This window comes from Schistocerca nitens, chromosome 12 (assembly GCF_023898315.1).
Source record: "Schistocerca nitens isolate TAMUIC-IGC-003100 chromosome 12, iqSchNite1.1, whole genome shotgun sequence".
Classification (NCBI taxonomy): domain Eukaryota; kingdom Metazoa; phylum Arthropoda; class Insecta; order Orthoptera; family Acrididae; genus Schistocerca; species Schistocerca nitens.
Genome location: NC_064625.1, coordinates 17,466,812 through 17,710,604, shown reverse-complemented (window position 1 = coordinate 17,710,604; position 243,793 = coordinate 17,466,812). Strand labels below are relative to the sequence as shown.

General features: G+C 44.4%; 1 protein-coding gene across 1 annotated transcript; it reads right to left on the bottom strand.

Moving 5' to 3' along the window:
• Window positions 1-576: 576 nt before the first annotated feature.
• On the bottom strand, window positions 577-177,913 carry LOC126215342 (carbonic anhydrase). Its single transcript, XM_049942024.1, has 8 exons — window positions 177,815-177,913; window positions 70,939-70,993; window positions 62,195-62,236; window positions 52,940-53,107; window positions 36,084-36,228; window positions 27,525-27,630; window positions 8,943-9,170; window positions 577-1,600 (listed from the first exon to the last, which is right to left on the bottom strand). The coding sequence occupies exons 2-8, from the start codon at window positions 70,991-70,993 to the stop codon at window positions 1,439-1,441; spliced, it is 906 nt and encodes a 301-aa protein (XP_049797981.1). The 5' UTR covers window positions 177,815-177,913; the 3' UTR covers window positions 577-1,438.
• Window positions 177,914-243,793: the final 65,880 nt, after the last annotated feature.

Below are 243,793 nucleotides of genomic sequence, written 5' to 3'. Positions count from 1 at the left end.
TATGCTGACGGACCATAGGGGGAATGTCTTGCAATGTTGTTTTTCAGTGATCATGACTGCCACGATCACCAGTGGAGAAGATGGAGCTAGTGGCTGCATAGGAAGGTCTTGCCTCCTCTGAATGTGAGGTTCTGTTACCTTGGTGAATGATGGTTTCAGAGACAGGTTTCCATCTGCAGTTTATTTTTCTCCTATACATTGAGAAACTTTGGAGATTTTATATGGTTCCCGTTTCTGTCTATTCTAGAGCTGTTCTTGGAAGCCTTTCTTGTCCCATTCTTTTAACATGGCCAGACCATTTCAGTCTGTTTCTTTGCATTTTTCTTTTAGGAGATATATGTATCTGGAGGGTGTTTCGTATTGTTTCATTCCTTGTCCTGTCCTTTCTCGTCTTGCTCAGGATATCCTGTAGAAAGCTCATTTATGTCACTTGTATTATACCCAGATCTTTCTTTGTCCAGAGAGAGAGAGAGTCACAGCAAAGTATTTCCTCTTTGTATGTAGATATACATATTGTTATCGTGTATGATGCAATTCTTCAGTATTATTGAAGAGTAATGATAGAATTTTGCCTTTTCACCATAAGTTTTATTAAAATACTCATATGTACAGAAAATTATATACACATAATAAATAACGGATGTTTCTGATTCTACAGGCTTGTGTGATACGCAATTTTAATACAACACATATTTGCAGATGACAAAACTTTCATAAAATCCCAGAACACTGCCAGCAGTGTTACACACACACACACACACACACACACACACACACACACACACACACTGATCAGGCACTCAATGGCGTAAATATTCATAACAGTAAAACAAAATGCAGCATTATGAGCAGTCATGAGTGGAGATTTTTTTAAGTACAGTACAACTGGAAATAAGTGAAGGTAATGATGTCAGTTCCTTTAAGATGAACATTAAAGAAAGATAGAAAACAAATCTACATCTTGTATTGTCAACTGGTACATACATTGGAATGTGTTTTGGAAGGAATCCTTTACTAAGAATGAAAGTGAAACATTGAAATGTCTCTTTCATTATGAATAAATGTCAGTTAAGTGTGTGTAATACACAACATAGATAACAAAATTCTTAAGATATTTACAGAACTATACAGAACTTTTCATATGTACATTAAAGAGCACAGCCTTGTGAAATAGGCAGAAGTTTGCAGGCAGTGGCTTCTGATCCACTTCACCTGTTGTCTAAAAGAAGCACATAAGAGCATTGTATCACTAATAGAAATTGCTTCCACACAGTGCTGTATGCATTACATTCTTATCCAAGAAAATAAATAGAACAGGTTGTGAGCTGCCTCAGTATGACAGTAACTGAAGGCTTGTTCACTTTTACAGCAGTGCACTTTCTTGCTAGTCTGTCGATAGTTGAGTGCTGTAGGAACGTGGAACTTTTTCGGCACAAGCTTAACTGAGCCATGACACCGAATCATGGCTAGTAAGGTTGTAGCTCTCAATCTTCCACAGTTTGCGAACAAAGACATTCCGACTGTTGAGAGGTTGCAAAACACGGAAATTGTTTACCATACGATCTTCACCTGAAGAATAGATGCGTCGGAACTTCTTGATCTGAAAGAAAAAAAAACTATCAGAGATGAGTGTAGTTGTAGAATGTACAATCGTAACTTATTTATGTCACAGAATAATGTGTAATATTGGTACCCGTGTAATGTAGATTACATTTAGACAGCATAAACATAAATAGTATCAAGTGATACAGTGTCAACGTGGCACTTTATATATCCTCATGCTGATATTGAGCTTTGCCCAAACATTCTCGCACGCAGCTTCAATTTCTGTCTCAGTGGAATTGAGTTTCTTGTCTACTATGACAAATACACTACCTCCATTTCCCATTTGCCTATCCTTTTGATATATACTTAAAATTTCCCCAAGAATCTTACTGCTATCAGTTTTCGGTTTCACTCAGCTTTCTGTACCTAGTATTGTGCGAGCTCGCCGCTTTTCATGAGCGCTTCAAGCTCTGGGACTTCGTTGTCAATGCTTCGGCAGTTTACTGTTCGGATTTTAATACTCTCACCTGTCGGAGGCAGTGCTTTCTATCTTACACTGATACTTGTAGGTTTCCTATGGCTGTCGTCATCTGGACTGGACGGAGAGCCGCCTAATCTAAAAATACCTCGTGTGCACCCCACACAGTGTCAGCTACCTGAGCAACAACAGCCTCTGATGTGTAGTGCACACCTTACCTATTTAGGGGGGCCCTACAGTTCTCAACCCTTAAGTGCCAGTCCAAGAACTTGTACCGGCCTAGCTTGTCACAGAACCTCGAAGTATCTGGTTCAGTGCTTCCACCCGACTCAGAACCAAAGAGTCACAATCAGTTCTGGAGACAATGCTGCAAACTGTGAGCTTCAGTGAAACTCCGTGTGCAATGCTGTCCTTCTCAACCTTCTCCGCCAGTTACTGGAATGACCCGAGAATTACCTTGGAGCCCAGACGACAGGCATCATTTGTTCCAATGTGCACCACTATCTGCAGTTGGTTGCCCCCACTTGTTGCCATTTCCCTAAGGAGTACAATCATTCGCCGTACGTTTGAACTGCCGACGAGTAATAGACCCCTACCCTTTTGCGTTAGCCTCCTCCTGACACCACACAAAACAGGTTTTCCCAAAAAAGGTGAAGTGAGTCCCATTGCCTCTGTTTCAGTGAAAGACAGCACCTCAAACTTGGTTAGGGGGATCTGTACAACATCCTGAGTCCCCTCTGGTCCAAGTCCACCCTGTACTGGATGGACACCTAGATCTACCAATGACACGCCACTTGCAGTCGAGTGGATGACAGGTTCTGTACTTTTTTCAGAAGAGACGGGATCTACAGGAAAGGATAGCACTCGAGGCATCTCTGATAGAGGTATCACAGGTACACGACTCTCGGGAGCTCTTCCTCCAACACACCGATTTGCGGCAGTTGGCAATTGTTTTCAGTAGTCAGGGCGATATCCAGCTGCTTATGAATGTCGACCAACTCGTCCCGTGTTTGAGAACAGCATTCACTATGAGGCTGTATTTTGGCTAGTGAAATGTATTACAAGGCAGTGAACAAATAACTTTAAATTAAACCTGCTGATTATGAGGATGGTTTGAAAAGGTCTCTGAATTACCACGAGAGATCAGCACTAGCACAATGAGTTGTTCATGTGATATTCATTGGACTGTTGTCTGTAAACATGTGCCATGTCGGTGCTCTCGGGAGAGAGCTGTGGCGGGGACGTGGCTGTTGTTACCGTGTAGTGATTTACAGAAATGGAAAAATAGAGATTTGAGCAGTGATTAAGGAAAGGTATGAAAGCAAAGCACATTCGTGCCGATTTCCATAGTACACTAGGGGACTCTGCTCCTTCGTATTCAACTGTTGCCTAGTGGACAAATGAATTTAAATTTGGTTGGGAGAGCTTAGACGATGACCCAGCTGTGGTTGGCCAAGAGTGTCACTACTCCAGAAATCATTGCAAAAATGCACAAAATGGTCACGGAGGATCGGTGATTGAAAGTGCGTGAAATTGCTCACGCTTGCCAGATGTCATCTGAAAGGGTATATCACATTTTGACTGAAGAATTAGAAATGAGGAAATCTGCAAGATGGGTGCCACGACTCGTGACGCTGGATCAAAAACGCATGAGAATGGACGTATTGGAACAATGTTTCGCCCGTAATAGGAGAAACGAACAAGATATTTTGTGCCGGTTCGTGACCACAGATGTAACTGGTGCACTACTATACTCCAGAGATAAAATAACAGTCACAGCGGTTGAAACATGCTGATTCTCCGCCACCAAAGAAAGCAAAGACAATACCTTTGGCGGGAAAGGTCATGGTGTCAGTGTTCAGGGACGCGAAGGGGATTCTGTTTGTAGATTATCTCCCCACTGGGCAAACAATTCCTGGAGAATACTATGCTAACCTCCTGGACAAGTTGCAACAAAAGGTACATGGAAAAAAGGCCAGTTTTAACAAGGAAGAAAGTCATCTTCCATCAAGTCAATGCGCGCCCGCACACGTGCTGTCACCATGGTAAAATTACACGAACTAAGGTATGAATTTTTGCCACACCCGCCTTATTCACCTGATACGGCTTCGTCAGACTTCCATCTCTTCCCAAAACTGAAAATTTTTCTTTGTGGACGAAGATCCACTTTAAACGAAGAACTGATAGCCGGAGTTGACAACTATTTTGCAGGCATGGAGGAAATTCATTTTCGAGATGTGATCAAGGCACTGGAACATCGTTGGACCAAGTGCATTAATCTAGGAGGAGACTACATAGAAAACTAAAAAAAGTTTCAGTGGTGTAAGTTCTTTTTTTCTATTCCGTTCCGAGAACCTTTCAAACCACCCTCGTATCTTTTAATCTGTTGAGCTAAAAATATCTTCTCTACAGGGGCGTGTGCAAATGGTGCAACTGCGGAGGGCCCCATGCTTCTAGGTGCACCGTGTAGAAACTTACAAGGTAATCTGAAAACTGTAACCTGTAATTTTGTTGTATAGATAAATTGAAAAAAAGGTAAGATGTTTCTAAAACTATTTTTAATGTATTGTAGTTGAATTGTATACTCATTGTGACGCAACTATGACCACTGGAATCCTCAGAAAATTATGCCTGCATCTACATCTACATCTCCATCTACATTCACAGCCATACTCTGCAAGCCATCTGACAGTGTATGGCGGAGGGTACTCCGAGTACCTGTATCGGTTCTCCCTTCTATTCCAGTCTCGTACTGTTCGTGGAAAGAAAGATTGTCAGTATGCCTCTGTGTGGGCTCTGATCTCTGATTTTATCCTCATAGTCTCTTTGCGATATATACGCAGGAGGGAGCAATATTCTGCTCGATTCCTCGGTGAAGGTATGTTCTCGAAACTTCAACAAAAGCACGCACCGAGCGACTGAGTGTCTCTCTTGCAGAGTCTTCCACTGGAGTTTATCTATCATCTCACGATTACTAAATGATCCTGTAACGAAGCGCGCTGCTCTCTGTTGGATCTTCTCTATCTCTTCTATCAACCCTATCAGGTACGGATCTCACACTGGTGAGCAGTATTCGTGCAGTGGGCGAACAAGTGTACTGTAATCTACTTCCTTTGTTTTCGGACTACATTTCCTTAGGATTCTTCCAATGAATCTCAGTCTGGCATCTACTTTACCGACGATTAATTTTATATGGTCATTCCATTTAAAATCACTCCCAATGTCTACTGCCAGATAATTTATGGAATTAACTGCTTCCAGTTGCTGACCTGCTATATTGTAGCTAAATGATAAAGGATCTTTCTTACTATGTATTCGCAGCACATTACACTTGTCTACATTGAGATTCAGTTGCCATTCCCTGCAGCATGCGTCAGTTCGCTGAAGATCCTCCTCCATTTCAGTACAATTTTCCATTGTTACAACCTCAAGGGAACCAGGGTGCTGTGGTAATGACGCGCTATAGTAATTTCTATTGTCAACATGATTATTGCTCATGCGTAAATTAAGAGGTACATGATTCATCATTTCTTGGCGCCTCTCCCCACCCTTTCTGCACATTGTTATGGCTATCAATCAAGCATTACATTCTTCCACGAGCACATCTTTCCCCCAAAATGATTTGTACATTGTCATCAGTTTAAATGTTTGGTACTTTTCCAGTTCACGCCGTTTCATGTGTTGTGTGTGCACTGTGTGAAGATGCAGTGTTTTCGCTTTCCCTGTGAAGTTCAAGGTACCAGCAGGGAAATGTCGTGTGAAAGGGGCAGATTTAGAAAATACGATGCAGGTGCTAAAAAGATTAAGAAAAAAACTATGACATGAGAAGCTGCTTTCGAAAAATTTCTTTGACCAACAACTTCAGACAGACTGAAGTGTGCTTAAAGGACGATGGCATTAGCAGTAGCCTCTCATCGTTTGGTGCTTTAGATACAAGTGAACATAGAGTACTGGAATGTGGACCTCCTCCTATCCAATATTTTGGTAGGCCTAGTAGTAGCAATTGTGAAGTAATCACAGAATCGGACTCAGTCACTTAGCCTAATACATTAACATCCTCCACAATAAATGAAATTGTACAGGAAGGTCCTACTAAAATTGTAAATTTAGAGTATCCCTTAAATGATAACAGAAGAAAATTTTCAGCTCTTTTTTTAGTAAAAACTTTACCAAATGGAGAAGAAAAGAGATCGCAAATGGCTCGTGTATTCGACATCTACTGGCAAAAGTTTTTTTAAAATAAATCTGTCAAGTGATGCACTCTGTGATTGGGTTTGTTTAGGAAATCGGCTTCAAGAGCATGAACAATCATTTAATCATATAAACAGTACAAAAAACGGGTGGAATGTAAGATAACAGGCTCTAGCAAGAAAATAATAGTAATTTTCTTGGTTTGATCAAAATGACAGTAGAATTCGACCCTGTTTATCAGGAATATTTAAGGCGGGTAAAAGCTCGAGGAATTCATGGGAAAAACATAAAAAATGAGCTCATAAATTTGGTTGTCAACAAAGTAAAAAACAGCATTGCTAATATTGTAAAAAAAAGTAAGTATATTTCTATCATACTTGATTGTACTCCTGATACAAACCACAAGGAATAAACATCACTGATTGTTCGCTTTTTAAATTTATCAGAAGATGCAATGACTGCAGAACACCACTTCCTCAGCTTTCTGGACATCACTTCAACAACAGGAGTAAGTTTGACTGAAACCCATTCGTCAAAACTGGATCAGCTAGGACTCGATAGTCGGTGGTGGTGTGGATGGACTGCTGTGGCCTGTTCTGAGGTTGTGAACAACTGAGTATTACAGCGGGACGAAGCCTCTCAATCATTTCTAGGTCCCCAGTTTAATATGTCATAGGTAACAAGTGAGAGGATGTTGTTTGGTGCCTGGTATTCTCTTTCTGCAACACAGGGAAGCTACTTATCTTAAGAGAGTCCATTTGTCACGGTACAAGCTCTTCAAATAATCGTCCACGTTAGCTCACTGTTGGTGAAGTACAAGTCCTGCTAAGCGATGAATGACAGATACCAAACTAGGGTGTGAGATGGTGAGCCGATGAGTGAGACTGAGTAACTGACGCTGACTGACACCTCCGGTCAGCAGTGGCGATTTAAATACTTGCGGTCGAAAATGCGTTGGCGGAGTGTCTCTTTGGCCTCTCTCTTGATAGGTGCACTTGATCCAGCGCCTACTATCGATTTTCTAGCTACATTTTTGATTTTTGTCAACCAGTGTGTTAGCGACAGCTTACGCCAGCACAGGTGGTACGTAGGGTGTCGTCGAACTGCGAACTGGGGGGGGGGGGGGGGGGGGTGCCTTACTCGAGCACGTCTCAATATTACAACCTTGTCCTCCCCTGTGACCCCACTGTAGGAGCTCCGAAAAAGGCAGGATAAAAACGCATAACTACCATCCCCCGCTGCGAATATCGCGCTTACATTTCGTCAAATGGTTTTGAACAGCGCCTAGTGGTTCCAATTTGTACTGAAGAGCAAAACTTGTCGTCCTGCTGCCCTCGAAAGCGGTCAGATCGCGCATAATGGGAATGCAGCCCAACAATGTCCTAAGAGAAGGGCTGAAACGTCTGAGGGTGTCAGCAGTGTCAAATGTTATCAAGAACGTCTTCCTGTTTTTCACCGCAGAGCGAAATGTCGTTTCCATCCGTGAAATGTGTGGGTATCAATATCCCAAGGAAAGGGATGGTTTCACTTTACAAATAGGCATTTCAGTCCGTGTTCACATATTAGAATAACGGAGAGATACGTTACCAGTCACTTTAAAAACAAGACGACAACATTCAGATGAAACAATCAAGAATTAAATTCTGAAGTAACAAGATATAATAAAGTGATTTTCATTTTTATTGTGAGAGTGAACTACAGCAGCAAGACCCATTTTGGAGGTAGTACCATATTGATGATTGCACTCTTTTATTTATTTATTAGTTTCCCTTGTTACACATGACCTGTACCCTTGAAGATATTTCAGTCCGTATTTCACAGCTTTTCCTTTTTTTTTTTTTTTTTACTAAAATCCTTGCTGCATTAGAAACGCTGACAGGTTGTTGTGATAGTACCAATAAAAATCACTAGATTGCAGGCCGCTGAAAAGATCTAACAGACCAGAGATTTCCTGAACTGTGACGTAAACTGTTTGGACAGTTCGAGGCGTGTTCAAAGACAGCCCTAGCTGTCCGCAGCTCGTGGTCTAGTGGCCAGTGTTGCTGCCTATGGATCACTGGGTCCCGAGTTTGATTCCTGGCCAGGTTGGGGTCTCTACCTGGGTACTGGGTGTTTGTGTTGTACTTATTTCATCATCATTGTCATTCGTGAAACTGGCTATATTGGAGTGTGTCATAGTTGGATTGTGTACAAATTAGGACTTTGTACGGGCGCTGACGACTGAGCAGTTGAGCGCCCCACAAACCAAACGCCATCGTCAAACAGCCCTAGCTGAGATGTCGAAAGAAAGGGTGAAATATGGCTGTATGCACCTTTATGCCGTATTTCAAACTACTGTGTTACAGTGATGACAGACAATAACGGGTTTTCGAAACTGTGATCCTTTAATTGTGTTGCGGAGTGTAGATATCGCTCCCAGTATCACGTTCTCTGAGAAGCACCGTGCGATGTGGTGCAGTGGTTAGCACACCGGACCTGTACTCAGGAGGAAGACAGTTCAAACTCGCGTCCGGCCTTCCTGATCTAGGTTTTCTGCGATTTTCCAAAATCACTTCAGGCAAATGTCAGGGTGGTTCCTTCGAGAGGACACGGCTGACTTCCTTTCCAATCCTTCCCCAATCTGACGGGATCGGCGACCTCGCTGTTTGATTCCGTCTCCTGACTCGACCGACCGACCAACCTCTGAGAAGCACCGGACTGCGATGTGGAGAGGAAGTAGGCCGCTCACCTGGCTGAAGGAGATGGGCAGCGCATCCGGGAAGATGACCCATGTGACGGACTCGGAGCAGGGCGGCGTGGTGAGCGAGCCGCGGTACGTGTAGAAGGCGTCCATGTCGGCGGTCAGCAGGGACGACAGTGAGAAGCTGATGTGCAGCGGCGAGCTGTCGCCGGGGAACTTGACGCGCTCCAGCACCTCCAGGATGGGCCGTAGCGCGTGGTTGTTCTTCTCCTGGGCCTGCGTCAACAAACAGGGATGCAGTCAACACACCAATCGTGTTGCTTACACTAGAACACTATATGGGCCTATGTCCCCTGGATCTACAGGCTCCAACAAAAAGACCTCCCGTATCTTGTGTGTGTGTGTGTGTGTGTGTGTGTGTTGTCCGATGGCTAGGGTTCTACCTCCGGTGGAGGTTGGTCCCTCAGGTGTAGGGTTGCTTACTGGGGACACCATTTATTTTCATACAATGGGCCTTTGGGCACTAATTTTGGTCCTTGAGTCACTCATTCCTGGCATAATTAAGAGTTTCCGCTTGTTCTTGATTTTTTAGTTATCTTAAATTACTCGTGTCCTAATATTGCCATTGGTACTCTGACTTTGTGCCAGGGTGCTGGTTCCACTGTTGCTAAGTCTTGAAGTTGATTTGGATCTACAGGGTTCGACAAAAAGACCTCCCGTATCTGGAGAGGCTGTTGTGTGAGTTGTGGTGTGGATATTGATGTGAAGGGGGTATCTATCGATAACGGTCTCCAGTAGGAGCAATGGCTTCACTAGGTAAGCATCGTGCATTTCTTTTGGAGGAGTATATCTACGTCTACACGATTAATCTGTTATTCACAATTAAGCGCCTGGCAGAGGATTCATCAAACTACCTTCAAGCTCTTTCTCTACAGTTCCACTCTCGAACAGTGTGTGGCAAAACGAACACTTAAATCTGTCAGTGTGATCTCTGATTTCTATTATTCTATTACGATAATCATTCTTCCCTAAGTAGGTGGGCGGTAACAAAATATTTTCACACTCTGGGGAGAAGGTTGGTGCTGTCAACCAATCGCATACCAATCATTTCTTTAGAAGAGGGGGCGGGGGGACAAGAAAACCCATTTAGCGATTTCGTCTTTTAGCAAAACTGTTAAGAACACACGCATACCGATAGTGTGGGAGGTGCGTTTGGTAGCGCTATGTTGTTCTACAGAGAGAAACAACTTATTATACCAATATGGACCCAATTTCATAGGTCGTGCTCTTGAAAACAATTTCGTTGCTTTAATTTTTAAAAAGACATCATTTGTCAGGGAAGATATCGGTCCTACTTTGTTTTGAGACCATTTACGAAAAGGAGTTCGTATTTACTGTAGATTGCATTATCAATCGGCCAGAGAGAAACCTTTTCTTATTATTACTATTTTACAAACACTGTGCATCACATTTTAATGAAAAAAAGGAAAACACAGTTCGTTTGAAAAAGAAGGCAATTATTTTGTTTTTATTTAGACTAAAAAATTTTACGTATAATTTCCAAGAGTAGTTTTTCTTTAGACTTAGGGAAACAAATTCTTTCATGGCATCCGTAAGATTAATTTTTCCAGCCCTGTCTTGCTGAACATGGAGGAGGAGTAGATGGGTGAGCCTTGAGTGAGTTATTGTTGATCTGAGGCAAGTTTTAAGTCGCCTCAAGGCACTGAATGACCTCACACAGGGAATTGACGATACTGCAACTGTCAGAATCAGAATGATGAGGCGAATAACTTCCCGAAAGATTTCTTTAACGCTACCAAGTTCAGCAAAAAGTTTCCTTCCAATGGCGGGTACAGTATATGGGTGTATAACAGTCGTAATGGTTCTCAGCATTTCGAGCTTTGCATGAAGCCTGTCCAGGTTAAAATCTGTTGTAGGTGGTGGTGGTTGTTGTTGGGATGTTTAAGGGGGACTAAACAGCGAAGGTCATCAGTCCCCCATCTGTTGTAGGTACTCTAAGCAATTCTTCCAAATATCTCGTAGATGGGATAGTCGCATTGAATCCTCTTGATTGAACCTTCGATCCCTCTCATTCAGAAGGAACTCAAGAATTTGAAACAAACTTTTCCTAAATGTTCGTACTTCACACAATTTATTGGGAACAGACAGTGTTTCTGTGTGTTGCAATTTCGCTGGTAATTTTCTTGGCTGTGACGTAGTTAGGTCTTCCATATTTAGGTTTTTAGAATAGCCTTTGGATTTCTCTAACAGCATATCAAATGCTTCCATAGTCCTAGGATTTTCCTGAGCTACTTTTAGAACCTCTACAGAATTACGTTTACGTTCTTCCATGAACTACTGAGAGCAGTCAATATTGAGCCAGGAGATTTATGACAAATAAATGACATTAAATAATAACACACCTTTCACCACAAAGATTCACCTCGAAATTGCAAAGCAAATGTTTGTGTCTTTATCTCTGTATGGAATACTGGAGAAAAACCAATGGCTACACTGTACACGTTACACATTCGTTACAAAAGCAACAATGCGTAGCGATGTAGCTACGGGGTGAGGACATGGTGGTCGTGAAGGGAGGGAAAAGGGGGGAGTGTTAGAATTCTGCCTCTCCTCACATTTGGGTTATCACGTTGTTTTTCTTAAATGTTGGATAGTTCGTAGAATGTGGCGGACATAGTCGTAGCGGCGAGCCAGGTTAGGAGTACCGACTGCATCGTACGCCGGTGATTGTCAATTTCGAATGGACCGCACGTGGCTTCTGCCCGCGTGACCGCGAGACTAAACTGATCAAAAAATGTTTTGCACCACCTGCAGATCTGCGAACATGTATGGACTTAGACTCAAGGGGAACCGAATAGTAGGTAATGAGGATGGTGGCAATTTTTGTTTTTGAACAATATATTATTACGCAGGTGCAGAGGATAACTGTTAACAACGTAAAGGGATAGCAAAATCAGATAATTACAGTGAAGATATCTGCATTAAGTCTGGGGCTCCTCCCCCAGATTCGGCGCACTGGCCACTGTATATACGACATATTTTGTCTAACAGCCCTGAGGGCCTTATCAGTCTCAACTACTGTTCGAAAGCGCTACGCAGAATTTGTTACATATGCATGCAGAGGTTATCCCCCATTAGGAGTCACAGACTGAAAAATGGACGAAGGGAAAGGGCAGAATTTAGTGGGTGTTATAAGCTACTTCAGCCAAAAGCAAAAATCGCTGCCAATAAAAATACTTATCCCATATTTCTTGACTGCATCATAGTTTATTCACTGGCTCTGCCTCTCTCTCTCTCTCTCTCTCTCTCTCTCTCTCTCTCTCTATATATATATATATATATATATATATATATATATATATATATATATATATATGCCACGACATCTTGGTAGATGATTGTTGCAGTGTCTGTGTGACTTGTCAAGCCAATGCCAGCACGGCATCTCTTGCTGAGGAAGGAGCAGTGGTAGCATTGCAAAGCTTTTTCTGCCTTAATCTGTCTAACAAGCCTTCGTCATGCTTCGACATTCCAGATGATATATCATCACGCCACTCTGGTCTCATGCTAGCCCGTGCCTCCCATCTGTTTGTGTCGATTCCAAAGCTCTCCATATCTCGTTTACAGGAGTCCTTGAACCTCAATACAGGACGTCCTATAGGTCTTTTGGCTATAGAGATCTCTCCAAGCATCACCTCACGTGGTAATCTGTCAGGATCCATACGGTGCACGTGTCCCAGCCAGCGGAATCGTCTCTGCTTCAAGATAGCTGAAATACTGTTGCAGTTAGTTTTAGATAGCACTGCTTCGTTGGTCACTCGGTCCTTCCACGTTACTCCGAGGATGGATCTCAGGCACCGCATGTGGAAAGCATTAAGGCGACGTTCTTGTTTGGCATAGGCAGTCCATGTTTTCGATGCATACAAAAGGATGCTGAGGACGTAAGTTTGATATACAAGAATTTTGGTGGTCAAAGAGAGTTTGTTGTTTTTCCAAACACGTGTAGAGAGTTTGCCAAAAGTTGTCGCAGGTCTTCCAATGCGAGCATCAATTTCCTTGTCAACAGAAATGTTTGATTCTATAGTAGATCCAAGATAGCAGAAGTTATCTACGACTTGCACAGTAGTGCCATCTAGTGTTAGCACCCTGAACCATAATTACGGTCTTACTGCTGTTTACACTCATCGAGACTAGGTGGCATGCGTGACTAAATCTTGATACTAGCTCTTGCAGCTCTTCTGCGGAGTTCGCAACAATTGCAGCATCAACAGCATACAGGAGTTCACGAGCGACTATCTCGTAGCGCTTTGTCTTACTCTTCAGAAGACTGACATTGAAAAGCCTTCCATCTTTCCTAGTACTCAGATGTACTCCAACATTGCAATTCTCGAAAGCCACTTGGAGCAGATCCGAGAGGAAAATTACAAAAAGTGTAGGTGCCAACACACAGCCTTGTCTTACGCCACAGTTCGTACTGAATGGTTTAGATGTATTGCCATCGCAGACTACAGAGTCACGCATATTGTCATGAAAAGATCTTATTAAAGACAGAAAAGTTGGGGGACATCCAATTTTTTCCAATATGCTGTAGAGTCCCTCCCTACTGACGGTGTCAAAGGCTTTGTTGAGGTCAACAAAAGCCACATATAATGGCACTCTGTGTTCGCGGCACTTCTCTTGTAGTTGGCGCAAGGTGAATATCATGTCACTTGTGGGTCTGCCAGTTCGAAATCCACACTGTGACTCAGGGTAGATCCGAGTAGCCAAGGTTTCCAGTCTCTTCAGGATTATCCTTGCATACGCCTTTCCAGCAATGCTCAAGAGAGATATTCCTCTATAGTTGTTACAATTACCTCTGTCGCCTTTTCCCTTATAGATTGTTACTATATTTGCATCTCGCGTGTCTTGAGGTACTGTGCCTTCTTCCCAGCACTGCAGTAGGATTTGATACAACATTGGCAAAACGCAGTCAAGTTTGATGATTTCTGCTGGTAAGTTATCACGGCCTGTACTCTTGCCTAGCTTTAGACTTTTAAGTGCGAATTTTAATTCGTCAACAGTGGATCATCAAGCTCAGACATAACTGGGTAAGTTGGTAAAGTACCCAGAGCTTCTGAAGAAATGTTGACCTCTTCTGAGTATAGTTTAGCATAGTGCTGCACCCATCTATCTAGCTGCTGGTTTTTATTGTTGATTGGGTCTCCATTTAGATCTTTTATTGCAGCGAACTTTCTGCCTTCCCGGAGTTGGAAGTGGACGGGGCGACTGCCCCCCCCCCCCCCTCCTTCACCCGTTGCTTGATACGCTGTTGCTGCCACCCCAATTTGTGTATCATATCCATGGCACTCTGTCCTATTGCGATAACACAAAACGAGCTGCCCTTCTTTGAACTTTTTCGATGATCTCCGTCAAATCCTATCTGGTGCGAATCTCACACTGCACAGCAGTATTCCAGAAGAGGGCAGACAAGCGTAGTGTAAGCAGTCTCTTTACTAGACCTGTTGCATTTTCTAAGTGCCAATAAATCACAGTGTGTGTTTGGCTTTCCCCATAACATTGCCTGTGTAATCGTTCCAATACAAGTTATTTGTAACTTTAATTACTAAGTATTGAGATGAGTTTGCAGCCTTTTGTGATTTATCGAGCAACTCAAATTTAGAGGACTCTTTTAGTTCCCATGTGTGTGACGCCACACGTTTCATGATTTACAGTCAATAGCAATCTTTTTCACTATGCGTATATCGTGTCTAAATGATTTTGCTGTTGGTTTTCATCATCTCATGACTTTACAAAACAGTAAATGACACCATCATCTGCAAACAATAAAAGAGGGCTGTCTTCAGATTGTCTTCTAAATCGTTTACGTAGATGAAGAACAGCAGAGGGCCTATAACACTTCCTTGGGGAACACCACATATTACTTCTGTTTTACTCGATGACTTGCCGTCAGTTACTATATACTGTGACCTTTATGACACAATATCACGAATCCAATCGCACAATTGAGACGATACTCCATTGATGTGCAATTTAATTAGAAGTCGCTTGTGTGGAACCGTGTCAAAGCCTTCTCGAAATTTAAAAATATGGAATAAATTTGACGTCTCCTGTCGATAGGACTCATTACTTCGTCAGAATAAAGATCTAGTTCTGTTTCACATGAACGGTATTTACTGAATTTGGCTATCTGTTAATAAATCCTTTTCTTCGAAGTGATTCACAATGTTTGAACATAATATTTGTCACAAAATCTACTGAAAATCGACATTAATGAGATGGGTCTGTAATTCGGTGGATTACTCCTACTTCTTTTCTTGAGTATTGGAGCGACTTGTGTAACTTTCTAATTTTTAGTTACGGATCTTTCTACAAGGGAGCAGTTCTATATAACTACTAAGTATGGAGCTACTGTATCAGCATGCTCAGAAACGAACGTGACTGGTACACAATCTGCACCGAAAGCCTCACCTTTCTTAAGTGTTTTAATCTGCTTCAGTACATCGAGAATATGTACTTCTGAGTTACTCATATTCACATGTTGTTCTTCATTCGAATTCTGGAGTATTTACTTCGTCTTCTTTTGTGAAGGAATTTTGGAAAACCGTGTTTAGCAATTCTTCTTTAGTGGCGCTGTCATCAATATCACCACCATTGTTATCGCGCAGTGAAGGTATGTTTGTAATGGTCTTTTTTGTTTTGTTTTATATGTCATGTTCTGTAGGTCCAAATTGAATAGCAAGTCCCCCTGGTTATGGAACGTGTCAGTACATGAAATTAACATCAGAGAAGTAATAGTAGATAAAATAAAATGTTTACGAATCCTAAAAAGACGACACGCTGTAAGTTTATATAAATGCAATCAACAACGTAACACAAGAATTAACTTATGTTTTTCAAGGAACTCCTCGACAGACTAGAAGCAGTCTTTCTATTCAATTCCGTTTGGATTTGAAAGCGCCTGGAGTGGTGCTAAGATTTTTTAATTCTTGTGGCAGCTTACTGAAAATGGATGCAGCAGAATGCTACACGCCTTTCTGCCCAAGAATCAAGGAGGTGCGATCCAAATCCAGATTGGATTTCTGCTTGAAAATTGCCGACTGTTGGGACCAAGCTGATACTGTTAATAAGAAACGACATTAAAGAATATATATATTTTCTGTGAGACAACTATGTCAGTTGAACAACAGTTTTCCAACCCAGAAGAAATATCACACGATCCTGCTTATTATTTTCATGAAAATTTTGCAGAAAGAAATCGCGAAATTTTGATTCGTAAGGCACCTGCATGTTTTCAAAATAAAGATTCTGACTTTTCCGAGACATCCAGAAGCTACAAAGATGGTAATAAATCAGTAACTAGGTATTTCAACGAAGCATTATTTATTCGCAAATTAAACAACGGTGAAAGCATCGAAAGAAAATGGTTGTTGTACTCGCCTTCCAAAAAATCTGTATTTTGTTTTTCATGCTGCTTATTTAACCATTCTGCTGTAAATCTATGCTTTCCGAGTGGATGTAATGATTGGAAGCATATATTTTGAACACATGAAAATAGCCCAGCACGTAGGCAATCTGTGATGACTTATCTGGCACGAAGTAAAGCGGTTGGTAGAATAGATACAGACTTATTATCTCAACATCGAAAGGAAGTGGATTACTGGAGGAAAGTACTTAAACGGATTGTAGCTGTTGTAAAATTTTTGGGATCGGAGGGCCTCTATTTTGCGGTGACAATGAAATGCTAGGATCTCCCAACAACGTAAATTATTTGGGATGTGTGGAATTATTGAGTAGATTCGATCCATTTCTTGCAGATCACTTACAAAAATTTGGGAATACTGGAAAAGGTAACATTTCTTATTTTTCAAAGAATATCTGTAATGAGTTTATTGATGTCATGGGAAAACGCCCTAAAAATTATAAATGAAGTTAAATTAGCAAAATATTTTTTTCCATTAGCGTTGACAGTACGCCCGATCTGCCTCATGGTGACCAGCCAACTTTTGTAATTCGACACGCAAAAGATCGTATCCCTGTTGAAAGGTTCCTGAAATTTATACATATTAAAGACCATAAATCTGAGTATTTAGCGGAAACCATCTTGAATTTTTTTGGGAATCATGATATTCCCATAAAAGATTGCAGAGGACAATGCTTCAAATATGTCGGGGAAGTATACTGGTCTACTAGCAAAAATTAAGGAGAAATGTGAATTTTCCACCTTTGTACCATGTGCGGGACATTCACTAAACTTGGTAGGTGTCCAAGCTGCTGGGTGTGTATCAAAAGTAACAAAGTTTTTTGAAATGGTTCAGAAAGTGTACAACCTTTTTTCGAGCACTACCCACCGATGGCATATATTCATAGAACATTTAGGTTCAAAAAAAGTCATTAAAAGTCTTTCACAAACCAGATGGTTATCCCGAGCTGATGCAATAAGCGCCTTGCATGAAGGTCGTAAAAAAATTATAGAAACTTTAATGTCCATCGCAGAAGATACAGAACACGCAAGAGAAACTAGAGACGAAGCCCTTAGTCTGTCAAGAAAAATGGGAAAGCTAGAATTTATTATACTAACTGAAAATTGGCACTCTTTATTGGAAAGAACATACAAAACAAGTTATTGTCTTCAGAGAGAAACAAAATGGTTCAAATGGCTCTGAGCACTATGGGACTCAACTGCTGTGGTCATCAGTCCCCTAGAACTTAGAACTACTTAAACCTAACTAACCTAAGGACGTCACACACACCCATGCCCGAGGCAGGATTCGAACCCGCGACCGTAGCAGCAGTGCGGCTCCGGACTGGAGCGCCTAGAACCGCACGGGCACCGCGGCCGGCAGAAAGAAACAACAACAGTGCACGTTGCAACTAATTTGTTCGCTCCACTTGATGATTTTATCATTAATCTCTGGGATAAATTTGATGACTTCGAATCGCCCGCCAAAGAAAAAAATCCGGAATCTGATTATAAGGACGTATCTCAAAGTAGGAACGCAGAAGTTCACGCCGAGTTTGTTTTTTATGGCTCAGCACCGTCAGTCCAACTGAATGGAAAAAGAGAAATTCAAAGTATAAATCTTTCTTCCCATAATTGATAACCTGAGCGTTCATCTATAACAGCGATGAAGCTCGTATGAGAATGTTTGTCAACGTTTTGGTTTATTTTTTCGCTACTCTGAATTCCGAAGAGCTGAGACTAAGTTACGAAGAATTTGCTGCAATTTATTCTGAAGACGTTAACGAACAAGAGTTGGAACCGGAATGTCTGCATTCAACAGAATACTTGAAAACTGTTCATAGTAAAAATGGAGGAAATAGTGGAATATTGGAAATATATCACTTTTTGAAAGAAAACAAAATTGAAGACACATTTCCAAATGAAGAAAACGCGTTGACAATCTTTTTGAGCATGATGGTAACCAACTGCAGTGCGCAATGCTCCTTCTCCAAACTGAAAAGAATAAAAAATGAATTAAGGAGTACAATGCTTCAAGAGTGATTAACCAGTTTATCGCTGATGTCCATAGAATGTGATATACTCAAAAATATAGCTTTTGAAGAACTAATTAACGATTTTGTCCATCTCAAATCTAGAAGGGCACCTCTTCAATCAACATAGATTATTAAGCCGTAACCTGTGAATGCTAACAGAGTTACTCTTGTGGATTATATTACATTATCTATTAATTTAATGTGACTGTAAAGAAATAAAAATATATCTAAAACCTCACTTACCTACTTTCTTTGTCTATTTTAACAAAATAGTGCTCTGTCAAGCTCATAGGGGCTCCATTATCCTAATGTGCCTAGGGCCTCCAATAGGTTAAGGACGGCCCTGCGGATACTTAAAAGCTCAAGTGTACAAATCTCGCCTCTCAACAATGCAAGGACTTAAGGAGGCAATCACCCAGGAAGTGGCTGCCATTCAAATGGCTCTGAGCACTATGCGACTTAACTTCTAAGGTCATCAGACGCCTAGAGCTTAGAACTAATTAAAGCTAACTAACCTAAGGACATCACGCACATCCATGCCCGAGGCAGGATTCGAACCTGCGACCGTAGCGGTCACTCGGTTCCAGACTGTAGCGCCTAGAACCGCACGGCCACTCCGGCCGGCTGGCTGCCACTCCACTGGAAAGGGCACTAACAATTATGGACAACTTGTGGGAAACGCTTCGTCAATGTGTCAACAATGGAGGACACCATTTACCGGAAATAATTTGTAAAACTATCTAATGTATAATTTCATAGTATTTGTTGTTCACAAATAAAAATATTTTCTCTGAATCTTCCTTTGTTTGTTTGTAACTACCTTTCGAAATACGCGAGATAATTTTGTCGGTGCCTGTACAAGGGCTGTTCAGAAAGCAACTACTGTTTATTTTTTAAAAAAAAGCATGTACATGAAGTTATCGAATTTATCATACAATACTGCTTAAGTTTTCATTTTAATGTATTTTTCCGCATAGTTTCCAGCCTCATTGAGACATCTCTCGTAGCGTTTGAGGATTTTGAAATTCTGCAATCGGAGAATACAGCCACCTATACCGAAGCTAACCTACGTCAATGGTTTTCAACGCATTGTCATTGCCAAAGCGCTTCGAACCAACCGCTTCTTAGTGTGCATGAAGCGATGATGATCGTTAGGCGCCAAATCAAGGTTGTAAGAGGGGGAGGGGGGGGGGGGGGAGAGTGATCAAATACTTCTCATTTGAACCCTCGCTGGTTTTTCACGGTACGTCGCATTGCATGCAGGCAGGCGTTGCCATGCACGAAAATCACGCCAGAGCGCAACATACCACACCGTCAGTTTCGAATGGCCCTTTTCAAATTTGTTAGTACAAGGGTCACTCCAAAAGAAATGCACACTATTTTTGTAAAAATACAGTTTTCATTCTGTATTTGTGAAAGTTTTACAGTGTGTAGATACACCCGTCCCGCCTGTTTTCAAACTTAGTTCAACCTGTTCCCTTGAGTGGCGCAGTCACAGCATGTCTTCAAGACGGCTCCTACACTTGACATTCGTCAGAAGCAACGTGCTGTCATAGAATTCCAGTGCTGTGAAAACGAGACAGTGGGAAACATCCACAAGAGGTTGAAAAAGGTGTATGGAGATGCTGCTGTCGATCGCAGTACAGTTAGTCGGTGGGCAAGCAGGTTACGTGATGAAAGCGGGCACGGCAATATTGAGGATTGTCCTCGCAGCGGCAGGCCTCGTACTGCACACACTCTAGACAATGTGCAGAGAGTTAACGAATTGGTGACTGCTGACAGGCGCATCACAGTGAACGAATTGTCACGCTACGTTGGGTTAAGGGAAGGAAGTGTTTGATGAATACTGAAAGTGTTGGCGTTAGAAAAGGTTTGTGCCAGGTGGGTTCACAGGATGTTGATAGTGGCTCACAAAAAAAACAAGAAAAACGGTATGCAGCGAAATTTTGGAACAGTACGAGAATGGTGGAGGTGAATTTCTTGGAAGAATTGTGACAGTTGATGAAACATGGCTCCATCATTTTTCACCAGAGACGAAGAGGCACTCAATGGAGTGGCATCATGCAAATTTACCCAAGAAAAAAAATTTAAAACCACACCTTCTGCTGGAAAAGTTATGGCTACGGTGTTTTTCGATTCCGAAGGACTCTTGCTTGTGGACATCATGCCAAGTGGAACCACCATAAAGTCTGATGCATATGTGACGACACTGAAGAAACTTGAAGCTCGACTGAGTCGTGTTCGATCACATCGGCAAAAGCAGGATGTTTTGCTGTTGCACCACAATGCACGACCACATGTTAGTCAAAAAACCATGGAAGGGATCACAAAACTGAGGTGGACAACACTGAAACACCTGGCTTACAGCCCTGACCTGGTTCCATGTGACTATCATCTCTTTGGGAAACTGAAAGACTCTCTTCGTGGAACAAGGTTTGAAGTTGATGACTCCCTTGTGCACGCTGCCAAACAGTGGCTCCAACAGGTTGGTCCAGAATTTTACCGTGCGGGTATACAGGCGATGGTTCCAAGATAGTGTAAGGCAGTTGAGAGGGATGGAAATTATGCGGAGAAATGAAAATATTGTTCCCAAAGGATGTATCTACACACTGTAAAACTTTCAAACATTTAGAATAAAAGATGGATTTTAAAAAAATAGTGTGCATTTCTTATGAAGTGTCCCTCGTATGTTAAGATAATTTTCAGCGTTAACTGTGGCACATATCTTCAAGAACTGAAACTAAACTAAACTCCGCCCGAACAGACCATGAAGGCCCAACGTTACCGACCGGCCACTGTGTCATCCTTAGCCCACAGTCGTCACGTCGCCAAGAACTGCAATGGCAAAATTTCTTTCCTGTCCCATAAGACAGTTGCTTTGAGTTTCCTGCTTGAAAGTGTTTGACGACACATTGTGGGCTTTCCCGGCGACCTTATGTTGCCCCACTGCATTGGCTGAAGTTTTACTTCTGCATTCACATACTGCACCCACGTTCCTTCTCCTGCAACGATCTTCCTCTTTTTTTCATAACACACAAAAAGACAGTCATTTGTTTTTAAGAAAGGAGTTTAGGCATCCACATGGCTTTAAATTTCCGGTAGCCCAAATCTTCGGAGGATGACGGTTCAATCCCGGGTCCAGCCATCCTGATTTAGGTTTTCCGTCATTTCCCTAAATCGCTCCACGCAAATGCTGGGGTGTTTCCTTTGAAAAGGCACGGACGACTTCCTTCTCTGTCTTTCCCTAATCCGATGAGACCAATGACCTTGCTGTTTGGTCTTCTCCCCCAAACAACCCAACCCAACCCCCAAATCTTCGGTAATCACTTCGTACAAGAAGAGCACGACTAATCAGTGGAAATGAACCCAAAGGCTCCGAGATGGTAAATCTGTGGTTTTCTCTAACACTTTCGTCAACCAAACGCATCAGATCTGCACTCACGGTACTCGGTCGACTACTTTTCTACTCACCATGGATATTTGTTGACCTGTTTTTCAATGTACGGCACCATCTTTTAGGGTTCCATAACACACTCGATAAAATCGGAACCTTTATAGGGGGAACCTTTATAGGGCCATGTTGTTGTCCATCTCTCTGCTGTCTGTCTGTCAAACTGTCAAAAACCATTTTTCTCAGGAGCGGTTTGAAACTGATGTCACATACTAAGGTCTATGGTCCCTTGGCGGCATAATAAAGGTAAGCTTGCAAGTCAATGCAGTAAGAAGATACGGCCATTTATGTCACTTATTTTGATACTGGAAAACTGACTTGTCAAAACGTATAGGGTATAAGAACGTAGGCTTCTGCGGCCGGTGTCATAGTGATTAAAATTCTTCTGGGTATTATGCCGCGTCATTGTTAAAAACTGTCCACCCCCGGTAGCTGAGTGGTCAGCGCGATAGACTGTCAATCCTAAGGGCCCGGGTTCGATTCTCGACTGGGTCGGAGATTTTCTCCGCTCAGGGACTGGGTGTTGTGTTGTCCTAATCATCATCATTTCATCCCCATCGACGTGCAAGTCGCCGAAGTGGCGTCAAATCGAAAGACTTGCACCAGGCGAGCGGTCTACCCAACGGGAGGCCCTCGTCACACAACATTATTATATTATTGCTAAAAACTAACAATAATAATAAACTAAAACCGATGTTTCGGCTGAATTGCAACGGCCTTCCTCAGGGCCTGAGGAAGGCCGTTGCAATTCGGCCGAAACGTCGGTTTTAGTTTATTATTGTTGTTAGTTTTTAGCAATGGCGTGGCATAATACCCAGAAGAATTTTAATCACTACGTATAGGGTATGTCCCGTTGGCCTAGAATCATAAAATGTAGCAAGAAGCAAGTTTTCACACTATAAGTAAACGAAAAAATCCGAAAACTGTTAATTTGTAATTATTTCACACCAAAAAACAATTTTTTTGTTATTTGTCATCTGTTGGTCTGTTTGTTCATCCATCAAGACCCCTTTCTCTCACGAACGGGTCGACGTATCAAGTTGCAATTTATGCCACATAGTACGGTATCTGGTCCCTTGCCAGTGTAATAAATGTAACCTTCAGAGTCACTGCAGTCAGAACATACGGCCATTTGTGTCACATATGTTGATACTCGCAAATTAACTCATCAAAATATACAGGATACTTCCCGTTGACTTAAAATCATCAAATTTTGGCAGGCAGCAAGCTTTCGCACTGGAAGTAAGGAAAAAATCCGAGAATTCTCAATTTGCAATTATATCATACGAAAAAATATTTATTTTGTTATTTGTTATCTGACTAACCGTAAGTCTGTCGATCCGTCTGTTGAGACGCCTGTTTCTCAGGAACAGGAAGAAGTATCAAGTTGAAATTTATGTTACATACCGAGGTCTACTGCCCTTTGTAAGTGTAAAAAAGCTGAGCTTCTAAGTAGTGCAATCAAAAGGTATAGTTATTTACGTCACGTATTTTGATACTCGTAAACTTACTCATTAACATGCATGGGGTACTTTCCGTTGACCTAGAATCATGAAATTTGGTAGAAGTATGATTTCACAGCACATGTAAAGGGAAAAACATCAGGAAATTGTTAATTTGTAACTATATCACACGAAAAAAATATTTTTTTGACATTTGTTATCCGACTTCAGACTTAAGGGGCTCCGGAAAGGCTCAAAATCATGAAAAGTTCAAATTTTACTTTTTTGCGTTTTCTGAATCTGCAGACTATTACCTTTTAATAGATATATAATTTATTCAATTCCGAAGACTACAACTATTTTTAATTTTTTTTTTTGAAATGTGTTCTACATGGGCGTGACCCACTGTGGCGCTGTTAAACTGCTGTCAAATGGTGTTATTATTAACGTCCGTGTTCATCAGGTACATTTTAGTGATGTGAGATAAAGTATGTGTTGTGGCTAACCTGTGATGGTTTAATATATATCGCTGGTGTGATTGTCGATTGTTTCATGTTTATTTACTCTGTCGTTATCTCGAAAATATTCGTAATTAATTCTGTTTCTTGAGTCTCTGTTTTGTTGAAGTATAATAATGAGTAAAAGTAAAGTTATTAGAAATCCTCTGAAGGCTTTTAAGAAAAGGAGAAATGTTGGAAAGCCAAAGGTATGTGTTATTACTGTAAACAATAAAGACGATGAAAATCCCCAACATAGCTTGTGTCCCAAAGAAGAAGACAGTTGGTGTAAATATAACAAAGGATTGCTAACTGGTGAAGTGTACACTCATAAGCATAGTCTGCCTCATGCAATAATGGAGGTGATAAAACCTATTTTCAGAGACTTAGCAGCACCTGAACTGTTGAAAAAGTGTATTCACGGAAAAACTCAAAACCCCAATGAAAGTGTAAATGGTGTTATATGGTCAAGAATCCCCAAGACTGTATTTGTTGGAATAGAAACACTTCACTTTGGTGTATATGATGCTGTTGCGACTTTCAATGATGGCAACATTGTAAGGTGCAAGGTATTTAGAAATATGGGAATGAAGGTAGGTTCTAACATGGTACGAGCGATGCTTGCTTTAGACAAGGAACGCCTTCGGGCTGCAGACAGGGCTGTAAAGAGTCTAGAAATACAAGCAAGAGTAAACAGGAGGAGGAACAAGAGGAAGCTGGAGGAGGAGTTTGCAGAGGATGAAGATAATCCATCCTATGGACCTGGAATGCACTAAAAAGTTAATCCAATCTTTGTCGCTCGATTCCCAAAACTTTTATTTTCTCATACTAATTACATGTTTTCTAAGGATCATCCAAACATATTTGTTTCAAACTTTCAGTAAATGTTACACAGTACCTTCTGCATAATTTAACACAGCCTTTTTCCAAAAAACTGTATATTTTTGAATATATAAATAAAAAATTGCAAAAAAATGTTGTGAATTTTCATTACAATTGAAAAAAAATCATCTTTAATAACTGAACTAAAATTTTGTAAAATCCCTGTGTAAAGTTGTAGCCCATATTCCAATAAATAATCTGTAAAAAGTTCAACTTCCTACCTCAAATACTTTGTGAGGAAAGATGTAATTTATAAGCGTTATTTTAACATTGCAAGTATAGGGCGTTCCGGAGCCCCTTAAAATTAAAACATTCTGGAAAGCCTCGGAATTCTGAGATGCGATATCTTTCCAGTATTGAGGGCAGTATAAGAGGCAAAAAATCGTCATGAATCTCGATTACCAGGATGGATGAACTGTCTGTATACATAATTAAGTTTGTGCGGAACCCTCACAGCGTGAGTGCTTGTTGAACCTGGCCAATTTTTTACACTACCTTCACTCATTACATTTGGACCATAAACTCCACAGAGTTCGCCATGAATTTCACTAGCTTTTTAGTTTTTTTGCGACAAGAAACTTTATTAGAGAACGTAACTCACAAACGGCGGGGCTTGTGATTTCAGCAAACAGTTTGAAAGCACGTGGCTCTGAGAGGAACAAAGACATGACCTTGACTCTTCGATGCTCACAGGGTACTAGTTCAAGGTGCATTCCACCATAAGAACGGCAGTACTATCTCTACTATTACGCAAGATATATGAAAACGGAAGACACTGACTGAAATATGCCATTGTCAAGCACCTATTTAAGAAAGGTGGTAGGACAAGTGTCAATAACTACGGACCAATTTCACTGCTAATATCATTTTCGAAATGTTTGAGAAGGTAATGGGTTCTGTATTAGTATCTCACCTGACCAACAATAATATCCTCAGTTAATCGTAGTCTGGATTTCAGAAGAGTTTCTCTACTGCCATTTACATGTTCACGCACCAAATTTTACAAGTATAAATAATAAAACAGTGGAATTTGACTGTGTGAATTACAGTAATTGAAGCTCTATGGGATTGATGGTATAGCCAACAATTGGATAGTATGAAATCTAACCAAAAGAGTGCAGGAAATTGTACTTAATAATTCAGACTGGGGAGAAATCACGTATGGGGTTCCCCAAGGCTCAATATAAGGGCCCCTATTGTTCCTCAAATATGTAAATGATATCCAGTCTAATACAGAACAAGCATATTTAGTTCTTTTTTGCAGATGGCACTAGTATTGTAATCAATCCAAGCATACATACAGAAACAGAAAAGATGGTAAACTATGTCCTTGAAAGTATCATCGGTTGGTTTTCTGTGACTGTTCTCATCCTCAGTTTTAAAAAGACACAACATATACAGTTCTGCACGTCTATGGGTACTATACCATTGATAAATTTAACACATGGTAAAGAAATAATAAATACAGTGGAAGCTTCAAAATTCTTAGATGTCCATATTGATGAGAATTTGAAAAGGAGAAAGCATGCTTTGAAACTCCTAAAACAGCTCAGCTACATTTGCATTTAGAATTATTGCAGATCTTGAGGAAAGAGAAATCAATAAGTTGAAGTATTTGGGATATTTTCATTCAGTAATGTCATATGGAATAATGCTCTGGGGTAACTCCTACTTATGAAAGAAAGTCTTCATTCCTCAAAAACATGCTTTACGAATAATATGTACTGCTCACCCACAATCATGTTGTAGACATCTGTTTAAGGAGTTGGGCATTGTCATTATTGCTTCCCAGTATATTTATTCCCTCACGAAGTTTGTTTTAAATAATCCACTGCAGTTCAAAATGAACAATAGTGTACATAATTACAATACCATAAGGAAAAATGACATTCATTACCCCACGTTAACGTTGACCTTTTTTTTTTAAGTACGAAAAGGGGTGCACAATGCTGGAACTAAATTTTTTGGGTAAATTACCAGTGATATAAAATGTCTGACAGACAGCAAAGTAAATACGCGGTTTCCGTTCTTTCAGACAGGAAATTTACAGGAATCAGTGAAATGTTGCGAGTTCTGAGGGTAATGGGCAGGGACACTACGTCAGTAATGTGTGGACAGGTTGAAAATTTGAGTCGGTCGAGGACCGCGTGCGAATGACCAAAGTGGGGCCGCCACATAGCTCAACATGTTCAGTCCTTTGTGATACAAAAGAAAAAAAAACTGAATTAATGTATCAACGATGAACTTCGACAAGTGTCATAGGACGTACACCCCGAACAAATACAACGATCAGTTACGAACAAAATGAGATTAACAAGAAAAAAATGGTGGTCCAGGCAACCAATCGCGAGAAATGGAAAAGTCCGGGTTTGAGTCCAGGTCTGGTCAAAATTTTCAACTTTCCTCGTTGATGTATTTAATGCCCAATGGCTGCTTATGTGTTCATTTCCTTTTTGTTCTAAAATGGGTCTGAGCAGTATGGGACTTAACTTTAAAGGTCATCAGTACCCTAGAACTTAGAACTACTTAAACCTATCCAACCTAAGGACATCACACACATCCATGCCCGAAGCAGGATTCAAACCTGCGACCGCAGCGGTTGCGCGGTTCCAGACTGTAACACCAGGAACCTCTCGGCCACCCCGGCCTGCTTTCCTTTGTGTACTGAAGTTTTATTATTATTTGTCTTTTATTCACATTCATCTTTATTCGGGTGCTGAAGACTCTGCTGTCATGTGCCCAGTCCAGCAGATTACGATGATCAGTATCATCATCATTTGTTCACCCATCTACTTGGAGCTTCAGTTTGGATTTTAGAACCTCGACGATCAAAAGAGCTCACCTGGAAGAAGAAAGCGAGGACGGCCAGCCCATCTGGCTTCTGCATGGCTTCATTCAGCGAGGAGTACTTCATGTTGCGGTGGACGATGTGCATCTCCATCGGAAACCTGTGAACAGGGAGCAGACAAGGTAGGTAGTACAGACTGCATGACATCAGTGAAATACAGAACAATATTTGAACTTGCTAATTATACACTCTAAGACAAAAGAAGGAAAAGAAAAAGAAATCGATGCACCATGAAGAAATTGTCCGAATGGGCTGGAAATCGGAAGACGTGATGTACATGTACTGCCAAACAAATAAGGTAATGTAAGCTAGATTATTTACTGTGCAAGCCTAGGGACCGACGACCTCAGCAGTATAGTCCCATAGGAGCTTACCACCACAATGGACACGAATGCACGCTCTGCGGTGGGCCCTCACACAGGCCACAAGGTTGGTAAGGAGTTCTTGCAGGAGGGCGTTCCATTTCTCCAGCAGTGCGTTTGACAACTGCTGGATGGCCGTTGGTGCACATGGACGTGCTGTACATCTCCCCAATGCATCCCATACGTAACGGATAGAATTTAAGTGTGGGTAACGGGCAGGCCAGTGCATTCATCAGATATCCTGTCGTTTCGAGAACTCCTCCACATGCACTGTTCAATACAGTTGCAGTCGCACATTCTCGTTCATAAAAGGAACATCAGGGCTGAATGAACCCCTGGGAATACGCTCACAGGGAAGGAGTATAGTGTCGCAATATTTTTGACGGGTGAGTGTACTGTGTTCAAAGAGCTGGTGTTCGTATGTGTGCTGGCATACACTGGCGCCATCACACTGTGCGGCATAAAGGTTAAGAGAGTATCGACGGAGGCCAATGAGAACACTTGCTGGAAACGCGCCGCCAACGCCCTCTCAGCTGCCAGTATTTAGGATCGCCGCCGCAGACGGGAGGGCCAGTTAGTCAGACAGTTCTAGTCTGTATGCCGAGGGGTTCCGGCGTGTCACCGGGGTGAGCTGCAGACTTAGCCTCCAGTGCAGAGACAGGCAGCACACAGCAACGTTAGAGTTAGCATAGCGGACTTCTACCTCAACAGCATTGAGGCTGAGCCGTGGCGCTCGTTACTGGCGCGCCAGTCTCTTGGATGTCCATTATCGATCCTTCGATGTTTCTTATCTTTGCTTGCCTTGTTGTTTTCCACATTCGCAGGTCAGGTGGCAGTTGACGTTTGCTCGGGTTACCTGCTGAGATGCCGCGAGGTACGAGGTGGGAAGCAACCACGTATATGTGGAGTCGGTTGTACGCGGTCTGCCTGCCTGTCTGCTCTCCTGATCTTGCTCAGCGTGCCTTGCGACCGCCTAGCTTGGGTTGCTGCCTGGTGTATCCTACACGAGCCATACCGGACGTCCAGCAGAAGTTAAGCAGCATTGCGTTTCTTTTAAAGAAAAGGAGCAAATGTATAAGACTTTCGTAACCAATTTTGGTGGCCCCTTAAGTGTGGCCTTAGCATTTACACTGCCTTTGGCTAGAGCTAATTCTTTTAAATTTAAACAGTTGGGGTTCCCTGTCTCTTTGGGGTTACTTCCTTGTGCTGGTTAAATGCTTACTTGTATAGCGGGAAGTGACTCCTGGTTAAAACTCTGAGAAGGTGTTTGAGGTTACTGCCGCCTCCAGCATTCGTCTTTTCAATGAAGTGTTGACATCCCTTCGAGCGACCTGGTGTCACTCCTCATTAATTAATGCTACTTTATGTGTACTTAATTTTGAATTGGCCATTTGAATTAATATTTTGGAGCACAGTATAGCACTAAGGCAACCTGATTGTATACCACCTTGTGCCCCGGTCTAGTACCTTAATTTTCAGCGGCACGAGGTAGCTCCACTACCGGTTTTACTGATGTGCTCCCTTCAAAATCTTATCTTGTATAAGTTTGCCCCATGTGTGTCTGGGAACACAGAGATGAGCTTTAGTGTGACTTCAGTGCTACTCAGTTAATGGAATCTTCATTTTGGCTTGGCTTCCACTGAATAGTTTGAGTGGAGCGTAGTGTGTTTGATTTGTTATTCATTTAATTACTGTAAGTTTGCTTACTTAATGGGGAGCAAGACATTTAAAGACTGTTGGTATTAACTCCCCTAGTTGCTGGGTGTTGCTAATTCGTTCCAAATGGCCTACTACTTATTCAATGGCAAGGCTGTTGATTAGTTGGTTACTGTGAGTACAAATTCACGCTATTTATTTGTTGCCGAAATTGTTAAAGTGTCTGTGTCGTGATTCAATCACTAGCTACGTGTTTTAGCTAAACTGATATAAACCTTACATTGCCTTCTTAAAATTTGTAGCCAGCAGAAACCCTTAAGAGAACTAAATTTTGTCACTGCTTATGTTAATCTTTACTGGGAGCAATATTTCATGTAATTAAATTTTGTCTTAAAATACGTATTTCTCTGATCTAATAAACGAGTGATAAAAGAAAAAAGCAAAGGGGCCTGGTCCTTCCTACTTTGTCCTGTTTGTAACACGTATCAGAAGCTACGTGCACCACACAGAAGAGAGCTTGCACGACAGCACATGGAACTTTAAGTAGCTCTTTCTTTATTAATAAAGAACCCAGTTATTAATTGCGTGCAGTTAGTGTTATAGAACGAGGATACCGGCCACCAATCAACACCCTCTCGTTATTTCCCACGGTACAGCTCTACAGTCACAACGAGATGGCATAAAATCGGCTGAAGAGAATACAACAGTATGCCCATGTAACATTATGCCTCGCCACACCATAAAATTTGGACAACCAAAAGGATCATGTTCGACAATGACACATGGCAAGAAGTGGGAACACACAGCACACCAACAAACACTGCGATACCCTTTCTTTTTGGTTGCTACATTATAGGTTATGCATTGCTGCACACAAAATGTAGCCGACATATTGAAATAATTTTTAGGATCACGTTGTGTTGTTGTTCTGGTCTTCAGTCCAGAGACTGGTTTGATGCAGCTCTCCATGCTACTCTATCCTGTGCAAGCTTCTTCATCTCCCAGTACCTACTGCAACCTACATCCTTCTGAATCTGTTTAGTGTATTGATCTCTTGGCCTCCCTGTACGATTTTTACCCTCTGCACTGCCCTCCAATACTTAATTGGTGATCCCTTGATGCCTCAGAATGTGCCCTACCAACCGATCCCTTCTTCTAGTCAAGTTGTGCCACAAATTTCTCTTCTCCCCAATTCTAGTCAATACCTCCTCGTTAGTTATGTGATCTACCCATCTGATCTTCAGCATTCTTCTGTAGCACCACATTTCGAAACCTTCTATTCTCCTCTTGTCCAAACTATTTATCGTCCACGTTTCACTTTCATATATGGCTACACTCCATACAAATCCTTTCAGAAAAGACTTCCTGGCACTTAAATCTATACTCGATATTAACAAATTTCTCTTCTTCAAAAACGCTTTCTTGTCATTGCCAGTCTACATTTTATATCCTCTATACTTCGACCATCATGTTATTTTGCTCCCCAAATAGCAAAACTCATTTACTACTTTAAGCGTCTCATTTCCTAATCTAATACCCTCAGCATCATCCGATTTAATTCGACTACATTCCATTATCCTCGTTTTTCTTTTGTTGATGTTCATCTTATATCGTCCTTTCAAGACACTGTCTATTCCGCTCAGCTCCTCTTCCAGGTCCTTTGCTGTCTCTGAGAGAATTACAATGTCATCGGAAAACGTCAAAGTTTTTATTTCTTCTCCATGGATTTTAATACCTACTCCGAATTTTTCTTTTGTTTCTTTTACTGCTTGCTCAATATATAGATTGAATAACATCGGGTAGAGGCTACAACCCTGTCCCACTCCCTTCCCAACCACTGCTTCCCTTTCATGTCCCTCGACTGTTATAGCTGCCATATGGTTTCTGTACAAATTGTAAATAGCCTTTCGTTCCCTGTATTTTACCCCTGCCACCTTCAGAATTTGAAAGAGAGTATTCCAGTCAACATTGTCAAAAGCTTTCTCTAAGTCTACAAGTGCTAGAAACGTAGGTTTGTCTTATGATCATAAAAGTCATATATCTCTTTCGTACCAGTGGGGATTCATTTGCCAGTCTTATGAATAATTTCAAAGTTACATGAATGTGTAATGTCTGTCCTTTCAGACATGTCCGAAAAAACAGACAGCATGCTCTCGCATAATTGGTTCATCTTGATGGGCACTGATTTCACAACCTACAGTTGGATACACATTTACGTTCGACCGACAGTGGGGATTTACAATTGGCCAGCAGGTAGGGCATGGCTGGGGCCTGCAGATAGGGAATGTGAGTATGGGAATGTGAGGTGTCTAGTGAGCATGCCGAGATAGTCCGCACATTTGTGGTAAACACTGCGCCTGGATGGTGCAGTGGTTAACGTAACTGCCCAGTAATCAGAAGAACGCGGATTCGAGTCGTGATCCAGCACATATTTTCATTCGTCACCGCTAATTCTGCGTAAGGTCCCAATGCAGCTGATATCATTAGTTCCTTCCCCTTCTTTCTTTCACTCTCCCCTCCACCATCAATTTACATAATTTCAGAGTATCCAAACAAATAATATGTGAATACGATTATGTGTGTCCACACTGAGTGCGCCACGCCAAATTGTACATTCTGCCACTTGTCGGTGTATCAAAGGAAGCGGAGCAACTGCACTTGTTCAGTTTGGAGAGGGCTGCATCGTGTCACACAGAATTGTGCTCGCAAGCTGTTCTGGCATTCACCACTAGATGGAAATGGCATTCTTTTTGTAGAGTCTTGTACCACAAGGAAGCAAGGGAGAGAATGTTGTTTCGCGTGGCCGATATCTTCTTTCTACAACACCAATGCACATGTGGATTAATACGGTTCTTTGATGAAATGACGCTACTAGGAGGGTCACTCCAAAAGAAATGCACACTATTTTTGTGAAAATACAGTTTTCATTCTGCATGTGTTTTCAAACTTAGTTCAACCTGTTCCCGTGAGTGGCGCCGTCACAGCACGTCTTCAAGATGGCTGCTACACTTGACGTTCGTCAGAAGCAACGTGCGGACATAGAATTCCTGTGCTGTGAAAACGAGACATTGGGAAACATTCACAAGAGGTTGAAAAAGGTGTATGGAGATGCTGCTGTCGATCGCAGTACATTTAGTAGGTGGGCAAGCATGTTACGTGGTGAAAGCGGGCACGGCAATATTGAGGATTGTCCTCGCAGCGGCAGGTCTCGTACTGCACACACTCCAGACAATGTGCAGATAGTTAACGAATTGCTGACAGACGCATCACAGTGAACGAATTGTCACGCTACATTGGGATAGAGGAAGGAAGTGTTTGCAGAATACTGAGAGTGTAGGCGTTAATAAAGGTTTGAGCCAGGTGGGTTCCCAGGATGTTGACAGTGGCTCACAAAGAAATAAGAAAAACGGCATGCAGCGAACTTTTGGAACAGTACGAGAATGGTGGAGATGAATTTCTTGGAACAATTGTGACAGGTGATGAAACATGCCTCCTTCATTTTTCACCAGAGATGAAGAGGCACCCAATGGAGTGGCATCATGCAAATTCACCCAAGGAAAAAAAATTCAAAACCACACCTTCTGCTTGAAAAGTTATGGCTATGGTGTTTTTCGATTCCGAAGGACTCTTGCTTGTGGACATCATGCCAAGTGGAACCACCATAAATTCTGATGCATATGTGACGACACTGAAGAAACTTCAAGCTCGATTGAGTTGGCAAAAGCAGGTTGTTTTGCTGTTGCACGACCATGCACGGCCACATGTCAGTCAAAAAAACATGGAAGCGATTACAAAACTTGGATGGACAACAATGAAACACCCGCCTTACAGTCCTGAACTGGCTCCATGTGACTATCATCTCTTTGGGAAACTGAAAGACTCTCTTCGTGGAACAAGGTTTGAAGAAGATGACTCCCTTGTGCAGGCTGCCAAACAGTGGCTCCAACAGGTTGGAACAGAATTTTACCGTGCGGGTATACTGGCGCTGGTTCCAAGATGGCGTAAGGCAGTTGAGAGGGATGGAAATTATGTGGAGAAATGAAAATAGTGTTCCTAAAGGATGTGTCTACACACTGTAAAACTTTCAAACATTTAGAATAAAAGATGGATTTTAAAAAAATAGTGTGCATTTCTTTTGGAGTGACCCTCGTACTTAACTTGACTAGAGTCTAGATCCGTGGTACAAGCTCATCAGGAATAGTCCTCTTGCAGAAAGTATCGGTAATCTTGCTATTACAAATTTTAGCCTCACTGATAGTCCCACTGCAGGCACTAATCTGGTCTCTACGTACTGTCATAGCATGCGATGAACTGAGCCCACTCTGTCAAGATACTGACAGATGTCAAAGTAAAAGAGTGAGTCAGTGAGGTCCTCCAATCCGCAGCAGCGGCCTAAGTATATGGAGTCGAGAGGGTGTTGGCGGCGTGTTGCTTGTCAGTGTACCTCTGGCCCCTCTCGTGATAGGCACGCTTGATCCAGCGTCCACTAATCGATCCTCGTGCTTCATCTGAGCCGACCAATGTGCTGACGACAGATTATGCTCCGCAGTTGTCACAAGGGTGGTGGAGGTTAATTCATCAGAGTTCAACCAGTTTACACGAAATATTTATAAAACATATACGCAAACCTTCCTTGTCAAATGGTCTGTCTACTAGTGAGAACATTATCAAAATCCCTACAGTAGTTGCTGAGATTAGCTCAAACATACAGACGGAACCACGTCGACTGCCTTTATTTAATATACACTACTGGCCATTAATATTGCTACACCACGAAGATGACGTGCTACAGACGCGAAATTTAACCGACAGGATATGCAAATGATTAGCTTTTCAGACCATTCACACAACGTTGGAACCGGTGGCGACACCTACAACGTGCTGACATGAGGAAAGTTTCCAACCGATTTCTCATACACAAACAGCAGTTGACCGGCGTTGCCTGGTGAAACGTTGTTGTGATGCCTCGTGTAAGGAGGAGAAATGCGCACCATCACGTTTCCGACTTTGATAAAGGTCGCATTGTAGCCAATCGCGATTGCGGTTTATCCTATCGCGACATTGCTGCTCGCGTTGGTCGAAATCCAATGACTGTTAGCAGAACATGGAATCGCTGGGTTCAGGAGGGTAATACGGAACGCCGTGCTGGATCCCAACGGCGTTTCACTAGCAGTCGAGGTGACAGGCATCTTATCCGCATGGCTGTAACGGATCGTGCAGCCGCGTCTCGATCCCTGAATCAACAGTTGGGGACGTTTGCAAGACAACAACCATCTGCACGAACAGTTCGACGACGTATGCAACAGCATGAACTATCAGCTCGGAGACCGTGGCTGCGGTTACCCTTAGACACTGCATCACAGACAGGAGTGCCTGCGATGGTGTACTGAACGACGAACCTGGGTGCACGAATGGCAAAACGTCATTTTTTCGGATGACTCCAGATTCTGTTTACAGCATCATGATGGTCGCAATCGTGTTTGGCGACATCGCGGTGAACGCACATTGGAAGCGTGTATTCGTCATCGCCATACTGGCGTATCAGCCGGCGTGATGGTATGGGGTGCCATTGGTTACACGTCTCGGTCACCTCTTGTTCGCATTGACGGTACTTTGAACAGTGGAGTTACATTTCAGATGTGTTACGACCCGTGGCTCTACCCTTCATTCGGTCCCTGCGAAACCCTACATTTCAGCAGGATAATGCACAACCGCACGTTGCAGGTTCTGTACGGGCGTTTCTGGATACAGAAAATGTTCGACTGCTGCCCTGGCCAGCACATTCTCCATATCTCTCACCATTTGAAAACGTCTAGTCAATGGTGGCCGAGCAACTGGCTCGTACAATATGCCAGTCACCACTCTTGATGAACTGTGGTATCGTGTTGAAGCTGCATGGGCAGCTGTACCTGTACACGCCATCCAGGCTCTGTTTGACTCAATGCCCAGGCGTGTAAAGGGCGTTATTACGGCCAGAGGTGGTTGTTCTGGGTACTGATTTCTCAGGATCTATGCACCCAAATTGCGTGAAAATGTAATCACACGTCAGTTCTAGTATAATATATTTGTCCAATGAATATCCGTTTATCATCTGCATTTCTTCTTGGTGTAGCAATTTTAATGGCCAGTAGTGTATGTGTACAACAGAATGAAGAAGATAGATAGATTAACGCTACAAAGGGCTGGTTGGTTGATTGGGGGGAGAGGACCAACAGTGAGGTCATCGGTCTCATCGGATTAGGGAAGGACGGTGAAGGAAGTCGGCCGTGCCCTTTCAAAGGAACCATCCCGGCATTTGCCTGCAGCGATTTTGGGAAAGCACGGAAAACCTAAATCAGGACTGCTGGGCGCAAGATTAAACCGTCGTCCTCCCGATTGCGAGTCCAGTGTGCTAACCGCAACGCCGCCTGGCTTGGTCACGACAAATGCCCAGTGTACTGTGAGCGTACTGCAGAACTGTCTATTGGTTCGTGCCTAACGACAAAGCTGCCTTTATACGGAACTCTGGTGGATCTTGAGCACGTGCACCGCTTACCTGATGCTGTTGAGGACGTGCTCGCTGCCCCTGGAGAAGCGGTGGCCCCAGTGGAAGTGGAAGCTCTCCAGCTGGTACTCGTGGAGCAGCAGAGCGCCGAACACCTTCGGCCACGACTCCCCCGTCACCGCCGGCCGCAGGGACACTGCCAACACACAAAGGCAGGCGGCTGTCCGTCATCCTGTCTACATCTACATCTACATCCATACTCCGCAAGCCACCTCACGGTGTGTGGCGGAAGGTACCTTGAGCACCTCTATTGGTTCTCCCTTCTATTCCAGTCTCGTATTGTTCGTGGAAAGGATTGTCGGTATGCTTCTGCGTGGGCTCTAATCTCTCTCTGATTTTATCCTCATGGTGTCTTCGCGAGATATACGTAGGAGGGAGCAATATACTGCTTGACTCTTCGGTGAAGGTATGTTCTCGAAACTTCGACAAAAGCCCGTACCGAGCTACTGAGCGTCTCTCTTGCAGAGTCTTCCACTGGAGTTTATCCATCATCTCCGTAACGCTTTCGCGATTACTAAATGTTTCTGTAACGAAGCGCGCTGCTCGCCGGTAGATCTTCTCTATCTCTTCTATCAACCCTATCTGGTACGGATCCCACACTGCTGAGCAGTATTCAAGCAGTGGGCGAACAAGCGTACTGTAACCTACTTCCTTTGTTTTCGGATTGCATTTCCTTAGGATTCTTCCAATGAATCTCAGTCTGGCATCGGTTTTACCGACGATCAACTTTATATGATCATTCCATTTTAAATCACTCCTAACGCGTACTCCCAGATAATTTATGGAATTAACTGCTTCCAGTTGCTGACCTGCTATATTGTAGCTAAATGATATGGGATCTTTCTTTCTACATATTCGCAGCACATTACACTTGTCCACATTGAGATTCAGTTGCCATTCCCTGCACCATGCGTCAATTCGCTGCAGACCCTCCTGCATTTCAGTACAATTTTCCATTGTTACAACCTCTCGATATACCACAGCATCATCCACAAAAAGCCTCAGTGAACTTCCGATGTCATCCATAAGGTCATTTATGTATATTGTAAATAGCAACGGTCCTACCACACTCCCCTGCGGCAAACCCGAAATCACTCTTACTTCGGAAGACTTCTCTCCATTGAGAATGACATGCTGCTGTTCAAACAGCTCTCCACACAGAGGACTGTGTGTCAGGTGTAAGGGTTCAATAAAGCAATAGGCGCACACGACTAATGCATTGCAGGGCGCACATTTCAGTTTTTATGTAATGAACAAAGGGAAACACTTATGTGCTACAAATACACGGAAGTATCACTGGCGTACGCATTCGTGTTCAAGTACAGAGATACGTAAACAGGCAGAATACAGCACTGCATTCCGCAACGCCTTCAGAAGACAACTAGTGTCTGGCGCAGTTGCTAGGTCGGTTACTACATCTACATCTACATTTATACTCCGCAAGCCACCCAACGGTGTGTGGCGGAGGGCACTTTAAGTGCCACTGTCATTACCTCCCTTTCCTGTTCCTGTCGCGTATGGTTCGCGGGAAGAACGACTGCCGGAAAGCCTCCGTGCGCGCTCGAATCTCCCTGATTTTACATTCGTGATCTCCTCGGGAGGTATAAGTAGGGGGAAGCAATATATTCGATACCTCATCCAGAAACGCACCCTCTCGAAACCTGGACAGCAAGCTACACCGCGATGCAGAGCGCCTCTCTTGCAGAGTCTGCCACTTGAGTTTGCTAAACATCTCCGTAACGCTATCACGCTTGCCAAATAACCCTGGGACGAAACGCGCCGCTCTTCTTTCGATCTTCTCTATCTCCTCTCTCAACCCGACCTGGTACGGATCCCACGCTAATGAGCACAGGTCGAACGAGTGTTTTGTAAGCCACCTCCTTTGTTGATGGACTACATTTTCTAAGGACTTTCCCAATGAATCTCAACCTGGCAGCCGCCTTACCAACAATTAATTTTATATGATCATTCCACTTCAAATCGTTCCGCACGAATACTCGCAGATATTTTCCAGAAGTAACTGCTACCAGTGTTTGTTCCGCTATCACATAATCATACAATAAAGGATCCTTCTTTCTATGTATTCGTAATACATTACATTTGTCTATGTTAAGGGTCAGTTGCCACTCCCTGCACCAAGTGCCTATCCGCTGCAGATCTTCCTGCATTTCGCTGCAATTTTCTAATGCTGCAAGTTCTCTGTATACTACAGCATCATCCGCGAAAAGCCGCACGGAACTTCCGACACTATCTACTAGGTCACCTTGGTGACCAAGGTGCTTATAAATATATTTATTCATCTACGTCTTTGTTTACATCCGATATATACTATTCATGAAGAAATTGGTCAATTATTTACTGTGTTTTAGAAAGTACAGAGACATTAGTCTACTGACTTACTTCTGTTCTATTCCTTTGATATATGTTTATTTAATTTGTTTATGTATTTAATAAAGTGTGTTAGAGCGTGTTTATGGTCCAGCCCTAGGAATATTTATTTAATTTCAATTTATTTAAATGTAAACACAGTATTTCAAATCTGTTACATTATGTTTGTGAGCGTGCGTTGGCTTGGAGACAGAGCGGGAGCGCTCTAGCCAATCACAGCGATCGTTGCAAAAAGGACAACTGGAGAGACTGTATGGAAGTGGGGAGGACCTGACGCGATCGACAGTAATTGGCCACTTTGACCTCCAATAACTCATGTACTATTTAAGTTACATGCCTGTAATTCATAGCAATTTAGGTTTACACTAATAGCTTTCTAGAAACACATCGATCGAGAAAATCGGATGAACCGTTTAGATTTTGGAAATTCGGTGCTGGGTGTTACTTGTACAATTTATCGTCAAATACTAAACTTTAAGCTAATAAAGATATTGAAAATCTGATTACACCATCAGAATCGTCGTGCAAATAATGGTTTTCTACATGTTTCTTTTTGAGGTATCATGATTCATCTGGGTACTATTATTTTCTTAACGAACTGTGAAACGTCTGCCATTAAGGTTGCACAAAGTCCGCCATCATTGGCACTTCCGGCATGTCTCCTTCATCGACACGGCGTCACCATGGAACTCTCTGGCACACAGTCGGCTGGACCACATGGTCCGGCCATTGTGTGGCATCACGCAGTTGCTAACGAGCCGCGGCTTTCCGAATGGCCCGAGTGGTGGCTGCCAACTCTGAATTTAAAATATTTCCAAGGCGCCACAACTCGCCCGTTACCTCACAATGATGCCAAACAACGACGGAATTTTTCTGAATGACAGTCATTGGGAAAGGAATGGACAAGGTACAGGGACACAGTACTAGAAGTGGCTAAAGAATGTCTTGGAACAGTAGTGTGTAAAGGTAGGATGAAGCAAACAGCTTGGTGGAATGACACAGTCAAGGCAGCCTGTAAAAGGAAAAAGAAGGCGTATCAAAAATGACTACATTCTAGAACTCAGATAGACAGAGGAAGTTATATTGAAAAAAGAAACAAAGCCAAACAGATAATTGCAGCATCCAAGAAGAAATCTTGGGAAGACTTTGGAAACAGGTTGCAGACTTTGGGTCAAGCTGCTGGAAAACCTTTCTGGAGTGTAATTAGCAGTGTTCGAAAGGGAGGTAAGAAGGAAATGACAAGTATTTTGGACAGGTCAGGAAAACTGCTGGTGAATCCTGTTAATGCCTTGGGCAGATGGAGGGAATATTTTGAAGAGTTGCTTAATGTAGGTGAAAATACCAGCAGTAATGTTTCGGATTTCGATGTTCAATGGGATAGGAATAATGATGGAAATAGGATCACATTTGAGGAAGTGGAGAAAATGGTCAATAGATTGCAGTGCAATAAAGCGGCTGGGGTAGATGAAATTAAGTCGGAACTCATCAAATACAGTGGAATGTCAGGTCTTAAATGGCTACACACGATAATTGAAATGGCCTGGGAGTCGGGACAGGTTCCATCAGACTGGACGAAAGCAGTAATCACACCAATCCTTAAACATGGAAACAGAAAAGATTGTAACAACTACAGAGGTATCTCTCTAATCAGCGTTGTGGGTAAAATCTTCTCAGGCATTGTTGAAAGGTAAGTGTGAGTATTAGTTGAGGACAAATTGGATGAAAATCAGTGTGGGTTTAGGCCTCTTAGAGGTTGTCAGGACCAGATCTTTAGCTTACGGCAAATAATGGAGAAGTGTTACGAGTGGAACGGGGAATTGTATCTATGCTTTATAGATCTAGAAAACGCATATGACCGGGTTCCTAGGAGGAAGTTATTGTCTGTTCCACGAGGTTATGGAATAAACGTCTTTACATACATAGTCAGGCAGCAGTTAGAGTTGACGGTAAATTGAGTTCATGGTTCAGAGTAGTTTCAGGGGTAAGACAAGGCTGCAACCTGTCTCCACTGTTGTTCATATTATTTATGGATCATATGTTGAAAACAATAGACTGGCTGGGTGAGATTAAGGTACGTGAACACAAAATAAGCAGTCTCGCATATGCGGATGACTTAGTTGTGATGGCAGATTCGATTGAAAGTTTGCAAAGTAATATTTCAGAGCTAGATCAGAAATGTAAGGACTATGGTATGAAATTAGCATCTCCAAAACGAAAGTAATGTCAGTGGGAAAGAGATATAAACGGATTGAGTGCCAAATAGGAGGAACAAAGTTAGAACAGGTGGACGGTTTCAAGTACTTAGGATGCATATTCTCACAAGATGGCAACATAGTGAAAGAACTGGAAGCGAGGTGTAGCAAAGCTAATGCAGTGAGCGCTCAGCTACGATCTACTCTCTTCTGCAAGAAGGAAGTCAGTACCGAGACTAAGTTATCTGTGCACCGTTCAATCTTTCGACCAACTTTGTTGTATGGGAGCGAAAGCTGGGTGGATTCAGGTTACCTTATTAATAAGGTTGAGGTTACGGATAGGAAAGTAGCAAGGATGATTGCAGATCCTAGTAGATGGGAACAATGGCAGGAGGGTGTCCACAATTAGGAAATCAAAGAAAAACTGGGAATGAACTCTAAAGATATAGCAGTCGGGGCTAAAAGGATTAGATGGTGGGGTCATGTTACACGCATGGGAGAAGCAAGGTTACCCAAGAGACTCGCCGCGGGGGATTTGCCGAGCGGTCTGAGGCGCTCCAGTCATGGACTGTGCGGCTGGTCCAGGCGGAGGTTCGAGTCCTCCCTCGGGCATGGGTGTGTGTGTTTGTCCTTAGGATAATTTAGGTTAAGTAGTGTGTAAGCTTGGGGGCTGATGACCTTAGCAGTTAAGTCCCATAAGATTTCACACACACACCAAGAGACTCATGGGTTCAGCAGTAGAGGGTAGGAGGAGTCGGGGTAGACCAAGGAGAAGGTACCTGGATTCGGTTAAGAATGATTTTGAAGTAATAGGCTTAACATCAGAAGAGGCAACAATGTTAGCACTGGAGGAATTTTATAAGGGGGACTATGCTCCAGACTGAACGCTGAAAGGCATAATCAGTCTTAAATGATGAAGATGATGATGACAATGCGCTATGTCACTGGACCACAACAGTTCTAAATTTGTTTGAACAACATTTTGGATGCCTTGAGCGAATGATTTGGCCACCGTTCGAACTCTTATGGGACATAATCGACAGATCAGTTCGAGCACAAAATCCTGCAATGGCCACACTTTCGTAATTATGGACAGCTATAGAGGCAGCATGGCTCAGTATTCTGCATTCTTCCAACGATATGTTGAGTCCATGCCACGTCGAGTTGCTGCACTACACCTGGCAAAAAGAAGTCCAACACAATAGTGGGAGGTACCGCATGACTTGTCATCTCAGTGCACTGTCTCCACCAACCTGCGTACGTGGCATAGTTTTGAGCAGCCATTGCCTGGATGACGTCGTATGTGGATGTGACCATGTACCTGGTATAACAAGAAACGCGATTCTTTGTACCCTGCGAAGACATTTCCTTTGATACACAGTTCTATCTCGATGATCCAATACCCACTACAGGCCTAGGTGTCGGTGTCGTTTAGTCCACATGGGGTTATGTGGAGTCGTTTGCTGTGGAGACCCATGTTCAAAAATATACTCTGAATGGTGTGCGCCGGCCGAAGTGGCCGTGCGGTTAAAGGCGCTGCAGTCTGGAACCGCAAGACCGCTACGGTCGCAGGTTCGAATCCTGCCTCGGGCATGGATGTTTGTGATGTCCTTAGGTTAGTTAGGTTTAACTAGTTCTAAGTTCTAGGGGACTAATAACCTCAGCAGTTGAGTCCCATAGTGCTCAGAGCCATTTGAACCATTTTGAATGGTGTGCTCTGAACCTTATGCCTGCACCAGCATTATGCTCTGCCGTCAAACCTGCCAGAGATCACTACCTCTCCTGTTTTGCAGAGCAGGGAAGTCAGAGAAATTAATAAACAAACACCAGCTGTAACAAGAGTACATGAATGAACTAAAGCCTCAACGTTCTCTGATGAGGCATGGTCGTCCAACACCTTGTCGTGAGGTCACGATTTCACCATCCTTCTACTTTCCGTAGATGATGTCCAAAGCAATATCAAACACCTTTGACAGTTCACGCAACAGAGATCAAGAGTCAAACAGCTCTAGGTTAGGATCTTGACCGGGCCAAATATCTCACGAAATAAGCGTCAAACGAAAAAACTACAAAGAACGAAACTTGTCTAGCTTGAAAGGGGAAACCAGATTGCGCTATGGTTGGCCCGCTAGATGGCGCTGCCATAGGTCAAACGGATATCAACTGCGTTTTTTTAAATAGGAACCCTCATTTTTATTACATATTTGTGTAGTATGTAAAGAAATATGAATGTTTTAGTTGGACCATTTTTTTCGCTTTGTGATAGATGGCGCTCTAATAGTCACAAACATATGGCTCACAATTTTAGACGAACAGTTGGTAACAGGTAGGTTTTTTAAATTAAAATACAGAACGTAGGTACGTTTGAACATTTTATTTCGGTTGTTCCAATGTGATACATGTACCTCTGTGAACTTATCATTTCTCAGAACGCATCCTGTTACAGCGCGATTACCTGTAAATACCACATTAATGCAATAAATGTTCAAAATGATGTCCGTCAACGTCAATGCATTTGGCAATACGTGTAACGACATTCCTCTCAACAACGAGTAGTTCGCCTTCCGTAATGTTCGCACACGCATTGACAATGCGCTGACGCATGTTGTCAGGCGTTGTCGGTGGATCACGATAGCAAATATCCTTCAACTTTCCCCACAGAAAGAGATCCAGGGACGTCAGATCCGGTAAACGTGCGGGCCATGGTATGGTGCTTCGACGACCAATCCAGCTTTCATGAAATATGCTATTCAATACCGTTTCAACCGCACGCGAGCTATGTGCCGGACATCCATTATGTTGGAAGTACATCGCCATTCTGTCATGCAGTGAAACATCTTGTAGTAACATCGGTAGAACATTGCGTAGGAAATCAGCATACATTGCACCATTAAGATTGCCATCGATAAAATGGGGGCCAATTATCCTTCCTCCCATAATGACGCACCATACATTAACCCGCCGAGGTCGCTGATGTTCCACTTATCGCAGCCATCGTGGATTTTCCGTTGCCCAATAGCGCATATTATGCCGGTTTACGTTACCGCTGTTGGTGAATGACGCTTCGTCGCTAAATAGAACGAGCACAAAAAATCTGTCATCGCCAAGTAATTTCTCTTGTGCCCAGTGGCAAAACTGTACACGACGTTCAAAGTCGTCACCATGCAATTCCTAGTACATAGAAATATGGTACGGGTGCAATCGATGTTGATGTAGCATTCTCAACACCGACGTTTTCGAGATTTCCGATTCTCGCGCAATTTGTCTGCTACTGATGTGCGGTTTAGCCGCGACAGCAGCTAAAACACCTACTTGGGCATCATCATTTGTTGCAGGTCGTGGTTGACGTTTCACATGTGGCTGAACACTTCCTGTTTCCTTAAATAACGTAACTATCCGGCGAACGGTCCGGACACTTGGATGATGTCGTCCAGGATACCGAGCAGCATACACAGCACACGCCCGTTGGGCATTTTGATCACAATAGCCATACATCAACACGGTATCGACCTTTTCCGCAATTGGTAAACGGTCCATTTTAACACGGGTATCACGAAGCAAATACCGTCCGCACTGGAGGAATGTTATGTGATACCACATACTTATACGTTTGTGACTATTACAGCGCCATCTATCACAAAGCGAAAAAAGTGGTCCAACTAAAACATTCATATTTCTTTAAGTACTACACGAATATGTAATAAAAAATGGGGGTTACTATTTAAAAACCCGCAGCTGATATCCGTTTGACCTAAGGCAGCGCCATCTAGCGGGACAACCATAGGACCATCTGGTTTCCCCCTTCAAACTAGACGAGTTTCGTTCTTTGATGTTTTTTCGTTTGATGCTTATTTCGTGAGATATTTGGCCCGGTCACTATCAATGGACCACCGTAGGCAGATGCGCTGACCTCTACGCTACCGTGACACAGATCACTGGAACCATATGGTTTCATTTTATTAAAGCATCTATGCCTGGGTTTCAGGCAGAATCCACCGTTTAGTTCGATGACGAGATGCATAGTTGGAGAGCCTCTGCAATGGTGTTCAAGGTTAGGGGGAATACCAAGCAGGCTGAAGAGTGAAACGGAATTTGTATTGAATAAGGAGACATGCTAGCGTAGTCCGTACAGTTGAGCAAAGCCACTGTGCTAGGGTGGCGTAGTGGTTAGCGCATCTGCCTAGTGAGCAGGAGACACGAGTTCGAACCCCTGCCTTAGTACAAATTTCCATTTGTCTCTACATATATACATCATAGATGTTGGAGAATCATTTGATTATTGGCGGTTACAATAGCCAGATTTACCACAGCTACTGGGCTGATTTGGGAGTATGGGGCCCAATTAGCTTGAGTGTCCAGTTTTCGTGGTATGTTACTGACAGTTTCAGATATGACCACGACAACTACAAAATCTGGGCTGTCATGATGGAATACTGATGCAATCTACGTGCCACCTACGGCACAGCTACTAACCACACAGGAGTGTGCAGCGGGTTGCCGCCCTTCTCAGGCGCCTGCAACATAACGATGGGATATCATGCCTGCAGCAAACGCTCTGGTACCTGCTGGCTCTACATTCGCCAGATATCTACATCTACGTGAATACTCCGTAAACCATCGTACTGTGAATGGCGAAGAGTACCCTGTGTTATTACAAGCCATTTCCTTTCCTGTTCTACGCGCAGACAGAACGAGGGAAAAACGACTATCCATACGCCTCCGTATGAGCCCTAATTTCTCCTATTTCATATTTGTGGTCCTTACGCGAAATGTATGATGGTGGCAATAGGAGCGTTCTGCAGTCAGTTTCAAATGGCAATTCTCTAAATTTTCTCAATAGTGTAGAGTGAAAAGAGCGTCGCCTTCCCTCCAGGGATTCCCATTTTAGTTCCCAAATAATCTCCGTAACACATGTGTATTGTCTGATCCTATCAGTAACAGATCTAGTCATCCAACTATGAACTGCTTCGATATCTTCATTTAATCCGATCTGGTGGCGGTCCCAAGCTCTCGAGCAGTACTCAAGAATAGGTCACACCAGCGTCCTATATGCGGTCTCCTTTAGAGGTGATCCACACTTTCCTAAAATTCTCCCAATAAACCGAAGCTGACCATTCGCTTTCCCTACCACAATCCCCACATGCTAATTCCATTTCATATCGGACTCCAACGTTACGCCATGATATTTAAACCACGTGACTGTGTCAAGCAAGACAGTGCTAATATTGTACCCGCACATTTCGTACCAGACAGGGTTGATAGAAGAGATAGAGAAGATCCAACGGAGAGCAGCGCGCTTCGTTACAGGATCATTTAGTAATCGCGAAAGCGTTACGGAGATGATAGATAAACTCCAGTGGAAGACTCTGCAAGAGAGACACTCAGTAGCTCGGTACGGGCTTTTGTCGAAGTTTCGAGAACATACCTTCACCGAAGAGTCAAGCAGTATATTGCTCCCTCCTATGTATATCTCGCGAAGAGACCATGAGGATAAAATCAGAGAGATTAGAGCCCACACAGAAGCATAGCGAGAATCCTTATTTCCACGAACAATACGAGACTGGAATAGAAGGGAGAAACGATAGAGGTACTCAGGGTACCCTCCGCCACACACCGTGAGGTGGCTTGCGGAGTATGGATGTAGATGTAGATGTAGAATAACTCACATTTTTCTACGTTTAGAACTAGCTGCCATTCGTTTATCACACCAACTTGAATTTTTGTCTACGTCATGTTGTATCCTCCTACAGTCACTCAACTTCGACACCTTGCCGTTCACCACAGCATCATCAGCAAACAGCCGCAGATTTTTGCCCACCCTGTCCGCCAGATCATTTATGTATATAGAGAATGCTGACTTTATCCTCGCCGTCGAGGACAACATACTGGGTTCTGTAACTTAAGAAGTCTTCGAGACACTCCCATATCTCGGACTGCAGTGAGGTACAGTGTCAAATGCTTTTCGTAAATCTAGAAAAATGGAACCTGCTTATTGCCTCTGATCCGAAGTTCGCAGTATATCATGTGAAAAAAGGGGAACTGACTATTACACGAACGCTGCTTTCTAAAAGCGTGCTGATTCGGGGACATACGCTTTTCGGTCTTTAGAAAATTTACTGTATTCGAACTCAGAATGTAGTCTAGGATTCTGCAGCAAACAGTTGGTATTGGTTTGTAATTACGAGGGTCCTGAGCCGTGTGTGGTTCGTGTTCCCGCCTTCATCTATTTTACACCCTGTTTTTTTTTAACGTACTTCCACCTTACGACGTTAATTTAAATTACTACTGCCACTGAGTTGCTGCTTTGCCTGACCGTGAGCTGCGTTAGCAGCGCGTATCGGTGTACCGCCGCTCGTAGTGTTGACTGCTATTACTTCCCGCTCGTTGTCTGTTGTGAGTTATTTGGTCCCAGTTCGGATCGAGAGTTCGGGTTGCGAGTTACTGCTAGACGGTTGGAACGTTTCTGGAGCGCAGTCTGGACCTGCCAGTCGGGGAGTTGCAATGCGGCACTAGTGCAGTCGGGTTGGAGCAGCAGTGAGGTCTGCGTCGACATGGCTCGCCCGACCATTGCCGCCACGCATCACTTGAGCCGGGCCACGGTCGTGGTGGATCGTCGGTCGGTCGTCCTACCGGACGACGCGTTTTGCCTCGCCGATCGTTCATGAGTCGGCTGTGTGTGTGTGCGTGTGTGTGTGTGTGTGTATGTGTGTGTGTGTGTGTGTGTGTGACACCCGATTTTGTCTTCGTGTGTACTTAGTTACTGTTGGGTATCGTTCGGGTCTTCGTGCAAGTGTTTGTCAGGTTGTGTGTGTAGTTGGCGTGATTTCCTTTGACAAGTTATTTTAAATGTTGTCGGCATACTGGCTCTGAGAGGTCGGTTTTCTCAACGGGCGACGTGTAGCTGGTTCTCTGAGCGCTTCTGGCCCCCTTCAATTACCGTGTTCTGGAACTTGGGTCGTTCCTTTCCTGGTGCAGGAATGTCGTTTAGCCAGTGGGCGTGTTTCTTCTGCACGGTTGGGTCAGAGCCAGTATTTCCGCCGTCGTGTGTTCGGAAGTGAGTGGGAGACGCACCAGCAGTGCAGTCGCGACGGAATAGCAGTCTGTCGGTCGGTTGGTACGGACCTGGGAGGACTTCTCCGTGCGGTGCAGTTGGCTGGGTCCGCTGGCGGTCCCTGCGCAATGTCGTAGCGTGTTTGGAGCTGTCCGATCGCTACGAGCTTCGTGGTTCACCGACCCAGGACGTCGGAGTGTAGTTTTCACAGCTAATACATACTCCATTGTGCATACTCACGTTTGTGTCCTTTGTGTTTGAGTCCTCATGTACTGATTGATGGGAAGCAAGTCGTTGTGTCGGTCGGTCCGTGGCTGTCCCCTGGTTGGTTTCCGACGGATCAAGTGTAGCTGGGCTCACCACCTGTCTCGCCTAAGTGAACGAGGGCAGACCGACCTCCCTGGAGGCTTTCTGAGTGCCACCGGTGTTTAATTATCTGTTGTCAGCTATTTCAAATTTTAGGCTTATGGTTATTGTTTATTTGTTAAAATTTTGCAAAATTAATTTTTAAATTTATCTTTTAAACACTGCGGCCTTCTGCAATTAAAGATTATATTAATATATTTGAAATTTTGAAGTTTCATTGTGGCCCTCAGCCATTGGTATTGCACCTTGCATATCCTGTTTCTTTAAATTATTTTGTTGCTATCTTAATTGGATTTTTATCTTGTTAAGATTTCTTGTTGGAGGCCTTCGGCCGTGAAAGAGTTGCTAAATTACAATAAATGATAATTATAAGCAGAAACTGAAATGAAATGTCGTGTGACTAGGGCCTCCCGTCGGGTATACCGCTCGCCTGGTGCAAGTCTTTCGATTTGACGCCACTTCGGCGACTTGCGCGTCGTCGAGGATGAAATGATGATGATTAGGACAACACAACACCCAGTCCCTGAGCGGAGAAAAATTTCCGACCCAGTCGGGAATCGAACCCGGGCCCTTAGGATTGACAGTCTAATGCGCAGACCACTTTTTTTTAATTAAAAAAAATCTCAATTTGTTCGCTTTCGTTCGTTGCATCTGCTCGTGGGGGACGTCGTAATACATCCATATAAGTTCGTTGTTGATCGATTAACTCAGTTTTTTTTATTATAGAGGGCTGCTAACCCTCTAACCGAACACGCTGAGCTACCGTGCCGTCGAGCTACTGGGGGCGGACGATTAGAAACAGCAACTGACTTCAACCGTTAGCCCTTTCCACAATCCTATTACCTGTTCTGTCCAGAGGATTTAGCCGGCGTCTCAGGTCCGTTCTTTTACCCTTCTTATACACAAGAGTCACCTGCGCTTTTTCCCTGTAGCTTATGACTTCGCGCTGGCCAAGAGATTCGCGATAAATGCAAGCTAAGTAAGGGACCAATGCCGTAGAGCACTCTCCGTAAAACTTCACTGGAATTCCACCTGGACATGATGACTTACTTGTTTTCAGCTCTTCCTCTATGCTAGGTATGCTTATTACTATGTCTTCCACACGGGGGACTGCGATGGTCAAACGACGGCATATTTTACGATTCTCCTGCGTGAACGACTTCTTACAAGCGGAATTTAAAACTTCAGCTTTCATTTTGCTAACTTCAACTGCAACACCAGACTGATCGACGAGTGGCTGTATGGAAGCCTCAGACCCGCTTAGACATTTTGCATAGGACAGCGCTGCTATCAACTGCCCTAGCCCGTCGCTGCGAGTCATATGCCATCATCACGATTTCCGGGTACTCCTTGGCCGGACAGCTTTATCTACATCTACATCCATACTCCGCAAGCCACCTCACGGTGTGTGGCGGAGGGTACCTTGAGTACCTCTATCGGTTCTCCCTTCTATTCCAGTCTCGTATTGTTCGTGGAAAGAAACATTGTCGGTATGCCTCTGTGTGGATTCTGATCTCTCTAATTTTATCCTCATGGTCTCTTCGCGAGATATACGTAGGAGGGAGCAATATACTGCTTGACTCTTCGGTGAGGGTATGTTCTCGAAACTTTAACAAAAGCCCGTACCGAGCTACTGAGCGTCTCTCTTGCAGAGTCTTCCACTGGAGTTTATCTGTCATTCCGTAACGCTTTCGCGATTGCTAAATGATCCCATAACGAAGCGCGCTGCTCTCCGTTGGATCTTCTCTATCTCTTCTATCAACCCTATCTGGTACGGATCCCACACTTGTGAGCAGTATTCAAGCAGTGGGCGAACAAGTGTACTGTAACCTAATTCCTTTGTTTTCGGACTGCATTTCCTTAGGATTCTTCCAATGAATCTGAGTCTGGCATCTGCTTTACCGACGATCAACTTCATATCATCATTCCATTTTAAATCACTCCTAATGCGTACTCCCAGATAATTTATGGAATTAGCGCTTCCAGTTGCTGACCTGCAATATTGTAGCTAAATGATAGAGGATCTTTCTTTCTTTGTGTTCGCAGCACATTACACTTGTCTACATTGAGATTCAATTGCCATTCCCTGCACCATGCGTCAAGTCGTTGCTGATCCTCCTGCATTTAAATATAATTTTCCATTGTTACAACCTCTCGATATACTACAGCATCATCTGCAAAAAGCCTCAGTGAACTTCCGACGTTATCCACAAGGTCATTTATATATATTGTGAATAGCAACGGTTCTTCGACACTCCGCTGCGGCACACCTGAAATCACTCTAACCTGGGAAGACTTCTCTCCATTGAGAATGACATGCTGCGTTCTGTTATATAGGAATCTTCAATCCAATCACATCTTGGACCTACTGATAACAAACAGACCCGAACTTTTCCACTCTGTAAGGGCAGAACAGGGAATCAGTGATCATAAGGCCGTTGCAGCATCCCTGAATATGGAAGTTAATAGGAATATAAAAAAAGGGAGGAAGGTTTATCTGTTTAGCAAGAGTAGTAGAAGGCAGATTTCAGACTACGTAACAGATCAAAACGAAAATTTCTGTTCCGACACTGACAATGTTGAGTGTTTATGGAAAAAGTTCAAGGCAATCGTAAAATGCGTTTTAGACAGGTACGTGCCGAGTAAAACTGTGAGGGACGGGAAAAACCCACCGTGGTTCAACAACAAAGTTAGCAAACTACTGCGAAAGCAAAGAGAGCCACACTCCAAGTTTAAACGCAGCCAAAACCTCTCAGACAAACAGAAGCTAAACGATGTCAAAGTCAGCGTAAGGAGGGCTATGCGTGAAGCGTTCAGTGGATTCGAAAGTAAAATTCTATGTACCGAATTGACAGAAAATCCTAGGAAGTTCTGGTCTTACGTTAAATCACTAAGTGGCTCGAAACAGCATATCCAGACACTCCGGGATGATGATGGCATTGAAACAGAGGATGACACGCGTAAAGCTGAAATACTAAACACCTTTTTCCAAAGCTGTTTCACAGAGGAAGACCGCACTGCAGTTCCTTCTCTAAATCATCGCACAAACGAAAAAATGGCTGACATCGAAATAAGTGTCCAAGGAATAGAAAAGCAACTGGAATCACTCAACAGAGGAAAGTCCACTGGACCTGACGGGATACCAATTCGATTCTACACAGAGTACGCGAAAGAACTTGCCCCCCCCCCCCCCCCCCCTTCTAACAGCCGTGTACCGCAAGTTTCTAGAGGAGCGGAAGGTTCCAAATGATTGGAAAAGAGCACAGGTAGTCCCAGTCTTCAAGAAGGGTCGTCGAGCAGATGCGCAAAACTATAGACCTATATCTCTGACGTCGATCTGTTGTAGAATTTTAGAACATGTTTTTTGCTCGAGTATCATGTCGTTTTTGGAAACCCAGAATCTACTCTGTAGGAATCAACATGGATTCCGGAAACAGCGACCGTGTGAGACCCAACTCGCTTTATTCATGAGACCCAGAAAATAGTAGATACAGGCTCCCAGGTAGATGCTATTTTCCTTGACTTCCGGAAGGCGTTCGATACAGTTCCGCACTGTCGCCTGATAAGGTAAGAGCCTACGGAATATCAGACCAGCTGTGTGGCTGGATTGAAGAGTTTTTAGCAAACAGAACACAGCATGTTGTTATCAATGGAGAGACGTCTACAGACGTCAAAGTAACCTCTGGCGTGCCACAGGTGAGTGTTATGGGACCATTGCTTTTCACAATATATATAAATGACCTAGTAGATAGTGTCGGAAGTTCCATGCGGCTTTTCGTGGAAGATGCTGTAGTATACAGAGAAGTTGCAGTATAAGAATATTGCAGCGAAATGCAGCAAGATCTGCAGCGGATAGCCACTTGGTGCAGGGACTGGCAACTGACCCTTAACGTAGACAAATGTAGTGTATTGCGAATACATAGAAAGAAGGCTCCTTTATTGTATGATTATATGATAGGGGAACAAACACTGGTAGCAGCTACTTCTGTAAAATATCTGGGAGTATGCGTGCGGGACGATTTGAAGTGGAATGATCATATAAAATTAATTGTTCGTAAGGCGGGTACCAGGTTGAGATGCATTGGGAGAGTCCTTAGAAAATGTAGTCCATCAACAAAGGAGGTGGCTTACAAAACACACGTTCGATCTATACTTGAGTATTGCTCATCAGTGTGGGATCCGTACCAGATCGGGTTGACAGAGGAGATAGAGAAGATCCAAAGAAGAGCGGCGCGTTTCGTCACAGGGTTATTTGGTAACCGTGATAGCGTTACAGAGATGTTAAGCAAACTCAAGTGGCAGACTCTGCAAGAGAGGCGCTCTGCATCGCGGTGTAGCTTGCTCGCCAGGTTTCGAGAGGGTGCGTTTCTGGATGAGGTATCGAATATATTGCTTCCCCCTACTTATACCTTCACCCAAATTATTTCACATTTCGGATCTCCGTCAATTTCCTTCGATATTATTGCACTTTTTATCGCTATAAACACGTCTCCCCCTTCACTGTCCAGCCTGTCTCTGCGGTATACATTCCAATCTGAGTTTAGAATTTCATTACTGCTTACATCTGGTTTCAGCCAGTCCCTAGTACTATGTGGGCATTGTGACCGTTTATTAATGAGAGCAGTTCTGGGATCTTTCTGTAGACACTCCTGCAGTTTACTATTACCACATTAATATTGTCATTCCCTGTTACGTTTTGCCTACTCCTACCTTGTCGCGTCTCAGGAGGCGTTTTTTCGGGCCTAGGGAGGGAATTCTCTAACCTAAGAAACCCACATGTGCACTCCACACATACTCCACTACCCTTGTGCATTTTACAATGTTTTTTTTTTTTTTTAGAGACGACTCACCCGAGTGTCCGGTGTTGGTGGCGACGACGGGCCCGGGCAGCAGGTTGTGGAAGCCGACCATCTCCAGCGCCGGGATGGGCAGCCGCTGCGCTCGGTGGCTGATGATGCGGATCGGTGACTGGTACTTCCCGGCACACGCGTCGCTGTGTTCGCTCCACAGCTCCTGCTCTGCAACCAGACGCGACCTTTTCCAACGTGCTTGACTAATGTACATACGTAGAATAATGAAAATGTCTTCCGGGGCGAGGATTTGAGCCTAGGTTGGGTTGTTTGGGGAAGGAGACCAGACAGCGAGGTCATCGGTCTCGTCGGATTAGGGAAGGATGGGGAAGGAAGTTGGCAGTGCCCTTTCAAAGGAACCATCCTGGCATTTGCCCGGAGCGATTTAGGGAAATCACGGAAAACCTAAATCAGGACGGCCGGACGCGGGATCGAACCGTCGTCCTGCCGTATGCCAGTCCAGTGTCTAACCACTGCGCCACCTCGCTCGGTTGAGCTCAGGTCTCTGGCTCACTAGGCAGGTGCGTTGCCTCCTACGCCACCCTGTCACAGTGGCTTTGCACAACTCCACAGGGTACCACGCCTCCTCCCTCAATCCAAATTCTCGTGCACGTCTCAGCCAACTTGGTATTTCCACTAAACTCGAACAACATTGCTTGTAATGGGACTCCTCCTCTAGCATTACTGTTCCTCAACAGTAGTTGTCGATACCAGCATTATTTTTCGAATTTTGGATGGGTCAGTTTTATTTCAGCTGGATGGAGATTTTCACTCTGCAGCGGAGTGTGCGCTGATATGAAAATCTCATTCTGGAAACATCCCCTAGGCTGTGGCTAAGCCATGTCTCCGCAATATCCTTTCTTTCAGGAGTGGCAGTTCTGCAAGTTTAGCAGGAGAGCTTCTGTAAAGTTTGGAATGTAGGAGACGAGATACTGGCAGAAGTAAAGCTTTGAGGACGGGGCGTGAGTCGTGCTTGGGTAGCTCAGTTGGTAGAGCACTTGCCCGCGAAAGGCAAAGGTCCCGCGTTCGAGTCTCGGTCCGGCACACAGTTTTCATCTGCCAGGAAGTTTCATTGCGTCAGCTGCTTTTCTGAAAACTTTCATATAATTTTATACATAATATGTTATATTAATTATGTTTGAATACCTTGTGGGAGTGAACAGTGATAAATGTTGTCACGAATATTTACTATCAGAAACAGTCTTGATCACAAATTATTTATTCTGGTGAACGGTTTCGGCCACAACTGTGGTCATCTTCAGACCAATTAGTAAGAACATCCTTCTGGTGGTAAATCACTACCAATTCACCACCAGGAGGTTCTTACTCATTGGTCTGAAGATGACCACAGTTGTGGTTGAAGCCGTTCACTGGAATAAACAATTTGTGATCAATACTGTTTTTGATAGTAAATATGTTATATGTCAAGCTAAAATTTATGAAATGAAAGTATTTTTTATTTTACAATGTATAAGTACTAACTCTGAATGCACAAATAAATTTTTTTGGAAATATTGTAAATTGCAAATTATTTGGCACACTTGTTAAGAAAAATTGTAAACCCTTTGGAATGTGGTTATTACCTTAGAGTGAAGTAGTACTAAGCGTGATCTGGTGAAATCGGACGTATTTCTTGTATTTTGGGCGAACAACGTAATTTAGGCTTTGTTAATGTGAAAATTCAAAGACTGTATCGCGACAAAATATATTAACGTAACAACACAAATTCTGCAACAACAATCTTCAAATTTATTTATAGCAATTCAACCATCAGCACCTAAAATGTGAGAATTTCAACTTCAGCAATCTGACTCTACACGAAAAGCTAAGTAGACTAGAGTTTATAGTAATCTTCGCTTCACTCAAATTTTTTCATAAAAGACCTTGCTTATTGTGGGAAACAGCTGGTATTACGAAGGATGGTGGTGATTACAGATTCTTCAGCTGTGTTGGAATGGCGTCTTAGCATCCAATGAAACGGGGAATCCTGCCTGGAACTCAGGCATAGATGCTTTAATTAAATTACACTACGCGGTTCCAGAGACTTTTCCGAATCTCAAACATCTATGATGTGTATACAGGGTGATCCATTGATCGTGACGAGGCCAAATATCTCACGAAATAAGCGTCAAACGAAAAAACTACAAAGAACTAAACTTGTCTAGCTTGAAGGGGGAAACCAAATGGCGCTATGGTTGGCCCGCTAGATGGCGCTGCTATAGGTCAAACGGATAACAACTGCGTTTTTTAAAATAGGAACCCCCGTTTTTTATTACATATTCGTGTAGTACGTAAAGAAATATAAGTGTTTTATTTGCACCACTTTTTTCGCTTTGTGATAGATGGCGCTGTAATAGTCACAGACGTGTAAGTACGTGGTATCACGTAACATTCCGCCAGTGCGGACGGCATTTGCTTCGTGTTAAAATGGACCGTTTACCAATTGCGGAAAAGGTTGATATCGTGTTGCTCTATGGCTATTGTGATCAAAATGCCCAACGGGCGTGTGCTATGTATGCTGCTCGGTATCCTGGAAAGACATCATCCAAGCGTCCGGACCGTTCGTCGGATAGTTACGTTATTTAAGGAAACAGGAAGCGTTCAAAAAATGGTTCACATGGTTCTGAGGTCATCAGTCCCCTAGAACTTAGAACTACTTAAACCAAACTAACCTAAGGACATCACACACATCCATGCCCGAGGCAGGATTCGAACCTGCGACCGTAGCGGTCGCGCGGTTCCAGACTGTATCGCCTAGAACCGCTCGGCCACCCCGGGCGACAGGAAGTGTTCAGGCACATGTGAAACGTCAACCACGACCTGCAACAAATGATGATGCCCAGGTAGGTGTTTTAGCTGCTGTCGCGGCTAATCCGCACATCATTAGCAGACAAATTGCGCGAGAATCGGGAATCTGAAAAATGTCGGTGTCGAGAATGCTACATCAACATCGATTGCACCCGTACCATATTTCTATGCACCAGGAATTGCATGGCGACGACTTTGAACGTCGTTTACAGTTCTGCCACTGGGCACAAGAGAAATTACGGGACGGATGACAGATTTTTTGCACGCGTTCCATTTAGCGAAGAAGCGTCATTCACCAACAGCGGTAACGGAAACCGGCATAATATGCACTATTGGGCAACGGAAAATCCACGATGGCTGCGACAAGAGGAACATCAGCGACCTTGGCGGGTTAATGTATGGTGCGGCAATGTGGGAGGAAGGATAATTGGCCCCTTTTTATCGATGGCAATCTAAATGCTGCAATGTATGCTGATTTCCCACATAATGTTCTACCGATGTTACTACAAGATGGTTCACTGCATGACAGAATGGCGATGTACTTCCAACATGATGGATGTCCGGCACATAGCTCGCGTGCGGTTGAAGCGGTATTGAATAGAATATTTCATGACAGCTGGATTGGTCGTCGAAGCACCATACCATGGCCCGCACGTTCACCGGATCTGACGTCCTCGAATTTCTTTCAGTGGGGAAAGTTGAAGGATATTTGCTATCGTGATCCACCGACATCGCCTGACCACACGCGTCAGCGCATTGCCAATGCATGTGCGAATGTTACGGAAGGCGAACTACTCGCTGTTGAGAGGAATGTCGTTACACGTATTGCCAAATGCGTTGACGTTGACGGACATCATTTTGAGCATTTACAACATTAATGTGGTATTTACAGGTAGTCTCGCTGTAACAGCATGCGTTCTCAGAAATGATCAAGTTCACAAAGGTACATGTATCACATTGGAAAAACCGAAATAAAATGTTCAAACGTACCTACGTTCTGTATTTTAATTTAAAAAACCTACCTGTTATCAACCGTTCGTCTAAAATTGTGAGTCATATGTTTGTGACTATTAGAGCGTCATCTATCACAAAGCGAAAAAAGTGGTCCAACTAAAACATTCATATTTCTTTACATACTACACAAATATGTAATAAAAATGGGGGTTCCTATTAAAAAAAACAACGTAGTTGATATCCGTTTGCCTATGGCAGCGCCATCTAGCGGGCAACCATAGCGCCATCTGGTTTTCCCCTTCAAGCTAGACAAGTTTCGTTCTTTGTAGTTTTTTCGTCTGGCGCTTATTTCGTGAGATATTTGGGCCGGTCACGATCAACGGACCACCCTGTATATGGGTCCAGATCAGCCATAATCTCTCTAACCTTATCTTTGTGGTCCTTACGCGAAATATACACCAGCGGCAGCAGAGTCGTTCTCCATTCAGCGTGAAATGCCGGTTCTCTAAATTTGCTAAATAGTGTTCCTCGAAAATAGCGTCACCTTCCATTCAGTGATTCTAATTTCAGTCGCTGAAGCGTCTCCGTAATACTTGCGCGTTTTCCGGACGTACCAGTAACGAATCTAGGAGCATCCCTCTGAAATGCTTCAATGTCTTCTTTCAGTCCGATCTTGTGCGGATCCCAGTCACTCGCACAGTACTCAGCAATGGGTCGTACTAGTGTCCTACATTCGGCCTCCTTTACACATGAACTGCAGTTTCCTAAAATTCCCAATAAGCCATTCGCTTTCCCTACTACAGTCCTTATATGCTGATTCTATTTCATATTGGTTTGCAACGTCACGTCCGTACCTTTGACCGGCATGTCTGTTTCAAGCAGCTCACTGCTAACACTGTGTTTGTTTTTGCTGCTCATTTGCATTACTTTACATTTTTCTACATTTAGAGCCAGCTACCGTTCATGACACAAACTAAAAATGTTGTCAAAACTAGACATGATTGTCTTTTTGGGATTTCCGCGATCGTTCTTTAAATAAAAATATGGCATTTCAGTCTTTGATCACTATTATTTTATTTTCAATGACCAGTTTCAGGCCAGCTGCCCATCTTCAGATCTGTTAGATAAAGTTAAAAATGTAATTAACGAGAGAGATATAGTTACTGACAGAACTATCTTAGTTTACAAAAAGAAATTTTGGAATTTATTAAATGCCAACATACCGTAATTGCAGTTACAGGGTAACCTGTCATTACAGAACTATTGGTTTGCTGTCATAACTAAAGTAATTTTTAATCTGTTAAGACCTTATATCACAGTTTGGAGAAACCTGATTGGTAATATTAAAAAGTATCCTCTATCTATAAGAATTGTGCACATGTACTAAGATGTTATTTTTTGCACCGTACATATTAATGGCGAATATACTTCTTAATAATAAGACAATTTTTAAAGGAATAACATCTGAATAATCTTTTTCGTGTGGATCATGAACTGAAATAATTTACACTAATTTAAAAATTTATAAAGAAACTTAAAAATGTAATTAAAACATATAGATATTCTTTCTAAAATGAGCCTTTATTCTTCTTTGTATTGATTGGTGGTGGAGAGGATTTCCCTACGTCAGAATGCATACAGCGCCACGCGAAGTCCTCGTCCGCCGCGCCCAATTCACCTCGCCGCCAGTACACTGAGGGCCGTTCCGCTGCAGCTGGTTGTTACTGGAGCGTGCTGTTGCATTCAAGAGCAAGCCCAAAACAGGTCTTTAAAAATCTCATAATAACTCCTGTGCATAAAATCACTTTGCTCATTAAGTAGTAGATCCGGGTTTTTCCTTTGATGAGCGTATATTTCAATCTCTTCGAGCATGTTGAGATAGAGACTTTTTGGAGCTTTATGTAGCACCTCCATTTGTTCATTTATATTGCTCACATCATGTTTTCTATCCTTTACATGCGCTCCAAATTCTGTCTGATTGCTATGACTGCAATGTTCCCTGTACCGAATTTCAACATCCCGCCCTATCTGCCCTACATAATAACTGTCACATTCAGCACATTTGATCTTGTATACTCCGGAATTGTTGTATTTCATTTGTTTTGTCGTTGCTGGTTTATGTCTTAGTCTATGTGCCATTTGCCCTTCATTCTGGAATGCCACAGCGATGTTTTTTTGAAAGCATTTAGCAATTCTTTCCGACACACACCCATTGAGTCAGAGTGAATATTCATATGTTATTTCTTTAAAAATTGTCTTATTATTAAGAAGTATATTCGCCATTAGTATGCATGGTGAAAAAATAACATCTTAGTACATATGCACAACTCTTATAGACAGAGAGCACTTTTTACTGTTACCAGTTAGGTTTCTCCGAACTGTGATATAAGGTTTTAACAGATTAAAAATTACTTTAGTTATGACAGCGAACCAATAGTTCTGTACTGAGAGGTTACTCTGTGACTGCAATTATGGTATGTTGGCATTTAATACATACATTCCAAAATTTCTTTTTGTAAACTAAGATAGTTCTGTCAGTAACTATATCTCTCTTGTTAATTATATTTTTAACTTTATCTAACAGATCTGGAGATGGGCAGCTAGCCTGAAACCGGTCATTGAAAATAAAAAATAGCGATCAGAGACTGAAATGCCATATTTTTATTTTATCTAAATATTGTGAAGTTGTTGCGTACATAGTTCCACATAGTTGGCGCGCACACAACTTTCCCACTAGAGCGCGCCCCGCTAAGCATAACAGCGCAGGCGCAGCGCTCGTCCATCTCCACACTACGAGATGGCGCTGCCTTAGAGATGGACCAAATTCTGCTTCCGCCGATCCGCGTATTAATATGTAACGCAGCCAATGAGATTGCTGCTAACGTAGAACCTTTTCTCATCGCGGATCACACTCGCGCAGTGATACTTGAACGCACCAGGTATTAAACGAGTGTACAGACCTCCGATTAGTCAGTCTGCATTTGTTTGCACCAGTCTGTAACAGTCTGCATTAGTCTGTACCAGTCTATAGTCAAGTTTCAGTCTGCGCCTAATAAGATTACGACATTCCTGTACATAGCCATGAAGATAAACGAATAGACACTTTGTCAAGTATCAGAGATATGTGAGAATAAGATTAACGTACCAAGACTAAAGGAACTTCAGATTGTCAATTGTAAACAGCATCCAGAATAAAGTTATGTAATGTCTATGGTTGTTACTATTTTAATAAATGTGTGTGAAAATTAATCAAGTTCTGTTTAAAGCTGGTCACCGTCGATCTGCTACTGTAAGCGTGCAAGTGGTATTTCTATTGTCTGACCTAATGGCAGAAGATAAACACGCCACGATAAAACCACGAGATATATTGCTGACACTCACATACTTTGTTAGAGCGACAAGTCAAATAATCTGATGGTGTGTGTACCGAAGGTCTTACAATATGCACACCACAAAAGTAATTGAAGTAATCTTGTATCTTTTCCTGCTCGGTTAGCCATGCACTCTAACGCACGGCTTTCCGGATTGTGAAGGAGTGCCTGGTCCCCGGCACAAATCCACAGGACGGACTTGTGTCGAGGTCCGGTGAGCCGGCCAGTCTGTGGATAGTTTTTAGGCGGTTTTCCATCTGTTCGGCGAATGCTGGCCGGTTCCACTTATTGTGCCTCAGCTACACTTTGTCGGCGATTGCTGCGCAAACAATTTCTCCACGTACATGTACCCCACCGTTACTCAACTACACAAACATAGGGGCTACACTGATTATAATCCATCCCAAAAACCATCAACATAAAACATTGCAAAAATTTTATTGTTGTCAAGAAAAAGTGTAACTATGAATTACGTAACTTCAGTCAAATTAATTAAAGAATAACGTCAGCTTTCCTATTAAAGAATAACGCCAGCTTTGGTTATAAATACAGCCACTTATTATGACAGCCCACCAGCAGATAATAGAATATAATAAACCAGAGTAAGTATATTCATGTCGCAGTTCGATGTAGCAGTCAGATGGCGATCCAGTAACAGTAAAAAAAAAGGTAAGAAACAGTTTTGGGTTATTGCAGATAACGACTGAGGGCCACGACGACGACACATTCTATGTTTCGTCGAAATAATCAGAAAATATCTTTTAATAAGCAGCAATTAAATTTGTATGCGAAGATTGAGAAAGAGAATAAATTTCAAAGGGGAGATTTCATTTGTTGTTATTAAGCAAGAGATAGAAATCCTAAGGGAAGGTTACATAGGTTATTGTAAAAGGGAAGGTTATCATTAACAAAAGAGGTACAGTGGAGACGGGAATGTTACAAGGAGATCCCGGGTTCGAGTCCCGCTCCGGACACACATTTTCAACATGTCCCCAATGATGTATATCAACGCCTGTTTCCAGCTAGGGTGTCGATTTAATTATCATTTTATTCACGGTCATCAATGGTATCTGTTCTTTCGGGAACAGATACTACTTTCACATATAGTTAATAATAAATTAAAAACTTAATAATTCATTTATAATATACAGTAAAAATAGAAATCCGCCGATACGCTGCCTCTGTCAACATAATATATCTTTATCTGCATGTAGCCCTTCAAAACGTAAAAGTTACCACGAAAAATTACCTCGAGTTTCTTCAACCTGTTTTCACCCCCTAGCACTGACTAACGTAATGCCCAAATGGTACGATTCTCGATTACAACATGATTTTCGAACAGAGTTTCGAAAAGGTAGAATCAATAACAGAATACTGGTGATTTTTTGCATTGCATTCCACTTATCATTTTTCGAGAAAAGCAGCGAGTGGTCGACGGACTACGTTTCCTTTTATCCGCCTAATTAATGCAATATTTTGATTGTATGTATCTTGGAACTGAGACAGCCAAAGGTTTCCAATTTTTAATCGATTTCCATATTTATTACAGGAAATCGGAATAACAAACCGAAAATCGGTTATTTCAGAAGCCAGTTATTCAGAACGGTTTTAACAATCAGATTAAAATGGCGCGGAGAAAAACCGATTCAACCGAAAACTGGTTGTCTCAGCGATAGCCGCTACAGCTACCTCAGACTGTCCACACAGTCTGTACTGATACACGCAGTTGGCCCGAATGATTCCCATCGCAGTAACAACCATCCTGTTCGAATTTCTTGTACCACTTCACTATGCTGTTGCAATATCGTGGCGTCATTTGAAATTTGCCACGGAATGCTCTTTGCACACTCACTACCGATTGACAACGGGCGAGTCCTAGTGCACACAATGCTTTCTCCGCCCGCTTATCTGCAATTTTCAGCAACTACTGTCTCTGGCACCCGTTTTGGCTGTTTTCCAAACTAACCTGCCAGCAACGCGTTAAGAAGAAAGAACCACTGTAAGAGTTTATCCTTCACATATTGTATCGTTTGTTTTGTTGTGATTAGCCATTTTCCACGCCATTTTCTAAAAAAGGTTTCACGGACTTTATAATCACCCAGTGTAAAAACATTTATCTTACCTTCTTTTGTGTATCCGAAGAGATGGTTCCCATGACTAGACACTGCAACAAAGAACAGAATAAAAATAAAAATTGTGACGTCGTGTTTCTCATGCAGGTGATTTACGTTTATTAAGGGGACCACACCGTGGTTCAGATCGAAAAAATATCGATTTTCGGTTTTCATCATATTTGGATAGATTAAGGTTTTATTTAAGTACCCTGAAAGGATTTTGCATTTAAAGAGCATTTTCCTACTACGTGTGTTTATGTGCCATGCCCACTTTTCTGTCACCCACTTTTCTGCATATATTTTAGATCTTTATATCCCATACATTGCACGTTAGGCATTTTTTTTTACTCCCGAGTGTGTTGGCTACCCTTGGAATGCAACAGTCGGTATTCTTTTGTTTCTGCTGTTTGTAAACAACACGATGTCAAATACGTGGTTAGTTTTGTTCAAGTGTGATTGCGAGTAGTTGTTATACTTGCGTTTGCAGTTTTTGTTTACGTGTGTTTTGTTGTGTTTATTGAAGATGACGAAACGTAAAGGCATTTTCAAGAAACGACAATTTAGAGGAAACAAGTTTAGAAAGCTTTCTGTAAAAGAGGTTATGTTGCCTGGCAACGATGCTTCTAATTGTAATTCTTCCACAAGTGCATCATCAAAGAAGCTCCCACCATTTCAAGAGAGTTACAACGAATTTACTGTAAGTGTCAAGGGGTGCAGTAACATTATTATAAATTTGAGAATATTATCAGATGTAATTTCTAAATTTGTACAATGTAGACAGTGTGGTGAGTCACAGAGTGTGTAAATTTGTGAGAGTGACAGTGGGAGAAAAGACCTAGCAATTGTTTTGGATTTAATTTGGACTAAATACTCAGCTGTGATTTCATTTATGAGTTCTTCAAAACCAGATGCAAGTCGTCCTTATGAAATCAATACTAAATTAGTTTATGCCTTACGATCCATTGGCAAGGGCATGGCTGCAGGGAGAACGTTTTGTTCAGTGATGAACTTACATCAACCACCAAATAAATTTGAAAAACTGACTGCAATATTACAAAAAGCTGTATGTGAGGTCAGAGAGGAAAGCATGGAACTGGCTGCTAGGGGAGCAGTGGAAGAAAATGATGGATGTTGTTCGGATATTGCAGTTGCACTTGATGGAAGTTGGCAGAAAAGAGGACATACTTCTCTGAAAGGAGGAGTGACTGCCACGAGTGTAGACACCGGTAAAGTGTTAGATGTGGAGATAATGTCTAAATATTGCAAATTTTGTAAAGTCAATGAACATAAAGAACACAACTGTGTGTGGCTAATTTTAGAGGAACAAGTGTTGGTATGGAAGTTCATGGAGTACAACAAATATTTCATCACTGCGTAGAAACAAGACGCATATGGTACACCAAATATTTGGGCGATGGCGACAGTGAGGCATACAACAATGTGGTGAACTCTTAGCCATATGGAGATGCCATTATTAGCAAAATAGAATGTGTAGGCCACGTTCAAAAACGTTTGGGAACAATGCTGAGAAAACTAACTGTTGATATGAGAGGAAACAAATTAGAAGATGGAAAATTGTTGACCAGATAGGGTCGGTTAACTAAAACTGAAATAGAAAACTTGCAGGTATACTATGGACAGTCAATTAGGAGAAATAAAAAAAATCTGGAGGCAATGAAGAGAGATGTTTGGGCCATATTCTTCCGTAAGTCCTCTACTGATGATAAGCCATGTCATAGATTGTGTCTGTCAGGAGAAAATTCATGATGCAAATACAATAGGGCTCTGTCAACTGGAGAGTCTTATTCTCACCAGCATTCTCTTCCTGCTGCTGTTATTACAGCAATTAAACCTATTTTCAGAGACTTGGCTCATCCTGACCTTCTAAGGAAATTTCTGCATGGGCAGACACAGAACCCAAATGAATGTTTCAACAGCATAATTTAGAACCGCCTTCCTAAAACTATATTTGTAGTCATGCATACAATGAAACTGCATGCAATGATGCTGTTATTACATTCAGTTGTGGTAATATTGGAAAGTGTTGGGTACTGAAAAAGCTGGGAATTAATCCTGGTGAAAATATGATCACTGGGCTGCAACATTACGTTAAAATGAGGATAGCCGATGCAGACAGGTCTGCATCTAATATGGCCAAGAAAGCAAGACAAACATCCAGGGAGGTGAAAAAGAAGCTGGAAGACCTGCTAGAGGCCAAAGAAGGTCCATCATATGCAGCAGGACAGTTTTAATTAACTGTAAGTAACAAATTTCAAAAGTTTTTTCTTTTAAGTCAATTTCCCACAAACAAAAAATTTCAGTACATATGCCCTATTTTATCAGAAACTCATAAATAAATGAATGAAATTTTCAGACATTCTGCATAACATAAAAAGTTCACAAAAAATATTTTCAGCAGAAGAACTTAATATTTTTTCCTTAATAAATTTAAAAAAAGTATTTCTTAAAAACTATAAAATGGATAAAGTATATTTTAGTACAGTTGACTCTATTAGCATCATGTAACATACAGTGAAAATATGAAGGTCCAGAATCAAGTAGTTTTTTCAGAAAAGGGTCAAATACTTGCCTAAATTAACATGGGTTAGATAGGCAGGGTGTGGTCCCCTTAAGAACCTAAACTACACAGAGTGGTCAAAAGTCTTGGAAACTACACAGTGGTCAAAAGTCTTGGGAACTACACAGAGTGGTCAAAAGTCTTGGGAAGGCATTTGTTGTTATGTTAATCGTGAGTCGCTCCTCGAAACTAGAGCAACACATCCGGGCGTGGACTCTACTAAACGTTGGAATCGCTCTTGACGGATACTGATCCACACATGTCACAACGATAGCCATAGTAGTTCCTGTGTGGTCGGTGCTGAGAACATCGAGCGTGCGACAGCATTCCATAAACGCCTGTTCTTTACATCACGGGCTTTTCTATTAGTTTCTGCTGTGATAGCAATACTACTCTCGAATAAGTAGTATTCTTTGAAGAAAACATGACAATCTATGCCCGTTTCACATTTGGTTTGTTTTGAACAAATAGCTTTTGAAAAATGTGTTCCAACATTAGTATGGTCAACCATTGGAAATTCGCTCAAGGCCGTGTCCCATTGATACAACTATTTGTGTTATCCACAGGTGGCCTGGGATATGTGGTATGCGCATCAAGATTCGAGGGATTTTGCTGGAGGGGGGGGGGAGGAGGGGAATCTTTTCTTGTTCTATACTACTACACTAACGAAATTATTCGTCCACACTACCAGCTTGTTGTCCCATTTATGGCGAAACTTGTTCCTGACACACAAACGTTTCAGTATGGGAAAGGGAAATATTGAACCTGGCGATACGACTCGTGTGCATTCGCCCAGGACGTCATCGACATGACAGACATGAACCACTCATCGACATGCAATAAACGCAGGAACGCGCTCGTAACAGTAACTGCAGTTATGCTGATGACAGGCACTTGAGTGTGATTTGCAGAATATTCGTGCAGACATCATGGGGAAAGTTTTGAAAGAGGTCATACCATCAACATCAACAAATGTGCAGCGAAGGTAACGGAACGTAGGGAAATTGAGTCAGACGTTTCTGAATGAATTACGAGTAGATAAGCAAATGAGATTGTAAAAGTAGTAGATGATTTTTCCTACTTTGGGAGCAAAATAACTGACGATGGCCGAAGTGAAGGAGATAAAAACTGCAATGGAAAGAAAATGCCTTAGCAAGAAAGGCATTTCTGAAAAGGGGAAACTTCTTAACATCGAAAACTGTATGAAATAAAGTGTTAATTGTCTTTTCTGAATGTATTTGTGTGGAGTGTACCCATGCATGGAAATAAAATGTTAACGTGAGTGGAAGATTTTGAAATGTGCCGCTTCAGAAGACTACTGAAGATTAGACGGGTAGCCACATTAAGTGATTAAGAGGTGCTGAATCAAACAAAGGGAAAAAGAAATTTATCGCACAACTAAAAGGAGGGATTGGTTGATGCGATATGTTATGAGGCACCAAAGAATGTTTGGTAATGGGACGGAAGTGTTGGGATTAGAACTTGCAGAGCGAGAGCAGGACATGGGTACATAAGTAGGTTCAAATGGATATGGGCTGAAGTACGAGGGGCGTTCAGTAAGTAATGCAACATATTTTTTCCCCGCCAGTTTCGGTTTAAAAAATGTGGAATTTCCTGCGGGACATGGTGGAATATTCCAGCTTCAGCGTCCATAGTTTCATGAAGTTCCGATAGGTGCGGCGCGTACGTAGCCTTCAAAATGGCGTCTAGAACTGACGTGCGTGCCAAGGGTGATGATAACGTTTGGTCTGTCGGGCGCTCAATTACGCGGTCAGGAGCGCCCGTACAAAGTCCCCAATTTTTACACAGCCAAATTTTTGTACACAGGCAAATCTAGCTATGGTCACGAATGATATGATGATGAAATGATGAGGACAACAGAAACACCCACTCCCCAGGCAGAGAAAATCCCCAACCCGGCCGGGAATCGAACCCGGGACCGGGTGATCCAGGGACAGTAACGCTAGCCACTACACCACCAGATGCGGACAGGAAATCAAGCCATGGTCACGAATGATAACGGTGATGAAATGATGAGGACAACACAAACACCCAGTGCCTGGGCAGAGAAAATCCCCAACCCGGCCGTGAATCGAACCTGGGACCGCGTGATCCAGAGACAGCAACGCTAGCCACTAGACCACGAGCTACGGACAGGAAACCTAGCCATGGTCACGAATGATAATAAGGAACAAATGATGAGGACAACAGAAACACCCACTCCCCGTGCAAAGAAAATCCCCAACCCGGCTGGGAAACGAACCTGGGACAGTGTGATCCAGAGACAGCAACGCAAGCCACTAGACCACGAGATGCGGACAGGAAATCAAGCCATGGTCACGAATGATAATGATCATGAAATGATGAGACAACACAAACACCCAGACTCTGGGCAGAGAAAATCCCCAACCCCGCCGGGAATCGAACCCGGGACCGGGTGATCCAGGGACAGTAACGCTAGCCACTACACCACCAGATGCGGACAGGAAATCAAGCCATGGTCACGAATGATAACGGTGATGAAATGATGAGGACAACACAAACACCCAGTGCCTGGGCAGAGAAAATCCCCAACCCGGCCGTGAATCGAACCTGGGACCGCGTGATCCAGAGACAGCAACGCTAGCCACTAGACCACGAGCTACGGACAGGAAACCTAGCCATGGTCACGAATGATAATAAGGAACAAATGATGAGGACAACAGAAACACCCACCCCACGTGCAAAGAAAATCCCCAACCCGGCTGGGAAACGAACCTTGGACAGTGTGATCCAGAGACAGCAACGCAAGCAACTAGACCACGAGATGCGGACAGGAAATCTAGCCATGGTCACGAATGATAATGATCATGAAATGATGAGACAACACAAACACCCGGACTCTGGGCAGAGAAAATCCCCAACCCGACCGGGAATCGAACCTGGGACAGCGTGATGCAGAGACAGCAACGCTAGCCACTAGACCACGAGCTGCGGACAGGTGCATTGCAAGCAGAGACCTATCATGCAATTTCTTTCGGCAGAAAACCGGATCATCACTGAAATTCACAGGCGCTTGCAGAATGTCTGCGGGGACATGACAGTGAACAAAATCACGGTGAGTCGTTGGGCGAGGCGTCTGTTACCATCGCGACGAAGTCGCGCAAACCTGTCCGATCTCCTGTGTGCTCGCCGGCCGCACACAGCTCACTCCTTTAATGTTGGATCGTGCGGACACCCTCATTCGAGGTGGTCGATGGATCACCGTACACCTTTCTGCTCATCTGGAGGTCTCTGTTGGTAGTGCTGACACACTCTTCCCCCAGACGGGGTACTCAAATGGGTGTGCCCACTGGGATTCTGGCCGGCCGCTGTGGCCGAGCGATTCTAGGAGCTTAAGTCTGGAACCGCGCTACTGCTACGGTCGCAGGTTCGAATCCTACCTCGGGCATGGATGTGTCTGATCTCCTTAGGTTAGTTAGGTTTAAGTAGTTCTAAGTCTAGAGGACTCATGACTTCAGATGTTAAGTCCCATAGTGCTTAGAGCCATTTGAACCATTTTAACTGGGTTCCTCACCGCCTAATACAAGACCATAAAGAGCAACGAAGCACCATCTGTGCGGAATTGCTTGCACGTTACAAGGCTGATTGTAACAATTTTTTGTCGAACATCGGCACAGGCGATGAAACATCGATATGTCACTTCAAACTGGAAACCGAACGACAATCAATGGAGTTGCACCACACCACCTCCCACGGAAGAAAAATTTCAAAGCCGCATCCTCAGCTGGTAAAGTCATGTTCACGGTCTTCTGGGACTCTTAAGGGATTATTCTGTTTGACGTCTTCCCTCAGAAAATGGTTCAAATGGCTCCAAGCACTATGGGACAACATATAGGGTTATCAGACCCCTAGAACTTAGAACTACTTAAACCTAACTGAACTAAGGATATCACACACATCCATGCCCGAGGCAAGATTCGAGCCTGCGACCGTAGCAGCAGCGCGGTTCAGGACTGAAGCGCCTAGAACCGCTCCGCCACGACTGCCGGCACGTCTTCCCTCATGCTACAACGATCAACTCTGAAGAGTACTGTACTATACTCAGGAAATTGAACAAACGACTTCAGATTGTTCGTCGTCACAAAAATGCAAGTGAACGTCTCATTCTCCATGAAGCACGCACACAAGAGCCAATAACTACACTGAAGTGACGAGGAAACTGGTATAGGCACGCATATTCAAATACAGATATACGTAAACAGGCAGAACACGGCGATGTGATCGGCAACGCCTATATAAGACAACTAGTTACTGCTGCTACAATGGAAGATTTAAGTGAGTTTGAACGTGGTGTTATAGTCGGCACTCGAGCGTTGAGACAGATAATCTCCGAGGTAACGATGAAGATCTTCCAGTACGACCATTTCACGACTGTACCGTGAATATCAGGAATCCGGTAAAACATCAAATCTCCGACATCGCTGCAAGAACGGGACCAACGACGATTGAAGAGAATCGTTCAACGTGACAGAAATGCAACCCTTACGCAAATTGCTGCAGGTTTCAATGCTGGGCTATCAGCAAGTGTCAGCGTGCCAACCATTCAACGAAACATCAAGGATATGGGCTTTCGGAGCCAAAGACCCACTCATCTACCCTTGATGACTGCACGACACAAAGCTTTACGCTTGTCTGGGACCGTCAACACCGACATTGGTCTGTTGATGACTGGAAACATGTTGCCTAGTCGGACGGGTCTCGTTTCAAATTGTATCGAGAACGTGGATGTGTACGGGTACGGAGACAACCTCATGAATCCATGGACCCTGCATGTCAGCAAGGGACTGTTCAAGCCGGTGGAGGCTCAGTAATGGTGTGGGGCGTGTGCAGTTGGAGTGATATGGAACCCCTGATACGTCTAGATACGACTCTGACAGGTGACACGTAAATAAGCATCCCTGTCTGATTACACTCATCCATTCATGTCCAGTGTGCATTCCGACGGAGTTGGGCAATTCAAGCAGGACAATGCGACAACCCACACATCCAGAATTGCTAGAGAGCGGCTACAGGAACACCAGCCACCAAGCTCCTGAGACATGAACATTATTGAGCAAAGCTGGGATACCTGCTGTTCAGAAGGGATCTTCCTCCCTTGTACTCCTATGGATTTATGGACAGCCCTGCAGGGTTCATGGTGTTAATTCCCTCCAGCACTACCTCAGACACTAGTCGAGTCCATGCCACGTCGTGTTGTTGCATCTTTACATGCTCGCTGGGTCCCTACACCATATTAGGCAGGTGTACCAGTCTCTTTGGCTCTTCAGTGTAGATGGTGGGGCGGTTACTGATGCAAGGCATTGGCTCCTACGACGTCCAGTAACGTGGTGCCATGTAGGCATACAAACTCTCCGAGTAAGGTGGCGTAAGGCCGTCGGATTGAATGGAAAAATGTTTAAAAATAAGGTTTTGTAGCCAAAAGAGTGGGGAATAATTTGGTACATTAGAATCCTGTATAAAACCGACCTGCCTTCAGAAATAATTGTGTTGCATTGTTTACTGAACGCCTCTCGTAATTGTGCTGAGATGAAGATTACCAGGTGGCGCTGCATTAGACCAAACGTCGGACTTATTACTACAACAGCAACAATAATGATGACAATATTTTTTTGGCGTGTCGTTGGTGCTTAAGTTCTTACGACAACGAGCGATGTTTATTAATACTGGCCGGCTCTGAGCACTATGGGACTTAACATCTGTGGTCATCAGTCCCCTAGAACTTAGAACTACTTAAACCTAACTAACCTAAGGACATCACACACATCCATGCCCGAGGCAGGATTCGAACCTGCGACCGTAGCGGTCACGCGGTTCCAGACTGAAGCGTCTAGAACCGCACGGCCACACCAGCCGGCTATTAATATTAGAAACTATGTTGTTCAAATGGCTCTAAGCACTATGGGACTTAACATCGAGGTCATCAGTCCCTTAGACTTAGAAGTACTTAAACCTAACTAACCTAAGGACATCAGACACATCCATGCCCGAGGCAGGATTCGAACCTGCAACCAGAGCAGCAACGCGGTTTCGGACTGAAGTGTCTAGAACCGCTCGGCCACAGCGGCTGGCAACTATGGTGCGATATATCTAAAATATGTTACATTTAATTGTAAGTATGTCTTAGGTTCTTACCTTGCGCAAAGAGAAGACAAGCTATGAGGCATACAGCTGTGGTGTCCATACTCATCTGGAACAAACAAAAGCAAGTTACGATGTTTACGGATTTAAAAACATCCATTCTGGGTGTCAGTTTTGAAAGCGGTATAAGTGTAAACAATAAAGAGTGCATACACAGCAAAATTCACGGTCTTGGCAAAATTTTGATTTATCTGAAGAGATGAACAGTTTCGGCTTTGCAGCTGTCATCAGATCTTAAAAAGCGTCAGGATGCATAGGATACATAGCGAAGTTTTAAGATCTGATTATAGGTGTCAGGCCAAAACCAGTCATTTGTCCAGATAAATCAAACTGTGACCGAGCCTGTATGTTCTTTCAGTTTATTTGGATAATGAGGTCACAAGTCCTATTCTAAGGTCCTAAGATCCATGTGACCGCACTTCATGATGTAAATTAACAGTTACCTCTTTAAACACGTCAGTGCGGAGTGGCCGCGTGGTTTGAGGCGCCTTGTAACGGATTGCGCGACTCCTCCCGCCAGAGGTTCGAGTCCTCCCTCGGGCATGGGTGTGTCTGTTGTTCTTAGCTTAAGTTAGTTTAAGTAGTGTGTAAGTCTAGGGACCGATGACCTCAACAGTTTGGTTCCTTAGGAATTCACACACATTTGAACATTTTTTCTGAACATGTGCGACCAGCACAAATCACTCGTTTGAAATTACGCGTGCCTCGCGAGTTTGACCGCCCGCCAGGAGATATCCTTACGCTGCTTCTCATGCCGTATCTCCAGCAGTTCAGGAGCTTTGACTGGCGTGTGCCAATGGGAGTGCAGAGAGGCTGCCAAATTTTATTTGTGCCGATATGCTCTGAAAGACAAAGCTACACTCTTGCGTTTGAGTCCTGCATTAGTGTGGTTTAGACGTTCTGGGGGAAGCTGGTGGTATTTTGGTGTTTCAGCATGCTGTTTGGTACAGTTGCGCTCGATAGGTGGATGATGTGGGCTTTAGCTGTCCACGTCATTTACGTTCTATTCATGGTGCTTCTACCACAAGTACTGGGTGTTTCAAAAAGGACTTTACAACTTGAAGAAAATTGATATAGATTAATTCATAGTACCTACAGAGGTGAGTGTAGCGTCAATTTGTGGGGAAATGCACCGTGTTTTGTCTCGCGTAGTTCGCTAGTGCCGAATCGCACTGTAAGGAGCGCTAGCGGCAGTTGCGTTAAAGATGGCTGCCTTCACTGGACCCGAGAGTGCTAGCTGTGTGTTTTGGTTTGAAGAATCGAAGTCGGCGACAACGGTTCAACGTAGTTTCCCTACCAAGTAAGCAAAAGATCATCCTAGTAGGCCTACAATTTATGAGTGGCATAAATGTTTTGTAGAAACACGGGTGCTCGGTGAGGCTTGGATATTCATCAGGTAGTCCATATCTTGACGACGTCGTTGAGTGAGCGAGACAACGCTTTATCAACAGCCCTACGAAAACGACTCAGCATGCATCTCGTGAACTGCAAATCCCACATTCGACTGTCTGGCGTGTATTGAGAAATCGTTTGCATTTGAAACCACACAGATTGACGATCGTACAAGCTATAAAAGACACTGATAAATTTGCTCGCAAGAACTTCTGTGTGCATATGTTAAACCAAATTCGTGAGAATGAACATCGTCTTTTCTGACGAGTCGACTTTTCACTTAAGTGGCAAGGTTAACACACATAACTATAGGATTTGGGGCAGTGAAAATCCACATCAAACATTGCAACATGTTTGTGATAGCGAAAAACTGAACGCTTTTTGTGAACTGGGCAAGAACAAAGTGTACAGCCCATTTTTTCCGTGAGAGAACCGTAAATGGGATAGTGTACTTGGATATGTTCCAAAATGTTTTTATACTACAGATCGATTCGAGATGGTGCACCACCTCACTACCTGGCTGACATCTGGCATTTTCTCAGTGACTGCTTTCCAGGTCAACGGATTGGCAGTGATGCGCCAACTGCATGGCCCCAGCGTTCCCCAGACCCGACACCACTCGATTTTTTTTATGGAGAGTCATTAAGAATATCGTGTTTGTACCTCCTGTGCCGGCTTCTCTAGCTGAATTTAGAGCAAGAATTTACGCCGCCAGTGAGCAAGTTACACCTGCAATGTTACAGCAAGTTTGGGAAGAAATTGACTTCCAATGTCCTTTTTGAAACGTCCTGCATATTTTCAAGTAATTTTATTCAGAATAGCTTGTCATGTCACGTATTTATCACCTTGCGATGGAGTTTTACTTTTTTTTTGGTTGAATATATTAGAATTGTTTTTATGAGAATATTGTTGGCTTTAATTTTCCTTTGTGACTCATTTGAATCCATGTGTGCACTTAAACTTATTTGTATTGTCCATCTGGGACTACAATTTCTGTACCACTATTCTAAACATTGTAACATTCATTTCTCACATTTTCGTCCACATATTTATTGCAATGGAGAGTACCCTACATCTACATGTGGCTTTGTTCATCCACATTGATAGTAAGTGATCTCCTCATGGAACTTTTTCCTGTGAGGTCTGATTGAAAGTAAAGCACCTACTCACTTTGCATTGTATATGCCCACTATCTTGCATACTGGTTTTCACCAATCAGGATACGACACTGTGACAGTTCTTTCGATGAAGCTTGGAGTAGTAGTTGCATGATTTTCAGATCCATCACAGCTCACTGTTAAGCAATTTTTCAAGTGATAACCATAACAGATACCAAGCACATTTGCCCTGCACAACTGTGATGCAAAGTTTATTATATGTTTGGCCTTTGTGTAGACAGCGAGTGTCTTATAGTATTCAATCTGTGGTGATCAGAAATGCCTTTACATAACCATTGTAAGACGTCGCGGTCTCCTGACCTTCATTGCTTACATGTTCCGCCCTCAGAATCATATTCCGCACATCAAGACGCTTCATTCGAACCCAAACTCGATAAGACAAAGTCAATGTTGTATGAATTCATGTAAACTATATGCAATTGACAAGTGAGCGCACCATGGTTGAAATACTCTAGGCTGACGTGCACACATACATTCCAGACACGACGGTCACAGAGGCTTTTAGTTCGGGAGAGAGGCCGCACAGCGGGACGCCAGGCCCTTCAGAGGACGACCCAGCCCATGTCGGCCGGTGACCACTCGTAGCGGACAGCGTGGACCTGAGTGAAAAGGGGGAACGACCCCGCGTTCAGCTTAAAAGCAAATTCCGCTACATTGTGTGGGAGCGGTCGGCCTATTCATTCTTTACACATAGCACACAGTTTCAGAGATTTTCACAGGGAGATAGCAAACGCCAAAGCTACAGGTTTCTGTGTTGGTCACCTTAAACGAAACGTCATTCTCCCGTTTTAGAAGAGCAATGCTGATTGGCAGACGATATTTCTGACGCCTTGAGCTGAAGGAATAATGGAAGAGACCGAAAGATATACCCCTTCACGTCTGGCGTGGAGAGGCGCCGTTCCGTTGTCGCTCTTGGAGTGAGAACACGAAACGAGAGCTTGCGCGCTCGTACGTGTACTCGAAAGAGCGAGGAACAAGTCTCTCCTCAGTACCTCACTGGGAGAGCACCTCTGTCGAGAGTGAATCAAAGGGCAACTCTATATTGAGTCCTTGCGATTAAGCGTTGTTCACTGTGTTGGCCGACACACTTATTGTGCGGTGTGAACGGACAGAGTTAAACGCCTCCGAGCGACTTTTGAGTGTCATTGCGGTGGGCTGGTTATCTGACCGGTGTACCACGCCAATAGTTAGACTAGGAGCGAATAGGAATCCTTGACTTCATCAAGGCATAGGGAGAGTTTGATTGGCGAAGGTCAATCCAGATAGAACGAGAGTTATCTTATTTGTCAGCAGCGAGCGGCGCAGACAGCAGTCATCACAGCTTACGGTATTGTGCGCTACAGCTCTTGCGAGCCCCATATTTCCTCCACAACAGTACACTTCACTGCATTTCACATGTGACAGCCTCGACCGTACCTACATTCCAAAGGATAATTATTCAAGTGCAGTAGACGCGGCTCTCAGTCATTCTGCCAAGTTAACTACCATTTTAAACTTTGTGTAGAAATTTCATTAGCGAATCCTATCCTTGAAAGGTAACTTCACATTCCGAAAAGAACCAGGATAAAACTTGTTCAATTCATAACTAAAGGTGTCATTGTGATTTCTCAGAATTTTTGCAAAATAAATAATAACTTTCGTTAGTTCCATATTTTTCTTACACTAACTAGCACTACTCCAGTACCCAAGTATCCCACTAGTTATTTTTTTGTGTATTTTTGTGTCATTTCCTTACAGCGGACGACTCCAGAAGATATTTATTGCTGAAAGTTTTTCAGGCATTTCTCTTTAGAACGTTACGAGCGTCTGTCTGACTTCTGTAGTAGTGTGGGGGTGGAAATTGCATCTTGCAGATCAACCCCACACCCTCAGACCATAGGGCTGAAAATGGTTTGGTCACTGGCGGTGTCAGAGTGGGGAGGAGAGTGGGAGGGGAAAGCGGGTGGATATAACGTCATGGGCTTGGGGCCACAGAGACAGGAGGCCCAGGCAAGTATGCTGGGGGGGGGGGACAGGAGGAGAAGAGGGTGTGTGTAGAAGGGGCAGCAGCCTGACCCCGGCAATAGACTGCATCGTTGCCGCTGGGGCGAGGAAAGATCTGGATGACGGAGTGCCTCTGTCTCCACAGATTCCCAAAACGTGATCCCCTCCCATCCCTGTGGTTAGTGGGACAAAGGAAGCAGAGGTCACATCGAGACACAGAAGGTCCAAGTACGTGGCAAGTGACCTGGCCTGTAGGGACCATGATGTCTGGTCCGAGGTTCAGAGGCAGAGAATTTGGAGGCACCAATGGTAACTGCAGTCACAGCCAGATATGGCTTCAGTGATGTTCCAGAGTGACGTGACGAGCTGCGACATCAGACTGCCGATATCGCCTATGGCCTGCAATGAACCTTGGGATTCTCCCACAATGCAATACAAATGCACACGCCCACACACAGGTGCCTCGCATGTCGGAGGGCATCTACTCAGGCTGAGCATGCTGCGTGGGATGCAGGACCCTGGTACTGTCCCCTTTAACATCGTGTGATGCTAGTGCCGATGCTAGCGATGTGAGTTGCGGGCTTTCAAATAATAAAATGAAATGATGTGGTGTGGTGTTCCTCAACTATGTACCCTCAGAATCAGAGTTGAAATATTGGAAGTTTTGGCTGGTTTTGTTGTCTAGGGGCTGGGATACGTAGTTGTCGCATTACAAGCCAAATACTGCTGAGTCTACATTATATGATATGAATATAGACAAGAATCGAATGGTCACTCGGCAATTGCAAATTTTCAACGTAGCATAAACATTTATACACGAAAGATTGCAAAAAAATGGTTCAAATGGCTCTGAGCACTATGGGACTCAACTGATGTGGTCATAAGTCCCCTAGAACTTAGAACTACTTAAACCTAACTAACCTAAGGACAGCACACAACACCCAGCCATCACGAGGCAGAGAAAATCCCTGACCCCGCCGGGAAACGAAAGATTGCAATTAAATAAAATCTGCAGGTACTATTTTAACGACTTTAAATGATGAGTACAATAGCAGCAGTATCTTTAAGAATGCCCTTTATTACTGTAAAACACTGGTGTCGATGGTCCAGCAATTAAATAAAATATAAGTTGAATAACAGGGAAACAATAGGTTCCTACTTCACGTAATTAGTTATGAACAACAACATAGCTTGCGAGATATTCACTTCTAAACGCATACTATGTCTTCACTGTAGAAGCCACAGAAATCACACAAGAGCACAAGTCGGCACTCCGAAATATTTCTGTCTCCCACCATGCGCAAACTGCTCCACTCTCCAACTCTTTCCCGCTACCGCCTCCTTGTCCCGCATTCCCCTGTCCTGTCGTGCTCCCCCACTTCCATACAGTCTCCCCATTAACGAGCGCTGTGATTGGCTAGAGCGCTCCCGCCACGTCTTCAAGCCAATGCACACTCACAAACATATTGAAACACATACGGAATACTGGATTCACATTTAAATAACTCGAAATTAAAGAAATATTCCTACGGCTGGACCATAAACACGCCCTAGCACCCATTATGAAATACATAAAAAAATCAAATAAACATATATCAAAGGAATAGAAACAAAAGGTAGGCCAGTAGCGTAATGTCTCTACGCCTTCTAAAACACAGAAAATATTTAACCAATTTCTTCATGAATAGTGTATATCGGATATAAACAAACACAAAGATGAATAAATATATTTATAAGCATGCTGCTACCGTTTTTTCGTGTAATGTGGAGTACTTATGACCTGACGCAATTAATAGTAATGCGCCACTTTGACCTCCAATAACTCATATTTTTAGGTTTAAACTAATAGCTTTCTAAAGACATGTCGATCGACAAAATCGGATGAACCGTTTAAATATTTGAAATTCGTTGCTGGGAGTTATTTGTATAATTTATCGTCAGCTACTAAACTTTAAACTAATAAAGATATTGAAAATCTGATCACACCATCAGAATCGTCGTGCAAATAATGATAATGTACATGTTTCTTTTTGAGGGTTCATGATTCCTCTGGCTACTATTAATTTCTACACTCCTGGAAATTGAAATAAGAACACCGTGAATTCATTGTCCCAGGAAGGGGAAACTTTATTGACACATTCCTGGGGTCAGATACATCACATGATCACACTGACAGAACCACAGGCACATAGACACAGGCAACAGAGCATGCACAATGTCGGCACTAGTACAGTGTATATCCACCTTTCGCAGCAATGCAGGCTGCTATTCTCCCATGGAGACGATCGTAGAGATGCTGGATGTAGTCCTGTGGAACGGCTTGCCATGCCATTTCCACCTGGCGCCTCAGTTGGACCAGCGTTCGTGCTGGACGTGCAGACCGCGTGAGACGACGCTTCATCCAGTCCCAAACATGCTCAATGGGGGACAGATCCGGAGATCTTGCTGGCCAGGGTAGTTGACTTACACCTTCTAGAGCACGTTGGGTGGCACGGGATACATGCGGACGTGCATTGTCCTGTTGGAACAGCAAGTTCCCTTGCCGGTCTAGGAATGGTAGAACGATGGGTTCGATGACGGTTTGGATGTACCGTGCACTATTCAGTGTCCCCTCGACGATCACCAGTGGTGTACGGCCTGTGTAGGAGATCGCTCCCCACACCATGATGCCGGGTGTTGGCCCTGTGTGCCTCGGTCGTATGCAGTCTTGATTGTGGCGCTCACCTGCACGGCGCCAAACACGCATACGACCATCATTGGCACCAAGGCAGAAGCGACTCTCATCGCTGAAGACGACACGTCTCCATTCGTCCCTCCATTCACGCCTGTCGCGACACCACTGGAGGCGGGCTGCACGATGTTGGGGCGTGAGCGGAAGACGGCCTAACGGTGTGCGGGACCGTAGCCCAGCTTCATGGAGACGGTTGCGAATGGTCCTCGCCGATACCCCAGGAGCAACAGTGTCCCTAATTTGCTGGGAAGTGGCGGTGCGGTCCCCTACGGCACTGCGTAGGATCCTACGGTCTTGGCGTGCATCCGTGCGTCGCTGCGGTCCGGTCCCAGGTCGACGGGCACGTGCACCTTCCGCCGACCACTGGCGACAACATCGATGTACTGTGGAGACCTCACGCCCCACGTGTTGAGCAATTCGGCGGTACGTCCACCCGGCCTCCCGCATGGCCACTATACGCCCTCGCTCAAAGTCCGTCAACTGCACATACGGTTCACGTCCACGCTGTCGCGGCATGCTACCAGTGTTAAAGACTGCGATGGAGCTCCGTATGCCACGGCAAACTGGCTGACACTGACGGCGGCGGTGCACAAATGCTGCGCAGCTAGCGCCATTCGACGGCCAACACCGCGGTTCCTGGTGTGTCCGCTGTGCCGTGCGTGTGATCATTGCTTGTACAGCCCTCTCGCAGTGTCCGGAGCAAGTATGGTGGGTCTGACACACCGGTGTCAATGTGTTTCCATTTCCAGGAGTGTATATGAACTGTGAAATGTCTGCCATTATGGTTTCACAAAGTCCGCCATATTTGGCACTCCCGGCATGTTACCTTTATCAACACAGCGGAATCATCATGGGTTTCGAAAAAGACGATCGTGTGAAACCCAGCTCGCGCTATTCGTCCACGAGACTCAGAGGGCCATAGACACGGGTTCCCAGGTAGATGTCGTGTTTCTTGACTTTCGCAAGGCGTTCGATACAGTTCCCCACAGTCGTTTAATGAACAAAGTAAGAGCATATGGACTATCACACCAATTGTGTGATTAGATTGAAGAGTTCCTAGATAACAGGACGCATCATGTCATTCTCAATGGAGAGAAGTCTTCCGAAGTAAGAGTGATTTCAGGTGTTCCGCAGGTGAGTGTCCTGTGACTGTAATGACAGTGAGACACTGTTGGAATCTGCCAATTCATACAAATGCCTGGGTGTAACACATTGGGGGATATGAAATGGAATGATCACGCAGACCCAGTCTTGGGCAGGGCACGCATCATACTTCGGTTTATTGGTAGAATACTGGGGAAGTGAAGTCTGTCTACAAAGGAGATTGCTTATAAATTACTAGTATGACCGGTTCTAGAATATTGCTTAAGTGTGTGGGACCTGTAATAGATAGGACTAACAGCAGATATAGAACATACATAGAGGAGGACAGCACGAATGGTCACAGGTTTCTTCGATTCGTGGGAAAGCGTCACAGACATTGAACTGTCTGACTCTTCCAGATAACTTGTAAGTTTACGTCTATCTAAATGAGTAAAAATATAGCAACTGACGTACTGTAAGATCTGTGCTGTAATAATAAATCAGCTATCGTAATGAGAAGGCAAAGCCACATTTTAATACATCTACATGATTACTCTGCAATTCACAGTTAAGTGCTTGGCAGAGGGTTCATCGAACCACAATCATACTATCTCTCTACCATTCCACTCCCGAACAGCGCGTGGGAAAAACGAACACCTAAACCTTTCTGTTCGAGCTCTGATTTCTCTTATTTTATTTTGATGATCATTCCTACCTATGTAGGTTGGGCTCAACAAAATATTTTCGCATTCGGAAGACAAAGTTAGTGACTGAAATTTCATAAATACACTCCTGGAAATGGAAACACATTGACACCGGTGTGTCAGACCCACCATACTTGCTCCGGACACTGCGAGAGGGCTGTACAAGCAATGATCACACGCACGGCACAGCGGACACACCAGGAACCGCGGTGTTGGCCGTCGAATGGCGCTAGCTGCGCAGCATTTGTGCACCGCCGCCGTCAGTGTCAGCCAGTTTGCCGTGGCATACGGAGCTCCATCGCAGTCTTTAACACTGGTAGCATGCCGCGACAGCGTGGACGTGAACCGTATGTGCAGTTGACGGACTTTGAGCGAGGGCGTATAGTGGCCATGCGGGAGGCCGGGTGGACGTACCGCCGAATTGCTCAACACGTGGGGCGTGAGGTCTCCACAGTACATCGATGTTGTCGCCAGTGGTCGGCGGAAGGTGCACGTGCCCGTCGACCTGGGACCGGACCGCAGCGACGCACGGATGCACGCCAAGGCCGTAGGATCCTACGCAGTGCCGTAGGGGACCGCACCGCCACTTCCCAGCAAATTAGGGACACTGTTGCTCCTGGGGTATCGGCGAGGACCATTCGCAACCGTCTCCATGAAGCTGGGCTACGGTCCCGCACACCGTTAGGCCGTCTTCCGCTCACGCCCCAACATCGTGCAGCCCGCCTCCAGTGGTGTCGCGACAGGCGTGAATGGAGGGACGAATGGAGACGTGTCGTCTTCAGCGATGAGAGTCGCTTCTGCCTTGGTGCCAATGATGGTCGTATGCGTGTTTGGCGCCGTGCAGGTGAGCGCCACAATCAGGACTGCATACGACCGAGGCACACAGGGCCAACACCCGGCATCATGGTGTGGGGAGCGATCTCCTACACTGGCCGTACACCACTGGTGATCGTCGAGGGGACACTGAATAGTGCACGGTACATCCAAACCGTCATCGAACCCATCGTTCTACCATTCCTAGACCGGCAAGGGAACTTGCTGTTCCAACAGGACAATGCACGTCCGCATGTATCCCGTGCCACCCAACGTGCTCTAGAAGGTGTAAGTCAACTACCCTGGCCAGCAAGATCTCCGGATCTGTCCCCCATTGAGCATGTTTGGGACTGGATGAAGCGTCGTCTCACGCGGTCTGCACGTCCAGCACGAACGCTGGTCCAACTGAGGCGCCAGGTGGAAATGGCATGGCAAGCCGTTCCACAGGACTACATCCAGCATCTCTACGATCGTCTCCATGGGAGAATAGCAGCCTGCATTGCTGCGAAAGGTGGATATACACTGTACTAGTGCCGACATTGTGCATGCTCTGTTGCCTGTGTCTATGTGCCTGTGGTTCTGTCAGTGTGATCATGTGATGTATCTGACCCCAGGAATGTGTCAATAAAGTTTCCCCTTCCTGGGACAATGAATTCACGGTGTTCTTATTTCAATTTCCAGGAGTGTAGATCTCGCCGCGACGAAAAACGTCTTTCCTCTAATGACTTCCATCCCAATTCGCGTATCATATCTGCCACACTCTCCCCCCTATTACGTGATAATACAAAACGAGCTGCCCTTTTTCGCACCCTTTCGATGTCCTCCGGCAATCCCACCTGGTAAGGATCCCACACCGCGCAGCAATATTCTAACAGAGGACGAACGAGTGTAGTGTAAGCTGTCTCTTTAGTGGACTTGTTGCATCTTCTAAGTGTCCAGCCAATGAAACGGAACCTTTGGCTCGCGTTCCTCACAATATTATCTATGTGGTCTTTCCGACTGAAGTTGTTCGTCATTTTAACACCCTGGTACTTAGTTGAATTGATAGTCTTGAGAATTGTACTATTTATCGAGTAATCGAATTCCAACGGATTTCTTTTGGAACTCATGTGGATCACCTCACACTTTTCGTTATTTTAGCCTCAACTGCCACCTGCCACACCATACAGCAATCTTTTCTAAATCGCTTTGCAACTGATACTGGTCTTCGGATGACCTTACTAGACGGTAAATTACAGCAGCATCTGCGGAAAACCTAAGAGAACTGCTCAGATTGTCACCTAGGTCATTTATATAGATCAGGAACAGCAGAGGTCCCAGGACGCTTCCCTGGGGAACACCTGATATCACTTCAGTTTTTTTGTGAGGAACGGTGTAAAAAGCTTTCCGGAAATCTAGAAATACGGAATCAACTTGAGATCCCCTGTCGATAGCGGCCATTACTTCGTGCGAATAAAGAGCTAGCTGCGTTGCACAAGAACGATGTTTTCTGAAACGATGCTGATTACGTATCAATAGATCGTTCCCTTCGAGGTGATTCATAATGTTTCAATAGAGTATATGCTCCAAAACTCTACTGCAAACCGACGTCAATGATATAGGTCTGTAGTTCGATGGATTACTCCCACTACCCTTCTTAAACACTGGTGCGACCTGCGCAATTTTCCAATCTGTAGATACAGATCTATCGGTGAGCGAGCGGTTTATATGATTGCTAAGTAGGGAGCTATTGTATCAGCGTACTCTGAAAGGAACCTAATCGGTATACAATCTGGACCTGAAGACTTGCCCGTATCAACCGATTTGAGTTGCTTCGCAACCCCTAAGGTATCTACTTGTAAGAAACTCACGCTAGCAGCTGTTCGTGTTTCAAACTCTGGATATTGCGGTGTTAACACTGGCACATTCAAGTGTCGTCGGCTGCGGACGCCCATCGTTAGGAGAGCTCGGTGCTCTGTGTGTTCAGACACTCTCGCACTCTGCCCAGCATTAGAGCCTGATGTTGGTTCCGCCACAGTCAGCCGCCTGTCCTGTTTTTCCCCTCTGCCCAGCCTACGGCGCCCGACATCTGTAATGAGGGCTGGCCGCCCATCCCCACGGTCTCTGTGAACCGTCGGTTAGGGCGGTTCACAAACAACAACTCAAGGACACATGTTATTCCAAAACGTTATCGTGGAAGTAGGGGCCAGGAGGCGCTGGTGAAATAACACACACTGCTAAGGTTATCTTTTTATTTTAAAACGTTTTCTCAATAATAAATTTTTAAGGCTGGCATTTAAAAAAAGCAATTTCAAAAACAATTTCGAATAGCTGACAAATTTTCTGTATGAAAAGGAGATTGCCAGGAATTGCGTTAACAACTTGTCAATACCAAGATTTTAACTTGACACACACACACACACACACACACACACACACACACACACACACACACACACACATATATATATATATATATATATATATATATATATATATATATATATATATATATTGTAATGTTGATGCATTAAGTTGTTCTGAAAGCGATGCTGATATTCAAGACAATAAAAGCGGGTTAAAAGCCGTGAGCTACCTGGGGAAGTTAACCTTGCATTACTGAGCAACTGTTTCAGCAGGTATCCAGTCTAGCTTACCAAATTCCCAACCAGACTAACATTAATTATAATCTTTTAATAGTCATCTTATGATAACCGGTGATATATATATATATAAAGACAATTTAAATAAAAAGAAATAAATCAGTTTATATTTGGACATTTATTTTAACATTGATCATTGTTCCGTTAAAATTTCAGCATATTAAACTTGATTCATAACTAAACTGGTGCCTTATTTAAGATTGTGAAAATCTGAGTTTGTAATCTTACGGAACACATCAAATATGGAGCCAAGATTGGGAGACTGCATACAACACTGCATTCATAAAATAACATACGAAGAACGTTGAAACATATGCAAGAGGAAATTAACCACAACCAACCGATTCAATTTTCACCGAAAGAAGTTACGTTCGTAGCGCAATCCTGTCCGTCATGTAATTACCACACACTGGTATACTAAATTCATATTAATTGTCTGTGAAATCTTCCCGAAAAGAATAGCTGAGGGCTACTTTGATGATTACACTACATGCTTCACGTGGTCAACTTGGTTCACACAAAGAGTGTAACTCCACAATAATTTTGATAATTAAAATAAATTAGATCGAAAAGCAATTTACAAAAGAAAAACCTCGAACTGGTTACTATCGTCTTACTATTAACCTGACGGGTCAAACAATTGTATAAGCACGTGGTACTGGTCTCACAAAGTACACCTCACGTGGGTTGAACATAAAGAAAAGTTGCTATATTGAAAAATATTGTCAAGACGAGACGTTATAATCTCACGCACATTCGCACTTAAGACTGATGATCTTAATCAGAGTTACGTATCATCCACACGTGATTCCACTTTACTCACAAAGTAGGGACAAAGCAACTACTGGAAGATATTCTGAACTTCACACTCGAATTACACTGCCTTACAATTTAAGATAACATTAGATATTTTAGATCTAAACCTGAAATAAAGGTGATTAAATTTTCAGTTAGGCTGAAGACGCGCTTAGCCGGAGATCTTACCACTTCAGACGCTCGCCGCGGACCGACTGCCCGTGGGCCCCTACCAAGGGTGCTTCCAGATACAAAACGGAAGTGACCAGAGAGGCAGCTTCCTATACCATCATGACAAGGGACGGACAGGACCATACTAACAAGGGAACCTCCCCATCGCACCCCCCTCAGATTTAGTTATAAGTTGGCACAGCGGATAGGCCTTGAAAAACTGAACACAGATCAATCGAGAAAACAGGAAGAAGTTGTGTGGAACTATGAAAAAACTAAGCAAAATATTCAAACTGAGTAGTCCATGTGCAAGATAGGCAACATCTAAAAGAGTCCGAGTTTAGGAGCGCCGTGGTCCCGTGGTTAGCGTGAGCAACTGCGGAACGAGAGGTTCTTGGTTCAAATCTTCCCTAGAGTGAAAAATTTACTTTCATTATTTTTGGAAAGTTATGATCTGTCCGTTCGTTCATTGACGTCTCTGTTCAGTGTAATAAGTTTAGTGTCTGTGATTTGCGACCGCACCGCAAAACCGTGCGATTAGTAGCCGAAAGGACGTGTCTGTCCTATGGAAACCGAAAACATTTGATTGAAAGGTCATAGGTCAACCGATTCCTCCACAGAAAAACACGTCTGATATATTCTATACGGCACTGGTGACGGCATGTGCGTCACATGAGAGGAATATGTTGTCGACCTACCTAACTAGTACACTTGGCCAATGGGTAAAAAGATTCTTCTACCTTGCCCAATTTAGATTTTCTTGTGAATGTGATAATCACTCCCAATAAGTGTGAAAACATAAGAGTTTGTCACATAAACTGCAACAAATGAATGCAACAGTTTCACAGTCGCACAGTTTTGTCTGTGCTATGTCAAAACATATGTTTTTAACGTTTTCAAATTTTTCCGTTTGTAGACCGTCAAATCCTGCATATGTCCAAGCAAAACTGAACATGTCCTGGAATTTTGGAGAGCGAAGTTGATTATATGTGAGTGCCTGAACTTTGATAATTGTCTGGAAATAAAAAATTAAAATTTTCTGCGGAGGGAAGACTTGAACCGTGGACCTATCGTTACGCAGCTGCACACACTAACCACGGGACCACGGCGCTCATGGGTTTACACCCACCTGGTTGTTGCCTATCTTACACATGGACTACTCAGTTTGTATATTTTGCTTATTTTTTCATAGTTCCACACAACTTCTTCCTGTTTTCTCGATTGATCTGTGTTCAGTTTTTCAAGGCGTATCCACTGTACCAACTTATAACTAATTCTGAGGGGGGGTGCGATGGGGAGGTTCCCTTGTAAGAATAGAAACCTCTTTACTTTTAGAAAGCTTAGCTACGTGTTCCGACGTTGGTCCTACTGTTCTCTAGCAGACAGGCTTGTCTGCTAACATCAAGCATGCAACTAGAAATACATTTGCTCATTCATACTTTCACACAGAAGGGAAGGGAGATGACAGTATCTTATCATATACAGTATATAAAAGAAAGCGGATGTAGATTCCGTATAAGACTGTGTGACATGAATTACATATAAACTGTGGTTTAAAGTGTAGTAGTGTGACAGATCGTTCTTGATTATGTGTAAAAGTAACACGTTCCACTGCTCAGTGTCCTCCCAGATAGTCAGAAACAGCACAGTAAATTTAGAAGTGGAATGTATGCCGTAAATGACAACAGTTTTAAGAAATTAACATGAAAGGAATCCAACAGAGACCTTTCAATATATACACCGGGTGATCAAAAAGTCAGTATAAATTTGAAAACTGAATAAATCACGGAATAATGTAGATAGAGAGGTACAAATTGACACACATGCTTGGAATGACATGGGGTTTTATTAGAACCAAAAAAATACAAAAGTTCAAATAATGTCCAACAGGTGGCGTTTCATCTGATCAAAATAGCAATAACTAGCATAACAAAGCAAAGATGTTCTTTACAGGATAAATGATGGCTAACTGAAACCCTCAGCTGCCGACAGGTGTTGTTGATACACCTCGATGTGGACAGCTGAAAATGTGTGCCCCGACCGGGCCTCGAACCTGGCATCTCCTGTTTACATGGCAGACGCTCTAGCCATCTTTTCTCATTTTGTTCGCTTCATCTGCTCGGGGCGGACGTCGTAAGACATCCGTTTAAGTTCGTTGTTGATCCAATAACTCAGTTTTTTATTACAGAGGGTAACTAAACCCTCTGACCGAACACGCTGAGCTACCGTGCCTGCATCCATCTGAGCCACCGATGACACAGATGAATAGCGCGACTGCAGGGACTTACCCCTTGCAGCTGTCCACATATACACTGTACTAGTGCCGACATTGTGCATGCTCTGTTGCCTGTGTCTATGTCCCTGTGGTTCTGTCAGTGTGATCATGTGATGTATCTGACCCCAGGAATGTGTCAATAAAGTATCCCCTTCCTGGGACAATGAATTCACGGTGTTCTTATTTCAATTTCCAGGAGTGTATATAGTTAAAGGCTACCCAGCCATTGACCTTCGTCTGTGCGAATGCGCACAGGTTGCCCAAACTGTTACGGGAATCGCCAAAGGGTGCGCGAGTAATGAGTGGATGGGCAAATGTCTATAAGGTACATTACATATGTAGAATTGTGGACAGTTGGGAATGTGTCACGGGAAGCGTGCAAGGGATAAGTCCCTGCAGTCGCGCTATACACTTGTGTCCTCGGTGGCTCAGATGGATAGAGCGTCTGCCATGTAAGCAGGAGATCCCGGGTTCGAGTCCCGGTCGGGGCACACATTTTCAGCTGTCCACATCAAGGTATATCAACAACACCTGTCGGCAGCTGAGGGTTTCAGTTAGCCATCATTTATTCCAGAGAAAAACTGCACGGTCATCAACAGTATTGTGTTCTTTCGAGAACAGTTATTGTCTTCATATATTCTTTACAGGAAATGCTCAATATGTCCACCATCATTCCTCAATAATAGCTGTAGTCGAGGAATAATGTTGTGAACAGCACTGTAAAGCATGTCCGGAGTTATGGTGAGGCATTGGCGTCGGATGTTGTCTTTCAGCATCCTTAGAGATGTCGGTCGATCACGACACACTTGCGACTTCAGGTAACCCCAAAGCCAATAATCGCACGCACTGAGGTCTGGGGACCTGGGAGGCCAAGCATGACGAAAGTGGGGGCTGAGCACACGATCATCACCAAACGACGTGTGCAAGAGACCATTCACGCGTCTAACAATATGGAGTGGTTCTAATAAAACCACATGTCATTCCAATCATGTGTGTCAATTTTTACCTCTCTGTCTACATTATTCCGTGGCTTATTTAGTTTTCAAATTTATACTGACTTTTTGATCACCATGTATATACAGGGTGTCCCAGCTATCTTGTCCACCCAAAATATCTCTGGAACAATAACAGCTATTGGAAAACGACTTTCACCGGTATCAATGTACATGAATGTACATATTTGGAAACATTCTAAAACGAAAGCATATGTGTTTTTTAACAAAAACTTATGTTTTTTTTAAATGGACCTCCTATATTTTTTTCTTCAGCAGTCCATAGCATGACAAAGCACATACACAATGGCGTTGATTGCATCGCAATATTCCCATTACATCCCGAGATATTGAGACGCGAAGTTGACGCTTGAAACACCCGACATGCGCTGCTAGCGCACGTCCTGAGGCTCTGGCGTGAACCCCATGCTGCCCGTAATCGCGATATGATTGACATGTGTAATCACACCTCCATAATTATCAAGAGGTCCGAAACGAATAAAACGTTGGAAGTGATGCTCATATCTGTCTCAAGCGCGCTAAAGTGCGATATTACAAGTATTACACACCGAGAACTGTCAACATTTTTTAGTAACTGACAATGCATTTTAATTGTAATAAAGCTACTTATTTTTAATGTCAACTGTGTGGATTTTATACACAATAATAATTACCTACCTAATTACGTTGCCTATTGCAGCTAATAATAGTTCAGTTTATGAGACAATTTATTTTGTGTGTCTCTTAATGATTTATATTTATAGTTTTACAAATACCAGGGCTGGGGTGGCCCATAGTGAACTTCAGGTAGTGATGTAAGAATCACAATAGTTGGGTGCCTATCAATCCTCATGTTGCATACAGAGAAATTAAATACCTGAATGTGAGGTGGTAAATTCCAACATATAACATGATGTATAATGTATTTGTACTACACAAGCAGTAACTGAAAAAATAGTGTTAAAAATAAGGTATCTTGCCACTATGCTCAAAATTTGAAAAATTGGTATTTTTTCAGGCGCTGTAGCGCCTTAGATATTGGGAGGAGAAAAAAATGGCAAGAATCAAATTTGTAGAGAATTTTGTGCTCTTTAAAAAAGAAACTAGACGTTAAAGCGATAGGAGCAAATGAAACTGAGATATTTTGGAAAAACTGAAAAAAGCCCGAAATTTTCGAAGTTTTTTGACCGCAGAAAGTTTTCCCAAGCGAAATTTTTTTGGCAAAACTCGGTTTTCTAATCTTTCCAACCATATGAAGGAGTTGAAAAAATAAACTCTTCTACCCCACCTTTTGCAAGGTATATCTGCTATTTGACTGGACTACCAGGCAATTCTTCAGCGTCAGAGAAGTTGCTGCTGTACAAGGTAACGTTGACCACGTCACTGTATGGAGAGTGCTACGGGAGAACCAGTTGTTTCCATACCATGTACAGCGTGTGCAGGCACTATTAGCAGCTGATTGGCCTCCACGGGTACACTTCTGCGAATGGTTCATCCAACAATGTGTCAATCCTCATTTGAGTGCAAATGTTATCTTTACGGATGAGGCTTCATTCCAACGTGATCAAATTGTAAATTTTCACAATCAACATCTGTGGGCTGACGAGAATCCGCACGCAATTGTGCAATCACGTCATCAACACAGATTTTCTGTGAACGTTTGGGCAGTCATTGTTGGTGATGTCTTGATTGGGCCCCATGTTCTTCCACCTACGCTCAATGGAGCACGTTATCATGATTTCATACGGGATACTCTACCTGTGCTGCTAGAACATGTGCCTTTACAAGTACGACACAACATGTGGTTCATGCACGATGGAGCTCCTGCACATTTCAGTCGAAGTGTTCGTACGCTTCTCAACAACAGATTCGGTGACCGATGGATTGGCAGAGGCGGACCAATTCCATGGCCTCTACGCTCTCCTGACCTCAACCCTCTTGACTTTCATTTATGGGGGCATTTGAAATCTCTTGTCTGCGCAATCCCGGTACCAAATGTAGAGACTCTTCGTGCTCGTATTGTGGACGGCTGTGATACAATACGCCATTCTCCAGGGCTGCATCAGCGTATCAGGGATTCCATGCGACGGAGGGTGGATGCATGTATCGTCGCTAACGGAGGAGAGTTTGAACATTTCCTGTAACAAAGTGTTTGAAGTCACGCGGGTACGTTCTGTTGCTGTGTGTTTCCATTCCATGATTAATGTGATTTGAAGAGAAGTAATAAAATGAGCTCTAACATGGAAAGCGGAGTCCGGACACATGTCCACATAACATATTTTGTTTCTTTGTGTGTGAGGAACGTTTCCTGAAAGTTTGATATATATATATATATATATATATATATATATATATATATATATATATATATATATATATATAGTTATAATAGAGGGAAACATTCCACGTAGGAAAAATATATCTAAAAACAAAGATGATGTGACTTACCAAATGAAAGTGCTGGCAGGTCGACAGACACACAAACGACACAAACATACACACAAAATTCAAGCTTTCGCAACCAACTGTTGCCTCATCAGGAAAGAGGGAAGGAGAGGGAAAGACGAAAGGATGTGGGTTTTAAGGGAGAGGGTAAGGAGTCATTCCAATCCCGGGAGCGGAAGGACTTACCTTAGGGGGAAAAAAGGACGGGTATACACTCGCACACACACACACACATATCCATCCACACATATACAGACACAAGCAGACATATTTAAAGACGTTTGTGTGTCTGTCGACCTGCCAGCACTTTCATTTGGTAAGTCACATCAATATATAACAGTACTTAACTTCTCACACTCCACCACAGCGCCGGGAACACGTCACACTTCCTTATGCACGTCAGAGCCAACCGCTGCCAGTGGTTTCAACGGCCGATAAGAAGACATACGGCCCCACGCGCTGATTCTACATTCTACATTCATACTCCGCAAGCCACCCAACGGTGTGTGGCGGAGGGCACCTTACGTGCCACTGTCATTACCTCCCATTCCTGTTCCAGTCGCGTATGGTTCGCGGGAAGAACGACTGTCTGAAAGCCTCCGTGCGCGCTCGAATCTCTCTAATTTTACGTTCGTGATCTCCTCGGGAGGTATAAGTAGGGGGAAGGAATATACTCGATACCTCATCTCCTGCACCACGGCTTCTAAGCTTCATCTCATAAGCCACGTACATGCGGGTGAGGCAGACTCAGCCCCTGACAGCCAAGAGGTCGGCCAGAGCACGTGGCGAGCAGCTGACGTCCCCCAACAGCAGGGCCCCGCTCGCGCCACCACCTCTCTCGGTCACCGCCCAGTACCTACTCCTTGATCGTCACGCCACCGTACACTTGCTCCACCTCCCGCCAGAGGGCGGTAGCGATCCAAACAGCGCGCCAAACCGAAAGCGCCACCGCAAACACCAGACGCGAAGCGAAAGCACTCCGCCTGGCGCGCCTTTCGAAGAGCCGGACACAACTACGGCTCAGCCTGGACGTGGTTTCACCTCGGTTTCGCCCCGTGTTGAAGACACTCTCCACAGCACTCTGAGAACGCCAGGCAAGTCGTGCAGGTTCCGAAATGCTCATGACGAGCCTCCGCGCCATCATAATCTGCCTTCGGTCAATCTCAGATAGATCGCGCGCCTTCCCCATTATACAAGCTGACAGCACGCTCACTGACGAAGTAAATATTCCAGAATTCGAATCGAGAACAGCTGCCAACATGAGTAACGCAGAAGTAAATATCCTCGGAGTAGTGATGCAACTTAAATCACTTAATAAAAGCAAGTCTTCTGGTCGAGACTGTATACCAATTAGGTATGCTGATGCATTAGCTCCATACTTGACAGTCATATACAACAACCGTTCGCTCGACGAAAGATCCGTACCCAAAGACTGGAAAGTTGCACAGGTCACACCAATATTCAAGAAATGTAGTAGGAGTAAACCACTAAATTACAGGCTCACATCGTTAACGTCGATATGCAGCAGGATTTTAGAACATATATTGTGCTCGAATATTATGAATTATCTCGAAGAAAACGGTCTCTTGACACACAGTCGACATAGGTTTAGAAAACATCGTTCCTCTGAGACACTACTGTCTCTTTATTCACATGAAGTGTTGAGTGCTATTTTCGGAAGGCTTTTGACACTGTACCACACAAGCGGCTCGTAGTGAAATTACGTGCTTATGGAATACGTGACTGGATTCGTGATTTCCTGGAGGAGGGGTCACAGTACGTAGTAACTGACGGAAAGTCATCGAGTAAAACAGAAGTGTTATAGGCCCTTTGCTGTTCCTTATCTATATAAACGATTTTGGAGACAATCTGAGCAGCCGTCTTCGGTTGTTTGCAGATGACGCTGTCGTTTATCGACTAATAAAGTCATCAGAAGACTGTAAAACGATTTAGAAAGGATGTCTTAATGGTGCGAAATGTGGCAGTTGACCCTAAATAACGAAAAGTGTGAAGTCATGCACATTAAGTGCTAAAAGGAACTCGATCGGTTACACCATAAATCAGTCTAATCTAAAATCCGTAAATTCATATAAATGCCTAGGTATTACAATAACGAACAACTTAAATTGGAAGGAACACATAGAAAATGTTGTGGGGAAGGCTAACCAAAGACTGCGTTTTATTGGCAGGACACTTGGAAAATGCGACAGACCTACTAAGGAGACAGCCTACGCTACGCTTGTCCGTCTTCTTTTAGAATGCTGCTGTGCGGTGTGGGATCCTTACCAGAGAGGACTCACGGAGTACATCGAAAAAGTTCAAAGAATAGCAGCACGTTTTGTATTATCGCGAAATATGGGAGAGAGTGTCACAGAAATGATACAGGATTAGGGCTAGAGATCATTAAAACAAAGGCGTTTTTTGTTGCGACGAAATCTTCTCACGAAATTCCAGTTACCAACTTTCTCCTCAGAATGCGAAAATATTTTGTTGACACCGACCTACAAAGGGGGAACGATCACCAAGATAAAATAAGGGAAATCAGAGCTCGTACGGAAGGATACAGGTGTTCATTCTTTCCGCGCGCTATGCGAGATTGGGATAATAGAGAATTGTGAAGGTGGTTCGATGAACCCTCTGCCAGGCACTCAAGTGTGATTTGCAGAGTATCTACGTAGATGTAGATACTACATGAACCGCGCGTGTGTCTGTCTGACTAGCAGCCAATCCTCTCCAGATGCTGCTATCGCCTGGACGGGTTTATATCGATAGCAAACCGGTGGTCATAATGTTCTGGCTGATCAATGTATGTTCCGAAACTCTACTGCATATCGACTTCAATGATATGGGTTTGTAATTTATCGGATTACTTCTGTTTCCTTTGAAAATATATTGTTGTTAGCTGTGCAACTTTCCAGTCTTTGCCGGACAGGTTTCTCGTCGAGCGAGCGATTGTATATGATTGCTATATTAAGTACAGAAAGAAGAAGTACTTCTCGGCAAATAACTGCAGTCCGTCTCTTGCTCGGGATGCAGTCACCATGTTCACGCAATCTTCCGAGAGCTGCATAGATAAGGGGTATCAGTGGGACATTTCCACCCGTGTTATCTCTGCACGGAGTGGCTTGCGCAGATGCATCAGACATCCTTGCGATAAGCACTTGTTGTCCACAGCACTCGTTACTAGGACAGGAGGGTGTTACGTAATACTGTAATGGAAACACGTGGCGTTTTGTAACTACTGGTAAATGTTTACATTACACTGAAGTCCCAAGGTTAAGGCAACAGGACAACCCTCTCAAGCACCATATTTAAAAATGTCATAAAAGACGAAAAACGCACTTTGAAACGTCCCCTTAGAAAACTTAGTGAATTACTGTGCTGATAAACCTCTTACGTCATTTGATTTTCAAACAGCTGAGCAAAACTGAACGTACTCAGACATTTCTCTCTTTACTTATTCTGATCATCATTAAACTGACATACAATATTTTTAGCGCAACGCAATCTGACTTTCAATAACCCCTACAAAAGAATGGCCCTGACTAACAATAACCTATACCTTTCAGGAATCACTAACCTCACAAAAATCTTCGTTACCCAAACTACTGCAATACAGCGTGCGCCAATACTGTCAGCTGAATAAAAGATTCTAACTACTGATAGACATAGTTAGCAAATGAAAGATTTTGATAGAGAACAAACAATGTATTTACCTTAATAATATTCAAAAGTCATAGTATATATATCAGTTCATGATATCCAGTATTACAAATTCACTCTCTGATGGACACACGTCCAGATCATCCGCTCTCAAAACTCCGCCATCTCTCTCCCCACATCCACCACTGCTGGCGGCTCACCTCCAACTGCACAACGCTACGCGCTGTTCACATCCAACTGCCCAACACTACAATAGAGAATATTTCAACAATGCCAACCAGCCACAGACTGCACACAGCACAGCCAGTGATTTTCATACAGAGCGCTACGTGGCGTTACCAATATAAAAACCTAAACAGCAGCCTACTTACAACTTGATAATGTAAATTATTTGCAGAAGCATGTTATGTGGGTGGATGACAAACTGAAACTGTGACCAGCAGCAGGAAATGTTAGTTTCCAACAAAAAAAAAAAAAAAAAAAAACATTGAAAATTCTTGGTTGTTCTACGAGTTCATTATTACGGGAACGGTGGAAATGTTTTGGCCAGTTAAGCCAGAACGGGCGTCAGACTTTTGTTACAAAGCATACACATAAAAAAAAGTTATCACCTCTGTTCCGAGAGTTCCGGAACCTGTGCAGAAAAGTTGGAATACAGATCAACATAAACACCATTTCCGCCATTTTTATTGCTCATGAAAACCAAACATCGTATATTGTACCACCATATCTTCAGAGGTGGTGGTCCAGATTGCTGTACACACCGTTACCTCCAATACCCAGTAGCACGTGCTCTTGCATTGATGCATGCTTGTATTCGTCGTGGCGTGGTATCTACAAGTTCATCAAGGTACTGTTGGTCCAGATTGTCCCTATCCTGAACGGCGATTCGCAGCAGATCTCTCAGAGTGGTCGGTAGATCACGTCGTCTATAAACAGCCCTTTCAAATCCATCCCAGGCGTATTCGATAGGGTTCATGTCTGGAGAACATGGAGAACATGCTGGCCACTCTAGTCGAGCGATGTCGCTATCCTGAAGGAAGTCACTTGCAAGATGTATACGATGGCGCGAATTGTCGTCCATGAAGACGAATATGCTGCCGATATGGTTGCACTATCGGTCGGAGGATGGCATTCACGTATCGTACAGTCGTTACGTCGCCTTCCATGACCACCAGCGGCGGCGTCGGCCGCACGTAATGACTCCTCAAAACAGCGGGGAACCTCCACCTTGCTGCTGCCCCCCAGGGGATCCACAACTCTTTTGTGGATACGTGCGTAGCGAGCACGGGACCCCGAGCTAATGTGGCCCTCCTTCCTTTCCGGGCTGCATACCTTCCCTTTCCGCATCCGTCACCATCCCCCATCTTCGTCCCCCCCCCTCACCTCTGGCTCTTTCCTTCCCTTTCTCCCCCTCTGGGAGTGCCCCCTGCGGGTCCGGGGTAAGAATAGGCACGAGGTATTCCTGCCTGTCGTAAGAGGCGACTGAAAGGAGTTTCAACCGTTTCGGCCTTCCATGTGATGGTCCCCCTTCGGGTTTGACCTCCATTTTTCAAAATTCTACAGAAGTACGAGCCTTTTGGGGAAGGACGCCTTACGTGGTGTACCTCTGGTCCTCAGTGCACTAAGACCTTGGCACTCAGCATTGTAACGGCGTTGTAACCATACCCACTATTCCTCAAATTGGGCCTAAACGCCTGATGGGTTGTACAAGTTACGCCCATAGTGCATCCCCATCTGCATCTACGATCATGATGGACTTTCCATGGCACCCAAAATCCAGCACGGTAGCCAGCCCGTTGTGGTGGGGTCGTCATGTACCCTCTAGGTTGTAGCCCCCTGACAACACAGGGATCGTACTGCCGATACCTGAGCTGCACCCTCCCCACGTCGGCCAAAGAGTAGATGCCCGTCTCCTTGGGGCATCAGGACTCCCGGCAATGGTCATCCTGCCAGGTGGCCCTAGCTGAGGCTGGGTGGCGCCCGTGGGGAGAGCCCCTGGTCGGAGTGGGTGGTATCGGGGCGGACGTTTCGCAGATGAAACGTCAACATGTATCAGGTCGTTCTGCAGCCGAGTCTTATAAAAAGAAAGGTACTGTCTGTGGTTCTGGTTCTCCTGCCCTTTCCCCCTTGGCCACTCCCTGGGAGGAAGGACAGGTCCGCCGGCTTGCGGCGAAGTACTTCCCCCGCTATTTGGTCTGTTCTCGAACCGATGGGGGGACGTTCGCCACCTCCAAGCCCATGTTCTTTGTTCAGCACATAGAGGACATCTTCGGGGAAATCGAGGCTCTTAGTAAAATGCGTTCGGGGTCTGTTCTTATAAAGACCACCTCCGCCACACAGTCGGTGGCTCTCCAGGTGTGCGACCAACTAGGGGACATCCCAGTGTCCATTGTCTCGCATCTGGCACTGAATAGGACGCAGGGGGTTATTTTTCATCGGGACCTCCTGCTGTAATCTGATGAGGAGCTCAGGGCCAACCTGGAGCGCCGAGGCATGCATTTCGTCCGGCGAGTCCAGCGCGGCCCCAAAGACCGTCGCATCGACACCGGGGCCTTTATCCTCGCCTTCGAGGGGGACGTTCTCCCAGAGAAGGTAAAGGTGATGTGCTACCGGTGCGACGTGCGACCTTACGTCCCGCCTCCTATGCGCTGTTTTCGGTGTTTGCACTTTGGGCACATGTCGTCACGGTGTGAGGCTGAGCCCCTTTGTGTCGATTGTAGACGTCCTCTTCATGAGGAACATACATGCACCCCACCACCTCGGTGCGTTAATTGTCCTGGCATCCACTCGCCTAGATCCTTAGACTGCCCCGCGTATCAGAAGGAGAAGAAGATTCAAGAACTCAAAACTTTGGATTGTCTCTCTTATTCTGAGTCCAGGAAGAAAGAAGTATGACCGCCTCCATCCCGTGACATTGACCACTTCGTTTGCCTCAGTCGTGTCCACTCCTTCCACAGTATCCTCACCCCTATCCTGTCCCCCTCCACCTCCTCCCCCCATCTGGGGTCTATGCCTCCGCCTGCCAAATCCCTCCCTTCCAAATCCTCCTCCCCCGCGGCCCCCACCCCCTCTGCCCCAGGGGCCACCCTTCCTCCTCCTCTCCCCCAACGCCACCTGAGAAGCGATCCTCTTCTCAGGTGTCCATTGGGGAAACGTTCTGGACCCCAGCATCCAAGGTCCAGCGTTCCAAAACAGACCCCGCATGTGAGGACCTTCTTCAGGTCCAGCCCACCATCCCTGTGCCTCCTCAGACTTCCAAGAAGGCCTCCAAGAAGAAGTCTCTATCCCCCTCTCCACCCCGGTGCGTTTCGTCTGACGCTCCATCCGTGAGTCGCTGCTCCCGGCCGTCCTCAGTTTCGCCGGGACGCTCTGCTGCCAGGCGCTCAGCTGGCCTCTCGTCGGCAAATGATGCTGCCCCTCCTGCACAACCCGGGACGGCAGCCGCAGCTGGCGACAACTCGATGGAACAGGATCCGCCTCCCGCCGGTTGTAGCGTTGTTCCCTCGAAACCCGGCCCTCCGCGGCCGTCGAGGTGACCAGCTCTTCCCCCGTCTCGTTCCCCCTCTTTTTTGACTAGCGATGGCCTTGTTACATTGGAACATAAGAGGTACTCGATCTAATCAGGAGGAATTACAACTGCTCCTCCGCCTGCACTGTCCGCTCGTCCTTGGTCTCCAGGAAACCAAGTTGCGCCCAACTGACCGTATTGCCTTTACCCACTATACCTCGGAGCGGTATGACCTCACGCCTGTGGACGGTACCCCAGCTCATGGTGGGGTCATGTTGCTCGTTCGGGACGATGTCTATTATCATCCCATCCCATTGACCACCCCACTCCAAGCAATAGCTGTCCGTATTACTCTTTCTGCTTTTACTTTTTCAGTTTGTACCATCTACACTCCATCGTCATCCGCAGTTAGTCGGGCTGACATGATGCACCTGATTGTTCAGCTTCCTCCGCCGTTTTTATTGTTTGGCGACTTCAATGCCCATCATCCCCTTTGGGGCTCTCCTGCTTCCTGTCAAAGAGACTCACTCTTGGCGGATGTCTTCAACCATCTCAATCTTGTCTGCCTCAATACTGGCGCCCCGACTTTCCTCTCGGACTCTACTCATACCTACTCCCACTTGGACCTCTCGATCTGTTCTACCACTCTTGCCCATCGGTTCGAGTGGTATGTCCTTTCTGACACCTATTCGAGCGACCACTTCCCCTGTGTCGTTCGTCTCCTGCACCACACCCCATCCCCACGTCCTTCGAGCTGGAACATACTGAAAGCTGACTGGGGACTTTACTCCTCCCTGGCGACCTTTCCGGACCACGATTTTCTCAGTTGTAACAGTCAGGTCGAATACCTCACGGCTGTTATCGTCAATGCTGCCGAACGTTCCATTCCTCATACTACCTCTTCCCGTCGCGTTTCCGTCCCCTGGTGGAATGAGGCTTGTAGAGACGCTATCCGTGCTCGACGACGTGCTTTACGCACCTTTCGCCACCATCCTACGTTGGCGAATTGTATTGGATACAAACGACTCCGAGCGCAATGCCGTAGAGTCATCAAAGCAAAAAAGCTTGTTGGGCCTCTTTCACAGCTCCTTTAACAGTTTTACTCCCTCTTCTGTCGTTTGGGGTGGCCTGCGCCGGCTGTCGGGCATTAAGGCCCACTCCTTGGTACCTGGCCTGACCTCAGGTAATGAGGTCCTTGTTGATCCTGTGGCTGTCTCCAACGCCTTCGGCCGGTTTTCCGCGGAGGTTTCAAGCTCCGCCCATTACCACCCTGCCTCCCTTCCCAGGAAAGAGGCAGAAGAGGCTCGGCGACCTTCCTTCCACTCGCTGAATCTGGAAACTTATAATGCCCCCTTTACTATGCGGGAACTCGAACGTGCGCTTGCACTGTCCCGGTCCTCTGCTCCGGGGCCAGATGCCATTCACGTTCAGATGCTGGCCCACCTTTCTCTGGCGGGCAAAAACTTCCTTCTTCGTACCTACAATCGCGTCTGGACCGAAGGTCAGGTCCCCATGCGTTGGCGTGACGCCGTCGTTGTTCCTATACCCAAACCCGGGAAGGATAGACACCTTCCTTCTAGTTACCGCCCCATTTCTCTTACAAGCTGTGTCTGTAAGGTGATGGAGCGCATGGTTAACGCTCGGTTAGTTTGGATTCTTGAATCTCGACGGCTACTTACCAATGTCCAATGCGGCTTTCGTCGCCGCCGCTCCGCTGTTGACCACCTTGTGACCTTGTCGACATTCATCATGAACAACTTTTTGCGAAGGCGCCAAACGGTAGCCGTGTTCTTCGATTTGGAGAAGGCTTATGATACCTGTTGGAGAGGACGTATCCTCCGCACTATGCACAGGTGGGGCCTACGCGGTCGCCTGCCCCTTTTTATTGATTCCTTTTCAAAGGATCGAAAGTTTAGGGTACGTGTGGGTTCCGTATTGTCCGACGTCTTCCTCCAGGAGAACGGAGTGCCTCAGGGCTCCGTCTTGAGCGTAGCCCTTTTTGCCATCGCGATCAATCCAATTATGGATTGCATTCCACCTAATGTCTCAGGCTCTCTCTTTGTCGATGACTTCGCGATCTACTGCAGTGCCCAGAGAACATGCCTCCTTGAGCGCTGCCTTCAGCGTTGTCTAGACAGCCTATACTCATGGAGCATGGCAAATGGCTTCCGGTTCTCTGAAGAGAAGACGGTTTGTATCAACTTTTGGCGATATAAAGCGTTCCTTCCGCCATCCTTACATCTCGGTCCCATTGTTCTCCCATTCGTGGAAACAGCTAAGTTTCTAGGGCTCACATTGGACAGGAAACTTTGTTGGTCTCCGCATGTCTCTTATTTGGCGGCCCGTTGTACACGTTCCCTTAATGTCTTCAGAGTTCTCAGTGGTTCATCTTGGGGAGCGGATCGCACTGTCCTGCTTCGCTTGTATCGGTCCATAGTCCGATCGAAGCTGGATTATGGGAGCTTCGTCTACTCGTCTGCTCGGCCATCCATCTTACGCCGTCTAAACTCCATCCACCATCGGGGGTTACGTCTTGCGACCGGAGCCTTCTACACTAGTCCCATCGAGAGTCTTTATGCTGAAGCTGCCGAATTACCATTGACCTACCGGCGCGACGTACTGCTGTGTCGGTATGCCTGCCGGCTGTTGTCAATGCCCGACAACCCCTCTTATCAGTCCTTCTTCGCCGATTCTCTCGACCGTCAGTACGGGTTGTATGTGTCTGCCCTGCTGCCCCCTGGAGTCCGCTTCCGTCGCCTGCTTCGACAATTGGATTTTGCCCTCCCTACCACCTCCAGAGAGGGTGAGAGCCCGACACCACCTTGGCTCCAGGCTCCGGTTCATATTTATCTCGACCTCAGCTCACTCCCGAAGGAGGGTACTCCGGCCGCAGTGTATTGCTCACGGTTTGTCGAACTTCGTCCTCGACTTGCCGGTAACACCTTTATTTACACCGATGGCTCCAAAACTGACTATGGTGTCGGCTGTGCCTTTGTCGTCGGGGCCGCCACCTTTAAATACCAGCTCCTCGACCAATGTTCCAGCATTACTGCCGAGCTTTTTGCTCTCCATCAGGCCGTTCAGTATGCCCGCCGCCACCGCCATTCATCGTATGTACTCTGCTCTGATTCCCTCAGTGCTCTTCAAAGCCTTGTAGCTCCCTATCCGGTCCATCCCTTGGTGCAACGGATCCAGCAGTCCCTCCATTATTTCGCTGATACTGGTTCTCCTGTCAGCTTTCTGTGGGTTCCCGGACATGTAGGAGTGCCTGGGAATGAGGCTGCAGATGCTGCAGCCAAGGCTGCAGTCCTCCTGCCTCGTCCAGCCTCCCATTGTGTCCCGTCATCTGACGTTCGTGGGGATGTTTGTAAGAGGCTTGTGTTGTTGTGGTGGGATGCTTGGTCATCCCTCCAAGGAAACAAGCTCCGGGCAGTAAAACCGCTCCCAACTGCTTGGACAACCTCCTCCCGACCATCTCGGCGAGAAGAGGTCCTTCTGACCAGGTTGCGGATTGGGCATTGCCGGTTTAGCCACCGCTACCTGCTCTCCGGTGACCCAGCCCCGCAGTGCCCTTGTGGTCATGCATTAACAGTGCGCCATGTTTTATTGTTGTGTCCCCGCTTTAGCCAATCTCGTGTGGTCCTGTCCCTGCCATCTACTTTACCGGATATTTTAGCTGATGACGCTCGAGCAGCTGCTCATGTTCTGCGTTTTATAACTTTGACTGGCTTGTCCAAAGACAACTGACTTTTTTACGTCTTTTATCTGCATCTTTGTCAGGACTTTCTGGTGTCCCCCCCCCCCTCCCCTTGAGTTTTACTAGATTTCATGTGCTCTAACAACTGTGACTGGGCGCTAATGACCTCAGTAGTTGAGCGCCCTTAAACCCCACCAAAAAAAAATCCACCTTGCTGCACTCGCTGGATAGTGTGTCTAAGGCCTTCGGCCTGACAGGGTTGCCTCCAAACACGTCTCCGGCGATTGTCTTGTAGAAGGCATATGCGACACTCATCGGTGAAGAGGACGTGATGCCAATCCTGAGCGGTCCATTCGGCGTGTTGTTGGGCCCATCTGTACCGCGCTGCATTGTGTCGTGGTTGCAAAGATGGACCTCGCCATGGACGTCGGGAGTGAAGTTGGGCATGATGCAGCCTATTGCGCACAGTTTGAGTCGTAACATGGCGTCCTGTGGTTGCACGAAAAGCATTACTCAACATGGTGGCTTTGCTGTCAGGGTTCCTCCGCGCCATAATCCGTAGGCTGTTGTCATCCACCAATAGCAGCCCTTGGGCGGCCTGAGCGAGGCACGTCATCGACTGTTCCTGCCTATATCTCTCCTCCATGTCCTGACAACGTCGCTTTGGTTCACCCCGAGACATCTGGACACTTCCCTTGTCGAGAGCCCTTACTGACACAAAGTAACAATGCGGACGCGATCGAACCGCGGTATTGACCGTCTAGGCGTGGTTGAACTACAGACAACACGAGCCGTGTACCTCTTTCCTGGTGGAGTGACTGGATCTGATCGGCTGTCGGACCCCCTCCGCCTAATAGGCGCTGCTCATGCATGGTTGAAACTTCCTGGCAGATTAAAACTGTGTGCCCGACCGAGACTCGAACTCGGGACCTTTGCCTTTCGCGGGCAAGTGCTCTACCAACTGAGCTACCGAAGCACGACTCACGCCCGGTACTCACAGCTTTACTTCTGCCAGTACCTCGTCTCCTACCTTCCAAAATTTACAGAAGCTCTCCTGCGAACCTTGCAGAAGTAAAGCTGTGAGTACCGGGCGTGAGTCGTGCTTCGGTAGCTCAGTTGGTAGAGCACTTGCCCGCGAAAGGCAAAGGTCCCGAGTTCGAGTCTCGGTCGGGCACACAGTTTTAATCTGCCAGGAAGTTTCATATCAGCGCACACTCCGCTGCAGAGTGAAAATCTCATCCTGGAAACATCCCCCAGGCTGTGGCTAAGCCATGTCTCCGCTATATCCTTTCTTTCAGGAGTGCTAGTTCTGCAAGGTTCGCAGGAGAGCTTCTGTAAAGTTTGGAAGGTAGGAGACGAGATACTGGCAGAAGTAAAGCTGTGGGTACCGGGCGTGAGTCGTGCTTCGGTAGCTCAGTTGGTAGAGCACTTGCCCGCGAAAGGCAAAGGTCCTGAGTTCGAGTCTCGGTCGGGCACACAGTTTTAATCTGCCAGGAAGTTTCATATCAGCGCACACTCCGCTGCAGAGTGAAAATCTCATTCATGCATGGTTGTTTACATCTTTGGGCGGGTTTAGTGACATCTCTGAACAGTCAATGGGACTGTGTCTGTGATACAATATCCAGCCGGCCGTGGTGGCGGAGCGGTTCTAGGCGCTACAGTCTGGAACCGCGCGACCGCTACGGTCGCAGGTTCGAATCCTGCCTCGGGCATGGATGTGTGTGATGTCCTTAGGTTAGTTAGGTTTAAGTAGTTCTAAGTTCTAGGGGACTGATGACCTAAGATGTAAAGTCCCATAGTGCTCAGAGCCATTTGAACCATTTTTGATATAATATCCACAGGCAACGTGTATCTTCAGGAGTTCCGGGAACCGGGATGATGCAAAACTTTTTTTGATATGTGTATTTTTTATCGTGGGCATCTGCAGCTTTTGAAAGGCATGATGTTAAGAAGAATTCCGCAATCACTCTTGCACCTCACGATGGCGCCTTAACGCTGCGAAACCGGATGTGTAGCAATAAGACAACAATTTCACCAGCTGTCAGCAGAATTCTTCTTAACATCAAAACTTTCGCTATTGTTTTGAAACAGGGTGTAACTGCATAAGATTTGTAACGAAAATGACACATACTACGAATAAATCTTGTACGATTTCCAGTTCGAAATATAGGGGGCATACAACAAAATATAGGTTTTTAAACAAATACGGTGTTTTTGTGGTTCACAAACAAATTAATTTGTTTATAAATCAAAAGCATAGGATAACAAGAAATTATGATCGACAACGCACTAAACTTTAGGACTGGGTGCTTCTTCATAAAGGTTTGATACAAACCTTTACCAGCCAATTTCTTTTCTCTCTTAAATCCGTGAGGCATTTTAAAATTTTCTGCCAAATCGTAAGCCAGAGACTGAAACTCAGTCTTTGCTGGCAAAATCTAAACCTCTCATCTGTGCTACAAACATTTCTTCGAAATTTTCTTCAAATGTTGATTTGAAAAGCCCCATCTGACATGTCATGAATGTCTGCCGAGTAAATACAGCGAGTTTAATCTCTTTTGCAGTACAGTTCTGCGAACATTAAGACGTTGGGCAGCCGCTCTTTCGTTCATTCCGCCTTCCAAAACGCTTGAAACCGCTCGCTTGACTGCTCTCTCGAACCCCTCCGCTCGACCTTCCTCACCGGCGGGTTTCTTCTTAAACCTCGGCACCGAGCCCTAAAGACAAAACGAAAAAGTTCTGGTATGGCCCATACCACCTCACCGTCTGACATTACACATTAAAACAAGGCAGAAACAGAAACCGACTTCAGTGAGTGGAATGTCATTACTACGATAAAGTTTACATTAGACTACTTGTATGTTAAAGGACCCACACCGTGGTTCAGGTTGAAAAAATCGATTCTTTGTTTTCATCATACTTCGATAGATTAAGGTTTTATTTAAGTACTCTGAAAAGGATTTTGGCGAAAAAAAATTTTTCGAGTACTTAAAAAACATTTTCCTACCACGTGTGTTTATGTGCCACGCCCACTTTTCTGCCACCTTTTCTGCATATATTTTAGATCTTTATATCCCCTACATTGCACGTTAGGGATTTTTTTTTACTCCCCAGTGTGTTGGCTATTCTTGGAATGCAACGGTCGATATTCTTTTGTTTCTGCTGTCTGTAAACAACTCGCTTTCAAACACGTGGTTAGTTTTGTTCAAGTGTGATTGCGAGTAGTTGTTATAGAAAACTTGCAGGTACACTATGGGCAGGCAGTTAGGAGAAATAACGAAAATCTCGAGGCAGTGAAGAGAGATGTTTTTTCCATGTTGTTGTTGTTGTTGTTGTCATCTTCAGTCCTGAGACTGGTTTGATGCAGCTCTCCATGCTACTCTATCCTGTGCAAGCTTCTTCATCTCTCAGTACGTACTGCAGACTACATCCTTCTGAACCTGCTTGGTGTATCCATCTCTTGGTCTCCCTCTACGATTTTTACCCTCCAGGCTGCCCTCCAGTACTAAATTGGTGATCCCTTGATGCCTCAGAACATGTCCTACCAACCGATCCCTTCTTCTGGTCAAGTTGTGCCACAAATTTCTCTTCTCCCCAATTCAATTCAATACTTCCTCATTAGTTATGTGATCTACCCATCTAATCTTCAGCATTCTTTTGTAGCACCACATTTCGAAAGCTTCTATTCTCTTCTTGTCTAAATTATTTATCGTCCATGTTTCAATTCCATACATGGCTACACTCCATACAAATACTCTCAGAAACGACTTCCTGGCACTTAAATCTATACTCGATGTTAACAAATTTCTCTTCTTCAGAAACGCTTTCCTTGCCATTGCCAGTCTACATTTTATATCCTCTCTACTTCGACCATCGTCAGTTATTTTTCTCCACAAATAGCAAAACTCCTTTACTACATTAAGTGTCTCATTTCCTAATCTAATTCCCTCTGCATCTGATTAATTCGACTACATTCCATTATTTGTTCCGTATTCTTCCATAAGTCCTCTACTGATGATAAGCCATGTCATGGATTGTGTCCGTCAGGAGAAAATTCGTGATGCAAATACAATGGGGCTCAGGTAACTGGAGAATCTTATTCTCACCAGCACTCTCTTCCTGCTGCTGTTATTACAGCAATTAAACCTACTTTCAGAGACTTGGCTCATCCTGACCTTCTAAGGAAATGTCTGCATGGGCAGAACAGAACCCAAACGAATGTTTCAACAGTATAATTTGGAACCGCCTTCCTAAAACTGTATTTGTAGGCATGCATACAATGAAACTAGGAGTTCATGATACTGTTATTACATTCAGTTGTCGTAATTTTGGGAACTGTTGGGTACTGAAAAAGCTGGGAATTAATCCTGGTGAAAATATGATCACTGGGCTGCAACATAGCGATAAAATGGGGATAGCCGATGCAGACAGGTCTGCATCTAATATGGCCAAGAATGCAAGACAAACATCCAGGGAGGTGAAAAAGAAGCTGGAAGACCTGCTAGAGGCCAAAGAAGGGCCATCATATACAGCAGGACAGTTTTAATTAACTGTAAGTAACAAATTTCAAAAGTTTTTTCTTTTAAGTCAATTTCCCGCAAACAAAAATTTTCAGTACATATGCCCTATTTTATCAGAAACTCATAGATAAATGAATGAAATTTTCAGAGACTCTGTACAACATAAAAAGCCACCTCTGGTACTACATTCATTAATATTCCCCCATTAGGAAGTTCACAAAAAAATATTTTCTGCAGAAAAAACTTAATATTTTTTGTTAATAAATTTAAAAAAATATTTCTTGAAAACCATAACATGGATAAAGTAGATTTTAGTACAGTTGACTCTATTAGCATCATGTAACACACTGTAAAAATATTTAAGGTCCTGCATAAAATAGTTATTTTCAGAAATGGGTCAAATACTTGCCTAAATTAACATGGGTTACATAGGTAGGGTGTGGTCCCCTTAATACTACATGGTATCCGTAAATTGTGCACTTGTTTTTAAATAAAACCACCTTTTCTTGCTGCAACTTAATTTATTTTTCCCAGACGCGTTTCGCCTTTTTCTTGTTCTAAGGCATATTCAGTGGGATCTAGAACGATACTGTTTCGTTATTTTTAGATTATTTAACAGTTCATGTTGCGTACTTTTACGTAAATAAGTGATTAGTTACAGTTTGTTGGCATCTGTGTTTCCTCTCATCTGGTCTGGAGGCCGCACTACCACTTCATTTCCGAAATGTAAGCACAATTTTGTATTCCGAGCTTTTTCTTCCACACTGTTCACAAAGTATGTCCGTGCTTGTGCGGGGGATGGCCACGCAAACAAACTTGTTGTCCGTAAATTATCTTTACAACTTAAGAATTTAATACCTTTAAAACTATACTAGAGACTAGCAAATGGATTTCAGCTTGTGATAACTCGTAAAGTTTTGTTTTCTCATTCATACACATCAATGTGTGCACCGTTGGTGCCACGGATAATGTCTAGCGGTAATATCATTTCTAGCCACGTAGAATTCAACATCTCCACGGTGGCACGATGAAATGCATTGTACACTACTGGTCACTAAAATTGCTACACCACAAAAATGACGTGCTACAGACGCGAAATTTAAACGACAGGAACAAGATGCTGTGATATGCAAATGATTAGCTTTTCAGAGCATTCACACAAGGTTGGCGCCGGTGGCGCCACCTACAACGTGCAGACATAATGAAAGTTTCCAACCGATTTCTCATACACAAACAGCAGTTGACCGGCGTTGCCTGGTGAAACTTTGTTGTGATGCCTCGTGTAAGGAGGAGAAATGCACACCACCACGTTTCCGACTTTGATAAAGGTCGGATTGTAGCCTATCGCGATTGCGGTTTATCGTATCCCGACATTGCTGCTCGCGTTGGTCGAGATCCAACGACTGTTAGCAGAATATGGAATCGGTGGGTTCAGGAGGGTAATACGCAACGCCGTGCTGGATCCCAAAGGCCTCGTATCACTAGCAGTCGAGATGACAGGCATCTTATCCGCATGGCTGTAGCGGATCGTGCAGCCACATCTCGATCCCTGAGGCTACAGATGGGGACGTTGGCAAGACAACAGTTCGACGACGTTTGCAGCAGCTTGGACTATCAGCTCTGAGACCATGGCTGCAGTTACCCTTAACGCTGCATCACAGACAGGAGCGCTTGCGATGGTGTACTCGACGACGAACCTGGGTGCACGAATGGCAAAATATCATTTTTTCGAATGAATCGAGGTTCATCATGATGGTCGCATCCGTGTTTGGCGACATCGCGGTGAACGCACATTGGAAGCGTGTATTCGTCATCGCCATACTGGCGTATCACTGGGCGTGGTGGTATGGGGTGCCGTTGGTTACACGTCTCGATCACCTCTTGTTCGCACTGACGGCACTGTGAACAGTTGTCGTTACATTTCAGATGTGTTAAGACCCGTGGCTCTACCCTTCATTCGATCCCTGCGAAACCCTACATTCGAGCAGGATAATGCACAACCGCATGTAGTAGGTCCTGTACGGGCCTTTCTGGATACAGAAAATGTTTGACTGCTGCCCTGGCCAGCACATTCTCCAGATCTCTCACCAATTGAAAACATCTGGTCAATGGTGGCCGAGCAAGTGGCTCGTCACAATACGCCAGTCACTACTCCTGATGAACTGTGGTATCGTGTTGAAGCTGTATGGGCAGCTGTACCTGTACACGCCATCCAAGCTCTGTTTGACTCAATGGCCAGGCGTATCAAGGCCGTTATTACGGCAAGAGGTGGTTGTTCTGGGTACTAATTTCTCAGGATCTACGCACCCAAACTGCGTGAAAATGTAATCACATGTCATTTCTAGTATATTTGTCCAATGAATACCCGTTTATCATCTGTTTTTCTTCTTGGCGTAGCAATTTTAATGGCCAGTAGTGTACAAAACCCTTCAGGAAGACGTCTAGCGGAATGAGCTCAGGGGATCGTGGCAGCCATCGAATTCGACGATCTCGTCAAATCAACCTATCCGGAAATTTCTCATCTGGAAATCGATGGAGATTTTGTAGCCAGTGGGGTGGTGCCCCACCGTCCTGGAGTATATCATCAGTTGGCAAATGTTCTAATTGTGGAACAGCAAACTCTTGTAACATGTCCACGTAAACGCCACCGTTGAGGGCAGACACGATGAAAAAGAATGAACCACTGATGCAATTGCGCATCAGTCTTCACCAGACAATGGTCTTGTGACAGTCTGTTTCCATTTAACTTTTAACATGAGGATGCTGTGAACCCCATATATGAACCTTATGAAGATTCAGTTTGCCAGATACATGAAACGTTGTCTCATCGGAGAAACAAAGCTTTTCCAAACTGTCACTGTTGGCGCTGAGGTCTGTCCGTAGGTTTAAATGCCTGAAGCGGCTACACATAGTAGGGATATAGCAGTAACCTCTTACGAAAAGACACGATGCATTCTTGATGATTTAATTTCCATCTCTCTGGAATCCGTACACATCGATTTTGTCGGACTCCTTGCAAACGCCTGTTGGACCTTTTCCACCTTGGCGTCTGAAACAGATGGACGACCCATATCCCTTTTTATGGAAGACACTGCTTCATGGAAACCCGTGAATGACGTGTGCCAAGCCCAGTTCGTTGGTCGGGACAGTTGTTGCCTTCCATACCGTGTTCGAAAGTTTCGTTGCACTTGCGTACCGGATGTCGTCTGTATTAACCAGGCCACACACTGTGTTTTGTACTGCGACGTCCACATTTTATCAGGTCCCTAAGTTCAATTTTGCGTCAAAATTGCGTCAGGTTGAAGGTGATAAAAACTTTATGAGCTATCTTATCACTTGTTGTAAATCATTTGTTAAGGGGATACGGAATCACCTATCCCCGCAATGTTAATATATGCCTACTATAGGGAACATTTTCTCACAAACTACTGGAGACAGAGAGGTAAAAATTTTACTGTATGTGCATTCATATGTTACAACAATACTGAAACAACAGTTTATTGTCAAAGTATTTTCTTACAGAGATATTGTACATTTATTTTTAAGTAAATTTTTTCCATCGCTTTTTACTAGACTATCACCCCTAAGTCTTTTGTAAATCAAGTAATTAAAAAATCGTTGTTTCAGTATGTAATAGGGACCTATGTCACTACGTCATAAAAATTTCAGACTTCTAGGTTGACCAGTACCTGAGATAATGTTCCTAGATGAAGTAAAAAGTAAACTTACGGGAAACGGAGAAAGAAGATTAAAACATTCCTGATCCGTAGCTAATACCCCCTTCACAGTCTTCATAATCATCTTCAAGTCTTCTTTTGGCACCCCTCTGCACCTGTCTTGCTTTTTTCACTAATGTCTTGATTATATTATCAGCATGCCTTAGTCTGTGCTGATCTAAAAAGAACATAGCACGTACCGTACGGGAACCAACACACATACCCAACTTTTGAAGGACCTGGCATTTAGTTATATTTCCAAGATTGAAGGTTGCCACAGCATCATACACACCAAAATGTAGTGTATTAATTCCGACAAACACTGTTTTTGGGAGACGATGCCATATCACACTATTCAAGCACTCGTTGGGGTTCTGCGTTTTTCCGTGAAGACATTTCATCAGAAGACTTCTGTCAGCCAGATCTCTGAAAATGGGCTTTATTTCTGCCATGATGGCTGATGGTAGACTGTGGTGGTGAATGTATTTCTCTCCTGTTGTTAGTCCCCTATTGTATTTACACCAGCTGTTTTCACCTTTGGGGCACAAACCATGTTGTGGATGCTCATCCGTGGATGCGGTGTGGAAATATAAAGCCCATATAGCTCTCCTCATTTCTTCAAGATTGCCTGTATTTTGCCTGATTGCAAGGCCATAGCAGTTCTGAATGTGGTCTATTATGGAATCAGTCAATCTTCCTCTGCCATCCAAGGTTTTCCCATCATCTAGTTTTTTCCCTTTCATAACTGATTTTAACCTTCTCAGCCTGGCACCCATTCTCTTCTGCACATGTCCTATACATTCAAGTTTGCTTATATTTACACTGTTCCCATATGGTTTGCTTTCCAAAACTTCTTTGAATGCTTTAGAGTCACCATCTCCCAGATATTTGACATAGCGAACATTATACCACTGTGAAGAGCGCAATACCCGATCTCACAAATATATAAAAATAAAATAGTTATAATTGTAGTAGAGCTATGTATGATACGTCATTTTAAAGAGGAAACATGGCAGAATATAATATGCCAATAAAAAAAAATTCGATTTTTTAACCCAAAATCCGATTCCGTATCCCCTTAATCCTACTATAGTTTTAAAGTTATTAATCTTAAGGTGTAAAGATAATTTATGGATACCCTGTTGTATAATAATGTTACTTCTTACCTTTAAAAGAATAAACCGATGATGAAAGTTACGCCATCCACAAGCTTCGATACTGGGAAAGAAACAAAATTTATAACATGTTGTCTTCTTTGGTTTCCGCCTCTTTTTCCCGCAATTGCAAATATACTCATTCTATTGGTTAAACACAGTGGAAAAACAGCAAGAATGACGTAAACTACAACAAAACCTGAGCACTGAAGACGCTTCAGAATAAAGCGAAACACGTCTGATCTTAGTAAAACTTCCATTACAATTGCAAAAGATGGTATTTGGCCTATCCGGCTCATAAATAAAATTTACTTGTGACACAGAATCAACAGCAAATGTCAGTGATGTCTGCGGTTTATTCCAAACACTACCTGCGTCCGCCGTCTAGCGGCAAACCTGAGAAACACCAGGTGGCCCGTTACTAACCGATGGCCCATACCAACTGCCGCTCCCATAATTTGTATAATTTTCTTTTCGGTATGATGATTGCACATTATTTCAGTTTCTGTTAAATTGGTTCTCAGCCATACTTTTCAAACTTCCTCTTTCACGTTACTCAGTTTGTTGTGGGAATTTATCTACCCCAGAGGGAACGGGAACACAGACACTAACATTAAAGTTGAGGTGCCATTTCCTGACGACCCGCCCTCACAGCTTCGCTTCCGCCAGTACCTCGTCTCCCATCTTCCAGGCCCCATAGAAGTTTCAGCTGCGTGGCTAGCAGGACTAGCGCTCTTGGAAGAAAGGATACAGCTAAGAAAATCTTACCTCAGTTTAGGGGTCGTTCCCATAAATTATACCGCTATGTATCTTATGGCATGTAATTTTTCGAAATTTGTTGATTTTGCCATTCTGTACTTTTAACAGTGCTTGAAGACATGCGGAGAAAGAGCTATATGAAGTCGCACAGAGGACATACGAAGGTGAGTCAAATGAAAACCCTAAATTTGTAATAACAAATCGAAATTTCGCACCGGTATCCTGTAAGTTGGTAAGTGTGCTACAAACAGGGTGCAGAATGGCCTATAGGGGGCAGAATAGTGCAGATGCACACATACAGTCGCAGTATCAGTATAAAGATGGCCGCCCCACTTGCGACTTGCAACAGGGAAGAACAGCGTTCTGTTACCCGGTTTTTGCGTAGTGAGGGTGTGAAATCTACTGAAATCCATCGACGAATGAAGGTTCAGTACGGTGATGCATGGTTGTCACTGCAGTAAGTCTACGAATGGAGTAGGAAGTTCGCAAATGGTGTGACTTCAGTGGAAGATACTCCTCGTCCAGACCAGGCACAACGAGTTGTGACTCCACAGAACATTGCAGCAGCTGAAGCCATAGTCAATGAAGACCGCCGAGTGACACTGAATAACATTGCAGCACGTTTACAGATTTGTCATGGGTCAGCACAGCACATTGTGCATGGATGTGCTCCAGTTTTACAAAGTGTCTGCAAGATGAGTGCCACGGCATCTACCTCCTGAAATGGGAGAACGGCGTGTTGATGCTTGTGAAGAACTTCTTCGGCGCTTCGAACGAGAAGGTGATGGCTTCCTTGCAAGAATCGTTACTGGGGCGACACCTGGGTTCACTTCAACCAACCGGAAACGAAGAGAGCGAGCAAGGAATGGCGCCATTCCTCATCACCAAAACCAAAGAAGTGTAGAACAGAACCATCAGCAGGGAAGGTCATGCTGACTCTCTTTTGGGACGAAAAAGGCGTCATTTTGAAACATTACGTTCCTAGAGGGACCAGTGTCACCAGTGCATCATACACAGATCTCCTAAAAAATCATCTGCGGCCTGCAATAAAATCAAAGCGACGTGGATTGCTGTCAGCAGGTGTCTGTCCCTTTGCAACATGACAATGCAAGGCCCCACACTGCCCGTACAACAGTTGCATCAATTACAGACCTGCATTTTGAGTGTTTTCCTCATCCACCATACTCACCAGACCTTGCCCCAAGTGATTTCCATATGTTTGGAACACTCAAAGACGCCGTGGGAGGAAAGAAGTTTCGTTTTGATGAAGAGGTACCCCACGCAGTGCATGAGTGATTGCGCGGACTACTAAGAGAATTTTTTTCTAAATGAATTTAAGCACTTTGTAAGAGCTGGAGGACTTGCATTGAGCGTGGGCGAGATTATGTTGAAAAGTGGTGCAGCTTTGTACCACTTCTGCACAATAAATAATATTTAAAAATATTTAAGGTTTTCATTTGACTCACCCTTGTAACAACAGGCATCCATGGTGTAGGGAAGCAATGAACGAGCTGAAAAAAATGTCGCCAGGTCCGGACGGAACTCCAGTTCAGTTTTACAGAGCGTGCTCTACGGCACTGGCCCCTTAACTTGCATTTATTGCGTATCTCCCACCCAGCGCAAAGTCCGAAGCGACGGAAAAAAGCACATGTGATTCCTGTACATAAGAAGGGCAAAAGAACAGACCTCGCAAAATTACAGACCGATATCCTTTGCTGCAGAATTCTTGAACATACTCTCAGTTCAAATACAATAAATTTCCTTGAGACACAGTAGCTTCTAACCGCAAAACAGTACGGATTTGGAGAGCATTACTCGTGCAAAACTCAACTTGTCCTTTTCTCACATGATGTCCTACAAACTATGAATGAACGGCAAAAGGCAGGTTTCATATTCCGAGCTTCCTAAAAAGCGTTTGACACAGACAGACCTAAGTGCAGACCGTTAGCGAAGGTCCGAGCATACGGGATAAGTTCCCAGATATGTGAGTGCGTCGAAGACTTCTTAAGTACCAAAACCCAGTATGTTGTCCTCGACGGCCAGTATTCATTACATACAAGGGTGTGGTCAGCAGTTCCCCAGGGAAGTGCGATAGCATCACTGTTGTTCCCTATATACATAAATGATCTGACTGATATTGTAAGAAGCAGTCTGAAGTTGTTAGCTTTGAAGAGATGAAATTGTGAAGTCAGCAGAGGATCAATTAGGTAAAAAGCCGAGGGCTAGTAGAAATCCTTGGGTAAAAGGAGATATATCGAATATAATATGCAGTAAAATGCAGTAAATGAAGCAGACAAAAAGGAATACAAACGTCTCAAAAATGAGATCGACAGGAAGTGCAAAATGGCTAAGCAGGAATGGCTACAGGACAAATGTAAGGATGTAGAGGCATGTATCACTAGGGGTAAGATAGATACTGCCTACAGGAAAATTAAAGAGACCTTTGGAGAAAAGAGGACCACTTGTACGAATATCAAGAGCTCAGATGGAAACCCAGTTCTAAGCAAAGAAGGAAAAGCAGAAATGTTGAAAGAGTATATAGAGGGTTTTTACAAGGGCGATGTACGTGAGGACAACATCATAGAAATGGAAGAGAAAGCAGATGAAGATGAAATGGCAGATATGATACTGCGTGAAGAGTTTGATAGAGCACTGAAAGATCTAAGTCGAAACAAGGCCCCGGGAGTAGACAACATTCCATTAGAACTACTGATAGCCCTGGGAGAGCCAGCCGTGACAAAATTCTACCGTCTGGTGGGCAAGATGTGCGAGACAGGCGAAATACCCTCATACTTCAAGAAGAATATAATAATTCCAATCCCAAAGAAAGCAGATGTTGACAGATGTGATAATTACCGAATTATCAGTTTAATAAGTCACGGCTGCAAAATACTAACACGAATTCTTTACAGAGGAATGGAAAAACTGGTAGAAGCGGACCTTGGGGAAGATCAGTTTGGATTCCGTAGAAATGTTGGAACACGTGAGACAGTACTGACCCTACGACTTCTTAGAAGATAGATCAAGGAAAGGCAAACCTACGTTTCTAGCATTTGTAGACTTAGAGAAAGCTTTTGATAATGTTGACTGGAAAACTCTCTTTCAAATTATGAAGGTGGCAGGGGTAAAATACAGGGAGCGAAAGGCTATTTACAATTTGTACATAAAGCAGATGGCAGTTATAAGAGTCGAGGGGCGTGAAAGGGAAGCAGTGGTTGGGAAGGGAGTGAGACAGGGTTGTAGCCTATCCCCGATGTTATTCAATCTGTATATTGAGCAAGCAGTAAAGGAAACAAAAGAAAAATTTGGAGTAGGAATAAAAATCCATCGAGAAGAAATAAAAACTTTGAGGTTCGCCGATGACATTGTAATTGTGTCAGAGACAGCAAAGGACCTGGAAGAGCAGTCGAATGGAATGGACAATGTCTTGAAAGGAGGATATAAGATGAACATCAACAAAAGCAAAACGAGGATAATGGAATGTAGTAGAGTTAACTCGGGTGAAGCTGAGGGAATTAGATTAGGAAATAAGACATTTGAAGTAGTAAATGAGTTTTGCTATTTGGGGAGCAAAATAACTGATGATGGTCGAAGTAGAGAGGATATAAAATGTAGACTGGCAATGAGAAGGAAAGCGTTTCTGAAGAAGAGAAATTTGTTAACATCGAGTATAGATTTAAGTGTCAGGAAGTCGTTTCTGAAAGTATTTGCATGGAGTGCAGCCATGTATGGAAGTGAAACGTGGACGGTAAATAGTTTAGACAAGAAGAAATGGTTCAAATGGCTCCGAGCACTATGGAACTTAACTTCTGAGGTCATCAGTCCCCCAGAACTTAGAACTACTAAAACCTAACTAATCTAAGGACAGCACACACATCCATACCCGAGGCAGGACTCGAATCTCCGAGAATAGAAGCTTTCGAAATGTGGTGCTACAGAAGAATGCTGAATATTAGATCACATTACTAATGAGAAGGTATTCAATAGAATTGGGGAGAAGAGGAATTTGTGGCACAACTTGACTAGAAGAAGGGATCGAATGGTAGGGCATATTCTGAGGCATCAAGGGATCACCAATTTAGTACTGGAGGGCAGCGTGGAGGTTAAAAATCGTAGAGGGAGACCAAGAGATGAATATCATAAACAAATTCAGAAGGATGTAGGTTGCAGTAGGTACTGGGAGATGAAGAAGCTTGCAGAGGCTAGAGTAGCATGGAGAGCTGCATCAAACCAGTCTCTGGACTGAATACCACAACAGCAACAGACTAACTTACGCTAAGGACAACATACACACCCATGCCCGAGGCAGGACTCGAATCTCCGACGGGAGAAGCCGCGCGAACCGTGGCAAGAAGCCATAGACCGCTCGGCTACCCCGCGCTGAGTCATGGTAAATCACATTTTTTAGTGTGAACGTAATTAGGAAAACAGACCGTTAATGTTGCTAAATACATCGCCATCTGATGATAATTTTGCCACAAAGTACGCACATCGAAGCATTTCTTTCGACAACTGGAGTTTGCAGTTGATTATGGATCAATCCGTGTATTTTAACTGCATTGCTTCTACTTCTGATTTCCGTTTGCTGTGCAGTGGATACATGGTACTTCTGTAATCGGCGAATGCCATTCTCCACCTGTCAGTAAAAGTATACCTCGCAGAGCTAACATAAAGGCATACACACGAGCGAAATTGCTTTTAATAAAAACGTCGGTATTCCAGTTTTATGGACAAACAGCCCATCGTGTAAAGAGTGATCGCTTTGCCCACCCCAAGGATCAATAACGTAGAGAAACGGCTGTATTTCTACGTAAGATCGCAAAACTTTGTCCAAAAGCTGATGAACGGTTTCCTTCGTGAGCTTTCCCGACTTTATGTTCTCCGCGCCGCTAGTTTCTGCGGTCATCAGGGAATGTAAGGTGTGAAGATGATCGCTTAGAAGAACGAAACCAGTTATCTAGAAATCTAAATAAAAATAAACAACTGTGTTCACTGAAATAAGTTACTTGCATCGCTAATGAGTGGTTTCGTAATTCTAGCTCGTTCTGCAGTTCCCTGCTTACTTTCCCGTCGACTGTTTTGGCGTTGACAGGTTTCGCGAATGCGAAGGTGCACCAACAGTTTGGCCGCATTCTAATTCAGTTAGCTCCGAGATAAACTACTCAAAACTACACAGAACACTCGTCTGACCACGATCGACACTTTCAACGTATTGACGACATTACATAGATGCCGCTGGCGGTGAATTACAATAGCGAAACCTGCAGGCTTGTCTAGCATATGCATTTTTGATCAAGCACGTCTTTCTCACTGTGTTTCCATGTTTTTGTCCAACCCGTATAGATGTAAGCAGGTCAAACAATAAGCTGACAGTAAGTAAAAAGAATCTTGCCTAGGTTGCATAAGGATTCCTCCCCTCGAAAGTGCGCCACCCCTTCTCGCACCTTTTTAGGGTGAGTTTGGTCACGAAATTTAGAAACTACGTCATAGGTCAAAAGATTTTATGAGGTTATTTTTTAAAAATCAATTTTTTACTGTAGATCGTAAAAGACATCGTTAACTGCGAGGTCGACATTGGCTAGGCTAACAAAACTGCGTGCCTACGGAGTATCGCCTCAGTTGTGCGACTGGATTCGTGATTTCCTGTCAGAAAGGTCACAGTTCGTAGTAATAAAGTCATCGAGTAAAACAGAAGTAATATCCGGCGTTCCCCAAGGAAGTGTTATAAGCCCTCTATTGTTCCTGATCTACATTAAACGACATAGGAGACAATCTGAGTAGCCGTCTTATATTGTTTGCAGATGATGCTGTCATTTACCGTCTTTTAAAAGTCATCATATTATCAAAACGACTTGCAAAATGATTTAGATAATACACCTGTATGGTGCGAAAATTGGCAAGTGACCTGAATAAAGAAAAGTGCTAAGTTATTCACATGAGTACTAAAAGAAATCAGCTAAATTTCGATTACGCGATAATTCACACAAATCTGAGGGCTGTAAATACAACTAAATACTTAGGGATTACAATTACAAATAACCGAAATTGAAACGGTCACATAGATAATATTGTGGGTAGAGCAAACCAAAGACTGCGGTTCATTGTCAGAACACTTAGAAGGTGGAACAGGTCTACTAAAGAGACTGATTACACCACGCTTGTCCGCCCTATTATGGAGTATTGGTGTGCGGTGTGGGATCCGTATCAGGTGGGACTGATGGAAGACATCGAAAAAGTACAAAGAAGGGCAGCTCGTTTTGTATTATGGCGAAATAGGGGAGATAGTGTTACAGACATGATACGTGAATTGGAGTGGCAATCATTAAAACAAAGGCGATTTTCGTTGGGACGGGATCTTCTCATGAAATTTCAATCACCAGTTTTCTCCTCCGATTGCGAAAACATTCTGTTGGCACCCACCTATATAGGGAGAAATCATCATCACGATAAAATAATAAAAATCAGGGCTCGAACGGAAAAATTAAAGTGCTCGTTTTTCCCGCGTGCCGTTCGAGAGTGGAACGGTAGAGAGACAGCTTGAAGGTGGTTCATTGAACCCTCTGCCATGCACTTTATTGTGAATAGCTGAGTAATCACGTAGATGTAGATGTAGGCACGTATAACAGAGTAACTCACCTGTGCAGAGGGCTTTGCTGCTCGCGCCTGTTCCCCTGCAGATGGTTCACGGCAACGGCCGACGGCGGATAAGGCAGACAGATTACGTTTTCGCAGCTGCCAGTGTTTACCATTGTTTATCTGGCCACGCAGCGATCATGCGGTTCCTCTGGAGGCGTGTCCACAGGTGTTCAAGGTCATCCCACCACGAGACACGCGGTGCGAGTTCGAAAGTCTCTCAGGTAGAGCTACCGTTACCCACGTTGTTTATGCAATCATATGTGGTCAAGTGTACTGACTAGAGATCAGCGCCTTCTCGTCGCCACCGATTTCGTCCAAATTTATGGTATTTGCGGTCTTGGCCAGAAATGAAAGCGTCGCGCCTGAGGGTTCCGTACAAACTTAAACCATACATGTAAAAGGCAATGACCTGACTGACTAGCTGACATATCGTAGCTCTCCTCAAACCATTAAGGATACAAGTTTTAAATCTGGAGAAGGTGTTCATGTTACGTTGTAGGCGTCGTTTAACTAGCGATTCAAACTAGGGCTACGATAATTGGTATCCGGTTTCTAGAACAGGAATAAAGAAATATTTCTTTCAGAATTTTTGGAAATTTAACTCCTATGGGGGTGAAATAGTGGGCGAAACTTTTTTTGAAAATAAATCATTATTAGAGAACTACTAAAATATTTTATAGCTGCATCTATAAAAAACTGATATTTGTCTTCTCGGTTACACACAAAAAAAAATTACATGTTTTAGTGTATTTGGAAATTCAACCCCTAAAAGGGTGAAATAAGGGATGAATTGTTTTATGAAAATAGTTGACTATGAAAGCACTTTTGAAGCTAAATCTATGAAAATTTGTATTCTGTTTCTCGGTCAGAAATTCCGCTGTTCTTGCAAATACATCCCCTAAGGGGCTGAAATAGGAGGGTGAATGTTTTATGAAAATATTTCATTGCGAAAGCAGTTTTAGAGCTACGTCTTTGAAAATTGGTATTTGGCCTTTCGGCTGCGTATGAGAAAATACATGTTTCACTGTTTTCGGAAATTCAACCCCTAAGGAGGTGAAATAGAGACAGTCTGATTCACTGACTCATCATCGTGCAGCCCAAACCGTTAAGGATAGAAACTTGGAATTTTGAGAAAGTGTAGTCCTTGTACTGTAGGCATCGTTTAAGATGAGATTATTCGAAGTTCTGCTCCTAAAGAGGAGAAATAAAGGATCAAATGCTTTTTGAAAATACGTCGCTATGAAGTCAGTGGATGTTTCGTTTCTCAGAAATTTTTTTAAAAATAATACATGTTTCAGCAGTTTTGAAAATCCAACCACTAGCGTGTAAAATAGTGCGTGAAAGCATGTTTGAAAATAAGTCCTTATTAAAGTATTTTTAAAGCTGCATCGATGGAAATTGGTGTTGGACTTCTCAGTTAAAAAAAATGTGTTCTGGTGTTGTTGAAAATTCAGTCCTCTAATGGCACGAAATATGAGATGAAAAGTCTTATCAATGTATTTTCGGAGATAAATCGATAAAAATTTGTATTGGGCTCCTCTGTTAGAAATAAAAAAAATATGCGATTCACAGTTTTTGAAAATTCAATCCCTAACGGGGTGAAATAGCGGATGAAAAATTTTAAGAAAATATTTCGTTGTATTGTACAAAGAGGTCCATCCCATGAACATCTAGGGAAGTAATTCCAGCTGTGGTTTCCCGTTGCCTTCCACTGTCCTCCACATCCTGTCGGTTCGCTGACCCAGTTTCCCGTCGGATTGGTCAGCTTAAAAGGAGCACCACGTGTAGGTAGAATTGTGGAGAATTGAGGTGAGAGAGGCTAAGAGAACTCTCTTGTTGAGTTCTAACTCTCTTGTTAACTCTCTAAACACAATATTAGAAGAATATGGAATGAAGATTAACAAGAACGAAAAGCATGGTAATTGGAGGAAAGGGGAGAAAATGCCGTATGAAAATAGGAGGAGAGGAGATAGAGCAAGTGAATAACTTCAATTACTTGGGAAGTGTAATAATGAATGATATGTATTGCTCAACAGAAATTAGGAAAAGAACTGCAATGGCAAAAGAACGATTCTAGGGGAAACAGAAATTACTTTGTGGACCACTAAACAAAGATCTGAGGAAAAGACTTGCCAAATGTTACATCTGGAGCGTTGGACATCGAGGAAGGAAGACGAAAGAAGATTGGAGGCCCTAGAGATGTGGATATGGAGGAGAATGGAAAAAGTGAAATGGGAAGACCGAGTAAGGAATGAAGAAGTATTAAGAAGAGTTAGAGAAGAAAGAAACACACAGAAAGTCATCAGAAAAAGAAAACGGAAGTGGATTGGACATTCTTTGAGGAGCGACTATTTGGTGAAGGAAGAAATAGAAGGAATGGTGGAGGGAAAAAGGGGAAGAGGAAAAAGAAGATATCAAATGTTGAACAATATCAAAGGAGACAAATATTCAGAAATCAAATGACTGGCAAAAGTGGAAGAGGCTTAACCCGTGTAAAGACCTGCCGTAAGGCAGAATACCCTACTACTACTACTTCTTCGTTGTATTAAAAAAAAATTTAAATCTGAATCTATGAAAATTATTATTTCACTTCTAGGTTATATATTGCGAAATATGTGTCAGCATATGAAAGTTAGTATGGAATTATCACCACAAGATGTCAAAAGGCATGATTAACGAACACTTTGGACTCAGCTACCAATATCGCTTTTTGGTCAGAAATACATTCGAAAGGACCATGCTTATATGGCCTTAATTGGCGCGATAAGCTTAGAAGGTGTTATAATTTGTGAACAACATAAAAATTCGATTAAAAAGAAACAAAAAAGATCTGTGCAGACCATACAGTCTGCCTGAGCGAATCAAAGGGCGCTAAGCTAGTTATGTATATAGACAGCTCGTCCACCCACGAAACCGAGAATCTCGGCGGTTTCTGCCTGTTATCGACACTGATATTGGCAAGACATCGGTCTTGGGAATTTTGAGAATGCAATAATTTTAAGTTCGAGTAGGAAAACTAATCACAAAAGAGATACATTTTTCATGTGATGTAGTTACCAATTAACAATTTTCTAATTTTTTGCTTTACTTGTAATGTGAAATCTTGCTGCTTGCCAAATTTCAAGAAAAATCAATGGGAAGTACCCTATGTGATTTAATGAGTTTGCGAGTAGCACATCAAAATATGTGACATAATTGGCCAGATCTTTTGATTGCATTGACTTAGAAGCTTAACTTTTTTACACCTCCAAAAAGGCCACAGACCTCAGTATGTGACATAAATGTCAACTAGATCCGTCTACCTGTTCCTGAGAAGAAGGGGTCTTAACAGACGGAGAGACAGATTACAAAAATATTATTTTCTTGTGATGTGTTGTTGTTGTCTTCACTCCAGAGACTGGTTTGATACAGCTCTCCATGCTACTCTATCCTGTACAAGCTTCTTCATCTTCCAGTACCTACTGCAGCCTACATCCTTCTGAATCTGCTTGGTCTCCCTCTGTGATTTTCACTCTCCACGCTTCTCTCCAATACTAAACTGGCGATCCCTGCATGCCTCAGAACATGTCCTACCAACCGATCCCTTCTTCTAGTCAAGTAGTGCCACAAATTTCTCTTCTCCCCAATTCTATTCAATACCTCCTCATTAGTTATGTGATCTACCCATCTAATCTTCAGCATTCTTCTGTAGCACCACATTTCGAAAGCTTCTATTCTCTTCTTGTCCAAACTGTTTATCGTCCATGTACACTTCCATACATGGCTACTCTCCATACAAATACTTTCAGAAACGACTTCATGACACTTAAATCAATACTCGATGTTAACAAATTTCTCTTCTTCAGAAACACTTTCCTTGCCATTGTCAGTCTACATTTTATATCCTCTCTACTTCGACCATCATCAGTTATTTTGCTCCCCAAATAGCAAAACCCCTTTACTACTTTAAGTGTCTCATTTCCTAATCTGATTCCCTCAGCATCGCCCGACTTAATTCAACTACAATCCATTATCCTCGTTTTGCTTTTGTTGATGTTCATCTTATACCCTCCTTTCAAGACACTGTCTATTCCGTTCAACTGCTCTTCCAAGTCCCTTGCTGTCTCTGACAGAATTACACTGGCATCAGCGAACCTAAAAGTTTTTATTTCTTCTCCATGGATTTTAATACCTACTCCGAATTTTTCTTTTGTTTCCTTTACTGCTTGCTCAATATACAGATTGAATAACATCGGGGATAGGCTACAACCCTTTCTCACGCCCTTCCCAACCACTGCTTCCCTTTCATGTCCTTCGACTCTTATAACTGCCATCTGGTTTCTGTACAAACTGTAAATAGTCTTTCGCTCCATGTATTTTACCCCAGCCACCTCGAGAATTTGAAAGAGAATATTCCAGTCAACATTGTGAAAAGCTTTCTCCAAATCGACAAATGCTAGAAACGTAGGTTTGCCTTTCCTTAATCTATCTTCTAAGATAAGACGTAGGGTCAGTATTGCCTCACGTGTTCCAATATTTTTGCGGGATCCAAACCGATCTTCCTCAAGGTCGGCTACTATCAGTTTTTCCATACGTCTGTAAAGAATTCGCGTTTTTATTTTGCAGCCGTGACTTATTAAACTGATAGTTCGGTAATTTTCACATCTGTCAACACCTGCTTTCTTTGGGATTGGAATTATTATATTCTTCTTGAAGTCCAAGGGTATTTTGCCAGTCTCATACATCTTGCTCACCAGATGGTAGAGTTTTGTCAGGGCTGGCTCTCCCAAGGCCGTCAGTAGTTCTAATGGAATGTTGTCTACTCCCGGGGCCTTGTTTTGACTTAGGTCTTTTAGTGCTCTGTGATGTAACTAAAGATTAACAATTTTTGGACTTTTTGCTTTAGTTGTACTGTTAAACATTGCTTCATACCAAATTTCATGATTCTAGGTCAACATTGTAGAACTAATGAGTGAGTCTGCGAGTATTAAAATATGTTACACAAATGGTCATATCTTATGATTGTACTGACAGAAATGTAATTTTTTTACATTTTCAAGTGGCTATAGACCTAAATATGTGACATAAATCTCAACTTCCTGCTCGTTCCTGAGGAACTGGGTTGTTAACAGCCAGCCAGCCAGACAGATAGACAGCAGACACAACGGACAACAAAGTGCTCGCTTAGGGGTGCCATTTTTACCGAGGGACGAATCCTTAAAACAGCTTTCTTGACTCGTGTCGGGAGAGGCATCAGCCATTTATGACAGTTTCGAGGCAACGATTGTGCAGCGGAAAGAAATCAGCACGGAAATGTGAGGGTCGTGGGTTCGAATAGCTGTGTGCAAAACTATTTTTAAGTTTCAGTTTCTTACGTTAATTAAACTGTAAATAAACCGAGTAATGCTCACTGCCTTATTTTTATTAATGTTTTCATCATAGGCGTGAAAAGGAAAGGCAGTGGAAAATTTGGGATTGCAAGTAACTTTCGAGGTAGGTGTTTTAAGGCGTACACGAGAACTTTGTGTATAAAATTAGACACTTCTATTATTTCACAACTGATGATTTACACGTGCTGTGGCAACATTAATCGTAAAACCAGGGGAAGCAGTAATTTTCTCGACATCTTGCACACATTATAAACATCACATTTTTTATAATTATATGGTTGTTTGAAAGTTTCTAGACAAAAACTAACTTTGTTTACATTCATAAAAGATTCTCTGTCAACGCGTAATATCGCATTAAACAACGCGTAACGCATCATTTCGCCTACTATTCGAGAGGATAGCCTATGATGTAGAATAGAATGTATTTTGATGAATTCTTCTCGGGATATGATTTTTTTTCCTACCTCGACGAGATAAGAGCTGCTCTGAAGCTTTTCGATGAAATCATTTAGCTGACAATCATTTTAATACTGTACGATGACGATCCGTCTTCAGGTTGAGAAATCTCATCGTGTAACTGTGGATTAGTTTTTCCTACCCACGCTGACGCAAAGGATGTGATTCATTTACTGTAAATTATCGATCTGTCAACATGTGTTTGGAAAAACCACATACATTACGCACATTTTTCGACATGTCATGGCGTTATGCTTTTGAATAGGATATAAGACATCTGCTGAAGCAATACTAAACTTCTGAATATGACAAATTAATTTGCTGAAACCGATAAATTTTATTCCGAAGTAAATACTACAGTTGCTGAGGAAATAACAGCTGTGAATTAAATAATTTTGTATAAGGCTAAACAGTGTCGTAGATTGAGCTAAAGTGAATATTATAGTAACTTTGTTAAACGGTAATTAGCTTCAGTGTTACTGATTTTACCATCCCATCATCATTATTACAACCGAGGATCTCTTCAACAAGAAAAATATGATTTCACTCGAAAGAAAACCACACTTGCCATTTAAAACTTAAAGTTAACTGATTAAAAAACGAGGAGTAATGATAACTAAAATTAATGTAGCATTGTAACGTATTTTATTGTATTCTATAATGATCAGATAATGTAATAGGAAGGTAACTCCTAATTACGGATGGGATGTAATTAATTTTAACATTTAACAAAAGCGATTATATGTTGTGTGTTCCATTTAAGTTTTATGTAATCATAGCTTTTGCGATTCCCGCGTTGTTTATTGTGCTTGGGGCAATTTGTAAAATACGTGGGTGATTTGATAAGTCTGGTAAATATCCAGGAAAGAATGAAATATTTTTGTTGCGCCGTCATGGTTTGTAAGCTTGAAGGATCGTATAAAGAATTTCAACGATGTACAATGTACAGTTCATTGTTGACTGCCGTCTGAATTGAACAATGTGTCCACTGCGACTGAAAATGGAGAAAATAGAGTTTCGTGCTGTTATCAAACATTTTCAAACTGCATGAAGTTCACGCGGACCCTGCACCATCATTGAGCACCATTTTCATTTGGATTAATCAATTTAAACGTTGTCGGACAAGCGGTGAAAACGAAGCACACTCCGGCGGTCTAATTGAGATCACCACAAAGGAAAACATTGACAAAATGCATGATATGGTAACGCAAGACAGCCAAATAAAAATTCGCGAGGTTGCTGAGACTGTACGCGTCTCAACTGAGCGAGTGCACAATGTCCTGCACGAAGAACTGGCCATGAAGAAGCTGTGTGGGAGATGGGTGCCGCGATTGCTCACAGTCGACCAAAAGCTCATCCGGCACATCTCAGTACAATGTCTGACGAAGTTTAATCCATTCCGCAAGACTTTTTGCGCCGATTTGCGACTTTCGATGAAACCTGGAACCATCACTACACCAAAAACAGCAGTCAAACACTGGACAAAGGCTAGTGGAAATTCACCACAGAAGGCAAAGACCATTTTGTCAGCTGATAAGTGACGGCCACAGTTTTTTGGGTGTAACCCTCAGAGATTACTTGGAGAAAGTCAGAACTGTAACTGGACCCTATCATGCTGCAGTGTTGGATCGTTCGAAATTTGTGTTGATTGTAAGAAGACCAAGGCTCTTTCAGTAGGATAATGCACCACCCCACACACCAGCGATAACAATGGTTCCTCATCCTCTCTGGTCACTAAAGTTAGTCCCAATTGACTTGTTTCTGTTCCCTAATTTGAAACTTTCGCTGCTGCGAAGAAATTTTGATCAAATGAGGAAGTGATTTACAATCAACGAGTATTTTGTAATGTTCGACAGAGCCAATTTTTCCGTCGGAATGAAACAGCTGGAGGATGGCTGGATCAAGTTATATCCCTCACAGGAGAGTATGCCGATAAGTAAGGTAAGTTGTTTACACAACCTTTATTTCTTAGTTTTTTCACGAAACTTACCAAACCACTCTCGTGTACTGACCAAAAACTGATACAAAATATACACTCCTGGAAATTGAAATAAGAACACCGTGAATTCATTGTCCCAGGAAGGGGAAACTTTATTGACACATTCCTGGGGTCAGATACATCACATGATCACACTGACAGAACCACAGGCACATAGACACAGGCAACAGAGCATGCACAATGTCGGCACTAGTACAGTGTATATCCACCTTTCGCAGCAATGCAGGCTGCTATTCTCCCATGGAGACGATCGTAGAGATGCTGGATGTAGTCCTGTGGAACGGCTTGCCATGCCATTTCCACCTGGCGCCTCAGTTGGACCAGCGTTCGTGCTGGACGTGCAGACCGTGTGAGACGACGCTTCATCCAGTCCCAAACATGCTCAATGGGGGACAGATCCGGAGATCTTGCTGGCTAGGGTAGTTGACTTACACCTTCTAGAGCACGTTTGGTGGCACGGGATACATGCGGACGTGCATTGTCCTGTTGGAACAGCAAGTTCCCTTGCCGGTCTAGGAATGGTAGAACGATGGGTTCGATGACGGTTTGGATGTACCGTGCACTATTCAGTGTCCCGTCGACGATCACCAGTGGTGTACGGCCGGTGTAGGAGATCGCTCCCCACACCATGATGCCGGGTTTTGGCCCTGTGTGCCTCGGTCGTATGCAGTCCTGATTGTGGCGCTCACCTGCACGGCGCCAAACACGCATACGACCATCATTGGCACCAAGGCAGAAGCGACTCTCATCGCTGAAGACGACACGTCTCCATTCGTCCCTCCATTCACGCCTGTCACGACACCACTGGAGGCGGGCTGCACGATGTTGGGGCGTGAGCGGAAGACGGCCTAACGGTGTGCGGGACCGTAGCCCAGCTTCATGGAGACGGTTGCGAATGGTCCTCGCCGATACCCCAGGAGCAACAGTGTCCCTAATTTGCTGGGAAGTGGCGGTGCGGTCCCCTACGGCACTGCGTAGGATCCTACGGTCTTGGCGTGTATCCGTGCGTCGCTGCGGTCCGGTCGCAGGTCGACGGGCACGTGCACCTTCCGCCGACCACTGGCGACAACATCGATGTACTGTGGAGACCTCACGCCCCACGTGTTGAGCAATTCGGCGGTACGTCCACCCGGCCTCCCGCATGCCCACTATACGCCCTCGCTCAAAGTCCGTCAACTGCACATACGGTTCACGTCCACGCTGTCGCGGCATGCTACCAGTGTTAAAGACTGCGATGGAGCTCCGTATGCCACGGCAAACTGGCTGACACTGACGGCGGCGGTGCACAAATGCTGCGCAGCTAGCGCCATTCGACGGCCAACACCGCGGTTCCTGGTGTGTCCGCTGTGCCGTGCGTGTGATCATTGCTTGTACAGCCCTCTCGCAGTGCCCGGAGCAAGTATGGTGGGTCTGACACACCGGTGTCAATGTGTTCTTTTTTCCATTTCCAGGAGTGTATTTAAAATTTTGTTTTTGCGTGGTCCACAGCATCAACGTGTTTTGAGAATTAAAGCATACTCGAAGCTTAAAATATGCGCTTGAAAATGACCCACGGTTGAAATTGGCAAATTGCACCGGTAATAAAAGAATACAGCCTACTTGGACCATGTTTTGATTCTCAATAGTAAACGCAGTACAGAACAGTAATTAGTCGTAGGTGCTGCTTCACAAAACTGACAGATACCAATACAGTGAGTGACGTCATGTGATGCATACGGCGTTACGTGCGTCTACCGGCTAACGACCATTGCTTTCGCTAAGTCTATAGTGTTTATTTCAGTAACTACTGACTTGCATACATGTCATTCCAAGTGACATTATCATTTAGTGATATCATGCGTGGCACTTTCATTTGAGGAGTATGACAGTGAACGCACGTTGATGTCTTGGCCACCAAATTCGCCAAACTTGCAGGAATGATATCTGGTGCCACATGCCTCCAAAAGCCTGTCAAGAATTCTTCGCACCCGTACCATGAAGTATCGCTGATGTGCTGCGTTCCAAAGGTGCATCCATACGCTATCAAAAGGACGTTGGCATAACACCCTCTGATTACGTACCTACTTGCATTCTTCCTGCATTGTCGAAGGTATTGGAATATAGAGTCGACGACCAACTAACAAACCCCTTTACTACAGACAGCTTACTGGACGAATAATAATCAGGTTTCTATAAACATTGCATCACAGCATATGTCTTAATAAAGGTAACAGATGACCTGAAGCTTGCCACGGATGCACAAGAGGCGACTGCCGTGTGGCTCTTAGACTCAAGCAAAGCCTTTGACACTGTCGATTTCGGAATTGTACTTGAAAAGCTCCACTGCAATCGCAAAGAGCAATGCAACGGTTTCGCTCATAACTGTCGTCTCACCACCAATGCGTCCTGTCTCATCAGGCGTCCCACAGGGCCCAGTATTAGCTCCTACACTCTTTTCATTGAATGTCTCATCAGTTTCATCCTACTGCAAACAGCACATGTATGCCGATGACCTCATGTTGTATCTAAGTTCAAAACCGATACACCTGAAAACAAGTGTCGAGAATTTCGATATCTACCTATGTGCACTATCGAAATGGGAACAGAATATAGGGTTAAACTCAACCCATCCAAAACCCTAGCGGTACTGGCTGGGCATTCTAGGCTCACTAGTCCAAAATACCGGGAACACCTGCCTTCTGACACTAAATAGATGAGTATCAACTTATTTTCTTCGGCAAAGAGTCTAGGAGTAATAATAGGTGAAAATCTATTTTCCAGCTTGGAAAGACAGTTAATGATATATTTACTGAAGAAACAATAATGACTATCATTGTCCCTATGCGCACTCGTTATCCCTTTAGATCCTTCTTTCCAATTATGTCTCTCTCATTTCTCAGTAATTTTAGCTGGTGAAGTTTCCTTAAATTTCTCTTCCCCAGAGCTCACTATAACAGAAAATATCTATTTTATACATCTATAAATTGGTTTTGTATCTACCACCATCATATTGTTGTTATTGTCATTTATTATTATTATTATTATTATTATTATTACTGGAAGCAGCAGCAGTAGCAGAAGTACTGTCATCATTAATTTTATTAGCTCTTAGTCAATATTATCCATTCACATTGTGTTCACAATTACGATGATCATATTAAAATTATATTGTTATAATTCTTAGGTAACTATAATGTAAGATTAGCAACCGTATGTGTAAAAGCCTGCTCCGACGTAAGAGAAGACCTGAAGGCACTAACCTGACCAGGTTAAATAAATAATTAAAATTAGTCTGTCGGTGGAAATGTTTCAGCTGTGCAGTGTGCGTTCTGCTGTACCAACCGATCATACACATTATTTTAAAGTCAACATCTCTTTTTCCCAACACGTACTACTGAACAGCATCGAATGAGGCATCGTCGGAAAGGTTTTTTAACCGGCTTCTCACACTGCATACCGATTTTGCTCCAAAACCTACTGTTTGTGGAAAATTATAACAAACGAGACTTTTAACTGTCATAGACAAAAGTGCATCATGGATTCCCAGCTTCATACGTAATTTTACGAAGCTAACTTATTAATCACGAATAAGAGACTGCATTTTCATATTAGCTTATTACAGATATCATTTATTTGTTTTAAAGCAATTATTAACTGAATAATTTGTATACAGCATTGTCACAGATAATAACCGTGAACACTGCGGTAGTTCATTATCTCCACCAGTCGTACAAGTTGACTTTTCTAAACGAATATACTTTGTGAAACGAGAAACATTCGTCATTATCGCCCTGAATTGTGATTTACCTATCGTTACTACGAACTAACGCGCCTACTGTAGTTGAAAATGTTTGTCGAGTTAAACTTATAGGTTATGCGACCCTACTGACAGTCCCTGATCTCTCCCTGTCTAACAAGCCACGACGAACATTCCGAATGCAAAATACATTTTTGGACAGAGTTTGAGATACAAATATATAAATATATTTGTTGCTTCTATAGCGCACTTACGTATTGCTACTACAGCGTAATGTACGACGAACAATCAAAATCTCAAAACAGAGATAAGGTTATTGCAGCCTTCTTCATATACCAGGTAAAAAGCAAACACTACATTCTTTCGCAGGGACAAACGGTTCATACAGAAGGACTATGTTTCGCAACTCCTGTCTTTACTCACGGGCAATTGTACATAGCCTTTCCAAGCGTAACTAAGCCAACTTAAAATTCTGAACCCTTAAAGAAAATGAAAAAGAAAAAAAGATAACATTCTTACGCCAAATATCGAATTTTGTTCAAAATCATGTGCATAGAAATCTGTATACAAACAAGAACGATAATTTCATGACTGTTACACTGAAGACCCAAAGAAACTAGTACACCTCCCTAATACCCTGTACACTGGACCTCCGCGAGAAATCAGAAGTGCCGCAACACGACGTGGCATGGTCACGACTATTGTCTGGAGTAGTGCTGGAGGGAACTGACACCATGAACCCAGCAGGGCTGTCCATAAATCCGTAAGAGTACGAAGGGGTGGAGATCTCTTGTGAACAGCACATTGCAAGGCATCCCAGATATGCTCAGTAAGGTCCATGGTCGGAGAGTTTGGTCGCCAACGGAAGTGTATTAAGGGTCACAGAGCACTTCAACTGCACACGCCCCATACCATTACAGAGCGTCCACCAGCTTGAACAGTCCCCTGCTGACATGCAGGGTCCACGGATTCATGAGGTTGTCTCCATCCGCTCGATACATTTTGAAACGAGACTCGTCCGACCAGGCAACATGTTTCCACTATCAACAGTCCAATGTCGGTGTTGACGGGCCCAGGCGACGCGTAAAGCTTTGGCCCATATCGATGATGTTTCGTTGAATGGTTCGCACGCTGACACATATTGATGGCCCAGCACTGAAATCCGCAGCAAATTGTGGAAGGGTTGCACTTCTTTCACGTTGAACGATTCTCTTCAGTTGTCGTCGGTCCCGTTCTTGCATGATCTTTTCTGGCCGTAGCGATGTTGGAGATTTTTAAAATTATATTGTTATAATTATTAGGTAACTATAATGTAAGAAAAGCAACCGTATGTGTAAAAGCCTGCTTCGACGTAAGAGAAGACCTGGAGGCACTAACCTGACCAGGTTAAGTAAATAATTAAAATTAGTCTGTCGGTAGTAATGTTTTAGGTCTGCAGTCGGATTTCTGATATTCAAGGTACACCCGTGAAATGGTCGTATGCGAGAATCCCCACTTCATCGCTACCTCGGAGATGGTGTGTCCCATCGCTCGTGCGCCGACTATAACACGACGTTCAGACTCACTTAAATCTCGATAACCTGCCATTGTAGCAGCAGTAACCGATCTAACAACTGCGTCAGTCACTTGTTGTCTTACACAGGCCTTGCCGACCGCAGCCCCGTGTTCTGCATGTTTACGTATCTCTGTGTTTCAAAACGCATGCCTATGCTAGTTTCTTTGGCGCTTCAATGTATTTCACGTCATTCGGTTCATTTTTCTCTCCTCATTTTCTTCTTGGTTCCCATAAGTACCCTTACCCCAACGACCGCAGTTACTCCAAATATTGTCATTACTGAAAAATATAAAAGTGCGAAAGTTTTGCACAGGTCACGTGGTATGTGTTATTCTGACTGACAGTTTCCTCGCGATTAGCGGCAGACTGCCCTTGAGCCGGTGATTGTAGGTTTAGCGAGAAGTGGGGGATTAAGTGCGGATTATGAAGGCTTTTTTTCCAAAGTGTTGTTTCAACACAGGAATCAGTGGAGAGCTGACACCGGGATTTACGACGCTCGAGCGACATGCGACGGGCGCGTGTGTGAAGTCGAGATAGCAGTCTACACACAGATAATTCCCCAATGGCCAATGTGTCATAACCTCATCATTGCTTGACGATACAGAAAATGCTTAGTAAACCTTTTGCGTCACTCTCAGCGTTTTCTCACTCGTTACTTTGACCACTCGCGGCGCGCAGTGGCAGCGCGGTTTGAGGCGCCATGTCACGGATTGTGCGGCCCCTCTTGCCGGAGGTTCGAGACCCCCTCGGGCATGTGTGTGTATGTGTGTGTGTGTGTGTGTGTGTGTGTGTGTGTGTGTGTTGTTTCCAGCAGTTAAGTAGTGTGTAAGTCTAGGGACCGATGACTCAGCAGTTTGGTCCCTTAGGAATTCACACACATTTGAACATTTTTGAACCACTCCAAATCGCTACCTCCACTTTCACCTGCGTCTCCAGTGGTGAACAGGAAACCACGACTTGTGTACGCTGTTCAGTCTATCAGGATGGCATGAAGTGTTGTTTTGAGCGTAGACCGCGTCAGCATTCTCACTTTGTGACAAGACTGGTTGCCAGTCACGACCTCTACGCGTAATGGAGTTACATCAGAACGACTTCATCCGAACATTCAAAGGCTTTCGTGAAGAACAAAAAGTCACCACATTGTCAGTGAATGCAGGATTCGAGCCTATCACGGTGCTGAAGAGGACTTCCTGCTAGTAACTCCAGATGCAGTGCAATGGATAGAAGGATGGCTCTAAGCACTATGGGACTTAACATCTGTGGTCATCAGTCTGGATTGAAGGACTGGATATTCAGTTGTAAAGACAAACTTAAATTTCTTGTGTGTCAGTATGTACATATGTTTATGGATTTAATTTTATGATATGTCTGTATTAGCCATACGCTAAATAGCCGGCCGGAGTGGCCGTGCGGTTCTAGGCGCTACAGTCTGGAACCGAGTGACCGCTACGGTCGCAGGTTCGAATCCTGCCTCGGGCATGGATGTGTGTGATGTCCTTAGGTTAGTTAGGTTTAATTAGTTCTAAGTTCTAGGCGACTAATGACCTCAGAAGTTAAGTCGCATAGTGCTCAGAGCCATTTGAACCACTAACCATTCCGTTCAACTGCTCTCCCAAGTCCTTTGCTGTCTCTGACAGAATTACGTCATCGGCAATCCTCAAAGTTTTTATTTCTTCTCCCTGGACGTTAATTCCTACTCCATAGGCTACAATCCTGTCTCACTCTGTTCTCAAACACTGCTTCCCTTTCATGCCCCTCGCCTCTTATACCTCCCGTCTGGTTTGTACAAATTGTAAATACCTTTTTGAGCCCTGTATTTAACTCTTCTACCATCAGAAACTCAAAGATAGTATTCCAGCCCACATTGCCGAACTAATACGCCCATTTTTTTAAGCTGAACTACTCTCATACAAAAAAGTGAAGCTCACAGAAGACTTGGTCGGATATCAGTGCTAGTTGTACCCGAACGCACCGTCGGCTGTCACGCAAATGACTTAGAGCTCCAATCCTCTGGTAGAAGGCTCCCCTTCCCCCACCCCTGTTCCAGAGAGCATTGGTGTTGTCCGTGTTCAGTGTTGTTACCAGGCCTGGGAGATGCGTAAACATCGTCAGATGTTGAGTGCTCACTGTGAACGACACGGAGATGCCACGTAATCGTGTGAGACAGCGTTATCAGCAGCTGACAGTCTCTATCTGACCGGCTGGTCGAATCGTGCAATGTCCACATTCACTGTGCATTCAGATCTGACAGAGGCCGCATCTTAGACAACACGGGCAGACATAGATCCGGTTGACTTCGTCTACACACCATAATGTAGGATCGCCGTAGTGCACACAAACTACATCACAACCCCTTCACATCTGCGGCTGCCATCCGAGAACAAGTAGCGGACTTCCTGCAGCACACTGTGTGAACCCACAGCATTGTTTGCATGTCAGCAGCAGCCAATGCGTAGGCTGCCGTATCTTGGACAACACAGGCGATTGCACATGCAAAGCAAGGAACTACTTTGTGGATGAGCACTTCTGCTAGGGACCTAATCGATCTTTTAGTCGGTCTCGTCAACGCAAACAACACTGACGTAAAAAAAGGGGTATCGCAACACAAAGGAGTTGCGCGACATAAACGAAAGTTGGTGTGCGTGTTTATACATCAGAAACATGATGTCTGTCCTGTTTCACGCCACTCCCATAGAGTGGCGCCACTACAAGGACGCAACTCAGGTTTCCATTGAATACGCGCTGTAACGGACGTGAGCGTTAGTTACCTTTGAGACTGGACGCGTTGAGGTGAGGTGAGGTTCGTCAAGAATGTATTTAAGGTGTAAGTAGGCTATTTAGGTTTTTATGTTGGTAACGCGATGTCGAAGTAGAGAGCATATAAAATGTAGACTGGCAATGGCAAGGAAAGCGTTTCTGAAGAAGAGAAATTTAACATCGAGTATAGATTTAAGTGTCAGGAAGTCATTTTTGAAAGTATTTGTATGGAGTGCAGCCATGTATGGAAGTGAAACGTGGACGATAAATAGTTTGGACAAGAAGAGAATAGAAGCTTTCGAAATGTGGTGCTACAGAAGAATGCTGAAGATTAGATGCGTAGATCACGTAACTAATGAGGAGGTACTGAATAGGATTGGGGAGAAGAGAAGTTTGTGGCACAACTTGACTAGAAGAAGGGATCGGTTGGTAGGACATGTTTTGAGGCATCAAGGGATCACAAATTTAGCATTGGAGGGCAGCGTGGAGGGTAAAAACCGTAGAGGGAGACCAAGAGATGAATACACTAAGCAGATTCAGAAGGATGTGGGTTGCAGTAGGTATTGGGAGATGAAGAAGCCTGCACAGGATAGAGTAGCATGGAGAGCTGCATCAAACCAGTCTCAGGACTGAAGACCACAACAACAACAACAACAACGCCATGTAGCGCTCTGTATGAAAATCACTGGCTGTCCTGTGTGCAGCCTGTGGTTGGTTTGCATTGTTGGAATATTCGCTATTGTAGTGTTGGGCAGTTGGATGTGAACAGCGCGTAGCGTTGTGCAGTTGGACGTGAGCCGCCAGCAGTAGTGGATGTGGGGAGAGAGATGCCAGAGATTGAAAGCGGACGATCTGGACGTGTGTCCGTCAGGAAAAGGAAATTTGTAAGACTGGATGTCATGCACTGATATATATATTATCACTTTTGAACACTATTAAGGTAAATACATTGTTTGTTCTCTATCAAAATCTTTCATTTGCTAACTATGCCTATCAGTAGTTAGTGCCTCCAATAGTTAGAATCTTTTATTTAGTTGGCAGTATTGGCGCTCGCTGTATTGCAGTAGTTCGAGTAACGAACATATTTGTGAGGTAAGTGATTCATGAGAGGTATAGGTTTTTTTCTTTCTTTTTTTTTAAAAAAATCGTCTGCACTCAAAACTCTGCCATCTCCCCCCCCCCCCCCCCCCCCCCCCCCCACATCCACCACTGTTGGCGGCTCACCTCCAACTGCACAACGCTACGCGCTGTTCACATCCAACTGCCCAACACTACAATAGCGAATATTCCAACAATGCAAACCAGCCGCAGATTGCACCCAACACAGTCAGCGATTTTCATACAGAGCGCTACGTGCCGTTACCAACATAAAAACCTAAATAGGCTACTTACAAAGGCGGCAAAGACGCCGTTACCAACACCTCAGTGAGTTCGAACGAGGTCGTGTAAAAGGGCTGCGAGGGGCTCGATGTTCTTGCTGCAATATTGCAGAAGAACTTGCCAGGAATGTAGAACTGTAGACGATTGGTGATTCCTGGCAAGGGTGGTCACCAGAATATACGGTCCCAAGAACACCGGGCTCAGGACTGTCACGTGACACTACCGGCGGTGAAGACCACCGTGTTTGGCGTACAGCTCTGAGGCGGCGTACTGCGTTTGCAGCGGCAATCTGAGCAGCAGTTGCCAGCCACAGTTACGCAACAAACCGTTACAGATCGGCTACTTCAAGGACAGCGCCGAGCCAGACACCCTGTAGCGTGCATTGCTCTGACTGCAAACCACCGCCATTTGTGACTTCAGTGGTGTCAAGCGAGAGCTCGTTGGAAGGCAGGGTGGAGAGCCGTTGTGTTTTCCGATGAAAGTACATTTCACCTCGGTGTCAGTGATGGCCGTGTGTTGGTTAGTATGAGGCCAATTGAGGCCCTGCAACCAACCTGTCTGCGTGCTAGACACACTGGACTTATACCCGGAGTTACGGTCAGGGGTATGATTCTGTATGTCAGCGTGAGCATGCTCGCGGTCATACCACGCACCCTGACTGCAGAATTATACGTCAGTCTTGTGATTCGACCTGTCGTGCTGCCATTCGTGAACGGCACTGCAGGGGGTATTTTCCAACAGGATAACGCTCGCTCACATACCACCGTTGTAACCCAACAAGCCTACAGGGTGTCGACGTGTTGCCCTGGGCTGCTCAATCGCCAGATCTGTCTCCAGTCGAGCACATACGGGACATCATTGGAGGGCAACTCCAGCGTCATCCACAAACAGCATTTACTGTCCCTGTACTGACCGACCAACTGTATCAGTCTTGGAATTCCGGAATTACGCACCACAAACTGACATCCGGCACCTGCAAAACACAATGTACACTACTGGCCATTAAAATTGCTACACCACGAAGATAACGTGCTACAGACGCGAAATTTAACCGACAGAAAGAAGATGCTGTCATTAGCTTTACAGAGCATTCACACAAGGTTGGCGCCGGTGGCGACTCCTACAACGTGCTGACATGAGGAAAGTTTCCAACCGATTTCTCATACACAAACAGCAGTTGACCGGCGTTGCCTGGTGAAACGTTGTTGTGATGCCCCGTGTAAGGAGGAGAAATGTGTACCATCACGTTTCCGACTTTGGTAAAGGTCGGATTGTAGCCAATCACGATTGCGGTTTATCGTATCGCGACATTGCTGCTCGCGTTCGTCGACATTCAATGACGGTTAGCAGATTATGGAATCGGTGGGTTCAGGAGGGTAATACGGAACGCCGTGCTGGATCCCAACGGCCTCGTATCACTAGCAGTCGAGATGACAGGCATCTTATCCACATGGATATAACGGATCGTGCAGCCACGTCTCGATCCCTGAGTCAACAGATAGGGACGTTTGCAAGACAACAACTATCAGCACGAACAGTTCGACGACGTTTGTAGCAGCATGGACTATCAGCTCGGAGACCATGGCTGCTGTTACCCTTGACGCGGCATCACAGACAGGAGTGCCTGCGATGATGTACTCAACGACGAACCTGGGTGCACGAATGGCAAAACGTCATTTTTTCGGATGAATCCAGGTTCTGTTTACTGCATCATGATGGTCTCATCCATGTTTGGCGACGTCGCGGTGAACGCACATTGGAATCGTGTATTCGGCATGGCTATACTGGCGTATTACCCGGCGTGATGGTATGGGATGTCATTACTTACACGTCTCGGTCACCTCTTGTTCGCATTGATGGCACTTTGAACAGTGGAAGTTACATTCCAGATGTGTTACGACCCGTGGCTCTACCCTTCATTCGATCCCTGCGTAACCCTACATTTCAGCAGGATAATGCACGACCGCATGTTGCAGGTCCTGTACGGGCCTTTCTGGATACAGAAATTGTTCGACTGCTGCCCTAGCCAGCACATTCTCCAGGTCTCTCACCAATTGAAAACGTCTGGTCAATGGTGGCCGAGCAACTGGCTCGTCACAATACGCCAGTCACTACTCTTGAAGTGTGGTATCGTGTTGAAGCTGCATGGGGAGCTGTACCTGTACACGCCATCCAAGCTCTGTATGACTCAATGCCTAGGCGTATCAAGGCGGTTATTACGGGCAGTGGTGGTTGTTCTGGGTACTGATTTCTCAGGATCTATGCACCAAAATTGCGTGAAAATGTAATCACATGTCAGTTCTAGTATAATATTATTGTCCAATGAATAGTCGTTTATCATCTGCATTTAATCTTGGTGTAGCAATTTTAATGGCCACTAGTGTACATTACCGTGTGATCTTACCATGTTTTTCACTTAAATTTGTTACCTAGACAAACGTATTCGCGAAATTTTATTACTCTACATTAATTATTTTTGGTATTGAGATTGTTTCTGTCAGTATATTTACTAATCAGGTCAGACCGTAAAGGAACCAGGATGAGTTCGGAATATCGAGAGCCCGGAATCATTTCTCTTCTTCGACAATTGTTCACTGGAACTACGGACGAAGGCTTTTTATTTTGTTCAGGTCTACCAGTATTGTTTCTAGGTTGTTCTTATTCGTGAGGAAATGTAGACAGTTGTTTGCTTTCACCCTGTCTCCATAATCCACGGAATTGACCAGCCAGAAAAAAAAGGAAATGCAAGATAATACTGTTCAAATTCCATGTGTTTCTCGTTAGACTAGTCGACTACAGTGTTGACGCCAAGACAACTTGAACGCGCGCAAGAAAACTGAACCTTTTCACAGCGGGACGTATAGAAACGAAGCACCAAACGCAGATATCCCCTGACGGGCAAACAATTGTTGCACGTGTCTGGGATGGGGAGAGTGCTATCCCGGCGTAGGGAAGGCGCTTATGGATAAAACAACCGGTTTTTCTGTTATACTGGTTGTTTTCGTTTCCAGTTTTTTTTACTCTTAAAAACCGCCCAATAAAACCGGTTTCGGGAATAACCGGTTTCCGAACTTATCGATACATATCAATTACCTGAGTCGACCAAAGATCCTTTCTTTTAGTGCGGATGCACACCAAGCACGATCGCTTACGGGACTCCAAACCAATAGGCTGGGCATTTAGGTCGCCTGGAAAGCGTGCTCGGATGACCGAGGCAGTTACGGCAACCACTCGTGTTAAGTGGTAGGTCCGGGCTCGAGCCCCGACAAGGCACAAATTTTCACCTGTTACTATCGATTCATTTCAGTGCCCTAATCAGCTAACTTCACTGAAAAGCTTTAAAGCACCGTGTTTTTTCGGAATTACAAAAATTAGCTTGGAAAATTAGGTTTATTTACAAATGCGAAAGCAAGGTACGACAGGGCCATGAACGTAGGAACAATCACTTACTTGCTTACACTGGTCAGACAAACCGCGGCCGGTCCTTGACCTCTCTCATTCCAGCCTTCCACACCTTTCTGTCAGGTGCATCTTCGTCTTCCAGACCCAGTATCTGCGTGTCTCGCAAGATATTATTATTCTTTCATCACGTTCTGGGCCGTCCTAGTGGTCTACTTTCTTTGGCGTCTCCATCCATCTTTCCCTTTATTACCGTTTTCTCCTCTCTCGTCCTCACGTATCCGTACTACCTAAGTCTTTCAGTTTTCACACTCGCTACGGTGTCTTCGTATAACTGTCCGAGTTCTCTGTTTTTTCTTATTCTCCACTGTTCATTTTCTTTCACTGGTCCATATAGTTTTCTCAGTACTTTATTTTCAAAAGTGATGAGTTTTTTCTCGTTTCTTTTGTTATGGTCCATGTCTCACTTGCGTAGCACACTATTGGTTTGTTGATGGTCTGATATAGTCTTATTTTTGCCTCCCTGGATAATAACTTCCATGTATTATTCTGTCGTAACTGAAATGTACTCCAAACAAATCTTTTAAACACTGTATTTAGTCATCTATGTGTTACATTATTATTCTACGCACTAACACTCAGTAAGTGAAATGAAATTAAGAAGAAGTATTATCAAACACCAGTTAGTAATCAAAAGTATATCGATGTACAAGTTATTGGCAACTGACACAAATTTCCATTTTCGAGACAGGGAAAAAGTATTGAGACATAAAAGAAACAGTTCATTTGCAACTATGATGTTTTTCGTGGTAATAGATTTCTGCTTCAAGGTACAAGATGATGCGCGACCAGCGAAATAGTGCTTAACTGAGCACACTAAAGCGCCAAAGAAACTTGTATACGTGTGCATATTCAAATACAGAGATATATGGTTCAAATGGCTCTGTGCACCAAGGGAGTTAACTCCTGAGGTCATCAGTCCCCTAGATCTTAGAAGTACTTAAATCTAACTAACCTAAGGACATCACACACATCAATGCCCGAGGCAGGATTCGAACCTGCGACCGTAACTGACTGTAGCGCCTAGAACCGCTCGGCCACCCCGGTCGGCTTCAGAGATATGTAAACAGGTAGAAGACGGCACTGCGGCCTCCATCGCCTATAAAAGAGAAGGGTCTGACGCAGTTGCTAGCTCGGTTACTGCTGCTACAATGGCAGGCTGTCAAGATTTAAGTGAGTTTGAACGTGGTGTTATAGTCGGCGCACGAGGGCTGGGACACAGCATCTCCGAGGTAGCGATGAAGTGGGGATCTTCCCGCACGATCATTTCACGAGAGTACCGTGAATATCGGGAATTCGGTAAAACATCACATCTGCGACATCGCTGCGGCCGGAAAAAGATTCTGCAAGAACGGGACCGACGACGACTGAAGAGAATCGTTCAACGTGACAGAAGTGCAAGCCTTCCACAAACTGCTGCAGATTTCAATGCTGGGCAATCAAAAAATGTCAGCGTTCGATACATTCAACGAAACATCATCGTTATGGGCTTCCGGATCCAAAAGCCCATCGTGCACCCAAGATGACTGCACGACACAAACTTTTACGCCTCGCCTGGACCCGTCAAGAGCGAAATTGGACAGTTGATGACTGGATACATGTTGCCTGGTCGGACGAGTCACGTTTCAAATTGTATGGAGCGGATGGACGTGTACGGGTATGCAGACAACCACATGAATCTGTGGACCCTGCATGTCAACAGGGGACTCTTCAAGCTGGTGGAAGCTCTGTAATGGTGTGTGGCGTGTGCAGTTGGAGTAATATGGGACCCATGGTACGTCTAGATTCGGCTCTGACAGGTGACACGTACGTAAGCATCCCGTCTGAGGCCGGCCGAAGTGGCCGTGCGGTTAAAGGCGCTGCAGTCTCGAACCGCAAGACCGCTACGGTCGCAGGTTCGAATCCTGCCTCGGGCATGGATGTTTGTGATGTCCTTAGGTTAGTTAGGTTTAACTAGTTCTAAGTTCTAGGGGACTAATGACCTCAGCAGTTGAGTCCCATAGTGCTCAGAGCCATTTGAACCATCCCGTCTGATAGACTACATCCACTCATGCCCACTGTGCATTCCGACGGATTTGGGGAAATCCAGCAGGACAATGCGACACGCCGCACGTCCAGAATTGGTACAGAGGTACTCCAGGAACACTCTTCTGGGTTTAAACACTTCCGTTGCCCACCAGACTTCCCAGACATGAACATTGTTGAGCATATCTGGGATGCCTTGCAACGTGCTGTTCAGAAAAGATCTCCACCGCGTCGTACTCTTACGGATTTATGGACAGAGACATTAGTCGAGTCCATGCCACGTCGAGTTGCAGCACTTCTGCGTGCTCGCGGGGGCCGTACGCGATATTAGGCAGGTGTACCAGTTTCTTTGGCTCTTGAGTGTCAAAATATGCAGCTTTTTACTCATCATAAATTTCGGTAACGAACTAACAATAGCTTCCTAATAGCTTTAATAGATTATACAGCACTTATACAAATTATGTAGGGCTCGCAATATTTAGTAACGCTACACAGGACACATTCCCATGTCTCAAATCTTCTGCTTCGTAGAGAACTGTTAGATACTATTGATGCATCTAGCGGAAAGTTCACATATTTTACAGATTTTAAACGAATTGTTAGATTTTCCGAATAATTTTGCGTCCACCGTATTCATTCGATCATTTTACGTGTTGTTGTTATTGTTGGCTTGGTGAGTCGGTTCGTAGCGTTTTTCCGTAAGTTTAATTTACACTGCGTATAGATATAACATAATTTTAGTCATCAATAATATATTCTCCTTCACTATTTACAACAGTCTGCCAACGCTGGGATAACTTCGATTCTGCGACTGTAGAAATCACGTGGTTTCGAAGCGAAGAACTCGAACCATGCTTGGAGCGCATTTTCATCCGGAAAGGATGTTCCCTGAAGGTTGTTCGATAGAAAGCGCAAAAAGTGAAAATCTGATAGCCCAAGATCAGGTGAATAATGTGGGTACCCCCAATCCTATATCATGTTTTTTGTCAGTTTAGCAAAATGCGTGCGGGCGTTATCGTGTACTAGTGTTACTTCATCCAATCTTCCTGCTAGTTATTCTTGGATTGCGTCTGTAACACGTCTCAGTTGTTGACAACAGCCGGCCGGTGTGGCCGAGCGGTTCTAGGCGCTTCAGTCTGGAACCGCGCGACCACTACGGTCGCTGGTTCGAATCGTGCCTCGGACATGGATGTGTGTGATGTCCTTAGGTTAGTTAGATTTAAGTAGTTCAAAGTTCTAGAGGACTGATGACCTCAGATGTTAAGTCCCATAGTGGTCAGAGCCATTTGAACCATTTACTGACAATAAATGTCAGCAGTGATGGTTACATCCCGCAGAAGCAATTCGTAGTACACCAAACCGTCACTGTTCCACCAGATGCATAACATTGTCTTTTGTGGATAGGAGTTGTTCTTTGTATGGGGAGTTGCTCCTTTATTAGGATCAAATAATTTCTTTTTTTCCTTATGTGAGCATAAACACACCATCTCTCGTCACCAGTAACGATATACGACAGAAATGGTCGGTGTTGTTCACGAGCCAATTAACGACGAGCAAGCAGAGATCCACCCACCGACATTTGTGATTTTGGCTTAGAGCATGCGGTACCCGTACACCCGACTTTGGAGCCTTCCCTATTGCATGCAAATGTCGCACGATGGCGGAAGGATCACAGATCATCACATTTGCCAGTTCTCAAGTACAATGGTGTGGATTATAGTGGATTAATGCGTTTAAACGATCTTCACAGACCCTGAAGGTCTTCCTGAACGTGCAGACTCACTAATATCAAAATGACCCAACAAGAAAACAATTTTCTTGTCGCGCTCTGTCCAATGGCATTATCCCTATACGAGGCGCCTCCGGTGCTGTCATCCCTCTACTGAACTCAAACAGAGCTCCAAATGAGAAAATCACAATACGTAACTCACATAGTAACAGTGAACTACACATCCAAAATTAAAACGGATAAAGAAGCCCTTGACAACGGCCTTTTCGCAGTGGCTACAACGGTTCCCGTGAGATCACCGAAGTTAAGCGCTGTCGGGCGTGGTCGGCACTTGGATGGGTGACAATCCGGGCCGCCATGAGCTCTTGCCATTTTTCGGGGTGCACTTAGCCTCGTGATGCCAATTGAGGAGCTACTCGACCGAATAGTAGCGGCTTCGGTCAAGAATACCATCATAACGACCGGGAGAGCGGTGTGCTGACCCCACGCCCCTCCAATCCGCATCCTCCACCGAGGATGACACGGCGGTCGGATGGTCCCGGTAGGCCTGAGGACAGAGTGTATAAAGAAGCCCTTAGCAACCGGAATACCAAAATGCAAAACAAAGACGCTACGAATTTGTGCACGAACCTAATATTTCCACTTACTTCGACCTTCCTAAGATCGGTAAGGAGTCATAAGTAACATCTCTGTCAGATTTCAGCTATTATGAAAATAAACGGCACCACTTTCGAAAGACTTTGTCTTTAGTGTGTGAGTATAAAACTCGAAACCAATAAAAGTAACGTAATTGGGGGTTTCAACTATTAACGATTTACGTGCTTAACGTCAACTACTTAAGTCATTACCTCATTTGTAAAGTAATGAGACGTCCGAAGCTGTTTTATACATGTAAGTCAATTCGGAACGGCTGAAAGCAAGGGGAAACTACAGCCGTAATTTTTCCCGAGGACATGCAGCTTTACTGTATGATTAAATGATGATGGCGTCCTCTTGGGTAAAATATTCCGGAGGTAAAATAGTCCCCCATTCGGATCTCCGGGCGGGGACTACTCAGGAGGACGTCGTTATCAGGAGAAATGGCTCTGAGCACTATGGGACTCAACTGCTGTGGTCATAAGTCCCCTAGAACTTAGAACTACTTAAACCTAACTAACCTAAGGACAGCACACAACACCCAGCCATCACGAGGCAGGGAAAATCCCTGACCCCGCCGGGAATCGAACCCGGGCGTGGGAAGCGAGAACGCTACCGCACGACCACGAGATGCGGGCTATCAGGAGAAAGAAAACTGGTGTTCTACGGATCGGAGCGTGGAATGTCAGATCCCTTAATCGGGCAGGTAGGTTAGAAAATTTAAAAAGGCAAATGGATATGTTAAAGTTTGATATAGTGGGAATTAGTGAAGTTCGGTGGCAGGAGGAACAAGACTTTTGGTCAGGTGATTACAGGGTTATAAATTCAAAATCAAATAGGGGTAATGCAGGAGTAGGTTTAATAATGAATAAAAAAATAGGAGTGCGGGTTAACTACTACAAACAGCATAGTGAACGCACTATTGTGGCCAAGATAGACACAAAGCCCATGCCTACTACAGTAGTACAAGTTTATATGCCAACTAGCTCTGCAGATGATGAAGAAATAGATGAAATGTATGACGAGATAAAAGAAATTATTCAGGTAGTGAAGGGAGACGAAAAGTTAATAGTCATGGGTGACTGGAATTCGTCAGTAGGAAAAGGGAGAGAAGGAAACATAGTAGGTGAATATGGATTGGGGGGAAGGAATGAAAGAGGAAGCCGCCTTGTAGAATTTTGCACAGAGCATAACTTAATCATAGCTAATACTTGGTTCAAGAATCATAAAAGAAGGTTGTATACCTGGAAGAATCCTGGAGATACTAAAAGATATCAGATAGATTATATAATGGTAAGACAGAGATTTAGGAACCAGGTTTTAAATTGTAAGACATTTTCTGGGGCAGATGTGGATTCTGACCACAATCTATTGGTTATGAACTGCAGATTGAAACTGAAGAAACTGTAAAAAGGTGGGAATTTAAGGAGATGGGACCTGGATAAACTGAAAGAACCAGAGGTTGTAGAGAGTTTCAGGGAGAGCATAAGGGAACAATTGACAGGAATGGGGGAAAGAAATACAGTAGAAGAAAAATGGGTAGCTCTGAGGGATGAAGTAGTGAAGGCAGCAGACGATCAAGTAGGTAAAAAGACGAGGGCTAATAGAAATCCTTGGGTAACAGAAGAAATATTGAATTTAATTGATGAAAGGAGAAAATATAAAAATGCAGTAAATGAAGTAGGCGAAAAGGAATACAAACGTCTCAAAAATGATATCGACAGGAAGTGCAAAATGGCTAAGCAGGGATGGCTAGAGGACAAATGTAAGGATGTAGAGGCTTGTCTCACTAGGGGTAAGATGGTTACTGCCTACAGGAAAATTAGAGACCTTTGGAGAGAAGAGAACCACTTTTATGAATATCAAGAGCTCAGATGGAAACCCAGTTCTAAGCAAAGAAGGGAAGGCAGAAAGGTGGAAAGAGTATATAGAGGGTTTATACAAGGGCGATGTACTTGAGGACAATATTATGGAAATGGAAGAGGATGTAGATGAAGATGAAATGGGAGATAAGATACTGCGTGAAGAGTTTGACAGAGCACTGAAAGACCTGAGTCGAAACAGGGCCCCGAGAGTAGACAACATTCCATTAGAACTACTAATGGCCTCGGGAGAGCCAGTCATGACAAAACTCTACCATCTGGTGAGCACGATGTATGAGACATGCGAAATACCCTCAGACTTCAAGAAGAATATAATAATTCCAATCCCAAAGAAAGCAGGTGTTGACAGATGTGAAAATTACCGAACTATCAGTTTAATAAGTCACAGCTGCAAAATACTAACGCGAATTATTTACAGACGAATGGAAAAACTGGTAGAAGCGGACCTCGGGGAAGATCAGTTTGGATTCCGTAGAAATGTTGGAACACGTGAGGCAATATTAACCTTACGACTTATCTTAGAAGAAAGATTAAGAAAAGGCAAACCTACATTTCTAGCATTTGTAGACTTAGAGAAAGCTTTTGACAATGTTAACTGGAATACTCTCTTTCAAATTCTGAAGGTGGCAGGGGTAAAATACAGGGAGCGACAGGCTCTTTACAATTTGTACAGAAACCAGATGGCAGTTATAAGAGTCGAGGGACATGAAAGGGAAGTAGTGGTTGGGAAGGGAGTGAGACAGGGTTGTAGCCTCTCCCCGATGTTATTCAATCTGTATATTGAGCAAGCAGTAAAGGAAACAAAAGAAAAATTCGGAGTAGGTATTAAAATTCATGGAGAAGAAGTAAAAACTTTGTGGTTCGCCGATGACATTGTAATTCTGTCAGAGACAGCAAGGACTTGAAAGAGCAGTTGAACGGAATGGACAGTGTCTTGAAAGGAGGATATAAGATGAACATCAACAAAAGCAAAACGAGGATAATGGAATGTAGTCAAATTAAGTTGGGTGATGCTGAGGGAATTAGGTTAGGAAATGAGACACTTAAAGTAGTAAAGGAGTTTTGCTATTTAGGGAGTAAAATAACTGATGATGGTCGAAGTAGAGAGGATATAAAATGTAGACTGGCAATGGCAAGGTTAGCGTTTCTCAAGAAGAGAAATTTGTTAAATCGAGTATAGATTTAAGTGTCAGGAAGTCGTTTCTGAAAGTATTTGTATGGAGAGTAGCCACGTATGGAAGTGAAACATGGACGATAACTAGTTTGGACAAGAAGAGAATAGAAGCTTTCGAAATGTGGTGCTACAGAAGAATGCTGAAGATAAGGTGGGTAGATCACGTAACTAATGAGGAGGTATTGAATAGGATTGGGGAGAAGAGAAGTTTGTGGCACAACTTGACCAGAAGAAGGGATCGGTTGGTAGGACATGTTCTGAGGCATCAAGGGATCACCAATTTAGTATTGGAGGGCACCGTGGAGGGTAAAAATCGTAGAGGGAGACCAAGAGATGAATACACTAAGCAGATTCAGAAGGATGTAGGTTGCAGTTGGTACTGGGAGATGAAGAAGCTTGCACAGGATAGAGTAGCATGGAGAGCTGCATCAAATCAGTCTCAGGACTGAAGACCACAACAACAACAAAGTCAATTCGGTAGAGATAATTGCGAGACTCGGCTGTTCAATACAGAATGTGATATGAAGCACCTTTCAGCCGTCTAATTTTCAAACTGTTATTTTATTGGGCTGCCAGTTTCGGCGATTTGTTACGCCATCTTCAGGGCCACTGACCGACGTGTAGGAAGATCCCCATCTCGGTAGATTTCTGCTTGATACATCAATCACTTCAAACATCAGAAATCGTATACGGATACCAGTCTTTGAATGCTGGCCCCTATTATGACCACAACCGAGGCTGGAATATTCCTACATGTCGGCCAAGGAGCCTGAAGATGGCGTAATAAATCGCCAAAACTGATAGCACGATAAAATAACAGACGGCTGAAAGGTGTTTGATTTGACATTTCGTAACTCAGTTTGTTGGCCACAGATAGACTTTCTGATGTGACAGCTTTACAACGGATTAAGAAGCCCTTAGCAACCGGAATACCAAAATGCAAAACAAGGACGTTACGAACTTGTGCACCAACCTAATATTTCCTTCCTATGATCGGTAGCGAGTCATAACTAAGATCTGTGTCAGATTTCAGGTATTACGAAAATAAACGGCACCAGCTTCGAAAGATTTTTTCATTAGTGTGTGGGTATAAAACTCGAAACTAATAAAAGTAACATACCTGGGGGTTTCGACTATTAACAATTTACGTGTTTAACGTCAACTACTGAAGTCATTAACTCATCTGTAGAGTAATGAGACGTCCGAAGCCGTTTTCTACGTGGAGGCCGATTCTGTAGAGAATCGGGGGTGGGTGTGTTGCTGAAAACCATAACACCGCTTCTGTACGTACATCTTTTCAGAGATAATTGCGAGACTCGGCTGTTCAATACAGTGTGTGAATTGAAGCACCTTTCAGCCGTCTAATTTTCAAACTGTTATTTTATTGGGCTACCAGTTTCGGCGATTTATTACGCCACCTTCAGGACCCCTGACCGACGTGTAGGAAGATCCCCATCTCGGTAGATTTCTGCTTGATACATCAATCACTTCAAACATCAGAAATCTACAGATACCAGTCTTTGAATGTTGGCCCCTATTATGACCGCAACCGAGGTTGGAATCTTGCTATATGTCGGTCAGGGAGCCTGAAGATGGCGTAATAAATCGCCGAAACTGATAGTGCAATAAAATAACATACGGCTGAAAGGTGTTTGATTTGACATTTCATAAATCAGTTTGCTGGCCACAGCTAGACTTTCTGATGTGTCAGCTTAGATGTTAACCATTGTACTGACTCGAAGCCACAAGCTGAGACGAGGTGATGAGCGTGTGAGTAAGTCCGGGCTGAGATTGGATTAAGGCTTGTCTGCCGCTGGCGCATCTTCCCTAGTGACGCCATTACGCAACGTCTGGCGGCGGAGATAAGGCGGCTCCCACAGCGATTACGCAAGATGCCCGTCTCTTATCCTTGCGATCTCTGGCTCTCCGTTTGGCGATGTGTGGGTTAAGCGTCTGCCCATCCCTAGCACGCGTCAGCCGGCTGTGTATCACACCCGTGCTTACTTATCCACATCTACATCGTACTCCGCAAGCCACCTAATCGTGTGTGGTACTTTCGGTATCACTATCTGATCGCTCCAACAATGTTCCACTCGCGAATAGTGCGTGGGAAGAATGATTGTCGGTAAGCCTCTGCATTGGCTCTAATTTCCCGAATTTTCTCCTCGTGGTCAATACGTGAGACGTAAGTGGGGGAAACTAATACACTACTGGCCACTAAAATTGCTACACCACGAAGAAATGCAGGTGATAAACGGGTACTCATTGGACAAATACATTATACTAGAACTGACATGGGATTACATTTTACCGCAATTTGGGTACATAGATCCTGAGAAATCAGTATCCAGAACAACCACCTCTGGCCGTTAATTACGGCCTTGATACGCCTGGGCATTGGGTAAAACTGACCTTGGATGGCCTGTACAGGTACAGCTGCCCATGCAGCTTCAACACGATACCACAGTTCATCAAGAATAGAGATTGGCGTGTTGTGACGAGCCAATTGCTCAGCCACCACTGACCAGACGTTTTCAATAGGTGAGAGATCTGCAGAATGTGCTGGGCAGGGCAGCAGTCGAACAATTTCTGTATCCAGAAAGGCCCGTACAGGACCTGCAACATGCGGTCGTGCGTTATCCTTCTGAAATGCACGGTTTCGCAGGGATCGAATGAAGGGTAGAGCCACGGGTCGTATCACATCTGAAATGTAACGTCCACTGTTCAAAGTGCCGTCAATGCGAACAAGAGGTGAACGAGACGTGTCACCAATGGCACCCCATACCATCACGCCGGGTGATACTCCAGTATGGCGATGACGAATACACGCTTCCAATGTGCGTTCACCGTGATATCGCCAAACACGGATGCGATCATCATGATGCTGTAAACAGAACCTGGAATCCAAAAAACAACGTTTTGCCATTCGTGCACCCAGGTTCCTCGTTGAGTACATCATCGCAGGCGCTCCTGTCTGTGATGCAGCATCAAGGGTAACCGCAGCCATGGTCTCCGAGCTGATAGTCCATGCTGCTGCAAACGTCGTCGAACTGTTCGTGCATATGGTTGTTGTCTTGCAGACGTCCCCATCTGTTGAGTCAGGGATCGAGACGTGGCTGCACGATCCATTACAGCCATGGTAGTGATACGAGGCCGTTGGGATTCAGCACGGCGTTCCGTCTTACCCTCCTGAACCCACCGATTCCATATTCTGCTAACAGTCATTGGATCTCGACCAACGCGAGCAGCGATGTCGCGATACGATAAACCGCAATCGCGATAGGCTACAATCCGACCTTTATCAAAGCCGGAAACGTGATGGTACGCATTTCTCCTCCTTACACGAGGCATCACAACAACGTTTCACCAGGCAACGCCGGTCAACTGCTGTTTGTGTATGAGAAATCGGTTGGAAACTTTCCTCATGTCAGCACGTTGTAGGTGTCGCCATCGGCGCCAACTTTGTGCGAATGCTCTGAAGAGCTGATGATTTGCGTATCATCTTCTTCCTTTCGGTTAAATTTCGCGTCTGTAGCACGTCATTTTCATGGTGTAGCAACTCCTGAAAAGTGCTGTCCCGAAGTTTCAATAGCAAAGTTTCTAAATTTTTTGAAAACATAGTCGGCGATCTTAAAATATATGAAAATTAAAATTTAAAACAGTCTTGATCGCAATATTGTTAAAATATTTTTTATTGGAGTGAGTGGCCGGTTTCGACGCTATGAAAGAGTCATCTTCAGACTCCAGAGCGGTGGACGGACACTGCTAGATGAGCAGTTACACGAGCGTCGAGGGTCAACGGAATTCATCTAGCAGTGTCCGTCCACCGCTCTGGAGTCTGAAGATGACTCTTTCATAGCGTCGAAACCGGCCACTCACTACAATAAAAAATATTTTAACAAGATTGCGATCAAGACTGTTTTAAATTTTAATTTTAATAGTAAAGTTCTCCGTGATGCACAACGCCTCTCTTTTAACGTCTGCCAGTGGAGTTTGTTCAGCATCTCCGTAACGCTCTCTCTCCAGCTAAACGATCCCGTGACGAAACGCCCGCTCTTCGTACTCTGTCAGTCTCTACTCTATCAGTCCCATATAGATGAACAATACTCAAGAATCGGGCGAAAAAGCGTCTTACAAGCCACTTCTTTCGTAGATGAGTTACGTTTCCTTAAGATTCTTCCGATGAATCTGAGTCTGGTGTCTGCTTTTCCCACTATCTGTTTTATATGCTCATTCCACTTAAGGTCGCTCTGGATAGTTGCGCCAAGATATTTTACAGCAGACGCTATCTCCAGCTGTTTGTCATCAATAGTGTAGCTGTACAGTAGTGGATTTCTTTTCCTATATATGCGCAATATGTTACATTTATTTACGTTCAGGGTCAACTACCATAGCCTACACCATTCATCAGTTCTCTGCAGGTCGTTCTGCAAATTCTTACTACCTTCTGGCGTTGCTACTTTGGTATAGACAACCGCATCATCTGCAAATAGCCTTAAAGAGCATCCGACTCTTTCTACTAGATCATTCATATACACACATAAAAAAAAGTTTTTCATCATCCCTGTTCCCAGAACTCCCGAAGATAGACGTTGACTGCGGGTATTCTATCACAGACACAGTCCCTTTGACTGTTCAGAGATGTCACTAACCACGACCAAAGATCTAAACAACCATGCATGAGCAGCGCCTATTAGACGGAGGGCGTCAGACATCAGAACAGTTCCAGTCATTCCACCAGGAGGGAGGTACACGACTCGTGTTGTCTGTAGTTCAGCCATGCCTATACGGTCAATACTGCGGTTCGATCGCGTCCGCATTGTTACTTTGTGCCAGGAAGGGCTCTCAACAGGGGAAGTGTCCAGCTGTCTCTGAGTAAACCAAAGCGATGTTGTTCGGACATGGAGGAGACACAGAGAGACAGGAACTGTCGCTGACATGCCTCGCTCAGGCCGCCCAAGGGCTACAACTGCATTTGATGACAGCTACCTACGGATTATGGTTCGGAGGAACCCTGACAGCAACGCCACCATGTTGAACAATGCTTTTCGTGAAGCCACAGGAGGTCGTGTTACGACTCAAAATGTGCGCAATAGGCTGCATGATGCGCAACTTCACTCCCGACGTCCATGGCGAGGTTAATCATTGCTACCACGACACTATGCGGCGCGCTACAGATGGGTCCAACATCATGCCGAATGGACCGCTCAGGATTGGCATCACGTTCTCTTCACCGATGAGTGTGGCATATGCCTTCAACCAGACAATCGTCGGAGACGTGTTTGGAGGCAACCCGGTCAGACCTAACGTAGATACACTGTCCAGGGAGTGCAGCAAGGTGGAGGTTCCCTGATGTTTTTGGGTAGCATTATGTGGAGCCGACGTACGCCGCTGGTGGTCATGGAAGCCGCCGTTAACGGCTGTACGATACGTGAATGTGATCCTCCGACCGGCCGGCCGCTGTGACCGAGCTGTTCTAGGCGCTTCAGTCCAGAACCACGCGGCTGTTACGGTCGCAGGTTCGAATCCTGCCTCGGGCATGAATGTGTGTGATGTCCTCACGTTAGTTAGGTTTAAGTAGTTCTAGGTCTAGAGGACTGATGAGCTCAGATGTTGAGTCCCATAGTGCTCAGAGCCATTTGAACCATTTGTCAGTATATCGGATGTTGATATATTTTCCGTTTAAGAGCACTCCCATCTCTACTTGATCAAGAGCTTCCTTAAAGATGTGTTGTGAATAGATGTTGAAAATCAGTGGGGATAATATACAACCCTGCCTTTCACCTCGTAGAATGTCTATGCCTTCTGTATTTTCTCTGTCCATCCTCACAGAAGCCGACTGTTTCCAATATAGGTTCACAATTATACGTAGGTCCTTATCAACCAAACCAGTGCTTCTTAAAATGTCAACAATCTGGTGCCAGAATGAGATTTTCACTCTACAGCGGAGTTTGCGCTGATATGAAACTTCCTGGCAGATTAAAACTGTGTGCCGGACCGAGACTCGAACTCGGGACCTTTGCCTTTCGCGGGCAAGTGCTCTGCCAACTGAGCTATCCAAGCACGACTCACGCCCCGTCGTCACAGCTTTACTTCTGCCAGTACCTCGTCTCCTACCTTCCAAACTTTATAGAAGCTCTCCTGTGAAACTTTCAGAACTAGCACGCCTGAAAGAAAGGATATTGCGGAGACATGGCTTAGCCACAGCCTGGGGGATGTTTCCAGTGACTATCGCAAAGCGAAAAAAGTGGCCCAACTAAAACATTCATATTTCTTTACTTACTACACGAATATGTAATAAGAAATGGGGGTTCCTGTTTAAAAAAAAACGCAGTTGATACCCGTTTGACCTATGGCAGCGCCATCTAGCGGGCCAACCATAGCGCCGTCTGGTTTCCCCCTTCAAGCTAGATGAGTTTCGTTCTTTGTAGTTTTTTCGTTTAATGCTTATTTCATGAGATATTTGGTCCGGTCACTATCAATGGACCACCTTGTATATGTCGGTCACTAGTTTAAGTTAATGTGGTGTGCACCGTTCTCTTATTTTATTCCTTAATTTATCTGTAACTATATGTAACTTCCTGTACTGGTTGATATTGTTATTGTTATCTTATTACGTATTACCACTGTATATAAGACGTGCACCACGCCCACCCTTTTTTCGGTTATCTATTTCATGCTGGTACCATTGTTGTCTGTACACAGTGCCTGAAGATGGCGTAGTAAAACGCTGAAACTGGTTGCCAAGTAAAATAAGGTTGACAATTGACGGCTGAAAGGTGTTTAATTTGACATTCTCTGTTCTCAGAAATCTCTTCCTCAAATTAAGGCCTATGTTTGATAGTAGCAGACTTCTCTTGGCCAGGAATGCCCCCTTTTGCCAGTGCTACTCCGCTTTTGATGTTCTCCTTGCCCCGTCTGTCATTTTGCTGCGTAGGTAGAAGAATTCCTTTACTTGATCTACTTCGTGACCATCAATCCTGATGTTAAGTTTCTCGGTGTTCACATTTCTGTTACTTCTCTGCTACTTCCGTCTTTCTGCGATTTATTCTCAATCCATTTTCTGTACTCGTTAGAGTGTTCATTCCATTCAGCAGGTCATGTAATTCTTCTTCTGTCCTGAGCGGACAGCTTTAGAAGGGTTGAAGTGTCCCTTGGCTCTGAGCGCTATGGGACTTAACTCCTGAGGTCGTCAGTCCCCTAGAACTTAGAACTACTTAACTAACCTAAGGACATGACACACATCCATTCCCGAGGCAGAATTCTAACCTGCGACCGTAGCGGTCGCTCGGTTCCAGACTGTAGCACCTAGAACCGCTCGGCCACCTCGGCCGGCCTGAAGTGTCCCTGACGGATTTGTTAATCAGACATCCAGTGGCTAGCCCACGTTCGAAGTCAATAAACTGTCCTGACAGGCCAGTGCTGCTGGTGCTGACAACACAATTCTCCCGGCGTCCTTTCTTGGTGTTGATTCAGCCTCTCGTGACATCTAGTGATAAATTCCGCCTTACATACGGGGCTCCGGATGCGTCTGATAGGATAGTCTATTTGACTAAGACTTGTAGCCTGACGAAGTGATACGAGCCTTCTAACTAGCCACAGACCACACGTCTGGACTGAACACGTGCCAATGCGAAGTGCAAATCCCCCGCAAGGATCCTCCATTAGCAGACTACTGTGCCAGGTATGCGAGAACACTTAGCGAGCATTAGCGCTGTTTCTGCTCTCTGGCCGCTTACGAAGCGTCGAATTCGAGTGTCTCTTTTTCCGTTGGAACTTCTGCTGTGCTCTTCTATGACAGATGCAGCAAACATCAGTTGCTAATGCCGGATGGCTACAGAGCTACGGAAAGGAATTAACGCATTCGTAGCACTCACAGGTGACAAACCTGGTGATAATCGAGTTGGATCGTGTGGAACTGTCCCTAAAGATCGTGAATATTTGATTCAGTTTTCTCTAGCTACACTACTGGCCATTAAAAATGCTACACCACGAAGATGACGTGCTACAGACGCGAAATTTAACCGACAGGAAGAAGATGCTGTGATATGCAAATGATAAGCTTTTCAAAGCATTCACACAAGGTTGGCGCCGGTGGCGACACCTACAACGTGCTGACATGAGGAAAGTTTCCAACTGATTTCTCATACACAAACAGCAGTTGACCGGCGCTGCCTGGTGAAACGTTGTTGTGATGTCTCACGTAAGGAGGAGAAATGCGTACCATCACGTTTCCAACTTTGATAAAGGTCGGATTGTAGTCTGTCGCGTTTGCGGTTTATCGTATCGCGACATTGCTGCTCGCGTTGGTCGAGATCCAATGACTGTTAGCAGAATATGGAATAGGTGGGTTCAGGAGGGTAATACGGAACGCCGTGCTGGATTCCAACGGCCTCCTATCACCAGCAGTCGAGATGACAGGCATCTTATCTGCATGGCTGTAACGGATAGTGCAGGCACGTCTCGATCCCTGAGTCAACAGATGGAGACGTTTGCAAGACAACAACGATCCCCACGTACAGTTCCATGACGTTTGCAGCAGCATGGACTATCATCTCGGAGTCCGTGGCTGCGGTTACCCTTGACGCTGCATCACAGACAGGAGCACCTGCGATGGCGTACTCAACGACGAACCTGGGTTCACGAATGGCAAAACGCCATTTTTTCGGATGAATCCAGGTTCTGTTTACAGCATCATGATGGTCGCATCCGTGTTTAGCGACATCGCGGTGAACGCACATTGGAATCGTCTATTCGTCATCGCCATAGTGGCATATCACCCGACGTGATGGTATGGGGTGCCATTACTTACACGTCTCGGTCACCTCTTGTTCGCATTGACGGCACTTTGAACAGTGGACTTTACATTTCAGATGTGTTGCGACCCGTGGCTCCATCCTTCATTCGATCCCTGCGAAACCCTACATTTCAGAAAGATAATGCACGACCGCATGTAGCAGGTCCTGTACGGGCCTTACTGGTTACAGAAAATGTTCGACTGCTGCCCTGGCCAGCATATTATCAACAACTGAAAACGTCTCGTCAATGGTGGCGGAGCAACTGTCTCGTCACAAAACGCCAGTCAATACTCTTGATGAACTGTGGTATCGTGTTGAAGCCGCATGGGCAGCTGTACCTGTACACGCCATCCAAGCTCTGTTTGACTCAATGCCCAGGCATATAAAGGCCGTTATTACGGCCAGAGGTGGTTGTTCTGGGTACTGATTTCTCAGGATCTATGCACCCAAATTGCGCGAAAATGTAATCACATGTCAGTTCTAGTATACTACTGTATATTTGTCCAATGAATACCCGTTTATCATCTGCATTTCTTCTTGGTGTAGCAATTTTAATGGCCAGTAGTGTATTAACATGAGACGAGAGCGTTCGGTTGATTGGTTGGTCATCAGTCCCATCGGATTAGGGAAGGATGGGGAAGAAAGTCTGCCCCGCCCTTTCAAAGGAACCATGCCGGCGTTTCCCTGAAGCGGTTAAGGGAAACCAGGAAAAACGTAAATGGGGAGGGGTGAACACGGGTTTGAACCGTCGTTCTCATGAATGCGAGTCCAGTGCGCTAACCACCGCGCCACCTGTGAGAGTGTTCGGACCTAGGGGACATTACACATGGTGCTGTCGTCATAAATACAGAGAACTGTAATTTTAGAAACTGTGTCTCACGCAGTAATACATTAACATCTGTATAATATTTTAAAAACGAGGGTGGTTTAATCAGTCTGGTAAATTTCCATGGAATTTCATGATTCTAGGCCAGCGAGAAGTACCATATAGGTTTTGATGAGTGAGTCTGCAGTGTCAATTTTCTTCAGAGTAGCCCATGCAACTAGGTCCTCAACTGTTTGCTGCATGTATTCCGGCCCCTGTCTTCCTCTACCAATCTTTTACCTTCTGCAGCTCCCTCGATTACCATGGAAGTTATTCCCTGATGTTTTAACAGACGTATCAGTATCAAAATATGTTACAAAACTAGCCATATCTTTTGACTGCATTGACTTAGAAGCGTCCCTTTCTAGGGAGCCAAGAGACCATGGCCCTCAGTATCTGACATAGATTTCAACTTGATGCGTCTACCCATTCCTGAGAGAAAATGTTTTTAACAGATAGACAGAGGGACAACAAAGTGATCATGTAAGGTTTCCGTTTCTACTGACTGAGGAAGGGCGCCCGAAAAATGTTACATAAAACGATGTGTACTCAGTACTGATTGCGCTTTGAATCGATTAATATCTGTATAAGTATATACTAGGGAACTGGTTTCTAGTATTGTGTGGCAAAGAGTGTATAACGTTCTTAGCAGAAAAACTGTTGACAGTGTTGAAGTGAATATAAAGGTGTTCGCAAAGCTATTTTATGACAAGTTACTATCGTAAATTCTTTGAGAGCCATATACCAAAACATTCTTAATATTGATAAAGCATGTAATGTCAAAATAATACTAATTATGACGGTCAAGAACTGGTAGACTATTACTTCTGGCCCTCTAAAACTATGACTCCGTTAAACTGACACTGCGTTTTCTAATTTGGAATCAATAGTCACGAGACAGTATTTGAGAGGTATAGAGTGACCCAAGTGCATTTCCTAAAAAGTGATTATACTGCACGCGGGATTGAAATTCAAGAAGTGCAGTTACCTAGGTAGGCTTATTTCCTTTATCAATGAGCGTGGGACAGAGCTGTCAGATCCCTCCGTTTTTACTTTTCTGAAGTGTTCATTGGCTTTTGTCACTTGCCTAATATTTGTGGATAATGCAAACCTCTCGGGAAGAAGTGTGCCTTTGCTTCCTTTAGCTTTGCGTGTCTGATAAATAATAATCTGCCCCCCCCCTCCTCCCTCACACACACTTCCCTGCTAATCCAACTAATACGAAAATCCAGTGTGACAACATACGACAAAGCTGTAGATTAACGCTGGCGTGTATCTCACTACTTGCACCTTGACCGAGACGTCTGCCGGTTATGATTTAAAGTCGATTAAGACTGCTTTGCAACAGTTATTTCATGGTGAACAGACCAGAGACAATTGCAATCACCCTTCCAATTAGCTCCTTTTAACAGAATCTAGACAGACAACTCGACACTCCCCTCAACAGGTTAAGGAACAAGCAGGTCACGTCTTATTTCAATAACAGTTTTTCGTTCGTATGAGCTAACGTTCACACCGCCGAGTTTCATACCCGAGTCGTGTGCCTCTTCCGGCAAGGCAGCCCGTTGTGCCTTGTGGACAATAGAGAAAATGGTTCAAATGGCTCTGAGCACTATGGGACTTAACTTCTGAGGTTATCAGTCCCCTAGAAGTTAGAACTACTTAAACTTAACTAACCTAAGGACAGCACACAACACCCAGCCATCACGAGGCAGAGAAAAACCCTGACCCCGCCAGGAATCGAACCCGGGAACCCGGGCATGGGAAGCGAGAACGCTACCGCACGACCACGAGATGCGGGCAGTTACAATCAAATAAAAGTATATTAGACAGCCAACGCAAGGCAGGCTGTCCAGAGCAGCGAGAGCTCAGTCTTGTAACCTACTCCGACCGAAAGGCGAGAGCCGACTCTCTCAAGAGCACCTGTACAAGCCAAACATAGCACATTCCCGCCCCCACGACAGTGGCCGTGGTTAAACGTTCCAATTAAACGTTCCAATCAACAACTCGAAAACCGGTGGAAAATTCCCCTCTATTGCCGACGCTGTACTATTCCACCAATGGAGACACTTGGCGCCAATTTGTGCGCCGATTTTGCTACGTCACGGATCTATTCCCTGAGCAAGCCAATCACAGTTATGATTTTGCAGAAAACGAGGGAATTTCCCCGCCAAGACTGCCTGGGAACACAAGTCCTTCCCACACCTCGCTGGTAGCCCGCCAGAAACTGTTTTCACTAAGTTTCTGCCAACTAACGGAATCTCTAGCCCAGCCGCTCCATCAGGCCGGTGTGGGCGTGTCGCCGCCGCTCTTACGACAATGTCGGCGTCTGGAAAGCATCCACTCGACTCCCTCACACCTGTCGGCATAACCCTCTCAAGATCAGCAGAGCACGCCTGTCACCGGACCACCCGGGTGACGAGAGACGCTGCGTGGGAAGTCGCGTGTGAAGGAATAGCGTCTTTTCACTGCATGCAGATAGAGAGGGAAATCGAATGACTCAGAGTAAGATAGAAATATGAGAGGGGGCTCATGCCACCTCTCAATATGAACCATGACAGAGGATATCAGAGTCCCAGCAGACTGTCACCATGAGATTATTTGCTGACAGTGTGGCTTTGAAATACATATTTTGTCGTTTGTTTCCGGTTACTAATGATGAACCCATGTTTCATCGCCTGTGACGATGTTCGACAAAAATTGTCTCGATCAGCCTCGTAACGCACAAGCAGTTCTGGACAAATGGCCCTTCGTTGCTCCCTATGGTCATCTTTTACGTGGCAAGGAACCCAGCAGGCACATGATTTGAGTACACCAAGCGGTGGATGAGTGTGTTAGCACTACCAACAGAAATGTCCACTTGTGCAGCGAGGAGTTGGATTCTGATCCATCAACCACCTCCAGTGAGAGTGTACGCACGTTCCGGCATTGCAGGAGTCACAGCTGCGTGCGGACAGCCGGCATGCAGGAGATCGGACACTTTTGTGCGACCTTGTCCCGACGATGACAGACGCTTTGCCCAACGACTCACTGTGCTTTTGTTCACTGGCAGGTCTCCGAACGTTCTGCAAACGCCTGTGAATATCTGCGAGTTTCTGGTTTTCGCCGACAGAAACTCAGTGACAGCTCTCTCTTTGGAGCGCAAATCCATTACAGACGGAACTTTGAGGGCTCGTATAGCACCTCCACCTGTCGGAACTTCGTGAATCCATAGGAGCTGAAACAGCAACATTCCACGATGTCCGACAACTATTAATATCACCATTGTCTGCCATGATGTTGTAAACTGTATATGTCCTAAGGCATGTACCTAAATTTATATGTATACGAGGTATATGTTATGTAAGTGGAATATAAGCCCACTTTTATAGTGTTTTCTGTCCTCCCTAGATCCGATGATGGCGGCTTTAGTTTCGCCGAAACCGGTAATATGGAATAAAAAGAATTTCCTGCTATTTTGGCTACCAGTTTATTGTTTTATTCGATTCCACTTTTTTCAACCGAAAGTGGCCCAGAAAAAAAAATATATTGCATTACTTATCGAACGTCCTTGTCTGTGGCGAACCAGAGTGCGGTCATCATTTTCAAACAAACAGAACCTGGGTTCGAAAACTCCATCAGATGCCATTCCTGTCACCACTGACGTCGTGTTTCTGTACATTCCTCAAAGGTAGGCGGAGAAGTGGACGACGCGCACGTAACCCGTGCCGTAATAAACGGGGTAGGACTGTCACCCTTGAGAGTGTACAGTGTGTTCCACTGTTCCACTATTGCGCCAGAGTCGAGGAGGACGCAGATCTGTTCTGCAATACCAGTCGCATGAGATGCTGGTCTTCTCGTCAGATTGTCTGTGTGGTGCGACCTGACCCATCTCGCCGTGTTCTACGGCATTCCGTGAAGCATTCCGCACACACCCGTTGCACTGACGAAACATTTCGTCCCACACGAGCACCAGTTTCCAAGATGGATGCGTCACATTATCTCATACCAATGATACGCCCACTTTCAAATACACTGATTTGACGGTACTGTTCAGGCATACATCTGCGAGGCATCCCGCACGTCCGCTCAACCCATACTGATCCATTACCTTCGGTTTATGGCGACAACGAGAGCCTCAGGCACATCTTACGAGTAGGTGTTGTTGCGCCGCTATTTCGATCGGTGAGGCCTGTCACGAAGTCGGCTTTCCAAAATACCCCAAACGTGTTCTATAGGATTCAGGTCAGGACTCTGTGCTGGCCAGTCCATTACAGGATGTTACTGTCGTGTAACCACTCCGCAAAAGGTCGTGCATTATCAACAGGTGCTTGATCGTGCTAAAAGATGCAATCGTCATTCCCTAATTGCTCTCCAACAGTGGGAAGCAAGAAGGTCCTTAAAACATCAATGTAGGCCTGTGCTGTGATAGTGCCACGCAAAACAACAAGGGGTGCAAGTCCGCTCCATGGAAAACACGACCGCACCATAACACCACCGCCTCCGAATTTTACTGTTGGCACTACACACGCTGGCAGATGAGGTTCACCGAGCATTCGCCATACCCACACCTTGCCATCGGATCGCCACATTGTGTACCGTGATTCGCCACTCCACAAAACGTTTTTCCACTGTTCAATCGTCGAATGTTTACGCACCTCACACCAAGTGAGGCGTCGTTTGCCATTTACCGGCGTGATGTGTGGCTTACTAGCAGCCTGTCGGCCATGAAATCCAAGTTTTCTCACCTCCCGCCTAACTGTCACAGTACTTGCAGTGGAACCCTTTTGCAGTTTGGAATTCCTGTGCGATGGTCTGGATAGATGTCTGCCTATTACACAGTACGACCGTCTTCAACTGTCTGCGGTCTCTGTCAATCAACAGACGAGAGCGGCCTCTACGCTTTTGTGCTGTACGTGTCCCTTCACGTTTCCACTTTACTATCACATACAGAAACAGTGGACATAGGGATGTTTAGGAGTATGCATGACACAAGTGAGACACAATCACCTGACTACGTTCGAAGTCTGTGAGTTCTACAGAGCGCCCCATCTCACGATGTCTAATGGCTACAGAAAAAAATGGCTCTGAGCACTATGGGACTTAACTTATGAGGTTATCAGTCCCCTAGAACTTAGAACTAATTAAACCTAACTAACCTAAGGACATCACACACATCCATACCCGAGGTAGGATTCGAACCTGCGACCGTAGTGGTCGCGCGGTTCCAGTCTGTAGCGCCTAGAACCGCTCGGCCACTCCGGCCAGCAAAGGCTATAGAGGTCGCTGATGTGGAGTACGTGGCAGCACAGTGCACTTAATATGAAAAGGTATGTTTTTGGGTGTGTCCGGATACTTTTTATCACATAGTGTACTTAATTAACTTTGTACACAATCCTCGCTGCGCGAGTACTACTCGCACATATCCGATTTTTGCGATACAGTTATGTTTTGAAAGTTCAAAATCGTTGAAATGGCTCTGAGCACTATGGGACTTAACATCGGATGTCATCAGTCCCCTAGAACTACTTAAACCTAACTAACCGAAGGACATCACACACATCCACGCCCAAGGCAGGATTCGAAGCTGCGACCGTAGCAGTCGCGCGGTTCCGGACTGAAGCGCCTAGAACCGCTCGGCCAACACGGCCAACTTTGTAAGTCTGGAACAAATTTTTTTCACATCCCCTACCAGGCATTACATTGTTATGGTGTGGGAAGGCAGAATATTGCATGGACTTAGTAAACTCCAAATATATATGAGAGAACAGTTACCGTTGATGAGCATGCTGCTTTCGTTAGAATGAAATGATAATTAAATGGACACCCAGGCTGCAAACAGGCGTTGATATACTTCATTGGGGACATGTTGAAAATGTGTGCCCCGCCGGGGACTCGAACCCAGGATCTCCTGCTTACATGGCAGACACTCTATCCATCTGAGACACCGAGGGCACAGAGGATACTATGCCTGCAGGGACTTATCCCTTGCACGTTCCCCGTGTCTCCAATGAAGTATATCAACGCTTGTTTGCAGCTAGAATGTCCATTTAACTATCATTTCATAGTTAAAATATGGCTTTCCGGCCATTGACCTTCTTGTGCGAACGCACACGCTATGCCCAAACTCTCACGGGACTTGGTAGATTAATCTGCCACGAGTAATGAGTTGTTGTTGTTGTTGTTATAGTGGTCTTCAGTCCTGGTTTGATGCATCTCTCCATGCTACCCTATCCTGTGCAAGCTTCTTCATCTCCCAGTACCTACCGCAACCTACATACTTCTGAATTTGCTTAGTGTATTCATCTCTTGGTCTCCCTCTACGATTTTTACCCTCCACGCTGCCCTCCAGTACTAAATTGGTGATCCCTCGATGCCTCAGAACATGTCCTACCAACCGATCCCTTCTTCTAGTCAAGTTGTGCCACAAACTTCTCTTCTCCCCAATCCTATTCAATACCTCCTCATTAGTTACGTGATCTACCCACCTTATCTTCAGCATTCTTCTGTAGCACCACATTTCGAAAGCTTCTATTCTCTTCTTGTCCATACTAGTTATCGTCCATGTTTCACTTCCATACATGGCTACACTCCATACAAATACTTTAGTGTAAAGATACATTTTCGTAAACATTGTGTTTGATCATGTACTTTGCTGTATCAGAAGGTGTTGTATTAAGATCATGTAGTCTTCTCGTGTGGCTATATTAAAATACGCGAGTGGCATCCCAAAGAGGTGATACATTATTTCAGAACAGAACCTCGCCAGAAGTCAGTTTCAGCCTCAAGATACAGAACCTACGACCTGCGTGCTGTTTTCTGCGCTGTGGACATCAACTTGAAGACAGCAGGTTAGTGAACTGTAACAGAACCTTCGTATTCGACACAGTGCAGTGAACACAACTGGGCGCCTCACGTGTACTGCATGCACAGAACAAATGCGCTCAGTGACGTCATCTGCAGTAATGCAGAGCAGGTAAAGGAGGATGGTCGTTACTAACACCAGCAATCAATTCATTCTTCCCTTCTTGCCGTAGCTGGAGAAGTTACGGAACGGCCTGCTCAATGTAGACAAGTGTAATGTGCTGCGAATACATAGAAAGATAGATCCCTTATCATTTAGCTACAAAATAGCAGGTCAGCAACTGGAAGCAGTTAATTCCATAAATTATCTGGGAGTACGCATTAGGAGTGATTTAAAATGGAATGATCATATAAAATTGATCGTCGGTAAAGCAGATGCCAGACTGAGATTCAGTGGAAGAATCCTAAGGAAATGCAATCCAAAAACATAGGAAGTGGATTACAGTACGCCTGTTCGCCCACTGCTTGAATACTGCTCAGCGGTGTGGGATCCGTACCAGATAGGGTTGATAGAAGAGATAGAAGTTCCAACGGAGAGCAGCGCGCTTCGTTACAGGATCATTTAGTAATCACGGAAGCGTTACGGAGATGATAGATAAACTCCAGTGGAAGACTCTGCAAGAGAGACGCTCAGTAGCTCGGTACGGGCTTTTGTTGAAGTTTCGAGAACATACCTTCACCGAAGAGTCCAGCAGTATATTGCTCCCTCCTACGTATATCTGGCGAAGAGACCATGGGGATAAAATCAGAGAGATTAGAGCCCACACAGAAGCATACAGACAATCCTTCTTTCCACGAACAATACGAGACTGGAATAGAAGGGAAAACCGATAGAGGTACTCAGGGTACCCTCCGCCACACACCGTCAGGTGGCTTGCGGAGTATGGATGTAGATGCAGATGTAGAAGAAGTCCTTACGAGCCTTGTGGCCTGCGTGGGAACACATTCGATACTAATATTGTACACTTCCTTAAGCGTGGTACGCCCTCTTTCCCTGTGTTAGTCTGCCGGTTATATCCACCTTGCATCGTCCGCCCCCGGTAGCTGTGATCAGCACGACAGAATGTCAATCCTAAGGGCCCGGGTTCGATTCCCGGCTGATTCGGAGATTTTCTCCGCTCAGAGACTGGGTGTTGTGTTGTCCCAAACATCAATATTTCATCCCCATCGACGCGCAAGTCGCCGAAGTGGCTTCAAATCGAAAGGCTTGCACCCGGCGAATGGTCTACCCCCTAGTCACACGACGTTTACACTTACATCCACCTTGCATTGCCCGTCGTATTGTTACTTTGCTCTACGAAAGCAGAATTATTTCACTTCATCTATCACACGGTCCGCAATTTTTCTTTAAGCGTGTCCTAACGACACTCGTTTACTCTCAGTCCGTATTCTGTGCTCATGAGACAGTTCATTCCACCGAACATGTTGTAAGAGGTCCATGACTAAGAAATTTATTGCTAGCGCACTCGAGCAGATGTAACTTCGATGGATTGCTCACGCGCTGCCTGCGATATGTATGCTACAATAGAATCGCAGACCAGAGAGAACTGTCGGCGGCAGTAGTGGTAGTAGCTCAGAGTCGGTCTGTTGGGTCAGGTCGCTCTTAGAGAGCAGTTGTCTAGTTGTATAAGTCACAGAGAGCACTTATGTCCTGTGTCGAGTTGCCGGGGCTGGTCGTGAGGAGAGATGGCGGTGCCTGAGCGATGTAATACACTCCTGGAAATTGAAATAAGAACACCGTGAATTCATTGTCCCAGGAAGGGGAAACTTTATTGACACATTACTGGGGTCAGATACATCACATCATCACACTGACAGAACCACAGGCACATAGACACAGGCAACAGAGCATGCACAATGTCGGCACTAGTACAGTGTATATCCACCTTTCGCAGCAATGCAGGCTGCTATTCTCCCATGGAGACGATCGTAGAGATGCTGGATGTAGTCCTGTGGAACGGCTTGCCATGCCATTTCCACCTGGCGCCTCAGTTGGACCAGCGTTCGTGCTGGACGTGCAGACCGCGTGAGACGACGCTTCATCCATGGGGGACAGATCCGGAGATCTTGCTGGCCAGGGTAGTTGACTTACACCTTCTAGAGCACGTTGGGTGGCACGGGATACACGCGGACGTGCATTGTCCTGTTGGAACAGCAAGTTCCCTTGCCGGTCTAGGAATGGTAGAACGATGGGTTCGATGACGGTTTGGATGTACCGTGCACTATTCAGTGTCCCCTCGACGATCACCAGTGGTGTACGGCCAGTGTAGGAGATCGCTCCCCACACCATGATGCCGGGTGTTGGCCCTGTGTGCCTCGGTCGTATGCAGTCCTGATTGTGGCGCTCACCTGCACGGCGCAAAACACGCATACGACCATCATTGGCACCAAGGCAGAAGCGACTCTCATCGCTGAAGACGACACGTCTCCATTCGTCCCTCCATTCACGCCTGTCGCGACACCACTGGAGGCGGGCTGCACGATGTTGGGGCGTGAGCGGAAGACGGCCTAACGGTGTGCGGGACCGTAGCCCAGCTTCATGGAGACGGTTGCGAATGGTCCTCGCCGATACCCCAGGAGCAACAGTGTCCCTAATTTGCTGGGAAGTGGCGGTGCGGTCCCCTACGGCACTGCGTAGGATCCTACGGTCTTGGCGTGCATCCGTGCGTCGCTGCGGTCCGGTCCCAGGTCGACGGGCACGTGCACCTTCCGCCGACCACTGGCGACAACATCGATGTACTGTGGAGACCTCACGCCCCACGTGTTGAGCAATTCGGCGGTACGTCCAGCCGGCCTCCCGCATGCCCACTATACGCCCTCGCTCAAAGTCCGTCAACTGCACATACGGTTCACGTCCACGCTGTCGCGGCATGCTACCAGTGTTAAAGACTACGATGGAGCTCCGTATGCCACGGCAAACTGGCTGACACTGACGGCGGCGGTGCACAAATGCTGCGCAGCTAGCGCCATTCGACGGCCAACACCGCGGTTCCTGGTGTGTCCGCTGTGCCGTGCGTGTGATCATTGCTTGTACAGCCCTCTCGCAGTGTCCGGAGCAAGTATGGTGGGTCTGACACACCGGTGTCAATGTGTTCTTTTTTCCATTTCCAGGAGTGTATAAGGTAAAAGCAAAAATTATTATTATTTATTGCCGCGCGCATATATAATTTGTAACAACTGATTTTGTACTATCGTTATATCAAGTCCCATGTAAATGTTTTAAAAAAATCTTTTAATAATAATCTTTCTTATAAAAATAACTTTTCACAATCATTCATCTGAATTTAAAGATTTTACTAATTTTTTCTATCCATGGTCATCCCGATTATTGTAAACAAAATTTAGTTGTTTCTTTTTATAAAAAAAATGGTTCAAATGGCTCTGAGCACTATGCGACTTAACTTCTGAGGTCATCAGTCGCCTAGAACTTAGAACTAATTAAACCTAACTAACCTAAGGACATCACACACATCCATGCCCGAGGCAGTATTCGAACCTGCGACCGTAGCGGTCGCTCGGCTCCAGACTGTAGCGCCTAGAACCGCACGGCCACTTCGGCCGGCTGTTTCTTTTTATACATAACAAATCTAGTGGCCAGCATTGCACTGGGCTGTGCCAGAAAAATTTCTTATTATAGCAGATATATACGCGTTATCCGGCGACATAATTGAGGTAAGAATTTTCAGTTTATTGAGAACGACTTTTCAGGGCCATGACGCAGCATTGCTGACGTCCAGATTTACCAGTTTAGATTCACATTCAGATTATTATTATTGAAAAGTTATATATGAGTCACTATTTTATATAGTCACCTTATTGTTGCGAGGTTACGGAGATAATTTATCTGTTGGGAGGTTACAATGTCCCGTAACCTTTCTCACTTTCATAGTGGATACCAGTCACTATGGAATGTGGTGTGCACTGTGCAGCTAGAATCTGTCCAGGAATTTTCGGTTTTCCAGTTGGAATGTGCGAATATTCCTTAATAGCTGCTACCCGCAGCAGCATTCGCATATCAGTGGTGATGGTGGGTAAGCAAGCTACTAATATTTATAAATGTGTGTATATATAGTGGCGTAGAGACGTATAGAAATGCATTCAGTGGCAGTATGTAGGTACATAATGTTTTTTCTCTTATTTTGCTGCGTGTCTAAATTGAAAGCACGCATTATATTTTCTAACTATACTTAAAAAATGACTCGTGTCAGTACACTTGTACACCGTATGTGAGATTTTACCACTACACAGGGTAACCGTTTCTTCCTTCCGTCTCAATGCATTGTGACACCTACATTGTTTAGCCATCCCCTAAGATGGCTAACTTATGATTAACATAGCCAGTTAATGAATAATAAATAAACCAAAAACCTCGCACGTTCCACATGTAAAGCTACGACTTTCTGTTTGTCGTACAGCCTTTAAATGACGCCGTCTTTGTGAGTCTCAGAGCGACCTGAAAGCTGCGAGAGATGCATTACGTTCAGCGTCTAAAATGCGACGGCCTTGTAACTTATTAGTATGGAAGTATAGGTTAAACACGTAGATGTCTGTATAAGCATTGCGTTCATTACCTTGAATTGTTTTATGAAGAACATATCAATAATAAAAACATTTAGCTACAATGTAACAGGTCAGCAACTGGAAGCAGTTAACTCCATAAATTATCTGGGAATAGGCATTAGGAGTGATTTAAAGTGGAATGACCATATAAAATTAATCGTCGGTAAAGCAGACGCCAGACTGAGATTCATTGGAAGAATCCTAAGGAAATGCAGTCCGAAAACAAAGGAAGTAGGTTACAGTACGCTTGTTCGCCCACTGCTTGAATACTGCTCACCGGTGTGGGATCCGTACCAGATAGGGTTGATGGAAGAGATAGAGAAGATCCAACAGAGAACAGCGCGCTCCGTTATAGGATCATTTAGTAATCGCGAAAGCGTTACGGAGATGATAGATAAACTCCAGTGGAAGACTCTGCAGGAGAGACGCTCAGTAGCTCGGTACGGGCTTTTGCTGAAGTTTCGAGAACATACCTTCACCGAGGAGTCAAGCAGTATATTGCTCCCTCCTACGAAGAGACCATGAGGATAAAATCGGAGAGATTAGAGCCCACACAGAGGCATACCGACAATCTTTCTTTTCACGAACAATACGAGACTGGAATAGAAGGGAGAACCGATAGAAGTACTCAAAGTACCCTCCACCACACACCGTCCGGTGGCTCGCGGAGTATGGATGTAGATTTTCACAAATATGATAAAGTTCAAAAGTCAAATAGTACACAGCTTTTTCAAAGACTAATTATTGCTCCATACTTCGCGTTATATTATTCAAATCAATAAATATCTTGTACTATGCATTATCTGCAGTTCTTCCTCAACCATTCAAGCTACCTCCATACCAAATTTCATCAAAATCGGTTCAGCGGCTTACTCGTGAAAGCGTAACAGACCGAGTTGCTTTCGTGTTTATAATATTAGTATGAATTTCTCATGTATGGTCACGATAAAATTACTTTGAGAATAGGTCGCACACTTTAAAGTAAGCATTCAGCACTCCTATGCTCCATTCGTGTAATAACAGTAATACTGCCAGCAGATAGCAGCAAGGCAACCAGTTACCATTAATCTTGTAAATGGATTTTGTTTATTTTATGCATTTCAACTACGGACTCAAGAAATTTGTAAACAGGAGATATTTTTGTATTTTTGTTTAGTTCAGGAAAATAAATATCCTGAAACAGACTGAAAAATCGTGGAATGGAAACAGTAAGATGCCTGGTAATATGTTGTGAAAATGTGAAAATTTTAACCTAGGTTTATTTTATTTACTTAAAGGCGAAATCTTAGAAAAAGCTTTGTGAAATGATTAGTATTCACTTTGTTTTAATACTGGTACCTCTAGTAAATTAAGCATCAAGTAAATTGAAATTTTACATATTTTTTGTTACGTCTGGAATCAATGCACCCTGGGTCCGATGAACAGTCCCATGAAATACGATGTCTCCTTGAGGCAGTGCTATCTCACTGCAAATTCATGACCGCACGTTTGAAGAAAGATTCTGGTGCAGCCATGAGTTCATACATGAAACATTTCCACGAACAATACGAGACTGGAATAGAAGGGAGAACCTATAGAGGTACTCAAGGTACCCTCCGCCACATACTGTCAGGTGACTTGCGGAGTATGGATGTAGATGTAGAAGTAGAAATAGTTCAAATGACTCTGAGCACTGTGGTACTTTAACTTCTGAGGTCATCAGTCCCCTAGAACTTAGAACTACTTAAACCTAACTAACCTAAGGACATTACACACATCCATGCCCGAGGCAGTATTCGAACCTGCGACCGTAGCGGTCGTGCGGTTCCAGACTGTAGCGCCTAGAACCGATCGGCCACCCCGGGCTGGCAGTTCATACATCGTATGTGCAATTCGTAAATAGAGGCAGTGTTAGTTTGGTGTTACCCTCTAACTGTCAGAGTCTTTAGTAAATCTGTAAGAGCGTAGCCAAGTTATTTCAACACTTTTCTCCCCAGATGTGATGGAAGGGCACATTGTTTAACAACTAGAACAATTGCAAAATTTATCACGATTTTGGCAGAGAGGGTGGATATCGCTTAGTGTTTGCAGTCAGTGATACGCCGGTCGTTCCCGGCGGGGTCAGGGATTTTCTCTGCCTCGTGATGACTGGGTGTTGTGTGATGTCCTTAGGTTAGTTAGGTTTAAGTAGTTCTAAGTTCTAGGGGACTGATGACCATAGATGTTAAGTCCCATAGTGCTCGGGGCCATTTGAACCATTTGATACGCCGGTCGCCTCACTGTTCACGCAACTGCGTTAAAAGGTGTGTTGAAGCTTAAAATCAGTCTGCAGAACTGCCGAGTGCCGAGGAGCTGTCGCACTGCATCGCCGGACTGATCTTGGTTTCTGTTACTTGCATCTAGTCCTGGATGTCGCCCCGCCACGGGAAAAATTCTGCGATAAGCTATAGAGCCACAGCAACCGACAGGGGGGCAGAAAACTGGCGCGAACTGAAACACAAATCTACACCGTTCGTCCGAATAGTTACGAAAAAATGGCGCTGAGCACTATAGGACTTAACTACTGAGGTCATCAGTCCCCTAGAACTTAGAACTACTTAAACCTAACTAACTTAAGGACATCACACACATCCATGCCCGAGGCCGGACTCGAACCTGCGACCGTAGCGGCCGCGCGGTTCCAGACTGTAGTGCCTGGAACCGCTCGGCCACTTCGGCCCGCAACAGTTCCGACACTGAGTTTATTCCTCGCCCGTAAGCGACGGCAGCGCACTAAACTATTGTGGCAACTTAAGCTAACAACTTCAAACAACAGAGGTGGGGTTAGGTAATGGACGTACGCTCATACTGTGTCAACGTTGTTGCGTCACAAACCACAGGGGACCAACACTTTCACATCAAGTATTCGAGAGATTCTCCAAGATGTTTTGAAGAACAGAAAATTGCGTGCAAAGTTTCTCCCGCACACCTCGACTCCAGAAAGGAAACGACGGCTTGTGGTCCAGTAACATTAACGTGACCACTTGTGAAAAAACTGAGCGAGGTGGCGCAGTGGTTAGCACACTGGACTGGCATTCGGAAGGACGACGGTTCAATCCCGGGTCCGGCCAGCCTGATTTGGTTTTCCGTGATTTCCCTAAATCGCTCCAGGCAAATGGTTGGATGGTTCCTTTGAAAGGGCACGGCCGACATCTTTCCCCATTCTTCCCGAGACCGATGACCTCGCTGTCTCGTCTCGTCCGCCAAACAGCCCAACCAACCACTTGTGAGAAGCCTGAATAACCACTTTTTTCAGTGCGAACGGCTGGTAGACGTGCGAGAAGAGAGTCACTGAGGTTTTGGAAGGTACCGAAAGGGGCGTTGGTCCACGACGACTCCGATTCTGTAGCCAAATGAGCTAGGTTTCTTGGTGGAGGATCCATGGCGCTAAGACGTGTATATTTCTATTGCCTATTGTCAAACCACAATTTATGAAAGATGTTTATATTTTATTAATAGGATTAAGTAGGAATAATTAATATTTGTCATGTTGGAAATACGTTGTAGTAGGGAATGTCTGCACCAAAGTATTGTTGACAAGAGAGACCGCAAATTGACATAATTTTAAAAGGGGCGGGAGGGACCGCGTTGGATACATTTTAAGAGAAGAGCGGGAAAGACCGCGCATTGATACATTTTGTAATGGTAGCAGGGATTGTCTGCACCAGAAAGCATTGTTGGCGGGAGAGACCGCACTTTAGCGTTCGTAGGAAGTCAGTAGTAAGCGAGATGTGAAGCGATTTGGTAGCAGGTCTGAAGCGAGAGGTTGAGAGGAGCGGTGTGCCTGCCAGCCACTAGCTGTGATATACAAGAGATTATAAACGGATGTACAGAGACATCAAATAAGAGGAACTAAATATTATTGAATTATTTTCTTTGCGAAACTCAAGACTACTGAAGGTATGTTTGCGCTATGCTAGTTGTAAGATTATTGTAAAAAGTAAGTCCCATTTAAACGTTTGTAAAATCATTTCATTACCAGCAGTAAATATTTGAAGAAACGTTTTCAGAATATAATTAATTTTTGCCAGCAAAGTTGCATTACTGATTATAATCCATCCCAGAAACCATCAACGTAAAACTTTGCAAAAATTTTATTGTTGTCAAGAAAAAGTGTAGCTATGAATTACGTAAATTTAGTCAAATTAATTAAATAATAACGTCAGCTTTGCTATTAAAGAATAACGTCAGCTTTGGTAATAAATACAGCCACTTATTATGACAGCCCACCAGCAGTTAATATAGTTAACCAGAGTAAGTATATTCATGTCGCAGTTCGATGTAGCAGTCAGATGGCGATCCAGTAACAGTAAAAAAGGTAAGGAACAGTTTTGGGTTATTGCAGGTAACGACTGAGGGCCACGACGACGACACATTCTATGTTTCGTCGAAACAATCAGCAAATCACTTTTAATAAGCAGCATTTAAATTTGTATGCGAAGATTAAGAAAGAGAATTAATTTCAAAGGGAAGATTTCATTTGTTATTATTAAGCAAGAGATAGAAATCCTAAAGAAGGGTTTCATAGGTTATTGTAGAAGGGAAGGTTGCGTAATAAAAGGGATATAGTGGAGACGGGAAGGTTTCACAGGCCAATCGAGGTGGTCCCAGAGATTCCCCACTGGGTTTAAATTCGTGGAGTTTCGTGCTCAGGGGAGTACGGTAAACTCGCCCTGATGCTCTTCGAACCACGCATGAGGTGTGTGACACGTTGCATTGTCCTGCTGGTAGATGCCATTATGCAGAGGAAAAGTAAACTGCATGTAGTGGTGGACGTGGTGCCGAAGGATAGATGTAAACTTGTGTTGGTCCACTGTGCCTTCCAGACCAGCGATATCACTCAGGGAATGCCACAAAAACATTCCCCAAACCAAAAGCCTCCCACCTGTAGTGTGGACACTTGTGACGATTGTGGCACACGTTTAATTGGAAGGAAAACTGTATCAATTTTTACTAATAGTTTTGCCTACGTAGCAACTTTGATCATCTTCGGCATATATGTAAGCCACATTTAAGAGCGTACAGAATATACGACACTCCAACAGTGTACTAAATATCCTTTTTCTTTTCCCAAACAATCCCGACCACATCTTACATTAAAATCAAAACACTTTAATACCAAAGAAGAGAGAGAGAGAGAGGCGATTTACAATTTGCAATCTTAACGGACCGAAGGACTGGTTTGGTGTATATGAAATCGATAATTTTAATTGCTAAGATAAGCGTGTGTAAATAATGGTATGTTGTCCTTACCTGTTACCTCTTCACTTGTAAATTGATAGTTTGAATTACTAAGATAAGCGTGTGTAAATAATGGTATATTTTTCTTTGCCGCTATCTCTTCACCTAACTTAGCAGCCCCGAGCCGCTACCACTTCACAGTGGCTTGCAGATTACACATGCAGTGATAACATGCTTGTTGAAGCCAGAGGTGCACGAATTCTCCTTCCAGCCTGCCTGCCCCTATCAGGGCTGCAACCGTTAAAGCACCTCAACCTGCCGCATCGGAGGCAGAAGAGAACAAGTTACGGAAGCACAATAGCCAAAGCAGGCCAGCTTGGGTTTCCGCAAGCTTGGCAAGCTTCACATGACCTCCTGCACCTGACAATAGTTTGCGTTTTCAGTCCAGAGCGATTGCAGAATAGAAACGTACATGCTTGCGTGTGGAGTTTCACTACAGCTCAGCTATCTTAAGCGTGAGAGCAGCAAAATGAACAAACCAAACTGCATAAAAAAGGGGATACGTCTGATGTCAACAACTACCGCCCAATCTCTCTTCAGACTGCCTTATCCAAAATTCTTGAAAAAGTAATGTATTGTAGAGTAGCTTCACACCTTTGTAAAAATAAAGTTTTAACAAAATGTCAGTTTGGTTTCCAGAAAAGTTTTTCAACGGAAAATGCTATATATACTTTCACTAATGAAATATTAAATGCTCTGAGTAACCGGAAGTCACCCGTTGGGATTTTTTGTGATCTATCAAAGGCTTTTGACTGTGTAAATCATGGAATACTTCTAGATACGCTCAAGTACTGTGGTATGAATGGGACAGTGCTCAAATGGTTTAAATCATACCTAACTGGAAGAGTGCAGAAAGTTGAAATAAACAGTTCACATAATATGCAAAAAACTGGTGGTTTCTCAAACTGGGGAACAATCAAGAATGGGGTGCCGCAAGGTTCAGTCTTCGGTCCTTTGCTGGTCTTAATATACGTATATTAATGACTTGCCATTCTATATTCACGAAGATGCAAAGCTGGTACTATAGCTATCACACCTGTTTTTCAGAAAATTATTGACTGGTTCTCTGCAAATGGGCTCTCATTAAACTTTGACAAAACGCAGTATATACAATTCCACACTGTAAATGGAATGAGACCATTAATAAACATAGACTTCGATCAGAAATCGGTAGCTAAGGTAGAATATTCAAAATTTGTAGGTGTATGCATTGATGAGGGGTAGAACTGGAAAAAACACACTGAGGATCTGCTGAAACGTTTGAGTTCAGCTACTTATGCTATTAGGGTCATTACAAATTTTGGCGGTATACATCTGAGTAAATTAGCTTACCACGCTTCTTTTAATTCTCTGCTTTCGTATGGCATCATATTCTGGGGTAACTTATCATTAAGAGTGTTCATTGCACAAAAGCGTGTAATCAGAATAATTGCTGGAGCTCATCCAAGATCATCCTGCAGACACTTATTTAAAGAGCTAGAAATCTTCACTGTAGCCTCACAATATATATATTCACTTACGAAATTTGTTATTAACAATCTGAACGAATTCAAAAGTAATAGCAGTGTTCATGGCTACAACACTAAGAGAAAGGATGATCTTCACTACTCAAGGTTAAATCTAACTTTGGCACAGAAGGGGGTAAATTATGCTGCCACAAAAGTCTTTGGTCACTTATCTAATAGCATCAAAAGTCTGACAGATAGCCATATTGCATTTAAAAGGAAATTAAAAGAATTTCTTAATGGCAACTCCTTCTATTCATTAGATGAATTTTTGGATACAGTAAGTGGGTAATTTCCCAACCCCCACAAAAAAATATTGAGTGTCATGTAATATTTTGTGTAGTGTAATATCTTGTGTAGACACCTTTTATTAACTTGACACGTTCCACATCATTACGATGTGTCATATTCATGATCTATGGAACAAGTACTAATCTAATCTAATGTAATCTAAAGGAGAGTGAAGAGAAATTAAGAATTGGTGGGATACATACGAGTCGCGAAACAGAGCTCTGGTCCAGTATGGGAAAAGTTTTCGTGTGTCCATCAGACAGCTTAAAATAAATCGGTATGTGTCTCACAATTCAGATTGTGTAAAAAGTTACTAAACACTCATTCGGGAACCGCGAGGATATTACAGAATGTTTGTAAGTTTGATCAGTTTCGTCACTTCATAACTTTTTTTTTAAAGAGTACAAAGATGTAGTGGCTGAAAAGTGTGTGGAAATGTTTGTTTAGACTTGAGGCCATTTAGCAGTATATAAAAGCACCGTCTTCAGGCCACGAGTGGCCTACCGGGACCATCCGACCGCCGTGTCATCTTCACTGGAGGATGCGGATAGGAGGGGCGTGGCCTCAGCACGCCGCTCTCCCGGTCGTTATGATGGTATTTTAGCGGTATATAAGCTTTCTAAATTTAGGGCAAACATTGATTGAAATAGGAGAAATATATGGCACAGAGGATATTAATAACCACATTCTGGTGGTAGGCAGCGTAGTGCGAAAAAAACTTGGCATGAAAGAAAAGCTTCTTCTTTCAGAAATGTACTTTTAAATTATCGTAAGATAAAAAACGAACTTCGTGTTTCGTAAAATGCATTTGGGGAATTTAGAATGAACTCTTTTGACCACTTAGAATGAATTCAGCGATCCCTGCAATACACAATCTGGAAAAACGTAATTAAAATTGTTATAACTGGGTTCATATTTGGCTGAAACACTCTATGGTTACAGAAACTGGACTTCCAAAACCTTACTTTAGTTGGCGGCGCAGTATAATTTATTAGGAGTCCAATTACAAGACGTAACGGACAACACTACGCTTGTCCGTCCTCTTATATCTACATCTACATGAAAACTCTGCAAATCACATTGAAGTCCCTCGCAGAGGGTTCATCGAACGACCTTCACAATAATTCTCTATTATTCCAGTCTCGTACAGCGTGCGAAATAAACGAACACTTATGACTTTCCGTGCGAGCTCTGATTTCCCTTATTTTATTAGGATGATCGTTTCGCCCTATGTACGTCGGCGTCAGCAAAATATTTTCGCATTCGGAGGAGAAAGTTCTTGATTGACATTTCGTGAGAAGAATCCGCCGCAATGGTTTAATGATATCCACCCCAAATCCTGTAGCCGTCCGGGGTGGCCGAGCGGTTCTAGGCGCTACAGTCTGGAACCGCGAGACCGCTACGGTCACAGGTTCGAATACTGCCTCGGGCATGGATGTGAGTGATGTCCTTAGGTTAGTTAGGTTTAAGTAGTTCTAAGTTCTAGGGGACTGATGACCTCAGCAGTCCCATAGTGCTCAGAGCCATTTGAACCATTTTGAACCAAAGCCTCTATGATGTGCGTAACACCCTCTCCACTATTTCTCGATAATACTAAACTTGCTGCTCTTCTTTGAACTTTTTCGATGTACTCTGTTAATCCTATCTGGTAAGGATATACAACCGTTCGCTCGACGATAGATCCTTACCCAAAGAGAAAGTTGCACACACAGGTCACGCCAATATTCAAGAAAGGTTGTAGGAATAATCCACTAAATTACTGGCCTATATCATTAACGTCGATATGCAGCAGAATTTTGAAACATATACCGCGTTCGAACATTATCAATTACCTCCAAGAGCCGGCCGCGGTGGTCTAGCGGTTCTGGCGCTGCAGTCCGGAACCGCGGGACTGCTACGGTCGCAGGTTCGAATCCTGCCTCGGGCATGGGTGTGTGTGATGTCCTTAGGTTAGTTAGGTTTAAGTAGGTCTAAGTTCTAGGGGACTTATGACCTAAGATGTTGAGTCCCATAGTGCTCAGAGCCATTTGAACCATTTTTGAATTACCTCCAAGAGAACCAGCTATTGACACACAGTCAACATGGGTTTAGAAAACATCGTTCTTGTGAAACACAACTAGCTCTTTATTCACATGAAGTGATGAGGGCTATTCATAAGGGATTTCAAACTGATTCTGTAATTCTAGATTTCCGAAAGTGTTTTTACACTGCACCTCACAAGCGGCTTGTAGTGAAATTGCGTGCGTATGGGATATCGTCTCAGTTATGTGACTGGATTCATGACTTCCTGTCAGAGAGGTCACAATTCGTAGTACTTGACGGAAAGTGTCCGAAAGAACAGATACCATCGGTGACCAAGCAGCACGTTAGAATGGAATTACAATGAAATGAACACCCTTAGCTGCTTACAGGCGTTGACATACGTCAACGGGACTTACATGGCAGACGCTCTATCCACCTGAGCTACAGAGGATAGCGCGACTGCAGAGATTTATCTCTGGCACGCCTCCCGCAAAACCCACATTCTCAAAGTATTGGCCCGCACTACATTCGCAGTGCCCCCGCCCATTATACTCGATGTAAGCAGGAGATGCCGGGTTCGAGTCCTGGTCGGGACACACATTTTCATCTGTCCCCGTTGACGTATGTCAACGTCTGTAAGCAGCTAAGGGTGTTCATTTCACTGTAATTTCATTTAAAATTTTCATTTGACTTGAAAATGCAACGAATACAAATCGGTGCCTCTAAACAATCAATCATTGATTTTGGAGTTCTGGCTTTTTCAATTAGCCAACGGCCTTTCCTCTTTTTTTTTTTTAACTCATTTTGTTCGTTATAGTTCGTTTCAATTGTTCGTGGCGGACGTCACCTGACGCCAGTTGAAGTTCGTTATTGATACATTCATCCATTCACTCAGTTTTTCTTATTACAGAGGGCAGCCAACCCTCTGACCGAACACGCTGAGCTACCGTGCCGACACCTCAGTGGATACACCGGTTCCCGTGAGATCACCGAAGGTAAGCGCTGTCGGGAGTGGTCGGCACTCGGATGGGTGACCATCCACGCCGCCATGCGCTGTTGCCATTTTTCGGGGTGCACTCAGCCTCGTGATGCCAATTGAGGAGCTACTCGAGCGAGTAGTAGCGGCTCCGGTCACAGAAAACCATCATAACGACCGGGAGAGCAGTGTGCTGACCACACGCCGCTCCTATCCGCATCCTCAACTGAGGATGACACGGCGGTCGAATGTCCCGCTAGGCCACTCGTGCCGTGACAACCGAGTGTGTGACTTTAAAATTATCGACACAAACACAATGAAAGTGAATAGAAATGTATTACGAAAGCACGCTTTTCGTAGCACATACTTCTCTTCTCGGCTATTCGAAGTGTATAAACAAAGAGAAATTACAATACTGGGGCCAGAAGCGTCATATTTTCGTGTCGTATTACTGTATCGAATACGCATTTAAGACCAGAAAAAACGTTTGAAGCTGCGTTCCTTATGCTGTGTTGTTCACTAAAACAGTGTGACATTTACTACATAAAATAAATATCGCGTGCAGAAGACAAAAATAACGAACAGGAAGGAATTGTAAACACTCGTCTGCTGATGTTTTGGGGGATCCAAGATGGCGGCAGGCCCCGCCCACTGGCTTCAAAACAACTTACAGCGTAAGTCTGTAGCGCCGCTCCCCTTATTCTACCTCCGTGTGTAGGCTACGGTACAGTACCTGCGCGCTGCGGTAAGTGGCGGAGCGTGCTTCCGGCGGCGCGGGCGGTCTGCGGGCGACTGGCGCTCGCCGGCTCCCGCCAGGTGACAGGGGGCCGCCCGTGTCCTCGGTGGGCGAGTGACGTGGACCGCGCGCCGTCGGCTCGGGTTACCCTGGGGCGGGGGAGGGGGTGGGGGCTCAGCTGACACCCACGCGTGTGTAGCGGTACCCCCTCTACGCTCTGTCGCTCTTCGGCTACCTGTCCGCGCCTCCCGGTGTTGCGTCACTGTCCGCAACCTTTTCATCAGTCAGCGCCGCTCGTCGCCTCGACACGATGAGCCATCCTCTCTCACAAGGGGGACGGCCTGATATGTGGGTCACCAGTTTTGATCAAGTTTTTCAACCGCGTTCTATATTCAAAATAAAGAGACCCGTGATTCGGCTTTTCCCCAGTCTTTGAAAAATAATCGAAATGCGTGAAGAATTTGACAGAGCACTGAAAGACCCAAGTCGAAACAAGGCCCGTGGAGTGGACAACATTCCAATAGAACTACTGATAACCTTGGGAGAGCCAGCCCTGGCAAAACTCTACCATCTGGTGGTGCAAGATGTATACGCGTCATTCATTCTGTCTAGCACAGGGTGGTCAGTGGTCAACCAGGCAGTTGCCTGCAAGTCTTATCACACCCCTGCACCTTCTTCCCTTTTTGTCTATTGCCTCACACCTCTTAGCTTACTTCAGTATTATCGTTATTATTTTTTTACGATACCTTCTTAATAAGGACTTTTGCTTTTGTTTGAGTGTAATGTCTCGTGTTGATTACGCTGGAAGGATTGCATGTCTGTTGTATTGATGCTAGTACAAATAAAGATATTTTGTTTACTTACCCTGTTCCCGGTAAAAAAAATAGAGGGGAGTGATTCAGGGATGGGAAGGGGGAGGCATCGTGGCCAGGCCTCGGGTTTCCACCCCTGCCCACCCTGTCTCCACCAGCTCAGAACTGACAACTCTACTCTTCACTATTTTTTATAATTAAAATAAAAGGGGTAGCATCAAAAAATGAAAATTTACATAACAATGGGGTTGTGTGTAAAAAAAAAAGCGGTGAAGGCTCTACACTACCAAACTGCTGGTCCGTGTTGGATTCTAAGTCATGGGTTTATTTTCTCATTCGATATTTTTTTTCAGTGTATATCAAATGTTGTGGTAACGGGAACACCTTTTTTCTTTTTGTTTTTAAGTGTAATATCGGGAGGTATGATTAATAATCATTTACTAGTAAGAACATATAATGTATTTACAGCTATTTTTATCGTGATGCATAACACACTAGATAGTACTTTCGTAAAAAGAGATGCTCAGCTGATCTGCACCATGAAACTCATGCCATCTTTGTCAGCCGTGTAACGTTTTCTGGCTCAGAATCACGCGGCACCACAGTCAGAACAAAGAACTACGAGAGAGGGGGGACCCTATCAAAATTCATGCGTTGGTCCATACGCACTTGTCCACACCTATCTTTTGAGATATGCTTTTATGTGCTTGGTACGCATCCAATTTGATAGCTGGTTGTGAGGTAACGGGCGAGTTGTGGCGCCCTGGAAATAATCTAAGTGAGCAAGTGGCTGGGTATTCCTTGGCGACGCTGGGTTGATGAAAGAGAGTTGTACCCCGGGAGAGCCAAAGATGGCGGACTTTGTGAAACCTTAACGGCAGAAATTTCACAGTTTGTATAGAAATTAATAGTAGCCAGATGAATCATGATACCTTAAAAAGAAACATGTTCATTACTATTATTTGCACGATGTTTCTGATGGTGTAATCAGATTTTTAATATCTTTATTAGTTTAAAGTTTAGTATCTGACTGTAAATTATACAAGTAACACTCAGGAACGAATTTCCGAAATCCAAACGGCTCGTCCCATTACGTCGACCGACGTGTCTTTAGAAAGCTATTAGTGTAACCCTAAATTGGTATGAATTACAGGCATCTAACTTAAATAGTACATGAGTTATTGGGGGCCAAAGTGGCCGATTATTATCGATCGCGTCGGTACTCCACAGTTACACGAAAAAACGGTAGTAGCACGCTTATAAATATATTAATCCATCTGTGTCTTTATTTATATCCGATATACGCTCTTCATGAAGAAATTGGTCAATTATTTACTGTGTTTTAGAAAGCACTGAGACATTAGGCTACTGGCCTACTTTTGCTTGCTATTTCTTTGATATATGTCTATTTAATTTGTTTATGTACTTAATACTGTGTGTTAGAGCGTCTTTATTGTCGAGCTGAGCCGTGGAAAAAATTGCTGTTTTGAAGAGTCGCCCTCCATTTCTGGCGGTGGCGCCGCTGTGGCAATCGCAGCTTTGGTGTCTAACTCTGGTGGGAAAGCGGAAAGGTTGCCTGTTACGTGCATTTAAGGGGCACTATGAGCTCGCTAGGTGGCGACTCTGGTTAGTTGGTCAGCCGGATCAGTGTGGGGCAGTCAGTGTCTGTTTGTCGTCCGGAGTGTTAGTATGTGTTAGGCCGCCAGTCTGCTCGAGTTTGTTCTGGCAATGGTCATGGGCGGTTGGATCGATCGATCTGTTGGTCGATCGCGCACGGAGACACAAGATGTCTCGTCCGCCTTGAGCGTCGGCGCATGTGAGGTCGCCACGTGAGTCCAGTGGGCCGCGCCGTATAGCGAGGGGTAGTGGCTTCGCGGTCGACACGAGAGCAACAGGAGTCAACCCACGACATCGGTCTGGCCGGTGCGAGCTGCGACGCCGTGAGACGGGAGATCGGCGCGCCTTCCTGCGACCGTTGAAGCGGCTGGCAGCGGACGGTTCGGGAGAGCGATTTGGGGGTGCTGCGCCAGGTCTTCGCCAGACATCGTAGTTTATTAGAAGTTAAGTGATTGGTGATATGTTGTTTCATTTACTTGTTAAATTCTACTTATTTTCTTGGTCAGTCTCTCGTCCCCAGCTTGCTCGTCTGTCTCTCGTCCGCATTTGTTAGGCAGTTAGTGTCTGTCTGTCGGTCTGCCGTACGTTAATAGCTGCCTCTGTCATGTTTGTCAGATTCGGTGCTAAGGAATTTATTGCTTGAAGTGTAACGGCCGAATTCCTGAAATATGTTTTTATCTTGCCTATCATCTTGAGAGCCGGTATATGTGCAATGTAGAGCATGTTTGTATATTTTATATGAGACCAATTTATGGGTTTTATTTAAATGGTCATTTTAGTATATAAAGTTGCCACCCTTCCACCGTAAGAGTTTTTTTTAAAAAATCAAGTTGCACCTCCGGTGGCTAGTTAATTTTTCTAATGATAGTGTTTTGTATCATTTCCATCCCTCCTATGAGGTGCATAGTTTATGTGCTTGTGTGAGTTGTTAAAATTTTTTAGTTTAAAGTAAACTGGTGTGTTGCAGATTTGCACCAGTGTAGTCTTTCAGAGGGTGTTGTGAGCAGTCCTACGGCTGTGTCAAAAGGCAGCAGCAAGGTTCTCAGCCCGAAAGCTCATACTGTCAATATTTGTTCTTACTGCCTCTGAATAAAATTGTAACTTGATATTTTGAGGGTGCTTTCTGATTATAATTTTAAATCTGTTTTTTTTTTTAAAAAAAAAAGGCTTTTAGGAATAAAATTTCCTTTTGTTGAAAGAAATTTAATTTGCTTTCATCAGTTACCTACTGGCAACTACTTCCACGCTCACATAGTGTGATTAAATCTGTTAATGGCCGCTATCGACAGGGGATCTTAAGTTGATTCCGTATTTCTAGATTTCCGGAAAGCTTTTGACACCGTTCCTCACAAGCGACTTCTAATCAAGCTGCGGGCCTACGGGGTATCGTCTCAGTTGTGCGACTGGATTCGTGATTTCCTGTCAGGGAGGTTGCAGTTCGTAGAAATAGACGGCAAATCATCGAGTAAAACTGAAGTGATATCAGGTGTTCCCCAGGGAAGCGTCCTGGGACCTCTGCTGTTCCTGATCTATATAAATGACCTGGGTGACAATCTGAGCAGTTCTCTTAGGTTGTTCGCAGATGATGCTGTAATTTACCGTCTAGTAAGGTCATCCGAAGACCAGTATGTTGCAAAGCGATTTAGAAGAGATTGCTGTATGGTGTGGCAGGTGGCAGTTGACGCTAAATAACGAAAAGTGTGAGGTGATCCACATGAGTTCCAAAAGAAATCCGTTGGAATTCGATTACTCGATAAATAGTACAATTCTCAAGGCTGTCAATTCAACTAAGTACCTGGGTGTTAAAATTACGAACAACTTCAGTCGGAAAGACCACATAGATAATATTGTGGGGAAGGCGAGCCAAAGGTTGCGTTTCATTGGCAGGACACTTAGAAGATGCAACAAGTCAACTAAAGAGACAGCTTACACTACACTCGTTCGTCCTCTGTTAGAATATTGCTGCGCGGTGTGGGATCCTTACCAGGTGGGATTGACGGAGGACATCGAAAGGGTGCAAAAAAGGGCAGCTCGTTTTGTATTTTCCGGTAATAGGGGAGAGATTGTGGCAGATGTGATACGAGAGTTGGGATGGAAGTCATTAAAGCAAAGACGTTTTTCGTCGCGGCGAGATCTATTTACGAAATTTCAGTCACCACCTTTCTCCTCCGAATTCGAAAATATTTTGTTGAGCCCAATGATCATCAAAACAAAATAAGAGAAATCAGAGCTCGAACAGAAAGGTTTTCGGTGTTCGTTTTTCCCGCGCGCTGTTCGGGAGTGGAATGGTAGGGAGATAGTATGATTGTGGTTCGATGAACCCTCTGCCAAGCACTTAAATGTGAATTGCAGAGTAATCATGTAGATGTAGATGTAGATGAATGTTCTTGACGAATCAGTGGTAAATAAAGTAAATTCACGGTTCACCAACCATAGGAATATTCATGTAATGTCAAGTTATTTAAATGTTAATCCAGTATTTCGAATGTGTTTAATTATGTTTGTGGGGTGCGTTGGCTTGAAGATATGGCGCGAGCGCTCTGGCCAATCACAGCGGTCGTGGGTTCTGAAGAGTGCGGCGCGAGGGAGGATGGCACAGGACACGGAAAGTGCTGGACGCGACTGCGCGACGGACGCACGGTCGCTGGAAGGACTGGAGAACGTGGAGTTGTGCACGTGGGCGCGGAGGATGGAAATATGTCGGAGTGCCGACCTGTGCTCTTGTGTGAATTCCGTGGCTTCTGCAGTGAAAACGTAGTATGCGTTCAGAAGTGAATATCTCGCGAGTTATGTTGTTGTTCATAACTAATTACGTTAAGTACGAATCTGTTGTTTCCCTGTTATTCAACTTATATTTTATTTAATAGCTGGGCCATCGACACCAATAAGTGTTTCGCTGAAATATACCACATTCTCAAAAGTACGTCGACTATCGTACTCATCATTTAAAGTCGTTAAGATAATACCTGCAGATTTTATTTACTGCAGTCTTTTATTTATAAATTTCTACGTTGCATTCGCGATTGCCGAGTGATACGAACCTGTAAGGTGTCAGGCAAATCCAACACCTTCCATGAAAACCCTGACATGATAAGCAAATCCAGTAGTATGTCACATAGCTCCGAATAAATCGTGACATTAAATTAACCAAAGTAATACGAGTAACGAGTGAGCAAATGGAATACCACAGAGTAACACAAGAATGCCTAAATGCATGTCATACCTTCCCACCGTGAGACAGACGCAGTTCCGAGGGGAGAAACGAGAACAGAAGCCGAGAGCAGAATCGTGTTAAGCTGGAAGGCCCTACGATAAGGGACGGACGGACACCCACGTCGCCAGCTAACTGCTAGGACCACACCACCCGCAAGTTTTAGCGTGAGACTTTTTCGCATCTCTGTTACGTTAGGACCACCCCCCAGCCCATGTTAAAAGATAGAGCCCTCCAGAAGAACAGTATAGATCTTACGATAACGCTAAAAGGACCACACCAGCTGCAAGTTTTAGCGTATGACTTTTTCGCGTCTATGTTACGTTGCAAACTTTAACAACATTGCCCCACCACGAAAAGTATACCGTTTCTCATTGGATAGATAGAATTTTTGTAGGCGGAGCTGAAGGTTAACATTGAGACCCTGATTGGTCAGATGAAAACACAGCCAGATAGTTTTTTTTTTTAAACCAACTTCGGTAAATTGTAGTAAGGAGAAGTTAGAACAGAGTTGCTTCGGAGACGGCGAGCTGGACGGAGCTGCGCCGGCCGCCGCCCCCTGACGAACACCGACAAGGTAATGAACGCACGCAATGCCGCATAACAGCGCATAAAGCTTCACTCAGAACTGCAGAAGTCTCATCTGTTACACCCCTTTTTTTGCGTAATACTAGTGTCGATCGTCAATTAAAGCTCATGGTGTTCACATTTGCCACTTGAAGTAAAAATCCGAAACGCAATGATTTTTCTGTTATATAATTATTGAGAAGCCACATCAGCCACTGTAATTTACAACAAGTTAGATAAGTAACTAAAGATAATTGAGGGTCACTGTAGACCATTTTGATAGTTTTCTCTTTTGTGAAACTTAATTTAAACCTAGATTATAGATGTGATATGGCATAGGTCATCCTTCGATCCATTGTAGAACTTGGAAACCCATTCAGGGAATATTCGTTCACATTTCTGTTGAACGCAGTTGGTTTTTACCATCCTGTATTAAAACATTTCCTTTTATCAATAGTGCAATTTATAAGCAATGTTTTGTGAGTAGAATAAAATTTCCAATGGTAAACTTAACTGCTTTTTCGAAGTTATTTTACCAGCTAACTAAAAATAGGAAAGCCTTGAACCCCTTCCACTAAATTTAGTTAGTATTAAGATTCTTTTACAGGGAGTGCAGTGGAGCTGACGCTGAAATCATTAAGTATTTGATTATATCATCGCTAGTCTAACTGAACTCTTCTGAATTATACACGTCAGGTGTGGTCTGGCGTCTCCTTACCAGCAACAGGTCCCAGATTCAAACTAGACAATTCCCTAAAAAACACGCTCAGAGCGTCGTTGCGCGAAAGTGGTAGGGAGACACGATATAGAACAAACAGACACCACGCAGAATGTTTAGAAACCTGCGACCATTCGATTTATGTGTATATTCATATTATATGTTGTAGACTGAGCAGTATTTGGCGTGTACCAGCCCCTAGACAACAAAACCAGCCAAAACCTTTTAATATTTCAACTCTCAGTCGGAGCGTACGTAGTTGAGGGCCACATCACCACACCATTTCATTATTACACTACTGGCCATTAAAATTGCTACACCACGAAGTTGACGTGCTACAGACGCGAAATTTAACCGACAGGAAGAAGATGCTGTGATACGCAAATGATTAGCTTTTCAGATCATTCACACAAGGTTGGCGCCGGTGGTGAGACTTATAACGTGCTGATATGAGGAAAATTTCCAACCATTTTCTCATACACAAACAGCAGCTGACCGGCGTTGCCTGGTGAAACGTTGTTGTGATGCCTCGTGTAAGGAGGAGAAATGTGTACCATCACGTTACCGACATTGATAAAGGTCGGATTGTAGCCTATCGCGTTTGCGGTTTATCGTATCGCGACAATGCTGCTCGCGGTGGTCGAGATCCAATGACTGTTAGCAGAATATGGAATCGGTGGGTTCAGGAGGGTAATACGGAACGCCGTGCTGGATCCCAACGGCCTCGTATCACTAGCAGTCGAGATGACAGGCATCTTATCCGCATGGCTGTAACGGATCGTGCAGCCACGTCTCGATCCCTGAGTCAACAGATTGGGATGTTTGCAAGACAAGAATCACCTGCACGAACAGTTCGACGACGTTTGCAGCAGCATGGACTTTTATCTCGGAGACCGTGGCTGCGGTTACCCTTGACGCTGCATCACAGACATGAGCGCCTGCGATGCTGTACTCAACGACGAACATGGGTGCATTAGTGGCAAAACGTCATTTTATCGGATGAATCCAGGTTCTGTTTACAGCATCATGATGCTCGCATCCATGTTTGGCGGCATCGCGGTGTACGCACATTGAAAGCGTGTATTTTCTCATCGCCATACTGGCGTATCAGCCGGCGTGATGGTATGGGGTGCCATTGGTTACACGTCTCGGTCACCCCTTGTTCGCATTGACTGCACTTTGAGTAGTGGAAGTTACAATTCAGATGTGTTACGACCCGTGGCTCTACCCTTCATTCGATCCCTGCAAAACCCTACATTTCAGCAGGATAATGCACGACCGCATGTTGCAGGTCCTGTACGGGCGTTTCTGGATACAGAAAATGTTCGACTGCTGGCCTGGCCAGCACCAGATCTGTCACCAGTTGAAAGCGTCTGGTCAATGGAGGCCGAGCAACTGTCTCGTCACAATACGCCAGTCACTACTCTTAATGAACTGTGGTATCGTGTTGAAGCTGCATGGGCAGCTGTACCTGTACACGCCATCGAAGCTCTGTTTGACTCAATGCCCAGGAGTATCAAGGCCGTTAATACGGCCAGAGGTGGTTGTTCTGGGTACTGATTTCTGAGGATCTATGCACCCAAATTGCGTGAAAATGTAATCACACGTCAGTTCTAGTATAATATATTTGTCCAATGAATACTCGTTTATCATCTGCATTTCTTCTAGCTGTAGCAATTTTAATGGCCAGTAGTGTAGTATTTACAATATTAACCGTCACACTTGTCCTAACGGCCGCATTACGTGCCGATAACAACAACCAAAATGATAGATGAAAGAGACAATCAAATAATTACAATGTCGGCTATCGCGTTTCTCACTCAGTTTTACACTTACTGAAAAGGTAAAGTTAATTTGTTACTATCTGACCTCAAGGGTACTATCAATTGTTCTGTTTACACTTAGCATTCTACTACACTCAACATCCGAAAGGTTACAGACTTTATGCAACCTTAAGGCAAAACATCAATTTGATGAACATGTGATGGACGCGAGCAAATGTTAATCTATTGCGATCTCGCAATCACACGATCCAAAGGGTGAACCTATACTCAACTTTGGGCAGTAGGAAATCTTCTGCCTAAAACAAGCTCCTCGTTGAATGGAATAGAGAAATCGCGCGCTAACGGGGTCCAGACGGACCTGAGTTCAAATCCCGAGATTTCCGTCACACTGCAAGTTCGCGGGGCGAGGTTTGCTCGCGGCGACCACTATACACGTTTCTCAAAACAGGAAAACATGAGCGGCAGACACACTGTAGTACATACAAGTTACACAAGTATATACAGGGTGAAAAGTGTTTAAACCGACAAACTCTGGGAGGTTGTAGGAGACATCAAAACAAATATTTTTCCCTATGAGGATTATTTAAATCGGTGGAGGCCGTATTACGATCTTCAGTTATAGGCAACTGCTGTCCACCAGTGCAGCAGTGCATTGTCTCTGTTTACTAATGGACCGATACACCTGGAGTGAGTACACTGATATGGTTGGTGCGTACTGCGTAGCGCACCGCAGTGGACGAGCTGCACAGCGGGTTTATCAACAACAGTATCCTAATCGCCGTATTCCGCATCATACAACTTTTGCTGCTGTGTACCAACGACTGCGTGAGACCGGGTCATTCAGCAGATTACCTGGAACAGTCCTTCGAGAGCAGTTGTGACGTCTTTTCACTTACAGAGTGTTCACAACCTGGCACCAGTTGATTATCCACCCAGAGCACAGTTTTCGCAGTGGTACCTGGAACAGTGTGAAATACATCGTACATTTCCATCCTCTGTGTTGTTTACCGATGAAGCAACGTTCGGGCGTGATGGAGTCTTCAACATGCACAATTCACATGTTTGGACTGAGGATAACCCACATGCCACAGTTACTAGCGCTCATAAAGTGCGGTTCTTCGTTAACGTGTGTGTCGGTGTTGTTGGGGACTGTTTAATTGGGCTGTATCTGCTACCTGGGCCATTAAATGGCAGGCACTATTACAATTTTCTCGCCAGAGCATTGCCAGAATTGCTGGAAGACGTCCCGCTCCCTATAAGACAACGCATGTTGTAACGTTGTTGCTTTAATTTGCTATGAAAGCGGTGCTGATAGACAATAAAAGCGGGTTAAAAGCTGTGAGCTGTCTGGGGAAGTTAACCTTGCATTACTGAGCAACTGTTTCACCAGGTATCCAGTCTAGCTTACCAAATTCCCAACCAGACTAACATTAATTATAATCTTTTAATAGTCATCTTATTATAACCGGTGATTATATATATATATATATATATATATATATATATATATATATATATAAAAAGAGAATTTAAATAAAAAGAAATAAATCAGTTTATATTTGGAAATTTATTTTAACATTGATCATTGAAATTTCAGCATACTAAACTTGAGTCATAACTAAGCTGGTGCCTTATTTAGGACTGTGAAAATGTGAGTTTGTAATCTTACAGAACACATCAAATATGGAGCCAAGATTGGGAGACTGCATACAACACTGCATTCATAAAATAACACACGAAGAACGTTGAAACATATGCAAGAGGAAATTAACCACAACCAACCGATTCAATTTTCACCCAAAGGAGTTACGTTCGTAGCGCAATCCTGTCCGTCATGTAATTACCACACACTGGTATACGAAATTCATACTAACTCTCTGTGAAATCTTCCCGAAAAGAATAGCTGAGGGCTACTTTGATGATTAGACCACATGCTTCACGTGGTCAGCTTGGTTTACACAAAGAGTGTAACTCCACAATAATTTTGATAATTAAAATAAATTACATCGAAACACAAATTACAAAAGAAAAACCTCGAACTGGTTACTATCGTCTTACTATTAACCTGATGGGTCAAACAATTGTATAAGCACGTGGTACTGGTCCCACAAAGTACACCCCACGTGGGTTGAACATAAAGAAAAGTTGCTATATTGAAAAATATTGTCAAGACGAGACGTTATAATCTCACGCAAATTCGCATTTAAGATTGATGATCTTAGTTAGAGTTACTGATCAACACGTGGTTCCACTTTACTCACAAAGTAGTGACAAAGCAACTACTGGAAGATATTCTGAACTTCACACGAAATCCATTGTCCTACGGACTTAGCAGACACGTGCTTAGCCGGAGATCTTACCACTTCAGACGCTCGCCGCGGACAGACTGACCTGGGCTCCTACAAAGGGTGCTTCCGTATACAAAACGGAAGTGACCAGAGAGGCAGCTTCCTATACCAACATGACAAGGGACGGACAGGACCATACTAAGGATAGAAACCTCTTTGCTTTTAGAAAGCGTAGTTACCTGTTCCGACGTTGGTCCTACTGTTCTCTGGCAGACAGGCTTGTCTGCTACCATCCAGCATGCAACTAGAAATACATTTGCTGATTCATCCTCTCACACAGAAGGGAAGGGGGATGACAGTATCTTATCGTATACAGTATATAAAAGAAAGCAGATGTAGGTTCCGTATGAGACTGTGTGACATGAATTACATATAAACTGTGTTTTAAAGTGTAGTAGTGTGACAGATCGTTCTTGTTTATGTGTAAAAGTAACAACGCTACGGTCGCAGGTTCGAATCCTGCCTCGGGCATGGATGTGTGTGATGTCCTTAGGTTAGTTAGGTTTAATTAGTTCTAAGTTCTAGGTGACTGATGACCTCAGAAGTTAAGTCGCATAGTGCTCAGAGCCATTTGAACCATCAGTCTCCTCCCAGATAGTCAGAAACACCACAGTAAATTTAGAAGAGGAATTTATGCCGTAAATGACAACAGATTTAGGAAATTAACATGAAAGACCTTTCAATGTGGTTCCAACATGACGGGGCGCCGACACATTTCAGTCATTGTGTGCGTCGATTGCTGGACCGACGGTTCCCAGAAACGTGGATTGGCAGAGGTGGTCCTGTACCATGGCCTGCTCGATCCCCAGATATGTCCCCTCTGGACTTTTTTGTGTGGGGAGAGATGCGCAACCTTGTTTACGCAACTGCTGTTGCATCAGAAGAGGATCTGGTTGCCCGGATGGTTGCAGCAGCAGGAACAATTCAGGATACTCCTGGGGTTTTTGGCCGTGTTAGACAGAACATGATCTGAAGGTGTAACCTTTGTTTACGTGTCAATGAAGGCATTTTTGAAAATCTACTGTAATTGAAGTTGGGTTTTGTCAATGAGTTGTCTCTTGGTCATAAAAAAATGGAAAAGTGTTTGTTGGTTTAATTAATTTATCGCCAGAGAAATCTTCCTCTACCGGCTTAAATACTGCCCATAGGAAAAAATGACATTAGGGAAAAATATTTGTTTTGATGTCCCCTACAACCTCCCAGAGGTTGTCGGTTTAAATACTTTTCATCCTGTATATAAAAGCAATACCTTAATATAAACATATTACAAGGTAACCAATGAACAGAATTAAGGAGCTTAGTTTCCTTTGATCCAAAAAAAAAAAAACAATATCTAGGTACTACGTGAAAAGATGTGTCAGTCCACACCCAATGACTTAAGGTCCACCTTACAATATAATCCGTCTTTGCTGAATGGCTGACACCACATAAATCAAACGTGCAGTACCTAACGTGACAATCAACCTTCAGATAGGTATTTGAATTTGCAATAGAAAACTGTCACTTCAATAGGTCGCTAATACAATAAGCACGGCCCCTATGTCCACAGACCAAAATACACACGGCCTCTATCCGACCATAAAACACACTGTGACCTATATTTATCGTGGCCACTTGCCTTCCACACACACACAAGAAAGTATTAAGAAACAACAACTACCACTAATTCGTAAAACCAGAAAATTCTAAATCTATCACCAAATTAAGGAATGACGTTCAAGTGAACCAGCTACCTTCAACGTGCGACTAAGCACCGAATCCAAACTTACAAATGCGAGGCGCTATTTCTAGCCACTTTAGTAACATAATTTCATGGCCGTTCCAGAACATAACTCGCCTCGCCACCACTGCAGTGAATGTGTTGCTGCCTACTAGTACGAGCAACTGCAACAGTCAACAGTCCTTAAATACGCAATAATATTCACTATATATAGAAGGAAGAACCCACCACGATAGCTTGGCGATTAATTTTTTTTTTCTTCATGTCAATTTCACACGCCATCCATCCACAGAGCTCTCGAGGTATTAGCAAATCCCGGTCGCCACTGGCCAGCCGTGTCAATACAACTTTAATACTTTCCGGCAGCGGCCCATGCTTCTCCGTTGCTCCAACTCAACTGGTCCTCACGGCATACGGCCGTGTCACGTGACACGGTGTCGCCAACTCCCCACAACGACGACATCAAAAGCACGTCACGCGCGGACCCACTCTCCTCGACGTGCGCACGCGCGCCACCATAAATAACCTGCCTCAAAGACGCAAAGGGAACAAGGCACAGGGACAACGAGCAAAGTAAGAATCGATATCGTCTGGCGCCAGAAACCCAGCGCCTCAGGAAGGTGACGTGTTGCTCCAACAGGATAACGCTCGCCCACACACTGCCCGTGAAACTCGACGTGCACTGCAAGTCGCGCAGCAACATCCCTGGCCAACACTACCTCCAGACGTGTCACCAGTCGGGCTCGTGTGGGGTGTGCGACTCGTCAACCGACAATTCTTACAGAACTACGTGAACAGGTCGAGCAGCCGTGAATAACGTATCCCAGGACAGTATTCGCCATCTGTGCGATCTGCTAGATTCTAGATTGAGCGCTTGCGTTGCTGCCCGTGGAGGCTCCACCATTCACCAGAATGGGTGTTTCAGCCTGGGTCGATACCCGGTATCTCAGAACCGCTTGTGCTATTGACCTGTATTTGCTCTATTGCGATAATAAATCTTGAGTGAATTGGAAACCTCTGAAAGGGTGCACTATTTTCTTCCGACAGGGTATTACAATTTTTTTTTTGAAATAATGTCTGCAAGAGAAAGAATGGGCTAAAACTCTCATCAGAGATATAAAGATCCCCAGAGAAGCTAGAATTGCTTCAGCTATCATAGTCAACCTATTCAAAAAGGTACCTATCTTAAAAGAGACGTGTGAAATTATTAGAGAAACCTTTCAAACACAGAAAACTATTTGTACTGGAGATATCAGAGTTGGCCGCTTTAGTTGAACTAGTATTGTGTCGGAACCACTAACAAAAGAAAGAAGTCGACATAAAAGTTTTCTGGGTATGGTACCACGTCATAATGTAAAAAACTACTGCTGCTGGGGAAAAACCAATGCTTCGCCCACAGTTGCAGCGGCCTTCTTCTGGGTCTAATGGTGCGTTCTAGCTACGCAGTGTCCTTTATATTTTGTTGTTACTGTTTGCGAGCGTGGGGTTGGTCTGAGATTCTGTTATTCTGCGCAACGGATTAATCTGAGATGTATCCTTTACCCTGTGGCTCCTGCAAGATGCAATTTCCACCCCCACACTACTACAGAAGTCAGACAGACGCTCCTAACGTTCTAAAGAGAAATGCCTGAAAAACTTTCAGCAATAAATATCTTCTGGAGTCGTCTGCTGTAAGGAAATGACAGAAAGATTCACAAAATTTCTTACGTAACTATTGGGATACTTGGGTACTGGAGTAGTGTTAGTTAGTGTAAAAAACATGAAACTAACAAAAGTTATTATTTATTTTGCAAAAATTCTGAGAAATCACAATGGCACTTTTAGTTATGGATTGAACAAGTTATATCCTGGTTCTTTTCGGAATGTGGAGCTACCTCTCAAGGATAGGATTCGCTAATGAAATTTCTATACAGAGTTTAAGATGGTTGTTGACTTGGCAGAATGGCTGAGAGGTGCGCCTACTCAACTACAATAATTATCCTTTAGAATGTTGCTAGGTACGGTCGAGGCTGTAGCGTGTAAAATGCAGTGAAGTGTACTGTTGTGGAGGAAATATGGGGCTCGCAATGGCTGTAGCGCACAATACTGTAAGCTGCGACGACTGCTGTCTGCGCCGCTCGCTGCTAACAAATAAGATAACTCTCGTTCTATCTGGATTGACCTTCGCCAATCAAACTCTCCCTATGCCTTGATGAAGCCAAGGACTCCTATTCGCCCCTACTCTATTGGCGTGGTACACCGGTCAGATAACCAGTCCACCGCAGTGCCACTCAAAAATTTGCTCACAGGCGTTTAACTATAGCTCTGTCCGTTCACACCGCACAATACATGTGTCGGCCAACACAGTGAACAACGCTTAATCGCTAGGACTCAATATAGAGTCGCCCTTCGATTCACTCTCGACAGAGGTGCTCTCCCAGTGAAGTACTGAGGAGACACTTGTTCCTCGCTCCAAGAGCGACAACGGAACGGTCTCTCACTACGCCAGACATGAAGGGGTATATCTTTCGGTCTCTTACATTACTCCTTCAGCTCAAGACATCAGAAATATCGTCTGTCAACCAGCATTGCTCTTCTAAAACGGGAGAATGACGTTTCGTTTAAGGTGACCAATCCCGAAATCCGTAGCATTGGCGTTTGGCGTTTGCTGTCTCCCTGTGAAAATCTCTGAAACTGCGTGCTATGTGTAAAGAATGCGTAGGTTGGACGCTCACAATGTAGCGGAATTTGCTTTTAAGCCGAACACAGCGTCATTCCCCCTTTCACTCGGGCACACGTTGTCTGCTCCACAGGCAGCCGAGGCTGACTCGTCCTCTGAAGGGACCAGCCTCCTGGTGTGTGGTTTGCCTCTCCCGAACTAAAAGCTCCTGTGACCGTCGTGTCTGGAATGCATGTGTGTACACCAGCCTCGAGTATTTCAACCTCGGTGCGCTTACTTGTTATTTGCATGATGTTTACATGAATTCATACAACATTGACTTTATCTTATCGAGTTTGGGTTCGAATGAAGGTCTTGATGTGCGGAATATGATTGTGAGGGCGGAATATGTAAGCAATGAAGGTCAGGAGACCACGACGTCTTAGATGTTCACTGTGCATGCCATTACGTCAGAATTTTAAAAAGGTAGTTAGTTTCATTGGTCACTTAAGGAAGAAGGAGAGGGAACTTTATTTTAATAGGATGTTGCGGTGGAGGGAGAACGCGACCTCTGTTGTCTACTGGCTCTTGTGTCATCATGTGCCATGATTGGTGGTCTCCGTCGAATGAGAAGTCGGCTGCTGTTTACCAACTGCTGGACGTCGGCCGCGCGGCGGCAGTTACTCGCCGGCAGTGCTCGCGCCTCGTGTTGTCAGTGCGGTCTGTTGGGCTCTGATTGCTGGCAGCCAAGGTGGGGCAAGCCTGAGTCCATCCTCCCTGTTCATGTTGCTAGGGTGTCTGAGTATTTCAATGGCCTCTCTGATTTTGCGTTTCATCATAACTGGCTGCTTGGCCAACACACAGGCTTCGCTGAATTTTATTTCTTTTCCGCAGTCTTGCTGGTGTTCTGCCACTGCGGATTTGTTGTGTTGCCCTAGACGAATATAGCGCTCGTGTTCCCGAATGCGCGTTGCTAATGGCCTGCCAGTCTCGCCGATGTATGCCTCTCCACATTCGCATTCCACCTTGTACACGCTTGCAGTGTGTAATGCATCCACCTTAGTGGAGCCTAGCACGTCCTGGATCCTGCGACCACTATAGAAGACAGGCTGCACCCCAGCGCGGCGAAGGTGTCTGCCTATTCGGTCAGTAACATTTTTCACATAATGTAAGCGCACTGTTGGCTGCAGTTTGTCTATTTCTTGCTTTTCTTTCTTACTTGTGTTCGTCGACAAGGCTGTGTTTATCGACTTACGACTGTAGCCATTGGGTAGAAACGTTGTGCGTAGCCTTTTACGCTCAGATGTGATGTTTTCAGCATCGCTTAGGCGCTGCGCACGGGTTGCCAAAGAACGGATGACACAGTTCTTCTGCGCTGGGTGGTGGTAGGATTGGGCGTGTAGATACCTGTCTGTATGTCTAGGCTTGCGATATACTCTGTGCCCCAGTGTGCCCTCCTTCCCCTGTATGTTTCGCGTCTAGAAATGGGATTGCACCATTATTTTGTACTTCGAACGTGAACTGTATCTTCGTGTGCATATTCGTGGAACTTGTGTAGCTCCGTTTCACCATGAGGGCATATAGCGAACGTGTCGTCCACGTATCTAAACCAGCAACGTGTGCGTAAAGGAGCTGAACCGAGGGCAAGAAATAGACGAACTGCAGCCAACAGTGTGCTTACCTTATACGAAAAATGTTACTGATCGGATAGGCAAACACATTCGCCGCATTGGGGTGCAGCCTGTCTTCTACAGTGGTCGCAGAATCCAGGACGTGCGAGGCTCCACCAAGGACAAGGTGGATGCATTACACACTGCAGGCGTTTACAACGAGGAATGCGAATGTGGAGAGGCATACATCGGCGAGACTGGTAGGCCAATAGCAACGCGCATTCGGGAACACGAGCGCTACATTCATCTAGGGCAACACAACAAATCCACAGCGGCAGAACACCAGCAAGACTGCGGAAAAGAAATAAAATTCAGCGAAGCCTGTGTGTTGGCCAAGCAGCCAGTTATGACGAAACGCAAAATCAGAGAGGCCATCGAAATACTCAGACACCCTAGCAACATGAACAGGGAGGATGGACTCAGGCTTGCCCCACCTTGGCTGCCAGCAATCAGAGCCCAACAGACCGCACTGACAACACGAGGCGCGAGCACCACCGGCGAGTAACTACCGACGTCCAGCAGTTGGTGAACGGCAGCAAACTTCTCATTCGACGGAAACCACCAATCATGGTATACAACACAAGAGCCAGTAGACAACAGAGGTCGCGTTCTCCCTCCACCGCAACATCCTATTAAAATAAAGTTCCCTCTCCTTCTTCCTTAAGTGACCAATGAAACTAACTACCTTTTTTAAAATTCTGACGTAATGGCATGCACAGTGAACAGTAACAACAAAATATAAAGGACACTGCGTAGCTAGAACGCACCATTAGACCCAGAAGAAGGCCGCTGCAACCGTGGCTGAAACGTTGGTTTTTCTCCAGCAGCAGTAGTTGTTTACATTATGACGCGGTACCGTACCCAGAAAACTTTTATGTCAAAAGAAAGAAGGTCTAGCTATGTGTAATAACACGCCGTGTCTCCTGGTGGACATATTCGCTCTGAGCACACATCCATGCCCGAGGCAGGATTCGAACCTGCGCCCGTAGCGGTCGCGCGGTTCCAGACTGTAGCGCCTAGAACCGCACGGCCACTCCGGCCGGCGGTGGACATATTCTTGACCCATTTAGAAAATAAAGTTTTTATATGGAAAAATAAAGTAGCTGAAAAAATTGTTTACAATAGCCTGAGATTTTACTCCTGTTTGAAGGCAGGAAAGATGAACTTGCATTATTCATTTCACTCCAAAAATGTAACGAGTGAAAATATAAAATGAGACGGACCGTACAGTTCTTATAACTCACAATTGTTAATGAACAGCAAGAACATAGTTTTAACATTTACAGCAACCCAGCCTACATTGACATCAACAAAATATGAATCATCACGCCGAACAAACACACCCAAGTACGCTGCATTTACATCTATGATGAACTGGATACTCACATTACCTTTAAAAGCGAAAGCACGAACACGAGAGACAGATATCGTCAAAGCAACTGCAATACATAAAATCAACTGACAAAATATCGAACGTTCACCAGTCAATTCAGCTAACTCTAAATATAGATAAATGTAAATTAATGCAGACGACTAGGAAAAAGAATCCCGTAATGTTTGAATACTCCATTAGTAGTGCAGCGCTTGACACAGTCACGTCGATTAAATATTTGGGCGTAACATTGCAGAGCGATATGAAGTGGGACAAGCATTTAATGGCAGTTGTGGGAAAGGCGGATAGTCGTCTTCGGTTCATTGGTAGAATTTTGGGAAGATGTGGTTCATCTGTAAAGGAGACCGCTTATAAAACACTAATACGACCTATTCTTGAGTACTGCTCGAGCGTTTGGGATCCCTATCAGGTCGGATTGAGGGAGGACATAGAAGCAATTCAGAGGCGGGCTGCTAGATTTGTTACTGGTAGGTTTGATCATCACGCGAATGTTACGGAAATGCTTCAGGAACTCGGGTGGGAGTCTCTAGAGGAAAGGAGGCGTTCTTTTCGCGAATCGCTACTGAGGAAATTTAGAGAACCAGCATTTGAGGCTGGCTGCAGTACAATTTTACTGCCGCCAACTTACATTTCGCGGAAAGGCCACAAAGATAAGATAAGAGAGATTAGGACTCGTACAGAGGCATATAGGCAGTCATTTTTCCCTCGTTCTGTTTGGGAGTGGAACAGGGAGAGAAGATGCTAGTTGTGGTACGAGGTACCCTCCGTCACGCACCGTATGTTGGATTGAGGAGTATGTATGTAGATGTAGAGAACGAAATCAGACTGTGTACAGAGTAGAGACACTTCGACTGTCAAAATGTTTGTAGCAAATTGTCTAAGTTGGCACCCTCAAATTATTCTTGGAACCGAGAGCTGGCTTAAACCTGAAGCAGGAAGCTCCGAAATATTTAGCGACGGGTGCAGCCTATATCGAAAAGACAGATCAGACGCCGTTCGTTGGAGGGGGGGGGGGGGGGGGGGAGCGTTCATTGCTGCTCCTAGAGGTTGCAGTGAGACAATGAAAGCATCCAGTGCTTTGTATAAAGTGCAGACGTCACGCCGCCATTTGCAAGAACTTGGGAGATGTAGCTGTTCGAGTTTGTGTTCCAAATAAATTTTATTTGTTTTTGCACGTCGAAACTGGTGAACAGTGCAATTTTCAGCATCGGTTTGTATTGTTAAAGATAAGAACTAATATTATGATACTGGTATTAATATTGAAAGCCGCCTTGTTCCTCCTAAACTGGATCGCTCGATAAAAGCCTGCCTCGTGTGACCTCGGATACGACTTAGACCTTCTACGCCCTGCTCCCGTAACTAGGTCTCGCTCAGGAACGTGACCTTTGCCACCTTGTACGTCAATCGGAGGAATTACGTAATACGGCAAAACGGCCTAGTACAATGGTTATTAACAGATCTATTTCCGATGCGCGGAGGATAATGACAATATGAATTAACAAAGTACTGTATTGCCAAAATTGCAGTAGGGGAAAGTAATGTGACCACTGCAATAAGTGATTCTAATTCGCGCAACGCCTAGCTTTCTTCTAACCATAGTGGTACTAAAACATTTTCCGAAATGCGCGTTACCAAGAAGAAGGTACTTTACGGCCACGCTTAAAAAGGAGTTAAAAAATTTGTTGGTTGTAGTTAACTCAGAAACATACTTTTTAAAGAAGTACTGATGTGTAAGTAGCATCCACAGTTGGAAAATATATTTTACCACATCCTAGGCGATAACGTGTACTACCAAGGTGGGGTTCTCTATCATCATCACAAAAAAAGTTTTAATTAAATTTAGTTCATATTTGTTGACCTTTAGTTAGAACATACATTTTAAAGACATTTTAAAATGTAAGTAAGGTCCTGAACCAGAAAATGTTGAATAATTGTGGAAAGTGACGTCTACTACTTAGACTTAAATATTTTAGTTCAGTTCAACTGCAAAATATAAAACAATTATGGAATCTGGCAAAAGAATTCATTGAAAACAACATTTTTCAAAATTTTAAAGTACTTCCTGGCAGATGAGCTACCCAAGCACGACTCACGCCCCGTGCTAGTTCTGCAAGGTTCTCAGGAGAGCTTCTGTAAAGTTGGGAAGGTAGGAGACGAGGTACTGGCAGAAGTGTAACAACTAAAACGGCTTCTGATACCAAATGTAACAGTTGTGTTACTAAATGTGACACTTCTGTCACTAAATGTAACTGGGTTTTCTCTTTTGATGCTGTCAATTGTCAGGATGAGCATTCTAAAGCATTCTGTCAGGGTGAAAATATTAAATAATTTAACTTTTCTCTCTTAACAACATGTGGGCGGGGTGGGTTCTTCCTTGGCTCGGGTATGAGGTCGAATGAAACATCATTTTTACATAAGATAACTTTTATTGAAGATTTGTACAACTGTATCTTACGGAATGTTCTGGTTCGGAGAGCGGCAGCTGTGTCGTTTGTGAAGTCTTCTGCTGCGGCAGCGGCGGCGGCGGCGGCGGCGGCGGCGTCTGATTACGCGTAGCGGTGTGTATCTCGTGTCGCCGTCTCGCCCAGTTGACTGGAGACGCGCAGCGCGAGGTGGCCCGTTTAATTATTGCGAGCGAAATCGTGCATCGGATGATACCTTGGGTGTCGCGTCCCAGTGTTTCTCTTCTCTAAGCGGCCGCGTGTGTTCTGCGTCGGCCAGCGGAGCGGCGCGGCGGGGGAAGGCCAGTTTGGCGGACTCGAACCACGGACTCCCGCTTGCCAGTCTTCGGCTGTCAGGTCTTCATCCCAGCTCACAGGTGACTACTGATGTGAGGCCGTCTCCTTCCCGTCCGCACGAGTCACCCGGGTATGTAAAAACCAGACTTCAAATACCTTTTAACTTCTGGCGCCGCGGCTGCTGCTTGCTATTCCATTACAGCGGCGGAATTGGTGCGTCTGTGCATGATGCAGTCTCTTCTTGCATGACGGTCTTCAGCACCGAAACTGACTGAAAACTTCTTCGTCTTCTTCGTCTCTTCTCTCCGTCTCCGTCTTCGTCTCCGTCTCCGTCTCCGTCTCCGTCTTCATCTGTCTCCGTCTTCATCTGTCTGGCCCACTGCGTCTCGCGTATTTATTCACTTCAGTTTACTGGAGGTGAACGACTTCACGGTCATTGCACCTGGTCTTTCAAGTGTCCCCACAGAAAGAAGTCACAGGGGTTCATGTCTGGCGAATAGGGAGGCCAATCCACGCCGCATCCTGTATGTTTCGGATAGCCCAACGCAATCACACGAACATCGAAATATTCATTCAGGAAATTAAAGACGTCGGCCGTGCGATGTGGCCGGGCACCATCTTGCATAAACCACGAGGTGTTCGCAGTGTCGTCTAAGGCAGTTTGTACCGCCACAAATTCACGAAGAATGTCCAGATAGCGTGATGCAGTAATCGTTTCGGATCTGAAAAATGGGCCAATGATTCCTTTGGAAGAAATGGCGGCCCAGACCAGTACTTTTTGAGGATGCAGGGACGATGGGACTGCAACATGGGGCTTTTCGGTTCCCCATATGCGCCAGTTCTGTTTATTGACGAAGCCGTCCAGGTAAAAATAAGCTTCGTCAGTAAACCAAATGCTGCCCACATGCATATCGCCGTCATCAATCCTGTGCACTATATCGTTAGCGAATGTCTCTCGTGCAGCAATGGTAGCGGCGCTGAGGGGTTGCCGCGTTTGAATTTTGTATGGATAGACGTGTAAACTCCGGCGCATGAGACGATACGTGGACGTTGGCGTCATTTGGACCGCAGCTGCAACACGGCGAACGGAAACCCGAGGCCGCTGTTGGATCACCTGCTGCACTAGCTGCGCGTTGCCCTCTGTGGTTGCCGTACGCGGTCGCCCTGCCTTTCCAGCACGTTCATCCGTCACGTTCCCAGTCCGTTGAAATTTTTCAAACAGATCCTTTATTGTATCGCTTTTCGGTCCTTTGGTTACATTAAACCTCCGTTGAAAACTTCGTCTTGTTGCAACAACACTGTGTTCTAGGCGGTGGAATTCCAACACCAGAAAACTCCTCTGTTCTAAGGAATAAACCATGTTGTCTACAGCACACTTGCACGTTGTGAACAGCACACGCTTACAGCAGAAAGACGACGTACAGAATGGCGCACCCACAGACTGCGTTGTCTTCTATATCTTTCACATCACTTGCAGCGCCATCTGTTGTTGAAAATTGTAACTACTGTAATTTCGAAAGTTTGTCCGCCTGAAAATGTACTGTTGTCCCAAGCATATTGCAACAAACGGTGTATTTCTATCGCTGCTCGTTTAGGTTTTATTGCCGTTTCAAATATACCGGTCATTTTTGAAACACCCTGTATGTGTGTTGAAACACGTGTGTTAACACCGCTGGAAATCGCCACTGATGATGCTTCCCAAATAAAAGAAGCGGAACGCATTCGTCAATAAACAAACCGCCTTCATTTAGCTGTGTAGACGGTACATACCTACACGAATTCAGAGCAACTTATGGAAAGACAGAAAACAGATAAAAATGGCGATAATATACCCAGTGCTAATGCTCAACTCTTTCTCTTTTTGGGGGATTCAAGATGACTGGAGAGGTGCTTATTCATTACCAAAGATCACGTGGCTGATTTATTAATTAACACTGTAAATGAAACCTTTCCTACAGTCACACAAAATAAAATTCGAAAACAATCTGAGCTTTCACACAATAAAATTGACTCCTTAATTAGAAACTCTCCGACAGAACACTGGAAAAAAATTGACATGAGCGTTTGGCGTCATTAGCCGGGGGGCCCCTTGCGGGGCAGGTCCGGCCGCCTTGGTGCAGGTCTTATTACATTCGACGCCACATTGGGCGACCTGCGCGCCAGATGGGGATGAAATGATGATGAAGACAACGCAACACCCGGTCCCTGAGCGGAGAAAATCCCCGACTTAGCCGGGAATCGAACTCGGCACCGTAGGACGGCAATACGTCACGCTGACCACTTTTTTTTTTTATTGTTCTCATGTTGTTCGATTTTGTTCGTTGCATTTGTTCGGTGCGGATGTCCAATGACACCCGTTCAAGTTCAGTTTATTACAGAGGGCAGCTAACCCTCTGAGCGAACACGCTGAGCTACCGTGTCGGCTACCACTCAGCTATCGGGGCGGACGACAGAACAACGAAATGAAATGGGTAAAAAGTAATTAGGTACAGCCCACCGTAGGACGCTCTGAGGATCACGACAGGTACTAGAGAGGGAGAGTACACACGAATCATTCATTAACGGTGTACGCGTGCGTTCAGCTGTTCTAAGATAAGTGGCTAAATGCTTGGTAGAAACCCAGAGAGCGATGGGGACTGCCAGAATGAACCACCAACGCATACAAAGGCACAAAAATATAAAAATCGTTTACAGGCAGAAGTTTCCCATAAATATGCATAACCATCTCACTTACATAAGAAGGAGTTCACATGGATGTTCGGGTAGTATTTCAGTAACATAAATACTCATGTTATTGCCCAATCACCAAAACTAAGCCGGCCGGTGTGACCGAGCGGTTATAGGCGCTTCAGTCTGGAACCGCGCGACTGCTACGGTCGCATGTCCGAATCCTGCCTCCGGCATGGATGTGTGTGATGTCCTTAGGTTAGTTAGGTTTACGTAATTCTACATTAGATTAGATTAATACTTGTTCCATAGATCATGAATACGACGCTTCGTAATGATGTGGAACGTGTCAGGTTAATAAAAGATGTCTGTACAAGATATTACATTACACAAAATATTGCATGACACTAATGTTTAAGTTTTTTTCCCCCTTAATTTATATCTAAAAATTCAGCCAATGAGTAGAAGGAGTTGTCATCTAGAAATTCTTTTAATTTATTTCTAAATGTTAGTTGGCTATCTGTCAGGCTTTTGATGCTGTTTGGTAGGTGACCAAAGACTTTTGTGGCAGCATAATTTACCCCTTTCTGTGCCAAAGCCAGATTTAACCCTGCATAGTGAACATCATCCTTTCTCCTGATGTTATAGCTATGCACACTGCTATTACTTTTGAACTGGGTTGGATTATTAGCAATAAATTTCATAAGTGAATATATATACTGTGCGGTTACTGTGAAGATCCCTAGATCATGAAATAGATGTCTGCAGGATGACCGTGGGTGGGCTCCAGCAATTATTCTGATTACACGTTTTTGAGCAATGAATATTTTTCTACTCAACGATGAATTACCCCAGAATATGATTCCATATGAAAGCAGTGAATGAAAGTAGGCATAGTAAGCTAATTTACTGAGATTCTTATGATCAAAATTTGCAATAACCCTAATAGCATACGTAGCTGAACTCAGACGTTTCAGCAGACCATCAATGTGTTGCTTCCAGTTTAACCTGTCATCAATTGACACACCAAAAATTTTGAAAATTCTACCTTAGCTACAGTTTTCTGTTCAAAGTCTATATTTATTACTGGAGTTGTGCCATTTACTGTACGGAACTGTATATACTGTGTTTTATCAAAATTTAAAGAGAGTCCGTTTGCTGAGAACCACTTAATAATTTTGTGAAAAACACCATTTACAATTACATCACTTAGTTCTTGGTTTTTGGATGTTATTACTATACTTGTATCATCAGCAAAAAGAACTAACTTTGCATCTTCATCAATGTGGAATGGTAAGTCATTAATGTATATCAAGAAAAGTAAAGGACCTAAGACCGAACCCTATGGGACCCCGTACTTGCTAGCCCCCCAGTTTGAGGAATCAGCTGTTGTTTTAACATTACATGAACCACTTATTTCAACTTTCTGCATTCTTCCAGTTAAGTATGAATTAAACCATTTGTGCACTGCCCCACTCAAACCATAATGATTTAGCTTATCTAAGAGAATTCCATGATTTACACAATCAAAAGCCTTTGAGAGATCACAAAAAATACCAATGGGTGATGTCCGGTTATTCAGAGCATTTAAAATTTGATCAGTGAAAGCGTATATAGCATTTTCTGTTGAAAAGCCTTTCTGAAAACCAAACTGACATTTTGTTAGTACTTTATTTTTACAAATATGGGAGGCTACTCTTGAATACATTACTTTCTCAAAACTTTTTGAGCTGTCAGAAGAGAGATTGGACGGTAGTTGTTGACATCCGACGTATCCCCCTTTTCATGCAATGGTTTTACAATGGCATATTTCAGTCTATCGGGGAAAGCACCCTGCTCCATAGAGCTATTATATACGTGGCTGAGAATCCTACTTATCTGTGGGGACTGGTGACCTCAGATATTGAGTCCCATAGTGCTCAAAACCATTTGAACCAAAACTAAATCACTTTTCATAAAACCAAAAAACACCAAGCATTCCATAATCATAAATGTATAATGCATACGGGTATTCATTGAGCTCTGGGTTGGGTTGTGTTGCTTAGGGGAGGAGACTAAGCAGCGAGGTCATCGGTCTCATCGGATTATGGAAGGATGGGGAAGGAAGTCGGTCGTGTCCTTTCAAAGAAACCAACGTGGCATTTGCCTGAAGCGATTTAGGGAAATCAAGGAAAATCTAAATCAGGACGGCCGGACGCGGGATTGAACCGTCGGCCTCCCGAATGCGAGTCCAGTGTGCTAACCACTGCGACACCTCGCTCGATTTGAACTCAGGAGAAAGAGATCTGCTCACCAAACGGGACCGTCAGAAGGTAACTTTAAACTGATGGGAACATGGTGGGCTGGTGACTAAAAATCAGTCAATTCGCGTAAATTTAGAAACCATGAAATAATTCGTGAAAAAGATCTGTTCATTAAGCATGAACGCCATGAAATAGATCTGAGCTGAAAGGCACGTGGTAGGCTGATGGCCAAAACTCATGCAGTTTTCGTAAATTCTTCTTTCCCCCCATCTTTCGGCACCATACGCATCCCGCGGTGGAAGAACTGGGAGTCTTTTGAGGAGGTACATGAATCGAACCCATTTTTGCCCTTGTTCACATGACTGGAAGGGCTGGTATCTCAGCTGTGCGGCGTTGATCGAAAAAAGGGGCAGTCAGAGGGAGCAATGTACGGAAAATACGGCGGATGGTTTAGGACTACCGATTTCAACGTTTCCGGCTACATACAGGGTGTTACAAAAAGGTACGGCCAAACTTTCAGGAAACATTCCTCACACACAAAGAAAGAAAATATGTTATGTGGACATGTGTCCGGAAACGCTTACTTTCCATGTTAGAGCTCATTTTATTACTTCTCTTCAAATCACATTAATCATGGAATGGAAACACACAGCAACAGAACGTACCTGCGTGACTTCAAACACTTTGTTACAGGAAATGTTCAAAATGTCCTCCGTTAGCGAGGATACATGCTTCCACCCTCCATCGCATGGAATCCCTGATGCGCTGATGCAGCCCTGGAGGATGGCGTATTGTATCACAGCCGTCCACAATACGAGCACGAAGAGTCTCTACATTTGGTACCGGAGTTGCGTAGACCAGAGCTTTCAAATGCCCCCATAAATGAAAGTCAAGAGGGTTGAGGTCAGGAGAGCGTGGAGGCCATGGAATTGGTCCGCCTCTACCAATCCATCGGTCACCGAATCTGTTGTTGAGAAGCGTAGGAACACTTCGACTGAAATGTGCAGGAGCTCCATCGTGCACGAACAACGTGTTGTGTCGTACTTGTAAAGGAACAGAAACTCTGTGTTGATGACGTGATTGCACAATTGCGTGCGGGTTCTCGTCAGCCCACACATGTTGATTGTGCACATTTACAATTTAATCACGTTGGAATGAAGCCTCATCCGTAAAGAGAACATTTGCACTGAAATGAGGATTGACACATTGTTGGATGAACCATTCGCAGAAGTGTACCCGTGGAGGCCAATCAGCTGCTGATAGTGCGTGCACACGCTGTACATGGTACGGAAACAACTGGTTCTCCCGTAGCACTCTCCATATAGTGACGTGGTCAACGTTACCTTGTACAGCAGCAACTTCTCTGACGCTGACATTAGGGTTATCGTAAAATGCACGAAGAATTGCCTCGTCCATTGCAGGTGTCCTCGTCGTTCTAGGTCTTCCCCAGTCGCGAGTCATAGGCTGTAATGTTCCGTGCTCCCTAAGACGCCGATCAATTGCTTCGAACGTCTCCCTGTCGGGACACCTTCGTTCTGGAAATCTGTCTCGATACAAACGTACCGCGCCACGGCTATTGCCCCGTGCTAATCCATACATCAAATGGGCATCTGCCAACTCTGCATTTGTAAACATTGCACTGACTGCAAAACCACGTTCGTGATGAACACTAACCTGTTGATGCTACGTACTGATGTGCTTGATGCTAGTACTGTAGAGCAATGAGTCGCATGTCAACACAAGCACCAAAGTCAACATTACCTTCCTTCAATTGGGCCAACTGGCGGTGAATCGAGGAAGTACAGTATATACTGACGAAACTAAAATGAGCTCTAACATGGAAATTAAGCGTTTCCGGGCTCATGTCCACATAACAACTTTTCTTTACTTGTGTGTGAGGAATGTTTCCTGAAAGTTTGGCCGTACCTTTTTGTACCACCCTGTATATTGACAACTTTAGCGACAGGGGGGTCGAGAACTGCCACGCTGCAAAATCACCTATTCATGTCTATCTCTGTGTCGTAGCCGTTTGTCTTTCAGTGCTCAGCATAAAAGCGTCAACTGCTTCCGATAACGATCTCCTGGGATAGTTTCCGTCCGTTTCAGTAGCTTCGAAAACTTACGCTCTTCCGCCGCCATGTTGGTCTTCGACGGCAAAATCACCGTTCTTGAAGCTAAAAACTATATTCAACAGCCAAGACCGCATAAATGTTTTTTGTTATTTAAGACAACCGGTTTCAAGAGCCTATGCTTTCATCTTCAGGTGTTAAAATCTTTTAACTAAATAAACATTGCTTTTTGCCCTGTTTCACAATTTTATGATTAATGTAATGTTACTACGCAACATGAGTTTCAGGTTATAAGACCATTTTCAAGTACATTATTGATTCCCAAAGATGAAAATGCACAAATAAACATGATGACAAGGCAAAGATAATCATCTCAATTTCTTAAGGTATCGATCCATAGCTTAATGTACAATTACGTCAATGACCATTTTTAACAAATTACATACAATTATGCAATTTATCAATTACACTACAACGATAGGACTAAACTTATGCATCAGTCAAGAACTTTTTAACTGCGATGGACTGGGGCCCAAAGTTTTGCTTCTACCCTGGGGTTGTGATCTCATCTAAAACAGGTGAATAATTGAATTGGGTTTGCTCGTTTAATAATAAGTGTGGGGATATACACATCTGTCTTTTAATTTAAAAAATTTCTGATTGGTCGACTTTGGCCCCCTTTTCCTCTGTGTGAAAGACTTGTACATCTATTGTGTATTTCTGATTATTGTTCAGGTAACGTTCTGCAAAGGCTGAATCAGGATTCTTCAATCTCCAGCTTCTGTGGTGTTCTTTAAGCCTGGTACAGATTGACCTCCCCTGCTGTCCAGTGTAGCAAAACTGACACTCGCGGTGTGTGATTTAATAAAAAAAGAAGCAGTCCGTCTTCAGGTCACAAGTGGCCCATCGGGATCATCCGACCGCCGTGTCATCCTCAGTTGAGGATGCGGATAGGAAGGGCGTTGGGTCAGCACATCGCTCTCCCGGTCGTTATGATGGTTTTCTTTGACCGGAGCCGCTACTATTCGGTCGAGTAGCTCCTCAATTGGCATCACGAGGCTGAGTGCACCCCAGAAAATTGGCAACAGCGCATAGCGGCTGGATGGTCACCCATCCAAGTGCCAGCCGTGCTCGACAGCGCTTAACTTCGGTGATCTCACGGGAACTGGTGTATCCACTGCGGCAAGGCCGTTGTGTGTGATTTAATAAACCCCACTTTTTGTGATGGTTGGTTGTTTGTCTTTTGCATTGAACAAGAAACTGCCTACTGCCTGAGGGACATACAAAAACACAGAGATGTTACTTATGCTATTTGATGTTTTCCCTGTAAAAGGTAATCTGTACCATTTCTTTTAACGTTTGCCTGTGTTTTTCATTGGGGACAGCAGGGGACTGGCTTGTTTCTTCATCTCTTTACCCAAAAATTTCATCAATGATGTTGTGGTTAAATTCATTCTTACTTGTGGCTGTTGTTTTTATTGTGTTAAGTTCCTGGTCAAAGTCTTCTTGGAACACAGGGACAGAAAAGAGACGGTGCATCATGTGGTAGAAAGGTGCATGTTTGTAGGTTGTAGGATGTTGTGAGGAAGCCGGGATGAAAGTGTCAGTGAAGGAATATTTTCGGTAAATCACAAGAAATAGTGTTTGTTTAGTTAATTTACAATGTTTCACCAAGAACCCACAGCTGATTCAATTAAAATGATTAAAATATTTTGTTGTAAAACATGTTCATTTTACGCTGAACTGACGCAGAACATGTCAAGTGGTTAAAAATAGCACATTATAAAAGGTCTTTTCATCGTTTTACAACATATAAAGCACCCTTGTGCAACGGGCTGTGTCCATACACATTGTTGTGTACATAGTTCCTCGTAGTCAGCACGTACACAGCTTTCCCACTAGAGCGCGCCCCACTAAGCACAACAGCGCAGGCGCAGCGCTCGTCTTTCTTTGCACTACGAGATGGCGCTGCCATAGAGACGGACCAAATTCTGCTTCCGCCGATCCGCACATTAATATGCAACGCAGCCAATGAGATTGCTGCTAACGTAGAACCTTTTCTCGTCGCGGATCACCCTCGTGCAGTGATACATGAACGCACGAGGTATTATAACGAGTGTAAAGACCGCCGATTAGTCAGTCTGCATTTGTCCGCACCAGTCTGTACCAGTCTGCAGTAGTCTGTACGGGTTCTACATTTGTCTGTACCAGCCTATAGTCAAGTTTCAGTCTGCGCCTAATAAGATTACCATATTCCTGTACATAGCCATGAAGATAAATGTATAGACACTTTGTCAAGTATCAGAGATATACGTGAGAATAAGATTAACGTACCAATACCAAAGGAACTTCAGATTGTCAATTGTAAATAGCATCCAGAACCAAGTTACGTAATTTTTATGCTTGTTATTATTTTAATAAATGTGGGTAAAATTAATCAAGTTCTGTTTGAAGTTGGTCACCGTCAATCTGCTACTCTAAGCGTGCAAGTGTCCTTTGTATCATCTGACTTAACGGCAGAAGATAAACACACCACGATAAGACCACGAGACATATTGCTGACACTCGCCTACTTCGTTAGAGCGACAAGTCAAATAATCTGATGGTGTGTGTACTGAAGGTCTTACAAAGTTCCATATTACGTCATACAACCACGGTACACAATAGTGCAGCTGATATAAGAACGCAGCCGTCAGTGAACGGCTAGGCAACGTCCTCCGCCGACGAGGTTTCAAACCGATTTTTCGAAGCAGTCACAGGATCTACGAGATGATAGGTTCCACCAAGGATGTAGTCAACAATCGTAACACTTCACGTGTTTACGAACTACGGTGTGAGTGCGGAGCTGCCTACATAGGAGAAACAGGGAGACCTGTCAGCTTACGAGTAGCAGAACACGAACGCTATGTCCGATTACAACAACATAACAAAATCGGCGATAGCGGAACACCACCGCGACTGGACAACCTATCAGGTTCCAGGAAGCCCGAGTACTGACGAAAGAATCGTGGATGCGAGAACGCAAAATACGGGAGGCGATCGAAATTATTAAACAACCTGACAACATCAACAGAGAAGATTGCTACAAACTCCCGGCGTCCTGGCTGCCGGCCATCCCAGTCCAACGGGCCGCGAGCGGTCGCGGGGCAGAAGCTACACGGGACACGGACGTATCTCCACAAGCAGCTGTAGACCAACTGTCAGTCCATTTCCGCGCACACCAGGAGGAAAACTTGCCGACCAGAAGCAGAACGCTGATTGGCGGACAGCTGCCAATCGTTGACGACATGGACATCCACGAATAGCCTCTTTCCTTCCATCTTCCCTTACGTCATGACTAGCCAATCATATCAGAGGGCCAATTAAAAGTTTTACAACAGTGACGTCAGACATCAATAGTCTGTAATAAATAGAAGCACCTAGCCCCATGCAAAACCAGTCGTGCCCTGAGAAAGGCAGTTGCAATTCGTCGGTTTTAGTTCATTATTGTTGTTAGGTTTTAGCAACGACGCGGCATAATACCCAGAAGAATTTTAATCACCAACAGCACAACTGTTTACATATGCTGGACATATTCTCAAAATAAAATTAAAAAAAAACATTTTATACGATTTTGGCTGTTGTATATAGTTCTTAGCAACCAAACAAATCGCCCTTCAGTTCTCTCAAAATGAGAAAAGTCAGTCAAAGTTCTTGTAGCATTGGAATCATTCTATAAGCTTTCTTTCGCTAACAGCCGCCTCACCATTGCTCTTACTCAGCATTTTATGAGCGTCAGCTGCAGATTTCTTCATATTAAAGCAGAAAATTAAAACTTGCCGCGAATGGTGAGAACTGGGCTCGTAAGTGGACATATTCAATCGACAATAAGCTTATGATGCAATCACAAATGGCTAATATTTTCATAGCTTGTTTAAAAATGCCTAAGCTTACACATGTGTGACAAAAGTAATGATCTTGATTTTTTTATCTACCAAAGTTTTTATTTATTTTTTTTTTCAAACAACAATATTGCCTCCTTCAACGTGGTTCCCTCCGGCAGCTGAACACTAGCGGAGTCGTCGTTCCCAGTTTTGGTAGCAGTTCTGAAAGCTGGTAGGGCCTTTAATAGTCAGTCACGTTCTTTTGAATGTTCTCCGGAGTACCAGAATTACGTGCTGTTGAGACATTTTTCGGCTGTGGGGGATAGAAACAAAATTACAAGGGCTGAGATGAGGTGAATAGGTGCGAGGGCTTGTGGAAGTACAGAAATCCCTTTTGAGGCAAGAAATTCCCTGACAGAAGAGTGGCTTTGTGGCATGCGGTGTTGTGACGATGCACCATCCACCTGCTTTGCAAATCTTCGGACAAAATTTGATGTACTGTAAAAGAGTTTAAGTTCAACAGGTCATCCACCATCCTTATCGTTAAAAGTTGGTGTAAACTCACAAGAAAATGGTTCAAATGGCTCTGACCACTATGGGACTTAACCTCTGAGGTCATCAGTCCCATAGAACTTACAACTACTTAAACCTAACTAACCTAGGGACATCACACACATCCATGCCCGAGGCAGGATTCGGACCTGCGACCTTAGCGGTCGCGCGGTTCCAGACTGTAGCGCCTAGAACCGCTCGGCCACTACGGCCGGCAGTCTCACGAGAACATATTTGATGTTTTCGTCGGTTGTTTAGGTTGAAGGCCTCCCTGAGCTAGGTTCATCTTCAGCATGTTCCCCTTCCATAAAGTATTGGTGCCGGCAAAAAACTTGTGCTCTTGATATGGAACGTTCCCCATACGCCTTTTTCAACTTTTCATAGGTCACACCCGTGGATTCCGCTAGTTGAACACAAAACTTAATGGCGTAACGTTGCTCTAAATTCCGCTGTTCCGTTTTCGTAACACACAACAGCAACACAAACTTCGCTGATGGTGCTCTCAAAAGTCACGTGATGGCTGAACGGAGCTGAAACTGAACCGACCATCTGGGATCGATGAACACACCGATTCTACACGAGAAAAACGAGACAGCGTTGCCAGATCGCTTGCAGCTTTGTCAGTCTCATTACTTTCCTCACACTCCAAATAATGTACGACACAATGTACCACCGGCATTACCACTTGCCGCGACTGCCATATATTGCAAAAAGACGGAACTAATCTTGTGTAGACCTAATAATTTGGTTGGCCTCTCTTAGCTGCCTTATCCTGTATTATTGTTATCAAAAGCATCTGTGACATGTTAACAGTGAGGGTGAACAACGGCTGTATTTGCAGAAGCAGGGTTGCAGCGAAAGCGAACTGACCCCTCACAAAACCTAAACCCGCGACCTGCGCCTGCTCAAGGGGAGGTCATCAGTCCCCTAGAACTTAGAACTGCTTAAACCTAACTAACCTAAGGACACCACACACATCCATGCCCCAGGCATGATTCGAACCTGCGACCGTAGCGGTCGCGTGGTTCCAGGCTGTAGCGCCTAGAACCGCTCGGTCACTACGTCTGCTCCAGGGGAGTGTACACACAGATTTAGGCATTTGCTACAGTCCGATCAACGAACGACGGCTGTCTGCGCAGGTGGAGGCACGGACAGGGGCTGCATTGTTGCCCGTAGCAAGTGACAACGCGTATATGCGTGCTGTGCTCTTGAAGAAAGCATATATCCTGCAACTTTGTGCTCTCGCTTGCTTAGTAGATTTTGTCGCTTACCACCACCATCAGCAACTCGCAAAAAAATCGAATAAAAAAAAATTCCATTGGCTGACTGTTCTGTCGGTTCTTGGTAGAATATTTTGTATACAGGGTGAAAAGTATTTAAACCGACAAACTCTGGGAGGTTGTAGGGAACATCAAAACAAATATTTTTCCCTAATGCCATTTTTTCTTATGAGGATTATTTAAACCGGTGGAGGCCGTATTACGCTCTTCAGTTGTTAGAGGGCGTATTACGCTCTTCAGTTGTAGGCAACTGCTGTCCACGAGTCTAGTAGTGCATTCAGTGGAGCGATACACCTGGAGTGACTACTCTGATATGGTTGGTGCGTACTACGTAGCTCACCACAACGGACGAGGTGCACAGCGGGTTTATCAACAACAATATCCTAATCGCCGTATCCCGCATCATACGACCTTCGCTGCTGTGTACCAACGTCTGCGTGAGACCGGATCATTTAGCAGATTACCTGGACAGGGACGCCATCGCACGGTAAGAACGCTGCAATTTGAGGAAGCTGTCTTGCAGCATGTGGAGCAGGATCCTTCAATCAGCACTCGTGCAATTGCACGTAACATGGGGACGAATCAGACGAACGTAAGAACAGTCCTTCGAGAGCAATTGTTACGTCCATTTCACTTACAGCGTGACCACAACCTGGAACCAGTTGATTATCCAACCAGACCACAGTTTTCGCAGTGGTAACTGGAACAGTGTGGAATGCATCCTACATTTCCATTCTCTGTGTTTTTTACCGATGAAGCAACGTTCGGGCGTGATGGAGTCTTCAACATGCACAATTCACATGTTTGGAGTGAGGATAACCCACATGCCACAGTTACTAGCGCTCGTCAAGTGCGGTTCTTCGTTAATGTGTGGGTCGGTGTTGTTGGGGGGCCGTATCTGCTACTTAGGCCATTAAATGGCAGGCACTATCACAATTTTCTCGACTCCCCACATGACAACGCATGTGGTTCCAACATGACGGGGCGCCGGCACATTTCAGTCGTCGTGTGCGTCGATTCCTGGAACGACGGTTCCCATAAACGTGGATTGGCAGAGGTGGTCCTGTACTGTGGCCTGCTCGATCCCCAGTTATGTCCCCTCTGGACTTTTTTGTGTGGGAAGAGATGCGCAACTGCCCGCATCTCGTGGTCGTGCGGTAGCGTTCTCGCTTCCCACGCCCGGGTTCCCGGGTTCGATTCCCGGCGGGGTCAGGGATTTTCTCTGCCTCGTGATGGCTGGGTGTTGTGTGCTGTCCTTAGGTTAGTTAGGTTTAAGTAGTTCTAAGTTCTAGGGGACTTATGACCACAGCAGTTGAGTCCCATAGTGCTCAGAGCCATTTTGAACCATTTTAGATGCGCAACCTTGTTTGCTCAACTCCTGTTGCATCAGAAGAGGATCTGGTTTTCCGGATAGTAGCAGCAGCAGGAACAATTCAGGATACTCCTGGGGTTTTTTCCCGTGTCAGACAGAACATGATCCGACGGTGTAACCTTTGTTTACGTGTCAGTGGAGGCATTTTTGAAAATCTACTGTCACTGAAATTAGGTTGTGTTAATGTGTTGTCTCTTGGCCATAAAAAATGGAAAAGTGTTTGTTGGTTTAATTAATTTTCCGCCAGAGAAATCTTCCTCTACCGGTTTAAATACACCTCATAGGAAAAAATGACACTAGGGAAAAATATTTGTTTTGATGTCCCCAACAACCTCCCAGAGTTTGTCGGTTTAAATACTTTTCACCCTGTATTATGAATGAAACACACACAACACGGGTGTAATAAACAACTAAAAACTAAACTCTTCCCTAACAGGCCATGAAGACCCAGTGGTACCGACCTGCCACCGTGTCATCGTGAGCCCACAGGCGTCACTGGATGCGGATACGGAGGGGCATATGGTTAGCACACCGCTCTCCCGGCCGTATGTCAGTTTCCGAGACCGGATCCGCTACTTCTCAATCAAGTAGCTCCTCAGTTTGCTTCATAAGGGCTGAGTGCACCCCGCTTGCCAACAGCGCTCGGCAGACCAGATGGTCACCCATCTAACAGTGCTTAACTTCGGTGATCTGACGGGAAGTGGTGTTACCACTGCGGCAAGGCCATTGGCTACTATATTTATTATTTGTTACATGAACCGGTTTTCGGCTGTTACGCCATCATCAGGTATAAAGACAAGTGTGTGGTGCAGTGGAATTTTGTTGGATCAAATATTTTTAACTAGAGCATGTACAGGGAATCTCCATAAACAGAGATGAAAACGTTAATGCTAGAATATGAATAAAACAAGCGAGGTTATTTCAGTGTAAATGCGACGTAATATTATTTAACTAAGATAAAATATGTGACACATTAACTAAAGAACTACAGAAAATTGCAACAGTTGCACATAGAACAACTTAATTGAACAATAAGCTCTGCTGATATATTCCAAAGATGTGGCTCAATAAAATAATCTTGTCTTTAATAGATAATAAATTACAAACAGATATGATATAATAGTGACTTTAAGCAAGTGAGTGATGTCTGTCAACTCGAGATTAGTGCTGAATGACCAGACACAGTTCCCTTAATCATCACTTCTAACAGCAGGTACTACTTCGAACCCCATCCAGGACATGCTATAAAGTACCCCTCTTTCTCACATACTCCATTCCCTTTACTTCAGTTACTATAATTTCTCTTGTTGTCTGAAAAATTTTTATTTTGTGTAATCACTCACCTACATAATATCACTATTGTACCTTATGTGTTTGTAATTTATGAGCTGTTAAAGACAAGATTATTTTGTTCAGGTACAGCCTTGAAACATGTCACCAAAGCTTATTGTTCAGTTATTTTTCTTCTACATACAACTGTTGCAATTTGTCTGTAGTTCATTAGTTAATGTGTCACATATTTTATATTAGTTAAATAATCTTATATCTCTTTACACTGAAATAACCTCTCTTCTTTTACTCCTATTGTAACATTAACGTTTTCCTCTTTGGATATGGAAGGCGTTAGATACTGTTCCTCACAGCCGCGCGGGATTAGCCCAGCGGTCTCAGGCACTGCAGTCGTGGACTGTGCGGCTGGTACCGGCGGAGGTTCGAGTCCTCCCTCAGGCATGGGTTTGTGTGTTTGTCCTTAGGATAATTTAGTGTGTAAGCTTAGGGACTGATGACCTTAGCAGTTAAGTCCCATAAGGTTTCACACCCATTTGAACATTTTGTTCCTCACCCTCTTTTATTGAACAAAGTAAGAGCATATGGACTATCAGACCAATTGTGTGACTGGATTGAGGAGTTCCAAGATAACAGAACGCAGCATGTCATTCTCAAAGGAGAGAACACTTCGGAAGTAAGAGTGATTTCAGGTGTGCCGCAGGGTAGTGTCGTAGGACCGCTGCTATTCACAATATACATAAATGACCTTGTGGATAACATCGGAAGTTCACTGAGGCTTTTTGCGGATGATGCTGTGGTATATCGAGAGATTGTAACAATGGAAAAATGTACTGAAATGCAGGAGAAGCTGCAACGAATTGACGCATGGTGCAGGGAATGGCAATTGAATCTCAATGTAGACAAGTGTAATGTGCTGCGAGTTCATAGAAAGAAAGATCCTTTATCATTTAGCTACAATATAGCAGGTCAGCAACTGGAAGCAGTTAATTCCATAAATTATCTGGGAGTAGGCATTAGGAGTGATTTAAAATGGAATGATCATGTGAAGTTGATCGTTGTAAAGCAGATGCCAGACTGAGATTCATTGGAAGAATCCTAAGGAAATGCAATCCGAAAACAAAGTACGTTACAGTACGCTTGTTCGCCCACTGCTTGAATACTGCTCACCAGTGTGGGATCCGTACCAGATAGGGTTGATAGAGAAGATCCAATGGAGAGCAGCGCGCTTCGTTACAGGATCATTTAGTAATCACGAAAGCGTTACGGAGATAATAGATAAACTCCAGTTGAAGACTCTGCAATAGAGACTCTCAGTAGCTCGGTACGGGCTTTTGTTAAAGTTTCGAGAACATACCTTCACCGAGGAGTCAAGCAGTATATTGCTCCCTCCTACGTACATCTCGAGAAGAGACCATGAGGATAAAATCAGAGAGATTAGAGCCCACACAGAGGCATACCGACAATCCTTCTTTCCACAAACAATACGAGACTGGAATAGAAGGGAGAACTGATAGAGGTACTCAAGGTACCCGCCGCCACACACCGTCAGGTGGCTTGCGGAGTATTGATGCAGATGAAGATGTAGACATACTCTGTACATTCACTAGTCTGAAATATTTGACCCAACGAAACTCCATTGCACCACATAGTTATCTTAGTACCTGAAAAAAATGGTATGAGCGTGTGGCATTGTTGGCCGGGATGCGCCATCCGGGGAAGTTCGACCGCCGAGTTGCAAGCCTTATTGCAGTCGACGCCACATTGGGCGACTTGCGCTCCGGTAATGAGGACAACACAACAGCCAGTTCACGAGCGGAGAAAATCTCCAACCTGGCTGGGAATCGAACAGAGGCCCACTTGTATGGGAGGCAAGCACGTTACCACCCAGATAAGCAGACGGACTTTAGTACTTGGCGATGGTGTAACTGCCGAAAACCGGTTCGTGCAACAAATAACTATGTTAGTTGCACGAACGAATATTACACCAGTGTTTGATAAATATTCAATACCAGTTTTCTAAATAACTCTGTACAATGTTAGCACTGGCTACGACATCCACAGTACAGCGCTCAGGACACTCCTGAACATTCACTGGTTACCGAAGAATGCGTGACGTAGGCGCGGAACGAGCGTAAACTCGTCAGCCATCGTCCACGACTCCGGCTAGTCTGCCGCACAAACACGGGCACGCTGCCCCGCGCCCGACAATGGCCCACTGACCGCGGCCGCCAGCCACTCACTGTGCGCTCTCGCTGCAGGCCTGCCAACCTTGCGAAAAGCTGTAAATCAGCGGTCCGGCCGACCCCATCAGATCTGAGATCTGGGCGCAGAACCTGAACCTGCACCCGTTTCCCGGGCCGCCGCTGCCGCTGCCGCTGCCCCGCGCTCCAGCCGGTGGGGACTCGCCCTGAACTCGATAGATCGGCAACACAGGTAAGGCCAGCAGCCGCACGCGTTCTCCGAAAACAGTCCACTCGACCTGACGGGATACCGATTCGATTCTACACAGAGTAGAAAGAACTTGTTCCCCTTCTAACAGCCGTGTACCGCAAGTCTCTAGAGGAACGGACGGTTCCAAATGATTGGAAAAGAGCACAGGTAGTCCCAGTCTTCAAGAAGGGTCGTCGAGCAGATGCGCAAAACTATAGACCTGTGTCTCTGACGTCGATCTGTTGTAGAATTTTAGAACATGTTTTTTGCTCGCGTACCACGTCGTTTTTGAAAACCCAGAATCTACTCTGTAGGAATCAACATGGATTCCGGAAACAGCGATCGTGTGAGACCCAACTCGCTTTATTTGTTCATGAGACCCAGAAAACATTAGATAAAGGCTCCCAGGTAGATGCTATTTTCCTTGACTTCCGGAAGGCGTTCGATACAGTTCCGCACTGTCGCCTGTGAGAGCCTACGGAATATCAGACCAGCTGGATTGAAGAGTTTTTAGCAAACAGAACACAGAATGTTGTTCTCAATGGAGAGACGTCTACAGACGTTACAGTAACCTCTGGCGTGCCACACGTGAGTGCTATGGGACCATTGCTTTTCACAATATATATAAATGACCTAGTAGATAGAGTCGGAAGTTCCATGCGGCTTTTCGTGGAAGATGCTGTAGTATACAGAGAAGTTGCAGCATTAGAAAATTGCAGCGAAATGCAGCAAGATCTGCAGCGGATAGCCATTTGGTGCAGGGACTGGCAACTGACCCTTAACATAGACAAATGTAATCTATTGCGAATACATAGAAAGAAGGCTCCTTTATTGTATGATTATATGATAGCGGAACAAACACTGGTAGCAGTTACTTCTGTAAAATATCTGGGAGTATGCGTACGGAACGATTTGAAGTGAAATGATCATATAAAATTAATTGTTGGTAAGGCGGGTGCCAGGTTGAGATTCATTGGGAAACTCCTTATAAAATGTAGTCCATCAACAAAGGAGGTGGCTTACAAAAAAACTCGTTCGACCAGTACTTGAATATTGCTCATCAGTGTGGGATCCGTACCAGGTCGGGTTGACAGAGGAGATAGAGAAGATCCAAAGAAGAGCAGCGCGTTTCGCCACAGGGTTATTTGGTAAGCGTGATAGCGTTACGGAGATGTTTAGCAAACTCGAGTGGCAGACTGCAAGAGAGGCGCTCTGCATCGCGGTATAGCTTGCTGTCCAGGTTTCGAGAGGGTGCGTTTCTGGATGAGGTATCGAATATATTGCTTCCCCTACTTATACCTCCCGAGGAGATCACGAATGTAAAATTAGAGAGATTAGAGCGCGCACGGAGGCTTTCAGACAGTCGTTCTTCCCACGAACCATACGCGACTGGAACAGGAAAGGGAGGTAATGACATTGGCACGTAAAGTGCCCTCCACCACACACCATTGGGTGGCTGCGGAGTATAAAGGTAGATGTAGATGTGGATGAAAACCAGGAAAACTTCGAGCCGAGCGAGAAGCCGCCGGCAAACGGGACGAATTAGGTGACGTTGACGTTGCGCTCTGTGTGTTTCGCGACGTCACTCCCTGTTACTTCACGCTGAGGGACTGTTTCATCACGTGAAACACAACATAAGTTGTGCGATTTATCGGTGACGTGTCGCGCAAGGTAGAACTAATAGGAAGCAAGAACGCTCGCTACATCACAAGCAAAAAGCTGGAGGTCTGCGGAAATCAAGACGACATGTTATATTTGTCGTGTTAGGTAGAAGCTCACATTCGATGAATTTTATATTATACTTTATACCCAATGAATAAAAGGTCTGTTCAAAAAATTGTGGAATATTCGTAATTTCGCGCTAATTCAGTGTTCGAGCGAAAACCTGTTGGCAGCCCTACACACGCCTATGTTTAATGTGTAATTGCCAGAAGATTCATTGCTGTGTGTCTGTTCAAATGGTTCAAATGGCTCTGAGCACTATGGGACTCAACTGCTGTGGTTATCAGTCCCCTAGAACTTAGAACTACTTAAACCTAACTAACCTAAGGACATCACACACATCCATGCCCGAGGCAGGATTCGAACCTGCGACCGTCGCAGTCGCACGGTTCCGGACTGCGCGCCTAGAACCGCGAGACCACCGCGGCCGGCTGTGTGTCTGTTAGTTATTGTTCAGTGCTGTAGCGAGTAGAAGGTTGTGCCGCACAGTTTGCGAACTCCGAGATGGCAGAGTTAGAGGAGCAACGCGTCTGCATAAAATTTTGCTTTAAATTCAAGAATACAGAGACACGCCACATAATGCAGCAAGCCTGCGGTGACGAATGCTTCAGCCGTAGTCGGTTTAAAAATGGTCGGGCCGAAGTTAAAGATGACCTACATCTACATCTACATATATACTCCACTAGCCACCAAGCGGTGTGTGGCGGAGGGCACAATTCGCACCAAAGTCATATTCCCCCCCCCCCCCTCTGTTCCTCTCGTGGATCGCGCGAGGGAAAAACGACTGAACACCTCAGTACGAGCTCTTATTTCCCCTATCTTTGAATGATGATCATTACGCGATTTGAAAGTTGGTGGTAATAACATATGCTCTACATCCTCGGCGAAGACTGGATTTCGGAATTTAGTGAGCAGCCCCTTCCGTTTAGTGCATCGTGTCTGCAAGTGTGTCCCACTTAAAACTTTCTATGAGATTTGTAACGCTCTTGCGATTGCTAAATGTACCAGTCACGAATCTTGCCGCTCTTCTTTGGGCCTTCTCAATCTCTTGAATCCGACCCAACTGGTAAATGTCCCATACAGACGAACAATACTCTAAGACTGGACGAACTAACATATTGTAAGCCATTTCCTCTGTTGAAGGACTGCATCGCTTCAGGATTCTACCAATAAACCGCAATCTAGAGTTCGCCTTACCCGTTACTTGTGCAATCTGATCATTCCAGTTGAGATTATTTCGAATGGTCACTCCCAGATACTTGACTGATGTTACCGCTTCCAAAGACTGATAATTTATTTTGTACTCATACATTAATGGGGATTTTCGCCTTGTTATACGCAGTAGGTTACACTTACTAACATTGAGAGATAACTGCCAGTCATTACACCACGCATTTATTTTCTGCAAATACTCATTGATTTGTTCACAACTTTCGTGTGATACTAATTTCCTGTAGACTACAGCATCATCGGCAAACAGTCTAAGGCCGCTGTCAGTACCATCAACCAGATCGTTTATGTAAAGCGTAAAAAGCAGAGGACCTATTACGCTGCCCTGGGGCACATCTGAAGTTACTCTTGTTTCTGTTGAAGTAACCCCGTTCAGGACGACATACTGCTCCCTGTCTCTCAGAAAACTTTCTATCCAACCGCATATGTCATTGGACAGACCGTAAGCGAGCACTTTTTGTACCAAGCGACAGTGCGGAACTGAGTCGAACGCCTTTCGAAAGTCGAGAAATATGGCGTCAACCTGGGAGCCCGTATCTAGAGCTTGTTGTATATCATGCACAAAGAGGGCCAGCTGTGTCTCGCATGACCGCTGTTTCCTAAAACCGTGCTGGTTTCTGCAGATGAGCTTCTCAGATTGTAGGGAGGTCATTATGTCTGAACATAAAATATCTTCCATGATTCTGCAACAAATCGATGTCAGTGAAATTGGCCGGTAATTACGTGCATCCGACTTTCTACCCTTTTTATAGATTGCTATGACCTGAGACTTCTTCCAGTCCCGTGGAACTTCCGCCGTTCCAATGATCTCTGATAGATGACGGGTAAGAACGGTGCTATATTTGTAGCGTAGTCAACATAAAATCTTACGGGTATACCGTCTGGGCCAGATGCGTTTCTGGCGTCTAAGGATCTTAACTGTTTTACAATCCCAGATATACTAAACACTATGTCAGCCATCCCTTCGTTTGTTCGATAATTGAAAGGGGGGAATGGTGCTGCAGTCCTCTATCGTAAACGAGTTTTTGAAAGCTAGGTTTAGAATCTCGGCCTTCTGCTTATCAAAAAAAATGGTTCAAACGGCTCTGAGCACTATGGGACTTAACTGCTGTGGTCATCAGTCCCCTAGAACTCAGAACTACTTAAACCTAACTAACCGAAGGACATCACACACATCCATGCCCGAGGCAGGATTCGAACCTGCGACCGTAGCGGTCGCGCGTTTCTAGACTGTAGCCCCTAGAACCGTTCGGCCACTTCGGCCGGCTCTGTTTATCATCTTCAGTTACATTACCCGTGCTGTCAGCAAGAGAAGGTATTGAATTACTTGTAGCGTTCATAGATTTTTACGTACGACCAAAATTTTTTGGGGTTATTTTTAGAATCTGCAGATAAAATATTGCTTTCCAATTCGTTAAAAAGTGTCTCTCATTGTCCTTCTGACAACTGCTTTCATTTCCAAGACGGTCTTCGACGTCTACCGGGAACTTCAGCGAAACTGTGCTTGCCAGTCGGAGACTGACTCTCCGGGATATTGCAGAAGAATGTAACATTTCAGTTAGATCATGCCATGAAATCCTGACATAGCTTCTTTGAATGCATCGTGTAGCAGCCAAGTTCGTGCCACGACTCACGAGTCAAGACCAGGAAGACCTTGGCCTCGCAATCTGTGAAGAGCTTTCGGATCGCGCAACTGAGAACGAGATGTTCGTTGAGAAAATCGTAACTGGTAATGAGAGGTGGGTCTACGGTTATGATGTTGATACCAATGGGTGGGGGAAGGTTCTCCAAGACCGAAAAAAAATCTCGTCAGGTCAGGTCAAACGTCAATGCCATGCTGATATTCTTTGACCTTGAAGGATTGGTCGTAAGCAGTTGTTTACTTGTGACTTGCAAAAAGTGCGAGACGTATTAGTACTTCTTCTCACACCTTCAAACGTTTTGCATGTCACAAGTAAACAGCTGCTTAAGATTTTCTTTCACACACACACGCACACACACACACACACACACACACACACACATATATATATATATATATATATATATATATATATATATATATATATATATGTGATTCAAAAAGAATACCACAACTTTAGTAATTTAAAACTCTGCAAAGACAAAAGGCAGAGCTAAGCACTATCTGTCGGCGAATTAAGGGAGCTATAAAGTTTCATTTAATTGTACATTTGTTCGCTTGAGGCGCTGTTGACTAGGCGTCAGCGTCAGTTGATGCTAAGATGGCGACCGCTCAACAGAAAGCTTTTTGTGTTATTGAGTACGGCAGAAGTGAATCGACGACAGTTGTTCAGCGTGCATTTCGAACGAAGTATGGTGTTAAACCTCCTGATAGGTGGTGTATTAAACGTTGGTATAAACAGTTTACAGAGAATGGGTGTTTGTGCAAAGGGAAAAGTTCTGGACGGCCGAGAACGAGTGATGAAAATGTAGCACGCATCCAGCAAGCATTTGTTCGCAGCCCAGGAAAATCGACTCGCAGAGCTAGCAGAGAGCTGCAAATTCCACAATCAACTGTATGGAGAGTCCTACGAAAAAGGTTAGTTATGAAACCTTATCGTCTGAAATTGGTTCAACTACCCGAGGCGATGGATCGGCCGCCAGGCAGCCCGTGACAGGGCACTTCATCACTGGCCTCCAAGAAGCCCTGATCTTACCCCCTGCGATTTTTTCTTATGGGGGTATGTTAAGGATATGGTGTTTTGGCCACCTCTCCCAGCCACCATTGATGATTTGAAACGAGAAATACCAGCAGCTATCCAAACTGTTACACCTGATATGCTACAGAGAGTGTGGAACGAGTTGGAGTATCGGGTTGATATTGCTCGTGTGTCTGGAGGGGGCCATATTGAACATCTCTGAACTTGTTTTTGAGTGAAAAAAAACCTTTTTAAATACTCTTTGTAATGATGTATAACAGAAGGTTATATTATGTTTCTTTCATTAAATACACATTTTTAAAGTTGTGGTATTCTTTTTGAATCACCCTGTATATCAGGTAATGTTAAATGTAGGCTACTGTAATAACGACCAAATATAACAAGAAAACTACCGAATCCCTTCTACCCCACAGTAAGTAGGCCTATTAAAAACTGTCTTCAAGAGTACCTACAATTATTTACTACGAATAATGTTTCAGCAACCATGACAGCTGCGGAAAACGTACTTACAACTTGCCTGCGTCAACAGTTAGGCAATAATACTGAAACCAAAATAATGGCTAGTGTTCTGTTTCGGACGAAACAAAGTTTGACGCTATAAAGTCGAATAAGCATGGCACAACAATTACAGGAACTTTCCGTTTCCAACAAGGACTGTCAGATATTGGCTTCAGAAAAGCTCGTGTTGCTACCAGTATGCACGCAAACGCTAATTACGTACTAAAAGCGATATACAACTAAATCGAACATGCATGCACAACACATAACAAGTTTCTCAATAATTCAAATACCTTTTAATCGTTTCCAAAAGTCCTCTGAACTTCAATTCAACTCAAAAGCACGGCGAACATAGGAAGCGCGAGAGACGTTTGGCAGAAAAATGGCGCCAAAGCTAATCAACCAATCACGGGCAACTTCACCTATGGCCACTCTCTCTGTATACAGGCTCTCTAAGCGCAAGTACTTACTGCATTCGACGCCGCATTTGGCGGCCTGCGCGTCGGAGATGGGGATGAAATGATGACGAGGACAACACAACACCCACCCTCTGAGCGGTTCATGCGTGGCTGCGGCACAAAAAACGAAATCACTGTGCTGCCACATGCTCCTTACTCTCCAGACCTGACCCCCTGCTGACTGTTTTTATTTCCAGAGTTGAAAATCCCCGTTGAAACGACAAAGATTTGCAGCGATACACGAGATGAAAGAAACTTCGCAGACGGCATTTTGCGCGATCGAGCAAGAACCGTACCAAGCTTCTGGAAGTGGAACCGGTGTTTGGCGCGGAGTATCCATTGTGGAGAAGAGCATTTCGAAGAAGATCATGCACAATAAAGGAAAGGTAAGGGTGGAAAAATTATGTGGACAATGTACCGGAATTTTTTGAACAGGTCTCGTATATGTAGTTCCCTAAACACCAGCACGTCGAATTTCTCGAGAAGAATTCGTTATTGGTATTATTTCAAGGGCTTATTTCAATAGTGGTACAAGGTCATTTTTGTTCATATGGCACTTTATTTCACAGGTTCGTCTTGATCACACAAACCTTTACACTTCACTATTACCGGTTTAAGCTACTGCCGTCTTCAGATCTGTTACAAACAAAAACAATGTGTAACCAACTAAGTTCAGTCTGCTTACGCTAAATCTATAAAAGTCCTGATGCTTCATAGGAAAGATAAAAAAATGTTTACATGATTAACAAATGGCTCTGAGCACTATGGGACTTAACAGCGGAGGTCATCAGTCCCCTAGAACATGATTAACAGCCATGTATACCAGCCGTACATACCATAAAATATTCTGATGTGGTATCAACGTCAAAGTAAACATGTGGGTACATAGTAAGTGCTAGGGATGCTCAGAATGCGTCTGGTATTTAAACAAAGAAACAGTCCAGCAGAGGGCACTGTAGCTAGGATGCATGATTAACTGCCGGCAAGTGTGACCGAGCAGTTCTAGGCGCTTCAGTCTGGAACCGCGCGACCGCTACGGTCCCAGGTTCGAATCTTGCCTCGGGTATGGATGTGTGTGATGTCCTTAGGTTAGTTAGGGGACTGATGACCTCAGATTTTAAGTCCCATAGTGCTCAGAGCCAATGAGAATCGCTTACAAAACAGGAGAAGCTCTTACAATGAGCGCCTATAAGCTCAGATGTACCTTCTAGTAACCGGCTAGCTCTATCGAGAATTAGGTAGGGAAACTTTCTCTTAAAGCAGACTTTTGATACATCTTCATCAGTAGGTTAATTATCAGACTCAGAGGTAAATTTCTTCTTCACTCTCCAGGGACGATCTTTTTTTTTAAAGTGTGAATGCTATCCAAGTTTGTTAGCAGGCCCTTTTACATTCCTTATCAAACTGTCAAAGCACTGATATCACCCTATTCAAAAAAAGTGCTAATACTTTCGACTAGATCCACGGCACCCTGCAGGCTTACAGTAACTCTTTGGAGAGCTCTAACGTATCTACTTCAGAATCTTCGCTAGCTGAACAAACAGCCTACACTTCTCCAGTGTAGCGTCTGTTACGCTCCGAGGCATTTATTCGGCTTCCTCAACTGATGCTCCTGAGAGGTTTTGTGGGTAGATGAGTTACAGGTTTTTTCAAGATAGTCCATCGTAGACTGACAGAGAGAATGAACTGAAAACTTCTTGGACTGCAACCAAAAAGTTGATAGCAACGGAAATTGACAGCAGAAGATGCGTGCACTTACTGCTGCTCCCTTGCTTCATGGACCACGGCCTTACTGCCAGCGGGCTACCATGGTCCAGCGATACGGGTAGCCGAATCGTAGGAACAACCACAACGGAGGGTCATTCACTGAGAGGCTAGACAGACGCGTGGCTCCTGAAGAGGGGCAGCAGCCTTTTCAGGAGTTGCATGGGCAACAGTCTGGATGACTGACTCATCTGGCCTTGTAACATCAACCAAAACGGCCTTGCTGTGGTGGTACTGCGAACCGCTCAAAGCAAGGGGAAACTACAGCCGTTACACTTCCTGAGGAGCTGCAGGTCTACTGTATGCTTGAACGATGATGGTGACAGTTGGCAATACTCTCTTAGGATGTGAAGGTTGGCTACAGCGTGCATACGCAAGCTCTGGAATCTAAGATATTGTTGTCGCGCCTCGCAGCGCACGGATTAACTAGTGGCAGTTTGGAGGCCAGTGTAGGAGCCCGCCTGCTGTGGTGCGCACGTGTGTTGGGCGAGGGGTCGTCGCCGAGCTGGCGTACTGCTGTGTCCGCCAGCAGCGACACAGGATTTGGTATTTGGCTGATATTTTTTATAATTTGTAGCGCGCTTATTAATTTAAAGAAAAGGGTTTGTGTATGTGCGTAGCAGCAGACGGTAATTTTGATAATGATAGGAGTTGAATTCTTAAGGGGAAACCATTGTTAGATTAAGTATTGATTTTTGTCATTGATTTCTTTTGTAATTGTCAGGGAATTGTTTCACTATGCATTCAATTGAGAAGTATTTCAGTCTGTCTCAAGAGTTTGATTAATTTGTAATATTGCTTTAATGCCACTGGAGGCAGATTTACAAACGAAGCGATTGTTCAAAGAGCTTCTAGCGTTTTGTTAATTGAATGAGAAATAATCGCTTTCAGAATATAGTTTTTTGTTTGGGTTATCATTTATAGCGTTTAGATTTGACGAAACCCTTTCTCTTGAATTATATGTAGTTGTAGTAAGCAGCAGCAGCAGCAGCAGCAGGAGCCGCCATACAGAACATGCATGGCACTCAGCATGAATAATAAGTTTTTTATGTTTTTGTTAAATAATGGAATGCAGCAGATCAAGTAGTGGCAGCAGAAAGACCAAGTAAGTTATTTGTTGTGCACAGGACCAATTTAAAAAATTAAGTGTTGGCGATCTCTGCAATAGTAAAGTTAACAAGAGTACAAGCACGAGATTTTCAGGAGAAAACACGAGATAAGAAGATAGAGCTCGCGACTTTCACTGCTATCCTCTTGGATAAAATATTCCAGACCCCCATTCAGATCTCCGGGCAGGGACTACTCAGGCGGATGTCGACATCAAGAGAAAAAGAAAGGGCAATTTAGGGATCGGCCGGCCGCTGTGGCCGAGCGGTTCTAGGCGCTTCAGTCCGGAACCGCGCTGCTGCTACGGTCGCAGGTTCGAATCCTGCCTCGGGCACGGATGTGTGTGATGTCATTAGGTTAGTTAGGTTTAAGTAGTTCTAAGTCTATGGGACTGATGACCTCAGATGTTAAGTCCCATAGTGCTTAGAGCCATTTTACGGATCGGAGCGTATAAAGTTAGATCTCTTAATCGGGTAGGTAGGTTAGAAAATTTAAAAAGGTCAATCGATAGGCACAAATTAGATATGGTGGTAATTAGTGAAGTTCGGTGGCAGGTGGAACAGAACTTCTGGTCAGGTGAATACAGGGTATTACAGTGAAGAGCCAAAGAAACTGGTACACCTGCCTAATATCGTTTAGGGCCCCCACGAGCACTCAGAAGTGCCGCAAAGCTACGTGGCTTGGACTCTGACGTAGTGCAGGAGGGAACTGACACCATGAATGCAGCAGGGCTGTCAATAAATCAGTAAGAGTACGAGGGGGTTGAGATCTCTTCTGAACAGCACGTTGCAAGGCATCCCAGATATACTCAATAATGTTCATGTCTGTGGAGTTTGGTGGCCAGCGGAAGTGTCTAAACTCAGAAGGGAATTCCTGGAGCCACTCTGTAGCAGATCTGGACCGTGTGGGGGGAGTCGCACTGTCCCGCTGGAATTGCCCAAGTATGTCGGAATTCACAATGGACATCAATGGATGCAGGTGATCAGACGGGATGCTTACGAACGTGTTACCTGTCAGAGTCGTATCTAGAGGTATCAGGGGTCCCATGTCACTCCAACTGCATACGCCCCACACCATTACAGAGCCTCCACCAGCTTGAACAGTCCTCTGCTGACATGCAGGACCCGTCCATCCGCTCGATATGATTTGAAACGAGACTCGTCCGACAAGGCAACATGTTTCCAGTCATCAACAGTCCAATGTCGGTGTTGATGGTTCCAGGCGAGGCGTAAAGGTTTGTGTCGTGCAGTCATCGAAGGGTACACGAGTGGGCCTTCGGCTCCGAAAGCCCATATCGATGATGTTTCGTTGATGGTTCTCACGACGACACTTGTTGATGGTCCAGCGTTGAAATCTGCAGCAATTTGCGGAAGGGTTGCACTTCTGTCACGTTCAACGATTCTCTTCAGTCGTCGTTGGTCTCGTTCTTGCAGGATCTTTTTCCGGGCGCAGCGATGTTGGAGATCTGATGTTTTACCGGATTCCTCATATTCACGGTACACTCGTAAAATGATCGTACGGGAAAATCCCTACTTCATCGCTACCTCGGAGCTGCTGTGTCCCATCGCTCGTGAGCCGACTATAACACCACGTTCAAACTCGCTTAAATCTTGATAACTTGCCATTGTAGCAGCAATAACCGATCTAACAACTGCACCACACACTTTTTCTCTTATATAGGCGTTGCCGACTGCTACGCCCTATTCTGCCTGTGTACGTACCCCTGTATTTGAATACCCATACCTATACCAGTTTCATTAATTATTTAATTTGCGGTAAGGTCTATTGGACCAAACTGCTTAGTTCATCGTTCCATGGGCTTACGCACTACTTAATCTAACTTACACTAACTTACGCTAAGGACAACACACACACCCATGCCTGAGGGAGGACTTGAACCCACCGCGCGAACCATGACATGACGCTCTGGACCTCACGGCTACCCCGCGTGGCCCTATACCAGTTTTAAGCACTATGGGACTTAACATCTGAGGGCATCAGTACCCTAGACTTAGAACTATTTAAACCTAACTAACCTAGGAACATCACACACATCCATGCCCGAGGCAGGATTCGAACCTGCGACCGTAACAGCTGCGTGGTTCCGGGCTGAAGGGCCTAGAACCGCTCGGCCACAGCGGCCGGCATACCAGTTTCATTGGCGCTTCATTGTAAATACAAAGTCAAACAGGAGTAATGTAGGAGTGGGTTTAATAATGAATAAGAAAATCGAAATCAGCTTAAGCTACTATGAACAGCATAGCGAACACATTATCACTGCCAAGACAGCCCACGCTTACCACGGTGGCATATGTTTACATTGCAATTAGCTCCGCAGATGAGAAGGAGATTGAAGAAATGACTGATGAGGCAAAAGAAATTATTCAGATAGCTTAAGGACACGAAAATTTAATTGTGATGGGGGACTGGAATTCGATAGTACGAAAAGAAAGAGAAGGCAAAATGGTAGTTGAACATGGACTGTGTAACAGGAACGAAAGAGGAAACTGCCTGGTAGAGTTTTGCACAGAGCATAATTTATTCGTCGCTAACACTTGGTTTAAGAATCATAAAAGAAGGTCGTATTCGTGGAAGACACCTGGAGACACCAGAAGGCTTCAGACTGATTATATAATGGTAAGACATAGATTTAGGAACCAGATTTTAAATTGGGACATTTCCAGAGGCAGATGTGGACTCTGAGCACAATTTAATGGTTATGAACTGCACATTAAAATTGAAGGAACTGGCAAAGGATAGGGCTACATATGTTGAAAGAATCAGAGGTTGCTCAGAGCTCCAGGGGGAGCATTAGGCAACAGTTGACAAGAACAGGCCACAGGAATATGGTAGAAGAAGAATGGGTCGCTTTGAGAGATGAAATAGTCAAGGCAACAGACAGTGAAATCGGTTAAAAGACGAGGCCTAGTACGAATTCTTGGATAACACAAGAGATATTGAATTTAACTGTTGGCAGAAGAAAATTTAAAACTGCAGCAAATGAAGAAGGCGAAAGAGAATACAAACTTCTCAAAAAGGAGAGTGACAAGAAGTGCAAAGTTGCTAAGCAGGAATGGCTAGAGGACAAATGTAAGGTTTTGGAACCATATTTCACTAGAGGAAAGATAGATGTCGCCTACAGGAAAATTAAAGAAGTCCTTGCAGAAAAGAGGAGCAGCTGTATGGATGTCAAGAGCTCAGATGGTAAACCAGGGAAACTTGAAACGTGGAAAGTATACAGAGGGTCTATACAAGGGGGATGAAATAGTAAACTATATTATGAAACGGGAAGTGGATGTAGATGAAGATGAGAAGAAATAAAAAGTTTGAGGTTTGCCGATGACATTGCAATTCTGTCAGAGGCAGACTTGGCAGCAGAGCGGAATGGATAGTGTCTTGATGAACATCAACAAAAGCAAAACAGGGATAATGGAATGTAGATGAATTAAGTCAGTTGATGCTCAGGGAATTAGATGAGGAAATTATACACTTTGAGTAATAGATGAGTTTCGTTATTTGGGCAGCAATATAACTGACAATGTCCGAAGTAAAGAGGACATAAAATGTAGACTGGCAGTGGCAAGAAAAACATTTCCGAAGAAGAGAAATTTGTTAATATCGAATATAGATTTAAGTGTTAGGAAGTCTTTTCTGAAGGTATTTGTCTGGAGTGTAGGCAAGTATGGAAGTGAAACATGGACGGTAAACAGTTTAGGTGTATAGAGAACAGAAGCTTTCGAAATGTGTTGCTACAGAAGAATTCTGAAGATTAGATGGGTAGATCACGTAACTAATGATGTGGTACTGAACAGAATTGGGAAGACAAGAAATTTGTGGCACAACATGACCAAAAAAAGGGCTCGGTTGATAGGACACATTGTGATACATCAGAGGGTTAACTGGTTTAGTATCAAAGCGAAGTGTGGGGGATCATAATCGTAGAGGGAGAACAAGAGATGAATACGGTAAGCAGGTTCAAATGGCTCTGAGCACTATGGGACTTAACATCTGAGGTCATCAGTTCCCTAGAACCTAGAACTACTTAAACCTAACTAACCTAAAGACATCACACATATCCATGGCGCATCATGAACTGCGACCGTAGCAGTCGCACGGTTCCGGACTGAAGCGCCTAGAACCGCTCGGCCACCGCGGCCGGCTAATCAGATTCGGAATGATGTAGACTGCAGCAGCTATTTGAGGATGAAGATGCTGGCACAGGATAGAATAGCGAAGAAAGCTGCATCAAATCAGTCTGCGGACTGAACAGCACAAGAACAACAACAATTCCTCTCGTTTTAGTCCTAGAGCAAACTCCAACAATTGTCATCTTTGGGAACCAACTGAGTTAGTGTGTAGATGCTCAAGTTTTAAATCTCTCATTCCCACAAAAATGTCACTGTCTTTGTACCTAACAATGAGGTTAGAACTGAAGACCGTAAAATAAATATTTTACCGCTACAGCATACTGCAAAAATGGTAGTAAAAGTGCGTGAAGCGTGTAGTGCGTGTGAACAGTGAGAGAGATTCCTGAGGAGCAGCTGATGCAGCGGTGTTGTGGCCTAGGAGGCAAGCACACTCACAATTCGTTGATTCCCTCTGCTAACAGCATATTTCTTAATTTTATTCTATTTCTCGTAAACTATTTACTATAAATTTTATATATATTCAATCAGTTCAATAATGCATGTAAAATTAATATATTTGATTTAGTTATAATTACTATCCTTGTAAGTCAAAAGGCCGTATATGCTGGGTGATCAAAAAGTCAATATAAATTTTAAAACTTAATAAACCACGGAATAATGTAGATAGTGAGGTAAAAATTGACAAACATGCTTGGAATGACATGGGGTTTTATTAGAACCAAACAAATACAAGGTTCACAAAATGTCCGACAGATGGCGCTGGACGGCAAAACGTCAGTGACTGCGCATGACAATCGTGTATAAAAGCAGCTGTTCAAAATGGCTCTGAGCACTGTGGCACTTAACCTCTGCGGTCATCAGTCCCATAAAACTTAGAACTACTTAAACCTAACTAACCTAAGGACATCATACGCATCCATGCCCGAGGCAAGATTCGAACCTGCGGCCGTAGCAGTCGCGCGGTTCCGGACTGAGCGCCTAGAACCGCTCGGCCACCGCAGCCGGCTAAAAGCAGCTGTAATGAGAGAGAGAATCAGATGCGCCAGCAGTCGCAGCATGTTGACGTTACCTGAAAAGGCGCTTTTAGTGAAGTTGTATTATCAGAATGGGGAATGTGCTAGTTCAGCGTTACGATCCTATCGCCATAGAAAGGGGATTCAAACGGTTAAAGGTGGCGAGAATGATTTCGAAGTTCGAAGCCACGGGTTGTTTAGACGATAGACCCCGTAGTGGCAGACCGAGCACAAGGCGTAATGCTGCTGAGACAGTTCAGGAAGGAATGGAGACTGTAGCGGGTTCGTCTATACACGGGGAAGTCAGCGCTCGTGCAGTCGCACGTCGCACCGGCATTCCATACACTACTGTTTGTTGGCACTGAGCCATACCCTCCGATGCTATCCGTACAAAATCCATCGGCATCATGAACTGTTACCTGGCGATTTAGTGAAGCGGAGGGCATTTGCGGTTTGGGCGTTTCAAAAGATGGCGGAAGATGACGATTGGTTGAGTAACGTGTTGTGGACCGACGAAACTCATTTCACGCTCCAAGGGTCTGTCAACGCCGACAACTGCAGAATTTGGACTACCGAAAATCCTAGAACTGTCGTGGAAACTCCATTGCACGACGAGAAAGTCACGGTATGGGTTGGATTTACCACATCTACCGTTATCGGGCCTTTTTTCTTCGAGGAAATGCGTACTTCTGGTTTTGTAACTGGTACCGTGACGGGTGAGAGGTAAGCCGATATGTTACAGAATCGCATCATCCCCAGCCTGGCTGATAAACACCTGCTGGAATGTACGATGTTTATGCAGGATGGCGCTCCACCCCAAATTGCTAGACGCGTGGAAGATCTCTTGCGCGCGTCGTTTGGTGATGATCGTGTGCTCAGCCGCCACTTTCGTCATGCTTGGCCTCCCAGGTCCCCAGACCTCAGCCCGTGCGATTATTGGCTTTGGGCTTACCTGAAGTCGCAATTGTATCGTGATCGACCGACATCTCTAGGGATGCTGAAAACAACATCCGACGCCAATGCCTCACCATAACTCCCGACATGCTTTACAGTGCTGTTCACAGCATTATTCCTCGACTACAGCTATTGTTGAGGAATGATGGTGGACATATTGAGCATTTCCGCTAAAGAACATCATCTTTGCTTTGTCTTACTTTGTTATGCTAATTATTGCTATTCTGATCAGATGAAGCGCCATCTGTCGGACATTTTTTGAACTTTTGTATTTCTTTTTTTTTTTTGTTTTGTTCTAATGAAACCGCATGTCATTCCAAGCATGTGTGTCAAATGGCTCTGAGCACTATGGGACTTAACATCTGTGGTCATCAGTCCCCTAGAACTTAGAACTACCTAAACCTAACTAACCTAAGGACATCACACACATCCATGCCCGAAGCAGGATTCGAACCTGCGACCGTAGCCGTCGCGCGGTTCCAGACTGCGCGCCTAGAACCGCTAGACCACCGCGGCCGGCAGCATGTGTGTCAATTTGTACCTCTCTATCTACATTATTCCGTGATTTATTCAGTTTTCAAATTTATACTGACTTTTTGATCATCCGGTAGATGGTGGTAGCCGGCCGGTGTGGCCGTGCGGTTCTAGGCTCTTCAGTCTGGAGCCGCGCGACCGCTACGGTCGCAGGTTCGAATCCTGCCTCGGTCATGGATGTGTGTGATGTCCTTAGGTTAGTTAGGTTTAAGTAGTTCTAAGTTCTAGGGGACTGATGGCCACACATGTTAAGTCCCATAGTGCTCAGACCCATTTTTTAGATGGTGGTAAGAGAGCGGGTATATGAAGAAATTTAGTATGAAAGTATTTTCTGTAGATGACCTGCTAGAGAGGCCCTTTTCTCCAGTAGAGCTTTGGGGGGGAAAGTGAGAGACAAGAGTCAGTTAGACCTCACCAAATTTAAGACCAAGAGCAGGAGGACCTGGGAGAAAGATCACCAATTTGACTCAAATTATGTGGTAGATGTCCCTTTCAAGTTTCCTAGAATATTTCGCCTGTGTGGGCTGTAGTAAAAGGCAGAATGCTCTCTAAAGATTTATGCTTAGTGTATGAAGGAGCTGAATCAGTAGTTCACATATAAGTGCCATAGCCCAGTGGTCGAGCAAATCGTCGGCCCAGGTTTGATTCCCACTGCTACCAACATTTTCCTTTTTCTTTTCATTTTATTTTTTACCCACAACTTTAAACAATTAATTATAAAGCTTCAGTATACACTGAAGAGCCAAACAAACTGGCACACCTGCCTGATATCGTGTAGGGCCCCCGCGAGCACGCAGAAGTGCCGCAACACGACGTAGCATGAGCTCGACTAATGTCTGAAGTAGTGCTGGAGGGAACTGTGGCCATGAATCCTGCAGGACTGTCCATAAATTCGTAAGAGTACGAGGGGGTGGAGATCTCTTCTGAACAGCACGTTGCAAGACATCCCAGATATGCTCGATAATGTCTGGGTGGGAATTCTGGACGTGTGGGTTGTGACATTGTCCTGCTGGAATTGCCCAAGTCCGTTAGAATGCACAATGGACACGAATGGATGCCGGAGATCAGACAGGATGCTTACGTACGTGTCACGTGTCAGAGTGGTATCTAAACGTATTGGGGGTCCCAGTCACCGCACACCATTAAAGGCCCTCTACCAGCTTGAACAGCCTCCTGCTGAGATGCAAGGTCCATGGATTCGCGAGGTTATCTCCATACCCGTACACGACCATCTGCTCGATACAATTTTAAACGAGACTCGTCCGACCAAGCAACATGTTTCCAGTCATCAACAGTCCAATGTCGGTGCTAATGGGCCCAGGAGAGGCGTAAAGCTTCGTGTCGTGCAGTCATCAAGGGCACATGAGTGGGCCTTCGGCTCCGAAAGCCCATATCGATGATGTTTCGTTGAACGGTTCGCACGCTGACACTTGTTGGTGGCCCGGCACTGAAATCTGCAGCAATTAGCGGAAGGGTTGCACTTCTGTCTCGATGAACGATTGTCTTCAGTCGTTTGGTCCCATTCTTGCAGGATCTTTTCCTGGCCGCAGCGATGTCGGAGATTTGATGTTTCACCGGATTCCTAATATTCACGGTACATTTGTGAAATGGTCATACAGGAAAATCCGCACTTGGTTCAAATGGCTCTGAGCACTATGGGACTCAACTGCTGTGGTTATCAGTCCCCTAGAACTTAGAACTACTTAAACCTAACTAACCTAAGGACATCACACACATCCATGCCCGAGGCAGGATTCGAACCTGCGACCGTAGCAGTCGCACGGTTCCGGACTGCGCGCCTAGAACCGCGAAAAATCCCCACTTCATCGCTATGTCGGAGATATGTCCCGTCGTTCGGGCGCCGACTATAACACCACATTGAAACCCACTTAACCCAGCAAGGATGTGGTAGGGTCAATTTGACCGTGCTCATTCTATCTTGTTGGTCGTTCTTTGCTGCGCAGTTGCACATTTTCCAAGTTCCCAGTAGCTATAATTACTGAGCTCCTCTCCGTAATGCGTGCACGCACTCAGTCGGATGCAGTCCGTGAAAGGAGATGAACGAGTGAAAGAAGAAAGAGGGTATATTTGAGCCTTCCACAACCGTGAAGTACTGTTTCTGTGCCAGTTTTCAATTTATCTTTTTTCATTAATGTTTAGTATTTTTGGTGTTTTTAGTCAACTTGGACAACGAAGAAATGGAGGCTGAGCGTATACGTCGTTGGCTGGCGGATTCATCAGACAGTGTAAACGACTTTACGACAGACGGCAGTGAAAATGAAAACTGTGTAAGTGAAAGAAGCAGAAGTAGTGGACTGAGCAAGATGCAAGTGAAAGCAGTGACAAAGGAGATAATATACCACAAAATGAGCTGCAAAGTACTGTCCACGATGCTGTGTTACCAGAATTAGTCTCTCTGCAATTAGTCTGTTTTGCATTGGAAATATGCTTAGTATTATCTTGAAATACACAAACTTGCAAATTGCGGAAAGGAAAGCAACTTGTCAAGTAGTTGCAAATCATTATTTTATGAAGGAACTGACCATGAGCGATCTGAAGGCTTGTATAGGCTTGTTGTATACTGCTGGATTTTACCAGTCTGGGAGGCAGAACACCGTTGACCTTTGGGCTTCAGGCGGAACAGGCGTTGAAATATTTCGGCTGACAGTGACACGGCAACGTTTTCATTTTATTCGAAGCTGTCTTCGTTTTGAAGATAAATCCACACTTGAAGAAAGAAAACAACTAACTTAGCACCCATACGTCAGATATTTGAAATATTCGTTGAAAACTGCAAGAAAGCCTATGGACTAGGAGAATATACAACCATAGATGAAATGCTGCTTGCATTCAGAGTCAGATGCAAATTTAGACAATACATTCCATCAAAACCGGCCAAATATGGCATGAAAACATTTGAACTGGTCAACGAAGATAATTTCTATATCTTCAACCTCGAAATATATGCTGGAAACCAGCCAGTTGGGCCGTTTTCACTGAGTAATGGGTTGGCTGATGCAGCCCATTTCAAAAACAAGCCGTAATGTGACTTTTGATAATTGGTTTGAGAGCTATGAACTAACACAGTTGCCGAAAGAACACAAGCTAACTTCTGCGGCAACAATGTGTAAGAACAAGAGGCAAATACCTCCTGGATTTTGCAACTCGTGGTAGAGAAGTCTACTTATTTAAGTTCGGTTTCCGAAAGGGTATTACACTTTTTTTCATATACCAAAAAAACAAAGTTGTTTTGTTCATGTCTAGTCTTCACCACAATGCTGAAACTGATGAATCGACAGGAGATAAAAAGAACGTGAGATAAACATGTTTTATAATTCCACGAAAGGTGGAGTTCACGTTGCAACTGAGCTGTCAGCGACTTACGATGCAAGCCGTAACTCAAAAAAATCGCCTCAGGCTGTCTTCTACGCCATACTCAATATGGCCAGCATAAATGCTGCTATTGTTCAGCGATCAAATAAAAATAAAAACCAAAAGCGTCGCAGCTCCATAAAAACACTAGGCCGTATGCTCGTCAGCGAACACTTGAGCGCCCGACAAGAAATACCTCAACTGCCAAGAACTTTGCGAAAGAGAAGCAAAGAATATAGTGGAGAATCTTCACAATAATTTACTGCCGGAGTCCGAGGTGTGCGAAAAAGATGTCAAGACTGTCCCTACGCTAGACATCTTGAGACGCCTCATGTTTGTGTAGGTTGTCGTAGGTACATTTGTCAAGAACACATTGTTCCATCCTGCCAACAATCTGCTATTGCAGTAGATAATTAACAGTTTATGTCAAAAGTTAATTTCTCATTTTGTGTTCGAAAAAGATTAATCTAGTAAATACTTCGGAAATTATCCGAATTACTGATGAGAATGTATGGTTTTGTAGATTTATAAAAATTTGTAACGTTAAGGGCTGTTAAAACGATGATTTTGTAGACTACACGTAAAAATTATTGTAATTACGTGTTTGTACGCTTAATTGTGTTTGTTTGTATGAATATCCTTTGATTAATAAATAACTCATAAAATTAATTCCCGTCTTTTGTTAAAAAGTGTCAATAAATACTCAAAAAAATATAAATGAAAAACAGGGTCAATAGACCCTCCACATCCTTGATGTACCGTTTTTGCACACATCCTCGCCGCGTTAAATCTAGCAGTAATCGATCTAACAACTGCGCCGGACACTCCATGTCTTACACTCCTGGAAATGGAAAAAAAGAACACATTGACACCGGTGTGTCAGACCCACCATACTTGCTCCGGACACTGCGAGAGGGCTGTACAAGCAATGATCACACGCACGGCACAGCGGACACACCAGGACCCGCGGTGTTGGCCGTCGAATGGCGCTAGCTGCGCAGCATTTGTGCACCGCCGCCGTCAGTGTCAGCCAGTTTGCCGTGGCATACGGAGCTCCATCGCAGTCTTTAACACTGGTAGCATGCCGCGACAGCGTGGACGTGAACCGTATGTGCAGTTGACGGACTTTGAGCGAGGGCGTATAGTGGGCATGCGGGAGGCCGGGTGGACGTACCGCCGAATTGCTCAACACGTGGGGCGTGAGGTCTCCACAGTACATCGATGTTGTCGCCAGTGGTCGGCGGAAGGTGCACGTGCCCGTCGACCTGGGACCGGACCGCAGCGACGCACGGATGCACGCCAAGACCGTAGGATCCTACGCAGTGCCGTAGGGGACCGCACCGCCACTTCCCAGCAAATTAGGGAGACTGTTGCTCCTGGGGTATCGGCGAGGACCATTCGCAACCGTCTCCATGAAGCTGGGCTACGGTCCCGCACACCGTTAGGCCGTCTTCCGCTCACGCCCCAACATCGTGCAGCCCGCCTCCAGTGGTGTCGCGACAGGCGTGAATGGAGGGACGAATGGAGACGTGTCGTCTTCAGCGATGAGAGTCGCTTCTGCCTTGGTGCCAATGATGGTCGTATGCGTGTTTGGCGCCGGGCAGGTGAGCGCCACAATCAGGACTGCATACGACCGAGGCACACAGGGCCAACACCCGGCATCATGGTGTGGGGAGCGATCTCCTACACTGGCCGTACACCACTGGTGATCGTCGAGGGGACACTGAATAGTGCACGGTACATCCAAACCGTCATCGAACCCATCGTTCTACCATTCCTAGACCGGCAAGGGAACTTGCTGTTCCAACAGGACAATGCACGTCCGCATGTATCCCGTGCCACCCAACGTGCTCTAGAAGGTGTAAGTCAACTACCCTGGCCAGCAAGATCTCCGGATCTGTCCCCCATTGAGCATGTTTGGGACTGGATGAAGCGTCGTCTCACGCGGTCTGCACGTCCAGCACGAACGCTGGTCCAACTGAGGAGCCAGGTGGAAATGGCATGGCAAGCCGTTCCACAGGACTACATCCAGCATCTCTACGATCGTCTCCATGGGAGAATAGCAGCCTGCATTGCTGCGAAAGGTGGATATACACTGTACTAGTGCCGACATTGTGCATGCTCTGCTGCCTGTGTCTATGTGCCTGTGGTTCTGTCAGTGTGATCATGTGATGTATCTGACCCCAGGAATGTGTCAATAAAGTTTCCCCTTCCTGGGACAATGAATTCACGGTGTTCTTATTTCAATTTCCAGGAGTGTATATTGGTGTTGCCGACCTCCTGTATACATATCTCTGTATTCGAATACGCGTGCCTGTACCACTTTGGCACATCAGTGTATTTAAATAGTTCAGTTTGATGCAGCTCTCCATGCTTCCCTATCCTGGGCAAGCTTCTTCATCTCCCAGTACTTACTGCAACCTACGTCCGCCTGAATCTGCTTAGTGTATTCATCTCTTGGTCTCCCTCTACGATTTTTACCCTCCACGCTGCCCTCCAGTACTAAATTGGTAATCCCTCCATGCCTCAGAACAAGTCCTACCAACCAGTCCCTTCTTCTTGTCAAGTTGTGCCACGAACTCCTCTTCTCCCCAATTCTATTCAATACCTCCTCATTAGTTATGTGATCTTCCCATCTAATCTTCAGCATTCTTCTGTAGCACCATATTTCGAAAGCTTCTATTCTCTTTTTTTCTAAACTATTTATCGTCCACGTTTCACTTCCGTACATGGATACTCTCCAAACAAATACCTTCAGAAACGACTTCCTAACATTTAAATCAACACTCGATGATAACAAATTTCTCTTCTTCAGAAACGCTCTCTTTGACATTGCCATCATCACTTATTTTGCTCCCCAAATAGCAGAACTCCTTTACTACTTTAACTGTCTCATTTCCTAATCTAATTCCCTCAGCATCACCCAACTTAATTCGACTACATTCCATTATCCTCGTTTTGCTTTTGTTGATGTTCATCTTATATTCTCCCTTCAACACACTGTCCGTTCCGTTTAACTGCTCTTCGAAGTCCTTTGCTGTCTCTGACAGAATTACAATGTCATCGGCGAACCTCAAAGTTTTTATTTCTTCTCCGTGGACTTTAATACCTACTGCGAATTTTACTTTTGTTTCCTTTACTGCTTGCTCAATATATAGATTGAATAACATCGGGGAGAGGCTACAACCCTGTCTCACTTCCTTCCCAACCCCTGCTTCCCTTTCATGTCCCTCGACTCTTATAACTGCCATCTGGTTTCTGTACAAATTGTAAATAGCCTTTCGCTCCCTGTATTTTACCCCTGCCACCTTTAGAATTTGAAAGAGAGTATTCCAGTCAACATTGTCAAAAGCTTTCTCTAAGTCTACAAAAGCTAGAAACGTAGGTTTGCCTTTCCTTAATCTTTCTTCTAAGTCGTAGGGTCAGTATTGCCTCACGTGTTCCAATATTTCTATGAAATCCAAACTGATCTTCCCCGCGGTCGGCTTCTAGCAGTTTTTCCATCCGTCTGTATAGAATTCGTGTTAGTATTTTGCAGCTGTGACTTATCAAACTGATAATTCGGCAATTTTCACATCTGTCAACACCAGTTTTCTTTGGGATTGGAATTATTTTATTCTTCTTGACGTCTGAGGGTATTTCGCCTGTCTCACACATCTTGCTCACCAGATGGTAGAGTTTTGTCAGGACTGGCTCTCCCAAGGCCGTCAGTAGTTCTAATGGAATGTTGTCTACTCCCAGGGCCTTGTTTCGATTCGGGTCTTTCAGTGCTCTGTCAAACTCTTCACGCAGTATCGTATCTCCCATTTCGTCTTCATCTACATCCTCTTCCATTTCCATAATATTGTCCTCAAGAACATCGCCCCTGTATAGACCCTCTATATACTCTTTCCACCTTTCTGCCTTCCCTTCTTTGCTTAGAACTGGGATTCCATCAAAGCTCTTGATATCCATATTTACAATTACTGGCCATTTAAAATGGTTCAAATGGCTCTGAGCACTATGGGACTTAACTGCTGTGGTCATCAGTCCCATATAACTTAGAACTACTTAAACCTAACTAACCTAAGGACATCATACTCATCAATGCCCGAGGCAGGATTCGAACCTGCGACCGTAGCGGTCGCGCGGTTCCAGACTGTAGCGCCTAGAACTGCTCGGCCACTCTTGCCGGCGGCCTTTTAAACCATAAGGCGTAGACCACCATATCGTAGCACAGTGGTAAAAATGTTGCACAGGCTACCTATGCTGAAGACTCAATAGATGCATCGACGTTAGTTTTGTAATTCTGCGCATCCATTCTTTCACCCTTTTCACGGCTGGAGTGACCTTCACTGCCTCTCACACCTCGTCCTCTTCGAACTGTCCACGGCTGTATGAGGCGTGTTACACGCTTAGCGCAGCGACGCGCAAGCCTAAGAGAATATCCATCGGCCTGGCTCATTAAGCCGGCATCACTAAGTGGCGCCACTTAACGCAAGCTTCGTTACACGTACCCACCGATGCCAGGCGACAGCTGTCGGGCCATGGCTCGTTACGTGGTTCACACTCCGCCCTCCTAACGTGTCAAAAGAAAGCAGACGTGTCTCCAGCCTGACTTCCCACTCCATTTGTACTGGACGTGCAAATGAACTGCTCGAAATACACTACTGGCCATTAAAATTGCTTCACCATGAAGATGACGTGCTACAGACGTAAAATTTAACCGACAGGAAGATGCTGTGATATGCAAATGATTAGCTTTTCAGAGCATTCACACAAGGTTGGCGCCGGTGGCGACACCTACAACGTACTGACATCAGGAAAGTTTACAACCGATTTCTCATACACAAACAGCAGTTGACCGGCGTTGCCTGGTGAAACGTTGTTTTGATGCCTCGTGTAAGGAGGAGAAATGCGTACCATCACGTTTCTGACTTTGATAAAGGTCGGATTGTAGCCTATCGCGATTGCGGTTCATCGTATCGTGACATTGCTGCTCGCGTTGGTCGAGATCCAATGATTGTTACCAGAATATGGAATCGGTGGGTTCAGGAGGGTAATACGGAACGCCGTGCTGGATCCCAACGGCATCATATCACTAGCAGTCGAGATGACAGGCATCTTATCCTCATCGCTTTAACGGATCGTGCAGCCACGTCTCGATCCCTGAGTCAACAGATGGGGACGTTTGCAAGACAACAACCATCTGCACGAACAGTTCGACGACGTTTGGAGCAGCATGGACTATCAGCTCGGAGACTATGCCACGGTTACCCTTGACTCTGCATCACAGACAGGAGCGCCTGCGATAGTGTACTGAACGACGAACCTGGGTGCACGAATGGCAAAACGTCACTTTTTCGGATGAATACAGGTTCTGTTTACAGCATCATGATGGTCGGATCCGTGTTTGGCGACATCGCGGTGAACGCACATTGGAAGCGTGTATTCGTCATCGCCATACTGGCGTATCATCCGGCGTGATGGTATGGGGTGCTATTGGTTACACGTCTCGGTCACCTCTTGTTCGCATTGACGACATATTGAACAGTGGACGCTACATTTCAGATGTGTTACGACCCGTGCCCTACCCTTCATTCGATCCCTGCGGAAACCTACATTTCTACATCTCTTCATCTACATCTACATCCATACTCAGCAAGGCACCTGGCGGTGTGTGGCGGAGGGTACCCTGAGTACCTCTATCGGTTCTCCCTTCTATTCCAGTCTCGTATTGTTCGTGGAAAGAAGGATTGTCGGTATGCTTCTGTGTGGGCTCTAAGCTCTCTGACTTTATCCTCATGGTCTCTTCGCGAGATATACGTAGGAGGGAGCAATATACTGCTTGACTCCTCGGTGAAGGTATGTTCTCGAAACTTCAACAAAAGCACGTACCGAGCTACTGAGCGTCTCTCCTGCAGAGTCTTCCACTGGCGTTTATCTATCATCTCGGTAACGCTTTCGCGATTACTAAATGATCCTGTAACGAAGCGCGCTGCTCTCCGCTGGATCTTCTCTATCTCTTCTATCAACCCTATCCGGTTTCAGCAGGATAATGCACGACCGCATGTTGCAGGTCCTGTACGGGCCTTTCTCGATGCAGAAAATGTTCGACTGCTGCCCTGGCCAGCACATTCTGCAGATCTCTCACCAACCGAAAACGTCTGGTCAATGGTGGCCGAGCAACTGGCTCGTCACAATACGCCAGTCACTACTCTTGATCAACTGTGGTGTCGTGTTGAAGTTGCATGGGCAGCTGTACCTGTACACACCATCCAAGCTCTGTTTGGCTCAATGCCCAGTCGTATCAAGGCCGTTATTACTGCCAGAGGTGGTTGTTCTGGGTACTGATTTCTCAAGATCTATGCACCCAAATTGCGTGAAAATGTAATCACATGTCAGTTCTAGTATAATATATTTGTCCAATGAATACCCGTTTATCATCTGCAGTTCTTCTTGGTGTAGCAATTTTAATGGCCAGTAGTGTAGTTTTCCGCCTTCATTGTGACTTGCTTCGTTTCTCTTGTTTCCATTTCTAATCGTAAATTGTAGTTTTTAGTTGAGTCCCAGGCATAGCGTCGTCCTTAGGGAGACCTGCCCGAGGGAAGTGTTGCAGCTCCACTTCTCTGCAACATCTACACCAACGATCAGCGGCTGAGTACAAATGCAACAGCCGGACACCCTTTCGGTGGACATTAACATGGGGCGTGTCCAGCCTTCACCTTTGCGACAGTTCGAACTCTGCTGGAGACACTTTCAGTGACTTCTCTGAATGTCTGTAGAGGAATTGCAGCTCATTCTGCCTCAAGAGCCGAGACCAGAGAATGTAAATTAGCTGTGTGTGGTGACTTCAATATGAATTTTGTGTGTGATTCTGCAAAACTCATACGATCTGATGCAGACTTTGTTTTTTCCAACCAGGGTGCACGGGAACAGTAGTACAGCCATAGACAATGTTGTGGCGTAACAAGCTCGCTACGCCACACTGAGAAGGAAGCCGAAAGGCACGCGTACATACACGCCGACTGGCGTCAAGTCTGGAACAGGATACTTAATGAATGCGATAAAGAAAAGAACGGAGCTTCTCATATACTTAACTTTTAATCACTGCTTGTGATACATCTCTCTTGACTATACAATGAGACTCGTAAGATACATGCACTGTGACAATTGGCGCCTTGCTAAGTCGTAGCCATTAACTTTAGCTGAAGGCTATTCTAACTGTCTCTCGGCAAATGAGAGCAAAGGCTTCGTCAGTATAGTCGCTAGCAACGTCGTCGTACAACTGGGGCGAGTTCTCGTGCGTCTCTCGAGACCTGCCGTGTGGTGGCGCTCGGTCTGCGATCACACAGTTGCGACACGCGGGTCCGACATGTACTAATGGACCGCGGCCGATTTAAGCTACCACCTAGCAAGTGTGGTGTCTGGCAGTGACACCACAAACAATATTTTTATTCATTCTCCATTACTAGTTGGGCAGTCTGTTAGTAAGAGGGTGAAAGGCCTTTCAGACCACCACGCACAAATTTTA

What these genes read in the sequence shown, in the direction of transcription:
- LOC126215342 (XM_049942024.1), bottom strand. Translation starts at nt 70,993, where the DNA reads ATGAGTATGGACACCACAGCTGTATGCCTCATAGCTTGTCTTCTCTTT. An exon ending in CTTCGGATACACAAAAGAAG is followed by an intron (nt 53,108 to 62,194) that starts GTAAGATAAATG and finishes GTCTGGTTGCAG; the next exon opens with AGCAGGAGCTGTGGAGCGAA. An exon ending in TGCCCATCTCCTTCAGCCAG is followed by an intron (nt 1,601 to 8,942) that starts GTGAGCGGCCTA and finishes TTTTTCTTTCAG; the next exon opens with ATCAAGAAGTTCCGACGCAT.